A 288,358-nucleotide genomic window follows, 5' to 3' on the forward strand; every position below is an offset into this window, starting at 1 on the left:
TACAGTTAAACACCCACATGTCCCATCATGCAATGTTGAATCTCTACAGATCAATTAAACAGACACTGTTCCTGCTGGAGCCAGTGAAAGCTCCAGCTGCCTGAAACAGCCAGGCAAGCAAACACAATGTTTTGTATCCTTTTACTTTCAAAGTGTATTAGAGGGCAAGTAAGCCACTTGCAAATTACCTGAACTCAGGAGTATTAAAACATGGCATTATACCTTCTCCTATTAAACTTACCTAAAGGGTTTCATAGAGTTTTTTGAGACTAAGCACTCTTCTGTAGTAGCAGACCCTCTGGAGCAGCACAGTCCTGTAAAAATATAATGCAATTCACACAAGTAAGGTACATTTGTAATTTTACATTTTCTAGTAACCAAATTTTAAAAAGTGTAAAGAAACGAGTGAAATTAATTTTAACAATATATCCAATAATCTATTTTAGTTAAACTGATATATCCAAAATGTTATTTTAACAAGTAATCAATATAGAAATTATTAATGAGATATCTTACATTATTTTTATGCTAAGTCTTCAAAATCTGGTGTGTAGTTTACACTTACCACATGTACCACTTGGACCAGCCATATTTTAGTGCTCCATAGCTGTGTGTGGCTCATGGCACTGTGTTTGACAGTGAGGCTCTAGAGTCGATGTGAAGACGAGGTCCTTCTCAGCAGGGGGTGCGGGGAGAAGGTGCTGGGGCTTGCTAGCACTGTCCAGGACTGACCTCTGGAAAAAATTGTTTCTCTTAGTCAGTACAATTAAGGGGGCTTCCCTGGTGGCGCAGTGGTGAAGAATCCGCCTGCCAAAGCAGGGGACACGGGTTCAAGCCCTGGTCCCAGAAGATCCCACATGCCGCGGAGCAACTACTGAGCCTGCACTCTAGAGCCTGTGAGCCACAGCTACGGAGCCTGTGGGCCACAACTACTGAGCCTGCGCACCTAGAGCCCATGCTCCACAACAAGAGAAGCCACCGCAATGAGAAGCCCGTGTACCGCAGTGAAGAGTAGCCTTTGCTCACTGCAACTAAAGAAAAGCGCCCGTGCACAGCAGCAAAGACCTAGTGCAGCCAAAAATAAGTAAATTAATAAAAAAAATTTAAAAACCTGTAAAAAAATACAATTAAGAACAACTCAATATCAAACAAGCAAGAACCAAAATAGTTGTTTTGCAGTAGATTTTCCTCGTCACTCAATGGATTGATTCATTCAGCTATCTGGGGGTTGCATAGGAGGATAATGTGTTCTGACAGGTCCACTGGGGTCAGTCCTTTTCTGCTTAAAAATCACAATTTCTTTGGCACCCTTCTGTGGTAGCAGACAATTGCATGTGCAAGCTTGGATGCAAAGGGCTCTGTATTTTCTTTTTGTCTCTGGGCATGCTTTGAAGGATATTATATAGACATACCCACTTTCTTAAATGCTTGAAATTTTAACTAGAGAATTACAGACTTTTTTCCTTGTCCCAATATCAAACAATCAGTTATTTCTAAGGGTGAAGCTGTTCTTTCTATTCACTATTTAGGACCGTGTAAAAGAAAGTGATCTTATCATTCTTGAAATTGTCTAATGCATTTTTTGCCTCTAGGCCAAGGGAAAAGACCTGCCCTTTCTCCACAGAAGGCTCATTTTGCGAGTGGTTACAGTTTTATTGTTGACACTGTACCTCTGTATTAGTGTTAGTGCAAGGTTCATAACCCTTAGCGACTTCATTACTCACCAATTAGTTTCAAATGAATTCTACTGTCTTGGCTGTAATGGTGCTCTTCATGGAGTAAGCTTCACACTCATAAGGATTTCACTTCTAACTGCCTGGAGTGATGGCATAGAGTTGGAGTCACCAGTTCTTTAGTTAGGAATTCTTATTTGAGGGAGATCCCTCAAGGCCTCTGAGGACACATTGCTTCCTGTTGTCACTTCTTTCCGGTTCCATTGATTTCACCTTTCCTTTCCTCAGAGGTCCATGCAAGTGTGACAAATGACTAGGAAATGGGACCAGAAGACTTGCGTTTTAGTCTGAGCTCTTTTGCATTTCGGTATAGGACCTCAAACAGGTTGCATAAGCTTTGCAAGTCTCAGATTGTTCATCTATGAAATGGAGATTAAAAGGCTCATATCACACAGAGTTTTGTGAGAATTAAGTGAGATAATGGACATTAAAGTGGTTTGTGAACTATAAAGTGTTCTGCATATTTGAGGAAGGAACATTATTGAGCCAAGGAGGAGTATAGCCCTGTAAAGATCACGCTCATCCTGAGACGTATTCTTGAGATAAAAAAAATTGGGATACCGTCCTAGATCCTCCTCTCTGACGAGCCCCCATTACAGCTTTGCAAGGCAGTGACTTAAGAAACAGGTGAGGCCTTATGTGCAATGTAGCTGGTAGAGCAATCCTTACCCTCACCTTGTTCTTTTTTTCCTCTCTACTCAACATTATGACATCACCTCCCTTCCTGGCTGTCATTAATGGATATTTCATCCTGGTTTCACCTGGATTGAAAGACTGGGGAAGAGCAACATTTTTACGTGTTCCAAGTCCAGGGTGGATAGGTTAGCCTTATACATTCTTAGCCCTATGTTAGAGGAAACTTCTCTGAGTTTGGTTCACTTTGTGGGCTTTTAATTAGCCTTGGAGAGGTTATGAATTTAGGTAGATCTCATTATCCTGTATTTCCAGGAACCCTGTCTCAGAGCTTAACTAGCTTAGTTTCTTCTCTCCCTCTCTCCTTCCCTCCCTCTCTCCCTTCTTCCCTTACTCCCTCCTTCCCTTTGATATTAGGATAATAGGAATAGATATTAGGGTAACTTACTAATTTGAATACCATTAAATGGCCAGGTTTGTTTAAGTATTAGCATTAACCTGTAAGGCTTTTGACTGTTGAAAAGTCAAAATAATAAGGACACCTTATTCATGCCCTTCTCTTTTTATTCCCCAGAAGCTGGTACAGATAATAGGTGCCTAGTAAGCATCCGCTGAATGAATAGTGACTAGTAACGATCAACACTTTTCAGGGTATAAAATGTGTCGTGAACCCTTTAGAGATACTCTCATTTAAAGTTCACAGTGGCCCTATGAGTAGATAATGTCATTCACATTTTATAGATGATAGAACTGAATGGCGGGCACTTAGATTTATCCAAAATCATGCAGTGACAGAATGTATGGATTGAACTTAGGTTAGTATTGCTCTAAAGCCCATACATCTTGTGCTATATTTATGCACCTTAAAATTACTGTCTTCTGGTCTTAATATAAGTAGTTCCTTAGATTGTGTAGCATCTAACAAAGGTAAAATGGTGCTAGAGCAGGAGCTGTGGAAAATCTATATTTAAGAAAGGGGAAGTGTCTGGCATGGAGATGAGATCCTTTTTCTCTTCTTGAAATCTCATTCTATTAAATTTCTACTCAACTTTCATGAAAATAACCAATATTTACCCAATACTTATGTGCCAGGCTGTGATTAGTGCTTTACATGTGTTTAATTCTCACAGCCACCCCATGAAGCTGATACTTTCGTTTTTCCTAATTTTTAGATAAACAAATTATGACACAGAGAGAGTAAGCAGCAGCTTGTCCATGGTCGCACAGCACATCTTGGCTTAGATGTACACCTAGGTCTAGCTGACTCCAGAGTGCATTTTCTTAATCACTTCATGGTACTGTTTTTCACTTTTCGTGCCTTTATAGTCAGAACCAGCAGTTACATATTAGTTTGTTTGTGACTGTTGATAATCCCTACCAAATTGTAAACTCCTTGGGAGTTGGGCACCTTGCCTTTAACATCTGTATTTCCCCATACTGTTCAGATAGTGTTCAATAGGTGCTCATTTAATACTTGTCAGGCAATTCTCAGACTCAGCTACCTGATCAGTTAGTCCCTCTCTAGCGCTAAGAATTAAGAGATACGATTGTTCACCCTTTCAGTGTTATCACTGGCAACAGCCCTTCTGTGCTGTAGCAGATATTTTTGTGTCCTGTGCCACGTTCTCTTGATCCACCATGAATCTCAGCTGTAGCTGTGCTGGACAGTTCCCATGTAAGCTGACCACATCGTACCTGAAGAGCCATCCACTTCTCTCGGCTCTTCTGCTTCAGGACTGTTTTTGAAGTCCCTGAAGCTCTCTTAGTCCACTTTTTGGGCAGGACAGAACAGCGTGGAGTTAATGACTCCAGTGGCAAACCTTAGCCAGTGGAGAATAGGATAAATGCCTCAGCCTCTTGTCCTTCAGTGGAAATTCTTAGGTGCATTCTCTGTGGTCTCTCAAGAATCAGTCCCCAGATTCATTGAGCATCAGTTGCCCACAGTGGTTATCAGCACCCCCTTTTTCCTACTTCTGTATCTTATTTTCTCTATTTCATAACTGCTGCTCCCTGTATTTCCAAAGTAAATTCTTTGCACCCAAGTCCTTATCTCAGTGGGTTTGTTTTTTTGTTTTTTAATTGCGTGGGATGTGGTGTGGGAAATGGAAAACCCAAATAAGATACATGCCTATTTGCTAGTGGCTTTGTGCCAGAGGCCACATATAATGTCACATAATGTGAATAAATCATGTTATTGGATTAATTAGAGAAGTTACCTCAGAGGAGATTGAACCTCAAAGTCTTGTCCTTGGATAAACAGGTTTAACGTAAGTGGAGAGACAGCTTAATTTTCAGAATTTCCCATTCCGCCTTTATAACCAGTTATATTGATGAAAAGGTGCAATACTTAAAAAGGATGTGAGAATGAGCCAGTTAATTTTCTGAAACCTAAGATGACTACAGATTCAGTTTATTTCTTACTGCATTATTGACTTTGGTGTAAAAAAGCGTAACCCACAGTGCATTCCTAAGTCTGTGCTCCATGGCACTTCCCAGTTGATAAGTCTTATGACTCTTTTTTTCCCCTTGAGTCTCTGTTAGGGTTTTATTTTTTTTAAGACGCCTGATATGATATTCATAATCACTGAGCAGTCACCCCACCAAAAGAGTTGAGAGGAGAACGTGGCAGATGGTGTCATGCAAATTTTACTGAAGAATATCCCTCATAATGATGAAAGATACAGCAGTGAAATCCTGGCATGCATATGGGTGGCAGAAAGGATTTATGCCTGGTGTGTCTGGGCTCATAATAACTAATGTATCAACTTGTTTGAAAACTTTTTAATTAGGAGGATCAGCAGGACTTGTGAATGAATCATGAAGAGAAGACCTTTCACTTTCAGTAAATGAGGAGAAAATAACCATCAGCAGAAATAGCTGCATTTATTTCAGTGCCTGAGGTAAATGGCACTGTTCTAATGGCGATAAGGCCAAGGGTCTGGGTCTCTATATGGGCCAAGTCAGGTTGCCTGATTTCTTGGCCCTGACTGACCTACTCACTCTTTAGCAGTTATCACATGACTACATGGGTATAGTACAGCACTCCACAAACTACAAATTTAAATCTGACCTTGTCACTTACCTGATGAAAATCATTCACTAGTTTCCCACTGCATGTAGCATAAAACGTAAACTCCTGCCTTGGGCCTTAAGGCGCTGTATAGGTTGGCTTCTTTCCCATAGGTCTATTACCTCATTTTGAGGAACGCTCCCCTTTTCCCCTGTTTCAGCCAGACTGTCATCTGATAGGTCCAAGCTCTTGCCAAGCATTTTCATAATGCTTAATATGCTGTATTAGTACAGCATAATAAGTTGTATTATTATTTTTTAAATGAGATAATATTTATAAAAACATATATTCCAAACTGCAAATACTGTACAATAATTATTATTATTGATTATATCATTAGCAGATCTGGAATCTTAGAAAGAAAGGTCTCTATAAAGCAATGGAATATTTAAAGGGCAAAAAGACTTTCCAAGTGAAGCATTCCTTAACTGAGAACATTCCTCATAGAAAGAGATCTTTCTTTCTAAACTGAGGTCTCCTGCCGATGAATGAATGTTTGTGCGTTCATTAAAGCTTTCCATATTTTTTGATCTACTTGGACATGGTCAGACTTTGCAAAGATCCCCAAAAGAAAAATCCAATTTTGGTTTATGAGGAGTGTCTGCTATTTAAGGGTTTCGTTGCCGGAGTCCAACAAGCTATATTATTTAGTTTGTTTGCTTGCTTACTGCCTATCTCTCCCATGAAGACAGTGTGTATTTCCCCAGAGCTAGTACAGTGCCTGCTATCTAACAGTTATTCCACAAATATTTGGTGATTGATAGTAGACAATGCAGAATGTATACTCTAGGGTTAGTGGACTAAAAGTATCATCTTTGGTACATAGGATGGAGTTTTAGACCTTCAGGAAGGCTTATGAGTTAGATTTGAAACAATCTTGAGACTTTCTACAAGCTTCAGATCTAAGCCTTTCAAGCATTAGTTGATGATTCTTGTGTTGATCCTGGCTAGAAAGCTACTGACTCTGTTTGGAAATTTGTGTTGACATGCTTGGGACAGTTGTAGTGTTAGACAGAAGTATTTTGACATTGATGGACAGCTCTTTGGCCATTGAATAGAGTTTTGAGATTCCCACTGGTGCAGTGGCCCACAGAATTTGGGCCACTTGAAAACTACATTTCTCACTCTTGCTCAGCTTTGAAATGTACTACTATTGCTAGAGTAATTTGTGACTGAGATCAACTGTTTTGAATGGATTTTACCAAGGTGGCACTTAGTATTCTGGATAGCACATTGTAGATATTCAATAGATGTTTAGTGAATGAAGGAAAGATTTCCATTTTCTATTATTAATCAGTATTATTGGGCAGTATTATGACTTTTAAGCCCTAGTTTGTCTTCTCCCACATTGAATGGGGCTGACCCATGTAACCAGTAAGATGTTGTGAAAGTGACAGAGTGTGACTTAATGAGGCTATATCATAAAGTACATTGTGGCTTCTCTCTTGTTCTTTGTTGGATCATTCACTAAGGGGGAAGTCAGCTGCCATGTTGAGAGGATACTCAGGCAACCTGTGGAGAAGTGAGACTGAGGTCTCCTGCCGACATCCATGCATGTGAGCTGTCTTAGAAATGGATCCACCAGCCCCAGTCAAGGCTTCGGATGACTGCTGCTCCAGTCAACTAAGCTGCTTCTAAATTTCTAATTCACAGGAATCATGAGGTAATAAATGTTTAGTATTTTAAGCTGTTAAATTTTGAGGTAATTTGTTATATGACAATAGGTAACAAATATACATAGGAATCAAAGCAATGACCCAAACAAAACTACGTTAGAAACCAGACCTTAATTTGTCTTCATCATTCTTTACTTGTTTTTCCATTGGTATCTTGGTGACCTTGCTGTGTACTAAAAAATGCTAATCTGGTGTCTACCATATTATTTGCCAGTGTTTCCCCCAATCTGTTATTTGTCTCTATTTTGGATTTGTTTGTTTGTTTTTTGTATTTGGAAGTGTGTTCATTTGATGGTGATGTAGTAAGTCCTTTTCCTTTTTTATTTTCCTTTATGTTTTTTAAATTGCTTCTAATTGCCCTTTCCAAAGATTTAATAAATATTCAATTCCTTTTTAATGATTTGATTTTTTGTATATTTAAATCTTTAATACTCCTATAATTTATTCTGATGCATTAACAACTCTTTGGCTATAACCTTCTAGCCACTTCATTATATTTCCCCTTACATGGTACTAGGTATTGCATGGTAGAACTCAGAAGATTGCTAAAGTTATGATAGATTGCATATCCTTGTCTCCTTTATTTTAATGATCTGCTGCTTTGTTAAAGAAGAAAATTTACATTGGCCTATTCTATATTAAGTCATGCTGATTGGTATCTAATATGTTTCTGGCAAATTTCTTGCCACTTAAGTTTTAGATGGTTCTCTTTTAGACTTTTTATAAGCAAAAAGGTCCACAGGTCTGCAACTTCATATGTCTTAGCTTATTCAGAAACTTTTAACTTATTTTCTGGCACGTGTAATATCACCTTGACCTTCTGTCTTCCTTTGGGTTTGTGCTTGATCTACTAGCTTGTTGCCAGAAATGTCAACAGTCAATTTTCATTTAATTAATATCCTTATCAGGGTTGACATTCTATCGCCCTTATTTATAAGTCTATTAGTAAATTCCCCAGCAGTGTTCTTAAGGAAGAAAAAAGACCCACCAATTCTGTTACTTTTCTTGAAGTTTCATTTAGGTTCAAAATAAAATACCCATTTTATTTTTAGTAGAAATTTTACTTGTGGCAAAGTCAGCTTATAATTTCTTTGGTTGGAACTTGACTCAGGAGTTCAGGAAGTCAGGTGACTGCGTTTTGAATTGTTTCCAAGCAGCTGCATTTGATCGCAACCTGGGTGGCTGCTGTTCTGGCATTTCATCTCTACTGTATCAAACTAGGTTAGCGTTCATTGGTGGCTCTGCAGTGGAGACTTCTGACAAATCCTGTCATTTGCTTTCCCTAAAGTCAGACCCTTCTTTTAAACATGGTGAACCTTATATCTTTTGCTGGAAGATTTTAAACATGGTGAACCTTATATCTTTTGCTGGAAGATTTTTAACTTGAAAAAAAGTTACTGCGGTGTTGTTATATTCCATTCTTGCCTTTATTGGCAAAGTACCCTAGTCACTGAGCAATATCAGCTAGTATTCTGATAATGCCTTTGAGTTGGGGGGAGAGTTGTTTCAAATGATTGTATACTTTTTCCTCCTATTAACATCTAGCATATCTTGTGCTTTAATCATTAAAGCAATGTTCTATGCCCTGTTTCATATCATCTCACAACTACCCTGTGACATTCACTCCCATGCTTAAAACTTTTCAATAGCCATTTTCATTGCCTTCTTTTAGTTCCTCAAACCATCTATGCTTTCTGCTACCACAGGGCCTTTGAACATAGTGCTTCCTATTCCTGGAACATACTTCCTCTTTCTCCCCCCTCCTTTCACCAAGATAACGACTACTCGTTCATCAAATACAAGTTGAAGTATCACTTGCTCAAGACTAGGTCAGGTACTTCTGTTATATGCTCTGAAATGATCATTGTTTGTCTTCTAATCCTTATCCACTTATTTGTATGATTATTTAATGTTCAACTCTCCTTCTAGACTACAAATTCCGTGAGAAGAAGGACTAGCTGCATCTGGTTTGGCCCAACATTGTATCCTCTACATCTAGTACCATGGCTGGCACATGTGGGCGCTCAGATATTTGTTGAATAAATGAATGAATGGCTTCCAAATTATACAGATGAGAACTGAGGCCTAGAAATCTTAACTAGCTTGATCAAGGTCCTACAGCAACCAAGTAACAGAACTAGGATTTGAACCTAGGTCTTTCATTTCCTAGTTTTGTGATCTTTCTATTAAACATAGTTGCTTTATGCTTCTAAGTTGACCCTTTAAAATTTATCTTCCATCTTAAAGTTTGTTTGGTTCCTTGGAAGTGGGTAGGGTAACTCAGATCCACACCTTGAGTGTGACTGTAGCCTCAAAATAGATGGTAGGTATATGTCAGTGTGCCTACGTATAAGGGTGGGAAAAAGGAAATGGAAATCATCCTTTTTAAAGAATCTTTCCCTTTTAATCTGTTACAGTTTCAGAGGAGTAAACTGAGCAGTGGGAGGTATTACGAAGAGACTCATCAGATGTGGGCTGTGAGGTCTAAAGCGTATTACACTCAGTCTAGATATGATTACATGTTTGTAGTCCTGCATTGTCTTCTCATTAACTGTGAGATTTTGTGAAGGTCCCCTTTACCTCTCTGGAGTAAATTTCATCTCTAAAAATGGCGTGTGTGTGTGTGTGTGTGTGTGTGTGTGTGTTTGTGTTTGTATGTAGGGAGTCATTATAGAATTATTGGCAGAAATTCTGACTGCAAGTCACAAAAAGGCCCTGTTCCCTTTTCCCTCACATTTGTTGCTTAGTCAGCTAGAATGTGCTTGTTATTTGGGGATCTAAGATTGAAATGTATTCCTTTATGTAACCCAGCTCTTCCAAAGGTTTGGGACCACTCCCACCTGTCTTTGAATTACAGCAGTTTTGTAGAGCTCATTGCAGGCCATTTCTAATAAGGGAGGATTGAATCCTGGAATGTTTATTTCCAGTTAGCATAATGAAATGTTACTGCTTGGAGGGACTTTGAGAGCCAGTAAATATAGCCACTTATTTTATAAATAAAGAAGCTGTGGTTTGGAGAGAGAAAATGGAGAGCTAGGATGCATAACTGAAGACTTTGAAATTTACATCCAGTATTCTTTTCAGTATACCAGGTGGCTTATTTTATTCCACCCTTTATTTTCAGTACACTTAAAGAGATTTAAAAATTATCTCTAATGTAAGTAATATTTACATCTGGAAAAGTTAATGAAGTCTCGTTTTCTGTCTTCCTTTTCTGATAGAAATACCCTTTCTCTGATTGTAAAAATAATATATGCTTATTGTAACAAAATTCAATCCATTCTGAAGTACACTAAGTAGAAAATGAGGATTCTCCATGATATCAAACCCCTAGAAACAATCACTGTTAACTTGTTAATTTGGTTCATGATTTTTAGGCTCTTCTTTCTCTCATACTCTTGTATATATAATTACATCTATCTATCTATAAATATATCTCATTCGCTGTGATATATATGTACATATATATGCTATATATATTTTTTCATACATTGATCTTGAGTATATACCTTACATATTTATATACTCATTTATATATACATTTAAATTATATAAATGTGTATTTATATATAAACATATATATTTAAAAATTAGATTATGTTATACATACTGTTTGCATCCTATTTATTTTTCTGAGCAATATTTAAGGGACACATGGACACCTTCTCTTGTTAGTACATCTAATTTATTCTTTTTATTGGCTGGCTGGTAGTTCATTTTGTGACTGTACTTTACTTAAACAAGTCTCTCCTGTTGGATATTTATATTGTTTCCAGTCTTTCGGTATTTTACGAAATGCTGCAGTGAACATCCTTCTGCATGCATCTTTGCATATTTGTCTGTTTCTTCATAATAAATTTCTAGAAACCACACTTGACAGTAGTCATAGTATTTAGACACAAAATTGTATAAGTAAAGCAATATAGTTAGCTAATTCCTGTAGTAGGAAAGGAAGGAGATTTCAGACTGAGTGTGATTTCAGATACAAGGTCATTAAACACATGAATCTTTCCTTGGTCAAGCTTTGTGGTTTTGTAATCACAGTTTTGTAGAATCAGCTCAGCACAGCAAATTCCAGTTCAGTGAATCCCGCAAGTTCTTTCTAGTTGCTCTGTAAATAGTTGCTTCACTTGGCTCGAGTTCACTGTAAATGGATTTAATCAGGATAAGGACGCCTAGAGTTTAGGTTATTCCGTCTAGCCCACAATAGTTATTTTCCCTTCAGCTATTTAATGCAACTATCAGATGTTGGGAGGGAGTACCACTTATGTGTCAAACAGTGAGGTAAAGAGGAAAAATATTACTTCCCTGCTGAGAAATTGTGAGAAAACAAGCTCATGATGTCTCTGAATCTCTGAACTGACTTCTTGCCCAAGGGGATCACCAGGAAGAGAAGAGCCCCCTCTGGCTTGGGTTTTCTATTCCCTTTAGTTGCTTGAACTTTGCTCTCTCTGTATCACCTGTGATATAGCCAGTGCTTTCATAAGGCATTTAGTAGCTTTCTGACACTCCAAGCCCTAACACAGCTGATGTGGCCATGTCTAAATTGAAGGATTATTTCTTCTTCAGCATGAATCTAGAAACTCAGGGGATATGAGAGGGAGGAGAGCCATCAGAGGTCATCTGGTAGGGTGACCTCTTGCCTCTGGAATTCCTCTGACAAGAGCTCTGAGGGGTCATCATCTTTGAGTGGCTCCTCTTGGTCTTCAGAATAAAGTTTATGTTCCTAGGCTAGTGCTTAAACCCTCTGATAGATGACCTTTCCATCCATATTCCCTAGCTTCCCCAAATATGCCCTGTACTCCAGTCAGTCTTCACCTTCTCCTCTCTGTCTTGGCTTATGCCATTTTCTCTGTCTGTTAATGCCATTCTTCTGGCTTAAATGTCATCACTTCCACAATATCTTCCTTCGTGAACTACTGTGACATTTAAACTGTACTTTTTTTGGTGACACTAATACTTTTCTATTCTATATTGGAATTTTCTATGTATCTATCTTATATCTCCTACAAGAACCTAAACTCTTTGAGAGCAAGATTGGCATGACTATGACTATTCTTTGTGTTCCTCCAATATCCAGGATATTGCCTGATATTTGATAAGTATTTATTATGGAGATGGGTAGACACACTAACCCAGTCTTCAGCTGTAAATAAATGTATATATACGTATGCTTTCCCTTTCTGTTTCCACAACCTCCAAATGGTTATTAAGAAGTGCTCTCCCTCCCTTGATGTGCATTATCAATAGAGGAGGTGTTGTGGGAACCAGGGCAGATAGTCAGACTGTAAACATATCAGCCCTGGGGGAGAACTTAACAGGGTCATGAACGAGATGCGTAGTTCTCCTCTTTGTTCATCAGATTCTGGTGTTGCACACAGCAATCTGGCATGGCTGGAAGTCATATTCTGGGAGGGAGATTCCCATCCTTGGGCTTTGGGGCTCTTAAGCCGAATTTTTAGGGAAGCATCAGTTCACCCTTGCTGCAGTCAGTAGCCAGTCACAATACGATAGCATCTTGAGTTGGCTCCAGCTACATGCTCTTAACTCAGCCTTTATGGTTGGGGGTAGTAGCATCAGCCCCTCTCCTAGAGTGATTAGCAGGCTAGAGTCCAAGCCTTATGGTTGTAGCTATATGACCTAGCACGCTATTGGCAGGATTTGCCACATCAGCATTCAGGCTGGGGAAGCTGGCATGATTGGGGGACTGGGGTCTAAGACTTGCCATCATTGACCAGGATTAATTGACTTAAGCAATAGGCCACTGATGAGTTTCCATGGAACTTTTCAGAAAGCTGACTTCTTTCCTAGGAGGCCTGCCTTCCAAGGACAAGTCTTGGGCATGTTAAACCTCTGTCTCAAGGGAAATTGTAGCAGTACAGAGAAGAGAGATAGGTAGGTAGCTGGGGAGTTTGTATTTGAGCCAAGATTCAACACCCCAGCCTTCCTGTCCTGTCCCTCCAGTCTTACACACTCAGAGCCCAGGTTTGAATGCAGATGTTTTTATTCCACATCCACTGTTCTTTGCAACATCCTTCAGCTCTTCATATATTTTTATCAGGAACGATTTTAGAGCCTCTGGGTGTTGGGTATAGTATGTATAAAGGGATTATTCTTTTTGGCAACAGCAGCTTTGCCTAAGTAATTCCAAAATAAAGTTAAGATTTACTCTAGGCTCAGGAAGTTACCCTGCCCTCTCTGTTGGCTGTGAGGGAATCTTAAAGACATATGAACACTTTATTCATTTTACTCCATGTTAGAACTTCAATTTTATCACCTCTTTCAGTTTTCTTTTAGAAGTATCAATTCTTGTTTTAAATTATGAATTAAAAATTTGTATGTTCCAGGCTACACATCTTGTGGATTTTCACTTTTATTGCCCTTGTTGTTTTACTTTCTGCCATTCCTGGATGATCACTCATAAATTCGCCAAACTGCGTGTCACGAGAATAAGTAAGTTCAGCCCTCCCTATCTGCAGATTCTGGGTCAAATTCCGTCAGCAGTTGGTTGAATCTGTGGATGCACCTGAGGATATGGAGGGCCAATCGGACTATGCCATTTTTACGTAAGGGACCAGAGCACCCACACCTTTGGTACTGTGGGGCCCGGAACCAATCCGCGAGGGATCCTGAGGGAAGACTGTTCTCCCGTCAGCCTGGGGCAGAGAGTTACACAACTGAGCCCGAACTAACCTGCACGCTGGCTGCCATTCTGAAACGGAAATACCTGCACGTCTTTCAAACGTGTGGAATTGTGTGAGAAGGTGCCCAGAGCCATGCTCTTCGTTGAAGCAATATTTTTGACCCATAAAGAGTGAAAGCATCTCCCTGAACCTCTGTGATTTCACTGAGGCCAGTTTCTACGATTTTTACCCAGACCGTAGACTTATGGGGCAAAACTACCTTGGGAATACAACCTAAGAAAAACCACCTTTGTTTACACTGTCTTTTAGCTTTGAATCTCTTTTCCTGAGATCTTTGCCTGTTAAAATCTTAGTATTACTCTTCTCATCCTCTCTATTACTAAAAAAATATATAATTAGTAGCTAGTAAACACTTATGGGCCATTTTGGTGTCAAGAGATGTACATGCACACCCTGATTCATTTATTTATTTATTTGTTTGTTTTTAACATCTTTATTGGAGTATAATTGCTTTACAGTGGTGTGCTAGTTTCTGCTTTACAACAAAGTGAATCAGCTCTACATGTACATATATCCCCATATCCCCTCCCTCTTGTGTCTCCCTCCCACCCTCCCTATCCCACCCCTCTAGGTGGTCACAAAGCACCGAGCTGATCTCCCTGTGCCATGTGGCTGCTTCCCACTAGCCATCTATTTTACATTTGGTACACCTTCTTCCTTTACTGGTTTATTTTCCATTGCCTATTCTGTGCTTGCACTGTGGACCAGCAAACAAGGAAGATATGGTCTCAGTGCTCATGGTGCTTACATTCTAGTAGGGAAGGTAATAGAAAGTAAACAAACCACGAGATAACGTCAGAATAGTGAGTGTCGTGAAGAATGTGAGACAGAGCAATGTGATAGAGGGTGACTGGCAGTGTGCGGTGATGGGGCAGCTTTTAGATAGAGTTACCTCAGAAGGCCTTTCTAAAGAGAGAAGAAGGAGCCAGCTATGCGAAGAGCTAGAATTTCAAAGCCAAAGGCCTGAGGCAGGAGTGAGCCTCATAACAACCCCCTGAAATTACTAGATCTGTCTGTGTGACTTGGTGAAGGAACTTAATCTCTCTGAGTCCCTGTTTCCTTATTTTGCAAAGGCAGATTGTTTAGCTCATTCATAATATTTTCCTTGAGTGCTTGCTACGTGCCAGGTACTCTTTAGACTCGGGATGTATTACTGCCCTCATGGAGCTCATGTTCAAGCTTAGGTAATGTAAGTGCCTTGAGGAAAATGAAAGCAGAGCAAGGAGACGGAGAGTGAAGGTGGGAGATGGAGTATTAGGAGAGTCAGGGAGAGCCTCTCTGTGGAAGTGACACTTGAGTAGAAACACTGTTGAGGAGAGGGAGAGAAGCAGGCCACATGGCTATCTGCGGGGTGGGGGAGCATTTCAGGTGGAAAGAACGAGTATCAAAGGCTGTAAGGTTGGAAGGAGCTTGGAATGTTCAAGGTACAGTGAAGGAGTTGTGTGTGGTTGGACTTACGGTCAGAGAGGAAGCAAGAAACGAGATCATGGAGGACCAGGTCATTCTAAGTGTGATGAAAAGCCTCTGCAGGGTTTGGAGTACGGACGTTTGGGGAGTAATGTTATTTACAGTGGTGTTGGGAGAATTGAGAGGTAAGGTGATATAGAGCCTAACACAGTGCCTGATACATAGTAAGTGCTAAAAGACCTCTTGTTTCCTTTCTTCCGTAGTCACCCCTCAATGTTTCCTTCCCTGTTCCCTTCCTTCCTCCCTCCTTTGTACGCCTGTACTTTTCAAATATATCTCGGAATAAAATGCTTTAATTTGCTGTTATCTGTTTCTTTGTCATCTTCATGCCACACTATAAGTTTCTTGAGGACAGAAATGTGCCTCTTATTTCTTTGTAATAGCTATATCACCCTAGTGCCTGGAAAATTGGTGGAACGCAACAAAATGTATTGAATTGGCATTCAAAAATTCTGCTCTACAGGGAATGGCAATGGTGCCTGGGAGTTAAGATGTATGTTTGGACTGGTAAGACCTTCTTGTTTGCACTGGAGTGTCCTGAGTTTGGTCACAGCAAAAACACCAGGAAGGCTGCAGCAGTATCGTTGTTCATGAAACAGCTTGCCAGTAGTTTGGACCCAGGTCCCAGTTCCAGTGGGGTTTGGGCAAGTCACTTACTCATCTGTACAACTGAGATGAATATCCACAGGATTATTGGGGTATTGAATGAGATCGTGTGTATAAAGCTCTAAGTATAGTAGACAGCTCTGAGTGATCAATAAATATTCTTATCTAATATTGAAGGTGCTGTCCTGATATCCTGCCCTTCCCCCAAGACAGACCAATTCCAGAGTCAGCCTGGAAGCTGTAGAGAAGGGGGAGGGGTTTATCCCTCCCTAGCTGAAGTGGGACGGACATTCTACCTCCTTAGTTATAATTATGATAAGCCTGTTGCAGGGCAAAAAGTCAAATAATTTAGTGCTGGCTCCTGCTGTTTGACCTTGTCTACCTATTTGTGCCAGATTTACATTAGCTCTTTGAAAGCAAAGAACTTCTTTCATTTATCCTGATGACAAAGAGGAAAGTAGCTTGCCTAAATTCACACCTCTAATAAGTGGCAGAGTAGGCTTTGAATAAAAGCCTGGCTCATTCTGGAGCTCGAGGGAATGGAAGAAAGCATGCTCTCCTAAGAGGCAGGAAACAGGATCTGGGGACTCTACCACTTACCTTGTCACCTGGGGGAAATGCACATAACCTCTCTCAGGAGGACTAACCACCTTCTTGATCCCCAGTCCAATGCCCTTTCCCTTGACCTTCTCCGGTTTCATTTTCCACATGTACCAGTCGAAGGTATAGTAATAGTCTCTGACTCTGTACTGCATTTTTTTATACCTAAGGGTTGATGCACGTGCCTCAGAGTCTTATAGCTGACCTGGTTCTGTCAGGTGACCTTTCTGCTGAGAGATCTGTGTGATTATTCCTAGGCACCAATCTCTACCAATACTTTATAAAGCCACTTAACATTGCAAAATAGTCACTAGAGTGTGTTTAGTTCAGCTGGGGAGATAACCTTACATTTCCAAATCCTTTGCTCTCCTTCTAAGTCCTCTATATACCCTTCCTCCAGCCTTGCTGTTTTCTTTCATCAGCTAACTTCTGCTTTTAGTCCCATCTGTTCTTCCTTTTGTTCGTTTTATCTCCAGTGGGGACAGGAAGGAAGGAAAACATACACCTGAAATACAGACTTGTTGTCTGGGAGAGATCAGAGGATTATTTCTTTCTTTTGTCTTCTTTTCCTTAACAGCATGATCAAATCTTGGTTTTTTGCTGTTGACTTTTCCAGGCTGCCAATTACAAGGTTGGATAATGAGCATTTAGTGTCCTGGTGATTAAGACCTCCCCCACCTCGCAGGTCATTGCCACCTGAATTAATTGGCACTTTCTCAGCTGGAGTTCAGTTCTCACATGTCTTACCTACAAAGAATGGCATTCAGAGATCTCTGTAATCCATCACCATGCAGTTTTCCCAGCCCTTCCTCAATCTAACTATACCACTCATCTCTTGACTGAGCGATTTACCCTCTGTCACTCTCTTGCTATGTGATTTGCATCACCATGGAGTCTGTTCCTTTCTTCCCCCTCTGCCTGGAATGGTGTGGTTGCCACTGCAGAGTCAGGAGACGGTCTGTATTGAAATCATTGCTACCAGCTCTGCAACACTAGTTGTTTAAGCCCAGCTTTCTCACCTGTAAAAGGATATGGTAGTCGCTTACTCACTTTATTGGATAGTTGTGAGGATGATATAAGGTAGTGTAAAGGGTTTAGCAGAGTACCCAGCCCATAATAGTAAATGCTCACTAACTGTTAGCTCTGTAATTTCCCACTTAAACCTATTCAAATCTCACTGCTTCTTCAGGGCCGCCAGTCAAAATACACTCTCACTTCCTACACCAGAAGTCTTTTTTGACTATCTTCTAGTCCAAGGGGACCTCTTTCTCCTAGCGGTCTTATTTTAGGACTTGTATAGAATTATTTGGTGGATCTGAGATTATGTTCAAAGTCCCCACTACAGGTGAAATGCTCTTGGAGGCAGAGACCTGAGCCTCTGGCAGAGCCAAGGCACATCTCTGTAGGATGGAACTGTCTGTCATCTCCTCCCCCTGAGTTAAGGGACTTTCATTCTGTTGACATTAGGTTCTTGAGTATTCTACTGATCTAATGAGTGGTCATTTCTCACTGTGTCAAGAAGCTGGTATCCTGGATGTGTTGCTTCCAAGAGAGTAGACGGTTCAGACTGCTAAGGCTGCCACCTGGAGTTTGGTTTAAGTCAAGGGTCAGGCTATTTGGCAAGCATTGGTAAGGCCTGTTTTGGGCCACTAAGGTCATTTAACTTTGGCATGCTACCATACAGGACGTTTTGAAAGAACCTTTAGTGTAAATCACAGTATCATCTATGTGCATCTGCAGTTCAGGTTTACAAAGAGAAATTTGGCTCCTGATTTCTAGTAGCAGTATTATCAGACTTTTTTAACTGCAAGAAATTTCACATATATTTTACTTAACAAATACCTATAATTAGGTCAGAATTCAGAAAAGTGGGCTTCTATTTGCATAGAATGACATTAATTCTGCATTCTCTCCTAACAAGGTTGAAAGAGAGGATTAATCACTTATTCATGCAAAACCAACTCACATGAATCATTTATTTATCTTGTTCTGCTAATTTTGCAGAGCTCATTTTTATATGCCTGAGGTTGCAGATAAAGTGAAAACTCAGAAGGTGATTTACCCTCTACAATAAAGACATAATGGCCATGTAAACAGGATGTTTCCTATAGGAAATCAATGGGTAACCATGGAAATGACTCTACAATGGGAAATTCTATTTCCTTATGAACGAATCATCAGAAAGATCAATTGTAAGATGAAGGAGCTTTGCCTGGGCCTATACCTCTCACAAAGGCTCTCAGTCTGTGCAAAGGAGAAAACATGCACATCAGTGCTCGTCAGGAGTTATCTTAAGCTATGTTGAGAACGAACGTCATTTTTACTTTCTGAAGTTTAGGCTGGAATTTCTTGAGCACTCTTCTTAGAGGTCTAGCTAAGAAACTTACATCTAATGACAAGAATGGTCCAGAGTATAGGATGCTTGAACTCTTGACCCAGCCTAACTTCAAGCAGCAGTGAGATCTTCGACAAGATCTTCGGACCTCAGTTTCTTCGTCTGTAAAATGAGTGAATGGGACTAGCACAGGGATGGCAAGAATGTTGTTTGTGTATTGTCATCTCCGTTTCCCTTCCTTGGAAGATATTCCTAATCAATTATGGAACTCCTTCTCACTGAGCCTAGACAGGGTCTCAGAATCCTTATTAATACATTTCTCCAGGCAGCTGCCTCCTACATGTCAGAGTTGTCATGTGGAAGACATCCATTTGCGTCTATTTGACCTTTAAGGCTCATGTAGCCCTGACATTTGCAAACTAACTACAAGTACAAAATGTCTGTTCATGTCCTTTCAGTTACACTTGAACACAAAATCCAAGTAACAACAATTAGAAATAATAATTATATTGTCTGTATTAAGCCCCAGGAATTGTTGGATCTCAGTAATGAATCAAATATCACTTCAATGAAAAAGGTACTTTTGAATCACTTATTGATAAAAGTGAAATGGTGTTTGTAGCACTTGGCAGCTGTCCATTTTTATTATCAGCTCAGAGACACAACTTAAATAGCAAGTTTGTTTGCTGTTTGCACGCCTACTCCTTTGTGAACAGTAGAGGGCAGCACAGTTATTTTCAAGTGTCTTCATGATGGGGAGCCATTTGCGTGTGTACATCAGCATTGTACAGAATGGATCCATAGATATGGGCTGTGGTGGGTTGCAGTGGAAGAGTAAAGAGTATATTCACATGTCAGAAGAGCCACCTTAATCGAATCTCCTAGATTCGAATTGTCCTCTTTAAGGCTTTCAGAAATTACCATTACCCTCCTTGTAGGGTGTTTACATGTTTTAGCATTTCATATTGATTCTTTTTATTTTAGTCTTGCTGGTGTTTTTTTTCCTCTTATTGCTTGTCTCATGTGAGAGGCAGTTTTATTTAGGCCAAAAGAGCACAGCTCTTGGCTTCTGAAGGTGTAGACTTGATTCCCAGCTCTCTCTTGCGGGATCTGTGACTTTGAGCCACTCAGCCTCTCAGAGGATCAGGATTCTCCATTGTTAAGCAGAGACAGAAATGCAAAATCTTTCCTACCATCTCCTTGTTGTAAATATCAAATACAATCAGTACATGTGAAAGCCTTCTTCTTCTTTTTTTTTTTTTTTGCGGTACCTGGGCCTCTCACTGTTGTGGCCTCTCCCGTTGCGTAGCACAGGCTCCGGACGCGCAGGCTCAGCGGCCATGGCTCACGGGCCCAGCCGCTCCGTGGCATGTGGGATCCTTCCGGACCCAGGCACGAACCCGGGTTCCCTGCATCTGCAGGCGGACTCTCAACCACTGCGCCACCAGGGAAGCACTGAAAACATTCTTAAATATAGGCTTTAAAAATAATTATTAATCTCTCATGTGTTATCATTGTTAACATGAACTTAGCTTTTAATTCAAATGGATTATAAACATAATTTTTAGAATTTCTTTTTGAATTATAGGATGGCACCTATAAATGGGTAGTCTTGGCAGCAAGGCATACTGGGGCATCCTCGGCATGGAGGGAGCAGGATGGCAGGAACTGGTGTGGCTGTAAGGGCCGAGTCCTGAAAGGGTGTGCCAAGGATGCACAGGTTATTGTGAATGTTTACCTTATCCTGAATAAAGGCTCATATTGATATCTCAAACCTATCGCACCTAACATCTCTTTCCAACAGATATTTGGTAATGCCCACTTTACTTTCAAAGATAACACAATTCATAGGTAGTAAAATCTACTACACATATCATTTCACACAGAAATAAATTAATATAATTTTAATGAAAAGGGCTAGCAAGTATAATTTAAAATGACAATAATCCCATTGGACGTCCTAGGTATTTTTCCATATTGAGTGACAAGCAGTTTAATAACACAACTGCTGACATCCGGCGCTGCTAATGAGATATTTCTTTAATTCTAGGACTGAGTAGCTTGAGCAGGTCAAAGAAGAGGCAATGTCTTCAGGCATTTTGGTGCATAATGAAGTTTAATAAAATCTTTACTTTTAGGAGTGGCGGCTGTGCTTCCCCTGATAATTCATGAGAATAACAAATTGCGACAATAAGGCTGAGAAGCTGACGGTTTGTGCAGCATTAATTTTAGTTTACTGTCTCATTGCATTTTTTGTCAGTAGCCTCATTTCCTCTCATTTGCACACTTAGCAATGAGTTTAACACCTTTATAATGGATTACATGCCCGGTGATGAAAGAAAAACCAGACATTTTCTCCCCCATACACTTGTGTTTAATACGTCTAAATTATACCTCAAGATCTACCTTTGGCGGCCACCCTTTATGAGCTCTAAGCATGCAACAAGATCTGAGTTATGAGTCTGACTAGGTGGAGTTTTAAATCAATGCCAAAGCATTGTATGTGAAAATCTTTGGATAACAGTTAGGACTTCATCTGATGGAAATGTTTCCCTGGGGGTTTCAAATCTGAAAATTATTCTTCCACATATGAGTTATACATGTGTCTATTTCCCTGGAGGACTTGTACTATGCATGTTATCTGTCTATCACCCTTTGCACTTAGATTTTCATCTAAAAAGTCACTCATTCTTTCACATGTTTATCAAACATACAATTATCTAAAGGTCTGCTGTCTTTGAGACCTTCACAGACGTGTTCAGAAGATAGACAGGTATGTAAACAAATAAAATGCTCTTTAGTAAGAGATACAAAAATTGGAGCACAAAGAAAGAATAATAAACTCTCCTGAGAGGTTGGAGAAGTGGTAATTTTGGAGCTCCATCAGGGAGAACAGTGGGGCATTGGCATGGAGGAAGAGGGGAAGGGCTTTCCTGACAGGGGGCACAGCTTGGATTAAAGCAAGTGGAACATGGTGATGCCCTTTAGAAGGCCTGTGGAGTGCAGAGATAATTTACATTGTACAGCTGTGAGGCTGCTTTATCATATTAGGTTTGTGTAAAGGCAAAGGCTGTCTTGTTCATGATGTGGAATGTCTTCCATGCTTTATGTTTGCTGTTTCTCAAACGTGCTATTCAAACCCATGCCTTTTTTCTCATGGTTCTTTCTGCCTAGAATATCTCCTACTCATCTTTTGGGGCTTAACTCCCCTGTAAAAACTTCTTCCCACTTTCTTGGCAGAAATTATTGCTCTCTATTCCATGTTCAATTTGCTGATGTTGCTATGCAGTTACCATATAGCTCATTGTTTATGATGAGTTTTTCCTTGCTAACTTCTTCAACTTAGCAATTGTGAGTTCTGCAAGTGTTAAGACTGTATACTGTTTCCTTTTCGTATTCTTACTGTCTATCATACTGCTTGTCAAACAGTGTGCTCAAAAAATGTAGAATGAATATAAGAATGTCCACTAATGCTCCAAACAGAATACTTTTTAGAGGAGAAGCAGCTTGGTGCAGTGGGAAGAGGTCTGACAAGGATACTGGAAACTGAAATCTAACTTCACGTTGCTTCTTGGTGCTAATCAGCTGTCTGCCAAGAGGCCTGCCCTTTAACCTTCTGAGGCTTCCTTTACGCTCACATGGATAGAGCAATACCTTATCAGCATAAAGCCAGCAGAAGTGAAATGATCTCTTGAAGTTCCTTCTAACTCTAACAGCTGTGATTTTAAGACATATCTGATGAGTTGACTTTATATTTACTCACATTTTCTTCATTTTCCTTTGAAGTGGCAGGAGATTTTATTATTTACCTGCTTAACTGTTCTTATCAATGATACATGGAGGTTTTTTTTTTTTCAGTAGGTATTAGTGAAGGGAGCTGGAATCCTAGGTTTGTGCTCTGAAATAGTCATAGGGTTAGAAGGGATGTGGGATCGTCTTTAGAATATCTCACTGTCTCTAGGCAGTTCTCAAACTATGATCTTATGCAAAAGCAATCGTATGTTGTTTTCTCTGCACTGTTGTTTAAACATTGTATGTCCAAGAACTTCCTTTTTGAGTTGAATTTTTAATGAATTGATTAGCAGACAGATGACCAAAATCTAGGAAAGTGAGAATAAATCATTTGATAAGTATTCACAACCAAAGTCCTTTGAAATTCACAGGCTAAAGGAAATAACTCAGGAATTCTTTTTCATCTGATTTTCATTATTAGGAAAACGTGTTTAAACAAGTATCTCAGGTAAGAAGAGATGATTTTTTAAAACGTGCAATTCATCAATGAAGTATTAAAACAAAGCAAATATTTAAGATACTGCTTTCCAATATGTACATCAGTAATGTTATCTAGCTGTTCTGATATCTGGGCAGATTATGACTCTGTTCTTCCCTTGAAATGCATTTTATTATTAAGTGGTATCATGAACAGAGCCCTGTAGTAATTAACATATACACTAATGATACAGTTTCCTATCAGGGGTCATGGGTATTTGAAAGAGGCAATGGTGATGAGAGGGTGAGAATGGGACCTGTGGCTTCAGGGCATTTAGGTGTTATTCAGAACTTTGGAGAAGGTGATGGGCAGTGAGGATAGCAGGTCAGAGCCCACAGAGGGCTGACTGGGCAGGAGGGCTGAGGAGACCATCTTTGGTTTCACTGCATTCAGTGGTATATGGCAGGTTAACCTGACTGAAAAACTATTGGTGTCTTTGTTTTTTTTTCTGGTTTCATTGAGAAATAATTGACAGACATCACTGTATAAATTTAAGACATATAACTGATGGTTTGATTTAAATATACTGTGAAATTATTATTGCAACAGCTTCAGCTGACATCCATCCTCTCATATAGGAAAGAAAGCAAAGAAAGAAGAAAGCAAAAAAATTTTCTCCTTATTATGAGAACTCTTAGGATTTTCTCTCTTAACAACATTCCTATACATTATACAGCACTTTTAACTATAATCATCATGTTATATATTACATCCCGAGTACTTATTTATCTTATAACTGAAACTTTGTACCTTTTGACCACCTTCCTCCAATTCCCCCTCCCCCCCACCCTCCTCCTGTCATAACCACATGTCTGATCTCTTTTTCTATGAGGTTGGGGTTTTTGTTTTTGTTTTTTTAGACCCTACATATAAATGAGATCATACAGTATTTTCCTCTCTGACTTATTTCACTTAGCATAATATCTTCGTGGTCCATCCACGTTATTGCAAGTAGTAGGATTTCATCATTTTTGTGACTGAATAATATTCCATTGTGTATTTATACCAAAATTTCTTTATCCATTCATCCATCATTGGACACTTAGGTTGTTTCCATGCCTTGGCTATTGTAAATAATGCTGCTATGAATGTGGGGTGCAGATATCTTTTCAAGTTAGTGTTTTTGTTTCCTTTGGTTATATTCCCAGAAGTGGAATTCCTGGATCATATGGTAGCTCTATTTTTAATTTTTTGAGGAACCTCCAAACTGTTTTCCACAGTGACTATGCCAATTTACATTCCCACCAACAGTGCACAGGGTTCCCTTTTCTCCAGATCCACGCCAGCATTTATTTTCTCTTGTCTTTTTGATGGTGGCCATTCTAACAGGTGTGAGGTGATATCTTATTGTGGTTTCCATTTGCATTTCCCTAATGACTAGTGACGTTAAGCATCTTTTCATGTACCTGCTAGCCTTTTGTGTATCTTCTCTAGAAAAATGTCTATTTATTACCTTTGCCCATTTTTCAATTGGGTTATTTGTGGTGGGTTTTTTTTTTTTTCCTGTTGATTTGATTAAGTTCTTCATTATTTTGGATATTAACCCCTTATCAGACATACGGTTTGTAAATATTTTTCCCATTCTGTAGGTTGTCTTTTCACTTTGTTGATCGTTTCTTTTGCTGTACAGAAGCTTTTTAGTTTGACATAGTCACACTTGTTTATTTTTGATTCTGTTGCTTATGCTTTAGGTATCATATCCCAAAAATCATTTTCAAGGCCCATGTCAAGGAACTTTATTCCTATGTTTTCTCTTAATAATTTTGTGGTTTCAGAACTTATATATTTAAGCCTTTAATTCATTTCAAGTTAATTTTTGTGAGTGGTGTAAGCTAAAGGTCCAGTTTCATTATTTTACATGTGAATATCCAATTATTCCAGTACCATTTATCAAAGAGACTGTCTTTTCTCCAGTGAATATTCTTGTCTCCTTGTCAGATATTAGTTGACCGTATATGCTTAGGTTTATTTCTGGGCTCTCGATTCTGTTCCATTGGTCTATCTTGGCTGTTTTTATGCCAGTACCATACTGTTTTTATTACCATAGCTTTATAGTATATCTTGAAATCAAGAAGTATGATGCCTCACGCTTTGTTCTTCTTTCTTAGGATTGCTTTAGCTATTCAGAGTCTTTTCTGATTTCACATAAGTTTTAGGAGGGTTTTTTCTACTTCTATAAAAAATGCCATTGGAATCTTGATAGGGATTTTATTGGATCTTTAGATGGCTTTCAGTAGTATTGAAATTTTAACAATATTAATTCTTCCAATCCATGAACACAGGATACTTTCCACTTTTTTCTGTCCCTTTCGATTTCTTCCATTGGTGTCTTATACTTTTCAGAGTAGTGATCTTTCACCTCTTTAGTTAAATTTATTCCTAAGTATTTTACTGTTTCTGAATGCTGTTGTAAATGGGATCAGTTTCTTTTTTCTTTTTCAGAAAATTCATTGTTAGTGAATAGAAATGCTACAGAGTTTTCTATGTTAGTTTTGTATCCTACAACTTCACTGAGTTGATTAGCTCTAACAGTTTTTTGATTGAGTCTTTAAGATTTTCTGTATATATAATCATGTCATCTGCAAATAGAGACAATTTTACTTTTTCCTTTCCAATTCTTTTACCTTTTATTTCTTTTTCTTGCCTGATTGCTCTAGCTAGGACTTCTAGTACTATGTTGAACAGTAGGGGTAAGAGTGGGTCCCCTTACCTTATTCCAGATCTTAGAGGAAGACCTTTCAAAGTTTCACTATTGAGTATGATGTTAGCTGATTCTCTAACCCTTCTAATACAATATCTCTTGGTTCCTGTGGTACAGGGGGTGCTTCAGCCTCACCTCTGCGTTCTAGGATTCTCTCAGTGGTGTCATGTTCTTGAAGAGTTGTTAGTTCTTTTTGTGAGGGGGACAAAAGTCAAGGACACCTATGTCACCACCTATGGTGATGTTATGCCCCACTACTCATGTCTTGAATGAGAGAGACCTGTCTTTTTTCTTATTTCCTCTCCCTCTCAAAAGAGAGTAGCTAAGTCACAGACCTTGGTATTCCCTTGCCCCAGGGGAGAGTTTAGAAGTTTTTGTTTTGGATATTCCACTGTTCTATAAGAGATAAAGAAGGCTGGGCTCCCTCACCTCCACTGGGCTTCTAGGCTTTACCACCCTGCCCCCCTGCTCAACTAACCCCTCATGACCTGGGCCAGGGTCTAGCTAGAGTTACCCTCAGCTGGCTCTGATCTTTTCATATGTGTAATTAAAAATATTTCAGGGGCTTCCCTGGTGGTGTAGTGGTTGAGAGTCCGCCTGCCGATGCAGGGGACATGGGTTCGTGCCCCAGTCCGGGAAGATCCCACATGCCGTGGAGTGGCTGGACCCGTGAGCCATGGCTGCTGAGCCTGCGCGTCCAGAGCCTGTGCTCCTCAACGGGAGAGGCCACAACAGTGAGAGGCCCATGTACCGCAAAAAAAAAGAGAAGAATTTCAACATTTTTATGATTAAAAAGCGATACATTATTATTTTAGAAAATGTGGGAGATAGAGACCAGGAAGTATAAACAAGAAAGTAAAAGCCATCCCAAATCCTACTGCTCAGAAGTAACCACTGCTAATATTCTATGCATTTTAACATAATTGAGATCATAGTTTGTATACAACGTTTTTCACTGAACATTAAATCATAAGCACCTATTAAGCCTTTAAAAATGCTTCTTAAGTATTTTTTAAATAGCTGCTTTACATGAAAGAATATCCAGAGTTTATATAACATATCTCCTATTGTTGCATATTTAGGTTGTTTTAAGGTATTCCTGTGTATATATTCTGTCAAGAAGAATGGTTTTCCACTTAAAGTTTCTTCTACTCACTAGATTATAGTAGAAGGATAATCTCCTAAAATATAATTATCACGTTGAAGGATAGGAATATTTTTAGGACTCCTGATACATAATATTTTCATAGAACTGTTGTGGTGCTGTATCCTATTTAACCTTTTGAGTCTCTTCTTCCCACACTTTGCAGATAACATGCAAGATATACTGACACCATAGGAATGACTTTGGTCCTCTACTCTAAGCCTTTGGTGCCAAACAGCCAATCAATGAGGGCCTTTGGCATTGATTTAGACCTTGAGATAAGAATAAGAGGTGAAAGGTATAGTTGTGTGTTATAGAAGTTTATAATCCAACTGAGATAACAAATGAGGCATATGGAAAAATTAACAAATAATTTAAAACAGAATCTCTGTAATCTTTCTTTGTAAGCCACCTCTCACATTTGGAATCTGAGGTCTCTACAATATAGGGTCTCTATTATTAGTATGATCCCTGAGCTGAGCCTGGGCCTCCGACTGCTCTGGGTTTCCAGGGCAGGAATTTATTATCCTTTCTTCTCAATGAATGGCATCTTGATACACTAACAGTTTCTAATCCCCACCATCTTCTCCTGGATAATCACAGTAATGATGATGATGCCTAATATTTACTGCGCATTTACCGTGTGCCAGGCATAGTTAAAATCTTTATGTCCATTATCTCATTTTATCAGGCCAAAACCCTGGTGAAGTGATAGTATTATTTCTATTTTATGAATGATAAAACTTGGACTTAGAGTGGTTAAGAGGTTTCCCCAAAGTTACACAATAGGGACAGATCTATTATAACATCCCAGGTCTGTCAGTCCAGGGCCCATTGTGCTGAACACAATGTCATACAGCCTCTCTTATTGGAAGGGCTGAGAGGCTGAGCTGTTACTGGGAAATGTTCCTAGCGAGACCCTCTAGCTAGAGCCCAGCTGCTCTCCACAAAGGCAGCTCCAGACAAACGATTTTCCTATTGCTTGTGGCCTCGGCCTCAGGAGCGGTTCTCCTTGGTGTCTCTCCATGGGGGTGTTACTGGTTGACGTTGCTCCCAGGGGACTCTCCTGTCAGGGCAGTCTCATAGACTCTTTGATGTCTATTGGAGTCTGGCTTTCTGGGCCCTCAACTGCATATTTGAGTGTACTCTTAGCATCACCTCAGAGGAGCATCTTACAGCACTGCACCCACAGCTCTGCGTCAGTTCACAACCCTTGGGAGGAATGAAGGAAGCCACAAAGGCCCCTGTCCTCCAGGCCTGAGTGCCCGGACCCTTGGCTCATGGTGAGCACTTGGTTTTCCCCAGGATGCAGAATTTTCTACAGAATTGCAAAGTTTTAGAATATTAGAGACCCTATTGTTCTCTCCTTGCAGTATTAAAATTCAGTCCTCTTAGATTTGACAATAGCCCCAAATTCCTCTTCTGGTGCCCTCCCTGTGGGCTTGCAGCACTTATGGAAATCAAGCCTCAGGAATATTTTCCCAAGCTAGATAGGCAAACTCAACTCTTGCCTGGATCCCATGTAGGAGGTACTAGGTATAAGCTTTATAGGAACTCAAAGAAAATGCCCATAAAGGCTGTAGTGACCAGGGAAAATTCCTTGTCAGAGGTGAAAGCAGAGGTGAGTTTTGAAAATGGCTAAGATTAAAACAGCTGAGCTGTTCTGGGAGGACGTTCTGAGTGGGAGGACTCCCATGCGAGATGTCAGGATAGAAGAAACTGTATTTACCAGAATGTGAGAAAGCGGGGCTGACGGCAGATCCCTGCTATGGGCACAGAAATTATTTAACCTTCTCTTTTGTTGCGTACACCCCACAGCTGCTCTATGTAATGCACTATTTACAAGACCAATGCTGAGCATCTCCAGGTGCGACAGCTCTTACATTAGCTGCTTTTCCTAGGCAGGTCTTGGTAGCCCCCTCTGAATGTTTCCTTTGCAGGAAGGCTAGCTAGCTGCATACTCAGTACTTTCTAGTTGTTACTGAGGCAGGTGTTTAGGTTTTTCCTTCTTGTGATTTTGTTGTTGGTGGTTGCAGATATCAGAAATTCAAAATAGCTCAAATATCAAGGAGAATGTATTGGTTTGTGTAACCAACTGAAAAGTTCAGCTTGGGTTTCAGGAGTGGCTTGATTAAGGAGCTCAAAGTTCCCTTGTTTTTATCTTGCAACTCTTCATCCCTCTGTGTGGTCTACTCAGAGTCTGGCCATGTTGATGGCCCTGGAAGCTTCAGCCATTCTTCCTTATGGGTCCAAAAAGAACTTTTTCTTCCAGTCAGTTAGAAAAAGTGTCGTGGGTCTGAGTCTCACTGGAATGAATTGTATCTGTGGCCCAACTCGAAACCACTTACTGGGGCAAAGGAGATAAAGTACTCCGATTCGTCAAGCCTTAGTCATAATCTCACCCTTGAAGGTAGAGTTGAAGTACATTCACCCCAACCATACATACCGAGAGTAGACCAAGTGTGGTTCCCAAAAGGAAAATTGGGGTGATGTTAACGTAAAGAAGAAAGTATATGCTAAGTGGTAAAAACAAAAGACCATCCTCTACTCTAGTGAATCTCTGAATCCCCAAATATTAGGCTGAAGAGTTTCACTGGCCCAAAGGATTAGGTGCTTTCTTTGGAGGGCACTTTAGTTCTGCCTGGATTACCTGGAAGGCCATATAGCCACGCTGCTCCTCAAGGGATATGCCTGCCTCACATGGCCATTGTAGACATCCTGGAACTCAGTGAGAAGGTTGAAGAGTCGCTTTGATCTCAACTGAGAGGAAGTGAGGAATACTCTGGATGTGCATTGGATCTTGTGAGAAGGAAAAGAGGATGAGTTTATAATCTGACTTGACTTTGTTGGAAGTGAACAAGGAAAGCTGCTTAACTCAACCTTTCAGAGCATTTTTGTCAAAGGCAGGAGAGCACAGTGATTAAGAACATTGGCCTCTGAAGTCAGACTGCCTGTGTTTGAACCTAGCTTCTTAATCTCAGTAAGCCTCCATTTTCTGCCTCTACAAAGGGGTAGCCTGAGGGTTCAGAGAAATTATGCATGTAAAGTACTCAGCACAGTGCGTGGCACATACTCTAGTATGTATATGATACATGTGAACAAATGCTCTTTGCCCTAGCACATAATGTCACAACAGCTGACCCGCAAGAGAGTCTGTCTATCCAGAGACCAACAAAGTGCAGGGCATATTTTCTCTTACTGAATATGAAGTCCTTTCTTTCATCTCCATTTTATTTCCTGAGGGGCAAGCAAGTTTGACTTGAATCTTTCTAGTGCTCTGTGCTCTGACAACTAATGGCTTCTGGCCATCACTGTCACACCCCCTTTTCCCTCCTACACCAGTGAGTCCCTGAGTCCTGCCTATTCTGTCTCTGAAATATTTCTTGAGTCTGACCTCCCTCTTCACTTCCTCTGCCCCTGCTCTAGCTTACATGCTCTTCTCTCCTGCCTGGTTAATTCAGGAATCTCTACCTTATTTTACTTTGTCTTGTCTCTTCCCATCTGGTCTCCTCCTTTCCTTTGCTATTTTCCCTTGCCTACAGAATAGTGTCCTGACTCCTTAGCAAGACATTATTTAAAATCCTTTTCGGTCTGATTCCAGCCTACCCTTCCATCTGCAAGAATCTCCCCCATAAAACATCTACTAGTTCCATAGCCACTGATGTTCATGGTTCCCTGAAAACTCCCATGCCCCAGCACCCGTGAAGGCTTTTGCCCATGCTGTTCTCGCTGCCTGTCTGCCTTTACCTCTTCTCTGCTTGGCTAACTTCTGCTTTTCTTCCAAAGCTCAGCTCCTCTCCCCTGGGTCCCTAGCCTTGTACTTTCATAGCTAGATGTACCGGCAGCATTTAGCACACTATATAACAATTGGCTGCATACCTGTCTCTACGCTTATATGCGCCATAAATTCCTGGAAGAAAAGGAACATGACTTATGCATTTTTATGCACCCAGGGCCTAGAAAAGTGTTCTTTTCTACAATGAATATTGTCCTTAGGTTGTAAATCAGGAAGGATAAAACACACTACTATGCATTTCTCTTAATATAGCACCATTTTGTGTAGTACTTAGGACTTATGCTTTCTTACTTTTTTTCAATATTTTTTATTACACAGTTATAAATATGGGAATTTATTCTTATTAAAAAGTATATTAATTTCCTCCCCTGAAGAAACCACTGGTTTAGCTTGATGGGCACCCTTCAGGATTTTTCAAAATTATTTATTTGTTTACTTTTAATAACAGCTTTATTGAGATAGAATCCACATACCATAAAATTCACTCTTTTAAAATGAACAATTCAGTGGCTCTTAGCATTTTCGCAGAGTTGTGCAACCATTACCATTATCTAATTTTAGAACATTTTAATCACCCTATTAGGAATCATTCCCCATTCCTCTCCCCTCACTTCCCCCCCCGCCCCTCCCAACCACTAATCTACTTTCTGTCTCTATGAGTTTGCCTACTCTGGATACTTCACATAAATGGAATCATGCAATAAACCTTTTGTGCCTGACTTCTATCATTTAGAATAATGTTCTCAAGATTCATTCATTTTGTAGTGTGTGTTAGTACTTCATTCTTTTTTATGACAGAATAATTTTCTATTTATGGATATACCATATTTTGTTTATCTGTTCATCATTTGGTGGACATTGGGTTGTTTCCACTTTTTGGCTTTTGCGAATAGTACTTTATGAACATTCCTGTATACGTTTTTATGTTGACATATATTTTCAATTTTCTTGGGTATGTACCTAGGAGTGGAATTGCTGGGTAATATGGTAACTCTATGTTTAACTTTTTGAGGAACTGCTAAACTGTTTTCCACAGCAGATGTCCCATTTCACATTCCCACCAGCAGTGTATGAGGATACCAACTTCTCTAAATCCTTGTCAACACTTGTTCTTGTCTTTTTTACCATAGCCATTGTAGTGAGTGTGATGTGATGTCTCATTGTGATTTTGACTTTTATGTCCATAATGACTAATGATCTTGATCGTCTTTCATGTACTTATTGCCATTTTTATTTCTTCTTTGGAGAAATGTCTATTGAAATCCTTTGTCTAAAATTTTTAAATTGGTAATTTATCCTTTTATTGAGTTATAAGCATTCTTTTTATATATTCGATATAAATACCTTATTAGATATATTATTTATTAATATTATCTTCACAACCTTCTTATATACATGTAAATAAATGTGTGTTTATTTTTGTGCATATGTTTGTATATGTAAAGATTTAAATAGGTTTCTCTTTTTTGTACGTTATGTTGTTTGTATTGTCGTGTAGATATCTTCCTGGGTCATTGTACATATCAGTCTACTTCATTATTTTCAATTTTTGCATAGATGTACATGTAGCCATTCACCTGATGATGGGCATTTTCGTGAGTCTTGATATTTTTATCATTAAAAACAGTGCTATAGTCAGCATCTTTGTAAAGGTCCTTTTCTGCACAGGTGCAAGTATCTCTCTAGGATACATTGAAGAGGAGTCACTGAGTTTACAGGTATCTGCATTTTTAATTTTAATACATACTATCAAAATGTCTGTTAGAGAGACTGTACAAATATGTTCTCACAGTAACATTGCATGACAATATTGTTTGTTTACTTACTGGCCAAGATTGAAATTTAAGCATTTTTGCCTAGTTGATGAGCAAAAATGGTACCTAACTGTTGTTTTAATTTACTTGAAATAGTTTCAATATCCTGATTTTCATAATTCCATTATTTGATGTTCAGAATAGAACCCATCTTTCATCTAATTCTGTAGATCTTCCCTTCACATGGGAGCCCCTACGTGACACGGAAAGGAAATAATAGGTGGGCTGGAAGAGTCTGGATTTATACTTTAGCTGTTATGCATGGTGAGGCCAGCTTGAGGAAAACATGGTTCTTAAAAGACTTTCCATTGTTTGGGTCTGACCAGACTTTTAACCACAATCCAGAGACTTTTATCTTCACCAAGATGTGGCATTTTATTTTAATAAAGCTATCGACAGTTCTCCCATTTCTAGTGACTTTTCAAAAAGTGTCTTTTGTCAGCAGAGAGCTTTTATTAGCTAATGTAACCCTGCTGTACTCCATGTTAGCAGAGAGAGAAAAGAAGTGTCCTTGGGTACTGAATATGGAAAGTGTGCAAAAACTCTCAGGGGCAGAGAGGTTTTTCAGCCTTTTGAGGCTACATTTGTCACTCCGTGTTGTATCTTAACTAAGAATAATAAAGTTCTCCAAAGCTAGTGTCCAGAAGGTAAAGCTTTACAAGATTATGCCTCCAGTCTGACAGTTGTATAAAAAGAAATGACAGAGGATTAATATGGAGAGACCAGGTAGAAGCGTGGCGTTAGCTGTGAGCATAATAACTTGGATAGGCTCAAGTGTGAATGTCTGTGGTCTGATCCCCTGGAAACAGGGAGTTAGGCAAGAAAATCTAGGAGTGAGAGTAATAGGCTTGGCTATGAAATAGGGTAGCTAGCTGGTGAGGGCTTACTTTGAACCATTTACTGATAAGTGAGCAGCACCAGTAGACTGGAGGATCATGAGGCAGACATACAGACTGTGGGCTCTGGGCACAAGTCAGGTGGAGCGTCAATGGTGCGGTTCCAATAATCAGTCCTTTGATGTAAGCCTTCAGTCAGTAGTGGGGGAGACTGGGGTTAGGGGCCTAGACAGGTGTCAGGACACTAGAAAACAGATTGGAATTCTGGGACAGGTCCACTGCAGTGTGGGAACTGATGTACTGTCAGGACAGAGCTGTCTGACCTCAGCCAACATGGTAGGAATGGAGAAAGTTGCATCTCCAACAGAGTCTGTACAATACTTAAACTGAATGACTTAATTTCTAAAGCCATGAACAGTTAAGGTAGGATAGCTAATGCCTCTTCTGCTCTGTTAGGGACTGACTCACAAACTGAGGAGAGCACCTAATGGATACATGTGGACTTGATGCTCAGAGCAGAGAGTCACCAGAGAAGGCAGGAAGGATATTCTGATAACACTGGCCCTGAGTCCCCTGATATTACTACAGATTTTCTCTCATCTTTGCTGGGAACCGGTAGGTAGTGGTGCTTGATGTCTATTAGACCCCAGTTCAATTCTGAAGTCCATAATTCAGTGAGGATAGATATAAAAAAGGGTTCTTTTTTCATCAGAAGGGTAATTACCTAGTTATCAGTGTGTTAGAAGGCTGAGAGCTTATGGATTTTTCATAAAATCATAAGTTCATAATGGGCTGGGTGAAGTCATTTCGTTCTGTCTTCAAGGAGGGCTGAATTTAATTCACCCGTGATGGACGGGATGCCGTTTCACAAGAATCTCTAAAGAGAAAGGGTTGACAACCATTAGTATTTTAACAATTTTCAATTGTGACATTCCTTCTGTCTTAGTGAATATGTTGGCATAGAATGGAAGCCCATATTTTGTGTCCTCTTTGGGTAGAGAGAACAGTATTATAAGTGTCTTTCATTTTCATTAATTCAAAGAACACTTATTGACTACCTACCATGTGCTAGATGTGGGTGATACGGTAGTGAAACAGTAGGAAAGACAGACTTGATTCTTGTTGGCATTTAGCTAGGAGACATGATGGATAATAACCAATAACCAAATAAATATGTGATTACAAACTGTAGTAAGTGCTATGAAGGAAACAAGGTACTGCTGTAGAGAAGAGCAGGAGGAAACTTTACGCCTAGTTTAGCTGGGTGATTAGCAAAGGCCTCTTTTTATAAGTGACATTTACTGCAAGCCCTGTGGTATAAAAGGAACAAGCTTTTTAGAATGCAGAGAAGAACATACTTGACAGAGGGAGCACCATGTGCAGAGGTTCCAAGGAGAAAGAGTGTTGTGATTGAGGAATTTGAGGTTAGTTTGGCTAGAGCAGAGGGAGAAGATGGCATGCAATGAGGTTAGAGAAGGAAATAAAGGGCCAAATAATGTCTGAACTTGTGGACAATGATGAAGGTTTTGATTTTATTCTAAATGGAATGTTTCTAAAAGATCACCCTGGGTGCTGTGTGGCAAATAAATTAGCAGTGAGAATATCAGAACAGAGAGACCAGTTAGGAGACCATCCAGGAGGGAAATGTTGGTACTTTGGACTGTACTGGTGGCAGTAAAAATGGATAGAGACATTTTTGAGATGTACTTAAGGAGTCTCACTGATGGGTCGGATGTAGTGTAAGGTAAAGGAGATACAGATTCTAGGCTGACATCTTGGTTTCTAGGTAGAAGAACTGGAAAGAGTAGTACGGTAGATGGAGAACAATTAGGGAGGAGCAGGTTTATAATGGGAAGGATGGGAATTGAAAGTTTGCATTTCTACATGTTAAATTTGAGATGCCTGTGAAACACACAAGTGGAATTGTTGATTCAAAGTCTGGAGTTAAGAGAATTTGTCAGTGGAGAAATACATTTGGGTGACACTAACCTGTCCATGGTAATAAAAGCTATGGGGAAGGATGAGATTGTGAAGGGAAAGAGGAAAGAGAAGGAAAGGGTCCCCAGGTGTGAACCCTGAGAAACTCTAACATCCCCCACGACCTTGGGAAACAAGGAGTTGAGTAGAGAGAGCATCAGACTGAAAAGCGTGTGGGTTCTGATCCCATTTCTGTTTTAAACTTGATGACCTTGAACAAGTCACTGCCTCTCTCTTGACTGTCAGTATCTATTTCTTTAAAATGAAGAGTGTGAGCCTTCAATTCTTTTCAATTGCCAATATTCTGTGATTCAGCTCTCAGTCAGTGTTAGGCTCATTTCCCAATTATTTTGGCCATTACCTGTTACTTCCTTTACTTACCTAGGTTTAGCATATCCAGAATACCCTTTTCTAATTTACTCTTCTAATTTTGGGTGCATTAAGTTACTCTAAATCTTTGCCATCCCCTGCCAACTTGTGCCTCTTTGGGCAGTTGGAGTTGTTACGTTCCAGTTCAGTTTGGGGATGGGGAAGTCTGTAGCCCTGTGGAGACTGATATTGATAGGCTTCCTTTTTCATTGAAAATTAGTCCCTTTATTTTTACTATTCCTCTTCAACTCAATTTTCTGGTCTCTTTTAAATCAGCTTTAGAGATTTGAGGAATGAAAGGGGTTACTGTTTGTGTTTTGTCCATATCATAAAGCAAACCAAATTGACTGCCATTGCTCAGTACCCAATAGGACTTAGAACCCAGGTGAAAATTTGGGTTGAAAGATGTATTCCCAACTGCAATGTAGTGGATATGTTTGTAGCAAATGAAGTTTCAGAACATTGCTTAAGGATCTCAGGGTAGTATATGTCCTAGATATTTTTTTCTTAACAAATTAACACTCACACTACTCATGTTGGAATGATTTTTCTTAACAAAGTGCCTTTGTTGCCCAGTCATGATGCCTTATTGCTGATTTTTCTTGTGAGATGATTCTCCCTGTTGCTTTTGCTTTTGTCTCACAATGTACCATCTGAATCTGCTGAGAGTGTCGGAAAGAAAAAAAAAGAGTTCAAGCTGAAACACAAAGGTTATTGGTTAGTGAAAAATGATAGATAAAATAGCAATTAGAAGTCTCATTAACAGACATTCTTTTTTACTAAAAAAAAATACTCTGAAACTGGCATTGGGTCATCTCGGGAAAGAAGGAATACAATTATATAGTGATGACAATCTTCCTGACATAGGTAAGGCCTTGTCAGCAATTTATTTCTTCTATGTGTCACTCTTTCCACGATTTGAGGCTCTAGTCATGGCTGATATGGTTGTTATAAAGGGAGAGAAGGGGTTAGATTAAATGAAAACAATCATTCCCAGTTATGTCTTGGGTGATTCAACTTAATTAACAGTAGTGTTAAATGTGTAATGCAGAAAGTGGTGAGAAGGTATGAGCCAGTAACGTGATTGTGCTTGGATGAAATGGAACATTATCAATCTAATTGCATTCTTCCTCATGCTCCTAGAGTTCTACATGTAAACCCTTTCAAATTCTCTAAAATAGACCCAGCTGAGGTCAGCCTTAATATCTGTGTTTATATGAGGCAAACATTTCCAAACTGTTATATGATTTTGGCTGTATAATTTGTCCTTCCCTCTTCCCACTGTAATGAGTTGAATGTAGCCCCCCATCAAAGATATATCCAAGTCCTAACCCCTAGTACCGGTGAATGTGACCCTATTTGGAGAAAAAATCTTTGCAGATGCAATTAAATGAAAGATTTCTAGATGAAATCATCCTGGATTAACTGGGTGGCCCCTAAATCCAATGACAAATGTCCTTTTAAGAAGAAAAGATATAAACACACAGGTATAATAAGGTCATATGAAGACAGAGGCAGAGATTTGAGTGATTTGTCTGTAAGCCAAGGTACACCAAGGAAGACAGAGCAGAGATTGGAGTGATTTGTCTATAAGCCAAGGAATGCCAAGGAACATCAGAAACTAGGAGAGAGTTACAGAATTGAATCTCCCTCTGGGCCTCCAAAAGCTTGCTGACACCTTGATTTTAGATTCTTGGTCTCTAGAATTGTGAGATAATACTTTTCTATGTTTTAAGCCACCTAGTTTGTGATAATCTGCTACAACAGCCCTAGGAAACTAATATACCGCCTTCTATTAATCATTCTGTAGCAGCATGCTGGAATAGAAGGGCATTGGACTTACAGTTAGGAAACATAGGTTCTGAGCTTAATGCCGTTACTAGTAGCTGTGTGACCTTGGGTGTGTCACAATCTCTCTCTGCGTCTTTGTTGCTTCATCTGTAAAATGAAGATTTGGACTTCCCTTTCAAGTCCTTCTAAGTCTAGCCTTATTCTCCCACTATTAAAAAAATTAGGAAACTGTATGAAACATAAAATAATGCTTTTTGGTTATTGGACAACAGGCAGTGTAGGAATGTGTTCACTGAGAGAACCAAAAAAAGAAAAGACCCCTACGATTACTCTAGCTTTTGGCTTGCAGGCACTTTCTGCACTGTGCCTCAGAGAGGGTGAAAAGCAAAGCCCGGCAGTATTGCTGAACTGATGAGAAAAATGTTGGAATTTGTGGATGACAAGGGCACTGAAATTTGTGATAAAGAGCGTCAGGGGGGAAAGAATTATGTAGAAAAATTGCTCCAGAAATCTGCATAGCATTCACCTGAATCTTTGCTCAGTACTAAGATATAATGCATATGGTGAAACTACATAATGTCAGGCAATGGAGTGACTTGGTAGTCGTGAACTATGTGGCTTCCACATATCACGTAGCCTGGGGACTATTTCAGTTCCAACCAGTCATATTGGAGAGACTTCATTGAACACCTGGCATGTCATTAGAGACCCCAGAAGGGTTATGTCTTAGTAGTAGGACTAAACTAGCTTTAAAGTAAAGGCTGCTCTTGACCTACCTTAACAGAGCAGAAGAATAAGCGTTGAAAAGATCAGGCTCATTTACCAGTAATGTTAACTGCCTTTCAGAACAGACTTCAACACTCCTTAAAGGAAGACAACAAAATCCAGATACTCAGTAATATACTTTCATAATGTCTTTGATCTAATTAAAAATTACTGGATATGTGACTTATAGCCAGGAGACAAATCAGTTAGTTGAAACAAACCTAGGAATGATAGAAACAATGGAATTATGTAACAGATAAGGATTTTAAAACAGCTCTGATAAATATGCACAGAGATTTAAATGAAAATATGAATGTAATGAAGAGATAAATGGAAAATGTAAAAAGAACCAATAGAACTTCTAAAACAGAAACAATAGCAGAAATGAAATGTTAACTGAATGAGTATAACAGCAGATGAGGACCCCCCAACCCTTCCTACCCACCAGAAAAAGAGACCATAGAACTTGAAGACACAGCAGTAGAAACTATTTAAACTGAAGCACAGAGAGGAAAAAAAAGTTCTAAAAATAGTGCGAGAGTCTCAGTGAACTCACGGAATCATAAATGGTCTAACATATGTAATTGGAGTTCCAGAAAGAAAGGATGGGACAGGGACATAAAAAGATAATGGCTGAAAAATCTCCAAATTTGAAGAAATCTCTAAGTCCCTTGATCCAAGAAGCTCAATGGGCCTCAAGCAGAACAAACACAAAACTATGCCAAGGCATATCATAATGAAAGTATGGAAAATCAGTGATTTTAAAAGTCTTAAAAACCGCTAAAGAAAAAAGACACCTTACACACAGAGGAAGAAAATAAGAAAAATGTCTTATTAGAAACAATGCAATCCAGAAGAAAATGGCATCTTGACTACGCTGGGCAGAAAACAACCATCAACTTAGAATTCTATATCCAGTAAATATATCCTTCAGAAATGAATGTGAAATAAAGAAATTTCCAGACAACAGAAAAAGCTGAAAGAATTAATTGCCAGCGTATTGCACTTCAGTAAACGCTAAAGGGAGTTGCAGGATGAAGGAAGATAACGCCAGACGGAAACTTGGACCTACAAAAAGAGTGAAAGGTTCAGGATGTGGTAAATGTGTGAGAAAATACAAAAGACTCTTTTCTCATGTATATGTTTCTTTGAAAAATAATTATAGTAAAAATAATATATTATGTAGTTTATAACACAGGAGTAAAATATGATAATAGCACAACGGATAGGAGGGGGAAATGGAGGTATTCGGTTGTGAGAGTCATACATTATATGTGAAGTGGTTTAATTTCATTTGAAGGTAAACTGTGATAAAATGAATATACATCCTGCATTCCCCATCCTAACTAATCTCCTTACTTCCGTCCTCAATTTTGCAGCTAAGTAAGATCATATCACACCTCTGCTCAAAACTCTCCACAGACTTCCCACATCAGAGCAAAGGCTAAAGGTTTATAAATTTATACTTAATCTTGTCTAACATGACTTCTCCGACCCCATCTCTAACCTCTGCCCCTGTCACTCACTCCATTTCAGCCACACTAGCCTCCTTGCTGCTCTTTGAACCTGACTGGCAAGGTCTCTTCTTGGGGTCTTTGCACTTTCTCTTTATTTGGCTCTCACCCTGCTCATCCCAAATAGCTGGCTTACTCTCTTCTCTCCTTCAAATCTTTTTTCAGACTTACTTTCTCACTAGTGTCTTCCTTGAACACCGATTTAAAATTGCAAACCTACCATTTGTTCCCCTGGCTCTCCCCATACCACTTCCTTTCCCTACAGTACTTATAATACTTCTGTTTTCTTTGTAGTACTTTTCCTTGGCTTAATTTTCCTTGTAGTACTTTTTATTTTCTAAGGTATCATACACTTTACTCATTTGTTTTATTTATTGTCAATCTCTCTCCCCAGAGTCCATTACAATATAACCTTTACACGAGCAGGTTTTCTTTTGTTTCTTTTGTTTTGTGCACCGGTGTGTCCACAGGGCCTAGAATAGTGCCTGATATATAGTAGGTGTTCAATAAATATTTGATTAAATGACAGGATCTGCAACCAAAAGCTTGGGCACTCCTGGAAAAGCACTAAGACTCCTTTCCTTTGCCATCGCTGCCCCAGTGTGTTGGGCCCTGTACACCAGCATATAGAGTATGGCACTGTCCCCGCCTTCTTCAAGCAGTTTCCCCATCATCTCCTGTCCTTGTTTGCCTCAAAGCTTCAAGGGATTGGAAAGATGTTCCTTATTACAAAAAGAGAGACTTGAGAGCCCTGCTCTAGGCATTTTTGTTTGCTCTGACAGATATGACAACCTGCTTTTTGTTTGTTTGATGTGTGGTAAAGGATATGTTAACTAACTTTATTGTGGTAAAACATTTTGCAATATATACATGTGTAAAATCATCATACTGTATACCTTAAACTTGCCCAATGTTATATGACAACCTGTTTTTATCTTTAAAGCATTTGAGGGTCTGGAAAGTAGTCACTCTGAGAAGGCCCGGTTTTCTCTATTTCAAAGGGAACTTGTGGTCTTTTTTGGATTTTGATTTTTGATTTCTATCTTTTGGAAAAGTCAGCGCCCACAGCTCTGTTGCACTTGAAGCTTGGAATCTTTTATCCCTGAAGGTAGGAGGATAAAAAGGAGCTCACCATGGTCTACTAAGGAGACTTTCTTATGCTTAAGGCAGCTCTGGATGTAAGCAAAGGCAAAATGACCGCAAGACTCTTGCTTTTTCCTGGCCCAGTGTTGAGGAAAAGATAGAGCCTAGTTTGCCCTACACTAATTTATTTTGCAGACACAGCATTTGGAGGGGCAAGACAGTCTTCAGAGAGAATCTGTTTCGCAGTCTGCCTCTTTGCCCCATGACTTGTGCTTTGGTGGGAGAGCCCAGAGCACTCTGATCACAGCCTCAGCCTAGCAGCCAAGTTCCTTGATGTCTAGGGCGCTGAAAGGAAAGGGCAGCCCAAGACTAATGGGCAGATGTTGAAGGGTCTAAGGTACAGTTTGTGACTAAAGCCTACTTCACTGGAAATGATTAAATATCTTTTAGGTAATGATTTTGAACCATATCTGAAGGTTAAGAGATTAGGTGGCTATTTCTTCTTTTAAACAGATTTTATCTTTACATGTGTCCAGAAAATGAATAGTGGTAGTTTCCATTAGTAAATTTAATTTTCTTTTGAGTTGATTATCCAAATAGCAATGCTTCTCCATTTCCCTAACATATTACGTGTAACTAACCCACTTGATTCATTTCCTTAGTGGTAATGAGTAAAACTTTCTGGGGTCAGGACTTCTGAGTGTCTGCTGATGACTAGAGGTGTTAGCTGTTTTGCCAACAGGTGACAAACTAAATTATATTCTCGCTTTCTCCTTCTTGACTCTTTCCCCAGCTATCCTGGAAGGATAACCATTTGTGAAATAGAAATTCAAAAACAGAGTAAGACAAAATCTATGTTGGTCTGTGTTTATAAGAGGGAGGAAGGGCTTCAACTAGAAGGTAAAGGGTGCAATCAGGTTGGTGACTGGGGTGAAGGTATCACATGTCCCCTTTGTTTTAACTAGGGTCTTGTTTTAAGATCAGAGATGCATTTATCCTGAGAGATTAATTGGCCAAACAATTTATAAAAGGTCACAGATGATTTCAATGTGCCTCTCATGCTCTAATTTTACTTTTTACTCCGTAATCTCTTGGGTGCAACCAATAGACATCCAACTTTAACTTGAAAAATAACAGGGAATTTATTACTCTTATGACTTTGAAGTTAAGGGTTAAAATGGCTTCAGGCACAGGTGGATCCAGGGCCCCAAGTGATGTTCTCAAGACTTTTATCTCCCTCACTTCTGTTTTTCTTGGTGGATCTCATATTTTTCTGCAGAATATAAGCTTTTTCCATGTAGCAGGAAAGATGGTACTAGCAGTATTTGATTCACATCCTTCTGGATCAGTGACTCAAAACTCAAGCTCTTCCTGTATCAGCTGTAAATCTAAAATTTCTTAGGGGGAGAAATTTGACTGACTCAGTTTCATCACATGTCTAGTTCTGAGGCCAGGTGGCAGAGTATTTTGATTCTTAGTTATTATAGTCACACATTTAAATTTGGAGAGACATTGTTTTGTTAAGTTTGGGTAGTTTAGTTTGATTTTACACTTAATTTTTATTTTGTTCTTTTGCTTATATTTTGATTTCTTGTGCATAAAATATCACTTTAAAAAAACATTTTTTTGTCTGAATTACATGGTTATGTAAATAAGTGCTGACCCCAATACCAAGGTTTAATAATTTTATCTCATTATTATGATTTGCATAATACTACAGTGGTATGTCTTTTGAGAAAAGATTCATTCATTGAATGCAGACAGGTAGGTATGAATCAGTGAGTGAAAGACAAAGGACATGTCTGAACTCCCATCTTTTGGAATTCTTTATTTACTTAATGTGCAATCTGGACAAGTTCTTTAAACTTGCTGAAGCTTGTTTTTCTCAACTGTGAGTAGGGTTGTTTTGAGGACTTATTGAGGTCATGCATGTAAAGTAGTAAGCTCAGTGATTCAGGTCCATAGTACGTATTCAAGAAATTGTTAGCCATTGTTGTTTTGGTTATTGTTATGGTTAAAAAATGAAAGTCAACTAAATTTTGTTTTGATTGTGGATAAGCATACGATACCACCTAGGGAATACGTTGGTGTAACGATATTTGACCTGGGAATTTCTGATACAACAGGATTGAGCCTTAGTCTTCTATTTGTGTAATTAAATCACTGGTCTCTCTCAGTGCTGCAGGCTTCACACAGGTGGAAACAAAACATTAGGACCACTAGTAGGTCATTATGATCTTTCAGATCTCCATGAGTAGGTATAACTCGCGTATGGCTTTGATTTCAAAGGTTGATTTGGGTTGTTCAATTCTAATAATAATAGTCAAATATTTCCACTTGGAGGGCAAATGGTGTGAAAGAGCAAACATATTGGTGTACCTTTAAGTAGATGAAAGTGTACATATAATTTGACAAAAGTCACTTCATGATTAGAGTTGTAAGGTGATACTGGGCTAGAAGCAAGCATTTGAACACATAATAGATGTGGAATTTATTATGCCAGTATCTTAATCTTTCTGTGGATAAAGACTGAATGTTAGCTGATATCCATAGAAGAAAAGAAACAATTACTAAAACAGAACTCTTTCCACCCAAATCTGTTCCTCTTGTAGTCTTAACCATCTGTGTAATTGGCTCAAGCCAGAAACATGATCCCTCTGTCTTCCCTTCATCTCACCCAGTCCAGAGGCTAAGATCTAAGATCTGTCTTCAAATATATGTTCTGATCAGACAACTTCTGCATTTTTCTTTTATTATCCTAATCCAGACCTGGTCACCTCCAGCCTAAATTATTTTGATAGCTCCTAAGTGATACCTCCTACTTCCACTTTTGTCTTCATGCTGTCCCTTCTTTGCATAGCCACCTGCAGGTTCTTTAAAATCTTCTAGTGCCTCTCCATTATTCTTAGAATAGAAGCCACATTTCCTCTCTTGGCTCACCTACTCTCTGACCTCATCTCCTACCACTCTCCTCCCTACTAAATGAGCTCCAGGCACAGTTACCCTATTTCTATACTTCTAGTACACCAAACTCAAGCTTGTTTTTGCCAAACTGCTTTGATACTTGCTGTATCTTGTGTCTGAAATTCTCTCTGTTTGGGTTATTCCCAAAGCACCCTCCTTCTTGTCATTAGGTCTCAGCTTGGAGAAGCTTTCCTTGACAATTCTTGACTATGGAAGCAAAACCAGCACCCCCCCTCCTAATCATTTTCTGGAACATCCTTCATAACTTTGAGCACTTACCATGCTGTGCAATTATTTTGGTCATTTATTTTTCATTTGTTCGCTTTTTAAAGACACCAGTGCAGTGATCTTGTATTTCTGCTTTATTCGCTACTGTAACCACAGCACCTAGAAGGCGTCTGGGATATTTATTGAAGGTGCTCAATAAATATCAGTTGAATATTTCCAGGCATCTAACAGGGCAGAAATCATCACTACCTTCATGAAACATATGCTTCTTTAGTCAGTTACACTCACACGTGTGTGTGTGTGTGTGTGTGTGTGTGTGTGTGTGTGTGTGTGGCTGCATTGGGTCTTTGTTGGTGCGCGCAGGCTTTCTCATTGTGCAGCAAGCGGGGGCTACTCTTCATGGCGATGCGCAGGCTTTTCATCGTGGTGGCTTCTCTTGCTGCAAAGCATGGGCTCTAGGCTCGTAGGCTTCAGTAGTTGTGGCACAGAGGCTCAGTAGTTGTGGCTCACAGGCTCTAGAGCGCAGGCTCAGTAGTCACGGCGCACAGGCTTAGTTGCTCTGAAGCATGTGGGATCTTCCCGGACCAGGGCTCGAACCCGTGTCCCCTGCATTGGCAGGTGGATTCTTAACCACTGCACCACCAGGGAAGCCCTCACACATTATTTTTTAAAAAGCATCATGACTTTTTAAAAGTAATCAGTTTTGAGAATATATGAAAGTAACTTGGTATTCCTGGTACTTGAATTAAATTCACGTTCCTATTTTCACTGATTGATCTTCCTTCCTGCTGATTTTAGTGATTGTTCTGCCGATAGGCTAAGCAATGTGTTAGAACAATATAAAGGCTGTCATATTTTATTGATGTTGGATATGTGGATGATACTTAATAGAAAATGAAAAGCTTTATAGGTTTTCCACTTTTCAACATTTGCTTTTAGTAAGTCAGAGATCAGAAAGATTTTAAATAAATCTATTGAACTAATAATATGAAAACTGAAAAGCGAGCCAATATGTAGTTTTCTTCCTGGCTTTGAAATGGTCTTTCATTATTCGCAAATAATCTTTCTGAACGTTTGGATGTACTTCATGAAAATAGGTTTTGAAATAGTTCTCAAATATTCAGTTTGGGGGTCTTTCAGAAGTGAACAACAATTTTGGTCTCATCATTAATGTGTGCTCATTACAATTTAAAATGTATTTTTTGATGTGGTTTTAATTCTTGATAGTTCAATCTGAGGTACTTTTCACGTTTAATAGTCTTATCTTGCCACAATTTGGTAGCAAAGTTAGAACAATCATTTTTATAACTCATTGTTGCTTTAATTTTTATTTTAAATTGCACAGGGATTTTTGTTAAGATTTGTTTAAAACATTGCCTGATTCTTTTGGGGGCATTTTGGTCAAGTCATTGAAATAAAATAATAAAAAATAAAATACAATATTGAATGCATACTAGATGCCAAGAGCATTAATTCAAGTTCTCACATGCTAGCACTTTAAGGTAAATATTATTACTTATTAGCCTCATTCTTCAAAATAGAAAACAAATTCTCAGGCAGGTGAAATAACTTGCTCAAAAGTATGTAACAATATGGCAGAGTCAGCATCTAATGCAAGATCTAGGCAGTTCTGAAAGTTTTTGATGATCCCACAATACTAATGTCCCTTCTTTAGGGTTAGTATCATCTTACATGTTCTTCATGACCATTTGAAATACTGGTGATGAAAACTAGAGAACACAGAAAGGGAATCCAGTGCAAGACCATTAAGCTCAAAGATAAATTAATTGGAAAATTCCTAACTTGGGATACATATTTCTAATTTGACATACATGTGCAGCCATGGAATTTCATAGCAGAAGGTACCTTAGAGATGATTTACCACTTCTAATCCAACTTCATTTTGCAGATAATAAAGTTGAGGCACTGATACCTTAGGTTCCCACTCTGACAAAGAGGTGACTGGGTTAGAACCATGCTTTCTGTGTCTAAAAAGAAGATCTTTCGGCTACTGGAAGACCACATTTTTCTGTCATACCAATACTCTTGAACTACTCTTTTCTGCCTATGATACCACTTTATGATAGGCATATAGCTAGATTCTTTGCAACACTATCTCATTTAATTTCCATAACAGATTGTTGGGATAGATATTATAATTCCCGTTTTACTGTGGTGAGCCCTGGAACTGCTAAATAACTTGAATGGCAAAATAGCTTGCCCTGTCAATAGCTGAATTGGGAGTCCAGCTTAGGTCTATTTGACATCAAGCTGTAGTGGTCTCTAGGAGCAGTTTAGAGGTAGCAGTCTGATTGGAAATGGGAAGTGGGGGAGGGAACTTGAAGGTGCATGATTGATTTAAACCCTTGATTTAGCACTGCCAACGGCTCCTTATGCTGACACCAGATACCCAGGATTCTATCCTGTGCCTGATTTCAAGATCCTGTTCTTTTGGTTGTTGCTGATTATAACTATTGTGAACATATTTTAGGGTATTTGCGGAAAGATGAGTAAATTAATTTTGAATCTGTAAGTGATCAAATGTGTTATCAAGAAGGGAGCTGAAGAGGAAGCTCTACTACCCCTCTAAAAAGTAACCCACTTGAATGATATGTGGGAGTATTTTCATTCCTGTCTTTTATTAATTTCCCTTTTTTTTTCTTGAAGTTGTGTTCTCAAATCTTAATCCTCTTAACAATAACTTTATGTGCCTGTCACGTTCTTTACCCATGGCTTCCTTGTATCCTCCATCCACCAATCAATGGGCTTTGGGTGCTTCCAGGACTCCACTTCTTTGGATCTTAGCCTGACCTGCCTTCTCTGTTATGTTCAATGCTTCAAATCTCTGATTTTTTTTTTTTTTTGTGCCTCATCCTACCATATAAAAATGGCTGTTTAGAACAAACCATTTTAACCTCCTCAAACTATAATGTTAGCACATACTGAAAAAGGAGTCCATAGTAGAACAAATGTAAAATCACTGTGGCTTCAGTTGATCAGAATCAATAAAGTAATGAACTTATAACAAGTGCCAGTGTTAAGAACTTTGGTGATTTGATGAACTTTGAATGTTCATTGCACTTAATCTATTTTCTGAACTTATAACAAGTGCCAGTGTTAAGAATTTTGGTGACTTGATAGGTAGATAAATAGATAGACAGTTGAGTTAGTTTTCATTTAGTTAGTTCTGTTTCTACTGAAACTGACTTAACATTTTGAATGGCACTAACAGAGTCCTCTACATTTGGACTTTTCTCAAGGATAGACATAAGATGCATATTTGTACTCCAGGTAGGAATGCTACCTTTAGAATTGGTGTTCAAGGACAGCTAATTGAGAAACTGCGTTACAAGTTCTGCTGGTTCTTTTGGAAATAAAGATTCCATTGATAAGAATGAGGATGATAATGGTGATGATGAAGATGGAGATGATAATGGTGGTGAAGATAATCATACTGGCACTGTGCCTGGGTACTCAATTTCTTATATAATTCTTATAACAAATCAATGCAATAAGTTCTTTTATTACCCTTATTATAAGATGAGGAAACCAAGACAGTTCAAGTTTACATTACTGTTCACTCTTGGTGTAGTGCATTCTATTGGTTTTAACAAATGCATAATGATATGTATCATTGTGGTATCACGCAGAGTATTTTCACTGCCATCAAAATGTCCTGTGTTCCGTCTATTCACCCCTCCTCCAACATCAACCTCTGGCAGCCACTGATCTTTTTACTATCTCTATAGTTTTTACTTTTTCTAGAATGTCATGTAGTTGGAATCATATAGTATGTAGCCTTTTCAGATTGGCTTTTTTCACTTAGTAGTATGTACTTTTGTTCTTCCGTGTCTTTTCATGACCTGATAGCCCAATTCTTTTTCAGTGCTGTATAATATTCCACTGTCTCTGTGTACCACAGTTTCCTTAGCCATTCACCTATTGAAGGACGTCTTTATTGCTTGCAAGTTTTGGCAATGATGAATAAAACTGCTATAACCATCCATGTGCAGGGTTTTGTGTGGATATGGGTTTCCAACTCCTTTGGGTAAATACCAAGGTATGTGATTGCTGGATTGTATGGTAAGAGTATGTTTAGTTTTCTAAGAAACTGCCATACTGTCTTCCAAAGTGGCTGTACCAGTTTGCATTTCCACCAGCAGTGAATGAGAATTTCTGTTGTTCCACACCTTTGGCAGCATTCGATGTTGTCAGTGTTCTGGATTTTGGCCATACTAATAGGTGTGTGGTCGTATCTCAATGTTGTTTTAATTTGCCTTTCCCTGATGGCAAATGATGTGGAACATCTTTTCATATGCTTAGTAGCCATCTGTATATCTTATCTGGTGAAGTATCTATGAAGGTCTTTGGCCCATTTTTTAATTGGGTTGTTTATTATCTTGTTGCTGAGTTTTAATAGTTCCTTGTGTATTTTGGATAACAGTCCTTTATTAGATGTGTCTTTTGCAAATATTTTTTCCAAGTCTGTGGCTTCTCATTCTCTTGACAGTGTCTTTTGTAGAGAAGAAGTTTTAAACTTTAATGAAGTCCAGCTTATCAATTATTTCTTTCATGGATTGGGGCTTTGATGTTGTATGTAAAAAGCCACGAATTCCAAGGAATTCATCTAGAATTCCTTTATATTGTAGTTGTCCACTTTATATTTAGGTTTGTGATCCATTTTCAGTTAATTTTTGTGAAGCATGTAAAGTCTGTGTGTATTTCTTTTCTACTTCTTTTTTTGCGTGTGATGTCCTACTGTTCTAGCATCATTTGTTGAAAAGACTGTCTTTTCTCACTTACTTTACTTTTGCTCATTTGTCAAGATCAGTTGACTATATTTATGTGGATCTGTTTCTGGACTCTTTATTCTGCTCCACTGATCTACCTATCCATTCTTTTGACAGTATCACACTGTGTTGATTAGCATAGCTTTCTTCTCTTTCAATAGTGTGTTAGCCATTCTGGGTCTCTTGTCTCTCCATTCAAACTTTAGACTCAATTTGTCAGTATCCACAAAATAAATTACTGGCATTTTGATAGGAATAGCATTGAATTTATCAATTTGGGAAGAATGACATCTCCACAATATTGAGTCTTCCTACCCATGAACATGAACTGTCTGTCCATTTCCTAAGTTCTTCTTTAATTTCTTTATCAGAACTTTATAGTTTTCCTTATATAGATATTTTTCATATTGTTATATTTACACCTAAGTATTTCATCTTTGGAGGTGTTAAGGTAAGTGGTATTGTGTTTTAAATTTCAAATTACGCTTGTTCATTGCTGGTATTTAGGAAATGATTAACTTTTATATATTAACCTTATATCCTGCAACCTTGCTGTAATTGGTTATTAGTTCCAGGAGTTTTTTAATTGATTATTTTGGATTTTCTACATAAACAATCATGTTATCTGCAAAGACAGTTTTAATTCTTTCTTCCCAATCTGTGTGCCTTTTATTTCCTTTTCTTGTCATATTGAATTAGCTAGAACTTCCAGTATGATGTTGAAAAGGAGTGGAGACAGGGGACATCCTTGGCTTGCACCTGATCTCAGTGGGAAAGATTTGAATTCCTCACATGAAGTATGATGTTAGCTGTGGGTTTTTTGTATTCTTTTATCAAGTTGAAGAGGTTCCCATCTATTACTAGTTTACTGAGAGCTTTTTTTTTAATCACGAGTGAGAGTTGGATTTTGTCAAATGCTTTTTCTGCATCTATTGATATGATCATGTGATTTTTCTTTTTAGCCTATTGAGATTATATTAATTGATTTCAAATGTTGAATCATTCTTGCCAAAACTTTCTCTTTTAGTCATTCTGCAGTAAAGTCCTAATGAACTGTATAAGAGTGAACCTGGTTGCTAGGAGACTCTGGTCTATCCCAAACAGAAAGAATTATTGGTGCAATGTCTAAAAGACCATCACCCATGATTTAAAGCGCTTTTGATGATGAAAGTTTAGAATCTCAGCACATAGTACATTGATCTCTAGACATTGGCCCTTTGGGTTATTTTCAGCATAATTTACTTCATTACATCTCTAGCCATAACTACTGAGAGTCATAAAAAATAGTTTGGATGAGAGTCTTAAAATTATTTTCTCTACAGTCAATTAAACTAAGATATAAACATTATCGGAATTCTCTGCCCATCCAGTGGTTAGGACTTGGCACTTTCACTGCTGGGGCCTGTGTTCAATCCCTGGTTGGGGAACTAAGATCCCACAAGCCATGGTGTGGTCAGAAAAAAAAAAAAAAAAAAAAAAGATATAAACATTATCATATACGTTTCCTCCTGTTTCTCTCTCTCTCTCTCTGTTTTTCTATCTCTGATATCTCTATCTATCTCAATGTATTATATATGTAAAGCGTAATATGTGTGTATATATATATATATATATACACTCAGTTTGCCACTTTCTAATGTTTACAGACATGTTCCTTAGCTTAGGATTCTTCTCTTTTGCTGATCACTATTTTATTTTTTGTCAACATAACCCATAATTGTTCACTTCATGAGTTTTGAAACTAAAGTATGTAGGTTAATATCCACAATTTGCAAGTGAACTTTATGGAATGAATATTGAGTACAAACTTTTATCCTTGGCGTCAACTGCTTTCATATGCCTATTTTCCTTTTGCTTTATCTTTATTTTTGGCATTTTAAAAGTCACTTTAAAACCCTTTTAAAATAAACATGACATAAATGATAAAACATATTTACACTAGAATTCAGTATTTACATTTCACATTATTATTTATGAACTATTTAGAGATACATTTAATACTCTTAGCTTGAAAATAGTCGCCTTCCCTGAGTAAGCAAAAAGAATGTTCATTGCACTTAATTTATTGTCTGTTTCTAGCCACAGGGGATTGTGAAATGGGTGGGGGGGTGGTGACAGAATTGGTTTTTCATTTTAAAAATAAGGTGCATGTCCATGCCACTCTCTCACTTCGTCCCAGCTTACCCTTACCCCTCCCCGTGTCCTCAAGTCCATTCTCTGCATCTGCATCTTTATTCCTGTCCTGCTCCTAGGTTCTTCATAAACTTTTTTTTTAATTTTTCTTTTATTTTTAGATTCCATATATATGTGTTAGCAGTTAGCATACGGTATTTGTTTTTCTCTTTCTGACTTAACTTCACTCTGTATGACAGACGTGGACTTATTTTTACTACCAAATGTAAAATAGCTAGCTAGTGGGAAGCAGCCGCATAGCACGGGGAGATCCGCTCAGTGCTTTGTGACCACCTAGAGGGGTGGGATAGGGAGGGTGGGAGAGAGACGCAAGAGGGAGGAGATATGGGGATATATGTATATGTATAGCTGATTCACTTTGTTATAAAGCAGAAACTAACACTCCATTGTAAAGCAATTATACTCCAATAAAGATGTTAAAAAAAAATAAGTTGCAGCATTATAAACTGTGTGTTGTATTAATTTTTCTAAACCTGTTAACGGTCTACTTAAAATGTAATAATTTTTCATCTTTGAATATGTTGAAGAGTTAGATGCAATGTCTGAAAGCATTTATAAGAAAAAATTTCAGTTTTCCTTACAAATATAGTGGGCAGCAATGTGTAAGTAGTAAATGTATCATAATTTAGGCAGAAGAGCTAAAGGCTATTTTCTGTTTCAACTGGAAGTTATGAAGAGTTGGATTTTCCCTAAGGAGCTAATTATTTGCTGAGATCACTATGGTAGCAGATTTTATAAGAAGTTCGAGATCTCTGTAAACAGCCATAAAAAACTGTAGATGTCATTTAAATGCAACACTGAAATCATATAAGCTAGTTTTTAAAAAATGGCTGAATGTATAAACAATAGTTTAACTATAAAGAATTTTTAATTAAAAATTTTATAGTCCCTATGAGGTAATATTGGAAACTTTTCTGATTCTCTAGTTCCTTGGCCTACTGTTAAAAAGATAATAACATTTTATAATTTTCCAATTGATGTATCAAGTTCATAGTCTTTCAGAAGATGACGTCTTTATCTGCAAGATACTAAAAGTTGTAGTAATGGTCCTCCATAGTGTGAAGTATATTGACACATTTTTAAAATACTATCTTTGGGAATATTCCATGGTATCATATGTGTTTTCATGAGGTACTTATGTCCTTTCCAGAGTATGTGTCCTGTTAGTGGACATTTTTGTTTCTTGCACCTCAGACCAGCTTCCATTGTCTCTTCCGGTAAGAAAACCAGATTTTTGTGTGGGAGGGAACTACTCCTCCCTCCCAATCAGCCTGTATAGTTTGGATGGGCCTGAGTCCACCTTGTGACTCTAAAGGGCATGAAAATCCAGATTGGACCAAAAAGGAAACTCACATGCTATGTCAGGGATGGGTGCATGACCCAAATCAGGTCATGATCAGGGAGCACCAGTCTTGGAACATTTTACTGGAACTTCTGGAAAGAGGTGCTTTTGTTCCTCTAGGTTGCTAGGATAAGAGAATGTAAGTGGGAAGCTTCTGTTTCTCATATTTGCCACGATATGGTTATGGATATGGATATGGGTAGAGTCTTCCTGAGGATACGGATAGAGCCTCTCTGAGAATACTGAGGTAGCAGAGCCCTAAAATGGAAAAAGAGTATTCTGATGGTCTTTTTGATCCCCTAGATCTAGCTATGCCTATAGACAGATATACCCCTGGATTGACTAGCCACTTGAGCCACTATTTTACCTTATTTTTCTTAAACTAGTTTGAATAGTGGTGGTGTCTTTAACCAAAAAGGCTGGAAGGTTCACACTGGATCTTCCATAGTCCACTATATTGTGGGTTATAGTAGGTGATTTAATAATAAGATAGTTTTACTAAGGTCCAGCCCATGCGTTTTTGTGGAAGGGATCATTGAGGCAATTATCCTGACAATTCAAGGAACAATATCCTCAATTACTTATCTATTTCCCACTGAATTCTTTGCATGTTTAAAGGTTTAAATAGCCAAACAATCTGTCACTGACTAATATTAATCTTGAGCAGACAAAAGAGGAAGAGCAGGAAGATAAAGCATAAAGAACACTAGGTGAAGTGTGGGAAAATAAATTATGCTGGACAGGATTAAATGGAAATATTCAAAAAGAATTAAGAGGAACTCTAATGGGCACCTAGCTTAAGATACCAAAGTCTGGACCAGTAGACATTCCAAGCCTACTTTGGGAAGCTTTTAATTCCTCTCCATTCTCCTTAATATGGTTTTACGTCTTGGTAGTACCTTAGTTTTTTTTAATCATCAGCATGACTTCCTACAGACCTTTTTGTTTTAAACCATTTTTACAGTATGCTGTGGTGATGAGAATTTAGTAATTTAGTTAGAGCTGGGATTGCCCCTATCTTTGCTATGCAGGATTTATATAATTGGGGGGTTATCTATAATTACGTCTTCTAAATATTATGGAAGGCACATAAGGAGTCATGGTGATTATCTTTGCTTGACCAAGAGAAGTTGGAACTATCTGGATTCATCTGGGAACATTTTTCAGTTCTAATTGGATAGTGCTGTAACAGTATGACTCTTCTACAAGACAAGATCATTAGATCTTTGAAAAGAGTCAAAAGCTCTACTCTTTGCCTCTGTTGATAATGGCCCCTCCTCTGCTTTTTATGGAATGTGGTTTGTGAAGGTTATAGTTGGGGGAAGGGCACAGAACTGGGAGTGGGTTGGCAAAGATGGGCTGGAAAAGATGTTACTATGTGTAATGGAATTTAATATATATTATATGGGTTATAATATATACCATCTATCTATTATCTGTACATTTATATACCTCTAGTAAAAAGTGCGTGTGTGTGTATTACATATTACTCCTTTGGGTAGGGTTTATGATGTGACCTTGTCTACCCATATACAGTAGTATGAAGAAAGTCTCTTAAGTACCTGACAGCTAGATATGCCTCTTTTTTTTTTTTTTTTTTTTTTTTGTCTCCTGACCTCTTGGGAGGTCAAAACTACTGAGCAGTGCCTGTTATTGGTAACAGGTTCTATTCCTTGCTCTTTTACTATCTGGCTCTATGACCTTGGGCAAGGTACCTTATTTAATCTGGATATTTGCTACAAAGGTATTTTCAGTTAAATTTTTTTATCCTCTGAGAGTGCTTTTAGGTCATTCTAATATTAACACCAGAAGTATTTGGGGCTGAAAAACATGGGTAGTCATATTATTTCAGTTTCTTTAGGTTTTTCTCTTGCTTAATTACCTAATGTTGCTCTTCATATCCTTGGGGAGCACAACATACTTCATTAACATAGACATTCTAACTGGATAATGAATCTATTATTCTGTCTGTTTATCAGGTAACATTCGAGTGGGTCATAGTGCCCTTCTGAGACATTTTGTTTACTTTTGATAAAAGTTGTCCTTTATGTAACTCCCACCTTGAATTCTCTCACCTTGGTGATCTCCAAATTTGAACAATAACAGTTTCCTTTAATGTTGCCACTTATTACAGAGATATACCAGTTCCTGACAATAACTTGTACAGCTTGATGACATGTTTGAAAAGAACGTAGTCTTTCCTAGAAGAGTACCCTCTTCTGGATGCATCATTGATTTTTTTCCTTCCCACCATTGTTTCTAACCAAGTGTACTGCAGATTTCTTATCAGTGGTATTGGAGATATATGGGAAACCCAGTATTTTTTCTCAGAATATTATTTGTGTTGTCTCTCTCCAAAAATGCAAGGGAGAAAAAGAGATTCTGTACCTTCATATAGTCTTTCAGACAGAGTAGAATACTAAAGCGTTGTAGCACAATTATATGTTCTAGCTATATCAATATTAATATTGATTAACAATCTTAAATTTCTAAAGAAGGAAGCGACACTTTCAAAGTTGATGTTACTGAACTAGCATCATAAATTAGTAACTACTATGACTTCACGGTTATGAATGATACATATTTAAGGACAATTAATGGACAGAATCCATCTGTGTATTTTATGCCAGAGTTAACATTAGCTAGGATAATACAATAAATAAATAAACTACAAATGAAAATCAATTCTTCCCATTCTTGGAACATTTTTAAGTGGGTGTCTTTGGGAGTCTCTCTTATTTAGTGTTTCAGTGACAAATTGAAAACAATAGTGTCTAATTCAAAGCCACAAAGATCAGTTTGTAAGTAAGTTAACATAGATACCAATCTAGGCTAGTATTAGGGTTTTTTGTTGTTGTTTGTGGCTTGTGGTTCAAAAAGGAAATAGTCTTTGGCTTTTTCATTTTTCTTCCCTATACTTGGGAAAGTTCCTCATATTTCTTCAGGTTTATAAGAGCTGACACCTATTTTAATGATTTTATGCAACATGAAATAACAAGAAACTCAGGAGGAATCTTTAAAAAAAGGAACTTATGATATATAGACATAAAACGTATGATTTAAATGCATCTTTTGTAGTGCTGTTTGTTTATATTGTGAATATTGCTAATTTAATAAGTATTTTATTTTTTAGCTTGTGAATTCAGTACAATGTTTAAAATCATTTTCTATCTTTATGTGAATATCTGTGCATATGTGTTTTTCTGTAGGATCTGTCTGTGTAAACAAAATAATATGTATTAAAAAAGTTACATAAATATATTAAAAAGTGCAAATATTCATATAGCTCAATGAATTTCCACAAAGTGAACACACCCATTTCACCATCACCCAGATCAGAATAAGACTTTATCAGCAATGTTTTTTTTTTTTCGGTATGTGGGCCTCTCACTGTTGTGGCCTCTCCCGTTGCGGAGCACAGGCTCTGGACACGCAGGCTCAGCAGCCATGGCTCACGGGCCTAGCCGCTCCGCGGCATGTGGGATCCTCCCGGACTGGGGCATGAACCCGTGTCCCCTGCATCGGCAGGCGGACTCTCAACCACTGCGCCACCAGGGAAGCCCTATCAGCACTCTTGAAACCCTCTTCATACACCCTTTCATACCCAGAATCAACAATTCTCCTGACTGCTATAATCATTAATCATTTTTTCCTGTTTTTTTTCTTTATTGAATTTGTTACAGTATTACTTCTGTTTTATGTTTTGTTTTTTTGGCCCCAAGGCATGTGGAATCCTAGCTCCCCAACCAGGGATGGAACCCTCACCCCATGCATTTGAAGGCAAAGTCCCAACCACTGGACTGCCAGGGAAGTCCCTTTTTCCTGTTTTTGACCTTTAAATGAATGGAGTCATATCCAAGGTACTCTTTTGTGAATGGCTTTGTTCATTTATGTTATATTTGTGAAATTCATCTATATTGTCGCATGTGGTTGTAACTTGTTCATTTTCATTGTTGTGTAGTATTCCATTGCACAAATACACCACAATTTATCTGTTTTATTGTTGATGGACATTTAGGGTGTTTAGCTATATAAATATTGTGCTATGCCCATCATCTACATGCCTTTTGGTGCACAAATGTGTATGCATTTTTGTTGGATAAATAAATAGATAGCAATGAAATTATTGGGTCAAAGTGTATGTGTATGTTCAGTTTTTATAAATACTGCTGAACAATTTTCCAGATTTATACTTAACAACAATATGAAGATTGTAGTTATTCCTCAACTTCATCAATTCTTGGCATTGTCAGTCTTTTAAGTATTGCCATTCTTGTAGTTATATAGTAGTATTATATTTTATTGTGATTTAAATTTGCACTTCCTGGATACTAATAAAATTCAGCACCTTTTCAAACATTTATTGACCATGCAGATATATTCTTTTGGAAGGTTTTTATTCAAGTTTTGTGCTCATTTTCTTCTATTTTATCATTATCATTATTATTTTTGCAGTAGACCTTTTATATATGCTCTTTACAAGTGTGACATATACTGCAAATAAAATTTCCTGCTCTGTGGCTTGCCTTATAAATATCTCTTTAATGAACAGCGGTGTTTAATTTTAATGTAGTCCAATTCATCAATCTTTTCCTTTATGGTTAGTGCTTCCTGTGTCCTGTTTAGAAAATCTTTGACTACTCCAAAGTCATGAAAATATTTTCCAATGACATATCCTAGATCTTTATTGCATTACTTTTATATTTAGATCTACAATTAAATCAAGTGGTTGCATATGTGTGAGACAGTTCCTTTTCTCTTTCATTGGTATATTTGCTTGTCCTTAGGTCAAAACATGCTATCTTAATTACTATAGTTTTTTTGTAGGTCTTCATGTCTGCTAGTATAAGTCCTCCAGCTTTGTTCTTCTTCAAGATATTCCTGGAGGGAGGATTGTAGGAAGGTAGCAGGGTAGGAAGCATCAGGAATCTGTCTCCCAACCTAGATAATAATTATACTAGCTGAATCTGTCTGTTGTAACTATTTTGGAACTCTCGGGTGTACTGAAGTCTTGCATCCTCCAGGGTAAACTTAGATGGTAAATTGTGGCTAATTTTGATCCATTTCACCTCTTAGCACAGTAGTAGCTACACATCCTCCACCCTTAGCCATATAGCAGGCAGCTGGCCAAGTGTTCCTGGAGCAACCTGCACACAACTTTTGGAAGCCAGAGTGAGCAAAAAGCACACTGTCTTCCACATATCAGGGATCTGTACTCTCATTGCTGATTGCTGCTTCTGATCACAGAGGTGCAGACAAAGGGGTAAGTGGCCATTGTTGCTGTACCTCTGCTCATTGTTGTAAGACCCTCCCTTTCTGGATGAAGTGACTTCCAGAGAATTTCAAGAGCCCTTCCTCTCCTCCCCCTTTCATTTTTCTCTTTGTCCTCTTTTGGGAGCCAGATATTAAGTAGTGGGACATTCAAAAGGAACCACATAGAAAGGGAAAATTAGAAAGTGATCCCACATGCCCAGGGGAAGGTGCACATTCATAAAAGATCTGAGAAGACCTTAAGTTTACACTTCAGGCTGATACTTGGCATATAGAAAGCCTACAGCACTAAAACACACACACAAGCACAAAGAAAAAAAAAAAGCAGCAAAACTTGAGGATAGGTGAGAACCTAATTTCCAAAGGTATCACATCATTAAATTCAGATGTCCAGTTTTCAATAAAAAATCACAAGGCATACAAAGATTCAAGAAATTATGGCCCATTCAAAGGAAAATAAAAAACCAACAGAAACTGTCCTCGAAAAATATATTCCTGGGTATTCTTGGCCTTTTGAATTTCTATATAAAATTTACAAGCAGCTTATCAATTTATGTTTTAAAAATACTTCCTGAGATTTTGATTGGGATTACATTGAGTCTATAGACTAATTTCTAGAAAATATTTTTATAATATTAAGGCTTTAGTCCATGAACCTTGTATAGTTTCCATTTAATTAGATTTTCTGAATTTATCTCAATTATTTTTAATAGGATTTATTTTTAGAGCACATTTAGATTATTAGCAAAATTGAGTAGAAAGTACAGAGAGTTCTCATACATTCCCTGCTCCCTCACACTCCAAACCTCCCCCACTATCATCATCTCTAACCAGAGTGGTACATTTTTTTTACAACTGATGAATCTACATTGACACCCTAAGTTCATAGTTTACATTAGGGTTCACTCTTGGTCTTTGGCATTCTGTGGATATTAACAAATGTACAATACATGTGTTCCATTATCATATCATGCAGAAAAGTTTCACTGTCATAAAAATCCTCTGTGTTCAGCCTCTTCATCCCAACCTCCCTTCTAAACCTTGACAACCACTGATCTTCTTACTGTCTCCATAGTTTTGCCATTTCAAGAATATCATATAGTTAGAGTCTTACAGAGAACAATCTTTTCACATTGGCTTCTTTTACTTGGTAATATGCATTTACATTTCCTCCATATCTTTTCATAGCTTGATAGCTCAATTCTTTTTAGCACTGAATAACAGTCCATTTTTGGATGAATTCTAGTTAATTTATCCATTCACCTATTGAAGGGCATCATGGTTGCTTCCAAGTTTTGACATTTATGAATAAAGCTGCTATGAACGTCCACATGCAGGATTTGTGTGGACATAAGTTCTCAACTCATTTGAGTAAATACCAAGGATCATGATTGTCAGATTATATGATAAGTTTTATAAAAAAAACTTTCAAACTCTCTCCCAAAGTGTCTGTACCATTTTGCATTCCACTAGGAATAAATGAGAGTTTCTGTTGTTCCACACTGTCATCAGCATTTGGTGTTGTCAGTGTTTTGGATTTGGGCCATTCTAATAGATGTGTAGTGGTATCTTATTGTTGTTTTAATTTGCATTTCCCCAGTGACATATGATATTGAACATCTTTTCATATGCTCACTTGCCATCTGTATATATTCTTTGGTGAGGTGTCTATGCAGGTCTTTGGCCCATTTTTAAGCAGCTTGTTTGGTTTCATATTGTTGAGTTTAAGAATTCTTTGTGTATTTTGGATAACACTCCTTTATCAGATGAGTCTTTTGTAAATATTTTCTCACAGTCTTTGGCTTGTCTTCTCATTCTCTTGGCAGTATCTTTCACAGAGCAGAAGTTTTTAATTTTAATGAAGTCCAGCTTATCAATTATTTCTTTTATGGATCAAGCCTTTGGTGTTGCATCTAAAAAGTAATCACCATACCCAAAGTCATCTAGATTTTTTCCTATATTGTCTTCTAGGAGGTTTATAATTTTGCAGTTTACATTTAGGTCTACAATCTATTTTGTGTTATTTTTTGGGAAAGGTATGTGTCTAGATTCTTTTTTTTTTTTTGCATTTGATGTCCAGTTGTTCCAGCACCATTTTTTGAAATGACTATCTTTTCTCCACTGTATTGCTTTTGCTCCTGTGTGAGAGATCACTTGACTGTGTTCATGTGAGTCTGTTTCTGAGCTCTTCATTTTGTTCCAGTAATGTATTTGTCTATTTTTTTAATCAATAACACACTGTCTTGATTACTGTAGCTTTAGAGAAAATATTGAAGTTGGGTAATTTCAGTACTCTGAATTTGTTCTTTCTTTTCAATATTATGTTGACTCTTCTGAGTCTTTTGCCTCTCCATATAAACTTTAGAATCAGTTTGTCAATATTTATGAAATAACTTATTGAGATTTCGGTTAAGATTGCAGTTAATCTATGGATCAATTTAGGGAGAACTAGCATCTTGATAATATTGAATCTTCCTATCCATAAACATGGAGTATCTGACCATTTATTGGTTATTTGATTTCTTTTGTCAGTGTTTTGTAGTCTTCCTCATATACATCTGGTACATATTTTGTTAGATTTATACCTAAGTATTTAATTCTTTGTGGTGTTAATGTAAATGGTATTGTTTTTTATTTCAAATTCCTCTTGTTCATTGCTGGTATATAGGAAAATTATTTCCTTTTGTATGTTGATGTTGTACCCTGCCAACTTGTTATAATAGCTTTTTAGTTCTGTGAATTTTTCTGTTGATTTCAGACTACTCATGAGCCCAAGAAAGCATTCTTCATTTCTGTTACAGTGTTTTTGATCTCTAGCATTTCTTTTTGTTCTTTCTTTGAAAAAATATTCTTTCCTTTATTTTGGCTTGTCAAATATGTCATCCCATTTTTTTCCTTGGGTCTTATCACTTACTTTGACAAGTCACCTTTCACCATTATTATTGTTTCTCTGAAGGTAATATGTTATTTTTCTCTAGTAGCTCTTAAGATATTCTCTTTGCTTTTTTCCTTTTATTAGCAGTTTTACCATGATGTGTCTAGGTGAGATTTTCTTTGTATTTTTCTTTCTGGGAGTTTGTAGGACTTCTTGAATCTATTGGTATAATGTCTTCCATTAGTTTTGGAAAACTCTCAGCCATCATTTCTTCACGTATTGGAGCCCTATTTTGTTCTTTTTTCTATTCCCTTGTAAGATGCAATTACACTTTTGTTAGAGCACTTCACCATGTTTTCTGTAGTGTATTAAGGGTGGCCACAGATTCTTTGCTCCTCTTCCCAGGAAGGGGTGGAGTCTGTGTCTTTTCCAGCCCTACCCCCCTTGAAATCTGGACTGGCCCCATGACTTGATTTGACTAAGAGTACCTCATCACTGCAGACAGTGGTACACGAAGTATGGTACCTGGACAAGCAGTATCAGCATTACCTAGACCTTGTTAAAAATGCATATTATTTTTCTTATCCCAGACTTACTAAGTTAGAAACTCTGGAGATGGGGCACAAATCCTCAAGGTGATTTTGATGCATGCTAAAATCTTCAAATTACTGTCCTAGGCAGTAGTAATTGGTCTAAGAGGTGGTCAGATGAATGAAGTCCTTGCCTATGATTGTATGAACTCTAGAAGGAGGATGCTGTCTTTTCCTGATGGCATTGCTACCGTGGTATGATATAACCCCGGAGCTGTTGGCAGCCATTGTCTTTCCCTTCGTAGTAGAAGTCCCCATGGAGCAGGACAGAATGAGACTGACCCATAGGTAAGATAATGTCCATACAACTTTGTCTGAACCTTGAATCCAACTGTGCCTGAAGCTCCAGACTAGTCCTTAATTATGTGAACTTTTTTCTTTTTTTCTCAAGTTAATTTGATTTGATTTGTGCACTTCCAAGTAAAGAATCTTGGCTAATACACAAGTAACCTCCCGCTTCCTCTTTCAAATGATGTCCCATGCAGAGCCCCCAAAGTATAAAATAGATAATTGGAGGTCTTGTCTGAATGGAGCAGAAATAGAATCCCTCAAATCTTGCCGTATGGCTTTTCCCAGGCCTCCCTCAGCAACTCCTGGAGACTATGCAGAACAACACTAAAGCTCTAGGCAACATACATTAAAGCCCACTTGCAGTAGACCTTTTCGTGGCCTATGGCATAACCCCTAGTTCCACCTGATTTCAACTGCAGCTGTCATGCAAATTTGCTTTATGTGGCCCACCTCAAGCATCCTGCTGTGTCTGTCTGCTTTTTTGTCCCTGGGATTCTCTTAAGTCACTTGGTTTGCTTAGCATAGACATAGGCAGCCTGAAAATTCAGGAAAATTTATGCTTCTGGGGGCAACCTTGTACAGGGATGATATATAAGTGTCCTGGCTTTCCATCCTGTGGAGGCACATTCTCTAATTCTAGAGGGTCCAAGGGATTGGGCCCTAGGAGTCCACAGTAGTAACAAGATTTATGTTGCATGTTTTTTTTCCTTCCCTGCCTCATCTTCCTGTTTCTTTGCTCCTATTTCTTAGATTACTTCCAAAATAAACCACCTGCATTCAGTCCTTTTCTCATGCTCTGCTTTTGGGAAAACCCAAAGTAAGATATCAGTGTTAGAAAGTATAGAACTCAAGTTAGGATGTATGGTTTTGAATCCCACCTCTGCGAGTTAGGTTATGATATAGGTCTAATCATTTCTTTTCTCTAGGCCTTAGTTGTGTCATTTGCAAAACAAGGAAGGTGAATTAGCTGCTTACTTAGTTTCCTCTAGCTCTGACTTTTTAGGTTCCTTCTGGCTCTGACTTTCATGTAACTCTATGTACTGTTTTAGAAACTGAACAGTTACACATGAAACTAGAATGATGAGTAGAGTCAGGTCCTTGTGGTTTTTCCCTCTTTTCTAAACATCATTTCTATTTTTTCCCATTTTCCCCCCACAGAAGTATCCAGATGATCTGATTCACCGTTGATTGGTCTTTGTAGATATAGACCCAGAAAAACAACCATAAATACCCAGTCCCACACAGACCACACACAGCTATTCTGACAGGTCAGAAGCTCTCAAAACCACTGACATTCAGAGTCTCAGGTTTATGTAGGACATAAAGTCTGAACATAAAAGCAAGTATTATATGATGAATATAATCAACTATCTGGATGACTAAATGCAGCATAATAGCCTAAGTACTTTAGGGCTGGAGCCAAAGATACTTAACAAAAAATGGCTTCAGGCTTCCCTGGTGGCGCAGTGGTTGAGAGTCCGCCTGCCGATGCAGGGGACACGGGTTCGTGCCTCGGTCCGGGAAGATCCCACACGCCGCGGAGCGGCTAGGCCTGTGAGCCATGGCCGTTGAGGCTGCGCGTCTGGAGCCTGTGCTCCGCAACGGGAGAGGCCAAAAAGTTGAGAGGCCCGTGTACCTCGGAAAAAAAAAAAAAAAAAATGGCTTCAATTTCGTATTGATTTTTAAAAAATGAAATGTTACACCTGGGGATCCAGCTATGGATTTCAATCTACTTTTTCTTGTAATTTGAGACAAATTGAAATCTATGATAATGAACCTAATCAGGAAGGGAAAGTCTATTCTTTTCTTCATTCAGCAACTAGAAATGATCAATGTGAAACTTTATTGTTGTTGTTTTTACACAGTGGTGGCTTCCAGTGGGGCCTTAATGCAATGATTGTGTTGATTCCTCTTGGGGAAAAAAAGAAAGGGAAGAGGTACTTGCTGTTTTAAAAGGAAGCAGGAATGTGGAGGGTAGGGCACAGAGGACATTCCTGCATACTACTGTCAGGTGAGAGAGGTTTCCCCATGCTCACCAATGGCTTCCCTCAGCATGGCTGGTCTTACACAAGAAGAGGGTAAGCAGCTCCCTACAAATGTTGTTTAAGGGGTTCATGAAAGGCTCCTGTCTTTCAGTATGCTTTGTCCATTTGGTCCTTGATGCGTGAAATTTCTTTGAGGTCAGAGCCCTTCCTTTGCCAAGTAAAGAAAAACTCTAGTGGAAAACACCTTTGTGAAGATGTAGTGGGTAGGGTCCTAAGTTGGGAGTCAGATACAGAACGCTTACCTCTTCTCTGTAGACAGTTAGCTCTATGAACTCTGATAGGTCACTTAACCTTTCTATGGCTTGATCTCTACATCTCTAAAATGAGTGTGTTCATAAAGGATGATTTCTGTCATTCTTTGCAGCTCCAGAATCTGGATTATTGATGGAAATTCATGCTAGTATATAACTAACAGATAGATATTTTTTCCTTAGAGTGGCTTTAATGAGAGAGGGTGAGTATCAGGGCTTGGAGAATTTGAAAGTGGCCATAGATAGAGAAAGGATAAATTCTGCTTCTTTATAATTTTTACCTCTTGTCCTTATGACCACCCCATCTGCAACATTGCATAAAATGACAAGACATACATAGGAGGCTTGGACTAGTCTAGAATTAATGGCTTTCACTGAAAGACAGACTGAACTAGGTTCTAATCCTGGTCTGACCCTTATCAGTGGTCACAAGAAGTTGCCTAACAGCTCTGAGCCTCAGTTTTTACACCTATAAAATGGGAATAATACTACCTTCAGTGTGAGGTATCAGGTATCCTGGGAAGTGATGGTCAGGCAGAAGTGGTCAGTAGGGAGGAAGATTACAAGGTTTTATAAGCCAGCTTTGTCCTCTGGTTGACATTGTGTCATCCTGGTACAGAAGAAAGTCGTAGAGCTCTGCTATCTGCAAGGTATTTATGTGAAAGGTAGAGGATGTCATCAGGCATGCTAATGCTTTGGTAATTACACCAACAGTTAAGTTACATTATTACTACTCAATGCTGTGTCATTGCCAAGGTGGGATCCAATGTTGATGTCTTTAGAGCTTGCAACATTTATCAAAAGTGGCAATGCATCATAGATCTCATCAATGTCTCTTGGTATAGGGACTCATATCTGGGCACATGAAAAGCAAAAGCACAGTTATGGATTATTGTGTAACACGTATGCTGTGTTTACATAGAAAAGAGTCTGAAATAATTAAAACCATTTTTTTGACAAGGATAGTATAAACTCAAATGCTTACTTTGTGTTAACGTTCATGATGTTGTCAGAAAAGCTTATTAGTTTCTTATATTATAATCGGTTTAAGTGTAAAGCTTCAATCATAGAGAAGAGAAGAATATCTCAGAACATATCTTTAGTTGATTCTGGCAATTCATCTTTCCACAATGTGGTCTTTGTATCTTGGAGATGATTTGATGATAAAAACTTTTATAATCGCTGATATTTTATTAAAAGGTTCTTTAATTCTTCTTTAGACCAATGACTCCCAATCTTTCTAGTGATATGTGACCACCCTCAAACCAAGAGCAGCTGGAAATTCATCTTAACTCTGAGGATGATGGATTTAGAGCAGTTTGGACCTAATATGTAGACCACTTAAATTTAAATGCTGCAACCTTTCAGCTATGGCTATTATAGAATCAATAACATTTATTCCTCCTTTCATTTCTACACAGTAGGAGTAATATTCAGATTTCCTGCAGCTTATTCTTGTAGAATAGGGGATTGAGATGCAGATTACTTAAACCTACTATGAAAAGTTAATGTGGGAAAACATTCAAGTTTCCAGTAATATTTCCTTCCCATTATATCCATTTTATTTTATTTTTTTTTTTAACATCTTTATTGAAGTATAATTGCTTTACAATGTTGTGTTAGTTTCTGCTGTATAACAAAGTAAATCAGCTATGTGTACATATATCCCCATATCCCCTCCCTCTTGCGCCTCCCACCTACCTTCACTATCCCACCCCTCTAGGTGGTCACAAAGCACCGACCTGATCTCCCTGTGCTACGCAGCAGCTTCGTACTAGCTTTCTCTTTTACATTTGGTAGTGTATATATGTCATTGCTACCCTTTCACTTTGTCCCAGTTTACACTTCCCCCTCCCCATGTCCTCAAGTCCATTCTCTACGTCTGTGTCTTTATTCCTGTCCTGCACCTAGGTGCATCAGAACCATTTTTTTTTTTTTTTACATTCCATATATATGTGTTAGCATATGGTATTTGTTTTTCTCTTTCTGACTTACTTCACTCTGTATGACAGACTCTAGGTCCATCCACCTCACTACAAATAATTCGATTTTGTTTCCTTTTATGACTCAGTAATATTCCATTGTGTATACGTGCTACATCTTCTTTATCCATTCATCTGTCGATGGACACTTAGGTTGCTTCCATGTCCTGGCTATTGTAAATAGTGCTGCAGTGAACATTGTGGTACTTGTCTCTTTTTGAATTATGGTTTTCTCAGGGTATATGCCCAGTAGTGGGATTGCTGGGTCATATGGTAGTTCTATTTTTAATTTTTTAAGGAACCTCCATACTGTGTTCTCCATAGTGGCTGTATCAGTTTACAGCCAACAGTGCAAGAGGGTTCCCTTTTCTCCACACTCTCTCCGGCATTTATTGTTTGTAGATTTTTTGATGATGGCCATTCTGACCAGTATGAGGTGATACCTCATTGTGGTTTTGATTTGCGTTTCTCTAATGATTAGTGATGTTGAGCATCCTTTCATTTATTTGTTGGCAGTCTGTATATCTTCTTTGGAGAAATGTCTATTTAGATCTTGCACCCATTTTTGGGTTGGGTTGTTTGTTTCTTTGATATTGAGCTGCATGAGCTGCTTGTATATTTTGGAGATTAATCCTTTGTCAGTTGCTTCATTTGCAAATATTTTCTCCCATTCTGAGGGCTGCCTTTTCGTCTTGTAGATGGTTTCCTTTGCTGTGCAAAAGCTTTTAAGTATGGTTAGGTCCCATTTGTTTATTTTTGTTATTTCCATTTCTCTAGGAGGTGGGTCAAAAAGAATCTTGCTGTGATTTATGTCATAGAGTGTTCTGCCTATGTTTTCCTCTAAGAGTTTGATAGTGTCTGGCCTTACATTTAGGTCTTTAATCTATTTTGAGTTTATTTTTGTATATGGTGTTAGGAAGTGTTCTAATTTCATGCTTTTACATGTAGCTGTCCAGTTTTTCCAGCATGACTTATTGAAGAGGCTGTCTTTTCTCCATTGTATATCCTTGCCTCCTTTATCAAAGATAAGGTGACCATATGTGCGTGGGTTTATCTCTGGGCTTTCTATCATGTTCCATTGATCTATATTTCTCTTTTTGTGCCAGTACCATATTGTCTTGATTACTGTAGCTTTGTAGTATAGTCTGAAGTCAGGGAGCCTGATTCCTCCAGCTCTGTTTTTCTTTCTAGAGATTGCTTTGGCTCTTCGGGGTCTTTTGTGTCTCCATACAAATTATAGAATTTTTTGTTCTAATTCTGTGAAAAATGCCATTGGTAGTTTGATAGGGATTGCACTGAATCTGTAGATTGCTTTGGGTAGTATAGTCATTTTCACAATATTGGTTCTTCCAAGGACATGGTATATCTCTCCATCTGTTTGTGTCATATTTGGTTTCTTTCATCAGTGTCTTATAGTTTTCTGAGTATAGGTCTTTTACCTCCTTAGGTATTGCTAGGTATTTTATTCTTTTTGTTGCAATGGTGAATGGGATTGTTTCCTTAATTTATCTTTCTGAACTTTTGTTGTTAGTGTATAGGCTGCAAGAGATTTCTGGGCATTAATTTTGTATCCTGCAACTTTACCATATTCATTGATTAGTGCTAGTAGTTTTCTGGTGGCATCTTTAGGATTATCTTTGTATAGTAGCATGTCATCTTCAAACAGTGACAGTTTTACTTCTTCTTTTCCAATTTGGATTCCTTTTATTTCTTTTTCTTCTCTGATTGCCATGGCTAGGACTTCTAAAACTATGTTGGATAACAGTGGCGAGCATGGACATCCTTGTCTTGTTCCTGATCTTAGAGGAAATGGTTTCAGTTTTTCACCATTGAGAATGATGTGTGCTGTGGGTTTGTCATATATGGCCCTTATTATGTTGAGGTAGTTTCCCTCTATGCACACTTCCTGGAGAGTTTTTATCATAAATCCGTGTTGAATTTTGTCAAAAGCTTTTTCTGCATCTATAGACATGATCATATGGTTTTTATTTTTCAAGTTGTTAATATGGTGTATCACATTGATTGATTTGCATATATTGAAGAATCCTTGCATCTCTGAGATGAATCCCACTTGATCATGGTGTATGATCCTTTTAATGTGTTGTTGGATTCCATTTGCTAGTATTTTGTTGAGGATTTTTGCATCTATGTTCATCAGTGTTATTGGTCTGTAATTTTCTTTTTTGTAGTATCTTTCTTTTTTGTAGTATTTTCGTCTGGTTTTGGTATCAGGGTGATGGTGGCCTCTTAGAATGAGTTTGGGAGTGTTCCTTCCTCTGCAATTTTTTGGAAGAGTTTGAGAAGGATGGGTGTTAACTCTTCTCTAAATGTTTGATAGAATTCACCTGTGAAGCCATCTGGTCTTGGACTTTTGTTTGTGGGATGATTTTTAATCACAGTTTCAATTTCAGTACTTGTGATTGGTCTGTTCGTATTTTCTACTTCTTCCTGGTTCAGTCTTGGAAGGTAATACCTTTCTAAGAATTTATCCGTTTCTTCCAGGTTGTCCATTTTATTGGCATAGAGTTGCTTGTAGTAATCTCTTATGATGGTTTATACTTCTGCGGTGTCTTTTGTAACTTCTCCTTTTTCATTTCTAATTTTATTGATTTGAGTCCTCTCCCTGTTTTTCTTGATGAGTCTGGCTAAAGGTTTATCAATTTTATCTTCTCAAAGAATCAGCTTTTAGTTTTATTGATCTTTGCTATTGCTTCCTTTGTTTCTATTTAATTTATTTCTGCGCTGATCTTTATGATTTCTTTCCTTTTACTAACTTTGGGTTTTGTTTGTTCTTCTTTCTCTAGTTCCTATAGATGGAAGGTTAGATTGTTTATTTGTGATTTTCTTGTTTCTTGAGGGAGGCTTCTATAGCTATAAACTTCCCTCTTAGAACTGCTTTTGCTGCATCCCATAGGTTTTGGATTGTTGTGTTTTCATTGTCATTTGTCTCTAGGTATTTTTTGATTCCCTCTTTGATTTCTTCCGTGATCTCTTGGTTGTTTAGTAACGTATTGTTTAGCCTCCATGTATTTGTGTTTTCTACATTGTTTTCTTTGTAATTGATTTCTAATCTCGTAGCATTGTGGCCAGAAGAGATGCTTGATATGATTTCAGTTTTCTTAAATTTACTAAGGCTTAATTCGTGACCCAAGATGTGGTCTATCCTGGAGAATATTCCGTGCGCACTTGAGAAGAAAGTGTAACCTGCTGTTTTTGGATGGAATGTCCTATAAATATCAATTAAATCTATCTAGTCTGTTGTGTCATTTAAAGCTTGTGTTTCCTTATTAATTTTCTGTTTGGATGATCTGTCCATTGGTGTAAGTGAGGTGTCAAAGTCCCCCACTATTACTGTGTTACTGTCGATTTCCTTCTTTATAGCTGTTAGCAGTTTTGCCTTATGTATTAAGGTGCTCCTATGTTGGGTGCATATATATTTATAATTGTTATATCTTCTTCATGGATTGATCCCTTGATCATTATGTAGTGTCCTTCCCTGTCTCTTGTAACATTCTTTATTTTAAAGTCTATTTTACCTGATATGAGTATTGCTACTCCAGCTTTCTTTTGATTTCCATTTGCATGGAATATGTTTTTCCATCCCCTCACTTTCAGTCTGTATGTGTCCCTAGGTCTGAAGTGGGTCTCTTGTAGACAGCATATATATGGGTCTTGTTTTTGTGTCCATTCTGTGAACCTGAGTTTTTTGGTTGGAGCATTTAATGCATTCAGTTTAAGGTAACTATCGATATGTGTGTTCCCATTACCATTTTCTTAATTGTTATGGGTTTGTTTTTGTAGGTCCTTTTCTTCTGTTGTGTTTGCCACTTAGAGAAGTTCCTTTAGCATCTGTTGTAAAGCTGGTTTGGTGGTGCTGAATTCTCTTAGCTTTTGCTTGTCTGTAAAGCTTTTGATTTCTCCATCGAATCTGAATGAGATCCTTGCCGGGTAGAGTAATCTTGGTTGTAGATTCTTCCCTTTCATCACTTTAAATATATCGTGCCACTCCCTTCTGGCTTGTAGAGTTTCTGCTGCGATATTAGTTGTTAACCTTATGGCAGTTCCCTTGTATGTTATTTGTTGTTCTTCCCTTGTTGCTTTCAGTAATTTTTCTTTGTCTTTAATTTTTGTCAGTTTGATTAGTATGTGTCTTGGCGTGTTTCTCCTTGGGTTTATCCTGTCTGGGACTCTCTGTGCTTCCTGGACTTGGGTGGCTATTTCCTGGCCCATGTTAGGGAAGTTATCAACTATAATCTCTTCAAATATTTTCTCAGGTCCTTTCTCTCTCTCTCCTCTTTCTGGGACCCCTATAATATGAACGTTATTGCATTTAATATTGTCTCAGAGGTCATTTAGGCTGTCTTCATTTCTTTTCATTCTTTTTTCTTTATTCTGTTCTGCAGCAGTGAATTCCACCATTCTGTCTTCCAGGTCACTTATTCATTCTTCTGCCTCAGTTATTCTGCTATTGATTCCTTCTAGTGTATTTTTCATTTCAGTTATTGTATTGTTCACCTCTCTTTTTTTGTTCTTTAATTCTTCTAGGTGTTTGTTTTTCAGTTCTTGCAGGTCTTTGTTAAACATTTCTTCCATCTTCTCGATCTTTGCCTCCATTCTTTTTCCGAGGTCCTGGATCATCTTCACTATCATTATTCTGAGTCCTTTTTCTGGAAGGTTGCCTATCTCCACTTCATTTAGTTGTTTTTCTGGGCTTTTATCTTGTTCCTTCATATGGTACATAGTCCTCTGGCTTTTCATTTTGTCTTTCTTTCTGTGAATGTGGCTTTCGTTCCACAGGCTGCAGAATTGTACTTCTTCTTGCTTCTGCTGTCTGCCCTCAAGAGTCCTATTGTTCCAAGTTCTGATTAAAATACCTATAGGGCACACAGATGAGGATGTCAAATAGGTAATTGGATAAATCAGTTTTGAGCTAAATCTAGACGTCAGAGCTAGAGAATTATTTCATAGAGACTGTATTTAAAACCAAATTTCAGGTGAGGTCATATGGGAGAATATTTGGACAGAAAAGAAGACAAAAGATAAGTTTGGTGTACTCACACTTCAGTGATTGAAAAGAGGAGAGGAAACTAGCAAAAGTGATTGAGAAGGAATAGCCAGTGAGGTGGAAGGCAAATTGGGAGAAATCAGGAGATGGGAATATTTCAAGAAAAAAGCAGTGAACAGCCATGCCACATGCTGCTGAAAGCTCAGGCCAGATGAGTATACAGAAATAATCTTTTGAGTTAGAAATATGGAAAACACCTTGATAAAAGTGGTTTCCATGGAATTGGGGTGGGGGTAGGTGTGGGAAGAAGCATAATCGGAAAGGATTGAGAGGAGACTAGAAGGCAAAGAAGCAGAAATATATTCATTTAGATAGTTTTTTCAAGAATTTTGCTAGGAGGTAGAACAGAAATATGGATGGGTAGAGGTGAATGGGGGGTTATACTACAGTAACAAAAACCAAATAAAATCATGAGAAAACTTGACTATATTACCTGTCAGTAGCTAGAGTCAGCCATGGCCCTGCACCATGAGTCTTCTGATTTCTGGTAGAAGCCGACAGAGCTCTCCCAGCATAGGATATCCTCCTCTGATGGAAGAGGGAAGGAGCAAGGAACAGAACTGTACTCTGCCTCAAGTCTTCAGCTTGCACTTGTCATAATCTATGTTTGTTCACATTCTGTTGACCAAAGCAAGTTACATGACTAGGCTCAATGTCAGTGAGGTAGAGACGTATACTCCTCCTGCAGAAGACCCTGCACTCCTCATGGTAATGGAAAGGTATGTATCCTTGTCCTCTAAGGAAGACGTAGTGATTGGTTGGGAGCAGTAACACAATCTGCCCCCTAAACATACATATTTTTTGATGGGTGAAATAAATCGTGTTTGTATGCTGTTAAAAATAATGCAAGGAATAGACACATTAATTACAGAAAAAAAGCCTGTGAGAATGTGAGGAAATAGGTGCATTTTTAGGAGTAAGGGCATCTTATTAATAGGAGGAAAGGCTTAGAGAGAGTATAGATATTAAACGGTTGGTAGTTTTGCCATGTCTTTTATAATAAGACTTCTTCCTTTCTAAATTTTGCTTCTGTTCTGACTTTCCAGTAATTTCTAAGATCAGGGTACATGGGAGGTATATTTTGCAAAACTTGAATGTTTAGGAATCTTCCTTTGTTGCCTTCAACAAAAACAAATAGTTTGGTCCAGAGTTATTTTTTAATCTTTAATTGTCTAGAGACATTGCTACATTCTTGTAGTAATTAGTATTATAGAGGAGGTTAGAGCTAAGATCTGGTTATCTCCAGGATGTGCCTCTTGCGTGTTAGAGCAGCTCAGTACATACTTATTGAATGAGTGCATGCATGAACCCCACCCATCACATTTTTCAGGCAGCTTTTTAATGACTAATTCTTTAATATTTTAAATTTGTTCATCTCTTTTAGCTCTGGGAGAATGAAACCCAATTCCCTTTAATGAATACAAGGTGTGAAAGGAAAAGATAAATCTTACAAGTATATGCTTTGAGAATGAAGTTCTTTAAAATGTAGAAATATCAGGAACAATTAAAAACTCATATATAAGTTTAGCCTCTTTTCTGAGAACAGTTGAGGGAAAGTTACGTATCTATTAGGGTGGTAAAGAGCAGGGCTTTTGCAGTGAAAACTGGATCTTCCTTATAATGTATATATTAAGAACATCAATCTTAGTAATAACTTCTACTAGATGAACACATGTGAAGGATTTCATCTACCTAGAGTTAAGAAATGAACTCATTTCCTTCTCATAAAAATATCGTTTTCTTCATAGCAAAGGTATAAGGTAGTAGCTCAAGTAATTATCACTGAAGAATGAGAATGCCTACTTAAAGTATTCTTGTATAGATGATTTTCTTGCTCTCTTCACTAAGCAAAGCCTTTTGGATTGGAGAGATGGCTATGAATGCTCAAGTTTGTGGGCACTTCAATATGCAATGGAATTTTTCAGCAGATTTTGAGCTATTGAGTTGCCACTTGTCTTCTCTGAGAACCACGATTCTTAATTATTAGAAACCCATTTTGGCAAAGATCAAGAATGGCAGAGACTTAAGTGGGAAAGTTAGCTGTCAGAATATCATCTGTCTCCCATTTTTCTGAATTTGGGAGAGTATTTTGGAACAAAGTGCCAATTTCATAACTATTACTCCTTCACAGATAAATTGGCAGTGATTTGGGAGAGTGGCTCATGACATTTCTGCCCAATAATTTTTAATCATGCTTTTAAAAAAATCCACTGGGTTAATTTTTGAAACTTAGGTGTTATCTCAGTCCCTGGCAAACTCAGAGACCTCTTTGGGAGACAGCAAGTCTTCTACTGCAGCTTGGACACAGATGGACCCAAGTTTGAAAATTGTCCTGCCACTTACTAGCTGACTGACATTGGGCAAGTTTCTTTACTTTACTGAAGCAGGTTTAACTCTTCTATAAACAAGAATACTAGTACTTGTCTTACTAATTCATTTATTTACTCTTTTAATAAACATGAAGTACTTATTATATTCTCATACCTGAGTTGTGTGTACTAGGGATGCAAATAATAATAGCTAACGTTTGGTGAATATTAACCAAGTGCAAGCCCATTCTAAATATATCTCCTTTATTTTTCCCATCAGCTTTAGGAGTAAAATAGGTACCCTAACGCTCATTTATCAGATAAGGAAGCTCTGCTTAGAGTTTAAGTAACTTGTGCAAGTTGTATAAAGTAGAAAGCAGGGAGACTAAAATTCAAACCAAGTCAGCTTTCAGTTGAGAGTGCATGTTGTTAACCACTGTGCTATACTGTAAAGATGCAAAGATACAATCCCTGCCACTCGTGTGGACACAGAGAAGAAAACAAACAGTCATATTAAGTGGATGTGCAAAGTATCCAGGCATTTTGGAGAAACAAGCCCTTAATTCCCTGGGATCAACTTTGGTTTGAAATCTAAGACCATGATAAATCTATGGAAGTTTAACCTGTAATCTTCGGATTGCTGCTGATTTCAAAGTCACTGGTATCAGAAACACACATACATGCTAGAGCTTTAGAAATGTCAGTATTTATCATTTTAAAGTCAGACTCTCCATAAAAATTCATGATGTCGCAGTGATAAGTACCAGAAATGTTACCAAATGTCTGCTTTTGGTAAATACTTAGTCCATGCCACCATTTACATTAAAGGATGATTGGACTATTTAAAAGATTCTGATATTGGTAATGACTGATACTATTAAGAATACACTTCACAGAAAATATGCTGATATTATTTTCATTAATCAAGTGCATATTTTAATAAAAATAGGATTTTTATGGGCACATTATAGGAGGATGTGATGTGTGACCTGTACTGTAAAGGCACCAATAAACTAGAATGAAACAAACGAAAATGGTACATTTTTAATGACTTGAAGTTTGGGTCAGATGAAATGAAATCGGAAAGTTTTGCATAAATAGCACACCACAAGCTTGGAAACTTGCATGCAATCCAGTGTTTTATGCTATTAACTTGAAAGCAAAAATGGCTTCTGTAAAACATTGCCTTTTGTTAATTAGACAACTTCAGGCCTTTGAACATGAATCATTAACTGCTGATATTGCCCTAAGGACAAATGTTTATGATCTCCTGGGGCTTTTAAATATAAAGAAGAGGGGAAAACAACGAGGAAAGGAAAGTGCTTATTTCTCAGTTTTAGATTATCCAATTATTTTAAGTAGAGAAATATCATTAATAGGGTCACTTAAAATAGAATTAAGTGGGAAAATAGGAAGAAAGCATCTCAGTTGCAGCCATGAAATTTTATGACAATTAAAAACATAAAACTTATGAAAAAATAGCTATTTATTATTTTAATGGTGACAGGAGACTAATGGAAGTTCCTGTATGTGAGGAAAATATGACTTGTGCCAGCAACATCTATGTCACTACAGACTCTGGAACTCCGTTTGCAAGGAAACCCATCAGCCATTATTAAGGAATCCTGTGATGTTCTTGGCAAACACTATGTAGATTGAAAGGAAATTTCATTATATCTTTAAAAATTTAAATAGTTGGATTCATAGTTCACTGATCTTGAACAGCCTGGCTCTCATTTCAGGTTTCTTTTGCTCCTTGGGTCTTTATTAATGGTGAATTTTGCATTTATTACATCACAGAGAGAGGGACTTTTTCCCCCTAAGTAGGTTTACTTCCCACGTGCTGTTTTTTGTTAGTGAGGCTGAGTGCTTTATCCAGCAGTCCAGACTATGTGACGGGAACGTTTGCAGGATTATCTCTTTGATGCTCTGGTGCCATTATCTACTGTACACATGGTGGGGAAGGGGACATGTGTCCTAGTTTATTCTGCAAAACTATATATAAACAGGCCTAGCCCGCTTTCCTCTGCTCTCATACTCCTCTGGGGCTTCTGCTAGTGGAAACAGAAAGTGTAGAGATTGTAGGTCAGAACCGAGGTGTTGCACATTTCACTGACACGGAGAGACATCAGCACCCAGAGATTAGAGACAGGGGGTTAAGGAGAAATGGAGTGAGGAGGTCACAACAGAGAAAAATGACTCTTCAACACTCTGTAAAATGCAAAAGGCCATGTTTAAAGATTGGAGATATTTTTTTTTATTGCTTTGACAGCTTAAATTCCCTGGGCTTTCTCTGAAATTATGCAAGGGTCAGGTTGGATTTTTCTTTCTAACACTTTTTCTTCCCTTTCTGTCCTCTGTGCTCTTCTGGTTCTTCCTCCTGTTCTGCTCCTAACAGTTGAGGGGTCAGTAAGTGGAGGTTAAAAGGTCTGAACAAGCTACTCCTTGCCCTCTCTTCCTTGCTCGCCTCTGTCCTTCAAGCCATGAATGAACTAATGGCAGCATATTTGTATCTTTTTTGCCTAACCATTTCATAGCATTCCTGTGTTAAAAACCTTCCATTTGAGTCACCATTTCTTTCTGCTTCAGCATCCCGGCCCTGTAAACCTGCCTGTCCCGTGTCCTCTTCCTCATATCTCACTTTCCTATGACCTATCCCTTGCCTCCATGAGAAGGTATTTTTCCTTTTTCTTTTGCTTGTTCTTTTTCTTTATGTGCTCCATTTTAATAAAAGTGGTGTCTCTTTTGCATTGGCTGTTGACATTTCATGATAGTCTTCAGGCAATAAAAGAGAGGAACACATTTTAAATGAAAGGACCAGGCACCATGTGCTCAGGTTGCCTTTGTTGGGTACAAGCCATTTTGCATGGCTAATGGTCTTTGTTGCGTGGGTGGTTATTAGATGTTTAATAACCGTTGCTAGTAGAACTTGAGGTGGTCTTAGATTTGGGTGAACAGTTTGAAATCTGGCTACATTAGCCAAGGTCTCATTTGTAGGAAGGCATATTTCTTCCTGTTTCTAGATGAGAGCCCAAGCAAGGTTTAGTTTTTGACTTGGATAGACCGTTTATTGGGGATGGGGGTCTTGGGGGAGTGTGGGTCTGTTTTGTCAACAATTTTTATTATTCGCATATTAAGCATTAATGATACAATAAGCGCTTGTGTATTTAGAAAGAAGGGAGATTCAAATGTCTGGAAAGACATACTGTTTCTAATTTTATTTACAGAGGCAGTGTGTATCTTTTTGATCACTGATTCTGGGATTCTATTTCTTTCTGTTTGTCTGAAGCCTAGGAAGAGACTCGGTCCATAAGGGACACTCCTTAAGTGTTTGCTGAATGAATGAATACAAAATGCAGGAAAGGGGATCCACTGTAAGCAGAATGAAGGCGCTCAGGCACTGTAAATGAAGCTGTCAGTCAGAGGAAAGAGGGGTGGCAACACCTTCAATAGAAATAGTGAATAAATGCATGAAGTGTGTCTTGCTTTGTCTTTGTGACCTCTCAGGGCCTCAGTTTCTTCATGGATAAAATAAAGGGTCTGAGTTAGTTCAGTATTTTTAAAACTTTAGCTTTGTGCATGATAATCACCTTGTTGAAGTGTAGGGTCTGGGAACCCATCCTCAGGAGTCTGACATCACTGGTGGTTCTGGCTGGATATCAGGAGTTTGCATTTTTTACAAGCCCCATGGACCATTCTGAGAGCAGTGGTCCATGGATGATCTTTATGTTCCTTATGTACCTTAGAAACTCTCTTTCTACTTGTCCCAAGGTACTGACATCTGCTAAGAGTCCTTCATGTCCTCATATAGTCATCATTTATGGTGCTTCTTAAAACCCCTCATTACTCCCCATGTATACCCAGCAATTCCAATCTTCAGGAAGTTGTGGCTGCAGTGAAGCCAGAGTCCTATATACAGAAGACGGCCTTCCCTGCTCGAGGAACTTCTTCCCTCAGAAGGGGCTGTGAGTGGGAAGTATTGTGACTGACCGCCCAGGTCAATGCTATCTTACTTGGCTCCCACATGTGCATCTCTTTTTGGAAACTGCCGTGCTCAAGGTCACTGACATATTTCTAATAGAGTTGAACCCACAATGGGTTCAGCTTTTGAAATGCTGTGCTTTATGTGAACAAAGGTGACAGACCCTACATGAACCTTTGCTGCTGTTATTGTGGAAAAACTGGTACCTGTTTTCACCTCCCCTCATACCTTCCAAAATTCCTTTCAGTGATGAATATTCTTTAGCTGAGTTGGTGGATTATGGCACTCCTGACTTGAGCTCCAGTATACATGCCTTGAGTAAAATGACATTTACTTTCCTTCTGTTTCATTTTTTATATGATTTTTATAGAAATGTATTTTACAGTTCAATAGCCAGAAAAAGTGAATGAGCATGGGTAATCCTGTTAAATATCTCTTTCCTCCTAGTGCACTGGAATTTCTTTTTAAATCTGATAAATCTTTCCAAACAGCTTGACACTCCTCCCATCTGTTCCTTAGGTCACTCTTATTTTCTGTCTGGTGAGGAGTGCTTGTAGCATTCTGCAAATGCCCCTGCTTTAACAGGGCCTTGTGAAACATTTATTGTGGTCCTTTCACTCAAATTGCAAATATTGTTATAAAAGTTTATTTCCATGATGTGTTTTGGGAACCAGTATGTTGCCGAGTCAAGAATACAGTGCTTGGAACATTGTAGATACGCATAAATGCTCTTGAATGAATGGATTAATGCCTGGATGCTGGGTATCAAGGAGTTTAAGGTCTAGTCCTGGCTATGCTACTTATGAGTTTTGTCTCCTCAGGCAACTGACTCAGCCTTTCTGAACCTCAGTCTCCTGATGTATAAATGTGGAACTCAGAGTAAATGGCCTCTTTCTGCTAAAAAAAAAAAAAAAATGCAGCAATTCTAATATAGCTCTAATGATTTAAAAAACACCCTGGCTAGGTGTGTTTGTATATTGAATGTTTGCCTCACTTCTGTGGATACTTTCAGCTGCATATTCAAAGTAACAAAATCCCGGACTGAAATGGCTTCAACAATAAGGACATTTCTTATCTTACATAACAGGAAGAAGAGAGGTAGTGCAGGCCTTATATTTCAGCAATTCAGCAACTCAACAATGTCATTAGGAGCCCAGGAGCTTTCGGTCTCTGATCCGTGATCTCCCATGTAACTGGTCCTCCTAGTAGCTGTACGTAAATCGGAGCATCATCCTTCTTTTTTCATATCCAGTGGGAGAGAAGAAAATCTCCTAGCCAACCACACAATAGAATTTCTTCTCTTCAGGCTGTTTGGGCCAAGCGAAGACCTGTGTCTGTCCTTGGATCAGCTGAGTCCTGGAGGACTTGAGTGGGGTGATTGGATGGGACTGGTCATCTGGGGTAGAATGGACATTGGGGGCCCAACCACAATGTCTCCTGTACACTTTTAACTATTATGCATTTGGTCTTGCAGTGCCAAGTAGAAGGCAAAATCTACTTTGAAGTCTTTATACATCTACATATGCTGTTCAGTGTACACTTGCCATTGGAACTGTGACACACCAAGAACCCAGTTTCAGGGTGGTCACTATATAGTGGGCACCTTTGATATATTTCAATCCATTCTTGGCACCTTATAAAAGACCCAGACGAAGTAAACAAAACACAGTCCCTGCTCTCCGGGAAAATAAAGTCTCATGGGAGAAGCAAGAAATAAATAACTGAAAAGGTAAATTAGAATACAAGGAAAGTATATGTCTAGTGTCAAAATAACCATAACCATAAATAACCAATTACGAGACACCTACTGTGTACCAGGCGTTGTGGTTGGTGCTTTGCATATGTGTTTATATATGATTATATTTCATTCTTGGAACAACCTTCATAGGTAGACAGTGACATCACCACTTGGCAGAGGAGAAAACTGAGGCTCAGAGAGATTCAATACCGTGCCCAAAGTTATTCAGCTCGTTAATGCCAAGGCTGAAATTTGAACCTAGAACTGTCTGTCTCCAACACCTTTGCTCATTTCTGCTTCATCCTGCTTTGGGCAATAGTTGAAAGTTGGACCAGAAGCTTCCAACCAATTAAGTCTTTTTACCATCCTATTTTAGGATGATGGGCTAAAAGAGGGTGCCATTAGGAGGGCTAAAGTCACAGAACAGAAAAAGGGGATTATCACTGGTAGGGTTCTTCAGAAAAAGATGCTGAAATGGAGTTTGTGGTGCAGGTTGTTTACTGGAGATCAGCACTTGGGAAGGAGCAAACAAAATTGGGCAGAGGAAGAAGGGAATGTGCAGGTAAGTATTGCTCTGCAGAGCGTCCTTCTTCCAGCTGAACAGTGAGGCCTTTGTACCCCACTTTGCTTACTCACTGGATACAGGCTACCCTGGAAAAGGTGTGACCTCAGTGAGCCTGCTCCCTGGAGCTGAGGCAGGCCCTGGAGAAGTGACAGCTGGAGGCTGTCTGCTGACCACACTCCTTGCAACTAGGAAGCAAGGCCTTTCTTGAAGGGGATCTGGGCAGTGCATTTCTGTGTCTATCATAGTGATGCTAAGGGCAAACTCTGACTATATCCCAATTCTGCCCATGTTCTGGTTTGTGTCCAATGAGTGTTACTACGAGTGGTGACTGGAGGCCTATTTGACTGAAATGGACAGGAGCCTGGGAATGATAAGACTGCAGATGTCATTTCCATGCTTGCTAAAATGCTTGTAGAAGGACATCTTTTAGTCTGGCCTCATTTATTTCAAACCAAGGTCTTATTTACTTCTCAAAGATGCAATTTCAGAAATGGGCCACATTGTATCAAAAGGCAGCAGCCGGGCTTCCCTGGTGGCGCAGTGGTTGGGAGTCTGCCTGCCGATGCAGGGAACATGGGTTCGTGCCCTGGTCCGGGAAGATCCCACATGCCGCGTGGAGTGGCTGGGCCCGTGAGCCATGGCCGCTGAGCCTGTGTGTCCGGAGCCTGTGCTCCGCAACGGGAGAGGCCGCAACAGTGAGAGGCCCGTGTACCACAAAAAAAAAAAAAAAAAAGGCAGGAGCCATGTTTTCTCATCACAGCAATGAGATCAGGCCAAACTAGGTCGCCAGATTTCATTGATTTTCTGAAGTTGGTGGATTTCTAGAATAGGGCTCTACTAAGGTAATTATGGGATGTTTGCAGGCTTTTAAAGGTCAAAAGTTAGTCTCAGATAGTATGTTAATTAGATTGATGTAGTAATCATTTCACTATGTATATCAAATCCTGTTATATACCATAAATATATGATTTTTGTTTTTCAAAAAAGAACAAATGTGGGCTCAGGGATAAAGCCACTCTTGGTGTGGCTAATAAAACAAATACACATGATGCGATAAAGCATGGATCAGACAGGCTCAAATTTGAATTCTGCATTCCAACTTACTTGTTGTATGACCTTGGGAAAATTTCTCTCCGAATCTGCGTCCTCGTTTGTAGAATGGATTAGCTATTGCTGTTTTTGATGTCATTATTATTTTGGTTCCCAAACATTTTACCCTCTTGGTTATTCTCTGCCTGTACTGCCTCTTAAAATGTGGAATTCAGAAAGGAATATAATATGCTGGACCTAGTATGACCAAAGTGGCACACCGTGAGACTCATCCTTCCTTGTCCTAGACGGTACACACCTATGAACACCACATAGCCTGTGGCAGCACATATAACAACCACACACATGTTGGCTCAGTTGTGATCAATACCTGCAGGTCTTTTTCTCACAAACTGCAGATAAGTCAGGTTTCTCCTTGCCTCCCATCCATCAAATGCAATTGAATTAACTGAAAAGTAGGAGTTTACATTTATCTCAGTTAAATTCCATGCTATTTCAAAAACGAGGGAGATGTTTCTCACCTATCACACACCCCAACTGTACCAGTTGTCTGTGGTTTATGGTCCATGCAAAGCAGAGGGAAAAAGTTTACTGTTTACTTCTCTCATTCAGGGACCCTGGCTGACCCCCTGACTCATCTACAGAGGCATTGGTTGCCAAAGTGACCTGGAGATATCTTCTCTCCCGTATTGCCTGCTTGCATTTTTGTGTCACAATTAGGAGATATGATAAAGTCTACACCACACTCATGTGCCCCTAGAACAGGGCTGGAGGAAAAGTGTAGACTTTCCCTTCTCACTCAGATATCATATGCAATAATATTCCAAGTTAATTTGCAATGGCTAGCCAGGTCTGGAGTAGGACTTCCTGGCTCTCAAGGATGCTGGGGTCGCTTTGAATGGGAGGTCAAGCCCAGTGCAGGTTAGTGGGGTTATTTACAAGCAAGCAGTGTGTACCTATGAAAGAATCCTCCCAAAGAGGTTTTGGGGCTACCAATAGATTGTCGAAAATCTCCCCCACCGAATATAAATTGATACAGCCACTATGGAGAACAGTACGGAGGTTCCTGAAAAAACTAAAACTAGAACTACCATATGACCCAGCAATCCCACTACTGGTCATATACCCTGAGAAAACCATAATTCAAAAAGAGTCATGTACCACAGTGTTCATTGCAGCGCTATTTACAATAGCCAGGACATGGAAGCAACCTAAGTGTCCATTGACAGATGAATGGATAAAGAAGATGTGGCACATATCTACAATGGAATATTACTCAGCCATAATAAGAAACGAAACTGAGTTATTTGTAGTGAGGTGGATGGACCTAGAGTCTGTCATACAGAGTGAAGTAAGTCAGAAAGAGAAAAACAAATACTGTATGCTAACACATATACATGGAATCTAAAAAAAAAAAAAGGTTCTGAAGAGCCTAGGGGCAGTACAGGAATAAAGGTGCAGATGTAGAGAATGGACTTGAGGACACGGGGAAGGGGGAAGGGTAAGCTGGGACGAAGTGAGAGAGTGGCATGGACATATATACACTACCAAATGTAAAATAGATGGCTAGTGGCAAGCAGCCACATAGCACAGGGAGATCAGCTTGGTGCTTTGTGACCACTTAGAGGGGTGGGACAGGGAGGGTGGGAGGGAGACACAAGAGGGAGGGCATATGGGGATATATGTATACATATAGCTGATTCACTTTGTTGTACAGAAGCAACTGACACAACAATATAAAGCAATTATACTCCAATAAAGATGTTAAAAACAAAAATCTCCCCCACCTTTTCTGCCCAGAATGTGTCATGCTCCTTCATAGGTAACATCAGGCGCCTGGGCTTGCCGGAAGGGGCATGAGAGCCCTTGATCCACCTGACCTGGGCTCCCAAGCATCAAGCGCAGTGACCACAGCTGGTGGAGGAGAGGAGCTGGCTTTTGGCAGGTTTCCACACCAGCTCTGTTGGAGTGATAATTGCAGGGGCTGTCATTACATACCTCTTAATGGCTTTCTTAACTGTGCTGACTTAAATTTATTTAGTTTCAGGGGTTCTCTGAGTACTCATAACTATATTTCAAATAGTGATTTCTATAAATTAGAAATGCCATTTTTCTTTAGCAGAAGAATTTCAATGAACCAATTATTCAAAACCAAATTTAATCAAGTGCTTTTTTCTTTCCCTGGGCAAGTGTGTGTTCCCTGGGCCTGCAAAGAAACACAAAGTTGCCGTCGGATTGGCTGAATAGAGCTGATTGATGGGGCTGTCAGAATTTATTGCTAATTTGGTTGTTAAGCCTTGCAAGGACTTGACAGCATTGGTGTCTTACATAATGATATTTAATGTCTGGTCTTGGGTTTGAATTTCAGTTTGCCCAGGTGTTGGTAAACATACAGCTTTGCTCTGCATTTGCAATATATACCCTAAACTTACTTGATTTCCTTTGGTGGAGGGAAGTTTGCAAGTGTGGCAGTAGTGTTAGTATGTGCTCTCTTTGTTATCATTATACCCATGTGCTGTGACTTATGTTGGGTTTGTGCGTGAACAAGTGACCACTTCTGACTGTGGCATGGAAAACATAAGGATATGGAAAAAATGAAAGATACAATACCCTATTGTTACTTCCTTGGGGGTAGGAATATGGTAAGGGTAGGAATTATGGTAAGAGAAGTGCATGAATTTGCCAGAGTAGAAGAGTATGGGAAAAATTAGAAATTCGTTTGTTATCATTTAGAGCCCCAAGGGTATTAAGAGCATAAAATCAAGTGTTAAGATCTCAAGTTTGCCTGCGTCTGATTCTTGGCATCACTACTTACCACTTGTGTGACCTTGGGCGAATTACTTATACACTCTGAGCCTCAGTTTTCCAGTCTATAAAATGGGGATAATATAATAATGGGAATGTAAAATGAGAATGATAATAATCTTTTTCTCCCAGACTTGTTATGAGGTGATTATGTTAAGTTGTTGGCCATTGTCTAGTTAGAAAGTCCACACTTCATGTTGGCTATCGTTATCTTTGATTCAAGGGTTAAAGCCATTGTTGAATGATTGCTTCACAGAATTCTTGGATGAAGGTAGCCCCGTGAAACAAAGACAAGGCAGACAAACCAATAAATGATTCTCTTCCTACCTTCCATAAACTTTCTTTGAGTTTTACATGTGCATAGCACTGTAATGGGATCTCTGGCCCTCCAAAAACTAAATAATAGTAACAGGGGAGTAAGGCCTTGCTTTTGAAAATTCCATAATCAAAATATGATTTGAGTAAACTATAAGTTATTTTTCAGCACAAAAGCCTGTGATTTGGCGTCTCTTCTCATTCAGAAGTGATGATTGTCATCTTCTTACACCTCCAGGGAAGTCTGGGATGAATCTAACAGTGAAGTCTTTGGATTGAAGGCCTATTTATGGAGGAGTTTGGAAATGTAGCGAGAACTCAACTCCCATCTCCACCTCAGGCTTTCAGGACCTAACTTAGCCCAGCGTCTTGGTGCAAAACTGAAGGAGAGAAGGATTTCCCCAGATAGTATGGTTGACTCCGCAGTGTTGTAGGGTGGCTCTGTACCACAGATGATTATTCTAATAGCTAATATTTATTGGTCGCTTACTATGTGCTGAACATTCTACTGAGTTCTCTATGTGTATGTCTTATTTAATTCTTACACTAAACCTATAATGTAGACATATTAGAATCCTTATAATTCAATTACCTGGGTGGAAATTGAAGCTAAGTGGGATGAAATAAGGGGAAAAGTTGGAACCTCAGCTCAGATTACCTGACTCCACAGCTTATGCTCTTAACCATTTCCGGTCTTGCCTCCCCTAATACCAGCACGGTGGCATGGACTAGTCTTTTCCTGGCTCTTATTCTCACTCTTCTCACTGTAAACTGAGGGCGCTGGGTTCTGTCTCTAAGACTCTTCCAGTTCTTACATTCTATGATTTTAGGTGTCTTGAAGGCTTTGTATCAAACCCAAACATGGTAGAATCTCCATGCATGTAACTCATCTTCCTAACTCCTTCTTTCCTTTGTCTTTCTGTCAAATTACCTGAGGATGGATTGCAGAGAAGTAGTGTGTATATGCGTTTTATTTTATTTGTTTTTCTAAAAATTTAAACTGACCCGAATAGGCCACCTACACATTTTGGACATTGCTGGTTTCTGAGTCTGATTCTGGCCCTGAGGGACACCCATCCTTGCCTACAGAGATGTCTGAGAGCAGCTCTCTGGGGACATTTGACAAGTCTTGGGAGAAGCAAGATAATGACCGTGTTCAGTAGAGTGTTGTCAGCCAAATAAGAGCTGAGACTTGAGGAAAACAGGTAATAGCTGATCCTCTATGAAATAGAAGCATTTGAGAATTTGGGAGTGCTTAGGAATGTGTGATAGTAAATATGTAGAATTATTTTATTCAGATTTAGCCTATCACTCATTCAGGTTTGAATATTAATGAGGAAGCTGTGAATATTGGAGAATGATAAAGCACTGCCTGCTCTCTGATGAATGATATGTGGACTTCAATGAAGTGTAAAGATATAGTAAAGAGAAAAGGAAGGTGAACTAGAAAAATTTCAAGTCAAGTCCATGGAAATGTTTAGTGTAAACCTTTACCTTCTTGGAGATTTTACTCTCTTCCTTCAAACAATGTGTAGCATAAATGTAAACTTACCCAGTAACTAACTATATTTATAACTAAAATAACATTACAGACAGAGAGTTTTTGACCTCAACCCAACAATTAATGGCTAAAAATGGGAGATAAACAAAAATCATCCATCTTTTATTCATATACTTCATTATCCATTCAATAATTTTAGAAAATTATCTGAAACTCAGCTCTCCTACGCCACTAACACCTAGCTAACTCTTACCATTGTTTTTTTTCAGCTTAAATGTTGAAAACTGGCTTCTTCTACCTCCAAATTGTGTTGGTGCTGCTGACGTGTGCTTTCAGAGGCATCCTGTACTTCTCATAATAGCGCTTAACACATTCTGTTGTAATTGTTTATTTCTCAGTCACAGAGCTTTTGGCATTTTGTTCATGACAGTTCTTCATTGTGTTAAATTATCCCATATGGTGCTCACTAAATGCCAGTAGATTGTCCCAATCGTTTGACAACAAAAATGCCACCATTCATTTCCAAATTCCCTATATGGGTGAATATTTTTTCTAGTTGAGAACCAATGGAGGATATACATTCTAAGAAGGCAGGCATCATACGTTCTTGCTCAATATTGTATTCCTTGTACCAAGCATGCTTCCGAGACACAAGCAGTGCTCAATAAAAGTACGTTTTATTGAGTGAGTGCAGCTAGCTCCTGCTTGGTTTGGACTAGTGTGGAGAGAGGGAAAAATAATAAGGCCATTTGAAATGCTGGGTAAGAGGACCTCAGGAAGCTTTACAGTGCCGACTGCCAAGCAGTTTGCTGCTAATTTTGTTTCTCTAGATCTTTCCTCATGTGATCAGGTGATAGAGAAGGAAGAGGGATAGAAATAATGAAATGAATGCTATCTACCTAATTAGGATAGGGTGAGGGGATTCTGAGTCTATATTTATTCTCCTACCAATTTCATTTTGTCTACCTTTTGGGAATCTGGAGATAAAATTCATAAAATGGAGAAACATGAGGGTATTTTTAGGAGTAATACTGAGATTTCACTATAGATAGTTATTTTTCCACTTGAGAGAGTACCAGGTCTACATGAGCCTTTGAAAAGCAGACACAAAATCTGAGGTATTTTGCAGCTCTCCATCTGTGTGTGGGGTCAGAATGGTTCGTGTAGGATTGTGTCTGAACTTTGGACAGCTGTTTGGTACTTCAGTCTTCAATTTCTTTCTCTGTGAGATAAATTAGAAATTGCTAAAGCCCAAAGATCTTGACACTTGAAGGCCACCATAAAAATGTATGGGAAGGCAGATTTTAGGAGGCTCCATTAAGCTGGATGTCTTATTTTCTTGGCTGTCTGACCCTCCAAAGACTGAGCAATTAGCTTCCGGAAGCTTCTGATGTCTGAAACACATATGTACACAAACAGAGCTTATATATAGGAAATATAAAATTCAGGACCAAGGCATGGAAAAGAACAAAACTCTAACCATTATAGTTAATATAATTGCTAAACATAAGATTTGGCAAAGAGGTTCCTGGTTGCCAGGACAAAAATGGAAACCCTGAAAATTATAAGATTCTCTTCTTAAACCAGTTTCCTTCTGATGGGAAGAAGGAGATACATGTTTATTTTACCTCAGGCAATAGAGATTTTACTGTTAGAATATTCCACAAGGTAAGGAAAGACTAGAAATCCTCTCAGTAAATACATAGACATGCCTCATTCAGAGGCATTCAAATGTTCACAGTAGGTCAGGGGTTTTAGTGACCCAAGAACAAACCTTAAGTCAGCTACCTTCATGACTCAAACTTTTTTCTTCCTGTTTGTTTCCACTCCCTTACTGAGTTGATTGCCAGTGCTCTTTGTTTATCTTGCATTCTAATTCTACAGGAGAGGAAAATTGATGGGAACAGTTGGTCATTAGCAATATGGAACATTCCTACTGGGCAAAGTTCTCAAGTTAAGTCACCCTAAAGGTCACTTCCCAGCATATAGACCTCCATTTCAACCATTTGTGGCTAATTTGGCCTGGGGAAATGGAAAAGAGCATGCCAATCTCTGGGTAATCATCTTCCTGTAGTAGTTTTTTCAGAAGAGAGCAGTGTAACTGGTGGAAACTTTGGGGCTTCATGACCATTTATTTGATGCACTCTCTTTGTTAGAAAGGCAGAGGTCAATGTTGACTCTCTGCTCTATATCTGGGACAGAGACACCATCCATTTCTCTGTCATGGGAAGAGTTGGATGTGCAATTTCTCCATTTCATCCAACCTATTAAGGGTGCCAGGAGAGTGAGTTCTGGGTTCCTGGGACTTCTTTTCAAGCAGCAATGCTAATGAGTAGAACATGTAAGAGAATCTGAATAAGCAAGTACATTATTTGTTTTCCTACAATGACTTGACCAGCATTGTTGAGAAAAACAACGGGTCTGCAGAATCCAGAAATCCACTTAATTGTATAAGCTGAAGTACTTTTTTGTTTATGCCTAAATTCTTCTCCTTCCTGATTTATTTTGTTTTGTTTATCTCCCAAGTTCTCCCTACATGAAGATGAAGATAACTCTTCTCAGATGAAGATAACTTATAGCTCCCCTTCTAATTACTATTTGCTTCCTGTTATGGACTGAAAGTTTTTGTCCTCCAAAAATTGTTATATTGATACTCTGTCCTCCAATGTGGTAGGATTAGGACGTGGGGCTTTGGGGAGATAATTGGGTTTAGATGAGATCATGAGGGTAGTGCCCTCATGAATGGGATTAGTGCCCTTATAAGGGTCATGAGAGAGCTTGCTTCCTCTGTCTGCTTTCTGTCACTTAACAATTCAAAGAGAAGCTGGCAGACTGCAGCCTGGAAAAGGTCCTCACCAGAATTCAACAATGCTGGTGCCCTGATCTTAGACTTATAGACTCCAGAACTGTGAGAAATAAATTTCTGTTGTTTACAAGCCATACAGTCTATGGTACTTTGTTATAGCAGCTTGAACTATTTTCGTTTTAATGCCAGGACAAGCAGGAGTGAATTATCCACAGTGAAGTATTTAACAAGAAACAGGTTTCCACTTCACCTTCCTACTCTGTTTTTGGTTCCTCCTACTCTTCAAGTCAAAATTATGTAAACCCTTCCGAGGTTCCTCTTGACTCTCTGACTGTATTATTTCCCTCTTTCACCATGATTTCTGACTGTGACCTGAGTTTATTTACCTGAGTTTATTTACTTTAAAAAATTTTACTAACCAACTTTAATACCTTTCTCTTTCCTTTTATAATTATTTCCCCTTCCATTTATAATATTGCTTCTTCAATATGTAACAATATTACAGGAGAAACAAAGCTTTTCCTGGATTCAAATTTTAAAATAAGATTCCAATACATGTTCTTACATGGAAGTTGAGTAGTGCAATTGAGGAACAATTGATGATGAGTCATATAGCAATACTAACATAGTTTGGCTTTTGTCAATACCCAGTGATCCTGGGAAAGGAGTTGTTGAGGAGTCATGCATGAAACTCCCAAGAGTAGAAGTGCAGAATTATACTTTTAGCCTGTTTTTCTTTGTCTTGTATTTCCTGCTTATGATAGGTTTATCTCAATATCTGTCCCTTTGTTGTTGTTGTTCAGGACAGTTTCTCATGATAGGAAATGTCAAGCCAAATAGCATGATGTGACTTGCTGAAGGACTGAGTCAACTATTGACCGCCAGTGGCATTGTCAACCATGGCTGCTGAATAAGAGGAAAATTAAAACTCTGTTTTCAGAGGTCAAGAGAAGTTCACTATTGTTTGACTTCACATGATTGACGACCAGTTTTCTACACTTCATTTTAACATTTTTGATATTGAAAACTACCTGAAACAGAAGGCCATTTAAGATCAATGGCAAATGTCAGAAAGGGACACTCTTCAGGTTTGAGAGGCAGCACTTTAGAAGAAACTGGTTGTCAAATGATCTGTGCTGCAATCCTAGCTGTATGACCTTAGCATATCATTGAACCTTTTAAAGAGTTGCGGGTTTTTTTTTTAACCTGTAAAATAGTTTTGGTTTATTTCAGTGATCAAATAATATGATCAGTGTGAAAGTTTGCAATCTGTAATGCACATTGCAAATCTGTTGTATATGACAATGTACTTAGTTTTTGCTTAAAATTTTCTTATTGATCAAATTTTCCTTAAAGATTTCAGTCAGTATTATATTGGATCTGCCTTTGACAGGAGAATGCTGTTAAGCGATATTTCACAGGTAGTATGATAGTTGCAAAGAAAAGGCAAGAAAATTTTCCTTTAAACAAAAAGATTCATCATATGCCTGAAAGATTGACCAGAATTCTGAACAGATGTACATCTACTTAAGTGATATGCCTCTATTAGTTATCTCTTACTACACAAAAAATTAGTCCAAACTTAGCCACTTAAGACGATAAATGTTTATCATCTCAGTTTCTCTGGGTCAGGAACTCTGCTTAGTTGTGTGGCTCTGCTTGGTGTCTCATGAGGTTGTAGTGCAGATGTCAGTTGGGGTTACAGTCATCTAAAGGCTATTGGCAGGAAGCCTCTGTTTCTTGCTGACTGTTCTTTAGAGGCCTCAGATTTTCACCATGTGGGCCTAGCCATAGGGTTGCTTGAGTGTCTTCACAAAATGACAGCTGGCCTCCCCCAGAGAGAGTGATCCCAGGGAGAGAGGAAGGAGGAAGTCACAATGCCTTTACCACCTAGTCTCTGAAATTACACACTGCTACTTCCATTAGGGTTGCCAGCTACAAAACGAAATACTCAGTTATATTAGAATTTCAGATAAACAACAGATAAATTTTTTAGTAGAAGTATATCCCATGAAATATTTGGGATATACTTATACTAAAAATATTCATTATTTATCTCAAATTCTAATTTAACTGGGCATCCTATATTTTTACCCTAGTTCATGGTACCTTTATTTTAGAAAACGTATTGAATCAAACAGGTTAGAGTTACTGCTTCCTCATGCTGTGTATTTCTATCATCCACTTGAAAAAAAATATACAGTCAAATCTATCTTCATTTTCTAGCAAAAAGGATCACTGGCCACTTCAAAAGGATCATCGGGAATGAAAATCCAGGAATCTTAGGTCTGTTACCATTTTTTTGCCCTTTTTTGCTTCACTTGGTATGTAATGTTGTCTCTTTTCCCATGCAGATTTTATGTCAGTAGGTTTTAATCTGATGAGTTCCTTCTGCTGCTGCAGCCAACCAGTTTACCTCTCTGCTGAAATAAAACCACTGCATTTACCATTTATTATATACCTGCATTATTAGAGCAAGGGGAGTTTAGAAGGGTACCAACCACAGATGTTTTCAGTACTTCTCACTTATCTTCAGGAAGGACAGGTTTTTCTCTGGGTATTATTTTGGTTTTTCTGTCTCCTGAAAAAGATTTTCTTAGGAGGAGATCATGTCTCAGCAGCCATATTGCACATAAATCTCAAAAAGAGTGAACCAGGAGAAAAATATAACACAAGATTTGATTTCACAATGTCTCTAAGCTTCCCAGAACCCAAACTGGAGACTCACTGAATGAAGAGAATTCGTTTTTCCATTGTTTTCTTCTTGAAAAATAAGAGATGACTTTGAAAGTCAGTGACTTCTTTCAATACCTTTGATAACTTCTCAAAGTCTTATAAAGTGCTTGATGAAAGCAAGTCTCTTGATGGGTTTTTCTAATGTTTCAGGATGGTTTTCTCCTGGATAGAACATACCAAAAGATTTCAAAAAGTTCTGTGGAGAAAAGGCCAGCAGAAATGACAAATTATAGGCATCAAAAAAGAAACGATGAGGGCTTCCCTGGTGGCGCGGTGGTTGAGGGTCCGCCTGCCGATGCAGGGGACGCGGGTTCGTGCCCCGAACCGGGAAGATCCCACATGCCGCGGGGCGGCTGGGCCCGTGAGCCATGGCCGCTGAGCCTGCGCGTCTGGAGCCTGTGCCCCGCAACGGGAGAGGCCACAATAGTGAGAGGCCCGCATACCGCCAAAAAAAAAAAAAAAAAAAAAAAAAAAAGAAACGATGAAAAAATTTAAATGGAATAGTTTATATGTACGTTTGTGTGTATATATATTACAGTTTCCATCGTGGGTGACATAAAACAATACCAGAAATAATTACTTTTATAATATAATTAAGACTTACAGTTTTAAAATAGACAAAAATTTTATAGTAATTCAGATTTTAGCATGATATGTTTATACATATATGATAGATACATTTTTACCTCTCATAATAGCAATGAAAGTTATTAAACAATTATGAAAATATATTTAACTTTCACTTAAATATATAGGCTGTTTCATTTAACTTCTTTCAGAATGATTTGTTCTTGTTATTTACCTTAGTTTTTGAGGGAATTCAGGAAGCTAGCCATGTTTTTAAAGTCTAAGATAACCATTCCTGCCGTTTTCATTCTAACACTTCCTATATTTTTATTTGATAAATCTGTCACCGTAACTTCCTTTTTAGTCTTTTTGTTTGAAACCAGTCGTTAAGCTCAGCCTTCATGCAAGGGGAGAGGAATTAAGTTCCGCCTCTTGGAGTAAGAACTATCAAATAATCGTGGATATATTTTTAAAGCCATCATAATGGCACAGTGGAAAAAATGTGGACTTGTAAAGCCTACAGACATTGGGTTCAAAACTTACCTCTTCTATTCATTAGCTTTTCACTTTAGGCTAATCACCTATCCTTTTAGAGCCCGTTACCTTATGTATAAATTGGGAATAGTAATACTTACCTGCTAAAGGACTGCCCAAAAGCCATTCTCCTTCTCTCTTGCTGGGTCCCACCACAGAAGCTAAACATTTAATACTCTCATTCGCAGCTTTTTTTGCAGTTTGGAATGGCCACGTGCCCTAGTGCTGGTCCACAGAAGAGAACAGAAGTGTGCTAGGATGGGGGCTTCTGAAGGAGAACTTTCACTTTCCTTATAGAAGGGGGTAGACCTCTGTTGGCACCAGTAACTGGTATCGATTGGCAGAGTGTACGTCACATGTTAGTTCTCTGGTGGGAGAATATATATATATATATATATATACACACACACATATTGTAGTGATTTATCATGAGATATATATAGCAATTTACAATAAGATATATATATGTGTGTGTATATATATATAGTGATTTATAATAAGATATATATTATTTGGTCTTCATCCCCATTTCTGGCACAGAGATTCTAAAAACCTTGGATAAGAAATAATGAGAGAGATAAAGGTGTCTTTTGTTACGTTAATGAAGTACTTTTGGAAGGCCCTTAGGTAACCTAAGGATGGGGGGAAGTTGCCAGGGGAACCAACCCTATGATAAGAGAGTTGGAACTTTCAGTACCACCCACAACCTCCTGGGAGGGGAAAGGGGCTGGAGATTGAGTTCAATCACCAATAACCAATGATTTCTTCAGTCATTCCTATGTAACGAAGCCTCCATAAAAGCCCAAAATGACAGGGTGCAGAGAGTTCCTGGGTTGGTGAACAAAGTGGAGATTCTGGGAAAGCTGCGCACTCAAAGAGGACCTGGAAGCTTTGCGCCGTTTCTCTACACCTTGCTCTGTACATTCCTTCCATGTGCCTTTTCCTGAGTTATATCCTTTTTAATAAACTGAGGATCTAGATAGTAAAATATTTCTCTGAGTTCGGTGAGTGACTGTAACAAATTAACTTGAACCCAAGAAGGGGCTGGATGAAACCTACAATTTATACCCAGTTGGTCAGGATTAGAGGTGACACCTAGACTTGCAGTTGGCATCTGAAGTGAGGGCTGGGCAGTCTTACAGGACTGAGCCCTTAACCTATGGGATCTGATGCTATCTCCAAGTAGATAGTGTCATAATTGAGTTGAATTGTTAATATAAAATTAATTTATATTTTTCAGACTTTATGGATACCCTGTAGTTAAATGTCACACAATTTGTAAAGAGAGAGTAAGAACAGGCAACATGCAGAGATAATACCTGAAGAATAAGCAGTTTTCTGTGAACCTCACATTGGAGTGATATGCATTTCTGCCAAATTAACCAGTATAAGTAGTTTGCATTAATCACGAAAACGAAATCAATGTGGAGGCAGGATAGCATAGTAGTTAAGAGGATAGCCTTTGTAGCTCCCATTCTGGCAATGTGACTCTGGGCAAATTACTTATCTTTTAGGGCTTTGATTTGCTGTCTGTAAGACGGGGCTAGTAAATAGTACCCATCTCAAGGGGGTTTTCTTTTCTTGGGATAAAATAAATTTTAAATATAGTAAGAGCTCAAAAACTGTTAGTTAGGGGCTTCCCTGGTGGCGCAGTGGTTGAGAGTCTGCCTGCCGATGCAGGGGACACGGGTTCGTGCCCCGGTCCGGGAAGATCCCATATGCCGCGGAGCGGCTGGGCCCGTGAGCCATGGTCGCTGGGCCTGCGCGTCCGGAGCCTGTGCTCCGCAATGGGAGAGACCACAACAGTGAGAGGCCCGTGTACCGCAAAAAACAAAACAAAACAGAACTGTTAGTTATAGTTATCTAGGAGTGACTGAAATATAGAAGAAGTGGGTAAGCAGTGTTCCCAGTGGAGGAAAAGTCTGTCTTTGAACAGCTAATCAAAAAAAAACCCTTTGACTTACACATGTCCACGTTTGATGTGCTATACACATGAGGAATCTAAATCTAACTGGTTTGTCTTTTGTGAGCACTGGCAGATCATCAGCAGTTTGTACCCCCTAGCCTATATATAGTAAGCCATTAGAGATCTAGCAATGAAGTGAACCACACATTAGAAATCTTGGGTATGAGTCTGTCCCAGTCAGCTTTTGCCATAATAATGCTACATTAAAAACCACCTCAGGGCTTCTCGGGTAGCGCAGTGGTTGAGAGTCCGCCTGCCGATGCAGGGGACACGGGTTCATGCCCTGGTCCAGGAAGATCCCACATGCTGCGGAGCGGCTGGGCCCGTGAGCCATGGCCGCTGAGCCTCTGTATCCGGAGCCTGTGCTCCGCAACGGGAGAGGCCACAACAGTGAGAGGCCCGTGTACTGCAAAAAAAAAACAAAAATAAAAACACCCCAAAGTCATTGACTCACAATAACAAACATTTATTTCTGACTCATACATGTCTGGGTGTGACTGGGTTCATGCCTGCTCAGTGAGTTTCTCATTTTCTGTGGATCAGCAACTGGTTACCCAGTTGCTGAGAATATATTCTTTTCATGGCAAAGTACAGGAGAACAGTAGGACAAACCCAACCATGCAAGCATAATTCAAGCCATTGCTCATCCCATGTCTGCTAACATCCCAGTGGCCAAAACAAGTCACATGGCGAAGTCCAAATTCAAAGGGCAGAGGCATATACTCCAGCCAACATAGCCTGGGTGTGGATGTACAACACGACTGCAGAGAAATGAAGATTGAGATCAGTAACTGAACTACCACAGAATCTTAGCTCTGAGGGTTTGGCTATGCATTCATTTGTAGGCACTGTATTGCTCGAGGTCTTAGCTTCTTTATTTGTAAAGTGAAGAGGTTGAATTAGATCAGTATATTAAAAAAGCTGGGGAAGCTTTTAAAAAGCACCATTTGCTGGGCTGCATCCAAGGCCAATTAAATCAGAATCCCTAGGGGTAAGGCTCAAGAACTTGTATGTTTACAAAGCTTTCTAGATGATTCTAGTGTACAGCCAGGATTGGGAACTACTGTGTTAGACGGTTTCCAGTGTTTCTTCTATTCTAAAACTAATTTAGGTTCTAATAGGACTGGTTGGTTGGCCATAAGGACTTGTTCAAGGCTGACATGCTGATTGGTAGGGTAAAAAGTCTGTGTTCTTCGGTAATTGCTGACACCCGACCCCCGCCTCCGCCAAATAGCAACGACTATATTGTTTTCTCTCAGTTCCTTTGCTCAAAGACATTCCTGCATTCTCGCAGATGCTTTCTTCCTCCTCTTCTCTCTCACCTATTTCAGTTGCTGGAAAAGTTTTCTGAAATAAGTGAGAGCTCTTCCCCCTCTTCTGTGTCATTTATTTTCCAGCTCTGCCTGAATTTCACTTCAAATGTTACTTCCCTGCTTTGCCACTTAGAACTAGCAAGTGTCACCCACCTTCCCATCAAGGTTGGCACCGATGATTAGCACACCTCCACATGCTGCCACTCTTTCCCCACCTACCCCAGTGTCAGCCCGTGGAAGGGGATTTACATTTCCATAAAAGCAATTCTAAGAGCTGTCAAAAAGAGCTCTGGAATGAAATGCAATGTAACTATCATCTAAGTATTTCAGAGATGCTGTAGAAGAGATACTTGCATTGGGAGGTGGGGAACTACTGCCCGAGGAGTTCTCATTCCTTTCAAGGACTCCATAAATATTGTAGATTTGTCATAAGTCACCATGATCATATATTATGATTCTTCGTTGGCTCTCTCTGGCAAGTTCCTTAATTTTTCTTCCTCACTAACAAGAATTATAATTTGGGGTCTGTAAATAAATGAAAAATTCAGATAGATCTGGTCACTGAGAAATTAGTTTATTGAGAATTTTCTATTTTTCCTTTTCCTCTTCTCCATCTCTTATCATTGTACTTATATAAACTATTATGTTTCATGGATTCTAAGGTGAATTTTCTCTCAGAATTTTATCTCTCTGCAATGGGGATGTGTCTCATGGTTGTTGGTGTCTTAAGTTTAATTGGCAGAAGTTTTTTCTTTCTTAGAGGAACACACAATAATGGTGCACCTTATAATGGGTGACTTCTGTGAGGCAGTGTAATAGGGCATCATCTAGGCTTTGTGCTAAGTCTGTTGCATACATTTTCTTCTTTAGTCCTCACAATAATCCATTAAATAATTAATTTATCAGTACTTTTCTTATCAACACATATTTATTGAGCTAATATAATTATTAATAATAATTAACATGTATTGAGCAGGCATTATGTAAGTCCTTTAAAAATACTCTCTCTACTTAGTACCTAGGAAGATGCTGGGAGGTAGGTATTGATATTATTTGCACTTTATAGGCCAGCAAAAGAGGCATTCACGGGCTTCCCTGGTGGTGCAGTGGTTGAGAGTCCGCCTCCGATGCAGGGGACACGGGTTCGTGCCCCGGTCTGGGAAGATCCCACATGCCGCGGAGCGGCTGGGCCTGCGCATCCGGAGCCTGTTGCTCCGCAACGGGAGAGGCCACAACAGTGAGAGGCCCGCGTACCGCAAAAAAAAAAAAAAAAAAAAAAAAAAAAAGAGGCATTCAGAGGTTAAGAAACTTGCCAAAGTCATAGAGTTGGTACGAAGCAAGGCAAGATTCAAACCCAGGTCGCTCTGACTTCAAAGCCCATGCTATTAACCACCACCTACAATTGCATCAAATATTTGTTATTATTATAATTATTAATGGTGAAGTAGTTTACTATTTACAGTAAGCTTTCACAAACACCCAATTTAATCATAGCCTAATAACCTGGCAAATGCAAATTCCTTTACATATTTGTATTCAAAGATATAAAACACTGTTAAAATACATTCTTAAAAGCCTTCTTAAAAAGGTATAAGCCATCCAAAGAAACCCCAAGGAAAGCTAAAAAACTGGAACTGTTTTACTTCATTAGGGCCAAGTAAATAAAAGCTGGGTCAGCGTCCATGCTGATTAGTGTCAGAAGACAATCATCCACGGGATTATGGAAAGACAAACGATTACAATGTATAAGCCTTTACTCTGAGATATAATTCTGCATTTCTAACTAATTAAGGAAAACATTATCTAAATCAAATGGACTTTAAAAACAATGGATAATAATAGTTTGTAAAATGGATCGGTGGAGTTGGTAAATAGGGTAAATGAACTCAGGCCGATGACTCTTCCATATAGCTTCAGTTTTATAGGGAATGACCTGAAAATGCAGGATATTAATGTATTTGGGTTAAGCGTATTGTTATTCTAGTGATTTATGGCCAACAAAGAAATCCCACAAAAGGGACTATATCTGAATGAATAGGAGAATTATAGCTAAATTGATGTTACTTTCATTTATTAAATAACCTAGGTAATCATAAAGCCACAGAATCACAGGATTCTAGAGTTAGAAGGGCCCCCAGGAGGTTGCATGTTTTCCACTTACATAGATAGAAACATGAGCTTTCTAAGACATCCATCATTGTTTCACTTCATTTTGTCTTTCTTGGGTGGCTTCTTTAATATCAATTTGTTCAGTCTTTTAAGTCTTCATAGGTGTTTGATCTGGGTTTATTGGTTTTTGAAAATCCTGTTTTCTGGGACTCCCCCCTTCTAATCTCCTTCTAACCAATGTGGGTAAAAATGGGATGTCTATCTTTAACATGTGGTTAGAAATATTGCTACTTTGAAAACTGGGTATCCTTCCCTAAGCACCCCATGTTTTATGCAAGATATGAATTATGTTTGTCCCTGGACGATTGCCTTTTAGTCAAAGATATCAAGGTGAATGAAACACCTACCAACTGGTTAAAGGGTTAGTAACTAAGATGGGTAAATTAAGTCTTTCTTTTATCCAACCCCAAACTTTTTCCTTTTCCTCTCTTCAATCTCTGAGATAAAAACAGATCCCCACAAAAAAACTTTATAGCTCAAAAGACAGGCAGTAATTCGTTATCTCTAGTTTATAGAATACCAACATTTCATTAGAGTTCATTGTAAAATATTTTTCTTTATTGTTAATAACTCAACATATTTGTCATGGAATTATAATAGATCTAGGACTGGAATGTACCTCAGAGATCATCCACTCCAATTTCCTTATTTGAAAATGAGAAATTTTGTTACTGGAGCGATTAAATGCTTTACCCAGGAGCATACAGCCAATTGGTGGCATATGTAAGAGTAGAACCTTGGTCTCCTGACTCCCAACTTAATTCTCCCCCCAAAAATATTTCAGTTAATATTGGCAACTTCTTGCACATGGGAACAATGTCCATGAAATTATTTCCTTGGGAAAATAGCAAAAGATCCTGACTTGGTTGCAAAAGAGATTTCTCTTTAAGACAGGGCTTCAAAAATGACCTTTGAGGGCATTTTCCATATTTTTGCTTAGTGGGTAAAATAACCTTTAGCTGACGAAAAGGGCATCCAAAGAGCAGACCAATAATAGAGGAAGTACTTTGGCAATTACCATTACAATTACAAGTCCACCTTTGAAAATAGATTGAGGAATCAGTAATGGAAGTAGCCCGCCTCACAGCCTATGAGAAGAATAGAAATGTCAATATCAAACATCTAGGCCATTCCATTGACTCCACTGCTTGAAATATAACTAAAACAAGCAAACAAAAAAAAGTGCCTTTTTTTCCACTATAGTAAATGGCACTTTCTACATAGTTCGTGCTATTAAACCTGAAGAACTACTCGATATCTTTTCATTACTATGAACCATAGCCTCACCATCTCTAAAACGGAAGTAACATAACCTAACCAGCCTCCCTCGTATGATAAACGTAAGTTTAATAAATGATCAGACTGAGAAACCACTGTAGTTTTAAGTGAAAGTTTTGAACTCTGTCGGGGCTCTCTTTTAATGGAAAGTAGCTTTATTTTGCATTTCTTTAGATTATTTTAAGTGTTGGCTCCAGCCTCCCAGGTTTCTCTAGAATATGGAAGAAGACAAAGTGCGCTGCCTGATATGAGAAAAAGCTCCTGGTCACTTTTTTTTAACCTATTCGGTTTAGTATAACTGAATGAGAGAAATTACCAGATGTACTCAAGAGTATGCCTTCAACGCTTCCCAAAACACAGCCTTTGCTTTGCTCATGATGACATCATAAACAGAGCCCATCTTAGCATAGCAGAACACTGATTGGACCCATTCAACCCTTTATTTGAGCAGGTAAAACTAGCTTTAGCTTCCTTTATCTTTCCTAATAATGCAACGATAATTTCTTTTTTTAACTTTTTCCTCAGACATTCACTTTTCTATATACCCAAGTCCCTAATTTTCTAGTTTTTTCCAGAATTAAGAATTTTAGTTTGGGAGACGTGGTGTATCGGTGGTAAAAAGATCTTCATGACTCTGTCCTCTGTCGACTTACAATCCCACTGGGGACCATGACAATTCTCTTGCAATCCTTCTTCTCTGTTTCCTCCTTGGAGGAGAAAAGCAGTATCTTTTAACTGCAGTTTACCCATTAGGGATAGTCTGAGAATAAATGAAATCATTATGTGCTGAGATAATCCTGTAAACAAAGATGCTCTGAGAATCTAGATTACATTCAGTGTTTTAATACATAGTCACAGAGCCCGAACTCCCTCACTCCTCTGTGCCAGGCTAGCCCTGAGGTTTTGAAGATACAAATGTTTTATTCTCAGTTCTCTCCCTGGTTCAGCTATAGGGTCAAGTGAACACCACTTCTCAGCTCTGTGCCAGGTTTTTCTATCTCTAAAGTAGATATTATCATCTTTGACATCTTAACCAGGGCTTCTAAGCAGCTTCCTGCCTCCAATTTTGAACAGGACTCTAGCTGTATGAATGATTTAAAAAATCATATCAAATAAAAATATTTATACCTATGTAGTGCTTTTTTTAGATATAAATGTATTCATTCAGGGACTTCCCTGGTGGCGCAGTGGTTAAGAATCCGCCTGCCAATGCAGGGGACACGGGTTCAAGCCCTGGTCTGGAAAGATCCCACATGCCACGGAGCAACGAAGCCCATGCGGCACAACTACTGAGCCTGTGCTCTAGAGCCCGTGAGCCACAACTTCTGAGCCTGCGTGCCACAACTACTGAAGCCTGTGCACCTGGAGCCCATCCTCCGCAAGAACAGAAGCTACCGCAATGAGAAGCCCGCTCATTGCAACTAGAGAAAGCCCACGCGCAGCAGTGAAGACCCATCGCGGCCAAAAATAAAATAAATAAATAAAAAATTTAAAATACTTAAAAAAAAGTATTCATTCATAAATGGAAAATGAAGCTAAGATTTTGAGGAATATGCTTTCCCCAAATCTGAAGTGTTCTTCATGAACTGGCTATTAAAGCATCAGCCCTGCTTTGCCACTTGACTTAAAATTTCTGTGTTCCAGTTTTCTCCTTTGGGGAAAGGGTCAGAGATTTTATAAGAATAATGAAGCCACCACTGGATTCAGATAATCCCCTGGACAAATGTGCACGTATTTATGCATGAACATTTTAAGCTCTGTTTCACTGGACACTCGTTTATCAAATTGAATTGTTTTCATGGTTTTTTTTCACACCCCTTGACCACATCAAGATTTTTGATTTCGTGTTAAGGTTTTGTGACTTTCAGAATGAACCATGCTATTTGGTATAAATGGGGGTTCCAGTTTAATCTAAGAATTTCAGAAATTGCTGTAGGCTGTAATCAGAGCAAAGGAGCAAGTGACAGAGTGTTTTTCTCTAAAATGGAAATAAGTAGAGAAATGCAAAAAAAAATCTTTCTCTGGTCTGTTCTAACCAATTCTACTTTGGATCCCAAGGCAACTGTCAGTTTAATACCAGGGACCCTTTAAGCAGAAGTTTTGACTTGCCATGAATTTAGCAGGAGTCCCTCTCCCTATTCCTTTCTTCTTAATCAAATCTGCCCCAGCTGGTCATGCATTTTTCAAACCTGTCCTTAGGGATCCTTCTGCCTTAACATCTCAAATACTTTCTGTCTCCACCACCCAGCTGACCCATCTCCCTATAAGAATAAGGTCTTTGAGGGCTTCCCTGGTGGCTCAGTGGTTGAGAATCAACCACTGCTAATGCAGGGGACACGGGTTCGAGCCCTGGTCTGCGAGGATCCCACATGCCGTGGAGCAACTAGGCCCGTGGACCACAAGTACTGAGCCTGCACGTCTGGAGCCTGTGCTCCCCAACAAGAGAGGCCGCGATAGTAAGAGGCCCGCACACCGCGATGAAGAGTAGCCCCCACTTGCCACAACTAGAGAAAGCCCTCACACAGAAATGAAGACCCAACACAGCAAAAATAAATTAATTAATTAATTTTTAAAAAAGAATAAGATCTTTGAATGCAGAGAATGTGCTTTTAATTTTTTTATTTTTATTTTCCTATTTCATATATTCCTGGATACACAGAGTGCTCAGCAAATACTTGGCTAATCAGACAGGTTAGCGATATCTTCCCAAGGGCCTCAGCTTGTGTGCGTCAGGTCAATGGTGTCTTTCTCTAATTTGCCTTGTCATGGTTGGTGGAATAAAATATGATGGGTCTCTCGGCCCCTTCTCAAGAGGTTCTGGTGATAACATTACATGGCTGTTTTGTGAAATGGGAACTGTCAGACTCCAGGTAGCAATTTGGGAAGAAAAACTGATTTATTCTATGATGTTTTAGGTATAATTGACTTGTGCGCTGTTAAATTTCACTTTCATTCACTTCTAGCTTTGAGCTAGAAGTCAAGAGACGCAATTTTAGTTTAAGCTTTGCCATTAATTAGCTGTGTGACTTTAGGCCAGTCTTTTCCTCTCTCTATTAATAACAGCTATCATTTACTGAACACTAACTGCTATATACTTTGCTAGGTGATGTGAATCCATTATCTCATTTAATCCTCATATCAACTGTGTGAGTTGGACCATGACTGCTCCTAGTTCCAGCTGAGCAAAATGAGGCTCGTGGTGGAAAGTTACAGAGCTAGTAAGTGACAGAATCAGAACTCAAAGCCAGGATTGGTTGCTTGCAAAGCTTATGAGCTTAATCATTATGCTTCAGCCTTAAATGAAGTATCTTCAGCCTTAAATGAAGAGATGAGAGTGCAATCTCTAGGAAGCTTTCCAAGTTTGGGACTCTTCTCTAAGAACACATGTTATTTCAGGCATGAAATTGAAATCTGTAATTTGTAACCAAGTCACAGTCACCCAGCTACCACTACTCTAAGAGGAAACTCTCTTCCCCACTCCTACTTGGCAGAGTTTGGGGTTGGGGATGACCTCCCTCACGGAGGGGCATGTTACCTAGAACAAAGCTAATCACACATTTCATTCTTGGGCCACGGGCTTGGTCATGTGACTTAATTCAAGCCAGTAATAATCATGTTCATGATTTTTATTCTGACTTTCAGGGGAAAAGAATTAGTACTCACTTGCATTGAAATAGAACCTGGGAGAATGCAGGCAGTCACCCATGTTGGTGGCAGTCACCCATGTTACTACTTGTGGAACCTGGAAATTAGCCAACACAGGGCAGAGCGGAGCCCAAAGAGGGAAGGACTGGGTTGTGGTGACATTGTGTTATCCCCTGAATCCACCTTTACCTGAAGCCAAGCCTAAGGTTGGACTCTCCAGATAACTGAGCCAGTTTGGGGGTTCCGTTTTGTGTTACTGGCATCAAAAGATAAGATGAGTTCTTTTCTTTTTTGGCACAAACCTACCAAAATCTTATTGAGCAAGCAATTTCTTCAGGCTCAGGCCCAGCCACAATGCATCAGGCCTTGAATCATCTCTAATTACTGTAGGAAATATATTACCATCGTGGATGAAAAGGTACCTAATTTATCATGTGATAAAATATCTGTTAAGTGGTACAATGAAATTTTATGACTCTTTTCTGCCAGAAGGCTTCCTGATCCTTTGCTCCTCTCTAGAAGATGTTAATTGCTAATTGTCAATGTGCATTTCAGGAAAGTGAGCCGCTGCCTGGGATGCCTGTTAGCTTTAACTGGCCACTCATTTCTGTCCCCTCCATTTCTTTGTAATTACATTTGGACTTTGAAACCAAAAATCATTTAGGTTAAGGCAATATGACTTGATTGAATGAATTATCTCTGTACTTTTACATGTCATTATATTTCATTGAATCACAATTTTAGGATGGAAGAGACCTTTAGAGAACAGCTTTTCCAACCCCCTTAATTTAGTAGATGAGGGAAATGGCAGGAAGACATTGGCACAGAGTCACACAGCAGTTAGAGGTTGTCGAGGGTTCGAATCAAGGTCTCCTGACCTCAAGCCAGGGTGATTTCCACTACACCACACCTCCTCTGCTGCCCTGTCCTGCTTTATTACATGAATGTGAACTACAAAAGCCTGAGCCACATGACAGATAACTGCAAGTCTTCCAGATGAGAATGCACCTCATTCACAGTCTCCCCCTTCTCATTCCTACTGCCTCTGTTCTTTTTGGGCGGCAGACTAAAGGGAGCACGAATGCCACCTGGGTAGGTAAGCCAGGCAGGAAACCTACCTGGAAGTTAATGTGAAGAATGGTACAACCTTAGGCATTTTCCACCAGAAATTAAGGAATTTGTTTTGGTGCCTGGAAAATAAAAGCATTTTCTAGAAAACCACTTACTAATACAAATGATTCTAGAGTTTTAATTACTGTAGATTTGGTCCATGACTCTGCTTAGCAATACTGTTAGACCTTCAATCTGTGTCATTAACTACCCTTGACAATAAGAAGATCCCACTTATTTGTTATATTCTGTAAGTTTACCTTTTACTCCATTACAAATTCACTTTGTGCACCAAGATTTCAACTGTGTAAGGTTTACTACCAACGAGAGAATATTAAATTGATTTTAGTATCACTGTGTTCATTGTGGACTAAAGCCATTTAGCAATGAGCAAGACTAAGTTATCCTAAGTTAATTCATGAGTAAGGGGTTTGCCGCCCTCTTAGAAACTTAATTTGTATACTGCTGTCAGTGATTTGTCAGAAATAAGAAATCAGAGGAGAATGAAGAGGGAGACCAATCTGAGACTTAGAAAGTGACAGCCCTTTTCCGTTATCTGTGAAAACCGCAACTTACATTGCAGTTCATCAGTAGGGCATCAAAGACAAGGTTTAGGCTCCCTGAAATTTCACCTTTTGATAGATGGGTTTATCAACAGAAAGTGAGAGCCTCAGTTCAGAATTAGAAACATAAATTACAAATGTATAAAGTCAACTAGATTTCGACACTAAAAAATTGTATCACAAATATGTATTCAATTATTGATTATCGTTAGTAGCATTAAGGTCACAAGAAGAAGAAGAAAAGTAACTTAGGGAGATATCAAAATAAGGCCCAGTGTAATTTTTCCTACAGTAAGATGACCTGGAGGTGATTGTACATTTTTCTTAAATGACTAAGCAAGTGAGTGATGTTATTTATTCTGATAAGTTGGATTTTTAAATGAAGATAATAATTTTAGGATACAGTTCTATTTTATGGAAGAACTGTTGGGAGATTAGTGAATGCCTTTTAGGAAATGCTGAATCCCTGTAAAAGAAAAATCTGCCAAGCAAAAAGGAAAATTCCCCACTTTCTGCAAGTAGTAAAGCATTCTTTATGGAGTCGAAATGTGAAAGGTAAATGGACAAGTTTACTGCCGATTTAGTGTCCTGTCTCTGCTGCCCTCTAAAGCTGCACATAGAGAAGAAATGAAGGGCCTATTAACAGGAACTGCCCCCTTGGAGCCACAGATGAGGGTGGAAGAAGAGCAAGGATGGCCATTTAACACAGTCGGCAGGTGTTATGAAGATGACTTCATTAACAAGAAAAGGCCCTCCAGAGCCTATTCACAAAACCACTAAAACAAAACCACCACCACCACAACAAAAAACCTCCCTGGACAGTGAAAGATTATAGTCCCCCCAGTCACATCAGATAGGCAGGTATGATGCTAAGTCTCCCTGAGCACCCTAACACCCCCTAGGGCCTTTCAGAGCCCACGATCCTATAAGACTAAGTCACACCAGGCTGATATCTGTGCAATTGTGTGGACCCATATTTGAACACTTCTCTAAGAAACTTAATTTGTATACTGCTGTCAGTGATTTGTCAGAAATAAGAAATCAGAGGAGAATTAACTAAACTATAAGAGACCTGCACATTCCAACTAGTTAAAACCCTTCGTTTTGAAGATTAAATAAGTAAAGTAATCTTCAAAACATACTTATTGAGCCTCTGTTGGGTGGCAGATGTTATTGCCTCATAACCCAGAAAGACTAGTTATTTTCTGAGCAACAACTACGTGCCTGGCATGATGTTATATTTATCGGATGAACATAGTTCCGGCCCTTTGGGAGCTTTCCATCTGCTGCGCAGATACGCAGTGAGCACATGAGCACATAGAGGGTGTGTAAACTGTTGCAAGTACGAAGAAGAAAACAAACAAGTACGGTATCAGAGGATAGTAGGAGGAAGTAGAAAGCTGAGGCAAAAACATGGGTGATGACTTGTTCTAGGCCACTCAAGAAGCTAATGTTTGACAGAGATTGTTGAATCAGAGAGTAATTATTAAGCTCTTACTATGTACCAGTGCTGTTCTAGGCACCGATAAAGCAATGAAAACAAAGTTCTGGACTTTATGGACCTAAATTTAGTTTGGAGAGATAGGCAACAAATAAATGAGTGAATGAAATATACAGTATGTCTGCTATTTCTAATTAACATGGTAAAATTAGGAAAAACAAAGCAGGGAAGGAGGATGAGAAGTAGCAGGGCAGGGGTGACTTGCTGTTTTAAGTAGCTCGATTAGAGAACACCTCACTGATAAAGTAACATTTGGGCAGGTGCCTTACAGAGGTGACGGCATGAGCTGTGTGGGTATCTCAAGGAAGAGTACACTAGACCTGTTTTAAGAGTAGGCACTAGCCATAGGTGGCTGTTTACATTGAAATTAATTAAAATAAATACTATTAAAAGTTCAGTTCCTTAGTTGTGCCACCATAGTTCAGGTACTCAACAGCCACAGTTGTCTAGTGGTTATGGTATTGGATAGCATAAGTCCAGAACATTTCCATTGTCACAGAAAGTGCTGTTGGGTAGACAGAGGGACTAGCTAGTGTACAAAGGCCTCAGATGAAAGAGAGCCTGAAGTGTCTGAACAACAGCAAGAAGACTGGTGTGGCAGGAGCAGAAGATTGAGTGTGAGAATAGGACAGGAGGAGGTCACAGAAGTAGTTGGCAGCATGGTGGGAGGTCATACTATTAGAGTGTGGAAGGCAATTGCAAGAATGTCGGCTTTCACTCTTAGTGAGATGGGAAGCCATTGGAGGGTTTTGAGCAAAGGGATTATGTGCTCAGTCTTATGTTTTAAGAGGATCATTCTAGCTACTCTGTCAAAAATATACTGTGCAGGGCAAGAGGCAGGATAGGGAGATGAGTTAGGAGACTACTGCACTCAACCAGGAAAGAGATGATGGCTATTTAATCCAGGTGAGAACCAGGTTCTGGATATTTTTAAGGTAAACCCTATAGGATAGAATTATCACCAGTAATTCAAGTGATGAGTGACATGGATTGGGTTTGTATTACTGGAGGTGGCAAAAGTAATTGGATTTTTGATTTTATACTGAAGGTAGAGCCAACAGGATTTGACAATAGACTGTAGAAGTGGTATGAGAGGAAGAGAGGAGTCCAGGATGATTCCAAGGTGTGAACAAACGAAGGATAGAGTTACTCTTAACTAATATGGGGAGGATTGGGGGTAGAGCATGTTTTGGGGAAAGATCAGGGGTCCAGTTTTGAACATGTTGACTTTAAGGTGACTTTAGGTGTCAGGGTAGAGCTGTCAAGTAAGCAGCTGCAGTCTTCCAGCAGAAGACTGGGATTCAGGAGGGAGGTCTGAACTAGAGATAGAAATTTCAGAACCATGAGTGTGCAGATGCCAGTCAAAGCCCTGAGACTAGAGTGAGTGTGGATGGAGAAGGGGTGTGAGAACTGAGCTGCAGGTCACTCTACCGGGAAGAAGTCAGGGAGATAAGGGGAAGGACTGGTCAGTAAGGTGGAAGAAAAATCAAGAGGGTGTGATGCGTTGGAAGCCAAGGGAAGAAACTGTTTCCAGGAGGAGGTGATCAACTGTGCCAAATGCTGCTCATTGTGCAAGTAAGATGAGGACTTAAATCAACCATTTGATTTAGCAGCATGGAGGCCATTGGTGTCTTTGTCAAGACCAGTTTCAGGGAAGGTTTTAAAGAAAGAATGAGAAGAAAGGAAGTAGAGAGGAGTTTTGCCTTAAAGGACAGCTGAGAAATGAGGCCATAGCTGGGGGGGAGAAGTGGGTCAAGATTATTTCGGTTTGTTGAGATGGAAGAAATTACAGTACATTAGGATGCTGACAAGGATAATTCAGTAGGGAGGGAAATTTTAGTTATGCATAAAAGAAAGGAAACAACTGTTAGGGCAGTATCCTAAAGTAGGCAAGAAGGGATGGGATCTAGTGAACAGTGAGGAGAGGCATGAAAATAGGTAGGAACAAGGATAGTTATTCCAGGAAGCAAAACAGGAATAAAAGGAGGGAAGGCAGAGCATAGGGACACAGATGCAGATGGGTGTGTAGATAAGGTGGTGAGAACATATGGAATTTCTCTTCTGATCGTGTCCATTTTCTCAGCAAAATTGGGAGAAGGTCATTAGCTGACAGTGAGATAGTAGGAGGAGTTGGGGACCTGGAGAGAGAAGGCATGAAGTAATTTTCTTAGGAGAGGGGGAGAGGGAATGATTGGGAAATGCTGCAGGATTACTGGGTACCACTGAGACCCTTTTCAGGTTGGTGGTCATAAACTTAAAGGCAGAGCATTTCTAGTGGTTGTAGGTTTTTTTTCCTCAGCCATGTTCAGCTATGCAGGTAGAAATTCAGTGTTGTATAGAGCTGGAATTAGTTAGCATAGGGTTTGCTTGGAGAGTATGAAAACAAGAAGGGGCAAGGGAGTGAGGATTGTATGTACATCAGGAATGTAATGATATATACCAGGAATGCAAGCCGGGTAAGAAGGAAGTGGGGACACATGGGAAATGGAAGTGATGGGAAAATGGCATTAGGATTAAAGCGTTGTTTGTCCTATTTGGGTATAAAGAATAATCAAAGTAAGCTGGAATGATAGGAGGTGATGGGTGGAGAGGGGGATATTTGAAATTGAGAGTATGGAGGGTTGTTAGGAATGTCGAAGTCCACAATATGGCTGTGGGGTGAGTGACTGAGGTCACATGGGACACAAGTTCACTGAAAAAGAGAAAGGACATTAAGGGATTAAGATGCCAGGCAATTGGAAGGGTTATCTACAGCAATATTAAAGTCATCAGGAATTATGACAAGAGTAGTATTGGAGGAAGTGACAGTGAGTTGGGACCTAAAATCTCCAAGGATAGTTAGGAGTCACCTGAGGGTCTGTAGAAGCCTATACCAAGGAGGAGCAGTGAGTGGTTTAGCCAGATATTGGGGTGTTTTGTGGAGGAGGGAAGGAGAATAGTCTATAAATAGAAAGAATTACAGGACACTTTAGAACCCTATTCTTTTCCTAAATGCCTGTATCTTCACCTAACTCCCGTAAAAAGGGGGTCCTTCTAGGCAAGGGAAAGGTCTGGGTTCTGCTCCCCACCAGATTCATTGCCCATGATTTTTGTCAGTTGAGAACAACTATATGTGTTATAACACGTGTTATAACATTCCTGGGTTTCAAGGCTGAACAGACACATGATTGTTTGAGACGCTGGAGGGAACACAGCCCATTGGTGAAATGTTTCAGTTCCAGAATCAGAGTATACCATATTCAAATGCCCTTTTCCCCACTTACTAACTGTGCGACTTTGGGCAAATCACTCATCCTATTTTTGTCCTCCATGTCATGTGTGTAGCTGTTATCTGAATTAACAGCAGTAACTACTTCATCAGATTATGGTGAGTATTAAAGGATAATCTAAGTCAAGAGCCTTGAATGTACTATGTTATTTGGTAAGTTTTACTATTGTTAATATTCAGGTTGTGATGTTTATGTTCACTTAGCAAGATTTACTTTGCAAAGTACATTCATTCCCTAGATTGGGAATTGGTTCATTCCTTTCAAGAACTGTACTTGTAATTCAGGTAGATGACACCAGGGGGAGTGAGGGCCTGTTAGATTTCCCAGATAGGCTTCCTCCTGTGGTTGGCCCAGCAGATTATGTGTCCTCTATTCAAGATTTAAGAGGAGAATTCACTTGTGATCTTGAGCAAACCAATAATCGTCTGCATCTTAGTTTTTGTATCTGTAAATTGAGATAATACCACTTCTCTTATCTAATTCAGGATTAAATGAAGAATCACATGACAAGTGTGAATTACATTGTAAACCATATTGTTTCTGTAAATACAAGAGCTTTGTATTACTAATACTAGGCTTTCATTCATTTTTAAACGAAAATTTCCCTCGAATTTCTGTATAAACTGATATTTTTATAATTTGGGTTCATGAAATTTTGCCATTGTCCTCATGTGAAACTTTTAGATAGGTCTCAAATAGAAAAAAATTCTGTAGAATGGCAATCTTGTAGCTAACAGTTCACTAGAAGGTAAGTTCCAGGATGACAGAGATCATGTCTGTTTTGTTGCTCGTTCATAGTGATCAGCATAATACCTGACATATAGTAAGTGCTCAGTAAATATTGTTGAATCAGTCAACCAATTGAACAATCATTGAATCAGTCAGTCAGTTGCTTACTATTTGGAGGAAACGTATCCTTCCAACTTGTCTCATTTCTAGCTGCTCCCCATCTTGAAATCTATACACTAATCATACCAGACTGTACGTATTTCTAATATGTCATTTCCTTTAAAAGTAGTACAAGTCTGAGAAGTGTCAGCTATGCTTATAATAAGCTTGCAAGTAGGCTGTATGCTGACTATTTTACATGTATTATCTCGTAAATTTTTATAGTAGTATCCTATGGAGGTAATTACTATCATTATCTTCATTTTACAGGTAAGGTAAAAGACTCAACGAGGTTAAGTTCTGGTCCAAGGTCTCGGTTAGTCAGCAGCAGAGCCTGTATTTGACCCTAGACAGTTTGCCTTCAGAGCCTATAGCCCTGAAAACTTTGCAACTGAAATGAGGGCTTTAAATGCAGCACTCTTGTCTTGAGCATCTCTAGTTCATGTTTCAAGATGCCAACTTTGTAGATCATTTTGGTGAAAAACAGGATTTGATGAAACTGTGCAGTGAAAAAGTATGCTGTCTTTTCTTGCATTGTGGTTATTGCTGCCTCTCAACTTGGTCTTTAGGCAAAACAAAGTAACTTATTTTCATCTCTTCTTGAAAACTTACTTTTCAACTCTCAGAAGTACTGTGTTTTTAGAGAAAGAGGGGAAAAGGAGCAAAGCATGAAAGAGGAATTGGAAGAATAAGATAATTAGACAGAGTAATGTTCAGCTGGGCCTGTTTCTATATACATGGTTTAATATGAAGTACATCCTAGCAGGTCATAGAAGAAGCTTGTTTGATGTTTTCTTTGCCTTTCTGCAAAATTTCCCCATCCATTCTCTCCTATGAACTCCTGATATAGGAATCTCAATTACACAACTTAGTATTTGACTTTGTGCTGTCTAGATATTTCTCAGCTGTAAGATTTCCTAAAATTCTAAGATTTTAGAAGTTAGAGTTAAAAGACACATTGGACACCATTTTTCCAAGTCTCCCATTTCCAAATGTGGAAATGGAGGCCTGGGCAATGTAGATTACTTGCCTAAGTTCACACAGCAAGTGAAGGACAGGGCCAGAATTGTAAGACAGTTTTGCTTGCTGTCAGACTAGGAGTTTGGATTGCACTGATTGCAGTGCCTCTTGCCTTCTAAATTAGATTTTTAAAAATCTCATCCAAATATTCGATCTTGCATTCAGCTAACAGACATTTACAGAATGCTTCCCATGTGTCACACATGCATTAGGAATTGAGTTACAAGGAATAAACTATGGTCCCACCTCAAGCAGCTCAGGTATGGAGACCAAACATTCCCTTGAATACACACCCTCACAGGTGGTGAGCATTAACAGAGGTGTGTACACAGTACACCCACTCTGGATGGGTGTATTGGTCCTCTCTGTGTGTCCAGATAATTCCCTGAGCAGGAGTCTCCCAGGCAGGGTGGGAGGCAAAGAGCACCCATGCTGAGCAATGAGTTTTTGCAGTGGAGGAGGATGGTGTGGCATATGAGGTAAGGAGGTGTGAGGATGAGATAGCACACCTGGAGGGAGGGAGCCTCTTGGGGAGCAGTGGGCAAAGAGGCTATAGGGAAAGGAACAAATTGTGAAGGGCATAATATGGCATACTGGAAAGATAGACTTTATGCTGTAGGGAATGGGAAACTACTGCAGGTTTATTAAGCAGGAGAATAATATGATCAGACAATATTCCCTCTACTCTTCTTAAATCTTCACCTAGAGTCAGGCTGGTGCTGGGTAGATAATAACATGAACTTAATTGACTTAAAAACAGAAACAAGAGGCAGTCTAAAATTTCCAATCACGTGTACACTTTCTCTTTCAGGAATTTCTGGAAAATAGCATGCTTTATTTTTTTAAATTTAACAGCATTTTTGGAAACAGCTACAATGCTTTATTATATTCGGTGGTTTTGCTGTAAAATTTACAGTCTTTGAAATAAAGCAGTAGCTCACTTATTCTCTCTATTTTTTATACGTTTTGTTTGAGATATAATTCATATACCACAAAATTTACCTTTTACCTTTTAAAAGCGTACATTTTGGTGGTTTTTATTTTAGTATGTTCACAAAGCTGTGCAGCCATCACTGCTAATTTCAGAACACCTTCATCACCTCCAATGAAATCCTGTACCCGTTAGCAGTCGCTCCCTATTCTCTCCTCCTCCCCCAGCCTCTGACTACCCCTGATCTACGTTCTGCACCTTTTTTTCCCAAAGGATTGGCGTATTCTGGACTTTTTGTATAAATGAATCATACAATAGGTGGCCCTTTGTGAATGGCTTCTTTCACTTAATGTTTTCAAGGTTCAGCCACATACCAGCATGGATCAGAACTCCATTCCTTTGTATGACAGAGTAATATTTTATTATAATATATAGCACATTTTGTTATCCATGCATCAGTTGAAGGACATTTAGGTTGTTTCCACTTTTTGGCTATTATAGTGTCACTATGAACATTCATATATAAGTTTTTGTGTGGACATATGTTTTCAGATCTCTTAGGTGTATGTTTAGGAGTGGAATTGCTGGGTTGTATGGTAATTCTATGTTTAACCTTTTGAGGAGCTTCCAGACTGTTTTCCACAGCAGCTGCACCATGTTACCTTCCCACCAGCAGTATACAAGGACTTCACTTTCTCCATATCCTCCCCAACACGTGTTTTTATTTATCCTCTCTTCTGAAGGAGTGGTTCTGCACTTGGCATTAACACCAGAATCTCGCTATAATGCTGTCCTACATGTAGGCATGTAGATAAAGAAATGTAGAAGGTGACAGCATGGATTAGTGGAAGATGCTTACAGGGATCCATACTGAGCACTTAACTTAATGATCAGAGGTAGACAGTTAGTGGGTATTTCAAACCCACCTTAACCTTCATTTCTCTTTGGGTTGTTTCCTTATATACTGATTAGATTCTGTATTTCGTTCTATGAATAGTGCCAAATAGTAACATTCTCCAATATTAAAAAAAAATATTTTTACAGTCTCCTTTTGTGATTCTAGAATAAATTGAGAGCCTTCACTTTTCCTGGGCTTGCTTTGTAGATGTTTGTAAACTGACCTTTTATCTGTGATACTTGGATATTAAACCTTGCAGAAGATGTTGTGAAGCTAAATTTTATAAATTACAAGTCGTTGTCCTTATCTGGGGCCTTTTCCAGTGATAGTAGACAGGACCATTTATCTCAGATTGCAAAGAACCCATAGCAATAAAATAACATTCCAAGATGAGATCCACAGAGAGACATGGCAAAGTGTTCTCCTTTCGCCTCTTTCCATAATATTCCCCATTGTTTATTTAATGACTGAATTGTTGTGGTGGAAGAGAGGGTGTTTGTTGCCCTGGGAGGGGATTAGGAAATAGGCTGCAGTTTGGTGAAAATAGTAGAGGGAGTGAGTGCTCCGCTCTTACCATGTTGTTGGATGTATACCAACCCGAGGTGTAGATGCCTACGCCTGCATCTCTTTGCCTGAAAGCTTTTCTTGATCACCTTAGGACACTCACCTGCCTTCAGGCTGGAAGTACTGGGGAATTAGCACCCCAGGAGTAGTCCCTAACCAGCAACTCATAAGAGTTGGTGTATGTATTAGTTTCCTCTTGCTTTTGTAACAAATTATCACCAACTCAGTGACTTAACACAAATTTATTATCTTACAGTTCTGGAGGTCAGAAGTCCAACACAGGTCCTGTGGGACTAAGTCGAGGTGTCAGCAGGGCTGAGTTCCTTCTAGAAGACCTACGGGAGAGTCTGTCTCCTCACTTTTTCCAGCTTTTAGACTTCTTGGCTGTGGCCCCATATTACTTTGACCTCTGCTTCCATGGTCATATTTTCTTCTCTGACTTTGACTCTCTTGCCTCCTTCTTATAAGGATTACTCTGGACCCGTCCAAATAATCTCCCCATCTCAATGCCCTTCCTTAATTTAATCACACCAGCAAGTCCCATTTGTTAGCTAACGACATATCTACAGGTTCTGGGCATTAGAACACAGACATCTTTGGGGGTCATTATTCTGCCTACCTCAGTGTAAAATAACCCAGTTCCCTCACTCCTTGAGTGAGATAGCTCTGAGCATATGTTCTGCACAGTTTCCAGAGTTTCCCAGCAGGCCTTTGCTCCAGCTATCCATATTGATTACTTGCTCGTCAATATACCCTTTCCTGGTTTCCTTCCCTTTCCTGTTTCACTAACCCCCATTTCCTGGAAGAACCTCCCACATTCAAATACATATGGTCCCCAACTTACGATTGTTCTACTTATGATTTTTCAACTTTACAGGGGTGTGAAAGCAATATACCTTCAGTAGAAATTGTACTTTGGATTTTGAATTTTGATCTTTTCCTAGGCTAGTGATAGGTGGTATGATATTCCCTCCTGATGCTGGGGAGTGGCAGCTGCATCTCCTGGTCAGCCACACAAACACAAGGGTAAACAACCAATACACTTACAATCATTCTGTACTCAGACAAACATTCTGTTTTTCACTTTCAATATGGTATTCATTACATTACAGAAGATTTTCAATACTTTATTATAAAATAGGCTTTGTGTTAGATAATTTTGCCCAACTGTAGGCTAATGTTCAGAGCATGCTGAAAGTAGGCTAGGCAAAGCTATGATATTTGGTAGGTTAGGTATATAAAGTGCACTTTCTACTTAACGATATTTTCAACCTACGATGGATTTATGAGGACGTAACCCCATTGCAAGTCAAGGAAGATCTATACTTCCATTCAAATCTCAGTGTCTACTTCTTTTTTTTTTTTAACGTCTTTATTGGAGTATAATTGTTTTACAATGCTGTGTTAGTTTCTGCTGTATAACAAAGTGAATCAGCTATACACATATACGTATATCCCCATATCCCCTCCCTCTTGCATCTCCCTCCCACCCTCCGTATCCCACCCCTCTAGGTGGTCACAAAGCACTGAGCTGATCTCCCTGTGCTATGAGGCTGCTTCCCACTAGCTATCTGTTTTACATCTGGTAGTGTATATATGTCATTGCTACTCTCTCACTTCGTCCCAGCTTACCCTTCCCCCTCCCTGTGTCCTCAAGTCCATTCTCTACATCTGTGTCTTTATTCCTGTCCTGCCTCAGGGTATGCTTCTTACAGCTCAATTGCTTAATATCTGTAAACCCTTAGAAGAGTGAATTTCTTTGAGTACTCAAAAAATGATGGGAGTAGGGGCTTCCTTGGTGGCGCAGTGGTAGAGAATCCACCCGCCAATACAGGGGACACGGGTTCGAGCCCTGGTCCGGGAAGATCCCACATGCCGCGGAGCAACTAAGCCCATGCGCCACAACTACTGAGCTTGTGCTCTAGAGCCCGTGAGCCACAACTACTGAGCCTGCATGCTGCAACTACTGAAGCCCGTGCACCTAAAGCCTGTGCTCCACAACGAGAGAAGCCACCACAATGAGAAGCCCACGCACTGCAATGAAGAGTAGTCCCTGCTCGCTGCAACTAGAGAAAGCCCGCCCGCAGCAACGAAGACCCAACACAGCCAAAAATAAATAAATAAAATAAATAAATTTATATTAAAAAAATTATGGGAGTAGGTCAAATGGACACAGGAGCCAGCTTGAAGGAACTCCCAATAGCCAAATCGAGACAATAAATAATGATTATAAAGGATTACTACCTATTCAATAAAGTAAGGATCCATGAGTCCACTGATAAAGAAACAACAAACAGATAAATAAGAAGGGAAAGTTCTTCCTACAGTCAAATCCAACTAATAAATGAAGAAGGGAGGATAGAATCATAAAATCATTATTTGGCAAACATCATAATAATAGCTGATTCAAGCAAGAAAGTTCAGTGGATGCTAAAACCAGGGGGTAAAAATTTGGGAATAACAGGAGTTTACATAGTCTCAAAGTATTTCCCTACAAGGACATTACAAAGGGTAAAAGAGTATAGCTTGACAGTGGAGAAATCTGGTAGCCATCACCTTAAGCAAATTATCTAATCGGTCAATGGGACATATCATCTGCTTTCCAATGTGAGGCACTGAGAGGATCTCAGTGTATTCCTGCCACAAGGGCATAACTTGAATCTAATCATGAAAAAAAGTGACAGAACCAAATTGAGGGACACTCTATAAAACAACTGGCCTGTCCTCTTAAAAAATGTCAATGTCGTGAAATACAAAGGAAGATTCAAGAACTATAACTATTCCAGAATAAAGGAGACTAAAAATACATGAAAACTAAAAGAAATACATGATCTTGAGTTTTTATTTTGCTATTAAGAACATTATTAAGGCAACTGAAAAAAAAATTGAATAAGGGCTTTAGATTGGATAATAGTATTTTATCAATATCAATGGGCCTGATTTCATAAATTGTACTGTGGTCATGTACAAGAATATTCTTATTTTTTATGCTTAGAATACTTAAGAGAATTCTCTTATTTTTGAGAAATGCACAGTGAATTATTTAAGGATGAAGGAACATCACATAAGAAACAAACAGTTCAGAAGAGAGACAGAGAGAATGAAACAAATGTAGTAAAATGTTATCATTTGGAGGATCTGGGTAAAAGGTATCTGGGAATTTTTCGGTACTATTCTCGCAGGTTTTGTCTATATCTTAAGTATGGCAAAAATTTAAAAACATGAAAAGTATAAGGCATCTTAGTCATTGAGTCATTGCCCTGCTTACCTACAGGTTGCTGTGTTGACATTATGAGATAACTAAAATGTCCTCGGCTTTCTTAAGCCACACTGTCTCTGTCTTCGCTGTGTCCCAGAGATATGTTGACTGTTGAGTAGAGTTTCTAATACCTGCAATCCAGAGCACTGGATTGAGAATCAAGAAACTGAAATTTGAGTTCTGGTTCTGTAGTTGTGTCACCTTTGCTAAGTCATTTTACTTTTCTTGGCTTCAACCGTGTCTGGAATGTTAAAGATTTTAACTGTTCTTTGATTCTTCTTCATCCCTTCCAGAACACTCATTTATGATTCTCTAATGTCCTTTGGATGTTTGAATAACTGAATCTTTTCTTCTGGGTATGGTTCGTAATGACTTTGCCTTATAATACATTCCACCTGATGTGGCAGCTATGACATCAAAGAAATTTCCAGTGGAAGGTTATTATTTGTTTGTTGTTGTTATTGTGAAGGAGGGAAAAAGCCAGGCAAAATATTCAAGAAAATTATTCAGTCTGTGATTCCACTTATTAGATTTCTCACATAGGATATTTTATAAGTTTAGGTAATCAAATTTCATATTAATGACTACTGGGAACAATTTTCTTGGTGTAACAAATTAGCCCTTTTTGCTGAGTTATAGTTTGAGCTGGTTTATTTCCAAAATCTCCAGGCATGTGTGAGTTCCTAACTTACACTGAAGGAGAGAATGAACAGACTAGTGGAAACAGCTAGGAACAGGGGAGTTGAGCTCGTCACAGAATCAACCCTACAGCTGCTCTGCTCCTTGGTATTTGGCTGGGGGTAGTTTTCTAGTCATTGCCCTTCCTCTCTTTTTTAAATAGAGGTAATGAGGCTTGAATCTCCTGCCTCTCAGAAGTGCTGCAGTGATGAATGGAAATGCCATTTGAAAACTGCTGTGCATCCTTTGCTAGGGAGATATTTCAGTAACAAAGCATCCTCATCAGAGTACGGTCAGCTCCTGCTATAATGCCAGCACCCAGGGTATTAAGTCTTCTCATATTAGCAGGATCTACAATGTACTGTAGGTAGCCATGCTGAGGGAAAGGAACAGACCGCCCTCTTTCTCCCACACGAGTTATTTTTATTCAGTACTTTCATTTTCTTTAAAACACTTATCATAAGCTGAAATTATTAACTAATTATTTAACTTATTTATCTCTGGTTGCCCGTCAAAAACATAAAAGTTCAAGGGGGGCAGGAACCAAATATGCTTTGTTCTTCTTGTGTCCCCAGCACCCAGCACAGTGCCTGACAGATAGTAGGGGCTCAATAAAGATTTATTTAGTGATGAATGAATGAATTATATAACCCATGATGTAATCTTCCTGTTCCTGTATGACAGTATTTCACCACATATGCCAAGATGCCAAGATAACTGCCCCTGAGATTTCAAATTCCAATAACTGAATAGGCAATTTCCCATGAAAGTGATTTTAAAGATACCAATTATAGAGAAGAAATAAATAAGTTGACACATGATACCAAACATGTGGGTCTCTCCTATATCAATGGGAACTTCTTTTTTTTTTTTTTTTTTAACATCTTTATTGGGGTATAATTGCTTTACAATGGTGTGTTAGTTTCTGATTTATAACAAAGTGAATCAGCTATATCAATGGGAACTTCTTAAGGAGCTTTAGCATATGTATCTGGTAGCACTGAAATGCGTAATTCACCAAGTATCAATAGATTCTTTTTAAGTTTGAAAAGTAATTTGTTTATCTCTTTTATTTTTCTGATGAAGAAATTCTTAACACACATTTTGTCGTGTTAAGTGGCTGTAAAAAGTGCACCCTTTTTTTTTTTGTCAGTTTTGAAAAGCCAAACAGTTCATACTACTGAGGCAGAAAGGGGGTGAGGGGGTAGTAGGGATACACACTGAGATTAATCATTTGCCCTAGATAATCTCCAACCTGTGTACCACCTCTATAGGTGATTGATTTTTGTTTCTATACAGCTTTAAAAGGTGAGGCAATTTGTGTGTTGAACCTTCCATCAACCACCTGTGAGGATTTGAGTCACCTGTCCCTCCAGCCTCCTTTGTTCTGGTGCCCAAAGTCTGATGACCTGGAGCTATGCATGAAATGGGGGTGGGGAAGGGTGGAGACTCTTGCTGACTGCTTCAATTCCTTAATGGTAGTTGAGGTTGGGAAAGAGCCTTTGTTCTTGAAAGCTGTACTTTTTTTTACTCTCTGTATAAATTCTAGGAGGTCTTTTTTGTGTGTATTTTGGATGCTTATTTGGGTCTCTGCCTTCCTGAAGAATGACATTGATTGTGTTATTGTTCAAAACCCTTCACCAGCTCCCCAACACTTGTAGATAAAGTCTTCAGCATTCACTCCGCACTTAAGTTTTCTTACAATCAAATTCTAGAATAGTGTTGTGTTTAGGAGCATAGATGCATAGATTCTGGGATTAAATATCTGATTCTGCCTCTTGGATGACCTCGGGCAAATTGCTTAATCTTTCCAAACCTCCTATTTTCTCATGGAGCAAACAATGGAACCTATCTCCTGGGGGTTGTTTTGAAGATTAATTAAAATTATGCATATAAAATGCACAATTTTATGCCTACAACATTGTAAAGGCTCAATAAAAGGTTGTTATTTTTACCACCTCTCTCCCCTGATCCAGCAAATGGAACTAATTACTGCTGCAAGCACTATTGCAAGTACCCCATAATTTACATTTTCTTTCAGACTTCTTTTGCCTCATGCTTTTCCTCACTCCTTCCCCTCTTTCCCGAGTTCAAATGTTCTTCGTTCTCTGATGCCCTCTCACAATGTTGCCTCCTATCTAACTGCTTCCACAAAAGTAATTCCTCCTTTCCTGCTCCCCACACTTCTAAGTGACCTCTCCTTTCTTTAAATCCCATTGACATTTTTTTCTGAGGTCAAAGTGGCAGCCGCTTGAATCAAGGATGCCCTTCTGGACTCCCTTTTGGTGACTGAGATCTGGAGCGTGTTTCTTCCTTTCCCCTGCATCTCTGAAGTAACGTCAGTCCTCCCTAGCATGCTGCTTGGCCTTAACTGGTAAATGTAACTACCCTGTGATCATATCCAGCACACAGTAGATGCTCAATAAATATTTATTAAGGGAAAGGATCTGTGTGGAGTGAAAGGAACTCTCTGTGGCTACCATGTGTATCATTCCATCAGAAGACCACATTTCATCCTAAATTTGAAATTCCTCAGAAAGTGTGTATAGTGAGGTTCGAAGACCCTTTGAACTTTGAGCCTGGGGAGGATTTGGTGACATGTCAGATATATTTTATGGCTCATGAATTTAGGTTGGTTTTGGGAATTCTATAGGTGAGAGCTGAATCTTTTCAGATTCATAGTTCTTTTCTCTGTGATAGCTACCATTTTCACTCATGATCCAGGTTAAAAGTGATTGCATGGGAAACAGAGTGCTTTGTTATTTGAACAGATTATGATGGATTATTTCTGTCGTCATCTTCTTCCTTCGCAAGATGGTAGGAAAAAAAGATGAAGTCCCCTATATTTTGAAAAAAATGCTTCTTTTCAAGAATAGAATTGGCCTTGGGGCGGGGGTGCTACCTGTGGTTTTGCTCGGCACAGTTGATATGGGCAAGGTGTTGAGGTTAAAAACAGAAAGGAATTTCCCTCCTATATTGTAGGAGTTAAAAGCAGCACTTTCATAACCAGAACACTATATGACCACAGATTATTTGTCCTTGACAGACTAAATGAAATAAGCCTGATACAATTATCTTTTTGATGCAAGGTGGGAAAATTTGGGGGGGAAGCTTAAGTTTGCCTGTTTCTGAAATTCAGGAGACCGTGGTTCTTGTTTCAGTTTCTCTACTCACTGGATGGGGAGATTTGGCCAAGTTGGTATCTTTCCCTGTCTCACAATTTAAAAGATAACTTAATGACTAGGACCCTGCCTCTACTCTTCTAGGTTCAACTAGAAGTTCTCTTCACTCCCCAGGAGAAAACCCAAGTGAGAGAGGGGCTAGGAGCGATTGTAGAAATGTCAGAGTGCTTTGTTTAGAGAAAATGAGAAAAAAGGGGGCAAGAGGAGACCGATTCACAAAAGATCAATTTAAGAGGCTCTTTTCCAGCAAACTTTGTCCTTTCTCTGCTTCTACCATTGTTGCATGGTACAGAGCTTTTAGGGAGGTGGTTGTCTCTCTGCACTCTGCCCCTAAGCAGTTTTCTGTCTACATTGTCCCCATTGTTTGGCATTTCTATAGTCACTGCATTGCATGGCTTTCTTTCCATTTCTCCCCTAGTGGCATTACTCTTAACAAAACTCTTCCCCAGTCTGCCTATTGGCAGTTGTGAAACCTGAGGGAGATTGTATATGAATTTCTGCTTGTCTGCAAAGCACAAGGCTTTGTGGGAAAAACAAAAACAAAAAGGTGGCTATGCTATTTTGACTAAGGCTTCCAGAGTTTGGGAATTGGGAAGGTGTACTCCACTGAACCATAAAGCATATGTACTCATCTGCATGGGGAATACTCGAGGCTACCAAAGCCACTGACAGTTGCTAGCTATATGCCCAGACACTGTAAGCTGTTGTGTGGTGTGTTCAGGAAATCGCAACAATCCTGGGTCACCAAAAGTGGCTCAGCTCAAGCAGATGTCCTACGTAGCATGATATCCAGAAACTTGGATTGAAGTTAAGGCAACGTTTCCCCAGTCCTCAATACAGAAGAAAAATAGAAAATACAAGAAATGCAGTCTGTTCCCCAAATCAACCAAATGCCATCTTGCTCCCTGCAGCAGTCCAAAAATCTATTATCAGCCAAAACAAAATCTAACTAGGAAGATGAATCTGCTCCTAGCAAAAACGTCTTTTTCACTCCAAAGTCAAAATTGTGAATGAATTCACTCATTCAGCAAACTGCTATTGACTTTAGGACTGCCCGGTGTTTTTCATTGTCTACAGAACTGCTTGTCTCAATTTATGTACCTAATGGGAAGATAACTATAACTTACGTTGTCTGTCTGGGGAAAACGGATTGGAATGAAGATATCTGTAGAATGGTTATTTGAATCTTTCTCCAGAGAAAGACCAATAATTCAGAGGGTGAGTTGAGGGAATGTGAAAATAGGCTTGGAAAAATCTCCCAATGAAAAAAACACTACTAAATATTATGTCCCACTAATATACTTATTAAGAGCAGAATTAGGAAAATGAAACTTCTCTACCAAACTCTTCTTGCTGTCATGAATTTCTATTCTCAGGAATTAATCACATTAAGAATCCAAAGGAAATCCCATATGAATGGATTCTAGATTCAGAAGTATTTTGTATTAGGTTACACTACAGTGTTTTTGACCTCTTTTACTTGGGGAACAAAGAGGGGTGCAGTGTGTGAGTCTGGAGGTAGACGTGTCAAAGTATGGCTTGTTCTTTATTGCTATTCCCAGCCCAAGGCCTAGTTTCTTACGTTAAAAAATCAGGTTTTTTCTCTAAACAAGAGAACCAGAAATATTTGTATTTAGTGGGTAACAGAGAATTTTTGTGCTTTAAGATCTCACATAATCAGTTTCCATTTTCCAAACACGCACTTCCTATTTCCTTGACACCACAATTCCCAAAGGAAACCTGAACTAACTGCAGGCCACTGATGGGTAGACGTATGCAATTAGGGCAATCTCTCATTTGTTTAATGCTTGGGTTTTATGTATTTCTGCAGTTGAGATTCCACATTGAAGCCCCAGGGCTTGGGAGGTTTATCAAGTTGCTCTTGCAAGCTTCTCTTATCTCACCAGGAAGGCACTCCTCCAGGGATTATGTGGAATGGCTAAAAGAAATTAAATTGGGAGCAAAGCTCCTTCTGGGGCCCATAGCCCCCTTGTATTACTCAGCCTCACCTTCTCATCTCTGCACAAAAACTTTCCTCCTGCCTCAGCTTCCTGTTTAGTTACTCTGTATTTTTAGTAGCCCTTTCCTCATCGCCAGAATGCCTCCAGAATCCCCAGCTCCTCTGAGAAGCTTTCTTCCATGTCATCGGAAGCTCTGTGATCACGGGGATTTGCTTCTTTCACCCAGAACACCCTCCCTCTGAATGTTGTCTCCTTGAATGCTCACCTCATCATTTTAAAAATATATTTATTTATTTATTTTTGGCTGTGTTGAGTCTTCGTTGCTGCGCAGTCTTTCTCTGGTTGCAGAGAGCGGGAGCTACTCTTCATTGCGGTGCCCGGGCTTCTCATTGCGGTGGCTTCTCTTGTTGAGGAACACGGGCTCTAAGCGTGAGGGCTTCAGTAGTTGTGGCTTGCGGGCTCTAGAGAACAGGCTCAGTAGTTGTGGCACATGGGCTTAGTTGCTCCGCGGCATGTGGGATCTTCCCGGACCAGGCCTCGAAACCATGTTCCCTGCCTTGGCAGGCGGTTTCTTAACCACTGCGCCACCAGGGAAGTCCCTCACCTCATGTTTTAATTCTGAGCTTAGGTAGTAAGATTTGAAGTTTGAGCTCCCCAGCTGACCAGGGTTCTTTTCCCTGTGCTTTCATGCCATGATTTCATCCTCTTGGTGACAGCTCTTATACTGGGTGATCACTTATGTGGATGTTCATCTTTCTTTGTGACTGTGCACTGGAGAGCATGGGCATGGGATGCTTATTTTTATGCCCCTAGTGCTTGATGTAGTAGAAGAAAAGTGCCCCCAAAGGAAGGAATTTTCCAATCACTGGATACCCATATGATTATACAGACTTTAACAACAGGCTTTCCAAGAGAATTTAATAAATAATATGAGAAGATGCTTATTTTTTGCATGAAGAAAAAAAAACCAGTATACAAAATCACATATATCAGGGTTCTAATTCTATATTCATAAATATGTATAGTTTATAATTATTGTATATATACATATATAAATATACACACAGGGGGAAAAAAGGCTAGAAGAAAGTACACCAAAATCTCACTTGGTTATTTTGATAAACACTATTTTTTCTTACCATTTTTCTCCAGATTGTCTATAGTGAACATATATTAGTGTCATAATCGAAGAAAAAAATAACATTCAAAAATGAATGGCAGATATGAACAGATATGAATGGCAGATATGAATGGCAGATATGATGGCAGGGGTACACCAAAGCCAGTTAGAATAACATTTGGTGAAATAGAGCATTGTTATGTGTGATATTCTAACAAGAGGAAAAATAATACAGGAGCATACATTTTTAGTTAATATTCATAGTGGCCTTTTTTTCATAGTTTTATCAGTAGAGTAGAAGGTATTTAAACCAATTTGCTTCTTATAAGATAGAAAGCAATATATTTTAAAATGAAGGGCTATTGAGATCACAAAGATATGGCATAAAAACTCTTCACTTAAAGGTACCCCAGGGAGTTTATCCTCCTGAAAACCTCCTCCACCTCCACCCTCCTCCCATACACACACACTGGTCCGCTGGAATGATTTACAGGAAAGTTAAGATTAGATTACACTGAGAACCAGAACAAGTCTTTGCTCTGGGTGATGTGGTGTAAAACAGATCAGAGAAATGATTAAAATGTGAGGCAGACCTTAATGGTTACAAAAGAAAAAGACTGAGGCAGAATTTTTCTCCCCACCAAAGCCTGTGGCATTAATCCCAGGTTTATACACCTTTTGTAGGAAGGTCCTTGCAAGATCCTTACAAGGTCATGAAACCTACCCTTTTTCTTGCTGCTCTCAGGGAAGAACTAAATCAATCAAGCAAATGAGATGGCCAGCCCAGTCCTCTGGGTGCCTTTTAGCTACAGAACAGTTTAGTGGTTTCTCTCGGGCCTTAGAGTCTGACAGCCAGGGTTGAAATCTTGGCTTCAAGATTTGACTTCAGATTAGGACTGATGAACTGAGGCTCAGTTTCTCCATGGAAAAAAATGATATACCTATTTCATAGAAATAACCATACTCTGAGTTCCACCCCTACCCAGACTACCCTCCCACTTTTTTTAAACTGTTTTTTTCTTCTTCAGCTTCAGTGTCTTCCATTTGCTTGCATGTATTTGTGATCACAAACAGTCCCTTACTTTTTCCTCTCTCTGACTTACTATTATTTCCGTATATTGATCTCAGGTTTGGGTCTTAAATTAGACCCCTGTACTCTGAGTCCTCACTTCTGGGCAGTGCCTCTCTTTGCTCCATTTTTCCTTCTATCTCAAGTGCCAAATTGGCTTTTGGGCTCTGTGTTCTACAATCCTGGTCCAGATTTAGCCTGCAGACCATTTTATAATGGAAAAACAATAAGTTTTATGCATATAGACCTCAAGTTTAAGTTCTGCCTTTTACAAGCTGTGTGATTTCAGGTAAATTGCTTGCATCTCTGAGGCTGAGTATTCATTTTTCTCCTCTCTAATGGAGGGACAATGGTACCTGCCCTGTACCCACTCCCTGGGGGAGGCGGGTCAATTAAAAGGATTAAATGTAAATGATCTATGTGAAGTTCCTAGCAGAGGGTTATGTACACAAAAAATGTTTCTCCCTCCTTTTTCTTTCATGTCACCACTGTAAATTTGTTTTTCTTCCCTCCAGGACCACCCTGTCTTGTTTATGTTAGTAAGACAGGCTGCGGTGCAGACTGTCTTACTAATATACCCAATTCCCATTAAAATGCTACGTAATTCAGGGCAGCCCCCCATTAGGAATTCATGACCATTTTGTCAGGGCCCAGGCTGAAATTTACCTTGTCAGTTTAATCTTATGGGAGAGAGGGAGGGAGGCAAGGTGGAAAGGAGAGGACTGCATGGTCTGACCCACTGTGCACCCAGAGCTACTTTCATGAAGTGAGTGAAACTGGTTTTGCTTCATATTAAGTAGAATGTAACTGACAAAATTGGAGTATGTCAGGAGGGCTATCACATTTATTTAAAAAAAAAAAAAAGACATCCTTTTAATGTGTTACGGCCTCTGGATAGAATTTTTTTCTGGGGAACAGAGAGAACCCTGAATAAAAATATCCCACCAACTCCACAAACTTGGTGATTGTACAAAAGCCATTTGTTTCCAGGTATGTCATATACACCCTTGCAACTGCCCAGTTATATGAATTTCACATTTGCCCCTTTAAGCTTTGGAGCTAAACATTGAGTTTGTTACTAATTTTACATACGCCTTCCATGATTTACTGCTAAGGAAAGAATGAGCTTGGCATTTCCTCCACAAAATCTTTCAAATTTTCTGAGCAGGTAACAGAGAGGAGAGTATAGGAGAACTGAAGGTTAGAATTAAAATTTAGCCTGATGTGAACACAGTTTTGATGGGTAGTTTAGAATTTCCCAGCACATAAATCTTTAAAGGGGAAGAGAGAAGAACATTAAGACATAGAGAAAGTTTTCAGTGTCATCTCCCATGGGTTCTCCTGTATGTACTTACTCTGCTTTCCCCAGGTGCTCTGTGACCTCCAGCCTCTCACCTTCTATAGATACTCCCACCTCCACCTTAGAAGGGTGCTGGATGGATGGAGAGGAAACTGGAAGTGACGGCCCCATCATGATCACCCACTTAAAGAACTGAACGGTGTCACCAAATGATTACTCCTATGGGCCCTGGTTGTCTTTTCTGTAAATTGCGAAGAATAATAACCAATTTATCAGGACTGTTTTGGAGATTAAATTAAATCCTCAGTTTCTCAGGATCTGTAGTACAGAATAGTAGCCTGAAATATACTAATGGTCAAACAGCTGTGGGAAACGCTATGTAATTAATATTAGTACCATCAAGTCTCTGAGGAGTTCTACAATACAAGAAACCCATTTAGTTCTGTTAACGTGTGCTGGGCAATGCTGAACCAGGAGGTACAAAAATGAGTTCCCTTGCCATCTCCTTATTCTTACCACATACCCTAAGTTCCTGACTTGGAGTACAGAGAGAAGGAGCTGGTGCTGGTATCACTGCAAAGGGGGGAGGGGGGGAGGACTGAGAAATCATGCCCACACCAGATTAGATCAAGTCCTGCAGAGATTCTATGCCAAAGTCATTCCAGAGCTCTGGATGGATGATGACTCTCAAATTCATCTTTTAAGAAATATTTTTCCTCCAAGTAATCCCTTATGAATAATAATAAAAAACTCTATTTGCAAGCAGGGTGAGAGTGAAAGAACTGAGGTGAAGAAAGCATTTTCAGTTGTAGTTAGAATGCATCAGAAATAGTTAAAATCCCCTTATCAGTGAATAGAAAGGCAGAAAGCATGGTTTTCCCAGCAAAGTGTTAGGGGTGTGTAATGTTTTTTTTCCAGTAATGAAGAAAAGAAAATGCCCTGGAAGATGAATACAGAGAGAGGAAGCAAACACCAAGTAAAGGACTGATTGTGGTGTCCTTGGCAAATAAAGGAATGAATAAATAGAAAACCACATGAGAGAAAATAATGGACTTCAGTATTGTTTGTTTGTGAAAGAATGGAGATGACTCCTTTTTGTCAATCACACAGCCAAATTAGAGAATTTGATAATCAAACATTGCATTTGTTTTTATATTCATGGCATCAGTTCAGTTTCTCATTAATTAAACAGGCAAATTTGGGAATGCCTGTTTTAAGAAGCTGATTCAGAAATAACCTTGTAAAATCAGGTTAGAGATACATTATATGCCCTGAGGGCAGCCCGAAGCAAAAGGGAAAATATGAAATTAGAAAGTGACCTATAATAGTCACTTCATTGGTAAAGGTGACATAACCTCCATTACCAATCAGGACCTAGTATGATGTCTAATTTTACTGGCTGTCGAACTTATCAAATTAAATTAAGTACAAATGAGGAAATACTTGGCTAGGGAAAAAAGAAGTGCTATGCCATTTTGCTTTCTATTAACTGAAAACCAAACCAAGTAGCACGGACAAGGAAAAAGAAGCTCAAATATTTTATTGGAGGAGGAATAAAAGGGATATTTTTCCCCCAAAAGTGGCCTGGCAAAAGGTAGTTGGCAAAAAAACACGTGGATTTCCTGGTGATTGCTATATATCCAGAATAGAGAAATGGTTGTTTTTTTTGTTTTTTGTTTTCACTTATTCCACTAATATTTGAGTGTTGATTATGTGCCAGGTTCAAATCATTGCTTTATGGGATAAACAATGCCTCCTCCCTGCTCTGGGCTCCCTGCTCTGGGCTCCCTGCTCTGGGCCTAATGCTTCGGTGTCATTCCCCTTTCACTGTTTTTCTTCGATAGTCCACTACTCTCTGTAGATATTTGAAGACAAGAATCCCCAACAGGAAACCCCCACCCCCACCCTGACCCCTGCCCATGGTTGCATCCAAGGCATCTCTAATTCTCAATGTTTCCCACATGTACTCGGCAATGTAGAAGCTTTCCTGACCCTCTGCTCTGCCCTTGTGCTAAAATATGTCCTGAATAAATGAGAACTTGAGGATATAGTGCATTTTTGGAGCAAGGTCACCAACAGTTGTTGAGAACTGAAAAAGATAAGCTCTGCACAGCAACTTGGAAGGCTGCTGGACCCAGAGCAATAGAGGGAGGGCAGAGTTCTCAATGGGCAGGAGTCTGACCGGGGCAAGTTACAATTCTTCCCTGGGCCTAGGTTTTTCTGTGAACAAATGTAGGCTGTGGACAAAGATGCTCCTGGTTCAGACACTCGTCGTTTTCCTGTACAGCTCACTTGCTTCAGCATTTGAAGTTCTTTTCTCCACCTTAGAAATGGGAAGGAAGGTGACGATTTTTTTCCTAAGCGATTCATGAAACAAGGAATTTTACCAAGAAAGAAATCCTTCATCCTTCCTTGCCTGCGCTCTCTTTCTCCCTTTTCCTTGCTCAGCTGGCACCTGCTTGCTCTCAGTCCCTTTTTACAATTTCATCGCTCCTGGTGTGATAGCATGTCTGCGGAAGCAGGTGCCATCTAGAGCAGCCTTTTAAAAAGTTTCTCTGCTTTATCAACCTGCATTTTCAAGTGGGTCCTTTTTCCTCCACCTATACCTTTAAATCTCCCCCCTCCCCCACTTTGTGGAACTGGGATCCTACCTAAATCTAGCTCCTTCTGTTGTAAATTTCACACACATTACCCGTGAAACACTTAATTCTACAAAACTGTTTCTGTATATTATTTGGATGAAAAATGCCAACCGTAGAGAAGTTGTTCTGTTTTCTATTAATCATTTACTTGTCTCAGCAGATATCTCCCCACTGATATGTGGACTAATATGGATCTAGGCGTAATGACAGCTGTTAAAAGAGGAATAACATGTAATACATTATGGAATATTACATAGCAGCATGATTTAGACTTTGATGGGGAATATGATACTACTAAAAAAAAAAATCAAATTTTAACAAGACCCTTACAGAAAAGCAATGTGACATATCCAATGTATATATCTCTTTTACCACGTTTAGCTATACATGGGATACAATAATATACCTTTTTTCTTCAAATGAACTTTTCCTTCCATTAGGTCTGGTCAGTAATATTTACAATATAGAAATCCTATTCAGTAAAATATCTTCATTAAAATATTTATTTCTTCCCTTAGAAAAAGAATTCAAAACTTTTTAGGGCCTAGTTTTAAAAAGCAACATGCTATATAGGTAATTTATTTTGGTGGTTGTTTTGGGGAATGTGAAAAATATCACCACTGCAACTAGAAAGAACTATAAATGATACATTATTGCAAGTGTTCTAAAAAAATCAGAACAAAACTAATTTATTATATAGTTCTGTCTTCATTATACACCACATGTTGGTGAGTTAAACACAACAAAATTATTGTCTTTTAAAAGTGTCTACTAAAGATAAAAAGAATAAGGTAACAATTAACATGTAGTTAGTTACATTAAAAAATCTGATATACATATTTCTATTGCCTGTTAGCTTGTTCTAAGCCTTTTAACTATTACAAAAAAAAAAAAGTCGTTCAAAAGCAAACATTCAGTTCAGTTGATACAACATTACAGTACAGTCAACTAACATCATTCAACAAAGGTAACAAGTCTAGCCTTAGCTTCTCCAGTTACAAGTCTGTAGACCAAATTGCTACAAAAAGTTCAATGCTGCTTTACAACTGTGTGTTAGCTTTTTGGAGGACATGGTACTGTCTGCTCATGGCTTCAGAAGAAGGGGTCATGCTACTGGTAAAAGCACAGGGGAACCCCAACCTGTCATTAATCATTTTATTTAGCATTTAGTCAGAACAGCATTACTGAGTTTAGCACAACAAATAAAACAAAATCGTAATCATAATGATGAGAATAAAAACCAAACACAAACTGGAAGCCTAGAGACGCTGCCAGCTGTGTCAAACCCTTGCGATACGCTATACTAAAAAAATTTGAAATATCCACCCATCCTCTCCACTCTGCCACAAACTAGCAAAGTCAAAAATACAAAAGTCTTCAACTTGTTACTTTTGCAGAATAAAGCAAAAACGTCTTTGTGCTCCTTACTACCAGAAGCAAAATATCCACTGAGTTACCACATGTAATAGCTTCTGGAGGTGTCAACTTGGGTTGGCTTGGTGTCTGCAGTACCATCTTTGTCTTTCTCGCTGTCACCTTCCCAGAGGTTAATGAGTGGTGGGTACAGCTCATTTAGTGGGATTGAAGAGGTTTTTTGCATATACTTTTTTAATGAATGGTGGTAGTTTTTCCTCTTAAATCTTTTGGCAATGTATACAGCAATGGATGCAAGGCTAATGACGGCAAACATGGACCCCATAACTGCAGCAAGGGCTGTACTGGTTTCTTGATCAGAAATGTCCAGCACGAAGGCGGCGTTTTTGGTTGTGACATTAACACATGACTTTTGAGTCTGCTGATGAATATTGGACACTGTGAGACACACTTCATAATCTGTGGAAGGCTGCAGGTGTGTTAGGTTGTATTCGTGAACATCTACCGGGACCCTGGCAGTATATGTTATGTGGGGATTGTCAATCTTCATGGTGGCAGATGACCACTTTAAGTTTGATGTCATGACATTGGAATTAACTTTCCAGGACACTAAAATGGAATGAGATTCTGTCTGCTTGACATATATTTTCAGCACCTGGGTACCATCCAGAAGGGTTCCATTAACCTTAATTGTCACCACTCGAGTGTCTGCCCCTTCAACATTCTGGGCAACACAGGTGTATCTTCCTGAGTCTTCAGTTTGTATGTTAGCTATTTCCAGTGTACCTTCACTACTTAGTTTGTATTTATCTGAAAGCGTTTCCACAGTTATCTTATCTCCAAGGGGAGTGACCCAGTAAATTTCAGGTTCTGGCTCGGCCATGGCCCGACAGTCTAGGAAAACTGTTGTGCCAGTATCCATGTTTAAATGATTTGGGAATGTGTCATGAGGTATCATTGGGAGGCACTGTTCACCTGAATCCTGAATTAACACTTCCTTCACCTGCTGCCCTCTATATTCAGGCGGCATGGCACAGAACATGGATAAGGGCTCCATGAAGCGGATGTTTGTCTTGTTGGAATTAATCCAGTGGATAACACAGTCACACCTCAGGGGATTGCTGTGGATACTGATCTCACGCAGATTAGGAAGAGATTCTACTGTCTTCTGGTAAACGGCATTCAAGGCATTGTTGTTCAACATCAAGCTTTCTAGGGCAGGGACACTTCGAAAAGCCAAGCGGTGGATATAAGATAATTTGGGGTTATTGGTGGCTTCTAACTTTGTGAGTTCAGGCAAGTTATCCAGGGCGTAGCGGTCCACAGAGACAAGTTCCCCCATATTGTTGATTCCCAGTTCTTTTAACCGGAGCATATTTTTGAAGTCCCCTTCCTGGATTTTGTGGATGGGGTTTTTGTTGAGGTCTAAGAATTTCAAATTTGGAACTTTTTGCAGGGCAAGTTGAGGGACTTTGACCAGTTTATTATCATAAAACGACAGGCTCTCTAGGCTATCCAAGCCCACCAAGGCATTTCCAGGAATATCAGTGAGATACATTCCTGCCAAAACTAAGCTTCTCAAATTTGAGAGGGGTTTGAAGTTCATATCCAGAATTCCAATCACGGGGTTTTCCCCAATCATGAGAATTTCCAGGTTGGGTGTTGAATCAAACCAGCGGCTATCAATCACTTTCAATCTGTTGGAGTTTAGGTGGAGCCTTAAAAGATTTTTTAAGCCTGAAAAAGCATTAGCAGAAATAGTGCTAATCTGGTTATGGTTGATGTAGAGTTCTTGAAGGTTGCTGAGATCTTGCAGACAAAAATCATTCATTTCCGTAATCTGATTTTCCTCCAAATGCAGAGTAGTGAGCTGGGTCAGGTTTGCCAGCCCTACCTCCTTAATATTTGTAAAGTTGTTTTGGGAGAAATCTAGCTCAGTCAGGTTGAAAAGCTGCTGAAGCTCATCCACGGTCTTTGCGATGTTATTGCTCTGTAGGAGAAGCACTTGAGTGTCACTAGAAAGGTTGCTGGGAATCCTTGTTAAGCGGAGATCATTGCAATCAACGGTGGTGGCTTCTCTGTACGTTGACTGCGGGGTAAACCAGGGCCTAATTTCACATACACAAAGCTGTGGACACTCACTATTTTGTAGGGAAGACCCAGTTAATGAAGTCATTAGCAAGCTCAGCACCATTCGGCAAACTGCTAAAGCAAAGCTCATCCTAGCCATGCTGGCTTGCTGAGCAAGCTCGACTCCTGATAATTGTTAAGTGTTAACAAAAGGTGAACACTATATAGCGGTATGAAGGACAGCAAGCAGAAAATGTAAACATTCAAGCAAGGTCTCTGTTGAGATGTGCGGAATTCCAGAGTCTGAAGGGATGGTTTCCTGGAGTTTTTGAAAGGCAGGAAACAGTTTGGAGTCTTTTACCTGTGTCTCTCAATTCCAGGCATGCGCACAGCTCTGTGGCATAAGTTATTTCAGCCAAATCACAGTCTGGAGATGTGCCTGAAAATTAGATTAGGACAAATATTATGTTTATTCCATATACTTTCTAATACATTATAGCTTTTCTTTTGTCTACTAAAAAGGCATAATCACTTATAAATCTAATAACAATGTTCAAAGAAACTAAAGCTTTTAAACTGTAGAATACTTTTCATATATTATTACACTTAGTAAAGTAGTTTTAGTGTTCCTTCACATTTACAATTAAATTGGGTCCACTTGTATTACTGGGTAAAAACATTAAACACACATTGCACATACACACCCATTCACACACACACACACACATAATAGAAACACTTAGAAAAGCCCACAGATGTCATTTCTTTAAAAACAAAGGTGACTTAGAAACTACATATATTCATGGCTCCAAAAAAATCAAAAGGTAATTCCTCATGAAAGCAAAACATGAAAGCCAGTTTATTAAAGATTCAAAGTTCATTTTTAGTTATTTATATTTTAATTAATACTTCATTTGTTTTTAGGAATTCTTTCTTTTCCAAATAGTACATTCTGTAGAAATATTCAGCCAAACCTGATCTAGCTTAATTATTCTTATGCAAAAAATTAATCTAACAGAACTACAAAAGAAAAATACCAGTTTTTCTTGTATTCTCATAGCCACATCTGATCTTGACTGAATAAAATTGTAAAAGGACTCTATTCCACCACACTACTGGTCTTCATTAAAAATACAAATACACTTATAAATGTATATATATATATATATATAATCTCACATGCATGATTTCATCAATCTCATGGGAATGTCATGGCCACTTAATAGTCATGGATATACACCATGAATATGTTATTTAACCTTTTAAAGCCTCAGCTCCTTCAACCATCAAATAGGGTTGGTCATAAAAGTATCTCTCTTACCGGACTACTGAGAGAATTAAAGGAATCTATGTAAAGCTCTTTGTGTAGTGCCCGGCAGATATTAAATTCTCATGAGGGTTAATTGTATTTATTATCATCTTCTTATATCGCACATCTATTTAATTTTAGCTATGTAGTGGTTATTGGAGGATAAGTAAAAGAAGGAAAGCTGGAGATAATTGATTTTATTTAGCTATCATCTGTTGACTTTGATAAGGTCTTCTGAAGTCAAATATGTACTGCTCACGTGCTTGTAAACATCATATAGTAGCTAATGCTGCTAGTTTTCTGGATTCCAATCAGGTGTAAAAAGCCGTTATGGATCCAGTGTCTGTCTTGCTTTCCCAAGACTACTCTAGTCACTTGCTAAGATATGGAAAGTAGAGATATATATTTCCTTACACTTGTCTTGTTATAATGCACTTCAGCTTTCAGTACTGAAGGAACTTAAGTGACTAGTGTTTTCTTTATCTTCATAAGATTACTGTAAGGATTCAATAAAATAGAGCATATAATATATTTGAAGCCCTAGTGTTCAACACACAGCAGGCTCTCAATTCACATTTGCTACTATTACTACCTTCATACTTTGCAAAACACAGTTATCCTTGTGATGGACCAAGAAGTATAATACTACAAACAGCCAGTCCTAAAGTTCTGTATTTGTTATAGTTTAGTAGAAAGAATGAAAAATTCTACATTTTTTGGTTTGTTTTACAAAATACACAAACCAAGTTACCAGCTAACAAGATGGAGTTTTAAAAAACCATCCTGTCCAGATCTGCCAAATCAGAAGTGGGAGAAGGAAGTGTATGTGTTGCATAATGCTGGATCCTTGCTATTCTCTGTGGGGAGAAACACACTGACATTCTCCTCTCCCCTGATCTGGATAGTTTACCATATATCATGGACATGCAAAACTTTTCAGTATTTAACCCTATCTGATTTTGACTTTTATCAAGAAATTCCATAAAATAAAAACATACCTCAGAGAATAGCATTTTCCAAATATTATTAACTCCACAAGTTTATTACACTCTTTTGTTTCCATATAGAGTAATCCTAAAACAGGGACAGTAGTCACAATAAATGTTCAGTTAAGAACATTTCTGCCACAGGTTATTCCTTAATTGTAATTCAAAATAGAAAACTAGGAGAATAAAATCTACCTTTCGTAACTGAGATGGAATTTCAACTAATTTTTCTGTTTTGACTGAATTGAAGAAAACAGCAGGAAGTAAAATATGTATTAATAAGTCATGTGAGACTCCCAAAGCAATCTGTTACCATGAAAAAATACCTTTTATGGGGCTATACTTTGAATATTGTCATGAGTGATGCCTCCATTTTAGTTTAAGTTATATGACTTGAGGTTATTATATTGAAATATTCAAAATTCTCTTTGACACACATACACAACTCTTTATACAAACAAACAAAGGTCACAAGCTCAGAATGTCAGCTGTCATATCAAACACAGAGGGAAGACATTTTCCTTTCTCAAACCTGCATTTGGCTCCTTTGGGAGTAGAGAATGAAACTTCCTTAACACAAAAGGAGGTGTTTAAGATGTTTCTATTTGTATAACATTGTAAATTCTCTTTAGCATTTTTTCCCAGACTTACTTTTGAACATGAAATTATATATAGAACAAAGCTTCAGAGCCCCTATACCATTTTATACGTTTAAAACTTAGGTTATATCTCAGGACCTATTCACTAACAGTGTTTAAAAGTAAATCCATTATCGCAACAAGAGAAGAAAACTACAGACCAATACCTGATGAATATTGATGCAAAATTCCTGAACAAAATACCAGCAAACTGAATTCAATGACACTTTGAAATGATTATACACCACGACTAAGTTGGATTCATACCTCAAATGTAAAGATGATTCAATATATGAAAAGCAACCATTGTAAGACACCATATTAACAGAACGAATGACAAAACCCACATGATCATCTCAGTTGATGCAGAAAAAGCATTTGACAAAATTCAGGACCCTTTCATGATAAAAACACTCAACAACCTAAGAATAAAAGAAAACTGCCTCAACATAATAAAAGCCCTATATGAAAAGCCCACAGTCAAAATCAGACTCAGTGGTGAAAGAGTGTAAGTTTTTCCTCTAAAATCAGGAACAATGCAAGGATTGCTACTCTAGCCTCTCCTATTTAACTTAATGTTAGAACTCCTAGCCAGAGCAGTTAGATAAGGGAAAGAAATAAAAGACATCCAAATTGGAAAGGAAGATGTAACACTGTCCCTGTTTGCAGATGATATGATCTTTTTTTTTTTTTTGATGATATGATCTTGTATGTAGAAAGCCCTAAAGATGCCACGCAAAAAAACCCCCAAACTGTTAAAACTAATGAACAATTTAAGGAAAGTTTCAGAACACAAAATCAATTGTGTTTCAGTACATTAACAATGAACCATCTAAAAATGAAATTAAGGAAAGAATCCCACCTACAATAGCATCAAGAAGGATAAACACCTAGGAATAAATTCAACCAAGGAGGTGAAAGACCTGTACACTGAAAGCTACAAATCATTGCTAAAAGAAATAAAAGAAGATACAAATAAATGGAAAGACATCCCATGTTCATGGATTAGAAGACTTAATATTGTTAAAATGTCTATCTACCCCAAATAATCTATAGATTCAATTCAATCCCTATCAAAATCTCAATGGCAATATTTGCAGAAATAGAAAAAAATCTTAAAATGCATATAGAATCTCAAGGAACCCTGAATAACCAAAACAGTCTTGAAAACAAAGAACACAGATGGAGGCCTCACACTTCCTGATTTCAAAACATACTACAAGTGGGACTTCCCTGGTGGTCCAGTGGTTGAGACTTTGCCTTCCAATGCAGTGGGTACCGGTTTGATGCCTGGTGGGGGAGCTAAGATCCCATGTGCCTCATGGCCAAAAAAACAAAACATGGGACAGAAACAATATTATAACAAATTCAATAAAGACTTTAAAAATGGTCCACGTCAAAAAAAATCTTTAAAAAAACCCCAGGGCTTCCCTGGTGGCGCAGTGGTTGAGAGTCTGCCTGCCGATGCAGGGGACACAGGTTTGTGCCCCGGTCCGGGAAGATCCCACATGCCGCGGAGCGGCTGCGCCCGTGAGCCATGGCCGCTGAGCCTGCGCGTCCGGAGCCTGTGCTCGGCAACAGGAGAGGCCACAACAGTGAGAGGCCCGCGTACCGCAAAAAAAAAAAAAAAAAAAACCCAGAAAACATACTACAAGTAATAATAACCAGAGATAGACATATAGACCAATGGAACAGAGAGCCCAGAAATAAACTCTTCTGTATATGATTAGATGATCTTTGACAAGTGTGCCAAGACTACACAATGAGGAAAGGATAGTCTGTTCAACAAATGGGGTTAGATATCCACTGCAAAAGAATGAAGTTGGGCCCCAAGAGGATAGCTACTGTCAAAATAACAGAAAATAACAAACTTTTGGTGAGGATGTGAAGAAATTAAAACTCTTGTGCACTACTGGTTGGAATGTAAAATGGTGCAGCCATTATGGAAAACTGTATGGAGGGTTCCTCAAAAAATTAGAAACAGAATTACCATATGATCCAACAATCCCACTTCTGGGTATGTATTCAAAAGAATTCAAAGCAGGATCTCAAAGGAATATGTGCACACCAATGAAAATTGCAGTATCATTCACAATGGCAAGAGGTGGAAGCAACCCAGATGTCCACTGATGGGTGAATGGATAAAGAAAACATGGCATATATATAAAGTGGGATATTATGCAGCTTTAAAAAAGAAGGAAACCCTGTCATATCTACAATATGGATGAACCCTGAGGACATTACACTAGGTGAAATAAGCCGGTCACAAAAAGACAAAATACTGTATGATTCCACTCATATGAATTATTTTAAATAGTCAAAATCATAGAAAGAGAAAGTAGAGAGGTGGTTGCTAAGGATTGTAGGGAGAGAAAAGAGAGGATTAGATTTTAATGGGTAGAGTATCAGTTTTGCAAGATGAAAAAGTTTGAGAGATCTGTTGTACAACAATGTGAATATATTTTAACACTACTTAACTATACACTTAAAAATGGAAGATGGTAGATTTAATGTTAGGGCTTTTCATTATAATGAAGTAAATTAATTATAATACAGGCCAACTTTTATCATCCACATACAAATTAAGATCTTAAATTCTGCAACAAATAAAAAATGGCTGGCACAGATCTTTTTAAAAGTAAAATTGCTTTGTTCTAGGGCTGACTGAACTAAGTTGGTCAAATGTGAGAAGAAAACGTCTTCCACAAACAATTCTGGCAGTTTAAAGGAACAATCCCTTAAATAACAAACCGTGGCTTTAAAGGCGCAGAATTGGCAAGGGATGCCTTTCAAAGAGGCCCACAAACAACTATATAATTAAATTTGATGCTTCTTTTTCTAACAATATATGTTTGGAACACTCTGCTCTGAATATAAAATTCCATAGGAAATGGACTGCATGGTCATCACCATCCGTGAAGTTGGCACTGACCCCCATTTCTCCCATAGAATCACGTCAGATGGGATGTTAGTTTAACAAAATCACAATAGTTGATAGGAATTTGGGCTAGGATCCCCATTCATTAAGTTCTTAGGGAGTTGAGCGAAAGAAATAAGCAATCACAGTAACATGACGGTTATGTGAATTCTAGGTATACTAAATCCAAATAGCGCTCAACTTATAGAAAGAACTCTGTCCTGGGGGAATCAAGCGATCTGGACTCAGAGTCCAACTTCTTCACTTACTCACTAGAAGTGTTACCTTGTATGAGCTACATACATTCATTGTGTCTCAGTTTCTATGGCTTAAATTAAGGCTAATTATACATACTTCATATATGAAAACTATGAACACTAAATAAAATACTCTATGTGAAAGTATTCAGCCCAGAATCTGGGGAAGAGTCCAGCACAGACTGAGACCTCAAATCCTTGTCTGAATCTCTGGAACCTCATCAAGTTTGCCGTTAAATTTCATTCTCACCCTGCAGGGCTTTTGGGAGCTAATGAATAGGCAAATCTCTTTAAGACTCTTGGGCATAACAGGTACTTTTTAAAAATTTATATTTAAAAAAATAATTATTTTTTCTAATTATTTCTAAACTATTATTGTTTACCATTTCCATTATATTTTCAATCAGTATTATTGGAATTAATAGTGTTAGAAATTCAGAGACCAAATATTACACTTGGGCTAAATTAAAACCTGATGCAGGCAAGCATATTATGAAACACAAACTCCCCACGTGGAAACTAACATCATCTCAGAGACATTATTAGTCACAGCAATGAGGAACTAAAAGTTTGATCTCCTAAAATACGAAGAAAATGCCTTCATAGAATATGTGCTTTTATGCAAAGTTTCTTTGGTGGCCAAATTCATGTACATATGTATACTATGTACATAATGTTCAGAAAAATCAGTCTTTTAGCTCTGTCAGTCCCCAAAAATCCAGGGCTAATGCCACATTCAGATTTGCATGTCTTCTTTTGGGAATGGCTTGAATAATGGAGAAATGGGATTTTTGTTCCAGTAAGCTTTCCTCTGGTTATAAACAATGATTGTCTCAATACACATTCTCCCTGTAGCCACCCTCCTGATGTGGGTGGGGGCTTGCATGGGGGGCTAAGGTACAGCCAGACTTCGCTTGATGGATTGACTCCCCCATAGGGAATCTCCCCGGGTCTGAAGGCCACCTTGACTTCTACTGCAGGTACAAGTGGCTGATTGTTAGACTCACAAGGTTGTTAAGCTTTTTGAAACAGGAATTTAGCATAGAGTTAAGAGTGTGGCTTCTGCAGAGACATACCTGGTTTCAAATTCAGCTCTGTGAACTTGGGCAAGTTATTGAAGCTTTCTATTTCCCTTTTTTAAGAAAATGGATATAATAAAACCTTCTTTGCCAAGAGTGGTTAAGAGTAGAATGAGATGTTAAACACAGAGCTTTTGGTCGAGGGCCTGGCACATAGCAAGTACTCAACAGATGTTAGCTATTATTGTTTACAGTTTTGATGTCTCATATTGAATCTGAGTCTCTTTATGGGCACTGGGGATGACAGGGTAGTGGAAATCAGTAGAGGGTGCCCTTTGTGGTATTAGCAACTGCAAGTCCTGAAAAGGGACTGGCCAGAGACCTTCTAACAATGTAGATGACTAGTGTAGGTGGAGACCTTCTAACAGTGTAGATGACTAGTGTAGGTAGAGCCAGAGAGAGAGAGAGAGATTACAGAGATTTCTTTATGGAGGGTATATTTTATTTCCCTTGAGCAGGAAAGAAGGTCTTGCAAATGCATGCTGAATGCTGAATCTGCATGGACTTTTTTTTTTTTTTTTTTTTTTTTTTGCGGTACGCGGGCCTCTCACTGTTGTGGCCTCTCCCGTTGTGGAGCACAGGCTCCGGACGCGCAGACTCAGCAGCCACGGCTCACGGGCCCAGCCGCTCCGCGGCATGTGGGATCTTCCCGGACTGGGGCACGAACCCGTGTCCCCTGCATCGGCAGGCGGACTCTCAACCACTGCGCCACCAGGGAAGCCCGCATGGACTGTTTTTAAAGACACTAGTTTCTTGGACTTTTGTTTGGCCCCTGACCCTTTCTTTTAGATTTTTTTCTCCATTTTCCAAAATTAAGTTCCTTGTTCACACATTATCCAAAGTGAAGCACCCTGTAGTGTGTGTTAGTGATCACAGATGGAGGGTGCGTATGGGAGGAGGAGCTATAGTCATCTCCATAATGCATGAAGAAAACAGTGAAGTGCATCCCCTCACAAGGACATAGTGGAGCTTGCTGAGGCTCTTTTGCATAAGGAACTGTTCCTGAGAGCCCACATTATTCATCAGCAAACAGTGCAGCAGTGTGAGTGGGCCGAGCAACAGGATGAGGATGCCAGGGAAAGGATTCTTACTTTTGGCTTCACCACAAACTTTCTAGGTGACCGTGAGCAAGTCCAGTGACTTTGTGTCCTATTTTATTTGTCTTACAGTAAGTGGGTTGAGAGGAGAGACAGTCACAGCTTCCTAGACCAACATGAACCTCGGGAAGTCATCTTAGCCCATTCTCCCATGTCATGAAAACTATACTTCGGACCATTTTCAGAGAGGTAATCCTTCCTCCTGCCTTCCCTTCTTCCTCTTACCTCCTTCTCTTCTTTTCCCCCTTTCTTTCCTTTGTTTCCCTTTTTTGGTTCTTAAATTGTTGTAGAGGCATGGTGTTTGATCTCGAACTGCAGTGCCTTCAGGGGCCAGGTAGGTCAAGTCAGTTGAGTAGAACACAGAAGGAAGTAGTGGTCATGTAAAAAGCTGGAGAGTGCATGCACTCCAAGAGGCATCCATGGATATTTATAACTGTACAAGCTAAAAAAAAAAAAATCTACTTTTTGAGGCTTTTTATGGCATGTGGCCAGTCTGACACGTCTGAATTATTTAAATATCACCATAAATAACCATTATCACCAATAACGCTGAGCTAATGGGAGGATCTGATAATTAGATATCAATTTTCAAATATTATTGGCAAATACTCCATGTGTGAAAACCTATAATTAGAAACAGTATATTACGGTGTGACTCTTTGCTCTGAAGAAAACCTGTTTAGTGCTTTTTAAAAAACCATTACATTTACAAAAATTCATCTTACACTCCTTTTCTTTTGGAAGACCTACTTTTTTTTTTTTTTTTTTTTTGGTACGCGGGCCTCTCACTGTTGTGGCCTCTCCTGTTGCGGAGCACAGGCTCCGGACGCACAGGCTCAGCGGCCACGGCTCACGGGCCCAGCCGCTCCGCGGCATGTGGGATCTTCCCAGACCGGGGCACGAACCCGCGTCCCCTGCATCGGCAGGCGGACTCTCAACCACTGCGCCACCAGGGAAGCCCCGGAAGACCTACTTTTAAAGGCAGGCAGAACCTCAGAGATACCCTAGGTGATCCAGGATGACCCAGTTAATTGGCAGAGGAACAAAATAAAACACAAATGTCTTGATCCCCGATTCAGCATTTCCTGCTCTGACCATTTTAAAATTCTGTGTTGGTTTTTCTGGTTCCCAGAGAAAAATTTGGTTGTCCTTTCCCTAATTTCATTTTCTTCTTGTATTTGTTATTCTTAATTAACAAAGACTCAAAAATTCTCTGGCACACTTAGGCGGTACCAATGCACTAGTGTGTAAAGCAGAGGATGGACACAAGTGATCCTTTGATTCCCCCTCATTTTCCTTCCTCTTTTGGGCTAGGGCAAATCCATCACGCCGCAGGTGCAGCATCAGCCAGCACCTCTGGGAAAAGCTCAAAGGCGCAGCTGGTCTCGGAGCTGAGGGTATAAGCTGGAGCCACAATTCATTAGGCTCCTGAGAGGAACGGGGCGTGGCAGCACATTAGCCATTGTAGGAGGGTTGGCCAGGAATGGTAAACAGGGCAGGCTAGGACTGCATGAACTGAAGAAGTACAAAAGAAAATTTTAAAAAAGCAAAAGAAAAACGAAAGCCAAAAGCCCAGAGCCACCTGGCATGAATCCAAATCGAAGTAGCCGGCTTGTGGAAGAGCCCTGGGGAAGAACATCTACTTCAGATTCTGATTTGGCTTCAACTGATCAAAGGCTAGCAGGCTAGCCTCCCTTTGAAATGAGGAACACAAACTGTGAAAGTTGGATAAGGCCTTAGAGATCACCTGGCACATCGAAAAAAACCTCTCATTTCACAGAGGACACCTCAGAGAGTTGAGATCACATATTTGGAGGCCAAGCTGGACTGCATTCCTACTCTCCAAAAACAGGGTCCTTTACAGAACCCTACACTGCTTCACTTAGTCTGGGATTAGTTGAAATTCATATGCTGGCAGGGTCTAAATGGGCAGGGTCCAAAACTCTCTGAAGGACGTTGGCCTCTAGCACATCATTAATCGGTTACCATTTATTAGACGCATAGGAAAACATTCAATTTAGGAAGAGTGCTGTGGCTTGTTTAGTAACCTCTGTCTTGACCTTTGCTTAGGTAGATCACAGATAGGGTGGACAGCTCAATCAATCATGCTGATGGCCAACTTATTACAAAAAATTAAGTCAGGTCATCTAAACAATGTTCATTGATTTTTTAAAACATGGCAGTGAATTGATTATAATGGTTGATTTGTTCTATAACTTTAATTTGTAAAATGCATAAATTGAACTTCCTTTAATTTGATGGATTGTGTGTTGCAAACTCTATAAGGGCATAGATATTCAAATGTGAGAAGTGTAAAGTGGATTTGAAACATGAGTAGGAGTTGGAAAGTGAGCATTAAAGACAGGAGACGCCTCATGAATAATAATAATATGAATTAGCTAACTTTATTAACAGACTTACTTTAATAGAAGACTTACTATGTACTAACTAACCACTATAGTGAGTGACTTACATGTATATGGTATAAAGTGTGATCGTCCCTATTTTTCAAAGAGAGGTCAAGTTGCTTGTCCAAGATCTCAAATAAGACTGAGTCAAGGATATAAGGCTCATGCCCTAATACTGTCTAGTTCTGAATCTTATCTGGTTTGGAGGTAGTTCAAAACTCAGAGTGGTGCAGAGATTGGAGTATTAGATGAAGAGTTAGGTGACCCGAGTCCTTAGCTCTGGTTTTTCCTCCGACTCAGATCATGCTGGCCATCTTACCTGCCTGTAAGTGGTGAGGTTGGGCAAGTCTAGATGATGTCTTAGGACTCTTTTTCTGAGTTTCAACTCTTAATAGCACCCATGTAAGCAGCACTTCTTACACCTGCGAAAAACACTTGATCCTGGCTTTTTAAGAGAAACTGTGTTTAGCAATTTTTTAAAAAAAGAAATGGTCTAAAGAGGCAGACAGAGCTAGGGCCATACCCTGGAACTACATACGTCACCTTGGACAGATTAGTCTAACTCTCTGGGCCTTGGTTTCCTCACCTGTTGGAAGGGGATCAATATTTACCTGCCTCACATGGGTGTTGTGAAGATTAAATGAGACAGCATGTCTTGAGCAGTGCCTGGTACATAGTAGAATCTCAATAATCATACATTTCCTTTGGAGTTCTCAACTTAGAAAATTAGAGTCAGGTGCTGAAAACCGACTTAATATCTACTCTTCCAACAAGGAAATTAATACATTTCCTGAAGATTATCTGGAACAGCTTTTCTTTTCTTTTCCTCTTTTGCTTCTCTCTCTCTCTCCCTCTTCCTCCCTCTCTCACACTCACTCTCGCTGTCAAGCCCAACCCTTATTTAGTGCTTTATTTTTCCCTCATAACATCCTTGGGAGGTAGGAACTATGATTGTCCCTTTTCACACTGAAGAAACCAAGGCATAGAGATATTAAGTAACCTGCTCAAGACATACAGCTAGAAAGTAATGGAGAAGGACTTAAACTAAGACAGCCTGGCTCCAAAGCCCATGGCCTAAACACCACCTCCCACATGTCACATGATCATCCCAAAGAACCCTGGCTTTTGAATCAGAGGAGTGGGACTGTCCATGAAGTATCAAAAGTATAGATTGGCTGGCTGGGAGCATTTATAGCTCTTAAAGGCAATGCAGATTCCTCCCAAATGACTGGAGCTCAAGAGATCAGTGTGAAGATCTAGGGATGCATCATCTCTATGCCAAAAATCTTGTGTACCACTGAGACATCTTCTATGCCTCAGTTAAGGACAGAACAGATTTCTAGAATATTAGAAAGATCTTAGAACACAGGCACAAGAGTAGTTCTGCAGTTTGGTTGCAATGAATCTTTACAGAAGAATCTGGTAGGTACCAAGATTTTTTTTTAATTAATTTATTTTTAAAATTTTATTTATTTATTTATTTATTTTTGGCTGCATTGGGTCTTTGTTACTGTGTGCAGGCTTTTCTCTGGTTGCGGCAAGTGGGGGCTACTCTTCACTGTGGTGCACGGGCTTCTCATTGTGGTGGCTTCTCTTGTTGCGGAGCATGGGCTCTAGGCGCAGGGGCTTCAGCAGTTGTGGCACGTGGGCTCAGTAGTTGTGGCTTGCAGGCCCTAGAGCGCAGGCTCAGTAGTTGTGGAGCACGGGCTTAGTTGTTCTGTGGCATGTCGGATCTTCCTGGACCAGGGCTCGAACCCATGTCCCCTGCATTGGCAGGCGGATTCTTAACGACTACACCACCAGGGAAGCCCAGTACCACGATTTTTATTTTGTTTTATTTTAACATGAAATACAGGTATATAAGCAGGTGTCCTTCTCCCTCAGACCAAACAATGGGCAGGACTCAGAAAAGGCTCAACCTGCAAACTCCCCAATTATCACATTACCGCCTTCAAAGTTCAATTTTCCCTTTTCCCCAGCTCATTTCCAAAATGCATTTTCAAAGGCAACGTCATTTTTGGAATTAAGACTATGTCACGCATTTATTTTAATGAGACAATGCTAATTAAATCTTTACATGCTGGTTACTTAGGGTTTCAATTTTGCAGTTTAATGGTAAAACCCTTTAAGGAATTCTCCTTTGCAAGCACTATGCTAAAAAGGTGCATACACCTCTCTACCTTTAGAGAGGTTGAATGACAACCCAAGCATTTCCATTTCCAAATGAGTTACATCCTTCGCCAAATGAAGAAACAAAAAATAAAGCAAGGGATGGGCATTTACCAAAATCAAAAATAAAGCAAGGGATGGGCATTTACCAACACATTTATGTATCGATCTTAAATACTCTGGCTGCAAAGATGTAAACAAAAAGCAAAGGGAGTTAAATTGTTAGCCCAAGAAAGATAGGAAGCATCTCTTGCAAATAATGAGGTATTTTCTAGCCTTGTAGACACTTCCCATTTTTACATCTAATGTTTGTTGTGGAGTCGTTTTGGCTGAGTAGTAGCCATAATAATAGCAGTCAGTACTTGCTAACAGCAGTTAGCTCTCACAATGCCACGGGCGCTGCACTAAGCACTTTACATAAATTATTGCATTTAATGCTCACAACCCTATGAGGTAGGAGACATTAATTTTTCTATTTTTATGGATGATGAAATGGAGACTCAGAAAAATGAAATAAGCTGGCCAAGGTCTTGGAGCCAGTAGAGTGGTGGAGAGTCTGTGAATCCAGGCACCTGAGGCCAGAGGCCAAATGATGCTCCTCTTCTATCCCAGTCTGTCTGGGCAGGGGGAGTCCTTGCCAAGATTTTAACCTGCCAGGACTAAACTGAGTTTCATGCGGTAGAGAACCTGTTTCCGTCTTGTTCACAATGACACTGCCCTGGCATCTACATCGTGGGCACTCAATAAATAAATAAAATAATTGAATCAATTAAAATGTGCTTTCTAGGTGCCCAAATATGACAATGATATTAAGCTTGCAAATGTTCAGTCCTACTGGGTCTCTTCTACATTTGGGCTGATATAAACCCTGTGCTTTTAAATGTCACACTTTTATTTAAAATAAAGAAGAAGAAGAAGAAAAAGCTTTCAGTTTAGCACATATCTGCTCCCCATCCATCCTCATGCTTGTGATTTATGAAAATCCTGCTCTCTGATTTTTTTTCCAGACTCTGATGAAATCAGGATTCAGACTAAATGCAAAAGAGATCTAATAAACTGATGCCTACTTTAATTAGATTCATTAAATCAAACAAATACCCATTGGGTGTTTACTGTGTCACAGGGCCAGAAAGACCAGACCCTGCCCTTAAAGAATTTATAATCCTGTGGAGAGAGAAGACAAATACACAAGTGACTCTGTGAAATAAGATACATGTCAAAAGGAAGGAAGGAGTGAGTAGATATGTGGATCCTTGGGAAGGAGAGATCAGAGTTGCCAGCATGTGACAGCTCCATCAGCGCTCTCCAGTCCAACCCTCTGATGACAGAAGTGTTCTGTACTGGCACTTCCCAACAGGGGATTGAGTAAGCTACTGAGTAGTGGAAATGTAGCCGGTATGAATGAGAAATGGAATTTAAAATTTTTATTTCAACTGCATGTAAACAGCCAGATGTGGCCAGCAGCTACCACATTGGGCAGCAGAGCCCTAGATCTACAAACTTAGCTGTTCATTACCCAGGGATCTTTTTAAGAATGCAGATTCTCATTCCTTATGGAGATTTTGATGAGGTTGGTCTGGGATAGGGTTTGGGTGTATAAAGCTCCACATGGGGCTCTAAAGCAGACCAAGTTTAATACTCCAGCCTCAGGCTATCCTAGCTGGGCTCTGCCCTATCACCACTCACAGGCTCAGAGGGTCTGGCAGCCACGATGGCCTGGGCCTGATAAAGGCAAAGATGTCGCTTGACTTGGCTTTGCTCTAAGCCACTCTGTTTCCTTCCTCTACCTACTCAACCAGATGTTTTTAGAGGTGACCCAAACTCTAAGCTAATATATAACTGAGGTCCAAGGTTGTGTTTTATTCCTCTTGGTAGGCACTGTGCCACAGTGCCTGGCCTATGAGTGGTATATAAATGTTGGCTGAAACAACCAAGATTATGTCACAAAACACATTTTCAACAGTCTTCCACTCATGGGGCCTGCCAGCCCAGAGAACAAAGTCCACCTGAAACAGGTATATGGATGATGGTGTGCAAAAGGCAAACACAGGAAAGCCAATGCACTCTTTAAAAGATTCATAATTTGACTCCAGAAGGAAAGTCATAAAGAAAGAATTCTTTTGTCCAGATCTCAGGATAAGGCAAAGAAGTCTGGACTCCTGCCTTCAAACCAAGTATCAGAGTGCACCATTGTTCTCCTTACCTTCTTTGAAAATAGTTGTCAGAAACCATCCTGCATAAAAACTAACCTAAACAAAAAATGTCTGCCCCTGTAGCAAATGCCATGATTCTTTGTCTATTTCCTAAAGACAAGGCTGAGTGTAGGAAACTTTTTAGAAATTACGAATTCTTGATGGTGTTTGCTACACAGTGCCTGGTAGAGTGCTGAGTGTTTAGGGGGCACTCAGAATCCGTTGTGGAATGAATAGGCCTTTAGGTGCTAATGCCCCTGTTTTGTTTTAAGCATTTTAGTTGGCTCCCATCAAAAACATTTGTCATTTTGGGATCATACCCTTGGGCAAGATAATAGTAGAAGACATGAGATAAAAGTAATGCTAAAAACCAGCAAGGCAAATTCATATTATGGTAGGAAAGATGGAAATCGTTTTTGAGAACTCAGGAAATGATCTCTATTTCCTGCTAGAAGAAAGGGGAAAACATGCCAACTGATAAGGCAGCTCTTGAGAAGATGAGAGTAAACTCAGGATTTGGAGCCAACGGACTCCAGCTCTGCATGCATGAGTCACTTTTCTAGACTCCAGGTCCTCCTTTGAGAGCAGTGTGAGCATCCTTTCTTCATGGGGTCGTTTAAAAGGCTCAAATAAATTGTACTCCCTCAAAAAGATATGTTGAAGTCCTAACCCCTGGGACCTCAGAGAGTGACCTTTTTTGGAAATAGGGTTGTTGCAGATGTAATTAGTTAAGATGGGGTCATACTGGTGCAGGGTGGGCCCCTAATCCAATATAACTGGTGTCCTTATAAGAGGGAAGATGATGTGAATACAGGGACACACAGGGAGAATGCCCTGTGTCAATGAAGGCAGAGACTGGAGTTATACAGCTACACCAGTACACAAGGAACACCAGTTTGCCAGCAAACCCCCAGATGCTAGGAAGGGGCAAGGAAGGGACCCTCTGCAGGTTTCAGAGGAAGCGTGACCCTGCTGATATCCTGATACCTCGATTTCAGACTTCTAGCCACCCAAACTGTGAAGCAATAAATTTCTGTTGTTTACGTCACCCAGTTTTTGGGACTTTATTAGGGCAGTCCTGAAAATAATACAGTGCCATATGTGTATTAACTACTTTCCTAATTATTTTTACATGAATGCTTATTTTATTTAATATTTAAGGTGCTCACTCTGCTCACCACCTTTCTCCCCGCTGCATACCTACAACACATACACTGATTATGAAAAGAGGTTGTTTTCTACCATTGCCTATACATCCTGTGGATAGGGAGATACCCATTCTTAATTTTAAATGTCGTGGTAAACTCGACGATCTTTAGAGCTTCTTCTCTAGGACTTAGCAAGCAAGACTAATACTTACTCATGAGCTATTTCAGCTCTATGCCAAAATCATTTTCCCTCCACTGTTTTGAAAGTCATGTGCCAGTTACAGTTTGCAGACTTCTTGAACCTAGTCTTTCAAATCCCTTTTAAACCTCAGATTCTAAGACAGGCAAAGGAAGCTGGACCAGGAAAAAAATTTTTCTTTCTGTTTACATTACTTGCAGGATCAAGAAAATTTTTTTCTTTCTTTCTTTGTAAGAAATGAGCTATTTTTGCATAACTGGAATCATAAGGTAGCAATTTAACATTATTGAATTGAGAAACCGACAGAAGGCTAAACAGAACAAAACATGAACCAACAACTGGGCTATTTTTATTGCTCCTTTTTAGTACCAGCAAGTGCAGTGATATAAAAACTACCATGAAATTAATTAATTTTAGTCTTTTTACAAATTATTTTAACTCTCCTCCCATAATATGTCTATATAAAATAATTGCTCTGTAATTACCGACATGATTAAATGTTAAATAAATGCGAGATCTTTAGTTGGGCAGCCTTAACATGCCTAGAAGGCTAAGTTTCACTACTTCTTTTTAAGAACTTCACAGTATATTGCTTAGTATTTTCACTGCACACATGGATTTCACCATGCCATGTTAATAAATGTTCCATAAGGAGCCAGCTGCTACAATGGCTCTTGATTATACATTCAAAACTACAGATAGACCAATGAAAAAAATAGACTCATCATGGTTGGTACTGAAAGTGCCAATATGTAGGCTGCTAATACAAACGCTGTAGATTTTTGGATGCCAACTAAGTCAAGCAACTCCATTAGATTGTATTAGATTTTCTTTTGCTCCCAGACTGAACGAGAGTTTAGTTTGTAATAGTGAAAATAACTTCTCATCTAAAAAAAATTTTTACATCCATTTCAGAATATTTATTGCGTTTTTCTTTGCTCAAAGAGAGTTCTGTACTATCTTTTGTTATATTTTTTTATATCCAGTAGTAATCTTTATTACCTAACTGACATTTTCACAAAATTTTTATTGAAAAAATGAAAGCATCCAGTGTCCTTCAGAGGGGAGCCTATACTTTTAGATCTCATCTAGCGATATTTCTCTAAAGAATCTGACTGCTTAGAATTTGCCAAATAGGAGACTAAGTGCTGTTTAAATCTCAGACTGAGAAAATGTCAAGAAGATATCCCTTCCACACTGAAATGCTCCTTTAAAATTTGGAGACCGACATATAGAAGTATACATATCTTTAGTGTAAAAAGTTCCTGCTACTCAAGGTTAAAGACTGCAGTGTTTCAGGGAGTGACAGTATTTGCCCTTCAGTTTGATAGACCTTAAGCACATTGTATTTCTACAGAATGCCATCTTTTTTAAAGAAGCAAAATAAAGCCATCTGTCCCTGAACTCTTAAAATAAACTTGGTTTCAGTTCTTTTTCTAAACAATTTTTATATGACTTTGTTCTAATAAGGACTCAAAGAACCTGATTTTCTTCATCATTGGGAGAGGATAAATATAGCAAAAAGTGTGCCTGCCTGTTCAAACCTTCCCTTTGAAGGCTCGGGGGCTGCAGTGGCTCTCTAAGGAAGAGTGCTAAGATAGCCAAAGGCCAGGGGTGCGGAGCAGGATATAGAGCAAGAGGAACAGCACCGTGGGAAGTGCTTTGCCTATATTCTCACAGCACGAGATGGTGGCAGATGTGATTATTTTCATTTTATAAATGACCTTAGGGCTCAGTGATCAAGTGACTTGCCAGAATTCCCACAGCTAATTGGTGAAAGAGCTGATATTAAACCCAAGTATGTTACAGTCTGAGTGAGAACCCTTTCTGTGAACCACTTGCCTCAGTGATCTTTTTTTTTTAAATAAATTTATTTACTTATTTATTTATGGCTGTCTTCGTTGCCGTGCGCGGGCTTTCTCTAGTTGCTGCGAGTGGGGGCTACCCTGTTGCGGTGCGCGGGCTTCTCACTGCGGTGGCTTTTCTTGTTGCAGAGCACGGGCTCTAGGCGTGCGGGCTTCAGTAGTTGTGGCACGTGGGCTCAGTAGTTGTGGCTCACGGGCTCTAGAGTACAGGTTCAGTAGTTGTGGTGCACGGGCTTAGTTGCTCCGCAGCATGTGGGATCTTCCCAGACCAGGGCTCAAACCCATGTCCCCTGAATTGGCAGGCAGATTCTTAACCACTGCGCCACCAGGGAAGCCCCGCCTCAGTGATGTTATGGGACCTCCAGTAAGTAGCATGAATACACTGCAGCGTTCTCCCAGGTACACAGAATAAAACTAACCTGTAAAGTAAAACCTTGGTTAATCAGAAGATTAGGCTCAGGGAATTTGCAAATTTAAAGGTTTCCTAGAAAGCTTTTAGCTTCAATCTCTAATACCCACTTTCTTGCCTTTGATAATGGTAGTTAAATTTTTGTTTTTTTAAAAGACATTTTTTCTTCAAGGCCTTGATAATGAACTCATATTGGGAATTTTTAAAAAATCTAAAGCCTTGGTTATTAACTTATTTTCTTCCAATTTCCCATTTTCTCCTAAAAGTGGACTCTAGAGGAAGAGAATTCCAGTTAATTAGGATTTTAGTAATCTGGTTTTTAAATTGGTTTAGTAAATTAAAATCAGGTGAAAGCTACCTCCCTGAATTTGAAATAGTTTCTTATTATAGATTCTCTTTGATGCCAATGTGTTCACCTATGTTAGTATGCATTCGAAACTAATGGTCCAATACTCAAAGTACTTCAGCTCATGGATGACCTGGATGCCATAAATCCACCAGAGCACATTAGTGGGATGGTTCTTAATTATACAGTTTAGGCTTTGTGTAATCAATGGTGCAAAGGAACAGCTGAGAACATTAAAATGCCAGCAGGCATTGTAAATCATAACGCATTCTATACTCTCTTCAATTCATGTGTCTTATTAAATTAAAAGTTAAAAGAATAGTTTCAGTTAAATATCTTGTATTGCCATCATAAGCATTAAAATATAAAAGAATCCAATGCTATTATAAGATCATCTTTATTACTTTCCCTAGTTTTCTTATGGAAATTGTAGTTACTTTTTGAACTTTAGATATAGGAATGATATTTATAATGAAGCAAAATTAAAGTTATCTCTTAGAAAGGTTGACTAAATAAAAAGGTTATTTCATAATAAAGTACATTTTAGAATAAAATGCAGTGCAATCTTTATCTATCTAGGACTAACATACACCTTCAAAGCTTTCTGTAGAGTTTTAGGTTTAAGAGTACACTATTTAAAATGTGGAGGGCTTCCCTGGTGGTGCAGTGGTTGAGCGTCTGCCTGCCAATGCAGGGGACGCAGGTTCGTGCCCCGGTCCGGGAAGATCCCACATGCCGCGGAGCGGCTGGGCCCGTGAGCCATGGCCGCTGAGCCTGTGCGTCTGGAGCCTGTGCCCCGCAATGGGAGAGGCCACAACAGTGAGAGGCCCGCGTACCACAAAAAAAAAAAAAAAAAAAAAAAAAAAAAAAAAAAAAATGTGGAATGTTCAACTGGTTATAATAGTGATGAAATATGTTAATGTTGTTTTATTATTACTTCAAGTTATATTTAAATGAGGATAATGAAGACATAATTTGAACACAAGACCAGAAAATGAGAATTATTTTCTTGGAGAATTAAGCAACTTGTAGTAAGCTTCAGCAACTTGGGATAACATATGGACAGGTAACTGATTTTTGCTTCAGGACTTTTAAGTCTCCAAAATCTAACAATCACCCATGTTAGCACTCATGAGAAAATTCTGAGTTCAGAAGTATTACCATCAACATGTGGCTGGCAATTAGGTTATTGTACCCTTCAAAGGAAAAATAGAAATGAATTAGAATAGCTGACCGGGCAGTTCTTCTGTGTAAGACACTGTTGGGGAGTGGGGGGAAGCAGGCGTCATAAGTGGAGGTGAAGTTGTATGCAAAGCAGTGGTGTCTTGAGCCAATTGTGAGCATTTCTTTTCACATCCAAGTTTACAGACATCATGTTGTTAGCTTACAATTGGTCATGGTGAGTGTACTTTACACTACAGAAATTGGCAAACACTACGAATCAGGCTTATCTTTTTGGAGAGCTGACTGTTAAACATTTACCAGCACACTGCCGGTGTCAAGGCACCAAAGTAGCAGAGGCGGAATAGGTACATGGAATCAGAACTATTACATTATGAATGAGATTCAAGGTCTCTAAGATAGGAATGGAAATCAAGACAGAAAAGAAGGATGGTGCCTAGCTATGGAGGGCTTCTTATGCTTCACTAAGAAGTATTCTCTCAATTTATTATCCTGGTCAGAGACCTAGTAGAAAACAGAAGGTACATTCAAAACGAGTGAATAAAGAAAATTTTTAAAAAGGGACCATTTACAAGGCATGGACAAGGTTAAGGTAAACTCACAAAGGATGGCCAAACACCCCTGAGCTAGCTACTGCACGAAGCAGAAGTCAACAAAAACCAGATGGCAGAGGACCCACTGGGACAGTCCATACAATCTGATTCTCAGGTTACAAAGCAAAGTGGAGTAGGATGGTTCTGGAGGGGTATGGAAAATATCCATCACAATCTCATTATCAGTGGGGACCACTAAACGTCTTTGCAGGGAACTATGGGATCATTTCTACAATTCAGAAAGATTGATCCACCAGCTGTGTGTAAGACAGGAGAGGGAACATAATGGATATGGGGAAACCCACTAAGAAGCACTTTCAATAAGCTAAATAAGAGGTAATGAGAAGTGAAATTCGTAAGACTTAAGAAGATCTCAAGAGGCATGGAGAGAAAAGTAGAATAATAGGGCTTCCCTGGTGGCGCAGTGGTTGAGAATCTGCCTGCCAATGCAGGGGACACGGGTTCGAGCCCTGGTCTGGGAGGATCCCACATGCTGCGGAGCAACTGGGCCCGTGAGCCACAACTACTGAGCCTGCAAGTCTGGAGCCTGTGCTCCGCAACAAGAGAGGCCGCGATAGTGAGAGGCCCGCGCACCACGATGAAGAGTGGCCCCCGCGCGCCGCAACTAGAGAAAGCCCTCGCACAGAAACGAAGACCCGACACAGCCAAAAATAAATATAAAAATAAATAAAAGATTACTATTAAAAAAAAAAGAAAAGTAGCATAGTAATAAAAGTTTTCAGGGAACCAGAGATGTACTGCTATAAAGCACAGTACAAATATGAAGGATAATGGCATCTTACTGAAAAATAAATGACTATCTCCATCATCTCCTTTGATAACTATTTGGTGATAGTGTCTGAGTTAAGTTATATGTCAATACAAAGATGAAGCGAAAACAGATTATCACAGGGGCAGCATGCTAACTCAGTGCTGAAACGATCTCTGTATTATGAACCATAATAATTGAGATCAGGCAGAAAAGTAGATCTCTCCATGGAGGACAAATCAATAACAACTAGGTTTTTTGGTCATTAGCACCCTAATGAAATAACTCACCATCTAAATCTCTTGGAGGATCTTGAACACTCAACATCAGTCACGTCTTTCACGTTAACACCTGGCCAGATGCGGCTAAGTGCAATTTTACATGATGGAGACCAGGAACAAGAATGATATTCCACACATGAAACATTTGCATACCAAGCAAGAGGGTTTTAAGAAAACCCTAAACTAGTATTTAAAAATTTACATCTGTGGGCAACACAGTTGATGTGTTGTCAGTTAGCCAGTGTCTTAATCAGGGGTTCATCTACAATAAAAGGAAATGTATTACGGGGGGAAAAAGGCAATGGAGAGCAGGAAATAAAAGAATGTGTATTAGCTTACTAGACACTCTGTGTCACTCTCACATACATTTTATCTCTAACCAAGAGGTGGAAAAGTTAAGTAACATGCCCAAGACCACACAGAAAGGAAGGAGAGACTTTCTCCTCCTTTCACTCTTTAGCTCTTAGTCTTGGTATGTCAGTCCAAATATGTCAGGGCATTGGCATGCCACTCAGCCAGCTCAGGCACCTGAACCCTTGCTCCTGCAATTCTTCTCTCCAGGAATTCAAGCCTTCTGTTCTCTTCCCCTTCCCATGACTAGATTCAACACATCCCATCCCTTCTGTACATAATGCAAACTCCCCCCTTTGCGGAACTTCATAATAATCTGTCTTGTCTGAACTCCAGTGTACTTTCAAGGAAGGGGGAAAGGAAGGTCTGAGATTAATGGCCCCCCCTTTTGCTCTATTCTAAGCCTCACAGGTCTTCTGTTTCTCAAACCCATCGAGTTTCTTCCAACCTCCAACTCTTAGCTTACAAAGCTCCCCCCTGCACCCCACTGCCTGGCTAATTCTCACTTATGCTTGGGATTTTGGTTGAAATGTCACTTCTTTAGGCAGGTCTTCTCTTAGAAGCCTCCATGTAATGTTCTATTCTGGCCTCATGAACTTACTTCTCTTTCACTGGACTTAACACAGCCATACTTTTACATTTCCTTGTGTGATAATCGGATTAATGCTTTTATCCCCCCTCAGAAGGCGAGCCCCACATAGGAGGGGACTGCATTTCATCTGTTTTGCTCACCACTGTATCCCCAGCTCACACAAAAAGATCTGTACAGAGGTGATGCTGTCAATATTTGCCAAGTGACTGAAGTAAATGACTGTCATGTTCTAAGCATTATAGCAAGAGCTTTCCCACATATCTTCAGAGCAACCCTGTGGGGTCATATCACTCCTCCATTCTGCAGATGACACAGCTTGGGGGATCAGACAAGTTAAGTCTTTTAACCAAGATCACACAGCTAGTATGTGATAGCGTTGAAATTCAAACCCAGACCCATCTCATCCGAGCCCCTCTTTTTTTCTGTTGTTGTGGAATTTCCACAGATGATCACTTAATTATTTTATCTCGTCTCTATTCATTCTGTTTCCCCAATGAGTCTCACAGCTTATCTGGGATGGAAATAACACCTTGTACACTTTTTTCATTCCTCCACATCACCCTGCTAATAGCACTGGATATTCTACATGCATTTAATGAATACTTTTTGATTAATAACACTTCCTTGGCATTAATAACATAAAAGCATCCTCAAATGATTTCAGCTTTCTATAATAACCTGTCTAAAATAGTAATGTATTAACATCTCTGAGTATAAGCACAGGTTTAAGAGCTACTAATTTCTACCAAACTATTTAGGAAATAATTTTTTTTTTAATTATGAGAAGAAACAGTGTGGCAAAATGAAGAAGACATATGATATGGAAATCCCTTTCCTCTTTCATCCCCTGAATATTTGTAAGTGTGTTTTCCACGTGCCAAGTACTCTTCTAGGTGCCAGGGACTCAAGGCTGAGTAAGCCATAGCCTTTCCCTTAAGGAGCTGTTTGGTGGAGGGGTGGTATCACTATGATGTGAATAAATAATCTTAAACTAAGATAACACACTATGCTTAAAGTGAGGACAGGGAAATGTGGGAAAGTCAAAGACAGTGTGACTAACTCAGCCTGGAGGACAACCAGAGTTAAAAGCGCCTGGTCCTATACACTAACTGGCTGTGAGATACTGGACAAATTCTTTGTCTCAGGTTTTTTCCTTATCTTTAAACCAGGGATAATAGTTGCTATGCCCTCCTCTCAGCACACTAGAAAATGCTGTTTATTGGCAAGGGTAACCAGAGGTGACTAACTGGGTGGTACTGGCTTTCCCCAAGGGCTAAGAGTATCAGTATCTCCAATTACCTGTAAATGCACCCAGCTACCAGTTGGGAAGCTCTGATTAGAAGGATTAAACAGACAATGAATATAAGGTTCTCTGTATATAATTATTATTTCCAGCCCTCAAAGAATTCAAAGAAAATGAGGCACTTAATTGTATTCTAACACTCCCATTCATGAGTAAAGGAGAATCTGCTAGCTGAAACAGGGTAGAGGCTATAGAAGCTAAATCATAGCAACTTTTTCCTATGTCAATCTACCAGGGGTCTTAAGAGTCACCTGATTTGGCTTGCCTGGTACTTCCTCTTGCTTTGTGACTGACCTGTTCCCAGGAGGACTCTTGGTTACACTGCATTGGGTTCTAATCTGCTCCCAACCAGGAGCTTTGTAGTTTGGTCAAGAAGCAAGAAGATAAATGTTATGAAGATGGTGATACACAGAATCAACAATAACAGTGGTAGCAGCAGGATTTATTGAGCATTTACAAGATGCTAGCCATTGTTCTAAGAGTTTTATATGCCTCAACAACTTTATTATCTAACAGTGGGTTTCAGAGAGTTGAAGCTTTTGGGTCTGTTAGTTCTAACAATGTCTTGAATTCAGCTCCTCTTTGGGGAATGATAGCTCTGAACTGAACCTTTTCTCTCTGGTTAGAAAATCTGATTCTATGAATCACAACTTAGGGGTATTATAATATTTTCAGAGAGAAAAGAGAGAATGGATACAAAGCAGAATCTAGAAACCAAAAAGCTTTAATGTATTCATCTGTTTGCCACTTCTTTCAAAGTACATCCGCTGACTCAAGATTTCTTGCATGTCTGGACAAATATAAAGCTCTCTTGGGGTTCATCATAAAAGGTGACAATGGTGTGAACTATCGACTTCTCAAATATCTAGTCTGACTCTACTTGTCTGTTAAAATACCTCCACTTGCCTCCAAAAGAGCATCCAGACACAATAGCAGTCAGAATGCCAGATTTCCACATAATGATACCAGTACTACCCATTGCTACTATTTACTAAGTACTTACCTTGGTCCAGGAAATGTGCAAAGGGCTTTAGACACATGATCTCATTGAATGAATCCAATGATTCTATAAGGCAGGTTCTATTATTATCCCCATTTTACAGATGAGGATACTGAGGCTCACTGAAATCACTCCAGGCCACAGCTAGGATGCAGTTTTGGAACCAATTCTTCCCCACTCTAAGACCTGCCTAGTTATCCACTCTCTTTGCCCTGCCTCGGATTGTACATCCTGAAATACTATGGCAGGGACTCACATTGTTCTGATGCATCACTTGGATGCCAGAAGGATCTCTTAAAGCAAAACAATATTTAGAAGCAAATCTCAAGTAGTTTCTAATATTGCTAGCAGCTTTAAGCTCTTGTAAAAATCACTCAATACTTTTCATAATATTCAGCAATCTCCTTATCTCTGCAAATATCAAAGTAACTTTTTTCACAATTAATAATTTTTCTTTTCTCTGTGTAACAGAAAGATGTTTTTCAATTTTTAGAAACCTTCTAAATTTAGATGATGATATAATTCAATATGCCATGTGATGGTACTGGTTAGGAGAATGCAGTCTTTAAGTATGCATTTTCATCTATTTAAAATACTTATCTTAAAAACAATTTAAAAACATGCTGTTAATAACTCCAATGTAATTTTAAAGGATAATTCCATGATGATTGGTTAAATAAAAATATCAGATTTTAAAATTTAAAGTAATAAAATATACATCATGTTTTATTTTACATAAACCTTACTTTGGTAATGGAATTGTAGAATTTTTAGAGCCAGATGGGCTATGAAAGCTAGTCTAGTCCAATCCTTTTGTTTCATAGCTGCAATTAAAGAGAAAGGAGCATAGCCGAGTGCTTTAACAGTGCAGTTGCAGAGTCGGACCCAAGTTCACATCCCTGCTCTGTCACTTACCAGCTCTGAGACTTCATCTGTCATCCAGACTTCATTTGTCATCATTCTTGAAAGTGCCCTGCTTAGAAAGCAGGACTGCTATAAACTGAGAATTCGAATAAAGGACTCTCTCCTCTAAAACAGATGTATATTCTATTCATTCATTCATTCATTTGATAAATATTTATTGAGTACACACTAGTTTGTGGCCTTGGGCAAGTTACTTTATTGCTCTGTGCGATAGTTTCCTGAGCTGTAAAGCGGGTGTCTACATTATACAGTAGTTGCAAGGATTAAATGAATGAATGTGGGTAAGGTGTGTGAGATAGTTCCTGGCACACTGGAAAGGTACAATAATGTTGGATAGCATTACCTTTCTCCTACTGCTTCTACATTCTGTATTAGGTAATATGGTGGGCCCTGGGGATGCTATCTGGGAGTTCTATATAATATTTTCTTCCTAAAAACTAAAGTATCTCATGTGCATGGAGTGAATCTCTCATTCCATTGCTCTATCCTGAGGGTGAAGCCATTTGGAAACTTCTTCACTAGGGTTCTATTTTGACAGTGTTATCCTTCATGCATGAAGAGAAAACTATCCCACCAGTATTTGCCCACATACTTTGTGTTTTTCCTTCAGATGGTTTTGAAGAGACCCAAATTTTTCACCTGGCCTCCCAGGAGAGAAATGATGAGTTTGTGGGTATGTGCGGGAGGTCAGCTGGGATTCCAGAGACAGACTATCCCCATGGGACACAGCAAAGCTAATTGGTCCTTTGAGGGGTTAAACCTGACGTGTAGTTCTCCCTGCAAAGAACTACAATCAGCTGGAAGAACAAGTGGAGAAATCCAGTTAATAGCCACTCCAGAGTCTTCAGTGGTTCTATCATGCTTGGATAAGTTAATATACATTCCATTAGTGTCTCGGAAACTCTCAGGTCATGGCTGAAGTCCTACATAACTCTCGCTCATGATCCTGGAAATCACAGAATTATGAAGATGAAAAGAAATTTGAGCAGTCAGGCAGCTTCTCAGTCTTCCTTCTAACAAGAAAACATTACTCCATTGCAGAGAAATGAGAAGTAGTTAAATCTTTAAAATCTTGAGAGAAGGCTCTCCCCAAAGCTCATTTTTAATGTGCCAGTCTTAATTAAAGCAAAAACATAAATGTCTCAGTATGGAATCTAGTATGTCATCCCTGTTGTATGTGGGTGTGCATGTGTGTGTGTGTACACACTGGTCATCGTTCTCTGGGAGGAAAGTTAAAATACCCCTGCCAAAGAACAGAGCAAAATCAAAGGCAGAAAGCCACGCCACTACTGCATCTCTTTTCTAGGCAGAACATCCTCAGTTCTGCACACACATTCTGGGTTATATCATTTTCTTACCCTAGCATCACTCTCCTATGAACCTTTCTTCCCAGCTTGTCACAGAATTTCTTTAAGCTTCTAAGGTCAGCTTAAAATAAAATATTAGAGGGAAGGTCTGATTAGTCCTTAGGTATCTGGGAAACCCAGCTTAAGTATCTCTACATTATACATTATAATTGATGCATCCAAAAATCCTTGCTCTTTTTGGTAACCCAAGAGGTACAATGCTGAATCACTGTCATATTATTACCTGTTCTGATTTCACGGTCCAGGAAGCAGCCTTGGTGTGAATGGGAAAGGCACTGGGTCTGAGAGAGGCAGTGAGGCTGGTCTTGTCCCAGCTCCATTGTTTCCCTAGATGTGTCCTTAGACAAACTGAACTTGCATTAGGAAGAAGAGCCTTGCAACCCCTCTTCTTTTATAGATAAACATTAGAGAAATGTTAAGTGACTCATCCAAGGTCACACTGAATCTCTCCATGGCTCTGATTCCTTAGTTATTGAAAAAAGGGAGAAGGAATGATAATACTTGGTGTCTCAGATTGCGGCAGGTCAAACGAGATACATATTTAAGGAATCTGCAGAATTTGAGGTTCTAAAACATGAGGCATTATTCACTTTGTCAACTCAGCTACATCTTCTCTTTAAGCAGCTTGTACAGCCCTATGTTTCTTGCCAATGACATTCGTTCTGTTTCCAGCCTCCTCTCCTAACGACTCAAGACACTCTGAATTCCGAGTCCTACAAGGAATTAAGAACTCCATCCCCAGTGTAGAGTTCCCAACAAACTTAAGGCGTCTACCCTCTTTCAGACAACCATCCAACTCACTTATGTTCAATGAGGTTAGATCTAAAATTGTCTCCTGCTGAACACTGCTGTTCCAGGTGATAGCCCGTTCTGGGAATTGATCAGAATGTTTCTTAAAGCTTTTGCTGGCAGCCAAACTTTGAATGAAGGCTCCTACTTGTGTACAGATTCTGTGGCTCACACTTTTACCATCACAGCATGCTTTATTCTACTTGCCAGTCTCCTTTCTGTAACCTGTACGAGACTTAAACTCACTGAGAGCAGAGCTACATCTACCAGAGCAGGATTCCTCAACCTTGGCCTGACTGACATGTGGAGCAGATACTTCTCTGTTGTGGAGGGACTGTCTGTGCATTTTAGGATGTTTAACATTATCTCTGGCTTCTAGCCAGTAGCACACCCCACCCTCAGTTGTGACAATAATTGACAAAAATGTCCCTGAGGGCGGGGGGTGCTCAAAATCATCCCTAGTTGAAAGCCTCCATGCTAGATCTAGCCAAGTGCTTTTTCATACCAGGCACTCAATAAATACTTAAAATGCTTATGATGGATTAAGCATACAAGATGCAGAAAAATCAAGCTAATTTCTTGCGGTGTTAGTCCCTCTTATGATGCCTGGTACATGGCTGGTGGTCAGTATGTATTTACTGAGTGTGCAAGGGTTCTGTAATCCTAAGCAGCTTCCTATATCCCAAGTAAAATTCTTTCCCTCAAGAGAGTCCAAGTGAGGTGGTGGAGAACTGTCCTATTAGGGGGAGAAAATTTTTAAAAGAACAAAACAATATCTCAGTTGTGGGATTAGGAACCAGAAAAATCACCTTGCCGTGTCCCCCAGACCTTTAGCTCTCCATTTCATCATGACGTATAGGGCAGAAATCAAATTCTTTGCAGTGGTAATACTAGAAATACCTACCAGTGTTCCTGGATCCTTTAAAACACAACTCGGATAGGGGCGTCAAGCACCAGGAGGGATGCAGGACATCCAGAAGGTCACACATTCAGTCATTGGTGTCAGAGCTGGGAAATGAGCCTGTGCCTTCCTGAGTCTCTGTACAGTACTTGATTACAGTGATTATTATAGATGCAAATTAAGACTTATTACTATTGTGAAATAACAGTGCAGGTTAGTGATATTCTTTATTGCCATGCTAACATTTTTTTCTAGAGGGGAAAATTATAGGCGTGAAACCAATTAAGCAACCTTTCTTTCTTTGTAAAGCTTTTTTAGTTTTCCTAAATGAAGATTCTTCTCTCTTTGTGCTTACTGCTTAATAGCGCAGATTGATTTTTTTGTCCCCTAGGTCTTACTGAGATAGATGCTGTCCTTTTTTCCCTGTATGGACCAAAAATGACTATGCTGATACATTATCTCACAAAGGGCAGTCATGAATAGGAGAAGCAAATATTTTGAAATGAATATGTAACAGACATCCTCCTGTAGAGGTTAAGCATTGTTGGAAATGCCTCCCTTGGACATCTTTGCTAGTCAAAGTCTTGCGATTGCCTTTTCCTGGAGCTCACTGTAGGATGGCTCTTCTCCCATGATTGAAATGGTGGCTCTGGAAATGGACAACAGATTAATCTATGTATGCCTCAAACTTTAGATAGTTGTCCTTTACTCTCAGGTCAACATAATATTTGCAACAAAAACCTTTCACGAAGAAGTATGTCAGGTCATGTGTATATTGTTAATGTAACTATGGTAACCAAAAAAATGCCACCAGTGTGTCTGTTTCATATACAAATGAGGGGGCAGTTGTGGAGTCCACATGTCTGCCAGGGGTATAATAGATGTGAGCTAGGATGGCCAGAAAATTACAAGACATTTATATTAATCAGAGCTTTCAAATAACATTTCAACCCTGAGCTATGAAGAGTGTAAATGGAAGGCAATAAGCCATCGTAAACACAGTTTTCAAAACTAAATGTTGTAAGTCAAGGCAGCAGCATCTTTGGAGGGTACCGTCAAATCAGAGCTGACAGACCTCCAGTCTGTATCAATGCAAGTTTAAGCCTAGTTTCTGTGCATCTCAGGATGACTTTTCATATATTAAGTGTAATGGTTCCATCCAAGTTAAATGTTTATGTCAGTTGTGGTATTGAAGACACACACAGCTTCCACAAACCTTTTAGCAATCTCACTAATTATGGTAGTTAGTCCTTCCAACCCTATTCTCCCAACCTTGTCACGATACAAATGAGGAAACTGAGGGTTGGTGGGGTTAAGAAGCTGATCTAAGAGCAACTGGCTATGACTAGTTAGCTTAGTTACCAACCAAATAACTGATAAAACTGCTAATAATATCCTACCTTTGTTAGACCTTTTGGAAATATTCAAAAAGTAAAAATAAGAATAATAACATATAAGCCTGCATATTGTTTCTTAAAAAAAACTCTAACATAAAACGGCATGTGTTTAAATTATTGAATAATATGCTTAACACTTCTATAGGGTGGCCATAAAGTCCGGAAATATATACTATATTATTTTATCATGTATTGTAATTTTAATGTCAGTAAACAATTTATTATTCATTTGTCAATGTTTTGAGACTTGGATGGTACATCCAGTGATGTATCCATAAAATAAGTAAAACAAGAAAATTTAAAAGGCAAACTTCATTTAAGAAGACTTGTAGAATGAATGGTTCCCTTGGTCACTAAAGTATTGGATTTTACATAGAGGGTTTAACTTTTGTCTCTATTCTGCACTTTGAGCCAAAACAAGAGAGAATACATGTTTTTCTGATTTCATCTATATAATTATAATTTCATCTTGAATAAAGTATTAATCAAAGCTCTATTCATGAGTTAAAGGTACTTACATTGTTCCCCCAAACCAAAATATAATTATGAATCTAAAATGGAATTTGCTTTATCTCCAGATTGCCTTAACCCAAAATAGCTGTTCAGCATAATAATTCTGAAAAGTTAAATACAATATTTGAGCAAGCTTACATTAGTGCTCAAGCAAATCATTCAAAGAACTATTATTTTGTAGCTTAAAAATAAATTATAAGAAAGCATTATGGAAGTCTAGTAAAAAGTGACACCCAGGTCCTATAATTTACCATACTTTATTCATAGCTTATTTATGGTGACATTAAAAAGTCCACCATTCTAATTATTTATAATCATGCCCAACTGGCTTGGGAAGTAGCATTATAATTCTGTAGAGACATATTTTCTTTAGTACCTACTGGGTTTGTTCCCATGAGTGTCACTGGTTTAGAATATGTGATAATTGTTCTAACAGTTCAGGTCAAGAAGCTAACTTTAGCAGGGTCTAACCAGAGAGAAATCAATGGTTGAGTTTTTCCCTGCTTTTTGGGAATTCCAGACACTGCCCAGAACTACCTATATTATTGTTCAGAACCAGAGTCGGCAGTTGGATCCGGTCTAAGATTTTATTTAGCAGAGTGATCCTTTTCTAATAATAAGTACTTTATTACTTTTATTTACCAAGGAGTAAGCCCTAATCTTCCCTTTCATTAGACTTGCAGAACAAAGATCTCACACAGGCAGGTAACAACCGAAGTAAATTCTCACAAAATATGAGGCTTTGGTCATTTTAAACTTACATTTGTTTCAAAAATACCTAGATGATAACTTTACAATAAAATGGCTTATTGCCTAGTTTAGAAATGTCAACTGCATTGTACAGGTAGCCCTCAAGTCCATAATAAAGACAAAATCCCAGGCTTAAGTCACGTAAGAGTTTATTATAATGATTTGTTACTTTCTGACTTCTAGATAGCTCTAAGACAGAAAATGTAGTCTTGGCTATAACATTTTCTTACTTAAATTTGACTCAATTCATTTTTCCCCTCCTGGGAAAGTACTGCTTTATGTGTAAAAAAGTCACTGAACCAGCGAAAATAACTTAAGGAAACATGTAAAACAGCAGACTAACATCTGCTACCCATCCCCCCACCCCCACCCCACTGAGTCCTCAAAACAATGTTGTCTTGTTTTTTGTGGTTTTTTTTGGTTGTATTTTAATGTCCCTTTCAGTGAATATATAGCATACAGTGGCAAACGCTGTTCAGTGAATAGGTTCTTTTTCCCTTCAACAGTGTTTGAGACTGACAAAAGAAGAGGCCACTGGGCTGGCCTGTCAGTAGGTATAATCCCTGGGACTCACGTGTGGCCCACACTGCCCGCCTTTTGTTCACCCGTTGATCAGTGCCAGGAGGTGAGCAGTGCAGTGGTCTATTAGCTACTCTTAGACAAGGCAGAAATGTCCCTGTTTTGGGGTCTATTGCATGACTGCCTCGCTATTCGTTGTTCTGTCCTGTGACCCGAAAATCCCTCAGGTGACCAGGAACGTGATGGTTTCATCACCTGCAGTTCTACAAGTTTGGTGCTTGTTACTAAAATGATTTTGACTGGACTATGGACATTCTAATGAGAGATTCCTTCCTGTTAGTCGCCTACAACTATCTTCTCCTATATTGTATATTTCTGAGGATGGAGAGCAAATGTGAGCAGGAGGTAGGATTACTAAAAGAAAAAGAGAAGAAACTCTAAATAAAAGTTGAGGGGTCAATTCAGAAATTACTTGAAACCACCAGAAGTGAAATTAAGTTACTGTCTGCTTCATATAACCATTTTGCTCACTAGTTCAGAACATCCAGCTTGAAATTGCACAAAAACACACAGCCAGGTAAAGAGCAAGCAGGACTTGAGGCTTTCAGTACAATAGCACTCAGGGAATTTGGCTCCTGAATAAAGGTGTCAGCACGCCTTGGAATTCCCAAAGAGAAAAACTCAGTGCGCCTTTATTCCATTTTCTTAAGGTCTATTGTTAACTAAAGACTCCTTGTCTTTTCAAATTCCTTCATGTGAATGGATGAGGCCAGACATCTGCCAGGATTCGCTCACATTTGCATGCGAATCAGAGACTTCGGGACACACATGGCCCTGGAGCCAACAACACCACTTTTACTCTAGACTTACACTGATCCAAGTACCTTCCTGAACTTTCCAGTTCTCCAGTCCTAGCTCTTAAAAATGAAGTAATGAGCATATTCGGGTAATATTAGTTCTTTATACCATCGTGGCCTGTCTTTCAAAAAAATCCTACAAGCAACAGCTCAAGCAACAGCTCAAGTCAGTAATACCTGTCCCCTCACTGAATTCCACTTTTTCTTTATTTTCTGGGTCTGGGAGTGAAAATGCTAATGCTAATGGTGGCATGAGATTTAGAAAAGGGTCTCTTTTCCTGGACCCGTGGCCTTTTCCTCTGTGGTTCGAATGCCTCAAAACCATTCTCACCCCGGTCATTCATTCATTCATTCAGTTCCAGGCACTGTGGCTACAGCGGTGAACCCAGCAGTCAAGGTCCCCCTCTGTCTCCCAGAGCAGGTACCACCGCCCAACCTCCAAGTGCGAGTAGGCAGGCCGGCTCCCTCACAACCGTCCTGGGACGGGTTTTCCCACCAGTCCCCAGTGCGCCGCGCCCCTCCATCTACTCGATCTTTCCACTCTACCTGGGCTTGCCAAGCAGGGACTCCCCTCCGCGGAGGTAGTCGCTGCAGGGCCCTGGGAAGTGCCGAGTCGGCGGCTGCCCACACCCCTCTCCACGCAACACAAAGGACACTCGCTGGCAAACTTTCCTCGCCATCGACCCCGGCCGCGCGGGGAACCCAGCACCGGCTCCGTGCCTCGAGCGGACCGAGGCTTCCCTGACATTTCAGCATCCTTGGCAAGCCTCCTGAGGCTGCCACCCCTTCTGGACTCAAAACGTGTAGGATGAGGTCTTTTCCCCACTTCGACCGCGCGACAGTTGAGCAATTCTCCCCAATACCCTGACTTCAGTACACTCGATGCTTTGTGAATTACGCCCCTTGTCCCTTTCTTTACCTACAAGGCCACCGCCAAAACATCCTTCCTCTTTTCTCTTTCCACAGCCTGCCACCTTCTTTCCCCTTCTCTTAGTCCTCTTTCCAACTCCCCGGGCCCCCTCTCCGCGCTCTTCTCTGGCTCCGGCTGCCTTCCCCAGTTCACATTCCAGCAGCCCTCCTTCCTCCGGATACCCGGGCATCACCCTCCCCCGCGTCGGTCCCTGAAATCTAGCAGGCTCGCCTCCTGTCAATGCCTTTTGCTCGCTTCTGTTCGGCCTTCCTTCCGAAGTATCGTTCTCCCTGACCCCAGTGATTTTCTTCAGTAAGGAGGTCACTAGATTCCGGTTTCCCCGACTTCGTCATTTTCCCCAGTTTCATGAGCCGCGCCCCCTCGTACCCCTTAGGCCCGCGATCTTGTCCCAGGTTCCCCAGACCCTTCTCCGGCCCGCCGCATCGCCAAGTTTGCCTCGACTTCCCCTCGCTGCCGCCCACATCTCCCGCCGCTGCCCGGCTAGGCAAGCGCACTTACCCCGAGGCCCGGCTGGCGGGGGTGTCGGGGTGCGCACGGACCAGGCACCGGCGGTGGCAGCAGGAGGAAGAGGAGGAGGAGGACCGGCTGAGCGGCGCCTCCCTCCCAACCCACAGGCACTGGCTCCTTGGGGGGCTCCCGGCAGAACACCAAGACAGGAGGCGAGGCAGCCACACAAGCAACAGCTGCTGCGCGGGCCTGGGCTCAATCCGGCTCTCGGGGGCCGGGGCAGGGGCAGTCAGGATTGGGAAAAAAGGCAGAAGTGGGGTGCAGAGGGCGGGGCAGCGAGCGTCCAGGTCCGGAGGACGGCGTCCGGGGCGCCTAGGGACGCCACCGCGCGGATGCCGCTGCCCGGGCTGACGCCGGCGGCCCCTCTCCCCGCCCGGAGGGCGCTGCAGGCGCGGACGCACTGGCCTCGCCTAGCTCGCCGGCTTGTTGCCGGCGCCCTCGGTGCGCCCGGCTTTGTGCTCCCCGCAGCCGGCGTGCACCTGGTGTAAGCAAAAGCGGTCAGCTGATGGGCTGCACTCCGATTGGCTGCTCCACGGTCTCCTCCCCTCCCGCCCGACCCCCTTCCCGACCTCCCCCTCCGGTCCTCCGGCCCCCCACGCCCGCCCCCGGCTCAACCCAGTGCTGGGGCACCATCTGTAGCCCGCCCAACAAAGGCGTAGCGCCGCGGGTCTCAGGTGGCCCGGCCTCCCTGCGTCGCCGCCGCGGCCGCTGCAGGGAGCAGCGGGCTGCCGCTTTTTGTCTAGGGGACGACAGGCTGCGGCTGGGTTAGGCAGGCAAAACACATTGCCGTTTCTTAGCAAAAGACACACCAGAAAAAACAAAAAAGCTCACGCTCCAGGCCAGCTAGGCACAACGGTGCCAGATCTCTGTGCAACGTAGAACTTGGGCTCCGGGGACTGAGAAGCAGATAAAATTCAACCCGACAGAACCAAGTCTCAGTATGAAATCTGACCCTTCCTCCTAAAATGAATGGCGATTCCTTGTGCTGTGTGTACATGCCTGGGTATACATGCCTGGGTGTACGTGCACGCGGAACTGGTCTGAGCCCTTGCCGCGGAAAGAGAGTATTATTATGGCACTTAAATGAACGGCGAAGCAGCTTCTTATTTAGGGAGGCTTTCAGAAAACGTCTCTGAAACTTTGTAATTACAGCTTTCTGATTTGTTAGGTGTGAAAGTTGTGTTCGAATAAGCGGAGGGCTGAGAATATAGTCTGTTTGGAGAGGGGGGTGTCAGAGAGCAAGGTGGAGATGGGTTTTTGGAAACTGCTCATGAACCTGAGTTTCATCTTCCAAGTGGCCAGCTTAGAGCCAGACTCCAGAGAAGCCCTTGGTGCTTGTTACTGGGGGATCTGATTTAAGCTAGAGCATTATTAACCTCTCAGTGCCAAGCAACTTCACGCAAGAGAATGTGGTGACATTTCCTCATGATGTCCAAGCTTAGAACTTCTGGGGAATTAGGACGGATACATTCATTATTATAGAATCATATTTTGAATTCCTTGAAAACATAGTAGAAATTTAACAACAATAATCTTATATCTTGATTCCTATAGCATTTCTTGGTGTCTTTCATAGATGTCTGATAAATATTTGATGCTCTCATATGTCCATTTACTCTATATTATCCTGAAACTGTCATATAAATACCAGTGGGTCACAGTGTGCCTTAGAATGCTCTAGGGAAAGAAGATATTAGGATTTAGGGAAGAAGGTAAGTGAAGAGTAGAAGGACAGCTATAGGAAACGGCCCATTGCAACTAGAGTGGGAGGGTGCTACCTGTAAAAGAAGATTTAAAAATTTTCAAAATAACTTGTCTAGAACCTTTCTCAAGAGCCATACTTTTGTCTCTTCCTCCCTTTCTCATGCTGATTACATGTAGCTTGGAGTTTGTCCGAAAGAAGGTTGGCCTCTGGTAGAAACACAGAACTTGAATGATCAGGGAAAGACAAAACACAGGTTTCTTAGGGAGTCTCCTTTAGGTTTTTCTGGGAGAGGAGGGGAAACAATGCTGTACCTTGCACGGTGGGGCTTTCCAGAGGTAGGTCCTGGGGAGCAGTTGAAGCAATTCTTGGTGGTTTGGAGTTCCTTTTCCCAGGGGGCAAGATATCTAACAGCCTCCAGGTTTTGGAAGAGACTTCATGAGAATGGTTTTTAAGCCCAGCTAAGAAGAAACTGAGTTAGACTCCAAGGTATGAACTTTGAAACCAGGCTGACACTGCTTTAAATCCCAGCACTGCAATTTAGGAACTGTGTCCCTCTGGGGTAAGTCACTTTACCTCTTTAAGCCTTAGTTTCCTTGGCTACAAAGTAGGGTTAATAGCAGTATCTATCCCAAAGGGTTGTGCTGGTTAAGTAAGAGTAAGCCTGTAAAATATTTGGTGCAGGTCTTGGTACATAGTAAGCATTCAACACATGGAAGCACTAGGCATTATTAGCCAGGTAGTGAGGACTAAAGCAAGACATCAGGTCAGACAGGTGGGACGATTATTTCACAGAACCGACACAGGTGACAGAATATTTTAAAAGCACTAGCAGCTCCAGTGAGAGAAACAGACTCTGTCTCTCCACTGTTCATTTCTTTTTAAATCACCATATCATTTATTTAAACTAATTTCCTTCTTCCCCAAGGCAAGGGTGAGAACGGAACCTCTGCCTCTTTTCCCTTGACCACTGCATATATTTGGCTCCTGACAGAAGGAGCATTATCGTTAGGAAGAAATGTGTGTGCCAGAGTTGGGGAGGGGGCCTGGTTGTGGAGGAGCATGAAGATTGCTGTGTGTTGGAAAGATTGCTGTGGGACAGAGGAGGACAAATGTAGGCAGAGCGTTTATAAAGAAATCTGAAGTTTGATTCAGTCATTGGAGATTTGATGAATTGCCTAAATGGTTTATGGGTTCAAATTTTAGGAACTGCCATTTTGTAACTCTGCGAAGTGGTTTCAGGATTGTTTTATCAACTGACACTTAAAAGCCCCTTGTTGTTGGAATGAATGAAGAGGAAACACTCAGTCAATAGACAGGGATAACTAAACCAAACTCATTTGTTTCTTTTGTAGAATCCTCAAATGTATCTGAATGACTCCTAGTGAGCTCACCCAGTTCTGGGGTCCTAAATTTATTAGTAAATATTTCTTACATATTGGAAAACCTTGGAGGCTTTGGAGGAGAATGGAATGGATAAAAGGGCCCCAGAGTTCCCAAGGGAGCCAGGTCTTACTGTTGATGTAGGGAGGAGTTCTTGCCCCTGGAGTTGGCCTTGTTGAGACACTACAAATCCCTTTGGGTTCCCTCATTATCCCCTTGAGGTTCTTCAGCTTCAGTTTGAAGAAACATTATAATTGATATTAGCCTAATTGTACTGGTCTATGTGGTAAATGAGGGAAGAAAGAAAGGTGAAACTTTAGAAGGTGATCATCTTAGAATAATCTTTAAAAGGACATCTGTATTTTAAGAACAAAATTATTGTATGCCATTTTAAGCCACAACTTTTAAAAGTTGAAAATATATCCCTCTCCAAGGGCTTAATTTCCGAAATATATAAACATCTCATACAACTTAACAACAAAAAAACAAACAACCCAATTGAAAAATGGGCAGTAGACTTAGACATATTTCCAAAGAAAACATAGAGGTGACCAATAAGCACATGAAAAGATGTTCAACATTGCTAATTATTAGAGAAGTACAAATAAACTACAATGGGGTATCACCTCACACCAGTCATAATGGCCATCATTAAAAAGTCTACAAATAACAAATGCTGGAGAGGATGTGGAGAAAAGGGAACCCTCCTACACTGTTGGCAGGAATGTAAGCTGGAACAGCCACTATGGAAAACAGTTTGGATGTTCCTCAGAAAACTAAAAATAGAGTTGTCATATGATCCAACAATCCCACTCCTGGACATATATCTGGACAAAACAATAATTCAAAAAGTTACATGCATTCCTATGTTCATAGTAGCACTATTCACAATAGCCAAGACATGGAAACAACCTAAATATCTATTGACAGATGAATGGATAAAGAAGATGTGGTATATATATACAATGGAATACTACTCATCCATAAAAAATAATGAAATAATGCCATTTGCAGCAACATGGATGGACCTGGAGATGAAGATATTATCATATTAAGTGAAGTAAGTCAGAAAGAGAAGGACAAATACCGTATGATATCACGTACGTGTGGAATCTAAAATAGGACACAAATGAACTTTTCTACGAAACAGAAGCAGACTCACAGATATAGAGAACAGACTTATGCTTACCAAGGATTGCAGGGGGGAGGAATGGAGTGGGAGTTTGGGGTTAGCAGATGCAAACTAGTATGTTTAGAATGGATAAATGACAAGGTCCTACTGTATAACACAGGGAGCTATATTCAATATCCTGTGATAAACCATAATGGAAAAGGATATTAAAAAGTATGTATCTATATGTATAACTGAATCACTTTTCTGTGCAGCAGAAATTAACACAACATTGTAAGTCAACTATACTTCAATAAAAAAAAATAATAAAGAAAACGTGTCTCTCTAATTGAAATATTAATAGTGTCCTTTACAGCCTCTGAATTAAGATTATAGTTTCAAAACTGTAATCATCACCAAGCTTTCAGAGGATGATGACTGTAAAACTCATAGTTATGTGATTGTTGTGATCATTGTTAACTCTCACATGAAATGTGTACTTCTCTAAAGATTTTTGACAGTTGAATGACTTTACTACATATTCATATTTCCTGTTCTTTCAGTTTTGTACTGCATATGAAATCATTCCAATACAAAAAAACTATTCATTGAGGTTTCTGTAATTATTATGTATTAATTATTAGCAAAATAATTTGATTATTATTAATGAAAATTATTTTAGCATTTAAGTTAATAATTTGACATGAAACTAAGGTGACCAACCATCTTGGTTTGCCTAGGACTTTGCAGGTTTTAGTCCTAGAAGTTTCACATCTCAGAAACCCCTTAGTCTGGATCAAACCAAGATGATTCATTGTTCTAAATAACTCACATTGATAGGTTTATGGTACTTTTGCAACTTTAGTTGTGTTATAACCTTGCACATACACCAGATAATGTGCTTATGCCTGACTGGATCAAGAATCCCATTTCCACTTAATTTAATTGCTGCATACATAGCCCTTGACAATCATCTAAGCCAACCTCCTTATTTTACACATAAGAAAACTAAGCCCTAGAAAGGGACTGTGCCAGTCTGTTGACGAAGCCTACACTAAAAAGCTACACTATATACTGTCTGAAGGCAGAGACCAGATGGCCATCTCCTAGCCCAGCACCCAGCATGTAATCGGTACTCCGTAAACATTTTTTGAATGGATGAATTGAATCAATTAATAAATTAATGTCTCTATATAATTAGAACACATATATCATGAGCATTTTCTTCATACTATTAAAAAGTCTTTAAAACTATAATGATTTATGGCCGTATCATTCCACCAGTCTTCTGTTGGTGAGAAATAAGGCCTTTATCAATTATTTGCTAAAACATATGTTATAGTAAACATACTCATTAGAAATGCCCATTTTGGTTATTGAACTATGGATACATGAACCATAGCTTGGATCATCAATTTAACATATTCAACTTTTTCTGTTTTCATTACTATTTATTTTTAGACAGCCAGGCCTTACTAAAAAATAAAGAATTATTTAGGTTTTTTGTTTCTATGTTATAAAGATTTTAGTTGATATGTTTGTTTTCAGTTATTTGCTCTCCATTCTGATTTCTCTTTTGCCTGTATAATAATAGCTAACATAAATTAACATAAATTAAGTACTTACTCTGTGCCAGGTAATACACTTAGTAATGTTTCTTATATTGAAAGAGGCAATATACTATAATAGTTATAAGCTAGAGCTCTTTATTCATGTTACTAAGGTTTATATTCCAGCACAACCTGTATGGATTTGAGCAAGTTATTTAAGTCCTCTTTGTAATTGCATCTATATCATGCGGTTTGTGAGGATTAAAGAGATGTTTATGTGCCTAACATATAGCAAGCTTTCACTAAATATTAATGTATTAGTAAATATAATGCTAGCTGCTGGAACAAATAAAGAACCCCAGGAGCTTAAATAAGGCAAGTTTATTTCACACTTGTGTAACAGAGTGTCTTCCTGGCTGGGTGGCCTCCACATGGTCATTCAGGGTGTAGGCTCCTTCCATCTTTTGATTCTTCTTCCTCTATTTCTGCAGACTCCTTCCCATTCACACAGAGGATGGGGAAAGAAAGACAAGAAAGGACCACACGGGAAAATTTTATGGGCCAGGCTAAGAAATGGCTCACATCACCTCCACCTACGTTCTATTGGCAAGAACTCAGATACATAGCTACACCGAATAGCAAGGGAAACTGGCAAAGGTAGATGAGGTGTGTGCCTAAGAGTAGAAGAAAGTTTGCAACACACAGCGATCTGTATTAAATATATAGCAACATATATTAGAAATACAGCAATCTCTCTTACTGTTGTTTCTCATCTTGCTTAGTCCTCATAACAAGCTGGACAAGGTAGGAGAGCCAGCACATGACTGACTCAGGGTCATACAGCAAGGAAGAGGCCATAATTACAGCAAACAAAACATACATAGAACAGCTGCTAGACAGGGCTTTCCAATTCTTACTTCCTTTTTTTAACTATTATAAAATTTTTAAATTGAAGTATAGTTGATGTATAATAGTATATGTTACAGATGGACAATATAGTGATTCACAATTTTTAAAGGTTATACTCCATTTATAGTTATAAATATTGGCTATATTCTCCTCTCACTTCCTCTTAAAACTGTTCTTGGTGGTGGGCTTCCCTGGTAGCGCAGTGGTTGAGAGTCCGCCTGCTGATGCAGGGGATACGGGTCCGTGCCCCGGTCCGGGAAGATCCCACATACCGCGGAGCAGCTGGGCCCGTGAGCCATGGCCGCTGAGCCTGTGCGTCTGGAACCTGTGCTCCGCAACGGGAGAGGCCACAGCAATGAGAGGCCCGCGTACAGCAAAAACAAAAACAAAAAAACTGTTCTTGGTAGATGGCTAACCTGATTACCCTCCCCATATTGCCTTCCCGAAGTTCCCAGAGAACTTAAAGCACGGAGAGGTGACTGTCAGCTGCCCCAATAGCAGCTTGTACTCCTTCTTTCATTGACATCCTTTTTCTTTCAGTAACCATAAAACTTTAAAGAAGTTCAGAATATTTCCTCGTAAGAAAATGCTTAGAGACTACTGCACTGGAATTCAGTGCCCCTATTACCATAAATTGAATGTCCACACTTACTTTTAGTCCTAGGGGCCTACCAGCCTATAAAAGAAAGATGGTCAGGCAGAGTAGACACAAATGCTTTATACTCATCCTGCAGAAACACGGAAGCTCCCAGAATTCCCCTGCATTTCATCCAGCACCTTCCTCTGTCAAGTTTGTCTGCATTTTTGACTGTACTCCATTTTATAACAGACATTCACACTTTATATCTCTGAGCATGTTAACAGTCTCTTCTGAGTAAAACATTGCCTGTATTCCATTTTCATGGATAACTTAACTACTCTCCTACCAGACTGATCATCTAATGAAATCCTTATTCCTCTGAAGTTTGATTCACATTGTACCCTTGAGTCTGTATCCTGCCCAAACCTTGCACTGTACACAGTCTTTTGGAAAAGGGACTTAGTCTTGAGTTTTGTGACTTTGGGAGAAGAAAAAACCACAGAAAGATGTGCGATATGTAAGTGGTGACTTAGGCTTGTCGTTAGAAATGAGGCTGTATTGCAATTCAGTTCAGCAAGTACCATAGGATTTGAGGGCTGAAAAGAACCTTAGAGGTAATCTGGCTCAACCCTTTCATTTCACAGATGAGCAAACTCAGGTCTCAAGAATGCTAACATTTCCGTGTACCTCAAGAGCATCTGGAAAGTTTGGGTAGATTTAAGCCCTTATCCAAGGTCACGCTGCTGGTTAATAGGAGCACTAAACCTAAAATCTCGTTCTTTGATATTTAGGTCAGGAATCTTTCTCTAGCAGTAGTATAATTTTAACTGGGATCCTCAGGCCCCCCAGGATTTTGTGGATACACTCTCAGGAGTCTGCTAGGTTGCTATAAGAAAATGTTATTTGTTTGAATTCCAATAATAATCTGAAGACTTAATATAAGCATATTCTGAGTCATTTGAATAGCATCCTTATAATTGAATGAAGAAAAATGCCATCTAGTGCCAGTGCTTGTGTTTATGTTTGTGTTTATGATCACGTTCATGCCAAGCAGTACGACTTAAAGTATTTGGAACTAATGAGAGGAAAACGGGGTGGTTTCGATGTAGAAATGATGTCTTCTCACCGGGTAAAGGCCACATGATGTCTCAGCACATTCCAAGAAAGAAGGTTCCTGAGAAATTTCATGAGTTGAAAAGTGAGGGGAGGAAGAAAAAGGGATAAGAGAACTGAATCACCCCACAACATGGAGTAGTCTAAACGAGAGAGAGAGAGAGAGAGAGAGAGAGAGAGAGAGAGAGAGAGAGAGAGGGCATGAGTACCATGTTCACACTTTAAACGTTGACTTAATTTTACGGAAGAAAGGGGAAAAGTTCAACTCTTACATAGAATTGATGGTGGAATTTGAGTTTAACTGGTTTGGTAGGTTTTTTTGTTTTTTTTCTAAACAGTTTTATTTACATATAATTGCTAGTATGAGTTGAATTGTGTCTCCACAAATTCATATATTGAAGTTCTAACTTCCAGGACCTCAGAATGTGACTTTATTTGGAAATAAGGTCATTGCAGATGTAATTAGTGAAGATTAGTCATGCTGGAGTAGGGTGGGCCCCTAATCCAAAATGACTGAGTCCTTATAAAATAGGAAAATTTGGACATACATGCACATGGGCAGAGCACTAAGTGAAAACAAAGGCAGAGGTCTGGGTAATGCTTCTACAAGCCAAGGAACACCAATGTTTGTCAGCAAACCACCAGAAGGTAGCGGAAAGTCACAAAACAGATTCCCCCTCGCAGTCCTAAGAACCTACACTGTGATCATGAACTTCTAGCTTTCAGAACTATGGAAAAATAAATTTCTGTTGTTTAAAGCACTCAGTTTGTGGTATCAATACTTTGTTATAGCAGCCCTAGCAAACTGATACAATTACCATAGAATAAATTGCACATATTTATAGTATCCAATTTTGACCTCTGTATACACCCATGAAACCATCATCACAATCAAGATAATGAAAAAATTCATCACCCTCAAAGGGTTCTTTGTGCTTTCTTGTATTCTGTTCCTTCCTACCCTCTGTGCTCTCCTCCTTGCTGCCCATCCCTAGGTTCAGTAAACTCACCTGCTTTCTCTAGATTAATTTGTACTTTCTAGAATTTCTTTCAGTCAGCATAATTATTATGAGGTCCTTCCGTGTCGTTGTGTGTTTTAATAGTTTGTTATTTGCTGCTGAGTAGAACTCCATTGTGGATATACCACAATATGTTTATTCATTCACCTGTTGATGGGCATTTAAATTGTTTCCCGTTTTTGCCTATTACATATAAACTACACTGAGTAATTGTGTTCAGGTCTTTATCTGGATGTATGCTTTTATTTCTCCTGGGTAAATACCCAAGCATGAAATGACTACATCATACGGTAGGTGGGTTGGTTTTTTTTTTTTGCTTTTTAAAAAGTGCCAAACTGTTTTCCAAAGTGGTGGTACCATTTTTTATTCCCAGCAGCAGTGTGTAAGAGTGACAGTAAGCCTGCACATTAACGACTCTTGAAGGTGAATGTTTTCAGGGAGGCAGGGAATTTTAGATGCTCTCAGAAACCACCCTGCCTATTGCCTTACACCGGACTTGACTCACACACTTAGATTTACTGGCCTGTTTGGTTTGGCCAGCTGCTCCTTTTCCCTTCACCCTCATTCCTGGGCAGAAAAAAAGTTACCAGCAGACTCTGGGACAAATAACTAAATGCCCTCTGGGGCAGTTTCTTTTGAAATCTGAAAGGAGTTTGGGATTGGAAGACAGGAAGCAATTTTCTCTGGAATTTTCCTTATCATAGTTAAGATTTTGTTTTAATAAGAAGAAGGAGGAGGAGGAGAAGGAGAAGAAGAAAAATATAGCAGCTAACTCTTATTAAGCATATATTATGTGCTAGGCGTGGTGCAATTTTTGCATGGATTCTACGTAGTTCTTACAACAATCCCATGAGATGGGTAGGTATGATTATCACTCTTGTTTTTTTCAGATAGGGTAATTGAGATCTTAACGAGGGTAGATAATATGCCCCAGATATCAGAACTCATGCTCTTAGCTATGCTATAGTATATAATCTCAGATTCCATCTGTGATACAGTACTATAATCTGAAAGACCTGCACCATGTTGGTCATATTGACATAGATACACCTTTTGGGAAAAATTTTTTTAATTAAAAAAAAAAGATTGATGTAGCATTCTAGGAACTGTCCCCAAATATCTTAATACTTTTGGAAAGGAGAAATCTGAGGAATACTAATCACATTTTATTAGAATAATGGAGACATTCACAAAATAATAAGATTTGATAGTCTACAGCAGGACATTTGAAAACTTTTGAAATGTAAAAGGAAACAATATTTTAATTTGTAAAACTGGAGCTTTTTAAAAAGTGTGCAGGAAGGGCCAGCCAAAGGCCACCTAGGTGATTCTTTTCTTTTTTTTAAAATGTAGATTTTATTTATTTATTTATTTTTGGCTGCGTTGGGTCTTCGTTGCTGTGCGTGGGCTTTCTCTAGTTGCGGCGAGCGGGGGCTGCTCTTCGTTGCATTGCGCCGGCTTCTCATTGCGGTGGCTTTTCTTGTTGCAGAGCATGGGCTCTAGGCGCGTGGGCTTCCATAGTTGTGGCTCAAGGGCTTCAGTAGTTGTGGCTCCCGGGCTCTAGAGCACAGGCTCAGTAGTTGTGGCGTACGGGCTTAGTTGCTCCGTGGCATGTGGGATCATCCTGGACCAGGGCTCAAACCCGCATCCCCTGCATTGGCAGGCGGATTCTTAACCACTGTGCCACCAGGGAAGTCCCACCTAGGTGATTCTTAAGGACTGGGCAATTGAATGGGATCTGGTTTGCCAAGGTCACTTTCTGGAACATCACTTGGTGAGCCTATCATGAGAATTGGATTCTAAACTCAGCTTTACCACTAATAGTTTCACTTCTCTGAACCCCAAGTTCTTTGTATGTAAGAGTACTGATAGAATCAGAACTGATAGGCAGCTGATAGAATCTGTAGTTGTCACATTTTCTTCCTCCCAGAATTCTTTGGTTAAATAAAATCATAAGGAAACACTACATCAAGACATAAAAGCAAATTTGTCTGGGTTTTTGGTTGCCACCACCAAATCTACTGTAGGTAGTTCAGGTAGGAAGAGCTTAATAAAAGATACAAGTAAGCCTACAGGGTCTCTGGAAGGCTGGACAGCTGGGCATGCCTATTGCCCATCCAGGAACAAAGCAGCTAGAGAATTTTCCACCATGCCCCTATTCTGGTGGAAGCCAAATTGTCACTTGCCCATCACTTGATACCTACCACACTATAGACTGGAATCCAGAAACTCTACACAGCTCTGCCTAATGATGCTGCCATTGTCCTTGCCAGAAGATCTGAACCCCCAGCCTATGGCTGCCTTTTCACGTAGCCCACTTGTACCTGTGTGTTGCTTGACTGAACCTAGGCACTGTGCAGGACAGGAGGCCAGCTAGAAAGGGGTTGCAATATGTGCTGGGTGGGTCAGCTCACAACACATGCCATTGGTGCGCATTGAAGGTGAGCAGGAGCCCCTCTTTGACCGTTACCTGTCTCTGTTCCTTGATGCTGATGGGACCCTGTTGGCTGGTCACTCGCTAATCAGGCTCCCAGGGCTCTGTAGACCAAAGGTAGAAAACCACCAAACTAGATTATTTCTAAGATTCTCTCTAGTGTTAAAATTTCTTGATTCTATGCATTTCTAAGGTTAAATTAGAGAAGTTTAAAGAATTATTTCCTGTACGATTCAGCCAATTCCAATATATTCTCTATAATTAGAGTAGTTAAGGATATTATACTCAAGGAGTATGGCTTCACCTACATTTACATTTTGCTTGATTCCCTCAGTTAGGTATATTGGTACAAGAACATCCAATTCACACAAAAGGAGAGAAAAGGGAGGGCAAGGGAAAGGAAGGAGGGACATTTGAAAAAGACATTGCACGGGATTTTTTTTTTTCAGAAGGGCATATTTAGGGCCTTTTGAGGGAAGAATTTTTAAGTTTGCAAATACTTGCAGATGCAGGTATAGGAAAACTGCTTACAGTGTTTGGCACAGGTTCAGATCTACAAGTTCCCAGCGCAAAGTTTCAAAAATCAGAAGAAAGAACAAGCAAATTTAATCTACCTTAAATATACAAAGATCCGTTTACAGTATCTTTTACTCCCTAACATCTGTCAGTTACCAGAAAATAACTATTCTGGTTATTATCTGGACACCCCAAAGACAACAGAAATCAGTGAGGTACCACATTATTACACATGGCATATCCATCAACTGTATGATAACCTGGAACGTACTATGTCCTTGTGCCTAAGAGCTTGGCTTCTGGATTCAGTCCCTTTAGAAGCTTTAATCAACTTATCCATAGGATGGGAATAATAATAGTAACGGTGTCATGTTGCAAGTATTAAATGGGCTAATTATTAGCACATTGCCTGAGACATGAGAAATGTTTTCTAGAACAGTCTTTGGAGCACCTACCTTGACCTTTGCTCCTTTGGAAGCCCAGTTGGTGTTGGCAGTCGAGCAGTGATTTGGGGAGGCTGCTGCCCAGGAGAGGAAATGTGGCTCCACCAATTGATCTAGCAGAGAGAGATGTGATATTCATAAATGGTTAATTGACACCCAAGTCCTCTACCATCATCAAGTTGTAGACACAGAGCTCTCCCTTGCTTGGAACCTTCTTTATTTCTTTAAGATTTCCATTAGTGTTTATTTACAGACTGATTTCATCTATATACGATTCAGTAAACACTGATGAACATTGACTAGAGGCAAAACACCATGGTCCATGAACTGGGAGGCTAGACGAACATGGACACAAATTCAGCAAATATATTTTGAGTTTCTATGATGTTTAGGGGCTATCTTTGGCTCTGAGCTTTAGTTAGGCCCTAGAGGATCAGATGTAGGCTGTGGTGGGCACATGGGAGAATGATGCTGAAGAAGCAGATGTTAGGATTGACTCTGCCCCTACATATGTGGGAAAACCACAAGTAGGGTGACCAACTGTCCCAGTTTGCCTGCAACTGAGGGGTTTGCTGGTGCACAAAATTTTTCTTTTTCAAACAGAGACTGAGTGATTTCCCAAGATGCAATATTTTGGTGCCCAAAACCAGAAAGGTCAGTCTAGACCAGAGTGAGCTGGTCATACTAACAGGTTTTATATCCACTATTAGGCAGCCTCTCTACCTTGGAGGACTTTAACTCCCTGCATCTAAAATGAGAAACTCCGTGCTGGGAGGTAGCTGTGATGTTGTCCAAAGTGGTCTGGAGTGGGGTTTAAGAGGGCAGATGTGACTCTGGCCCTAGCTCTTGGTATTGTGATAACCCTTGACAAATTAATTACCTCTCCAAACCTCAGCTCCCTCATCTAGAGAAGCAGGTATTGTATAGATACCTACCCTCTGTGTGTTTGAATAGGTTAAATGAGATAGTACACATGCCTAGCACAGAGAAGAAATGCAGTATTTAAAAAATTTTCTGTCTTCAATTAAGAAAACATACTACCCTGGCTTAAAAATAAGAAATTTCATATACATGTGCTGGTCTGCATTAAGCTTCGTCATTTGTGCTTCATGTATTGCCCTGGAAATTCTCTTTAAATGTTTTCATTGGTTGAACTCCAAGTGCAGGTGTGAACTTTTTATGTCTTGGGTATCTTTTAAAAGCTTCTAGAACTTAGCATGGTCAAATTTTGGGAACACAAAGTGCTGCGGTTACTTTGTCAGGCCCCGGAGATAAAATATGCAGCAAATATTTATTTTTTATATGTTTATATTTATTTTTTATATGTTTTATATGTTTATATTTATTTATTTATATGTTTATATTTATTTATTTATATGTTTATAATTTTTTTTATATGTTTTATATGTTTATATTTTATATGTTTTTTAAAATGTTTTTTAAACATATTTTTTATATGTTTTTTATATGTTTTTAAAAACCATGATGAATGTTATTTTTATATAGATCATAGGAGCCAGCTCAGATCATATCCTTTTGAAACCTCCCCCCTTACCTAAGTTATTGCCTCTTAATCCCTTTATCTGCGTGATTTCCTTGCCATGTGCAAATTTAAGGGAAAGGAAAGGTGACAGAGACAGGACAGATATATACATTTTGCCATGTAAAGTAGGCAGAAATCTTTCTGTGCCATGAGTCTGAGAAAACACAGTTGAAATGTCAAAAAAAGAAACAACAGGCCCAAAACGGAGTTGCCTGTGCTAAGTCCCAAGTCAGCAAACCAAGACTTCATACCCAACCTAATTGCAGTTTCAGCCTCTCCCAGGAATGTGACCTTTAATCAGTCAATCTGGAATTATCTGGTCAGTATTAATGAGGTAATCTGCCTGAAAGCCCCCTGGCTTTCCCCAAAGGAAGGTGACCTTGCCTGAAACAATCCTTTCTTCACTAGAATAGCTTCCTTGCCCTGCCTCCTTCTGCCTATAAAAGTTTTCATTTTGTACAGCTCCTTAGAGCTCCTTTCTATCTGCTAAGATGGGATGCTGCCCGATTCATGAATCATGAAATTCAGCAAATTAGATCTTCAAATTTATTCCGTTGAATTTTGTTTTTTAACAGACTTGGTGACAGTGGTGGAGTCGAAGGAGACTTCCAGCGGCTTCAGGGACAATGAGAAACAGAGGCATAGTAACCGCAAACTCTTCTGAGTTCTGTCTTTCTCACCGTTTCTGAGGGCTGTGGGTAAGTTCTTCTTGGTTCTGAGCTCTGTTCTCTTTGTGTCAAGCTCCTGATCTAATTGGCTTTGCAGTACAGGGCAGGTCAGCATGAGTGAGCAGATGGTCCCATCCAGAACCCAACACCCTAGCCTTTGGTTCAGTCCACAGTTTTCCATTTGATTGGAAAACCTCAGCCTTTGGTTCTGTCCCTAGATTCCACATTGGGAACTGCTGGCAGTTTAGTCTGGAGTTCCTCATTTGTCTGGAGTCAGCCTGCCGTTCCCTTTCTTTGGGATCTGCTGGTTCAGTTCTTTCCCCAGCCCCCAGTTCCATGGGAAGTGCTGTTGGTGTACACAGGGCCTTCTATTGGCCATTCCACAGTAACATCTCAGTGATAATGCGCACATGAAGTAGAGGCTATTGCTAACGGGCATCTCAGAAGCCAGAAAGCCACAGAAATGTACACGAGTCAAGCAAGTAAAAGGTGTTCGAGTGCGTGCCCCTAACACACCCACGTTAGGTTAAGCTGGTCATGGAATGGGTTAGGTTGACATTGACCTGCCAATCTCGAGAAAATTTCTGTGCAATGAGGTACACTGCAAAACATTACAGTTTCCCAACCCAGAGGCACATCCCTTTTAGGTATTAGTTTGGCTCCAAGAGACCCAAAGTTTTAGCTAAAATAAATAAATAAATTAACGATAATAAAATGGAATGCTTAAATTCCAAAGAGTTGGGCATGCCATCTCTGGCACAGGTGCTTATTTTATGTCTAAGAACTATGGTTCCGGAAGCTATAAATATCTACAAAAATGGCAAAATCTTACTAAAGGCAATCTAGTATTACCATGGCCATTATGGGGAATGTTCCAATTAGACAAGATTGTTCATTTAAGAAGTACAGTTGAAAGCAAGCGTTCCTGAATTAAACAACCAGAATGGGACACCTATTTTAGTTGGTGTGCAGAAACATCCAAAAGGCTTCAAGATTCCAAAATAGCCTCAATGAAAAATTTGTTGCAAAAGACTAATGGAAAATTAAAGACCCAAGAGGTGCCTAAAACTGATGCTGAAAACTCGGCCTCTGTGCCCTGTGCTAAATCAAATCTCAGAGACAGTTTTGGGAAAAGTAGAAGAGAAGAGCTTTAATGCTTTGCCAGGCAAAGGGGGACACAGCGGGCTCCTGCCCTCGAAAACTGAGGGTCCCAACCTGGGAGGATTTGGTGGGAAGTTTTTATAGCAATGGCTCAAGGGTGGGGTTGCTGATAAGATTAGGGTGTGTGCAGGGCCTGCACTCCTTTAGCCTGGTCTCAGGTAAGCTCTTGATGAGCTTCTCTAGTTCCTTTAATATGGCCTCAGGTGATCTTCTCTGTAATTAAGAATGCTGACATCTTCCATTCTTGGGAGTTTTAGTTCTATAAAGAGCTTAAAGATATTGTTATGTGTATCCCTTGAGAACCAGGACCCTGCCCCAAGGCTGCACTATTGTTTCTTGACTGCTCCTCCCTTGTCTCTGCATCCCCTCCCTTCCCTGATTCAACTGTTTGAATCTGCCCTTTGGAACTCAGGGAAGGTCATGGAGGCTGGAGTCTGTTCCCTACAAACAAGAAACAGGGGACACAGAAAGGCTTCTATGCCCAGGAGCCCCACAGGGTCCTGCTCAGTTTCAAAACAAAAACAATAAAACTGACATAACTCCTACTGTTCCCCTCTATCCTTCACCAGGGTGCTTATATTCTACTAATCCTCCACCTAAACTGCCTTTCAACTGCAAAGAGACTATTAAACAGTTGCCTTTTAAAATAACACCACCTGAGGTTTCAGGAGATCCTCTTTAGGTATCTTTCACTCCTCTTTTACACACCGAACTAAAGGCAGTAGTTAAAGAATTTTCTAAACCTAGGGAGGATTCCCAAAAGTTTTCTGAAGAGTTTAGAGTTTTTATCAGGGTGTATGACCCTGGGTTGTCAGATCTTTGTCAGCTTGTGCACATGTTGGTAGGACCTGATGAAGCCAAAAAATGGATGTGCGAAGCATAATGACATAACCCTGAGGAGGAGATCCTCAGTGTTCAACATGGTCCCCTCATGGACCAAAAAATAAAGCTCAAGAAATAGCAACCAATCTTTTAAAAGCCATTCCTAAAGCCTTCCCTACCCACATTGGTTGGTCTATTATTCAAACATGTAAACATAAGAAAGATGAATCTGTTGCAGATTTTAAAGTCTGTCTGGAAGATCTTTTCCTAAGACATTCCAGGTTTCATTCAATAAACGAGGTCACTCAATGTGCTCTAGGTGCCCTGTTTGTAAAGAAATTATCTCCTGAGTTGGGGCTTCCCTGGTGGCACAGTGGTTGAGAGTCCGCCTGCCGATGCAGGGGACATGGGTTCATGCCCCGGTCCGGGAGGATCCCACATGCCATGGAGCGGCTGGGCCCGTGAGCCATGGTGGCTGAGCCTGCATGTCTGGAGCCTGTGCTCCGCAACGGGAGAGGCCACAACAGCGAGAGGCCCGCGTACCGCAAAAAAAAAGAGAGAGAAATTCTCTCCTGAGATAGATGGACTAATAAAAGGGCAGAAAATAGGACGGAAGGCTGCTGGTTTGACTGAATTCATGACCATTGCTGAGCACTTAGCAAATATTTTGGAACAAGACCACAAGCAAAAATCTGCTAAGCTATTGGCCTTACAGCTACAACAGCTCTAAGTCCTGGCACCCAAAACAACACCTGGGCCTTCTACATCACACCCGCATAAGCAACATCAAAATGCTGGCCCAGGGACTGATGTCTCTCTTGTAATCAGCTGGGGCGCTGGGAAGAAAAGTTCTCAAAGGCTCTATGAAAAGTCTTCAGCATCATCTCAAATGCTCCCATTTGTCCCCCTAAAGGAGGGCCCCCATGTGGGCCCCTTCAAGAGCTGATGGGCCTCTGAGGGACGCTCTGGTAAACGCTACCAGTAATACTTTTAAACAGCCAAGGGAAAACTGAAATTAAAATTAAAAAAAAATCTTGCCAAGTTCTGGTGGATATCATAGCTATACTCTGTACTTTGAACGCTATTCATAGCAGGCATGTTGTATCCTGGAAAAACTGGCAGAAGTCAGTAAAGGGTGAGAATTCTTACCAGAGTCTGCTCTCCTGAATCTCTGTCTGTAATACCAGGTAGACAGAGGAAAAGAAAATATCTTTTGCATCCTTTTGGGGGACACCTCTTGAAGGGGAATTACTCAATATTGCCAAAATTATTTAATTATTTACTGTTTGTCCAGGCTAAAAAGTAACAAGATATTTGAAAGGATTTTTTTGTTTTAAGTAGCTCTGTCATCAGAAGTTGGCCAAATGTGAAGCTGATATTCAGAGCCTGATAGACAAAAAAATTTTTTAAAGCCTTCTCCCCTAAGCTAAAAGAAAACTATGTACCCAGATGGAAAGAAAAACCTTCTGAAGCTTTTGTGAAAAGATTTACTGAAACATTCCAAAGGCAAACAACTTGTAGGTGTAAAAATTCTGGTCCTAGAGAACAAAAGTCCTTATTGGAGGATCCTGCATTCTTTCTCTGTGCCTTTGAGATGTAAATGTTCTACCTGGTCTTTGCCTAGAACTCTTATCTTCTTATCTAGGCCATCTCCTTGAAATGAAAACTTCAGGGAGGTAATTCTTATCAGAAGGAAAAAAGTAAAGGGAGAAAGGTTATTTTGAAACTTAGGCAAATGGAAAGTCTTAAGTGTCTTCTTCACTACTATTAATAAAAAGCTTTAGGGAATTCCCTGGCGGTCCAGTGGTTAGGACTCAGCACTTTTACTGCCAAGGCCTGGGCTGGGGAACTAAGATCCCACAAGCCATGTGATGCGGCCCAAAAAAAAAAAATTAAAAAAGATCATGCTTTCTCAGTCTTTCTTCCTAGCTGAGTTTTCTGCAGTCCTCTGTTAAATACAGATGTTCTTAAGGTTCTATCTTTGACCCTCTTTTTAAATATTAAAAAAAAAAAAAAAGCTTTAGCTACCTGAGCAGGTAACTTTAAATTTTTCCAGCTGCCAGAAACGTAATTTGGATCCAACCATGTTTATAACTAGTGAATTTTGTATTATTGTGTCTGATTCATGGCTAAAATTTTTAAATAGAAGTTAAAAGGTGTCTGTTTGTGTCTGTCTATATGTTTATGTGTATCTGTGTATATGTGTTGTAGATATATGGTGTTTTCTACCTCTGGATGATATTACTATAAATGATTTGTAGAAGAGCTCTATTTGATTGGCTTGAAGAGAATTAAGTGCTTATATAAATTAAAGATTCCTAAAGCTCTTGGAAATATAAAAACATAACTCAAATTCAAGTTCTCATAATATAGGATTAATCTTTAGTAAATAAAAGCTAGTTTAAGGTTTTTGGTTTAATTAAAACAGGCATATCTTTAGAGTTATCAGCATTAAATATAATCCTTTCATTCTATCTGGGTTTACTAATTAAGTTCATGTTATCTCCTACAAAATTTGTTGGCCAGAAAAATAACTTAGGATGATGATTACCTTTGTATAATGTCTAATGAAGTTTTTGCAGGTAATCGAAACATGATTATTAAGAACAAGCGGTTTAAAGATGTAATAGATGTAAATGGAATAAGAGTTTCTAGGTGAACTTTTCGCCAAAGTCTTTTGGTTACTTGTAACCTTGAGGTTTTGCTAGGTTAATTTAAATGATGAGTTAAGTCAAATTTACTGAATATCTAGATTATCTCCAAATAAAAAACTGAAACATTACTAAAAACAGGTTTATACATTTTTGGCTTCCTTTAGCAGAGGAACTAAAGATATTTTGGTCTAATGGTAAACATGTTTTGTGTCACATTGGAAATGTACTATGAGGAAAATATACTTTTAAGAATTATGAAATGTATTCATAAATTTGTCAGTAACAGACTGTTCACAACTGTTTAATGCTATTAGGAAGAAAAAGGGCAACATCTCTGTATGCATGCAAAGTAGGATTGTGTTTTTGGTAAGAGAAGGAATGAGAAACAGAGATGCATTTTTTTGAGGGAAAAGAAAGTAATTTTGTCCTGATGTGAGACTGGGTATTTCAGAGTAGGAAAGAGGAAAAACAGAACAGAATCTGAATGTTAAAAAGAAAGTTGTAGAAGGTTTATGGAAAAGGAGTCTTTAGAAAGAAACTTTAATGTGTGGACAAGCTGGCTAAGACTGCAAAGGATCCAATTACATTTTTAAAAAAGTGAATGCCTAGATGGCTGATGTATAACAGATCAATGCCTTTTAGGTTACCTAACTGTGCCCCTACCTCTTCACAGACAGACTGAGACATCTCACTAGTCCACTCCCTTGAATTTACATCGTTGAGTTAGGAAGAACCTACCAGGATGCTTTCATAAATCAGGATTTGCTTTGGCAGGCCTCTAATTCTCTGGTTAGGAGTAAATGTAAATGAGGCTATGATCAGGAACCTCTCCTTAACTCTTGAAAGTACTGCGGAATCCATTGCTAAAACAATAGCTACCCCCCAAAATCCTAAGAATCTCTGGCCAAAGTCGTTCTTGGTAATAGGACAGCCCTTGACTGTCTTTTAGGTGAGTAAGGAGGTGTCTGTGCTGTGGCCAACACCACCTGCTGTACCTGGATCAACACTTCTGGGGAAGTTGAAACTCAGTTACGTTAGATCACTGAGCAAGCCACTTGCCTTAAAAAGGTGACTCCTTCAACAGGGTCTTTCTCTGACTTACTTGATTTTGATTGGCTTGGGCCTTGGGGATCGTGGCTCTGAAGTACACCCCAGATATTGGAAATTATCCTGCTTATAATAATCATAGTAGTTCCCCTGGTACACTGTATTCTCTCAAAATCTTTAAATGAATGTTTGCAGGTATTAATCACCAAGAAAATGATCTTAAGACTGGAACATCAAAAAAGGAACAAAGAGAATGATGAATTAAAAAAAAAAAAAGAATGAACCTAAAGTTATGACTTGTGAATACCTCAGAGATTTACCAAAAATGTCATGACCTGTGAGTACCACATGGTATATTAGCAAAAATTGGGAGAACACAGAGTGGTAGCTGAGAGTGGTGCTAATATCTTCAATTTGGATCACATCTGTCAGTGAAGCTGTGAGCTTGATCAAAAGGGGGGAAATTGGTAAAAAAAAAAAAAAAAAAAAGGAACAGCAGGCCCAAAATGGAGTCACTTGTGCTAAGACCCACGTCAGCAAGCCAAGCTTTCATACCTAACCTAATTGCAGTTTTGGCCTCTCCCAGGAATGTGATCTTTAACCAGTCAACCTGGAATTACCTGGTCAGTACTAGTGAGATAATCTGCCTGATAAGACGTCTGCCTTTCCCAAAAGGAGGGTGACCTTGCCTGAAACAATCTGGTTTTTGCTAGAATAGATTCCTTGCCCTGCTTCCTTCTGCCTATAAAAGTTTTCCACTTTGTGCAGCTTCTTGGAGCTCCTTTCTATCTGTTAAGATGGGATGCTGCCTGATTCATGAATCATGAAATTAAGCAAATTAGATCTTCAGATTTACTCAGTTGAATTTGGTTTTTTTGACAAAGCTAACAGTGTGGGTTCTGGAGTTCATAAGCAGCAACAAGCCAGCACATACAACCCCACATTAGACAAATGGAGATAAACTTCTTTGTAATTTCTAATTCCGTGTTAACCTAATAGTTTAGTCATTCTTATCATTTAGGAAACCCTAAAGAGCTTTCTCTTAAAGTACCAGCTAGGAGAGAAAACGTCACCCATCAGCAGCTAGCTTGACTCTTCCTATATTAATTCCCCATTTCTCTTTATCCAGCCTCCCTCCATCTCTTTCGCATTAGGCAGTTTCTGCCACTGCTTTTATGTCCGAAGTTCGGCGTATTGACATATGGTGTTGTGCAACGGCTGTGTTGGTCTTCACGTTAGGTGTCTTCTCCTGATGATTAATCAGATGTTTCAGATGCACTTACGACTAAAGGCACCATAGATTCTGAGAGATGGCTCAACACCAGGTTTTTGGGATTATTCCCTAAAGCAAGCTGGAGAAATCTAAAATTGTATAACTAGAACCATCCTCTTCTGATGCTTGAAGGATGTTCCTGAGTTTGTGTCCATAGATTATAAGAGGTCATTCCCAGTGTTTTATTTTTATAATAAGATCTGAGAAGGGGGAAGAGTTCAATAGAATGTTTATAATTGCTAACAGATGTTTATAATTGCTTAATGTGACCTCAGGCTGCATGAAAAGAAGTATTGTGTTTAAAGCAAGGGAGGAGAAGTTGTAGCAGCTGTCTTCAGCTTAAATTATTCATTTACTCAACTAAAAAGAGTGACACCTATTCTGTGAAAGACACTGGGCTGTGAAAGATACAAATATAACAAGTAGCATACTGAGACAGATATAAACGGTATTAAATGAGAGTTCTGTGAGGGGGCTGCTGCTTTTCTGATTAGGCTCATGGGGCTGTCAGAACTTTTACTACAGCAAACCTGTAGAGCAAAGGTGTCTCCAGGAGGCTGGCTGCTAAGTGAGTAAGATGACCTGGTGGGCCTGCGTCAAACTGGCGAGCACATGCCCTGTTTAAAGTGGGCAGCTGCCATTCAATAATGTTAGATTGTCATCTTGTGAGAATATGGGTCTGGTTTTGCCAAGAGAAACTGGTGATCCACAATTTTATGTGAAACATTTCATTTAAAAATATTGTCAAGATGGTAGCTGATTCAAGCGATTAAGAGCTCCATAGAACTCTTACATGCCCTTGGGCTACATTCTACTCTTGGGCTTCTGATTTGTACATTCTGCTCTCATCATCAGAGTCCCCCCAGTCGAGGTATATTTGCCAATAGTTAGAGGGGTTCTTTAACTTGAGATTTCAAGTAAATACCTAATTGGATACTGCAGTAAGAATGACTCAGTTTACTTAATGTAATCAGTAGGTGAAGACAAATGAGTGACATATGCATGTTGTATATAATTTTGATGGGGGAGTCGGTTCTTCACTCACAGTGGAAAGTTTTAGTATATTCAACAGCCTGTGACCTGAGAACATTTCACATTTCCACTGGGACAGGTGAGAGGAATAAAAACTCCTGGACTCCATTTGCTAATTTGAGGATGATGAAAGCTATTTCTCTGAGGTTTCTCAGTGTGGATTTATGATGACCTCAGGCCAGATTCTCTGTTGATGCTTTGAGCCTCTGTCCAGAGCATCATATACATTTCAAAGGAGCTTGCCTTCTCTGTGTCCTGGTGAAAGAAATGCAGGTGCTCAATTAAAGGGTCACTGGCTCTTGAGTAACTTCTGGAGTTGCCTGGATGGAACCTCTACTCCTCATGGACTATAAACAAATTCCATCTCTTTACCTGCTGCCTGTATCATGACAAAGATAGAGCCAGGATTTGAACCCGGCTGTGTCTTAGTCTCATAGCAACTCCACTGCCAGCTATGAAATATCCACGTGGCCTGTTTAGGTCTCAGAAAAATTACTGTTATATTTACTTTTACCCATAGTTAATTTGAGTTTGGATATTTTTAGCAAATACATTTAAACTGGGAAATTAACACTTGAGAGGCAAAGAGTTAATACAAACCCAGTTTTCTATTAACTTTAAAATTGAACAGGAGGACGGTTGACATCTGTGTGTTTAGGCAGATTAACTGACATGACTAAGTAGAAATCCTCCTCTTTCTTCTGGAGATATGGTAGTTGGATCTCTGCTGTTACTTTATGAAGATCTAAATTAAGGCTCGAATAAAGAGTCCATCCAGGTTCCTGGGCTCCTGGAATTTTTAGGAAGTTATTTAGATATGATCTCATCAAAATGGCTATGTTGAAATGTGTGTGACCCCAATAAAAGCTAGTACTCTCTGTAGTCCAGTGCTCGTCAGTGCTGCCTTAGAAGAAAAACACAGTCCATAAATCAAAAGTACTTTAGACATTTTGAATCTTTTCTGAAACCTCTTGAATAATGTCAAGGCAGATACAGTCTGAAACTCCCATCTTTTTTCATTAAAATTATCTTTTCCTAATTTTCTCAAATATCTCTCAGAGCAGTAGCTAAACTTGAAATTTTCTTTCCCTCCCCACTGTCAGCACTCCAAACTTTTTCTTTTAGTTTAAGCAGGTTCTTGTTTTTAATATCTTATCCTTTTCATTCTACCACTTGCCATGTTTTTTTGTTGTTGTCGTTTATTTTATCTAGCCGTTAACCATCTCTGTCTAGCCATTGCCCAGAGTCTCCATCACAAAATCCCAGGAACCAAGCTATTAAAGACACAATTCTCACTAGATGACTACTGAGGAAGGTAAGGCTGGGAATATTCACCCATTAATAATTTTTGCTCTGCTCTGTCACATATAAAAAATACTATATGTGGGCTTCCCTGGTGGCACAGTTGTTGAGAGTCCGCCTGCCGATGCAGGGGACACGGGTTCGTGCCCCGGTCCGGGAAGATCCCACATGCCACGGAGCGGCTGGGCCCGTGAGCCATGGCCGCTGAGCCTGCGCGTCCGGAGCCTGTGCTCCGCAACGGGAGAGGCCCCAACAGTGAGAGGCCCGCGTACCACAAAAAAACCCAAAAAACAAAAAAACCCTATATGTAATTACTAAGGATTATACATAACAGATATGCTTGGACATACTTTATCCCAGAGCCCCCTTTTGCTCCCTCACTGTGGACCAGACTGAAGAACAGCATGACAATCAGGAATGGTGAGAGATTCAAGTATGTGGTGGGAGATGAGGTCGGGTTCATGGGTGGACTGAGCATCAGCCCTTGGTTGAAACTCAGCATAATAAATATGACAGTTTTTTGGGTGGTTTTCTCAAAATTACATTTGGTGACTTCTGTTTTGAGCAGCATCACAATAACCCTGTGCCAGAATAACTGCGGCAGAATGTTTACTCTGGCTTTGAGTAATATAATATTACGGATATTCTTGCCTCTCTCTTTTCTACCTGTATCGCTTTTTCCAAATTTCTAGATACCAGATCAAGTGTTAGGTTGAAATCATGGCATGTCAGGCTTGGAAAGATAAAGGTTATGGAGCTTGGTGGTTCCCAAATCTTATACCTGTCTCCTTTGTCAAATTGCACATTCTGTATTCCACCGCTCAGAGGTTCTGATTTATTAGTTTGCCGTGGAGCTCTAAAATATGTATTTAAAAAAAAATGTCTCCTGAAGTGTTTTTGTTAACCATTCTGGTTTGGGAAATCCTGATCAGATTCACCTCCTTCCACCCCGCCTGATGCCTGGATTCCCTCTAACAGCATACCTCTTGATAGTCAGCCTGGGGATGACGTTGATGATGGTGAAGGAAGCCCATAGGTACCAAGTGCTTTCTAACTGCTAGGCACTGGACTAAGGCTTTATCTCATTTGTCCCAGACACTACATATAACAATCTCAGGAGCTAGGTAAGATTATTATACACACATTTTACCCCACGTCTTTGAATTGGCTATGATCTCACTTTCTTCTAGGTTTTTACTCATGTACTGTTGCCCTTGCAAGGCACTCCCTGCCTAATTATACTTGTCTCCTTTGAGCTTCTTTACTATCTTTACTTTCTTCTATTCGTCTATATTTTATTGGGAAAACAGGACAGTTTAACAAATTAAAGGTATGGATTCTGGAGCCAGCTCCACCATGCTCTGATAGTGTCGTTCTGGGTTAAGCTAACCTTCCTTTGCTTTCTTAAGATGGAGATTTAAAATGCATCTCTTCACAGAGTCCATGTGAGGGTTAGTATATTAATGCATGTTAAACATTCGTAATAGACCCAGGAATGGAATAAATGTTCTATAAATATCACCCATTTTTATCTGATTATACCAAATTTTAATTGTCCATTTACTTGTCTTTCTCACCTACTAGGCAGTAAACATCTTGAAGGAAGAGAGTATATCTTGTTCAATCCTGTATCTCAAGTGTCTACTGCAAGACCTAGTAGATAATAAATGTTCAAAAATTGGTAATTTTAAATGTAATTCTAATCTGTAAGAAGGTTCAGAATAAAACATTATAAAGACTTCCAGCCTACACAGTGATTTCTCTGAACATTTACAACCCTTCTAAATCATACCACTCCACTGCCAATTAATAATAATTTTTTATTGTTATCAAACCACATGGCCCTATAAGTTTGCTCACTGCTTTGTCTATCAGACAAACCTGGGTTTGAATATCCTTGCTTGCTTCTCTTGTTCTCTTGATTTGGCATTGGGCAAGTCATTGTACTGCTTAGATCTTCATTTCTCTCATCTATAAACCTGAGGTGAAATATCTTCCCTGCAGTGCAGTTGTAGGGTTAACAGTGTTGTGTGATGGACACGTTATATAGTGCCTGTGATGGAAAAGATGCTCAGGAAGAGGTAGGTAGGCTTATTGTTGCATGGAGGAAGTTCAACACGAATGCTTGTTGATATGGTCTTGGCCTACGTTCAGTATTCTTCATTCATGTAGCCTGAAACCCTTTGGAGTCAGATTTCTTTAAGTACTGTGATGGTTGAATTATGTCCCCACCAAAAGATATCCTGACCCCCAGAACCTCAGAATGTAATCCTTTTGGAAACAGGGTCATTTTAGATATAATTAGTTGAGGTGGGGTCAAAGTAGAGTACGATGAGTCCTTAATCCAATATGATTGATGCCTTATAAGAAGACGAGAAAGAGACCCAGGGAAAAGAATGCCAGGTGATGATGGAGGCAGAGGTGGGAGTGATGCACCTGCAAACAGAGGAACTCCAAGGATTGACTCTCACCACCACAAGCTAGGAGGAGGTAAGAAAGGATTCTACCCAGAGTCTCAGAGAGAGCACAACCCTGCTGACACCTTGACTTTGGACTTCTAGCCCATAGAACTGTGAGAGAATACTTTTAAGCTCTTTAAAGCCACCCAGTTTGTGGTACTTTGTTATAGCAGCTGTAGGAAACTGATACAAGTACTATGCTGAACTTAATGACCATGACTTCCTAAAGCTACTCTGGGAAAAAGGGAGCAGTTGTGATACTTGCTCATAAAAAGGAGCAAATTGAGGTTTTCCAACCTAAAAATGATTATGACTATAGAATGATAGGCTTCTGGAAAATGAGGGAGAAACAAATCCTTAATATATCACTCTCCTTAAAGTGTTTAAAAAAATATTTTTTTCCCTTGAACTTCCAAACTTTTGTTAATAAGTTTGGGTCCCTAAAGGACCAGAAAGCTTTCAGTTGTACTTGTTCAGAACGGTAAGAAAATCCTTTTTGCATTTACTATTTATGAGCTGTGGCTTCATATTGTCTTGTGGTCAGGTGATGCTTGCTTTTAAGAACCCTCACATGAGACCAGATTCATTATTTTTTAATGTAAAGAGGATGATGGCAAACTGTACAGTGTTATATACAACCAGGCTGTCACTCTTGCCCTAGAATTTGTATTAACATTGTTCACTTAGAAACTAGTAAACCACGTGCCATATTTATAAACATCATATTTGACATAAAAGTAATATTTGTTGGAAATTGAATTTAAGTGTTTAATTGCAGTACATGAATCATGGGACAATCTTCAATTCTGAACAATTCCATGGTACTAAAACTTGGGAGCACATTTTTTCCATGTAAAGTACACATCTAATAAGAAAATCCCTTCACTTTGCTCTCATATTTCTCTTTCAGCAGGGGGGCAGCTGCCATTTCAGTTACTAAGTTCATTCGACTTCTAAGTACAAGGAAAATGAAATCAAAATACTCAGATCAGTTGGGGTAAAAAATCAAATACTAATGTTATGGTTAACCCAAAGTGTTCTAGAAGAAAATTTAATTTGTACTTATTTCTAAAAAGCTTTTCTTCTGGGGAGAAAAAGTTTTGCATTGCCAGTCTGAAGTAATGTAACTGGGAATCCAATCCTGTCTTGGAGAAGCTGCTTTTCTCTGTCCTTTGTATATATTCAATTCTCATGTATCTGTCCTGGCCTCAGCTTTAACAAATGTCATAAGCTATGGGAAGATGACATTTCTCTCTTTTGAAGGAAGCAGTTTCACATTTCCTGGGGTGAATATTTGGCCCAGGTTACTACTGTACAGTTGTGATTTTTTAGTATTTTTTACAGATTAGCATTTTTTCCCCAGAATTTTCCTAAAATATCAGGATTTTCATAGAATTATTTTTCTTCTCTTGAAGTCCATCTTCCATTGCTCCTGCTCTTAGCTATATCTGTCGCCTAAAACACCTAATAAAGCATTTTCATTCATTTTTTCATTCAACTACGGCCCACCAGTGGAGTTGAGAAACTAAGGCTTGCTGCCTGTGTTTGTGCTACTCAAGAGCTAAGAGTGTTTTTTATCTTTTTTAATGGTTGAAAAAAAATAGCAGCAGAAGAATGATATTTTGTGACACAGGAAAATTACACACAATTCAAATTTCAGTGTCCAAATACATTTTTATTGGGACACAGCCTTGCTCATCTGTTTACATATTATCTATGGTGTCTTGGCTTAGAAAAGCCCCATGGTCATTCTAGTACCTCAGTGTTTTGCTTCCTTCTCACAGTTCCAAATCTGCCAGCACTGCCCGTAGACCACATGTCCCTGTCATGCCCCACAGCCTTGCATGTATTTTTCTCTGCCCTTCCTACTCACTTCCGTGGGACACTCCAGTAGGGCTCTGCATGGCTAGATCCCAAATTTCTTCCTTTTAAGATGGCTCTGCACCATAATCTAGCCCCACGCACCCCTACTTCCAGTTCATCTGCCAGTATGGTATCTGTCTTAGCTCAGGTTGCTTTAACAAAATACCATAGTCTGGGTGGCTTAAATACAAATATTTATTTCTCACAGTTCTAGAGACTGGGAAGTTCAACATCAAGGTACCAACAAATTTAGTGTTAGTTGAGAGCCCACTTCCTGGTTCACAGATGACTACCTTCTCTCTCTGTTCTTGGTGGAAAGAGGTGAGAGAGCTCTCTGGGCTTTCTTTTATAAAGGTATTCATCCCATTCATAAGGCTCCACCCTCGTGATCTAATTACTCCCAAAGGTCCCTACCTACTAATACCATCATAACAGGGTTTAGGATTTCAACAGCCAAATTTTGGGGAAACACAATTATTCAGTCCATAACAGAATCCCATGTACTCTTTTGTCTGGAAGGGGAGTTCAGACAGAGGAAAGACAAAAGTCATGAATTCTTTTAAAGATTCTTAAGCTGGGTCTCGCTCTTGTTGCATTTATTTAGTTTTTGTTTTTTAAACTTAAATATTAGGAATCTACTTTCATACTTGTTAAATTTCTCCTGATTGGTTTTAGCCCAGCATTGCTGTCTGTGAAGCTGGTTTTGAAACTTCATTTTTTTGGCCACTATACTGCTGTGTTTCCCAGATTTGTGTTGTTCTCAAGTTTTTTATTGTAGATGCATGTTCTACATTTTAATCACATGTATTGAGTAAGATATTTGAGGATTGGACCCCAAACAGAACTTTGTGGCACTCTCCTGGAAACTCCTTTCCGATTCAGTATTGATCTCTTAAGCAGCACTCATTGGTTCAAATAATTTCCAATCCCCCTTATAACTGTGATTATGGAAGACTCTGTGAAGTACTTTGCTAAAATGGATATGAACTGTATCTAAACCCTTCCCCTGATCCAGTAGCTTAGAGCTTCTCATCATGCTATCTATAAGTATGTCGGGGTCAAAGGAGAAATTTTTGCAGTCAGAGAAACCTGAGTTCAAAAACTATGTCTGTCCCTTCACCTAGGAAAATGCGTTTCTAACCCTCAGTGTGGTGGTAAGGATTCAAGAATTGGAGGGTGAACTACTAAAACAATTAGAACACAGCATTACATGTAGGAACTTCCCCTTAAGTGGTAGCTTTAATTATTATCACTAATAAGATTATCAAGAAAGGAATGAGATTATTTTAGGATAACTTGTTCTCAGTAAATTCACAATAGTACCTAGTGAAGAAGAAATTTGTTTCTAAATGTCCATGTATCATTTTTTGATCACTGATTCTTGTAGTTTGCATAGATGTGATGTTATGTATACTGTTCTAGGGTTTCTACGGTCTACTCTTGGCTGAAATTTGTCATCCTATACAGCTGATTTCAATTCTTTGTCAAATCTCCTATTTATTTAAATTCTTAAATATTATGATAGTCTTTTCATTTCCAGACACCCTAGTATATAATTTGCTTGAACATGTGGATATGAACACATGGAAGCAGGCACGTATTTCTGTATCATCTTTCCTCTGCAAGGCTTCTCTTCAGCTGAGAAACTTGATTTGGGGTTAAAAGCTCAGGATCAGGGATAAAAACATCTAGATACTGGTGCATAATCTGTTCCTTAACTAGCTGTATGACCTATGATGTGCTGTTGGACCTCTCTTGGCATTATTCTCTGTAAATAATGGTTTCTATCAGATGCTTTCCATGAGTTCCTTCTTGTTCTAGAATACCATGATCATAAGCAATATGTTAAGCATATACAAGAAATCCCCAGAGGAGTTTGCAGGGAGGGAAGATGATGGAATCACTCAGTAACTACACAAGTTTCATGAGATGACAGCAAAAATAAAGGCAGCTCATAAATTCTGCAGAAATTCAGAGGAGGGAAGGAATGGTGGGTGTAAGGCTTTTGGGGGTAGACTTCATGGATGGAGACTAAACAAAAGGGAGAAAAGAGATTGTCAATGGTTGATGTCAGAAATGCTTTTTATTTTTGTTTTATTTTGCTGATGTTTTAATCTTCTCCAAGGTCAATGTCAGTGCAAGATATTTATTTCCTTACCATTCTTTGGGATATTACCTTGATCCTTAATCAATAGTCCTAACTTAATCAGTAGTCCTAACTTCTACTTTCAAAACTGGACAAGATATTGCCATTTATTCCCAAGCACACCATTTTGAGGCGGTATATCATCTTATTTGGAGGGAAATAACATTCAACAACATGAAGATAGGTAGAGAAATTTTGGAATTGTCTTCTGGCCTCAGCAGCATTTGAATGCAAACAATTCAGATAGTTGCTACGAAGTGGTTGCTTCATAATGTTGAATAAAGGATGAGAAAAACATTAAGGGAATAATAGATGACATCAATTTAGCTTGCTCTTTTGAGGGATATAGTGAAATGTGGTAGTTAGGAATATAGGCTCTGGAGTCTGACTCTGGATCCACCATTAATGGTTGGATGAGGCTGGAGAAGTTACTTAACCTTTTGAACCTCAATTTCTTCATTCATAAAATGGGCATCATAATAAAACGTATAGAGATTTTTTAGGGTGAAATATATCATCACATAAATATCTTAAACTAGTAGTTAATAGATTAGAGTAAATGCCCACTGTCATTTATTATTATTCTAAGTGTTTTTGTATTCTCCCATAAATGCACACACTTATTATCACAAGGAATATGGAACAAAGACAGGACATGAAATGGAAAGGAGAAATGCGAAAAATTGAGTCTTTCTAAAGGCATAAATTATAACAATTGAGGCCTTGGCTCCTATAAATTCTCCTTAAGAAATGGCTTCTCTGACAGTCATTTCCAACATGCTTCTTTACGCTTGAATTCAAAGTTGTTGCAAAATTAAAGAATAAGATCTTAGAATTTTGAGTGATCTCTTTGGACCCTAGATGGCATTGTGTCATATGACTCTATTCTGTGATTTTATCGTTTAAGATTATTTATTATCATTGAAATGTCATTAATTAAACATGGCAAGAATGCAACAAAATCAAGATATAAGCATTATTTTGCCTAACCTCTGAATTCATTTTAATAATTAACTGTGTAAAGAATTTAGTTATGCAGTAAAATATTTTTTTTAATTGTGGAAGGTTGCTAAAATGAATAATAAAAGATAAATACAGTCCTTTAGGAATTTTTGGCAGAAAAAAAATTCCTAACTCTCAAACGAATATAATAGATGCTCCTCTTTCAGAATTTCTGTGACTCTTTTTTTCTTGGGTTAACTCAGCTGTGTGTATGAACACCTGGAGAATATACCAGGGTGGGTGAGACATTACATGTGGGAGTGAAGAAGGCATCAAAAGGCATTAAAAATTTGGAGGCACTGGGTAGGAAATTCATGTGCTACTGCAGGGGATCCACTCTCTAATGATTATAAGGCATTTTATACATTCTTAATTCTGTAGCAAAATTAGGAACTATTTCTTCAACTCTGTACGTCTTTTCTTGTCTTTTTTCTTTTTTATGGAAACATAATTGACATAAAACATTCCATTAGTTTCAGGTGTACAACATAATGATTTAACATTTGTATACATTGTGAAATGATAACCACGATAAGTGTAGTTATCATCTGTCACTTATATGGTGACAGAATTTTCTTTTTTGTCTTATGGTGAGAGCAACTTTCAAATTTTCAATACAATGTTATTGACTATAGTCACCATGCTGTACATTACATCCCCATGACTTATTTATTTTACAACTGAAAGTTTGTACCTATAGATCCCCTTTGCCCATTTTACCCACCCCTCAACCCTCCTCCCCTCTGGCAACCACCAGTCTGTTCTCTGTATCTATGAGTTTTGTTTTGTTTATTCATTTGTTTTGTTTTTTAGATTCCACATATAATTGAAAACATATGGTATTTGTCTTTATCTGTCTGAGTTATTTCACTTAGCGTAATACCCTCAAGGTCCATTCATGATGTTGCATGTGGCAAGATTTCATTCTTTTTTATAGATGAGTAGTATTCAGTTGTATATATGTACCACATCTTTATCCATTCATCCATTGATGGACACTTAGGTTGTTTCCATATCTTGGCTGTTGTAAATAATGCTGCAGTGAACATAGGGGTGTGATTATCATTTCAAATTAGTGTTTTTGTTTTCTTTGGAACTATACACGGAGTAGAATTGCTGGGTCATATGTTGTTCTATTTTTAATTTTTTGAGGAAGCTCCATACTGTTTCCATAGTGGCTGTGCCAGTTTACATTCCCATCAACAGTGCACAAGCTTTCCCTTTGCTCCACCTCATCAACAGTTGTTATTTCTCGTCTTTTTGTTGATAACCACTCTAACAGGTGTGAGGTGATGTGCCATTTTGGTTTTGATTTTCATTTCCCTGATGATTAGTGATGTTGAGCATCTTTTCACGTGCCTGTTGGCCATCTTTATGTCTTATTTGGAAAAATGTCTCTTCAGGTTCACTGCCCATTTTTAAAAATTGGATTGTTTGTTTCTTTGTTATTGAGCTGTATGAGTTCTTTACGTATTTTGGTTATTAACTGTGTATTGGATATATGATTTGCAAATATCTTCTCCCATTTAGCATGTTCTCTTTTTATTTTGTTGATAGTTTCCTTCACCATGCAGATTTTTAAATTTGATGTAGTACCATTTTTAAATTTTTTTTTTTTTTTTTTTTTTTGCGTTACGTGGGCCTCTCACTGTTGTGGCCTCACTCGTTGCAAGCACAGGTTCTGGACGTGCAGGCTCAGCAGCCATGGCTTATGGGCCTAGCTGCTCCGTGGCATGTGGAATCTTCCCGGACCGGGACATGAACCCGTGTCCCCTGCATCAGCAGGCGGACTCTCAACCACTGCGCCACCAGGGAAGCCCCCAATTTTTAATTTTTGCTTTTTGTTGCCATTGCTTTTGGAGTCAGATCCAAAAAAAATGTTACCAAGTGTGATGTCATGGAGCTTACTGCCTATATTTTTTCTAGGAGTTTTATGATTTCTGGTCTTATATTCAAGTCTTTAATCCATTTTAAGTTAATTTTTGTGTATGGTGTAATATAGTGGGCCGGCTTCATTCTTTTGCATACAGCAGTCCAGTTTTCCCAACACATTTTATTGAAGAGACTGTCCTTTACCCATTGTATATTCTTGCCTCCCTTGTCGTAAGTTAATTGGCCATATATGTATGGGTTTATTTCTGGACTCCTTATTCTGTTCCATTGATCTATGTGTCTGTTTTTTTGCTAATACCATACTGTTTTCATTACTGTAGCTTTGTAATATACAGTAGACCCTTGAACAAAGCCAGTTTGAACTACATGGATCCACTTATGTGTGGATTTTTCACAATAGGTACATACTACAGTACTACACAATCCAAGATTGGTTGAATCCCTAGATGCAGAAATCCAGAAAGAAAGAGCCTACAGTAAAGTTATACATGGATTTTTGACTGGACAGAGCGTTGGCTCCCCTAACCCCATGTTGTTGAAGGGTCAACTATAGTTTTAAATCTGGGAGCATGATGCCTCCATCTTTGTTCTTCTTTCTCAAGACTGCTTTGGCTATTTGGGATCTTTTGTGGTCCCATACAAATTTTAGAATTGTTTGTTCTATCTGTGAAAATGTCACTGGAATTTTGATAAGGATTTTGTTGAGTCTGTATATTGCTTTGAGTAATATGGACCTTTTTACAATATTAATTCTTTCAATCCATGAGCAAATCTATTTATTTGTATCTTCCTCAATTTCTCTCATCAATGTCTTATAGTTTTCAGTGTACAGGTCTTTTACATCCTTGGTTAAGTTTATTCCTAGGTATTTTATTCTTTCTGATGCAATTGTAAATGGGATTGTTTTCTTAACTTCTCTTTCTTATAGTATTTGGTATATAGAAACAAAACAGATTTTTCCATATTGATTTTTACCCTGCAACTTTACTGAATCTGTTTATTAGTTCTAACAATTCTTTTGTTGGAGTCTTTAGGGTCTTATATATATGAAATCATGTCACCCACAAAGGTGACAGTTTTACTATTTCCTTTCCAATTTGGATGCCTTTTATTTACTTTTCCTGCCTAATTGCTCTGGCTAGGACTTGCAATATTATGTTGAATAGAAGTGGTGAAAATGGGCATCCTTTTCTTGTTCCTGATCTTAAGGAAAAAGCTTTCAACTTTTCACTATTGAGTATGATGTTAGCTGTGGGCTTGTCATATATGGCCTCTATTATTTTGAGATACAGCCCCACTATGCTCATTTTGTTGAGAGTTTTTATCATATAAGTGGTTGTGGAATTTTGTCAAATGCTTTTTCTACACATATTGAAATGGTCATATAATTTTTACCCTTCATTTTTTAATGTGTTTAATCATTTTGACTGGTTTGCAGCTGTTGAACCACTCTGGCATCCCTGGAATAAATCCCACTTGATCATGGTATATGATCTTCTTAATGTATTGAATTTGATTTGCTAATATTTTGTTGAGGATTTTTGCATCTATGTTCATCAGGGATATTGGCCTACAGTTTTCTCTCTTTCTTTCTTTCTTTCTTTTTTTTTTGTGGTGTCCTTGTCTGGTTTTGGTATCAGGGTAATGATGGCCTCATAAAATGAGTTTGGGAACATTCCTTCTTCAATCTTTAGGAAGAGTTTGAGAAGGATAGGTATTAAATCTTCTTTGAATATGTAGTATAATTCACCAGTGATGTCATCTGGTTTTAGACTTTTGTTTGTTGGGAGTTTTTGATTCAGCCTTCCTACAAGTAATTAGGCTATTCTGATTTTCAGTTTTGCTTGATTCAGTCTTGAAAGACTGTGTTTCTAGGAATTTATCCATTTCTTCTAGGTCATCCAATTTAATAGCATGTAATTGTTTATAGTAGTCTCTCATGAGCCTTTGTTTTTCTGTGGTTTCAAGTGTAACATCTCTTCTTTCATTTCTGATTTTTATTTGAGCCCTCTTTTTGTTCTTAGCAAGTCTAAGTTTTATTTATCTTCAAAGCACTGGCTCTTAGTTTTATTAATCTTCTCTGTTGTCTTTTTAGTGTCTGTTTCATTTATTTCTGCTCTAATATTTGTTATTTCCTTCCTTCTAGTAGCTTTGGACTTCTTTTTCTAGTTCCTTTAGGTGTGAAGTTAGGTTATTTATTTGAGCCTTTTCTAGTTTCTTGAGGTAGGCATTTATTATTGTGAACTTCACTCTTAGAACTGCTTTTATTGCATCTCATAGATTTTGATATGTTGTATTTCCATTTTCATTTGTATCAAGGTATTTTTTATTTCTCCTTTGATTTGTTCATTGACACATTGGTGTTCAGTAGTATGCTCTTTAATATCCACATATTAGTGATTTTTCCAGTTTTCTTCCTGTAATTGATTTCTAGTTTCATGCCATTGTTGTCAGAAAAGATGCTTGATATGATTTCAATCTTCTTAAATTTATTGAGACTTGTTTTGTGGCCTAGCAGATGATCTATCCCAGAGAATCTCCATATTCACTTGAGAAGAATGTTTATTCTGCTGCTTTTACATGGTATGTTCTATATATATCTGTTAAGTCAATCTGATATAATGTTTCACTTAAGGCCAGTGTTTCCTCATTGATTTTCTGTCTGGATGATCTATCCATTGATGAAAGTAGGGAATAAAATTTCCCTTCTATTATTGCATTGCTGCCATTTTATCCCTTTAGGTGTTTTAATATTTGCTTTATATATTTAGGTGCTCCTGTGTTGGGTGCATAAATATTTACAAATATTATATCTTGTTATATTCATTCATTTATCATTATGTAATACCCATCTTCATCTTTTATTAGAGTCTTTGTTTTAAAGTCTATTTTGTCTGATATATGTATAACTACCCCAGCTTTCTTTTGGCTTAGGTTGGTATGAAATATCTTTTTCCATCCCTTCACTTTTGGTCTGTGTGTGTCGTTACATCTGAGGTGAGTCTCTTATAGGCAGCATATACATGGGTTTTGTTTTTATCCATTTAGTCACTCTATGCCTTTTGATTGGTGACTTTAATGCATTTATATTTAAAGTAGTTATTTATAAGTATGTACTTATTGCCATTTTTATCATTGTTTTCTGGCTGTTTGTAGTCCTTCTCTCTTTCTTTCTTCTTCTCTTGCTTTCTTCTCTTGTGATTTGATGAATTTCTGTACTGTTATGCTTAGATTCCTTTCTCATTATCTTTTGTGTATCTATTATAGGTTTTTGCTTTGTAGTTACCATGAGGTGTATGTTTTATATATATATATATATATATATATATATATATATATATATATCAGTGTATTTTAAATTGATAGCAAGTTAAGTTTGAAAGCATTCTAAAACTCTGAATTTTTACTCCTGCCACCCCATGTTTTGTGTTTTTGATGTTATATTACATTTTACAGTTTTTTTATCTTGTGTATCCCTTAACTAATTCTTGTAGTTGTAGTTATTTTAATTACTTTTGTCTTTTACCTTCATCTTAGCCATATAAATGATTAACCCACTATCTTTAGTATATATTTACCTTTACAATGAGATGTTTACTTTCATATGTTTTCTTATTACTGATCAGTGACCTTTCTTTACAGCTTAAAGAAGTCCTTTAACATTTCTTGTAAGGCTGGTTTTGTGCTGATGAACTTCTTTAGATTTTGTTTGCCTGGAAAAATATTTTTCTCTCCTTCAGTTCTGAATGGTAACATTGCCAGGTAGAGTATACTTGGTTAGAAGGTTTTTCCTTTCAGCACTTTGAGTATATCATGTTATTCCCTTTTGGCCTGCAAAGTTTCTGGTGAAAAATCTGATAGTCTTATGGGGGTTCCCTGGTATATAACAAGGGTTTGTTTTTATCTTGCTGCTTCTTTCTTTATCTCTAATTTTGAAATTTTAATTATAATGCATCTTACTGTGAATCTTTTTGGTGTTCATCTTGTTTGGAACTATCTGGAGTTCAGGAATCTGGATGTCTGTTCTCTTCCCCAGGTTACCAGGTTAGGATAGTTTTCAGCCATTATTTCTTCAAATAAGTCTTCCCCATGCCACACCCCCACCCCACCCTGCCATCCCTCTCTGGATCTCTTTAGTGCATATATTATTCTGCTTGGTGTTGTCCCATAAGTCCCTTAAGCTACTTATTTTCTTTCTTTCTTTTTCCTTTTTGCTGCTCTGTTGGGGTAAGTTCCCGTGCCCTCTCTTTCAGATCACTAATTCTTTCTTCTGCTTTATCTGGTCTGCTGTTGAATCCCTCTAGTATATTTTTCAGTTTGGTAATTGTATTCTTTAGCTCTGTGCATCTTTATATCCATTAGTTTGAACTCTTTATCACGTAAATTACCTATCTCTTTTTTACTTAGTTTTTTTTGCGGTACGCGGGCCTCTCACTGTTGTGGCCTCTCCCGTTGCGGAGCTCAGGCTCTGGCTGCGCAGGCTCAGCGGCCATGGCTCACGGGCCCAGCCGCTCGGCGGCATGTGAGATCTTCCCAGACCGGGGCACGAACCCGTGTCTCCTGCATCGGCAGGCGGACTCTCAACCACTGCGCCACCAGGGAAACCCTTTATTTAGGTTTTATTCTGGGGTTTTATCTTGTTCTTTTGTTTGGCATGTATTCCCATGTCTCCTCATTTTGGTTGTCTCTTGAACTGTCTCTCCAATTATTCAGACCTGTGGTACCCAGAAACACAATCCTCCCGTGCACAAGAGCCTGGCACTCAAGGGGTGTCCCCTATGTAGGCTGTGAATGCCCACTAATTTTGTTGGGGCTGGGGGAATGGTGCAGGGGGCAGGGCATTCACTTGCCCATACTAGCAGGTTAGAGTAAGAATGTAAAAGTGGCACCCACCAGCTCTAGTGCTAGCAAGGTAAAGGGAGAATGTAAAAATGGTGCCTGCCAGAGCCTCTATCCCTGGAAGGAGTTCCAACAGGCTTCTGCTCCTCTGGAAGATGCTTTAAGGTTGGCAAATGAATCTCTTTCACATATGGTGTAGGCTCTTTGCAAATGGGTGCTTTTGAGCTGGGTTTTGGGCTGTGTCTGTGCACAAGCCCTTTAAGAGCAGAATCTGCATTCCCTATAGCCCTTTGGTTCTTTTGAATGTAGGTCCTGTTGGTTTCCAAAGCCAGTTTTTTAGGGGGCTTGTCTTTCCAGTGCATGTCCCAAGCATTGGGGTGCCTGATGTGAGGCACAAACATGTTGCACCTCAGAGAGATGCTTAGTATTTCTGAGATCCCTCCTGCTTGCATGTTGCAGTGCAGTGGGTGAGCTTTTAGGTGAAACTGTGTCTCTGCCTTCCCTAGCTATCTCAATGTGTCACTTTTATTTTTTGTTGTTCAGCTAGTTCTCAGGTTCTTTTCAGAGGGAAATTTTTCATGTGTAGCTGTGGACTTATTGTGTCTGTAGGAGGAGGTGAGTTCAGGATCTTCCCATGACACCATCTTGAACTGCCTCCTCCTATGTGTGTTTTCTTTTCAAAGCCTCTGACAATCAATTCTCTGTTTCCCTATTTTTCTCCCTTTTTCCATACATACTTTTATTGGAAACAAAATAGGTCCTAATGGGAGGCAGCAAAAAGGCCTAAAGGGGTGAACATAGTCCAGTGCACATTTAAGGTAAGAACAGAAACCTCCTGATCAATGAGAGGTCTTAGGCAGTGAAAGTCTCCTTGCTTGATATATTTACAAGGAGAGCAAGTAAAGCACTAGAAAATACCTGCCAAGCAAGACTGCCATTTTTGGCAGGAATATGGGTTAGATTCTTCTGTAGAGTTTCTCCATCTTTAAGTTCTTATATTTTATAATACAAGACATTAGTTCATCATACCATGCGCTGAGAAAACTTTTGCTTATGTACAATGGCTAGATTTGAGTGACTGAAAATGCAGCCAACAAACAGCTGCAAGACAATTGCTTGTGCACAAAACCTCATAACCTTGGCTGTACACACAGTGAGCCCCTTGCAAATGCAAGGCTTAGTTTTCTTCCAGGTGGGATATTAGCTGTGAATCTATTGAAATATGGATACACTCATCGCTTTCCTCAAAGAGTTGGGTTACACTGTAGAGAAGACACATGCAAGATTTGTCACCTGAACAATTCTTTGTCATTCACTCTCTACCATCTCCATTTCCTTTGCATGTAAAATACAAGTTGACCCTTCTCTGCAAAACTTATTTTTTTTCCTACTTGAGGAAAGGAATAATTATTGGAAGTGATTCAATGCATGCTTATACACCATCCTCCCACAAAAGGATTGAAACCACTGAGTATCATGGAAAACACATTTTTTAAACCCTTTCAAATGTTTTGACTTGTAGCACTATGTTTTCACCTCCTGCTTGATTATCCATTATCGTGTTGACGGGGAAAATGCGTTCTCTTTTGTGATCTTCGCTCTTAAAATGCGTATGAAAAGTAAAGACCACCTATTGCCATGTAGAAGTATAGTTTTTCTCTAAATCCACTTGACATTTCAAGGCTTCACATCTGCTACTTCGTGATAACATTTTCCTTTGTAGATCATGTGGTTTCTAAAATGGTGTCATGTGTGTCAAAATCTAGCCAGGAGGGCTTCCCTGGTGGCGCAGTGGCTGGGAGTTCGCCTGCCGATGCAGGGGACACAGGTTCGTGACCCGGTCTGGGAAGATCCCACATGCCGCGGAGCGGCTAGGCCCGTGAGCCATGGCCGCTGGGCCTGCGCGTCTGGAGCCTGTGCTCCGCAGCGGGAGGGGCCACAGCGGTGAGAGGCCTGCGTACTGCAGGAAAAAAAAAAAAAAATCTAGCCAGGAATGGTTTTTAAAATTACTAATCTTAAGGGTGTTTTAGGATTTCATGTCCTATAGGGGAAGGGGTTCATGGTAATTATACCACACTCTTATCTAAAATATATGAAACACATTTCTTCTCTTGTGCCCATTCTGATCAGTTGGATGTGAGTATGTGAACTACTGGGTTGAAATTGGCTATTTATGGTTGCCCAAGTAAAACAGTCCTCACTGATTTGGGTTGCCTGTTGTAGGTGACAGATTGGGCAGTGTCCTGTACTGGCCATCCCTTCTTTAGAACCTTCTTACAGGTGAGAGAAGGATGTCATTTCTGTCCCAGGTACACTTACGTTCTGGCTGAGACAGCAGGGTGGCCAAGGGTATATGGCAACAAACTTCTACCTACCCTTGCCCCTCCTCATTTAGCTTGACCAATATTCAATCCCTGTGAGTTTTCCTAACAAAGAGGAACAAGTCCTGGCCTTCCTTAAAAAGCCCAGGTGTGATTTGTGCTCATCAAGATAAACATTTATCCTCAACCCTCCTCTCTGGGCCTCAGGGGGTTCTTAATCACCAGAGAGGTTCAGGTTGCAGCAGTATTTGCTCTTGGTGCATTTTCAGAGGCTGGGGTAATTCCACAGCCTGCAAATGAAGATAAGAGGCGGGCTGCAGGCTGGGCAGCAGTTGCCGGTAGATAAGGGCATGTTATTCCATGCCAGAGGTTAATGGGAATTGTCAGTGTGGTGGTGATTTTTCCAATCCTTTGTCCCTACTATGACAGAGGACATGGCCTGAGACAAACACAGGATCCTATTTCCAAGGACACCTGTCGCTTCCTGGATCAAGCATAAGAGATACCTTTTAGGAGATCCTTATATCCCATTACACCATGTCTCTCTGTCATATTCTGTCTACATTCCTGGCCTAAGCTTTCCCCCAGCTGCCTTCATTTGCCAAATGGCTAATCTTCTCTTTGCTGCATGTTGTTTTCTTTCAAAGCTTTAAAATTGTTTCTGTATTTTTTCTTTTTCTTTTGTTTCTGAGAAGGGTATATAAATAACAAAAATATATTTCAAGTGAACACTTAAATACCTCTGTCAGCTTTAGTAGAGGGCTCTGGGTAATAATAATCCATGAAGGAATCAAAGTTAAAGTTTATTATTTTTATATTTGTTTTTAGGATGCAATCAGTCAGACACATATAAATGTACCTGCTCAATACCCAGGGCTCCTCTCTCTCCATGGCTGGTGTCTGCATGTGAGTCCAAATCTAGGGAAGTCCAGTCCCTGCAATTGTAAATGATTCAGACCCAGTGACTGAATGAATAGTGTTAGTTTTCAGTGGATTTTTAAACTTATGCTTATCTGAATAGCTGCAAATGTGTTCTATTCTTTAAAAAATAAAAATATTTAGTGGACCAGTCCATAACGTGACAAGTACCATTCACCAGCCTAAAGAAAGCAATTTACTGTAATCAGGTTATTTCACCTGGAAAAAAGAAGGGGCATCTTGAGGAAACAAAAGGCCTTGTTGGCTCTGTTTTGAAGGCATTGTTGTGTTATTTGTTATCTATTATAATTAATAACATATCCCACTTATTGAGTGCTTACCATGAGCCAAGCATTGAGCTAATTTTGCATGCTTGCTCCCAGTTAATCCTTATGGAAACTTCCTGAGGTAGGTGTATATCTCTATCTGATGGATGAGGATACTGACCTAGAGTGATGGAGCAGCTCGCCTGGGGTCATACAGCTAAGAAGAGATTGAACTGGGTCTTTCTGCTTCCAATGCTCCTGTTCTTTCCTGCCTTCCAATAAAGCAACAGACTTGGTCTTCAAACTGACAGTGCCAAAGGATCTCTTTCCAGTTTCTGAATTTCTCAGGCCTCCTCATTTTTTCCACACTTGACTAAGGTGTTGAATGTAAGTGTCCATAACTAAAATGAACCTTTGTTGAGAGAGTAGTAACTGGAGTCCATGTCTCCTGGCTCCTAACCCAGAGCTCTTTCACAGTTTCACCACTTCCTTTCTTGAGGCTAGTGACCGGAAGTAAAGCAACGGCAAACCATTTTTATAAGCCCTTCCCTCACTGAACCCCACTTCTCCCTCCACTCCACAGCCCCTACTCTTTTGTTGCTCTACTCATTTTCAGAGACCGTGTCCCTCCTTGACATTTTATTAAATGTTTATTTGCTCTCTGTTTATCATGTGTCCCCATAATAGAACACCTGCCCTAGGAGAAGAGGGACTTTGCTTCATTCTCTGATGTCCTCAGGACATAGAAGACTATCTGGCCCTAGTAAGCCCTAAATATATATCTGTGGGTTAAATAAAATGAGGACACAGGCTTAGCTAGATGATGGTATTTCCTTGAACTCACTGGTGTTTGAAATTGATCAAAACCCCCTCTCCTTCATGTGCTATATATGAAGAGCTGTGGACACTTTTTTATATACTCTAGAAGCAGTGTTTTTTTGTTTTATAAAAATGATTTAATACATCATTAATATAGTAATGTTTCATATTCAGGACACATCTATCCACAAGCTCTGCCCTTTTGAAAACTTAAGCCAATTTGAAATTAAATACACTTCAGAAATATTGCTCTTATTTATCATGCCACATCATAGCACTCGAAAACATTTGATGTTTCTTTCTCCTTCACTCTCTCAATATACAACCCCCCTAAACAAACCCCAAACAAACAAAAACTGTTCTACTGCACTGCTTCAGCTTTGTGTAAAGCCTTTCAAATGTTCATTAAATTTAGGAAGAATGTGTACATGCTATCTCATGTTAATAGGTCCAGATTTTCCAACTCAGAAAGATGTAGAGAAAACTTAAGCTAACATGTTGCATTTTGGGAGAGAAAGGAAAACAAGTCCCAGGGTTCCACAACACATTTCTGGCTTTGGTTGTTCCCCATGCATTGTAGAGTGTTCAAGGATTGGAATTCAGGCTACATTACAAACTTTCCTAGGAATTAATATTTACAAAGGTGTGAGTGTCAAAGTGTTAAGAAAGGCCATGGGAGCTGGGAGATGGAGGAAAACCTGGGAAGAAAATATTTTTACACTTCTAATGTTAATCTAAGGAATGATCTTTCTTGCACTTGGATAAGTGGGAAAAGCTTTCTCCTTATTTCATATGCAACTGCATAAGCAGTGATCTTCCTTGCATATGGAAGCAACTCAATCTCAAAGAGTTTTCTCAGCCAAGGTTATCAGCTTTTCTTGCTTTTCCTTCAGCACTACTAAAGGCTCCTTTGCTTTCTCTTTTCTCACCTCCCCGCAGTGAGCTTTTGCCACATAATTTCTTCTGAAAGATCCAAATTTCCATTGACTCTTTTTACTTTAAAGTGTTTACTTAACAGTGAATGATCAATGTTGAGCTAAATAGGGAAGAAATCATCTGTATAGTTACATTTCTGTATATCTCTCAGCAAATGTTCTCCTATTTTAAATGCTAACATGGCAAACTCTGTTGGATAAGCATTCTGGGGTGTCCATGTGTTCATTATTTTGCAACACAAAGTGCAGATACTCAATCCTTGAAAATTGCTTTCTGAGATTGAATGCTGTACCGTACCTCCTAACTCACATTTGGCCTTAATAAAAGGTATTACAGGAGGAATATGTTTGCTCTTACTGGATCAACTCTTTATTATAAAAAGTGGGTTAAGATACAGTGACATTTATTCTTTTGGGAAAAGCTGCTCTGGCGTGTGTGTATGTGAGTGTGAGTGTGAGTGTGTGTGTGTGTGTTTCGTATGCAGCTATTTACCATGTAGATTAACTTTTTAAAAAATGTAAGTCTCCTTTTTAAAAACGTCAAGGGTTAAGGGTGTGGCAACTCTAGAAGGGCAGATCTGGATTTGGGTTTTGACTTTAGTTTTCCAGCTTTGGGCAAGTATTTAACTCTTCTGTGACTCAGCTTGATTCCTCATCTACACAATGGAGATAAGAGTATCAATCTTAAAATGGAATTAAGGGTTAAATAGTTGATCTGTGTAAAGCACTCGCCACAAGCTGGGCACATGAAACATCCTTAGTTTATATTAACTACTGTTATCATTTATTCATTTGGCAAGTGAACATACAATGAAGCAGACCAGGGTTTGGAAAGGGATGGTCAATGGCCCATGGGCCTTAATTAAGTAATGTATTGTCCTCAGGGAAATTTGCTTTGATTCCCTAAATTAGGGTAGGCAATCCCTGGTATAAACTTTTATAACATCCTTTACAACATTTAGCACAGTTTTATTTGCATGATTATCCATTTAGGGTCCAATAGGTGATGGAAGGGATCCTACGTATTTTGTTTACCGCTATCTACCCTATGTATATTCCATAGCCTAGAGCAAAGTGGGCACTCAAAACCGCTTGGTGAATGAATGATGAATTCAGGAAAGAGTTATAAGGTTCTCACGTACCTGGCAGAGCTCCTTTGTAAATGAATGAATGAGTGAATGAATGGATAGATGAATGGATGGAAGAACTCTTCTAGTTTCATTCGACTACTTTGGCCGCTCTTTCTTGGGGTCCTTTGCTTGCTTTTTCTCATTTGCTCAGTGTCTAATTGTGTGTGTGTGTGTGTGTGTGTGTGTGTGTGTGTGTGTGTGTGTGTAATCTGCATATCCAATTCCATGTTAGGGGAACTTATTGCTTGGTTAAATCACCATTCGAGAATCTGCAGCTTAGAACTGGGAAACGTGGTCCTTGAGGTCTTGAAATAAGTTCCATCTCTACATTGTGCCTGGTAATATCAAAATTCCCCTTTGATGATGGATTCTACATGCCTGTGGAGACTTGAAGGTCTTTGTGCAGTTGGTTGCAGTACATCAAGTCTGCTATGAAAATAGCACCTTGTATGCACCCAGGGGCAAATTGGACATGAGTGCCCCTTCCAGGTGTAGCCCTCACTATGTTCCTATTGATTTTTATCACATGAGAGCCCATCATTGCCAGATCTGCCATTTTTTTCAAGAGAAGCTAGAAATCTACACTTCTCTGAGACGTTCTTTTATTTAAAAATATTATCAACTAATTCTTTCATTTTTATTAAAAAATTATGTGGTCCAAATCAATAGTTCTAATGACTTTTAATTCAGCCCATGAGGAGGCTGTTTGGACAGTTGTGTCTGTACAAATCAAAATAATTTACTGTTAGGTAAAAAAAAAAATTCCCTAGATAATATGAGAAAAGCTACTCCAAAAAATGTCTACAAAGAGTTGGTGGTGCAGTAGATACAAACACAGCCTTTAGATTCATACAGATCTTGGTTTGCAGTGTGACCTTGGACAAATTAACCTCTCTGAGATTGTTTCTATTGCTAAGTTTTTTTTATTTCCTGGGGGCTGATTTAACAGAGAGGAACATAAAGTTCTATCTTTATTTTGTAAAATGCTCAATTTATTAAATGTACATACCTAATGGACAAAACTTGACCCATCAACTTGATCATTTAAAATTTATTACACATGCAATTAATTAAACTCTCATAGGAAGTGCAAATTACAATTAAAATTTTAGTGTGACTGAAACTTTTGGACACTATAAATACCTTAAACGGTAGACAATTATAATGATAATGGTTACTAAACTTATTTCTGTAATTACACTTAAACTATTCAAAATCATCAATCTTCTGATGTATTTCCTTGTTATTTCTCTATATATTCTTATATACCTTTGCAGGGTTACAACAGTACTTGTTTTAAGTTAATTTAGAAATTATAGTAGAGTCTATATTGACTTGTTTCCAAGATTACAAGGTCTTTACTGGTTCCCCCCGAGAAAATCCAAAACAAAACAACCCAAATACAAGCTGATTTTTGCTCTGTGAGTGAGGCTGATTTCTTGTCCCAAATTAGCCACTGATTGTTTGGCATGGTCCTTTATAAAACTATACTTTATTTGTTATATTAATGGCATGGTTTTAGTCCTGTGTCTTCCCCAGAGGTTTAGATATTTGCAACTTGTGTCTTTTCCCCAGAGTGAGGTGTTCTTTAAGTTTTGCATGGCCAACATCGTATCATCGATTATCCTGCCAATAATAATACATTGCCCCGTCCCATATGTGTTATTAGCAACTTATCTAAGCCTCATTAGTATTTTATTATAATTAGAAGGGCCATCTAACTCTCTGAGGACATTTGGCTAACCAATTCTCTGTTCAGAATTCTCTGTTGAACCCTCTATTTGGTCATCGAGTGTGACCATTGACTGAACCTCATTCTACCTGGTTATTACCTGCGGCCATAATCCAACTTTCCTATTTAGGGGTTTAGTTCCAAAAATCCTTGGCTGACTCATAATTCCTATGTCTACCCTTGTCTACATATATAGCAAGTACATATCTATACCTTATGAGCAGATGTACAGAAGAATAAATAGAAGAAACAACACACCTAAATATAGTTTCTCTTTTAATTATTATAACCAATTAAAAAGCAAATATATATATTTATAGCCACTCTTATTTTTGCATTAGAACTACCCTGTAGTTCGCTTTGTGTTAACTTTCCCCATTTGTTATCAGGATGGAATCAGCCTTTCACAGACTGAAATTTGTTCCATTTAGCCGAAATTAGTTTTCTCTTTTTGATGCTCAGATTGCCTTAACTTGGTAGGTAAGAGTCTCTTTAAAGCTGGCCATTTGTCCTGATGGCCTCAAGAGCACCAACGTTCTTTAGCGAATTTGGATGTTCCAGGCTCTCCTGATATTATTACTGAGTTCCAAGGCAGGGGATCAGTTACCCTCTGAGAATCCCAGGTTCCTTATTAGGAGAAACTTACTAGAAACTAACATCTGGGCCCTAGAGATCCACATAAAGAGATGATGGGATCTAAGGGCTGCTGACACTGTTGTGTCATTTTTAGAGAAAAAACAAACAGAGTTCATATTATTTTTTCCAATTTAGCTATTATGTCTATCAATCTTCCCTAAAATATTATTTTCTAAGTAATTCTCCATATTAAATAAAATCTATCTCCTCAACCATACTGTAATTGTATAATCTCTGTTAACATTCCTTATATACTCCTACATTTCACCGATCTATAGTCAGTTTAGGAGTTCTTTCTCTCCTGAAATAATAAGATATATTTTTTGATCTCTTCCTCCTGTACCCGACAGAGTTTCTAAATCCCTTGGAATTTCCTAGGTGATAGGAGCATCTTTTACTGTAGTGAGGTGACTCTTGGTGGTCTCCTGTTGAGGACTGGTCACCAGAAGGACTAAGCCATGATTAGAAGCATGGAACTTTCAGTTCCACTTCCCATTCTACAGAGAGGTGAGAGGGGCTAGAAATAAATGGAGTTAATAACTGATTATACCTATGTGATGAAGTCTCCATAAAAATCCCCGAAGTATGGGGTCTGGAGAGCTTCGAGATTGGTGAACACATTCACGTATAGGGATGGTGGTGGTGTGTCCCAATTCCACAGAGACAGAAGCTCTGCACTCGGGATCCTTCCAGACCTTGTTCCGTGTACTTCTTCATCTGGCTGTTCATTTGTGTCCTTTAAAATATCCTTTGTAATAAGTCAGCAGTAGTCAATAAACTTCTCCTGGATTCTGTGAACCACTCTGGCAGATGACTGAACTCGAGGGTAGGGGTTGTGGAAGCCTCTCATTTGTAGCCAAGTGGGACAGAATGTGAGTAACCTGGGGCCCCACTACTTAAGATTGGCCGTCTTGTGGGAATGAGCCCATAACCTGTGGGATCTGCCTTAAGTCCAGGCAGTTAATGTCAGAATTGCTTGGTATGGAAAGCCCACACACCTCCTCTGTAGAAGGAGTCTAATAACATGGAGCTCTCAAGGTTATTGTGAGGAGTAAAGAAGTTCCCTCACAGTGCATAACACAGAGCTCACATTTGGCATGTGGAAGCTGTCATGATTAAGCATGCATAACCCAGAGGCACACTTACCCATGATGCAAGATACTGCTTGCTTAGAAAGTAGAATTCATGTGTAAGCTGTAGAAGCTCTATTTAAAATGTACAAGTGATACACAGAAAAAAAATTACTTTTCAAAAATAAATGCCTTCTATCTCTTTTGTATTGCCAATCCTCTATGTGAGATTCTGTAGCTTTTTAAAATATTTTTGCATTAACATTGAAATTATCCATCTGGGTGCTTTCTGCATCTGCTTGGGTATTAACAGTTTGTTCTGATCTGTTTCCATTTATGGAGGAGCTGTTACATCATAAAGGATTGGATGGCTTGGCCTGAGACCATTAGGAAAAAGCAGATCTAAAGGTTAGGTGACTCAGATGTATTTAGAGCAACCACAGCCATAACCACAGGCAATTCTTTTTGTAGTTGTTTTTTAAATTCAAAAATTATCCTGGATGGCGCTATAAAAGGTGAATCGCCACCCCACTTCTCTTGCATTACCGATAAAGCTGATTTTGAAAGAGGCCTCCCTTATTTTATTCATTAATCAGAAATCCATCAGTCTTTCCATAAATACCCACTAAATACCTACTATGTGATCAAAGCTATTTGAAACACATAGAGGCATATTTTTCAAGGGTCCTAGGTTTATTATGCTGTTATTAGAAACAGCACTAGTCTTAGAGTCAAAAGTCCTCATTTTAAACTCAGCTGTATCTTATTAACTGTGCAACCTCAGATGAATTGGCTCCCTTTTCTGGGCCTCTGGGTCTGCCTCTGTACACAGGTGAAGAAAATACTAAGCTAATTGGATTATAGTGAGGCTTACATGTAATGAGGTAGGTTTGTCAAAATGCTTTATATACTGTAAATGTACACTCAAATGTGTTACTGATGAAAAGCAGACTATAAGGCACATTGCTCTTATGACTTAGACAGACATACCTAATAAAATTGCTATCTGCAAAGTAATAAATTATCACTGTCAAAAAGGTATCATATTCATAAGTTGCCCTACCAGTTCTGAGGGGAAAGAGAGCATACTTTAGATGTTGAGGTGATCAGGCAATGCTATCTATAGGAGATAAGACTTAAATTAGGCTTTGAAGAATAGCTAATATGGGAAGAAAACAAAGGAGCCCCCAAACATTTCAGGACACAGTGAATAGACCCATCTGGCTGTAACTGAAGGTTCCTGAGAGGGGCAGAGATGTATAAATTCGGAAAAGTAAGATGGAGCTAAGTTTTGGAGAGTCTTGAATGCCTGGGTAAGGATTTCAGACTATGTGGTCAGCATTAGGGAAGCTTTAATGGTCCACGTAACGATCTTAAACTATAAGCCTCCTGCAAGAGATTTTGTCTGTTCTACCATTCACACATGGGTAACAGCTTTATTTGATGACAGAATAAGATTTACCTTGATGCTTTCTTCAGTAATTTTCAAATGATTCTTTCTGTGGCCCCTAAAGATGATTCTGGGAAATATTTTTCTTTTCCTTGTTACAAAGACAAAATTTCTGGTTGAAATTCGAGGCCCACGTGCTGTTTCTCTAAGCTCATATCTTCATTTCCTCTTTCTTTTTTTTAGACAAATATGTTGATCTGTTTCTCAAACCCGTTTGTTGACATCCGCATGCTGCCCCACGTGCTGTCCTGTGTCTGGTAGCATTCCACTGCCCCATGAGTGTAGAGACCTCTCTGTGTTAACTGCTCTGTCCCCAGCCCCTGCCCCAGTACTAGGCACATACGAAACTCTCAGGAGAAGTTTGTTGAACAGACGAGGAAGGAGGGAAGGATAAAAATGAAGAAAATGAAGGACAGCAAGCCTACCTAGAAAATGACAGGCAGCATCATTTGAGCACAGCAAATCGAAACCTCATGCATTCGACCATTTGTAAGCTCAGTTCTTTGTGATTGGGGTGCTAAAGACTGAAATCAATAAGAAAGATTTATCTCGCAAAATAACAGAATGTTTTGAGAAACACTTTGTAATAGAAGGCCAATAGGGAATTTCTAATGGACCGTATATTCCCGGCCATTTTTCCGAGCCATCGACTTGGTATGATGCGATTTAAAAGGGCTTGGGGAGCTTAAAGCAGATTTAAAGGAACTCTGAGTGGTGACATGAAAAATAGGACCGTCAGGTAATAGTGGCTGCATTGGTTGGTTGCGTTGCAGCTACATATCGACAAAACAAAGTCACAAGACTATTCTGTTCTCTACTGCCTTCCAACTTTTTTCTTCCATCAAAGAAGAGGCCTTAAATGTCTAAAATGTGGTGATATTTTTAGAAGAAAATGAGTACACAAGCACAAGTAGTAAATAACACTAATCTATTATTTAGAGACATTAATAAGTTCTCCTGTGTATATATGGCTTTGAATAGGGAAAAAACGGGGCGGGGGGCAGAAAATAGCATTGAGGACTAAATTGCAATGACCTTTGAAATGCCTTCAGTGTATTACCACTCTCCTGTGGGACTAAGTTTATTTGGGGGCAGGTGTTTCATTTAGCCATAAATGAAACTTTTTATTTTACCACTAATATCTTCTAGAACTGTAACATCTATTATGGTAGCCAAAGTCATGTGTGGCTATTTAAATTTAATTGAAATGAATTAAAATTACATAAAATTTAAAATTCAGTGCCTCAGTCACATTACCACATTTCAAGAGCTCAAGAGACACACGTGGCTAGTGACAACAATGCTGCACAGAGAAAATACAGAACTTTCCATTGTCTCAGAGCATTCTATTGCACAGTGCTGCTTTAGAACCAGCTTCATCTGTTTTCTTGAAAACAACCAGGCTGTGGACATAACCATCAACAGCCTGGATCTCACAGTGTCTCTAAGTCTTTCAATTCAGATGTTTTTTTTTAAGCTGTTTTTATTTTTAACATATGTCTAAACAGTGGAGATTGTACTGAGCCTTTGGAGAAAGTTTAAGATGGTTTGGTAGGGAGCAGCAAAGGAGAAGCTTCTATTAATCATGCTTAAGAATTTGTTCCTTGTTTCCTGAGAAGTTGAAAAATAAGGTTAACTAATTACATGTGTCTTTAAACTCCCAGTATAACATTTTCCAAAATGCACTGTTAAGGGTACTCCAGAGGAAGATCCTGAGACAAAGCAGGGCTCCCTGTCAACTAAGTGTGGGAAATGCTTCCGGCCATTTTCCACACAGCAGTCAAAATGAGCTTGTAAAATTGATAAGGATATTTCAGTTCCTCCTTAAACAAAACAAAAATGATCTTCAAATGCTTTCTTTTGCCTTTTAATATCGAAACTCCCTACTAGGGTGTCCAAGGTCATGCACGTAGAGCCCACTTACCATTGCAACTTCGTCTCCTGTCATTCTTCCCTACACAGTGGCTTTTTTAGTCCTCTAAATAACCATATTCTTTGCAGACTTATGTTTTTGCACATGCTGTTCCTCTCCCCCGGAATGCTTTTCGCTTCCCTTGTCCTCTGACAAGCTTCTGCTAATAACTTAGTTCTGAACATCCCTTATTTGGGGAGGACTCATGTGACCACCTCCCCAGTTTCCAGTGCTTCTTTGTCTCACAGGGCTCTGTGTTTTCCCTTGGCCATCCCCTTTACAATTCAGCCTTACATATTGGTTTACTAACTTGTTTATTTTCTGTTGCCTCCATTAAACTGTAAGTTCTGCAAGTGTAGATACTATGGCTGTTTTATTCATCACTGGTTAACACCCAGTCTGCTGAAGCCAGTTTGAACTGGCTGGAAAGGGCTGACTGTGTGCATTTGGTTCCTACTCTGAGTTCAGTGATGTCACATTGATAGCTTGAAATCAGCCATGTGGGAATCTATACATTAAAGAAATTGGAAAACACTTCAAGTTGGGGTGTTTGGTTTCTTTTTCCTTAGAGAGCTGGCTTTTAAACATCTGCCATCACACCTGTTAGCATGTTGCCTGGCATATGTTAAATTCTTAATGTTTGTTAAACAAATGACTTATTGTCTCTTGGACAATCGAAATACCCACCAATAGGTTAATGCTCTGAGAAGTTCTGCAAATTGAATTCATACATAACCTGATATTCCGAAACATATCAGGGCAAGAGACACCTTTTCAACTAACTTTTTTGGATATCACTCAGAAGTAGTGTGGAACACATTTTGGAAAATGCTGCCCTAAAACATTAGGGAAGAGGAAATACACATGCCCTAATCTGGCTTTCCCATTGTATAAAGACTCCTAACACAGAAGATTCCATAGCATCTCTTCTAAGGAAACTGAATCTCATAATCACCGGGCATTACTTTTGTGCCTACCACACAGAGCACAGTGTAGGCAGAAGCAGTAATCTTATTCAGTAGGGAGCTCTTAGAGGTGACTACTTATCCAATCTATAAACATGAATTAGCTACTTATTGTGTGTAGAAATTGTATAGAAGCTAAGTAGCACTCAAAAGAAGTAACAACAAGAAACAAACAACAAAAAAAGAAGTAACAAAAATGTTTCCTGCCACTGAGAAATGACAGTCTCACTGAGAAGGCAGAGTCATTGTCTGAAAAGATGTTGAGTGGCCATGCATTTGACCACATAACCATTTTAAAGGCCATAACTGAGGCTGGAATGGAGAGGTAGCATGGTCTAGGTGAAAGTAGAAAGGTGGGAAATTGTACCACTTGATTGGTTGTTTCTGCAAGAGCACAGGGCTCACATCAAGAATTAATCGGAGACACATTTAAAAAGGAAAATCAAAATTTGAGGACCTTGTATGGCAAGCTGAAGGGTTTGGATTTGACTAATGGAAGAAAGGGCTATGAACATTTGGGGATATAAGGGTAAAATTCATAATAGGGGAGTCGGCATCAGAAAGATTCTTTGTGGGCTATTAAAGTACAGCCAAATCATCAATCCAGCCTACAAAGACTTTACAGGGTCTGGCCCTGCCTATGTCAGTAGCATCACTCCATGATGATTCTCCTGCGACCATCACTCTGTATTCCAGATACCCTGGCATTGGTTCAGATCCCTGAAGCATGCTATGCGTCCTTCTCCTCCAGGACTTTTTCTCTGTTTGGAGTGCTTTTCCCCACCCCTACACCTTCATCTTACTAACTTCTACTTTTCCTTTTGGTCTCAGCTTGACCATCACTTCTCTAGGGAAGCCTTTCCTTACCACTTCCCTGCCTATATCCACATTAGATTACTTGGTTTTAATCACTAATACAATTGCATTTAAAAAATTTCAGGACAGTTATATCGGTTTGTAATTACACGTGTATTAATATGATCAGCTATAATCTGTTATTCCCACTACACCTTATGTTTCCTAAGAATAGAGACTTATGTCTGCTATGTATCCCCAGAGCCTGGCCCAGAGCCTGACACCATAATTGGCACTTAATACATATTGGTTGAATGAATGAATAAGTGAACGAATGAAATAAAGGCAATTGATAAAAATCACAAATACCATAAAACAGGGTAGGAGAGCTGATACTTTGGATAGTAGATACAGTTTTCAGAGTTACCTTTACAGATTAATACAACAGGCCGAAATGTAACAGGATGAAATTTAAGATGGAAAATACGACGAAGAAGTGAGGAGGCACAGTACAGCAGATGGGAAAGGAGCAAGTTTTAATTAACTGTAGATTTAATGTGGTGTCAGAGTAGTGTGGTGGAAAAGCTGATGCAGCCTCCAACGGCAGTAATTGGAAAGTACACACGCCACACGAGAGAAAATTGTTTCCCTCTCCACTACATTCATCTGATTACTCATGGAAGATTGTGCCCAAGTCTGAAGAAAAAACATTTAAAAAAAGGAGCATGTCCAGAGGATGGCCAGAATAATGTGAGAGACTCAAAGTGATGTTGTGAGAACAAACTTCAAGTGTTAGCAGTGCTTGTCTAGGAGAGAGAAAAGTCTGTGAGGGGTCATATTGGTTGTCTGTGTCTATGATTGTCATGAATATTTTAAGAAAATAAATTGCAAAAGTGGATGAAAAAATAATAAAACAATTCTGTTTTCTTCCTTTAAACAATAGAAAAAATACTGAGATTTTTTATTAAAAAATACATTTGGAAATATACATGGAAAGGAACGAGGACTATTTTGAGAGATGCAGAAACATCAGGCATTAGGAAGAACTGTTTAATAATAATTAGAGACATCCTGTAATGAAATGGTCTGCCTTACGAAAATGGCGAGTTACTTTTTATAGGAAGCAAGCAAAGTCAATCTGGCAGCCTTGTGGGTTTGTCTTTGAGGGGAATTCATGCATATGTTAAGAGTTTGGCTGGGTTGCCTCAGAAATTCAATGAGGAAATAAAGACGGCAATTGATCTCAGATAGCTACACTTTAAAATTGGAGATTAAAAATGAAATGTTGAATTTGGAGACAACCAAGATGTCCTTCAATGGATGAATGAATAAATAAACTGTGGTTCATCCAGATGATGGAATACTATTCAGCACTAAAAAGGAATGAGCTATCAAGTCATGAAAAGACGTGGAGTAAACTTAGATGCCTATTGCTAAGTGAAAGAAGTCAATGTGAAAAGGCTACATATTGTATGATTCCAACCATATGACATCCTGGAAAAGGCGAAACTATAAGAAGTGAAAAGATCATTAGTTGTCTGAGGGATGAAGGGTGGGAGGGATGAATAGGCAGAGCACAGAAGATTTTTAGTGCAGTGAAAATATTCTGTATGACACTATAATGGTGGATGGTCAAAACCCATAGGATGTATGACACCAAGAGCGAATTCAAATGTAAACTTTGGGTGATAATCATGTGTCAGTGTAGGTTCATTGATTGTAACACATGTGGCACTCTGGTGGGGAATCAGTGAGGAAGGCTATGCATGTGGCAGGGTTTGGAGTACCTGTGAACTCTGTACTTCCCGCTCAGTTTTGATGTGAACCTAAAACTGCTCTAAAAAATAAAGTCTTAAAAAAAATAAGTTGTTACACCAACTCATAGAATTGTGGATCTGGCATCTTTTGTTTTTCAATGTAAGACTTAAAACTTTTATTTTCAAACTTTAACCACGTCTCCATTTTTACCAAAACAGTTTGTTGTAGTTTTACTGAAAGTGTAGGAATACTTTTCTTGAGTACTCGTACCAAAATCACTTAAAACTTTATCCTGAAGTGTCAGTTATACAAAAATCTAAAGTTAGTCACAAAGATGTTTTAGATTTATCTGACGGTATATGCAAGATCGATTGTCCTGAATAATATAGTACTTTGCTATTCAGACAATGAAAAGGGGGGATAAATAGGAGAGTCTAAGCCTTCAACATGTTTTTCTCCCTTCTTTAATAAACTGAAATTGAAAATCAAATCCACAAGGAAAATGTTAGGACTTTGAGCAATGAAGACAAACGTTTGCTTCTCCCTGGTTACCAATATAATTCCGATTTGAGAACAGTGATTTGGAAACTCCAAAAGGATATTTGCTTTTGATTTTCATTGATTCTGAAATCCCTATTATCCTAAGTAACCTGTGGTCTGCATGTAGCAAATGGGACTGTTGGGTTCCAGAGGTGTGCCTTGACACGAGAGCAGTGCATGTAGTCTGGCACATGGACAAAACACTGCTTTGATTTTTATCAACTAAAGGATTTAAAAACTTAAGATATACATTTTTTTCCCTTAGAAACAGTAGTGAGAATTCTGAGGTCTTTACTCTCAGATGTGAATTCAAGTCTTCCCTAGGTCAGCATTTTCATTTTCTATGCTTGTTTGATGTTGAGCAGGTGTCTGTTCATATAGGAAAGGAAAAATGGTATCAAGAAGTCCCTCCCTTAGAGGCAGCATCTTGACTCAAACTCTAGAGAGCACCCCACACCCCACAGCCAAAGGAAGATTGCTCAGGTGTTCACACTGGCCTACAGAGAAATGATGCCTGAATTTCCTAACATTTGGTAAGAAAACGGGATCATAAGTGAACGTTTTTATTAAATAGAACTGGGAAGTGAAATGTCCCAAGAATGGAAAGTCTTGAGTTGAGAGCGCCTGAAGGCACTGAGCTGAGGCTTGGGGATCAGGCCTGCTGGATGCCAAGTAAATCAACCCAGGACACCCGGCACCTGTACGCAGCTTGGTCCTTTGGAGCTGACGGAGTAGGTATTCCTCCTGGGCCCTTTCAGCACAGTACCTTTTGGTCAAATATTTCTGCCTCTCAGACGCCTATGAAGGACTCATGTTTGGTTTTTTTTCGGGGGGGGGGGGTTCGCGGGCCTCTCACTGTTGTGGCCTCTCCCGCTGCGGAGCACAGGCTCCGGACGCGCAGGCTCAGTGGCCATGGCTCACGGGCCTAGCCGCTCCGCGGCATGTGGGATCTTCCTGGACCGGGGCCCGAACCCGCGTCCCCTGCATCGGCAGGCGGACTCTCAACCACTGCGTCCAGGGAAGCCCCTGTTGTGATTTTTAATGGTTGCTTCCATTGAGGAGGTGAAATGTTCCTTGCTTTTTCTTTTTAGCCATCTTCTTTCCTGTTTCTCCCTGCATACTCCATGGAATACAAGTAAACTATGGATTAAAGAATTCTTAGGTTCCATGGAAGTGTCATTGGGAGGTTCCCTAGGATGGATGAAATGGGCCAGGCAAAGCCAGGGAAGGCAAACACAGGTGGCCCTACTCATGCACAAACTCTCCACAACCCAGCTCTTCAGCTTCATCTCTCCCATTTCTCTCTTTATATGTATGTTCTGTGGTCCCAACACACCAAGTTTTTCTCACATGCGCTTGTGTTTTGGACTTGTCCCCAAATCTTGACCCCATCACTGGCTTGCTAGCTCTCCTTTCTTTCCTTCAATAAACCGTCCCTGGCTCCCTCTCAGCTGGTTTGGCACTGCCATAATATTCTGTGCAGAATTCTCCTTGCATTTCCCACAGTTTTTTAGAATGACCTGTTGAAACACGTCTCTCATTCCAGACACTGAGCTCCTTCAGTGTAGAAACTGTGTGTGATTCATGTTTTCATCCCTAGTGCTTAGAATTTCCTGGAATATAGTTGATGATAAGGAAATCATTCATTCTGAATGAATGAATGAAATACTTCTTTTCCTGCTATGTCTTTCCAAGAGCTTGGGTCCCTTCTGGAATGTAATCATTTATACATATCTTTATTGAGTATGTGTTAAACTCTGGGGTTAGTGGAGGCATCAGACACTGATGCTTTCTTTCGCCTTCTATTATACCCATAAACTCTCTTCATGAAACAGGTGAAATACCTCCTCTAAGGTCCACTTAAACATTACTTAAAATAAATGGTTGGGTGGATTTTAGGGCTTAGACTGGTAAAGCTCTACCATTACTGATTAATTCCCAATTGAGTGCACTGAGAAGGCATCTACATTTCTTTATAGAGTACACAGCATTGATTTCCAAACTTGCCTGCTGGAGACCTAGGCGTCTTCAGAGGGCTCAGGGGTAGGCCCAGAGAACAAGGAGGAAAGACCCAGACAGGGAAGTTTAGTCCCCCTCCATCTAGTACTCCATTTTCAGTTTCATTTTTTTTTACAATTGTTTTCCCATAAAACTTCCTTTGAAGAATGAATTTGCTAACTAAAAAAATTTGCACGCCATTGGTATTGTTTGTGAGAAGTGAGGTCAAAGAAAGAAAATCATGTGCCTATATTCTTTTTATTTTTTATTATTGTGGTAAAAAACACATAACAAAAAAATTTACCATCTTTATCATTTTTAAGTGCACAATACAGTGGTGTTTATTATATGTATGTTGTTGTGTAAAGATTTCTGGAACTTTTTCATCTTGCAAAGCTATATTCTTTTAAATACAGTAACATTGGAATAGTATAACATTTTGCTATTAATTGCTCATTTCATCCTGTTTTTAAATCAATTTCCCTCCCTTTGGCCAATTTACCCTGCTAGCATTATAAAAGATACTTATTTCCCCTCTCCTATTTTTTGCATAAAGAGGACACTACTAAGCTATGACCCTTTGTTCTTAAGTACCATGTCTTGGCTTTATTTATGTAATGAAAGCTTCTAAGGACTGGGATGTAATATTGATCATCTAGTTCAACCCCCTCTTATTTGACAGATGAGAAAATAGGTTCAAAGAAGCTAAGTGACTTGCTCACAATCACAGAACTAGATAATAGCAGCACTTAGACTAGTTTTCTTATCGCCTGACCAATGTCATCTACCTACTTAATTAGCTTCATTTCAAAATCAAATGTTAGTGGATTATCTGCAGTCTTTTACCCTGAATCCCTTGCTATGTGCACACCCCAATTGTTTTTACAAGGATTGTTGGTAGGGAGGAAGGAGAGTATTAATGATGGGATCTGTCTATTGCTACCAGCTATATGCCAGATAGTAATTAGGGGCTTTACTTAGGCCTTCTAACTTTTTTATAACTTTTGAAAAATTATTTTTAATACTTATTTTAAAGATTGTAGTAAAATACACATAGCATAAAAATTACCATCTTAACCATTTTTTTAGTGTACCATTCAGTGGCATTAAGTATATTCACATTTTTGTGTAGTCATCATCACCATCCATCTCCAGAACTCTTTTTATCTTGAACAACTGGAACTGTGTTCCTATTAAACAGTAACTCCCCAACCCCCTCTCACCCAGCCCCTGGCAACCACCATTCTACTTCCTATCTTTATGAATTTGATTATTCATGTAGTATAATATAAGTGGAATCATACAGTATTTGTCTTTTTGTGACTGGCTTATCTCACTTAACACAACCTCCTCAAGTTTTATCCATGCTGTAGCACGTGTCAGAATGTCCTTCTTTTTTTTAAAATTATTTATTTATTATTTATTTTTGGCTGTGTTGGGTCTTCGTTTCTGTGCGAGAGCTTTCTCTAGTTGCGGCAAGCAGGGGCCACTCTTCATCGCGGTGTGCGGGCCTCTCACTATCACGGCCTCTCTTGTTGGGGGCACAGGCTCCAGACACGTAGGCTCAGTAGTTGTGGCTCATGGGCCCAGTTGCTCTGCAGCATGTGGGATCCTCCCTGACCGGGGCTGGAACCCGTGTCCCCTGCATTGGCAGGCAGATTCTCAACCACTGCGCCACCAGGAAAGCCCTGTCCTTCTTTTTAAAGGCTGAATAATATTCCATTATACATATATACCACATTTTGTTTACCTTTTATCCGTCAATGGTTAGGCTATCTTACTTTCGAAGGAGTATTATTATCCTCATTTCATGGATGACGAAACCAAGAATGAAAAATGTTCAATAACTTCCCCTTGGTCCCAGAGCCATAAGCAGTAGCATTACAAGCTAAGCCCAGATATACTTGAATCTAAAAGTCATGCTCTTTTCAGGATTGTGAGGTCATCTCCCAATATCTGCAATATATTTTACCTGTATCAGCATTGTTAGGGGGATGGAAGTCCTTAATTTTACATTTTAGAGCCTTTATTTCTCATATGTTAGCGATAATCTAGATTTACTAACGTTTTTAAAATTGATTAGGGTTTTAACCTTTCAGGTTTATTTACTTGCTGGGAGTAAGGTATTTATTCAAAGTGATTTTATCATAGTATGAATAGATGGCAATATTCAAATAAAAAGTAGATTTTTTCAAACACACAGTTCTTTCGTAAAATACAAGATGTAAAAATCAACTCATACCGTTATGAAAAATCATTATGCCCTTAAGAGTTGGAGGAAAATATTATCAGCATGGGCTTCTCCTCTGTAAAGCAAAGCAAAACAAACTGAGCTTTACGGATTTATATCCCCACGTTCACGATAATAATAGCTAGCATTTCCTGCCTTCCTGCTATATGCCAGGCATTATGCTAAACACTTTACATACATTATCTTATTTCATCCTCTCAGCAGCCCTGTGAGGTCAGTACTCCTTGTATCCTCATTCTGTAAAGGGGAAGTGAGGGTAGGAGGGAGGTTTGGTAACTGTTATGGGTTGAAATATGTCCCCTTCCACCTCCACCAAAGATATGTTAAGGTCCTAAATGATTAGTGGCTCAAAATGTGACCTTATTTGGAAATAGGGTCTTTGCAGAGGTAATCAAGTTAAAATGAGGTCATTAGGGAGGGCCCTAATCCAATATGACTAGTGTCCCTATAAAAAGGTGAAATTTGGACACAGATATCAACAAACACAAAACAAAGATGCCCACATGACTGGAGTGATGCATCTATAAACCACAGAATCCCAAGGATTACCAGCAAACACCAGCAGCTAGGAGAGGGCAGAAAGGATTCTCACCTAGAGCAGCAGGGGGATCATGGCCCCGAAGACACCTTGATTTCAGACTTCTAGGCTCTAGGACTGCAGACACTAAATTTCTATTTAAGCCACACAGTTTTGGTACTTTGTTAAAGCAGCTCTGGAAACTCATACAGTAACTTTTCTGGGTCGAACCAACAGCAAGTTATGGAGCTGGTATTTGGACATAGGGCCTACTAAGAGCTTAATAAATATTATCTGCTATTACTAGTTATAACATTAGCAATAATATTTAATGTTATTATTAATACTAAAACTTGGCGCTGTTGTTTCCCTTCTCCTAAGACTATACTGTTATCCATCCACTATGCTACAACTGGGGCTTGCTTGTCACAGATTCAGAAACCCATCAATCTCACTCAAAACTGAATATGAAATCAGTTATCTATACGCGAGCAGCTGGCCAAGTTCAGATACCAGTTAGTCCCCACTTGAAGGAAATGTGCCCTTAACAGTCTATGTGAGACACATGTGAAACTCTGTGAGAGAAAATTCATGAAAAGATCACTAACTATAGGCCCTGTACGTAATACCCACCCAAACCTGAAACCCTACACCCTGAGCAAGTGAAGACAACAGATTGTTAAAGTCCTGTGTTTTGATGAGGATTTATCTGGAGAGGATTATTATAGCTCTCAACTCTGCACTAATGTCTAGCAACTGAACGTGCATCCACGGAAACACAATTCAACTTCTTAATTTTCCAGCCCTCCAGATAATTGGTTCCATAGAGACACAAAGACTCACACTCTCAACATATGCGTCAGAGATGCTGCTTACCAGTAATCAGAGGATCAGCTTCCTCTGAAGTTCAAAAATGTGTGTGTGGAGGGCGTTTGGGGTAGGCAGAGAATCATTTCTGGGTTCTTTATCATAATTAAGGTGGATTATGATTTTCTTTTAGGGTGAAACAAATTTAGCAGAACCAGACCCAAATTTTTCATCCTCTCTGTGCTCTGTATCTCAGCTGAAGTCTCATGTGGTTTGCCGTGCTAAAGAATACACTGGAATTTAGTGGAAAACAAAGCATGCAGTTTCTCTAGTTTCATAAATTATCCTCACCCTCATCTCTGGGGGAATTATGAATAGCTAAGTGGAGGCAGAGCTGGTTTTGTGGATAAAGTCATAGGCTGGACATTTGGAGATATGGTTTCTAATTTAGGTTCTGCTTCTGGCTTGCTTTGACCCTCTGGGAAGTCACATTGTTCCCATGACTTTGCTTGGGTTACTTGTGAATTCCAGAAAAACATAGTCCAGAGTTGCGGCACAGAGTTGCTGGGAGGCTTATTCTGATTGATTGGAATAAGGCCACTGTTATGGAACCCTGCCTCTATGTAGAATTTGTTTGCGTGACACAGTGAATTAAATTCTTAGAAAAATTGGAGAGGAGTATCATGGCTAATAGCAGGCAATGATTTTTACCTCCTTTCTCACCTAGGCTTTTATCATAGCTTTGAAGTCAAAATAATCCCCAAAATTTTCATCACATTCCAGTTATGCTAAGTGACACTGGCTGTCTCCAAGGGTGAAAGAGACAGGGCCAGGAACTTATAAGCAACCAGCCACAATCAGCTCAGACATGGGCTGTGTCTTTTAGAGTTGTGAGAGCCATTCCTTTAGCCTGACCTAAACTCCAGCTGTTTTCCCCTATAGTTCAGTTACTATGAATTTTAGATTATTTTGTTTTGCTCCCTCTTTGTTATTTTGTTTTGCTCCCTCTTGTTTTGGCATTTGATAATAGTTCCATTGCTCTATTATCTTGGAATTCCACCTCTAACATTTGCTCCTTCCTTGAGAAATTTAGATCCAAAAAAGCAGATCTCACAGTAGCTGTGAACAGTAGCTCTAGATGGCAGATCTATAATATAAACAAGGTTTCCAGTCTGTGGCCCATCTTGGTCTCAGCACTAGAGAAATTCAGAGAAGGCAGAGCAAAGGATTCATTTACTTGTTCCTGTTAGAGAATAGCTAAAACAATTTCCTTCTAAATCATTGCCACTATATCCAGATTAATCTTAAAGCCTCAGTTATACCCCCTTCCCACCTCCAAAAACCTTCAATGACTTCCCAATTATATCAGGTAGCTTTCTCTGCAAGCCATTCCAAAACTTAGTGGACTCAAACAATAAATATTTATCCTTGTAGCAATTCGGTCGGTTGTTTTTCTGGTCTGGGTTGGCTCTGTTGGGCTGGAATGTCTAGGATGGCCTCATTCATATATCTGGAGGTGAGTACACTGGTGGGTCTAGGAATCTTATCTGGCACAGCTTGTATGAAGTGCAGCTGTCTCTCATCCTTCAGTAGGTTAGCTTTGGCCTCTTCACATGTGATCTCAGGGTTCCTAAGAGCAGTAAGAGAGGGCAAACCCCAATGTCCCAGTGCTTCTTAAGACTTTGCTTGCACCACACTTGCTAATGTCCAACTGGTCAAGCCCAGAATCCAAACAGGGATATAGGAAGCTGTGATTGTTGCAGGGGATCACTGCTACAACACCATTTAATAAGGTCCACACCCCTTATCAAGGTATTAATTCATTCTGAATGCAGTCTAGCATCCCAATGCTATGCCACCCTGTACACCATGAGCACTTAGGCTCCAGCCAAACTGAAATTGCTGTTTCTAGTAGCTGCCACACTTTCTGGTCCCCATGTCATTATTCTTGCACTTGTCTCTATTAGAATGCCTTTCCTCCACTTGCCACACAGCCAAATTCATCACAGAATAAAGTTTTTAAGCCCCTACACTGTGTAAGCAGTCTGCTAGGCTGGAGATACAACCTTGCAGAAGCTCAGAGCTACTTATCCTGTATAGTTTTCTATAGTTTTCTGTAGCAAAGTACTGTAGACTGGGTGGCATAAACAACAGAAATACTTTTTCTCACAGTTTTGGAAGCTAGAAGTCTGAGTTCAAAGTGCCAGCAGGATTGGTTCCTTCTGAAGTCCATGAGGGATGAATCTGTTCCGGGCCTCTCTCCTCGGCTTGTAGATGGCTGTCTTTTCCCTGTGTCTTCACGTGGTCTTATCTTCTGTAACTGTCTGTGTTTTAATTTCCTCTCCTTCTAAGGACTTCAGTCATAATAGATTAGAGCCTATTCTTACAGCTTCATTTTAACTTAATCACCTCTTTAAAGACCCTGTCAGTAAATACAGTCACATTCTGAGGTACTAGGCATTAGGACTTCACCATATGAATTTCTTGGGGGATACAATTCAGCCCATAACATATCCTTAAATACCCCCACTCAATTGCTATCTCTTCTTTAAAACCTTGATAATAACTCCTGGATAAAAATAAATTTTATCTCCTTTTAACCTCCCTTGCTAATTTAATTGCCTCTTTTATGATTCTGATCACTTACTATCTTGTGTTATAGTTATCAATATCTGTGTCTCTTTTTCCTATTCATTCATTCAGTATGTACTGGGCACCACCCAAGTATCAGGCATTGTACCAAAGGCCAGGTAACAGAGGTTTAGCAGACACTGCCAGTGCCCTGCCCACTTCCCTGCTGGCATCCACTGTTGCAGTACGTGCTGATGGTGTCTTGTGCAACCTCCACAACTCTCTGCCCCAGGGTTTTCTACCTGGAGCCCAGAGCAGGTGGCAGTGCCCGGGAGGTAATGCCCCTGGGAGCAGCCCAAAGGTTGTTGGTGGTTAAGCACCCCTGATTCCCACCCCCACATGGGACACGGAAGCATGATTTCCCAGAGGTTTCTAATAGGATGGAGCTTCATCTGCCCATGGAGGTCCTGGCTACATAATGCACATCCTCATGATTGGCTCCATCCTCCATTATTGCCTTATTTTCCTACTTCCCTACCCATGCTTCACGGGATCAGCTTTAAATGGACTTCTTGCTCTCAAATACCTGTCTAGGGGATGACTTTTAGGACAAGTCAGCCTAAGTCAAGTGGTGAGCAGAGAGGTTGTGGTTTCTATTCTTACATAACTGATTTACTCACAGGGATGCAGACAAGAGAATAGGGAATCCCATTACAGTACGCTAACAGCTAACATTTATTGTGTAGTCTCAAAAGCAGTTCTAATACAAATAAATATTATTATTCTCATTTTACATATAAGGAAACCAAGGCTTAGAGAGGTTGAGAAGTGGCCCAGGGGCAACAGAAACTGAGAGGTACTAGGGATTTAAACCCAGATTTGTAAGATTTCAGGCACAGAACTCTGCCATTTAGTTAGCTACCTCTCATTTAGTTGTTTCTTCTCCACTTGCAGATGGTTTCAGAAGGGTTTGATCTATTAAAAACAAACAAACAAACAAACAAAACAAACATGAAACCTAACAGGGATTGAGGTCATGGGCCATAAACATCGCCCAGGTGTCTAATTAATGGCTACAATCCATCACGTGGAAACCTGGCATGGAGTAGTGAGTCACAGGGGCCCAGACCTGCCCCAGGCCCTGAGACATGTTATCCCTCCAAGCCAGCTGGTTACTTACAGCAAATCCACTCCCTGTAAATGCCAGCAAGCCCTGGGAACACATGGATTTCTTCTTATAGCAGAGCTGATGGACCTGTCATCTTGGGTAGCAGCAGCTGCTAGGTTTGTCAGCTTCCAAGTGGTAAAGACCTCCTCTGGGCCCAGCCTCCCTCACGAGTTCTGTAGTATCAGGATGGGGGCAGGGCTGTTTGGCCTTCACTTACCAGGTCACTGATGACAGCATTTCATCCTGGGCAGCTAACTGCTCCATTCTCCAAGAGACCCTTTTGTCTGTTCCAGGTCACCGGGGCACCCTTTCCCACGGGAAGTCAGAGAGGCTGCTCCTTGCTTCGAGCTGGCCTGCTCGGGAGAGCGGCACCGGGTGCCTGGGGAGAAACAGGGAGGCAGGCTCAGTGCTAATGAGCCACAGGGTTCTTCCATTTAGCAGGGATATCACAGCCAGGATACAGCACCGAGAAGGCCAGCAACCTGTTTCATTTTTCCTCTCCTGTTTCTCGGATTAAAAACGAGCAAACAATAACAAAAAAACAAAACAACGACAACCATAATTATAGTTGCTTATTCTATTCTGTGTTACCAAGTGTTGTAATAGAAAACCTAGATTTGGACTTCTGTTCTACCAGTCCCTGGCCATGTGTCTCTGGGCAAGTGGCCTCCCCTCTCCCAGCCTCTGCTTCTCCTGCGGTCAGGCAGGGTAAGTACTTTATCTAAGGCCACATGGCTAATGTGGCATGGCTGGAATTCTATCCTGTGCCTCTGTTGGTATCAAAACACAGTGCTTCCTCTTAGAAAGGTGTTGGCACATAACATAGTAAAGGCTCAAAAGGTTCAGCCTCGGACACTGCACTGACACCAAGGCAGAGTTGTGAAGGAGATACAGTACGTGCTGATTGTTCTCAGTTTTACCCTTTCTGTCTTCCTAAATTTCAGGCACCCAGAATTCTTGACATCTCTGCCTATACCCACATTTCCCTTGCTTCTTAGAAAGAGTCTGGAATTTGGATTTTTCTGAAACCCTTAGACTTGGGTTCCAGTTCTGCCACTTACTGGCTGCATGACGGTGGACACGTTAATTCTACATTTTTATGTCTCAATTTCTCATTTTAAAAAAGGAAGGGGCTGGTCTGAATAATCTGCTAATTTAGTTTAAAATGATAGGTTTGGAGGCAGATGGTCGGGTTAAGGATCTCCAGGTGTGTGAACTTGGACAAGCCCTCACCTTCCCCAATTCTGAAGTTCCTCATTTTTAAAATGGGAAGAAGGGAAGCCCCTGCCTTACAGGTAGTGGTGCAGAAGGGTCAGTGCAAACGAGGCATTTCTTAGGATAGTACCTGGCACATACTGTTCGTAGTAGCAGCAGTAGCAGTCATATTCCTAATGTAAAATTCTCTGGTCTAGGATCAAGCTGGTCATCTCCACCTTAGCCTTTATTTCAATCACGGTGTTTCCGTCCTCTGGAGGCAGTTGCTTTATAAAGACATGGTTAGCTGTTAAAGGGATTTCAGTCAAAAGGGAGTATTTGAGGGGCTTTCCAAGCTCCTTGGAAAGCATGCCACTTGGGCAGCTGCATACTCCGACAGTCTATACAACGTGTTTAACGTGGAACAACCAGGTAGGTGGGCTAGGAGGTCGGATTTTTTTCTTCAGAGGCTCTCCCCGGAATGGTAGAGCAAGTCTTCAGTTTGAGTGCATGTGGGTCTTACCGGAGGAAGGTGGCTGAAGATGCCAACCCAGCCCTGGTCTGACATACCATTGTTAGAATTTAAAGAGGCTTCCTTCCGCCTCTGCTCTCTCTTGGCCCTGCCGGCTGGCATTCTTATTCAAATCAGACCCCAATCAGAGGGGAGTACACATCAGTCAGACAGGCTTGCGGAGCGTGGGCTTTAATTACCCTGTGCCTTCTCATAGTTCACACCCGAAGGAAATCACTGCAGCAGAGGATCTGGACTTTATTCTCAAAGGAAGCATTCAGTGAATAGAAAGTGCAGAGCCTGTGAAATGTGATGGAAATTGGCATGCAACAAGAGATGGAGACAGGCCATAGAAACTTCGTCAGGAAACTTCTCAGGACTCCTGAGACCTTTTCCCAGGAGTCTCTTATTAAGTGTTTTTGCTTGTGATCTGTAGGCTTCCACAGCAGAAGTCCTTCTAATCACAGAAGCATAGCTTCATGTGGTTCAAAAGGAGCTTAATGGGCATGAGGTCTAATCACCCATCTGACATCTGAATCCCCGCTACGCCATTTCTGCAAACAGGTCTGCTAATCTCTGCTGCAATGCCTGCAACAGTGGGATACTTATCTGGTCCAGTCCATTTTTGTTCAGGTATCTTAGAAAGTTCTTCCAGAGTGAAGTGTTCTCCCAGCAGCTTCCATCTTTTGCTTCTAGAACCTCTCTGGGCCACTCAGCACATATAATCTCAATGTTTCCCAAAATTCTGTCATTCGTGCAGCACCTTTGCAATTGTTCTGTATCTGTGCTCTACCTGTAATACTATCAACTGGGTGTTTTCCTTTTAACGGATTTTTTAAACTTAAATGCTTCAATTTTGTCCTAAACAAAATATCTGTGAAACTATGGGTTTAAAGGGGAAGTATTGTTTTTACGTTATGTATAAAAATAAATATACATACCAGGTAAAACCATCTGTGTACCATCAAGGGTGGCACACCATATGTCTGCTCTCTAAATTACAATGTTTTTATCATATTTAAGTAAATGAAATAAGTTGGGGGGATGTTTATTTGTTTTTGTGGTACGCGGGCCTCTCACTGTTGTGGCCTCTCCCGTTGCGGAGCACAGGCTCCGGATGCGCAGGCTCAGCGGCCATGGCTCACGGGCCCAGCCGCTCCGCGGCATGTGGGATCTTCCCGGACCGGGGCACGAACCTGCGTCCCCTGCATCGGCAGGCAGACTCTCAACCACTGCGCCACCAGGGAAGCCCCGGGGGGATGTTCATTGAGTCGTTATTATATGCAGATACACAGTAGGTGCTTCATATATGTTATCTCAGTGAATAGGTTAATGCTCACAGTAATGCTCTGAACTCAGTGTTATTTTTATACTTGTTTTACAGATAAAAAAGTAGAAGCTCAGAGAGGGGGGAAATACTGACCTCAGGTTATACAATTAATGAATGAAGAGGTTAGGACTTGAATTCATATCTTCTGGTTTCAAATGCCAAGCTTTGTCCACTGGTCCACAGAATGACCAGGAGTTCTATTGGCCCCAGAAAAAAGGTACTTCCAGTGGCTTGGTGCCTTTGCTTTATTTTTTCAGCCAGGGTGGAAGAAGATATCCTTGTCTCCAAACAGCTCACTGCTGATGAGAACAGTTGTTCATTCTTCAGTGAGTGCTCTTAAGGGCTCTAAATAGGCAGCTAAGTTGACAGACATAAGTGTGGCAGGTGTATCCTAGCCATAATTCCTTTCTTTTGAGAAATGTCTTGGTCTGTAATCGAGCCCAAGGCACACTAGACACAAATAACAGATAATATAAAAGTGGGGTGGAGTGGAGGAAGGGACAAGAATAGTTCCTCCCCAGCATCTCCAGTCTAATCCTTTCAGCCCTTCATATGCTACTTTGAACGTGTGCTGTGTACCATGTGGTGGGCTAGGAAGGTGGGAATGTAAGAAAAGTTAAGGACAAGTTACAAGAAAGCTGTTGGAGCTCTTTGCTCACACCGGAATGAGGAATAACTCTGAAAACCAGCCAGATCCTCAGGCTAGGGGAATGATGTCCTCCACCCTTAAAGTGCTTAAAGAGCTTAAAGTGCTCATGTGCAGGTTCCCTAAGCAGCTCTATACTGATATTTTATAATATCTTAAAAAGAATTACATGAAAAAGGGCCTCATGAGCGAATACATTTGGGAAATGGTCCTTACTATGTTCTCTTCTTGTTGATTCTAAATGTATGTTACCCATTAAAGGCTCTGAGAAAAGATACCTGATAACTAACTCAGGGCAACTCAAGCTTATTTGATCACTGTCAGGAAAAGTTGAAAGGCTTTGAAATGGCCACAGGATTTCTGGGTGTCCTTTCAATTGAATGTGAGGCATTAACTACCTTAGCCTTTTGGATGATTTGATTTTATAGGGTCTTCGTCTCTTACTGTCTTTGATCAAACTATTTTATAGCTCTGTAAATTGTAGACAACTAACAGTAATGTAAATGATTCTTGCTCTTGAAGTGCAAATGCATTTTTTTTTCTGGTGGAGTTGCATAGATGCATCTGCTAGCAATTTTATTTCTGCATTCCTGATTGCCTATATATGTGTCTGTTCTTTGAATTCTCCTTTGACCTCATTTTTTTACATCTTACTTGTTCCCTCATTTATTATAAATTTTAAATTTATCATAACTAAAATTTTTAACCCATTTTTATTTTATATTTGTAGGAGAAGCATGATTTTCCTCTTTTCTAAAAATTACGCTTTTATACTCAGAACCTCATTTTGTTTCAAGTCTATTCTGAATTTGATCTCTTCATATACCTGTGCATCTACCCCTGTGGGCTGCCGATTCTGGCCCCTGGCTTCTCTTTCTCTTCCAGCTCAGCAGCTTTAGTCTAAATCTTGCAGTAACCTACTACTTTCTGGTCTCGAACTCCCTCTTCTGCAATGCCTGTGGGCCAAGTAGCTTAGGGAAGCACAGCATCTAACATGCTTTCTCTAATGGTCCTTCCGAGAACACACTTTTGAGAAGAAATTTTCCTGTCTTCACTTCTGGCATGACTCTCTGAGCTGCCATCCCCCAATTTTCACTTAACCAAATCCTTCTTACCTTCTCAGGCCCAACCTCTTCCTCCATGCAGCCATTCTTGGTTATTCCAGCCTGAATTACTTTCCTCCTGCCCTGAAGTGCCTTAACATTTTGTATCACTCTTATGGCCTTCTTCACATACTTCCTGATGGCGTTTATGAACATTTAAAAAATCTCAACAAATTCCAGAAGACGGCATAATTCTTTATACTTCTTGGTGGAAGAATCATGTGGTTGGTCCTGGCGCATGAATTTGTTCTCTTAGACTCAGTCAGATTATGAAAAGTAACGTTTTGTGTGTGTGTACGTGCGTGTGTGTGTGTGTGTCTATGTGCATAAGTGATTTTTTATGACAAGGACCCAGGGTATGGGAGGAAGCCAGGCAAAAGTGAGATCCCATGCAGCATCTTTCAGAGGCTACGTTCAGCCTGACCACGTTGGAAACTCTGGGGCATGAACTGTGCCTTAGAGTTGCCCTCACCAGGGAGTACCTGTGATTTGGATAAGGGCCACCCACTCACTCCCTGGGTATCTGTGGGGAAAGAGTGGCTCAAATAGCCTGAGGGAAGTTCTCCAAGGATAAGCTATGGGTGCTGCTTTTTAGAATCAAAATTATATAGGAAAAGGGTGCACAAATATGTTAAACAGGGATCAGATGGGATCTAGGTGCACCACCAACATTGTCTATGACCTTGCTTCATAAGAAAGTTTTAAAAATTGTGATACCACACACATAACATAAAGTTGACCATCTTATCCATTCATAAGTGTACAGCTCAGCGGCCTTGAGCACAGCCGCATCGTTGGTGCATCACCACCACCCATCCACAGAACGCTTTTCATCTTGCAAAACTGAAACTCTGTGCCTATGCAACAGTAGCTCTCGATTCTTCCCTTTCCCTAGCTCTTGGCAACCACCTTTCTACTTTCTTTCTCTATGAATTTGGACTATATTAGGTACTGAGTAAAAGTGGAATCATACAGTATCTTTCCTTTTGGGGAACCGTAAAGTTTTTCAACAAGTGCCAATAATCTTTTAAGAAATAGTGCCCTGCAATGTTTACGTCACAGAAATGGCCTCCCCAGCCCTCTCTTATTCTTACAGGGTACTAGAGACCCCTCTCACTCTTGCCAATAATTTCAAATAATAGATCAAGACTAGGTCCATGAGGACTTTGATTTACCTGGAGCCGTATGACCCCTACTGCTGGTGATGAAATCAAGTCACTGTGGTACTTCTTAACATACAGATTCCAAGGTTCCTCCTCAGACCTATGACTCAGAATCTCCCACAATGGAATATATGTTCTGTTTATGAAAATTCTTTTCCACGTGAATTTTGTGTAGCCAGAAAAGCATTTTCAGAATCACCAATCTCAAGCAATAGTTTTCAATCTTGTTTTTAAGCCACTGAATCCTTTCTTGAAATAACATTTCTCACCAGGCACCGTTTTCCAAGAGAAGAGCAGAGCTGTTCAATCTGATGGAGGAAAGAGGGGCTCAAGATTTGGTCACAGCTCACCTCCCTCTGCCGTGCCAGCTATTCCATCTCAGGGCCACAAAGCTTCCTAGAAAAAGCTTGAAAATTAATGATCTAAAAAATTGTGTTGAGGGCTTCCCTGGTGGCGCAGTGGTTGAGAGTCCGCCTGCTGATGCAGGGGACACGGGTTTGTGCCGTGGTCCGGGAAGATCCCACATGCCGCGGAGCGGCTGGGCCCGTGAGCCATGGACGCTGAGCTTGCGCGTCCGGAGCCTGTGCTATGCAACGGGAGGAGAGGCCCGCGTACCGCAAAAAAAAAAAAAAAAAAATTGTGTTGAAAGCTTCTTTTCTCTACTCATGTGTGATACATGAAAAGTGGGCCCTCCCCAACCAGAGTATATCCACATCAAGTCCCTGGAACCGGTGAATGTTATCTTATTTGGAAAAAAGTGTCTTTGCAGGTGTGATTAAGTTAAGGATTTTGAGATGAGGACGTTACAATAAATTCCTCCTGTTGGCCCTGAATGCCGTCACAAGTGTCCTTACAAGAGGGAGGAGAGCGAGATTTTAGACAGAAGAGGAGAAGAAACAGTCACAGGATAAGGCAATATGAAGACAGAGGCAGAGATTGGAGTGATGTTATCACAAACCCCGGAAAGCTGGGGCACACACCAAGACGTGGAAGAGGCAAGGGACTGATCCTTGTCTAAAGCCCCCAGAGAGACCGTTGTCCTGTTAGATTTTGGACTTGTAGCCTTCAGAATTGTGAGAGAATTGATTTCTGTTATTTAAGCTAGTGGCAACTTGTTACAGCAGCCACAGGGAACTAATCCGCTGTGCAATTAAAAACCAGTTTTCAAAGGTGTAAAAAGATTTCTATAGCTACTCTACGGAAACAGTTGTTGGTTATTGTTGTTCCTTCCATGGGCAGTAGATGGGCCCAATAGTAACATGTTGGATAAGCACCTGGATAGAATCAGAAAGCTTCCTGTCTCTTTCCTCCTTAGGGGAAATAATAAATCTCTGTCATGTCAGTCAGTTCGATTTTCAAGTATCCCTCTGTTTACTTAGGCATTGGAGAAACTCTTGTGGGTGAAAAGACTCAAACAGTTTCAGAGTACGAGCCCTTTTCCCAGTCAACTTTTCCCCTGCGAAGACTATATTTTGTTTCTGTGCTACTAATCTATTTACCTAAGTTCTGTCTAGGGGAGAGGGAAATGTAAATGGCTTGGAAAAAGAGGACTCTGTCTGCAGTAAGAGATAATGCACCTTTTTATTTTGTGGAAATTAAGCTCTTACTGAGTCCACATATTATAAATATTCAAGCCATTAAGTGGCACTTTATGCAAATCAATAAATGAGAAGGAAACACCACTTGCAGAAAAATAAATTCACTTTTATGGGTGTAGCATGGCCACTTCTTGACTGTTGTTATTCTACAGAATAATCAGTAGGATGGCCGTGTGCTGTAAGTCTCAAAAAACAAACTCCATCGAGTATTTTAAGTCCTAATAAGTCCTTGTGTTTGTGTAGTACTTTACAGTTCGCAAAATGCTTTTATATTCAATCTCTCTCACATCAACTTTGCAAGTAGGTAAAACAGGGATTACCAGGTGGTATGGGTTGAATTATGTCTCCCCTGCCCCTTCCCCAGCCTCACCCAATTCTCATACTGAAGCCCTAACCCGCAGTACCTCAGAAGGTGACCTTATTTAGAAATAGTCACTGCAGATGTAATTAGTTAAGATGAGGTCATATTGGAGGAGGATGGGTCCCTAATCCAATATGACTGGTGTCTTTATAAAAAGGGAAAATTTTAACACAAATCCACATAGAGGGAAGAGACACAGGGAGAAGATGGTCATCTACAAGCTATGGAACATCTGAGGCCCTCAGAAACTAGAGAGACAACTGGAACAGATCTTTCCCTTATGACCCTCAGAAGAAACCAATCCTGCTGATACCTTAATCTTGGACTTGTAGCCTCTAGAACTGTAAGACAAGGAATTTGCATTTTTAAGCCACCCAAGTTGTGGCACTTTGTTAGGAGCCCTAGTGAACTAATACATCAGTGGAGTTTAGGAAGTGACTTCATATCAAGAGACTATTGCCGAGATCCTATAAGAATGGATCCAGGACCAAAACCTGGATTTTCTGATTCCTAGTGCCGTGATGTGAAAATTTCAGATTCTACTGATTATAGGTGCCAGGGCTGCGTAAGAGGACAAGAACCATTCTCTGCAGCTGATGAGTATCAAGAGCAGGAGTTAAGTAGAATATCATCCTCTTCTCCAGTTGAGATGAGAGACGTGGAGGAACCTGGAGAGGTAGCATAGGCTCAGACACAGTGGAGAACTCTGAATCACAGCAAGCAGCTGGGTTGTGGGGTTTGCAGGCATGTGCTAAGAATAACACATAGCACTTGGTTCAAGGGTCAGATAGCTGTGGTTAATGACTGAAGAAGTCAAAGAACTGGTGAGATGAAGTCAAGCCCACCCTTCCAGCTGCCCAAGAATTCACCGAGGATAGGGCAGGTGAGCCGTGCCGTCAAGGTGCAGGGATCTCTGTAGACCGAGGCAGCTTAGGTGATGATTCTCCCTGGGAGCTGTTCCTTGGGACTAGAGGGAACACATTTCCAGAAGCGTGGGTTCCACCAAGGATTGTATGACTCTTTCCCACTTAGTTCTTGTTTTCATAGGGAGACATGATAGGGAAATAGTAGGTTTCAAGGAGGGTTGTATGCCACCTGACATGCTCTGCTGGAGCTCTGATTGGAGCCAGGTGTGTGCTCATAATTGAAGATGACTGCATGGTTCCCAGCTACCTTGTGAGGAAGAAGTGCAGGTACAGCCCACTGTTGCTTCCTGAAAGTCAGTTGTGTGAGTAAAGAGGACAAAATGCCCAGTGAGATGGGAAGCATGTGAGGTAGGTTCTTTTGGTAGTAGAGACACTCAGGTACCTTAAGGATCCAGAGGTTTATCATACTGATTCATGGATGCGGAGAGGAGACAAGAATATTGGCCATGCACTGGATCCTTTCAGAGGTTTGATATGGTTTGAACACTGGAGGAATCCAGCACCTTTCTGCCGTCACACTGCCCATCAGCAGAGCAGATTCCTTGATTCCGTCTCCTAACCTCTGCTCCTCCTTCTGTGATTCCTGCCAGTAGAGGCTTCAGGAAACAGAAAATCCAATATATGACAAAGATAGGCCCAGTGAAAGGTCTGAGGCAGGATAAAGAGCATCTCCCCATGGAATGGTATTGAGGGGTACACAGCCAGACAGTTGATTCTGAACAGTAGCCAGAAGATTTTGCACCAAGAATTTGAGGAAACAAAAGTGGACAAGCTATGGCAGCTTCAGATTCAGTTCACGTTTGCTAAGAACTTAACATAGTCTACACACTGTGCTTGATGCTTTTACCTATATTATTTCATTGTAAAGCCGAAAGTAGAATTCCTCTTGAGGGGATTGTTTCTGTTTAGGGAAATGCTTGGATTGGTAGCTTTTCTGGATGTCTGTGAAGTCTTCCCTGCATCTCATTTTTTTATGGGCAAAAGCAGGATATGGAAAGATCTTAAAGCTGTTTGTGATGAAGCTGGAGAATGTCCAATTTCCAAAGTTGGCCCAAGAAGGAGGGGTTATAGAATCATATACTTTATTCTTCACAGTGAGTGTATGAGAGAGATACCATTGTTATCCTCATATAAAATACAAGACAGTGCACAGTAAGGTTTAGTAACCTCCCCAAGGCCACACAGCTAACTACTGACAGAGGTGAGTTTGAATGCATTGTATTTGATGGCAAAACTTACACTTTTAACTGTTAGGCTATATCCTTAGAAACATTTGCCCTTTAGTAAGTACCTAATGCAATAAGATAAAATAAATCTTTAATATCTCCAGTTAAATTTCCACTTGGCTTAAAGAATCCAACTCCCTTTTGTATTTGTAAGTGGTTAGTGTGGTTTGTAGCAATATGACGAGCACAGTGAGCTAGCGGATGGTCATTGTGAGGGAGGCTAAAGCATCATCTCTACCTCCTTCAAGAGTGGATGCAACAGCGACAGAAACAAAAATAGCATCGCAACAGAGCTGCTTTCAGACAGGCTTATGTTTATGGCTTAGACTTGACATCGTAATAGCTTATGACAGAGAGAGAGAGGCTGAAACTTATGCTGTACTTGAGATAATGCAGTAACCTAGAATGCTTAAGTGATTTGCAGGAAAACTACCAACAAAAAGTAGGAATTAGATTCTGTTTAGAAAGCTTAAGCAAATACATCTTAAATTTGGACTGGATAGCCCATTGCTCATGTGGACTTGTTAGCTAATTTTAAGCTTCTTGACACACTTACATTCCTCAGGTTGGTGGTGGGGATGGATTGAGTGTCAAATTCGATTTGTGAAGGAGACCATGTGCTGGGCTCAGAAACTCGCAAAAATAGCTTTTAATTTGCTTCCCCTGTAAGCGGATTATATAGAGTGTGATTTTCATGTTTTTGGGATCTTACCTCTATTCCAGCCACTATTGCCAGAGCTGTCAGAGGAAGGGAACCGCTCGTGTTCTGCAAAGCCGAATAACCATGTTTCCTTTGAATTTTACAGCAGCACTTTCTCTAGATTTACTTTGCTTTAAATCCTGAAAAACCTAGCGATATTACACACCTACCTGACTCTGAAAGCAGAGGATTCCTGTGGGGTGTTTATTTCTATCATACTCACAAGATGAACTGATAGTGCCTGAGCTGGGATAGAGGAAACAAATAGACTGTTTCCAAATGCTTTTGCAACGAATATAGCTGAACTGTCTTTAAAAAACAAAACTAGTCAAAATATGTGTGATTATTCTAAAAAGTAAGTCATCTTTATAGGCGAAGCAGTCTGGAAATGTAAGCTGTAGAAAGTAGAGTGTGTGTGTGTGTGTGTGTGTGTGTGTGTGTGCGTGTGGTTGTTGTTTTTAGGTGTCTGTCTTCAAAGGCTGCAATCATCTGACAGCGCTTGCTTAAATTCTTCAGAGGATTTTTGACTGTAGTGTATATCAAATGAAGGAGGAGGATAAATCTAGCCAGCCATTGCACAGTTCAGGATGCAGTCTGTACACTGTGCCCAGGCTTCTTATGATGAAAAACATTAATTTCCCTTAGCTCCTAGAAGGGTTTTGGAACATAGGTGTTTATTCCTAGCCCTGTGGGAATGCATTTTTATTTATTTATTGTATTATTAAAAGCCACTTGGTCCCATTTAGCCTCAGGATACCCTAATATCATTTAAAAATATCCAGAATTAATAACCATTTAAGAATCCCTTAGAAACCTAAGTTTTTCACTGTCTTTGTATCCTTCAAAAGGAAACATAGCCAGGAAGGCAGGATGGAAAGGAAGAAAGAGAAAATGAAGAACAGATCAAACTTAACTGGCCAGTACAGTAGCTTGAATGCCAAGTCTCTCTTCCCTTACTTCAGAAGTGACCTGTGTTGTGAGGCAATGTTTTTGAAACACAGTGGCTGGTCATTAAATATTTGACTTTCTTTGGAAATGTTGGAAGAAGAAACTTACAAATTTAGCAATAATGACCATAACATTAACTATTATTTATATATAGTACTTTAGAGATTTACAAGGCAAATATCATACAGTTACACCCTAGTGCCTGTGGGATTTGTTAGATAAGACGTGACCAGAGATTGGGGTGGGATGAAAAGACAGGGAGAGGAGAAGTGTGGTCCGTCACTTATAATAACTGCTTGTTTATTCCTTGGTTTCAATCATGGTTCTTTTACTATTGGTTGTTAACTTGTAAAGTTAAGAATTTGAGAAATGAATAAAAGCTGTGAACCCATTCCTTAGAAAAGTAAATACACAAATAACCAAAACTCTATCTTTATTTTCAGGAGGTTAATGGATGCCTTGTAGGCCAGTTATGGACCTGCCTTAGAGAATTTGGCCTCTTAGTACAAGCTTGACAAGGCAGAGCGGACAGCTAAGAGATCGTGGGCAGGGATCTTGCACTCATATCTACCACTGTATGCCTAATGCACAGCACTTTGGAAGGTATGTAGTAGGTGTTTAATAGATACATATTTAATGAATGAGGAAAATTAGACTTGGAATTTCTATAATGTGCCTTTCAACCAAGTATCTCAAAATATTAACTTGGTCATCTCTTGACTATTCAAGTTTATTTTTGGTTTGAGAACTATCAGTAGGAAATATTAATTTGGGGTCAGTTTTTTTTTTTTTTTCTTCTGCTGTGCTCTCTTATTTCTAACCAAATGGGTACTTATGGAAAACAATTGGTTCTAACATCTATAAGTAGCTGTGTGAATTTGAGTGAATACTGTCTTTGCTAAAGTTGAGATTCTAATTTAATAACTTCTCTCCCGGTCGCACTGGGTTGTTAGAGAAAGAAAGTGACATGATATATGTATGAATTTTCTTTAAAAAGGACCAAGTATTTTCCAAAGCATTTAACTTATGGTTGATGTGCTTCCAGGGATAAGGGTCCCTTCGGTTGACCATAGTGAGAGAGATGTACTATATGCTATTAGGTACTTAGTGACCGAGGTTTGGCCTGCCACAAAAGCGATGTTTTAGGGCAATATTTTGTAATGAGATTTTCTCAGAGGGAACAATAAAAATATTAATAAATTGGAAGGGCTATCTTCTGCCTGATATTGAACACCCCCTCACCCCCATACACACACTTCCTTCTCTTCTTATATCTTTATCCCCCACTATGTCATCATCATCATCCCAAACAGATTAGTCCAGATTTCCTCACCAGGAAAGTGATGTTGACCACTGTCTTTCCCAATATACTCTAAAGACTTTTTGCATCATCCGTATTGCTGATTTGGAAGTTTAAGCTTCTCCCTGCCTTCAAGGATGCCATGTAAATAATTACAACTCTTGTTATTAAAGTCACAACATGCTCCTGTAAATCACCACACCCATGAACACTCCCCTTCTCTCTTCCTTGTCCTGTCATGTGATTAAAGACCTTTGTCCCGTTGTTAAGTCAGATTTGGGTTTAAATTCAAGTTCTTCTATTTACCAGCTATATGTTCATAAGTTTTAAACCTCCTGATCCTCAGTGCTTTTGTTTGTGAGAGGGGGCAAATATAACAGGATGCTGTACAGGGTTACTGTATGAAAATGTATCTACAGCCCTTAGTGTTGTAACTGATCATAGGAAAGAGCCTTATAGCTGTTAGTTGCCGCTGCTCTCGTCATTGATGTTGGTGATGTTTGTTTGTTGAAGAAGCTGTCCTGAGAGAGCTAGTCTGGCTCTGAGTTGAGAGCGAGCCCTGTGGCCTAATGCAAGGGGGTTTCCTCTTGGGGACTCTTGCTGAGGCTGCAATCAAGAGGGAGGGAGGCTTCGCCATCTGCCAGCGCTCACAGTCTGATACTCAGGTTGATCCAGGGCTTTCTTTCTCCCTGGGTCGGGATCGACAGAAGCTTCATTGGGGGGCTGAATATCTCAATATTCAAGGAGCTGTTGAAATAAACTGTTTCTTAAAGTGGAACTTACGAAGAGCTCCAGAGCTCTCTGCCTAACCTCTGATAGCAGATCCCAGGGCTGCAGCTCTACAACATGCCACCTTTTGGTCCATTCCGATTCTGCTGGCCCCAGGGTGTCTCTTTGCTGAGAGCCTAGTGCTTCTCTGTTAGACAAAGTGGTGCATCAGAAACTCTTAACCAATCTCCTTCTACCCATTCGATCAACCAGAGCTTTCTATCCCTTATAAAACATATTACCTAAGGCCTGAAGAATGCGGGTTGCTCCCACCTAGTGGGCTGCTCTGTTTCATCCTGGTTCTTCTGTTCCCATCAGTGCAGTTGCATACTTGCCAAGAGTCAGCTGTGTTGCTGCCCATATCTGTTTATGCCAGGTCCGTTTGTTACGTAATTACATATTTCAATTAAATGTTTCACAACTGGTTTAATGTAAGTGCAGAAAGAGAGTTGTCCACTCAGTGAATGTTTTGGAAACAGTAAGGTTGAGTTGCTAAAAGTGCTGTTGAATAAGATGTGGATGAGACAACTCTAAAAACTTGGGGGGTGGAGGGAATCATAAAAACCAGAAGAGTCTGCGCTCAGATGGTTTCACAAAGGTCTTTGCTTTCTCAGTCTGCTTTCTAGAAAGTAAACCTGGAAATGCTAGCAGATGATGTTTGAGTTGTTTATGCAAAAGAGATGGTGTGAACTCTGATCACTGTACTGTACTGTCTTAAAGTCAACCACGACAACAAAACTTGTCCTACATCCAAAGCTTAGGAGTGAATCTATTTTATACATTTTAAGTTACAATGTAAATTTAAGGTACGTATGCATCATCTGTAAGGATTTCCCAGTTTAACCAATATTTTTTATGAATTGACCCACTACCTGTCTGTTCACAGTGGATGACAATAGAGGGTTTCTACTGTCCAAGGTATTCACCGTGATACCTGATACATCTGCTATCCACAGCGCAAGCTATTTCGGGAACAGCCAGTGATGGTGGTGGGTTGAGCAGGTGTTTTTGAGCTCACACTATGAAGCAGGCACCTAGGGCTGACGTTGTATTCCATGGCCAAAGAAAATTTGTGTGACTGCTTACCCATATGAACTAGTATTTGATGGATAATTTTTCATAAACTGCTTTATTCAACCTCCAAATAGCCCTTGGGAGGTAGGAATTATCCTTGTTTTCTAGTTGGGGCTGCTGAGGTTTAGAGAAGTTAGATGATTTGGGCCTAATCACACACCAAGTAGACATGCCTAAGACAAGGCACAGGGTCTAAAACCCATTATTAACCCATTAAGACTGGTTTGCCTGTTGATTTGAGTGGCAGCATTAACTGATCCACTCAGTACTGAGATCCAGGTCCTGAACTTTAACCAGTTCCACCTAAATATGCTTCTCACATTCTTCAGAGTCTGGTCAGTTGGAGTAGTTTCAGGCAGTGAACTTGGTGCCGACCATGCTCTGAGCTTCTAAGTCAGGGCTTTGTCGAAGCAACATGATTTCTGATGAGCCCCCAATAGCCCTCCATTCTCGTGCTGGCTATGCTGCATGTGTTCTGTGAGTGAGAGGACACACTAAAACATTTGAAATGAGCCACCAGGACGAGAGGGGAAGACTTTTGGCAACACAAGTTATTTGCATTGTTGCAACACCTGCTCCCTTTGGTGCAAGATAAGGGTCTGTCAGAATTTCCGTTATTCCCCTTATTCAATGGGAGGATCATTTAGCTAACTCTTTTCCCTCTGGTCTACAATTTGGGACATGGTATGTCGGTTCAGCTAACATTGCTTTATTATTAAAATCGTTGTTGACCTTTTTGAGTTAGTATAGAATCAAATACATGTGTTTGATTTTTGTTCTCCAGAATACTTGTGAAAAAGCACAGGAGAAAAAGCCTGGCTTTTGATAAAAGTCAGGCAAAAAACAAAACACCTTAGATGTTTAAATCAATGTTTTGTAAACTTTTCTCTGTAATCTACAATTATTGGAATTACCAGAGGAATTTATTAATCACACACATTTCTGGACTTTGCTCCAGATCTACTCAATCAGATGCTGTAGAAGTATAACCTGGGATCAAAAATCTGAGAGCCACTGGTTTACATGAATTACATGGAACAATAAACATCTGTATCAGTTTCTTAAGCTGTTGTAACAAAGTACCTCAAACTTGGTGGTGTTAAACAATAAAAATTTATTCTCATACAGTTCTGGAGCCCAGAAGATTGTGTCAGCAGGGCTGTACTCTCTCTACAGACAGGCTCCAGGGGAGACTGTTCCATGCCTTTATCTTAGTTTCTGGTATTGTAAGTAACACTTGAAGTTCTTGGACTTGTAAATGAATCACTCCAATCTGCCTCCATCTTATCATGGCATTCTTTCTGTGTCTCTGTGTGTCCTCTCTTTTTGTAAGGATGCCAGTCATATTGCATTAGAGCCCGCCCTATCAAGTGTGACCCTATCTTAATTTGATTACATCTGTAAAGACCCTATTTCCAAATAAGGTTACCTTCACAGGTACTGGGGGTTTGGACTATATGTATCTTTTTAAGAGAAACCATTCAGTCCACAACAACATCCTACACATTTGCTGACAGGACTGTTTTTTTTTTTTTTACGGTACGTGGGACTCTCACTGTTGTGGCCTCTCCCCTCGTGGAGCACAGGCTCAGCGGCCATGGCTCACGGGCCCAGCCGCTCCGCGGCATGTGGGATCCTCCCGGACCGGGGCACGAACCCATGTCCCCTGCATCAGCAGGCGGACTCTCAACCACTGCGCCACCAGGGAAGCCCAGGACCGTTTTATTAATGGAAACAATGCATGTTTTACATCCTAATGTGAAGAATGTAGCAGGACTTATGATTATGAGAAATAAGCATTCAACTCAAATTTTTTCTTCAAGTTTCCTGAAGATATTTACTACCATCCAAACATATTTTCAACATGGAAAGGCATGATTCCTAATTTCCCCAGGATCCATATTTTCAAAGTCTCCCAGGGAACCCATCTTTCATGGAACCCTCTGAGGACTTGATCTCTGCAAAGGATAAACTAATTCAGACTCTGGTTTCCTCTGCCAATTCCTGGGTTGACCTACAAATTCCATCTTACTATTTCCCTTAGGTCTCTGTTTCTTTTTGTTTGAGGTGACAGTTACATGCATGACCTGCCAATGAGCCCTACTGTCAGGCTATTGAGGGCTCTGTGGTGGCTGGCCGGGATTGCTTGTGGCTTCCCAGCCAGGCCTTCAGAAGAGCTGCAACTCACCACCAGTCTTCCGGTGCCTCCAGCTGGTTTCCCAGGAGACCTGGCCCCTCTTCTTTGGTCTCAAGGGCCTCTGGAGCCCAGAAGCTCCTGATGAATGTCCCAAGTGAGGAAGCAATAACAGGAAGTCCATGGATTCCCAAAGTTGTTGGGATAGACACTGGACACAGTAAGGCACCCAAGTCTCTAGTTGGGCACCCAAGTCTCTAGTTGGCTAAATATGCTGAGGGGGGTAGGTGTGCCCTGCGACTGAAGGAACTTCAGAGAGGATTCCATCCTGAAAGTGTCACTTCAAAGACTTGCCATCCTCAGTAGCTCAAATTTTTAATTTCATGACAGCTATTTGAAATTCTGAAAACTTACTTAATATGTGCCTTCAGTCATGAAACCTCCTTCCTGTAAAGAACTCTTGACTTTCTTATTTTTCTTTTAAATAATGATTTTTCTACTAGCTGGAATATAGTAATGAATTTCTCTTTTTTGTAACTTATTCTAAAGAAAGATATTATTTTATTATCAGTTTTATCCACTTACTCATCCAAAAGTATGTTTAACACTATCTCCTATATTCCAGGTGCTACTTTAGGCCCTGAACATACAGAAGCAAATGATACTTAAGCTTTTGTATTATAACATAAAAATATTATTTTTTCTTATTAGAAATTTTATTTTTTCTCCATTGCCACTATGCATTTATTAATGTCATATTTTCTGTTCACATGGTTTTTGTCTAGCTTTATCAATTGTAAGTTGAAGGTATACAAAGTATTGATTTGATACATATTGCAAAACGATTACCACCAGAGTATTAACCAACACCTCCATCATGTCACATAATTACCATTTCTTTTTTTGTTGAGAACATTTAACATCTACCCTCTTGGTAATTTCAAGTGTATAATACATTATTATTAACTATAATCAACATGCTGTACATCCGATTCTCAAAACTTATTCATCTTATAGCTGGAAGTTTGTAACCTTTGACCACCATTTCTTCATTTCTTCCACGCCCCAGCCTTCTGGAAACTACCACTCTGCTCTCTGTTCCTGTCAGTTTGCTTAAGCCTTCATCATTGAGGGCTTTGCATTCTACTGGTAGAGAGTGATAAGTGAATTAGACATTAAATACAGAGTGGCATTACTATGGTCAAAGTAAAGAAAATTATGTGGCATGTGGCAGGTAGGAGAGGTAAGAAGATGGGCAAGGAAGGCTTCCTGGAGGAGCTAACTTTTGAGTAGATGTTTGAAGGAAGCAGAAAGGGTGGGAAGGGCAAAACAAAAGATGAATAAATCTGAAAAACCTACAGGAGTTTGTTAAGTGGACCAAAAGGAATGGTGAGCTGGTGCTGGGAGATAGAAAGGTTGATGGCATCAGACCATTAAGAGCCTGCGTGTGACAGGGAGATCAGCTCAGTGCTTTGTGACCACCTAGAGGGGTGGGATAAGGAGAATGGGAGGGAGACGCAAGAGGGAGGAGATGTGGGGACATATGTATATTTATAACTGACTCACTTTGTTATAAAGCAGAAACTAACACACGATTGTAAAGCAATTATACTCCAATAAAGTTGTTTAAAAATATATATATATATGTATGTATATATTTAAAAAAAAAAAGAGCCTGTGTGTTTTGGGCGCTTTACCTAAGTTTTTCTCTGGAACAGAGATTGCTAAAGGTTGAACATTGTTTGACCTGAAAACCTATTTTTAAAAAAGAATGGTTTCTTTTTGGTAAAGTGCTTTCTAAAACCTACACATTACTGCATTATTCCTTTCTTATAGATTGACAACAATCTTTCACTAATAAAGGTTCTAAAATCCTGTAGAAAGGAAATCCATTTTACTTTAACTTAGCATTTCCCAAACTTCCTGATAATGAAACTTCATTACGGAACTGTGAATCTCAGTGTTTCCTGGGTCTGCATTGAAAGAGCCTAAGAGGATAGGGCTGGAGCAGTCTAAAGGAAGAGGTGTTAGTGATAACCTCGGGAGTAACTCTCCTAGAGTGGCTAAGAAGCAGTCTCCTAATAGAGTTGAGTGGGAAGCTTTATAAGGCTGCTTCTCCATGTTAAGAAACCAGACAGAAGCAGGAGAAATAACAAGGAAAATTGTATGAAGGGATGTAAAAGAACTTAAGGTTAAAGATGCTCTTTTATTTTCTTTGATAATAAAATTTTTAACTTAAAAACAAGTCATTATAAGGGTAATACATAGTCATTGATGAAAATGTTTAGAACAATACAGGAGCATATAAAGTAAAACATGAACATTTTAATTTATATATGATATATTTATTTAAAAGTTTAATTATGCTCTACTCTCTTTTCCAAGTTGCTTTTTCACTTAACCATGTACTGAAACCGTGTACACAGAACATTATCACATTGTATTGGTAAACCATAATAAATTTATCCAAATACTTAAAGATTTTAGAATTATTTCTTATATTGGATGTTTCAAATAGTGCTGTACTAACTATCTTTCATATCTTGACTTGGGCACTTAATAGCTTTATGACTGTGACCCTGAGCTAGATTATATAACCTTTTAGAACCTCAGTTTCCTACTTTACAAAACGGGGTCAACAACAGTACCTCTGTGGGTTATTATAAGGAGTAAGATCATCTATGTAAAATACTTAGCACTGAACTTGGTATATGACACTCAACTAATATTATTATTCAATAAGCAAATTGGGTGTCTGCTTTTATGAGCTATCGTATGGGATACAAGTGTGGATGACCCAGTACATATAACCAAGTAGCTCAATAGACTAGTTGTGGGGAAAAGACATGGTTACACACACTGTAACCACCACAGTGAAGACAGCAGGAATCCCAAAAAAGAAAAGTCATAGGAATTAACGGATGGGAGAATTCCTTCTGTTAGGGCCATGTTGTAAAGAGAAGCATCTCAAGGCTTTGAATGGTGGGGGAAATTCCACTGGCAGAAATATTAGAGGACTTCATTCTAAACCAACCAGAAGGGCAGCAGAAAAATATTGGGACAGAAAGACATGGGTTAGCTAGAGAGCCAGGTGGCTGAGGTACAAAGAACTTGCAAGGTAAACACAGAGAATTGTAGCAGAAAGATAAAGCCAGAGCCTAAAGGGCTCTCACTGAACCGTTTGAATGGGTCCTTAAAGCACTGAGGAGTCATTGCAGGGCTTTAGAAGATAAGAGATGTGCTCTCTGAAAGTTAACCTGGCACTGGTGTGCAACATGGATTGGACAGAGGTAAGACAGGTGGTGGGGTGTGATAACTACAGCCCAGTGTTGTGTTGTCATAATGGGAATGAGCAAGGATATATCCCTGCATGGAACATCCATCTTTATATTTTTTTCTAATTACCATTTGGGGAAACCAAGAGGCAGAGCAGCCCTGTGTCTTCCAAAGTTGGTAAATGAGTTAGTAATGAATCCATTAGCCAGCTGCCTTTGATTCCTCCTTCTTATCCACAGAGCAAGTTTGTCTCTTAGCAACACATTTTGAACTTGGCAACACTCAAAGCTCTCTGTGAATGAATAAAGCAAAATGGAGGCAAATGTGAAAGTTACTTTGATGTGAGCAAGTGTGTCTGCTGGGCACGTGTGGGATCCCCAAATCAAGGGGAGCCAGTGAAAAGTACGGCAGGAGAGTCAGTGTTCGGTAAACAGAAATTTCCTTTCTGGCTGCGGTTGGAAATTGGACATGGTTTTAAAATACATAAGTTAGGCACTTATGGAGGATCGCCTGCTTTTTGTTACTAAAGAAAAGGGCATTCAGGTATTAGAGATAATTTTTCAAAGGATGCAAAGAATAGCTGTAAAGCTAAAATTAAAGCAGAATAACCACTACCACAACCTCAGCTCACTTTATGTATCTTGAGGGCCTGAACTGTGTCTTTTTAAGTAGATTGGTTTGTTGCTTATATACAGGATTGTATCATGTACAAGTAACTTCTTAGGACTTTTTATATGCATTTAACATATTTATTGAAAACCTTTGTTTTTAGGCCTTCTAAGCATGGGTTTGACATGGTGAGGTGGTGAGGTTTATTTTTCAGTTACCCTGCTGGCAGTGTCAGGCAAGATAAAGAGGGGAGAAAGAGTATGGACTGAAAGGCAATGAGGAGAGTCTTCTTGTACCTGCCCAGCTAAGGCTGTTAGAACAAGTGTAGCTTTCTACAGTGCATAACAAATTATCATAGACTTAGTGGCTTACACTAACACATATCAATATCCCACAGTTTCTGTGTATTATCTCACTTTCCTGAGTCCAGGAATGGCTTAGCTGGGTTCTCTCTCAGTTGGGTCACTCACAAATCATTGTATTGGTCAAGTTGTATTCTCTTCTGGAGGATTGACTGGAGGAGAATCTGCTTCTAAGCTCTCTCAGGTTATTGGCAGAATTTATGCATTTATTTATCTTTGCAGATGTAGTTCTGAGAGCCTCAGTATTTTGTCAGCTGTCAGCGAGAGGCTGCCCTTAGCTCCTAGAGGCCGCCCTCAGTTCCGGGCCACACGGCCTTCTCCATATGCAGTTTACATCCTGTCGGTTCACTTCTCCAAGACCAGTAGTGCAGAGGGAGACTCCAGAGTGACCCTGCTAGGAGTCACAGAATGTGAAGTAATCACAGGGTGACCTATTTGCTGTAGCGTATTGGTTAGAAGCAAGTCACAGATCGACCCCTGCCCTCCAAAGCAAGGGGAGGAGATTAGAGAAAGGTGTGAAGAGCAAAAGGTCGGGTTCAGGGGGGCCACCTAAGAGTCTGTCCTCCAGAGAGGGTTTTGGAAGACAGATATTCAAGGGAGGCCCAGAATATATCTTATTTAACTCTCTATCCTTATTGCCTGGTTCACAGTGACTAATGAAGGAAGTAAACTTGATTGGGCTTCTTTACCGATTGGATGTGAGGAGCAGTGGAGTAACTAAGGAGTAAGCTTCAAGGATGACCCCAAGGTTTCTAGCAAGGGTTATCTGAATGCGGCTGCTGTTTTATTAACCAAGACAGGGAAACAAGTGGAGGAAATGTTGAAGGTTAAGGGGACAATAGGCTAACTTGGAGACCCCACTCAGGTGAAGGAGTCTTGTAGGGCAGTTCTTAAGCTTCAGTGGGGTGTGGAGCATTTGGGAGTCCTGGTAAAATGATCCTGATTCTTCAGGTCTGAGGTTGCGGCCTGCAACCTCCAGTTCTAATAAGGTCCCAGGTGGTGCTGATGGAGTCCACGGGTCACACTTCCAGGAGCAGGGTTTAAGAGCAAAGGACTTCACCTGTCTTTTTTTCTGAACCATCTAAAGCATTTTGAAAACCTACCTAGAGGAGTGGGATAGGGAGGGTGGGAGGGAGACGCAAGAGGGAGGATATATGGGAATCTATGTGTATGTATAGCTGATTCACTTTGTTATACAGCAGAAACTAACACACCATTGTAAGGCAATTATACTCCAATAAAGATGTTAAAAACAAACAAAAAAAAGAAAACCTACCCTCTAGCACATTTGTAATTTGACATCTAATATTTTTCATTGCGTTTAAAGAGTTAAAAAGGGTATGATTTCCAGTGTGTTGTCACTTCATACCTTAAAGTAAAATGTTACATCTCTCTTTTAAATGTATCCCCGGGTCTATAAACCGTAGGGATCTGATCATCATCTATTTAACAATATACTTGAACAAGCTTTTCTTACATAGTCAAAAAATTATACGCTATTCCTTTTTCTCATTGAACTCACATTTCCATCCTACTTCCCCACAGAATTTTATCCTAAAGTGACACAATTTTCTGTTGGAATCTTCTATTGATCACTCTACTTAGCTACCACAAAAATGCATATAAATTGAAATATTTTAAAAATTAAAACTTCTTATGTCCATAAGGTTTGAATGTTTAAAATTTCTTCTGGAGTAAATTATTTGTTACATTTAGTTGACAATTGATCAAAATAACAAATAATACAAATTTCAGTAAACACTAAGTAGAATTGTACTGGAAATGCATCTTTTGATGAAATAAATGGGGCCAGTTTTCTTTTATACTTAGCTCCTGTGTTAAGGATAAAAATTACGTTTTGTTAGGATGAGACACCATACAACATCAATTCTCTGTCACTTCACTGTTTATTTTTTTAAATAGCCATGTTACTCAATGCTATGAACACTTTTAAAGATATTTGCAAAAAAGTCACATAATAATCTATCATCAACTTATTTTTAATGATGTGTTAATGGATATGTTCATTTAATTCTCCTTCAGATGTATTGAAAGCAAAGAATTGGAAACCATCCAATGTATCTTATGATAGTAAACATCAAGGTAGGTGAGAGCTATTCCTTCCTTTGTAAAAGAGAGAAAATGGGGGTGGGGGAGATGGATAGGAAATTGGCATAATGCTGACTAGAGGCACTTTCTCAGTCAGGTAAGTTTTAGGGAAAAGGATACATGGAAACTGAAGGTCTGCAAATGTATTTCCATGAAACTGTTCTTGCCCCCCTAACCTTTGGAAAGTCTGTACACAGGAGGGCACAAGAATCCCAGTTTGAAGACTGCTACAGTGGAGAACTGGAAATGTATGGAGTTCAGGAGAGAGGATGGGCTGAAGGTAAAATTAGGGACATACAGACAGAAATTCGTGCACATTAAAATCTGCATTGCACAGACCCCATAATTCACAATTTTAGGGGTAGAGTCTGGATTAAATGAGATTTTGTCTTGTATGTGGAAAGACAAAAAGTGGTTAGCAAACTCAGAGCTGAACAGGCTTATAGGGAGACTGAAAACACAGTACCTTCAAGTCCTTTAGGAAATCTTAAATCCATGTGTACAGAAGTAATTGATACATGATTATCAACCACCCTTACCTGTGTTACAGCTGGTTTTCTGCTCAGCAACACATTGTCAGCTTAGTTCTAGTTACTCAAGTGTATACAGTGTGCCTGAACTAATGAAACCTCCTTACTTTAAAAAAATAAGTAGGAAGGGAGGGAGAGAGGGAGGGAGGAAGGAAGGAAATCTGATTCTGTCCTTTTCCTCAGTCTGCCTATTCTTCTTCTGCTACATCTGAAGTGGCTAAATCTAGGTGACTTTAGAAATTCCTTTCAACACCAAGAAGTTTTGAGGCTATGACTCAGTTACATTTTTAAGATATATAAAATAGAATGAACCACACTTTTCTTTTTTACTTTTATTTTGAATACATCCTCGCAAAGGCTTTGTTAGAAATACTGAATTTATTTCCATAGGGAGGCCAGGTGAAAGAGAGTGAAAACTTCTACTACCAAGCCATTGCTGGGAATTTCTTATTCTCAGCTTTATCAAATAAGTGATAAGGAACTACTGTAATCTAAGGCTGGGGAATGGCTACCTTAGCTGAACAAGCGAAAGGAAGACAACTAGGGGTTTGCAAGCCACATTCTAATGCTAAATCACCACTCCCAGAAAGAATGTATTATCTGTCTCTGTCATCCCCAGACCTGTTTTGTGCCCACCTCTGTCATTTCTTTGTGCCCTTCTCTTTCTGGGCTGTATATAGGCTTTTGTCCTCCCTGTTTGCGTCTATGATCAAATACCTCGTGACATTTAAGCTTAAGCAGCAAGGTATTCCTGAGAACGACTGTAGTTCAGTATTTTCGTTAGAACTACTAATAATCTGCTGTCTAATAACTATGAAGGGCATCTGAGCCTTATTGAAAATGTGGAGGAGATCGAATTTTCTCAGTAGTGAATCACAGGGCTAGAAGAGACCTTCCTTTGCTCCTATAAAACATCCAGAGGTTTTATTTTGTTTTGTTTTGTTTCCCCCTATCATGTGAGAAAGTTGAAGGAGAGGCATAATAAAAAGTTCCAGATTCTTAGCTACACATTTGCTACATCTCCTCCCCTTAATTCTGTTCTGTTTCTCCACTTCTGACCTAATATACATTTATACACTTAGCAGTTAAATAGGTTAGAGGAGATGCTAATGCTCCAAAGCAGCAAATCAGCAGGGAGAATAATCTAGAATCAAAACTCCACTTTGCTGCAAATCTTAAATGCAGAAAGGCAAAGCTGTTTTCACCTAATGCATCTTATATCTTTTCTTCATCTGTCAAAGCATGCTTGGCATCTAGTAGGGGTTTAATTCTTATTATTGGATGCAACATTTTGCATGTTAGTGAATTTTTCTCCATAGCTTTCATCAGAGCCTTGAAAAGATAAATTTCTCCCTAAAGGTAAAGAATCACCAGCATGATGAGCTGGTTTTTCTCCATGGCATTGAGTGACTCCTAATGTTGCCCTGGTAAAGTGTAGAATTCATGGTACCTCCCACCCTCAAATGTTTTGAAACTTGGACACTTTAGCTAAATAAAGACCAAAATTTGCCCTCTGGTGTGTGTTCTCTTAGAAAAACTCTCTACTCTAGGCCCAATCTCTGTTGCATTTTTCATCAAAAATTTAGCCGTGATCATGAGAATACTTTTTTAGTGTCTGCTCTGTAAGTGGGAATTGCTGTTGATATAGATAATAATTCACTAGTACTTAACTACCACCACCTACCCTAACATTTATTGGGTCCTCACTATGTGTCAGGCACCATGCTAAGCACTTCATGAGCATTATTTTATTTCATTTTTTGTCATAACCCGTTTAGGTAGGCATTATTGTTATTCCCATTTCGGACATTGCCATTATGGATAAGGAAACTATAGCACAGAGTGATAAGTACCTTGCTAATAGTCAAAAAGCTAATGAGTGATATTCAAACGCATACCGAGACAATGTGTTTATGGAACATGACCTAGTTTATCAAACTGTTTCTGTCAATTAGGTGACATTAGGTAATGGTATGATCAATCTTTTAAACACATGGGAAAACACAGAGAAGTAATCAGAAGGCTGGTATAGCAGAGGAAGCATTGGGTTGGGATTCTGGGAATCTATTTCTTTTATTTTTTGTTATCAACACCTTTTATTTTCTTTATTGTTTAACATCAAGCTTTAACTTTTTTTTTTAACATCTTTATTGGAATATAATTGCTTTACAATGGTGTGTTAGTTTCTGCTGTATAACAAAGTGAATCAGCCACACATACACATACATCCCCATATCTCCTCCCTCCTGCATCTCCCTCCCTCCCACCCTCCCTATCCTACCCCTCCAGGTGGCCACAAAGCACCGAGCTGATCTCCCTGTGCTATGTGGCTGCTTGGGAATCTATTTCTTAATATCTCCTTGGTCATCAGCTTCTGAAGTAATATTAAGACAGTTATTTAATATTTCTGTGCTGTTTCTTCTGAAAAATAGAAAATTATTTTTTAAGAATTTTATTATTGAAGTTAAAATAATAATAGATATCAAGGGTTTTAATAAAGGAAATAATTATGATGATAATAATAACAATAATAATGCATCTATAGATTCAGATCAGAAGCCTGAAGGCAGGAAGACCTCAGGTTTCCTTTGTGGAAAAGATCCCTTTGTTAGTATTATCTTGAACATGGTTCTTATTGTCAAGAAGTGAATTCTAATCTTTTCTCCAGGTTTCTCCCATTTCTCCCTCTCAGTCTTTCCCCCTTTCTTCCTTTCATTTCCCCTCATCCCTCTTCCTACACTGTCCTTCTCCCCTCTCTTCTCCTCTCCTGCTTCCCTGTCTTGGATTACAAAGACGGCACTGTGCCTGGGAGAGTGCTGAGGGTGCCGTGGGCGATGTGAACGAGGCCGAATCAGTTCTAACAAACTGTCTCTCTTTGCAGCTGCTGTTTGGAAAGCAGGCTTCCTGCCATTCTGGGCCTGAACCTGCCAAATGCCTTATCCTGGGCTGAGCCCCAGGGCCTCAGCCACAGACCACTGTCTATGGCATTTCCAAATGCAGTCCCTCAGCTGTGCTGCAGGCAATAAATATCTCTTTCTGTAACGGGGAAATGGGCCCATGAAATCTATCCGTTCATCCTTCAGAGCCTCTGCTTGGCTGCCTATTTATTTTCACCCAAATTGCGTTATTGCTCTTTAAGATAGAATCTGGAGACATTTATCAAGTGCTGGTGTGCCAAAGTTCTCACTATTAGAATAATTCTCAAATTCTCCAAGGGAGAGATCAATAGAAAATTGTAGCAGAGGACTGATTAGCAAGATAGTATGGAAGATATTTTCCTTTCCTAGAGTCTATAGCCAGCTTAACTCACATCATTTAAATTTCTTAGCCCCCTGTTATTAAAGATAGTAACTCAAGGTTTTAAGATTAGAAACGTTATATTTATTTTCTTAACATTAAAGAATAGAACTAGGACTGCTACATAGAGCTTCTTAAATGTGGCAGATGAACCAAATGATGATAATAATATCAATTATTATTATGTATTTATACATATGCTGTTGGCCAGACAATGCATGGAGTTTCTCTTTAAATATCATCTCATTTAATGTCCAAAACAGCCTTGCAAAATATTGCTAGCTGATGTTTAAAAATAAGAAAAGCAAAGCTGAGTGAGTTTGGCTGTAGGTCTTTCTTCTTAATATTATATGTCTTAACTTTACATCCTGAAAAATAGACATGCTCATACACTGTTGGTAAGAATGTAAATGTTGTAGTAGATAATTTTGCAAAGGAATCAAAATTAAATGCAAGCATAACATAGCCTTTTTAAAAAATGAGAATGTCTATCCATCCATCTATCTATCTATACACACACACATTCACACACAATTATATTTATATCAAGTTTTTTATTTGGGTAAAAGTTATGGAAGTATATACATGGTTATCTCTGTGGATGATACCAGAGGATTGTGGAGAGAAAGAGAGATTTTATTTATAACTTTATGCTCATCAGAACGTTTGATTTATTTATTTTTTTGCCAAGACCATATATTACCTTTATATTATAAAAAACTACTTTAAAATGAAATGAAAATGAGCCTGGTCTTTGACTCTGAAATTATATTTTTAGTAATTTATCCTAAGGAAATAATTAAAGCAATTGTACACCAATATGTAAAGAAAGGTATGCATTATAGTGCTGTTAGAAACACCTAAATATCTATCAGTAGATCTTCAGTTAAATAAAATATGGTAAATTCATACAGTAGAATGCCATAAAATGATTTTTGAAAATAAATATATAGATATATGCATATTGACATCAAATTTCCTCCAGCTAACGCTCACCTGGAATACACATGTAGTTGAACAAAGTTGGGATTATTCCTTGTTACAAGGAGGGAGAACCACACCACAGAGAATGGTGGGTCATCGCAGAGGTGTTAGAAGGGACTTATAGGGGACTTGTCTTTGTGTCAGGTGGTTTGGGGGAGGGTTTGAGGAAGCAGGGCTTTGCTGTGGATTGGTTGCTGTCAAGCAGTGGATGTATATCTTAATCAACCTTTTCTGGAAGGAAGACAGAGTAGAGCAAAGCTAAAGCTGTAATTGGTAAAGAAGCAGCAATCACTCATATTAGTCAGGAAAGGCAAATGTCTGGTTATTTTTGTGGTGGCTTGGACAATGTTCACGTTTTGTCCACGTTCAGACCTGGTACAGGTTGTCTTGTTTTGGTCTTGATCCATCGCGGTCACAGAGTGGCCTTGTCTATTGTTGATGCTCTGTGAAGTTGTTTACGTTTAACAGAAGAACATCAAGTTCTAGCTGTAGTACCAGTCCAGATGTCAGATATCAGAGGCTGCTTCTCTCTTTCGCTGAAGACACCATGGTATATTCAGTAAAAAATAAAAGCAAGTCACAGAACATTACTCATAACCTAATCTCATTTCAAAAATAGCAACCTATGTTTCGTTCAAACATAGAGAAAAGGTTGGAAGACTAGATTCCTCATTATCAACAATGACTCCGTTAAAGAAGGTTAGATTGTGGGATATTTTTTTAACTTTCCACTTTTTGCTTCTCTGTTTTGTTTGAAAATTTTAAAAATAATAAGCACATATTATTTTTACAAGCAGAACAAGAAATTAAAATAATTCTAAATGGAAAATAGAAACTGGGATATCTGTCCAAGTAACCATGTGTTTGTTTCTCTCTACGCAGTGTCTACATGGTGAATGTATTCTCTTTTCCATACTGATTCTCTCCTATGGTAGAATTGGGAGATAGAGCCACATCTTTGATTTTTTAAACACATGGTGGCCACAATTTGAGTTGTACTTAATCGTTAGAGCAATAGGTATGGGAGAGGTGATTTGAGTTTCAATAAGCAAGATAGTTTTTAATGCTCTCCTCCACCCTTACTTTTTCATCCCTTAAGATAGAGAGCTATATACCTGTATGAGCTACTATGAACACATTTCATGTGAGGGTCCCAGCCAGTGATCCAACTTAATTTTTGATAGCATTCTAGCTCTCAAAAGTATCCTGGTTTGGATATCAGGTTACATAGTCACTTCAGGAAAGTCTTCCCGGAGGACAGATGATTGGGATGAGTGGCTTGACAAATGTGGAGGGAGTGGTCTGGGAAGAAAGACAGGCGGATGGGGCAGTGTGTGCAAAGGCCCATAGTGGGGGTCAGTAGGAAACATTTGAGGAACTGAAAGGCCCATGTGGCTGGAGCTCAGAAAGGGTTAGGGGGAACATGCTATAAGATGAAGCTGGAAAGGAGACTTGGGAGCTGAGTATGAGGGGCTTGTTCATCTTGTTAAGGAGTCTGGACTTTAAGAACCATGGGCAGCCACTGAATTTTTTTCTGCAAAGTATGGCGTGACTAGGCCAATATTTTGAAATGAATCTTTTGTTGGTAGTGAGGAGAGGCACTGTAGGGCTAAGAAGAGTTGCTTCATGCAGGCTGTTTAGAAAGTTGTCGCCAAAAGCCAAGTGAGAAGTGATGGTGCCTTGCACTATAGTGATGTCAGTGAAGATGGTGATAAAGGGACTAGTTGGATAGATATATAGGAGTTAACACAGCATTCTTTGAAATATTTTAAACTGCATCCATTACTCCAAGTCCTAGACAGGAAATGAATACATAAGAGAGCCCAGGGGTAAATAATAAAAATGGCTTATGGTAAACCCAACCTTAGTATCAGCAGAAGTGGACCGAGACTGATTACACCGTCATCTTATCCAGCATGTTGTGCCATCCCCTAAACTGCCTCCTGCTGCCCCGCCTTTCTGCACCTATGGAAGACACGACTAATTTATCACAGCACTCTCCTTCTGAGCCCTGGCAGGGTCAAAGAACCATTTTCAAGTCAACATTCGTAAATGAACTTTCCAAGCAGTGTCTAAGAGTTGTTCGGGATTATTATGCTTGGAAAGGCCTATCTACCGTCTTGCTTATTTGGGAGAGAACTTACTGCACGAATGCACTTGCTGATTAAACAAGTCTTCTACCACTTTATCTTTCTCTCCTGTACCAGGCCATGTGAGCATCTGGAGTGCAAAGCTGGCAGAGGTTAAAAAAAGCTCTGTGGACACTCCACGTTATTTGGATCCAGAAGGATCTACACATACATTATGAGATTAAGATGAGATAAGCCAAGGGAGAAATGAAGTATGTTCATTTTGGATTGAGGACATGTTTGCTATTATAATGTATCTTCAGGTCTGGCATTGCTGTGCAGGGGTATTTTGTGGGCTTTTTTTTTTTTTTCCTCTTCCTCTCTGATTAAAAAGATATATTGACTAGGAGAAGAGAGGAATAGATGAAGCACCCTTACATTTACAGTGTGCTGGTAAATGTCTTATATGCTAATTGGCAAAGTCGGTGGAATGGAATTGCTCTTAAACAAGTAAAAAACTTAAACAAGCCATTCAATTACCTTAAAAGATGGGCTTAATTTGGAGAGTTTCATTTAACATATTGTGGATAAAATCTCATTTTGTTTTTATAAACTTTATTTTGCTAATGCAAGGCAAAAGAGTTCTATGCACTAAATAAATAGACTAAGGTCTTATTGGGGAGGGTCAGAGATCTGAGATTCTCATATTTTGGGGAAAGTGATTTAAGTTTCCTAGAATCTTTTTTTTTTTTTTAATAGTAGGAGTGTCAGTCAGCCACAGCCATGGGGATGACCCAGTAGGGGTTCACAGAATTTTGCAAATGCTCAACTCTGCCCAAGAGGAAAAAAGACCCTTTCCTACCTGCCATACCCACCCAAAGAGACAACTATCTTAAGAGTCTTGCTTCTTTCAGAAATGGCTTTAAACCTTCCTTTTTTTCCAGACTCTCCATCTTTCCTTTGCTGTTTTATTTCTTCTGATTGTACCACTGCACGGGAAACCCTTTGTGCAGTGGAGGGGCTAAGAGAAAGGACTCTGAAGTCCTTTGCTGGCCTCCCAGCAAATCTAGACGCTACAGTTTATGAACGGTATGATGTTGACTACTTCACTGAACACCTCTGAGTTTCCATTTTTTTCATGTAGAAAATGGGGATAGGAATAGTTCCTACTTAGAGCTGAGGATTAAATGAAATTGTGCAGGTGAAGTGGTAAGCACTACATGGGTATTAGCAGTTGTAGTTATTGTTGCTGTTACTATTATTTTAATAGTAATTTAATATTATTTAAATTATTTTAAAATTTAAATTATTTTAACCCGTAGGGGTTTGATTCAAGTTCAGACTGTCATAATTTGCCAGGTTGTGTAGCTGTGCCAATAGTCCCACTGGGTTCTCAGGCAACGGTGTGTGGTGGTGGTGGAGGAGATGGTGGCGACTGAGAGGGAGAGAAGAGGGTTTGGGGGAAGCAGGCATGGTGCAGAGGAGGAGGCTGGGTGAACACCTAGAATCAGGAAGCATCACACAGTCGAAACTATGAGTACCGAATCCACAAATCAAAAGGGTTTCTTATCCAAAATGCAATGTAAGTTTTGAGTAAAAACTAATAATGTGAAACTCTCTTGTAACGCCTAGTCATGCTTGAAACGTAGTCTGACAAGGAGCTTCTGCCCTTGGCATTTATAATAGTTAAAGTGTTTAATATCAAGAGCAACCATTTTGAATAACAGTGATTGTACCACTTGAAAAGAAATGTTGCAAATAGCCTGTCCAGTCAGAATGAAAGAAGTGATTGCACTTAACCTTTGAGAATGGTAACTCCCTGACCTGCCCATACAGCTGCTGGCATAGAACTTACCTCTATATGCCTGATTTAGACAATTGTAGTTATTTGGTTTTTGTCAAATACACCTGGATTCTTAGTAAACACCCTGATTTATGTATATTGGGACTCAGAACCAACTGAAAATCAGGATAGAGCTCTTTAGGATCCTATGTGTATATAGAAAAATGGATCCATTTTTTTAGGCCTGGAATCATCACAAAAAAACCCACTTTAAGTTCCTGTTTATCATGGGTTTACATGGAGTTATGTTTAATAGGCACAACTTCTAATTTCAAAGAAGTTATCATCTTCTTGCCAGTTGGAGTAGTTATTAGGAGCCAGACAGCCAGCATTTAAGTCCTGGCTCTGCCATTTACTAACTTTGTTAGCTTGAGAAAATCACTTATCTCTCTGTGCCTCTCTGACAGTAATAAAGGTATCTACCTCTCAGGGATGTTTTGAAGATTAAATGAGTTAATATGTGTGTATTGGTTTGCCCTAGATGCAGGCAAGAAGAAGAGGGATGCATTGTCCATGGAGAGTTTAGAAAGAATAAGGAAACCAACTGGAAGTCTGGAAGCTTTTTGCTATCCTCATGTGGTTGCACTTTCTAAACAATATCAGTCCTGGAGTGGACGGCTCCTTCCACCCTGACCCTTGATTACACCACTGGGACACAGTGTTGAGAGCAGTGCTTGGTACAGAAAGTTCTCAGTGTATTGCCACTCAGTGCATTGTCATTGTATTTATCTTTGAAGTTCCAGCTCTCATTACCGGCTCAAAATCTTTCAGTGGTTTCCTACTGCCTACAGAAATGGCAGAGTCAGCCTGCCATTCAAGGCCCTCTCTATCTGATTTCAGCATATTGTTTTCCTAGTCACATACTCATTAGGCTCTTTCTTTTAACTTACAGGAAAACCAAGAGAATTGTTTTCCCCTGAAACACCCGAGGCATAAGCATATTGTGTATCCTTTCTCCTATCTCTTCTTGACCAAAGAGCCTGTGTTCTTTAAGACTTAACTCAAACCTATACAGAATTCCTCCATCAAAACTGTTGCTCTTGCTTAGAACTCTCCTAGCATTTCATCTCTTTTTTAAAGGACTCTCCTTTCCTTCTTTCCACCCAGTTATATCAGTACTTTCTCTCTCCCGCTGCACTCTAAGTGCCTTGGGACAGAATATAAGTCAGATTGGTCTTTGATTTCTCACAGTGCTTTGTATAGCACTTTACTTCTAGTGCATATTGATAAAGACATATTGAATGAATGAATTCCAGGAACTACTATGGAGTGAAATGCAAAGCCTGTCTTCTAAGGGAGGAGACTTACCTTGCCACCATGATCATCACTCAGCAGAAACACAGTTAGTAGGTGATTAGCCACACCATATATTTTATTGGGATCTTCCTAGAGATTTAGAAATTGGCTAACATGACAGAGCTAACTGATTGTATATTTTGGTATATGAAAACTTCGTTAAAGTTGATCATTAAAGTTACAAATATTGAGTACCTGTTGTATGTATAGCAAAAATACATTAGAGATAGCTCTAGAAGTAGAAGACATTATTCTTGCCCCTAGGGAGATTACAGTCTCATTGGTGAGGAAAAAAAAAAAGTTATGCTAGAAACTAAGCAACCCTTATTAAGCAATGTGTAAACATGTGTACAGGTCTCAACTTATGATGGGGTTATATCCTGACAAACTCATCGTAAGTTGAAAATATCGTAAGTTGAAAATGCATTAATACACCTAAACTACAGAACTTCATAGCTGAGCCTAGCCTACCTTACACGTGCTCAGAACACCTACATTAGCCTACAGTTGGGTGAAATTATCTAACACAAAGCCCATTTTATAATAAAGTATTGAATATCTCCTGTAATGTATTGAATACCGTGCTGAAAATGAAAAACAGAATGGTTGTATGGGTACAGGATGGTTGTAAGTGTATCAGTTGTTTATCCTGGGCTGACTTGGAGATACAACTCACTGCAGCTGCCCAGCATCATGAGAGAGGATGGTACCATTTATTGTTAGCCTAGGAAAAAGTCAAAATTCAAAATTCGAAGTTAGGTTTTTACTGAATGTGTGTGGCTTTTGTACCATCATTAAGTTGAAAAATTATAAGTCAAACCAGTGTAGGTCAGGGAGTGTGTGTATATAGTATGTACATATTTGATGAAGAAACGTCCATGTATTTATGGAGAAAAGAAATTACCTGAAAGAACAGAGTCATTCGGGGTCATTTTGAAAGGAGGAGGCAGTGATGCAGGGAACAAGTGTGCTGGTTGTTCTTTGTTCGCCCCACAGGATCTGCTCTCCACCCTTGTCGCCCCACTCTGTGCCCCAGGGGCTCACCTTGGTGAAGAGCTTAGATCCTCCACCGTGCTCTCAACTTCCTGTTGTGTTCAGCCAATAGAGGCACTGGCAGGAGCTTGAGGGACTTGACGGGCAGGGGAGGGTGAGGTTAGGGCCCCCATTTCCTTCCCTACTAGGATGCAGGTTGGCTGCTTCGTTCTAAAGAGGGTCCCAGCTCCTATCAGGCAGGCCTCTTTCAATATCTATCGCTTCAGCAACTTTCTTAGGGCTTCTGCAACAGCTTTCTTCCCTTACCCTTTCAGGACTAGAAGGAGTAGTAACTCTTTGCTATTGTACCCGAGGGTGCTTCACCATCCAGTCATGGTGAACTTACCCTCACTCTGCCTAGACCTTGTAAATAGCCCCTTTAGTCAGCTCTCCTCAATTGTTCAGGGTGAGTGGGCCATCTGTTTCTAGCTGAGATCCTGACTAATACACATATGGAGGTTAGTGTGGTAATTCAGTTCCAAAACACTTACTGAACATCTTTACATGTCAGACATGGTTCTAAGTTCTGGGGATAAGACAAGATTAAAACAAAATATCTTCCATTGAAGAACTTCTAGTCTAGCAGGGAAGACAAACGTGTAAGTTGGTTTAAATTGAGAATGGATGTTGGAAGAATGTCTTGTAACAGGGTGAGAAGGAGAGGGGAACTTATGAGAGAGATGAATAAAGCTAAAACCAACCGTCTGACATTTTATCATAAAAATATGTTGAGGACTTTTAGAACCTGAAGGCATAATAGCTGTTTATCTGGATCAGTGCCTTCATTTTACAGAGGAGGAATTGCAGGGTCTGTTGAATTAAAATTTCCTGTCCCCACTACTGACTAGTGGAAAAACGGGTGTGAGACCTGAGTCTTCTCCCTTTTAGTCCACTGTCCTCTCTCCCTTTCCCTTTAGACTGTAGTCATTGCCAGTTCTAACTTCATCTATGTCCTCCCTGCCTCTGCCTTGCCTTCTTCCTCCTGAACCATTTTTCATTTCAAAGCACTTGAGTATTTGGAGCAAGGAGGGTGAACTTATTGATTTCAATATTCTCATTGTCATAGTCAGAGGGAAAGGTGAAGAGGGCTGAGAAAAATGGAGGTGAAGTGTGTGGTTAAGGACAGACCACCAATACTAATCCACCCGCCTCAGGAAGCAATCTGAGTGTCTGCAGGCTTTGAAGTGTTTCCAAGCCTCCTCCCTGTGCTTGTGAGTTTTCTGGATGCTGCAGCCCTACTGGAGCCCTAATAAACATCCTGCGTGGGGCTGATTCATCCTTCCTTCCACCAGCGCCAGAGAGAGGCTGAAGTGCAGGGTAAATTTTCCCACATAGTACTTTAGGTTATAGGAAAAGAAATTTCTTTGTATAAAATGACTTTGAATGTTACAACTTAATTTGTTTAGGTCCTGAAAGACTAGGGTTATTCATACAAGTAACTGGATGACTTGGAGTTATATTAAATTTTAGGGTTTTAATAATCATAATAAACTTCCATTTGTGGAGTGGTTACTATGTGGCAGACACTGTCCTGAGGGCATCACATGCGTTGACTAATTTAATCCTATGAAGTAGACACTGTTATGATTCTTATGATGATTAACATGAATATTTCCACATTATAGATGAGGAAACAGGGGCCTAGAGCAGGGGTAACTTGACCCAGTTCACATATCGTGTCAGTGGCAGAGCAGAGATACAACCCAGGTACCTAGCCCCAGAGCCAGTCTTGCACATGATACTAGGGTGTTTTTTACAGATAGTCATCCAAAAGCTAGTGTGCTCTTGTATTTGCTTCTCTTTGATTCCCTTTTATTTTCTGGAGTTCTTCTATTTCCAAGCATGAGAGTAGGGGAATTTGGGGTAGGTATGTAGCCTCTGGGAGCAGGACCTCAACCCAGCACGTCATGAGGTTTTAAACATCAGATCTTGCCTCAACAAAAATTATAGATTTGACTTAAGAAAGAAGTAACATGAGCTGTGTGTGGGGAAGAGAATGTTGGTGTAATATGGAGTCTACAGGGATGCACAGAATTGGTGTGAAGATTCTTAGGTCTTCCATGAGCTACCTGGTTCAATGGAACTTCCCTTTATGTTAGGGTGGCTGACTGTCCCAGGACTGGTTTTCTGGGACATGGGACTGTCCATGCTAAAACTGGGGAAGTTCTAGGTATACTGGGATGAGTTGATCACTCTACTTTACTCATTGTTGGGGTCAGTTGAAACTCACTTCTTTCCCAGATCCTGGAATCAACCTTACCTTAATACAGAGGGGTTTTTGTCTTGTTTTTTATCACATAGAGCCCAGATCACCTGCATTTGAGTCACTTGGGACCCTTGTTAAAAATGCTGATTCCTCCGTTTCCCTACAAATTTACGGAAGTGTGATAGGTAAGCAGGGTACAGTTAGAACTTAGGGAATCTGAATATTTAAAAGAAGCCTGCCAAATGATTCTTATGCTCATAAATGTTTCCAAACTACTGACTTGGTCTAGAAGGAAATACAGAAATCATACTTTTGTAGCTTAGGTGCTCTGGCTATCACTGTTGCTACTCTTCTTGCTCTGACTTGGTGTCTCAGTTCTAGTCAGTAGGATCCTGCTTTGTTTCTCTGTCTCTATTTGGAGCACAATTTCAAGAACTGTGTTTCTGGTCTCTACCTCATACTCTACATTCTAGTACCTGCCATGAAAACTGACCCAGTTCCCCATTTTCTATGAGGCCAAGGCCCCACCCCGCCTTCTTCTGTTCTCCTGGAACTTAGTCTCTCTACCTACAGAACTCTAGGGAGTCACACTCTATAGTCTGTCTGCTTCCAACTTCCTGATTCCACGTTCACATCTTCACATCTGATCAAATCCAAGATTGAGAAGTAAAGCAGTTGTTTCTGTAATTCTCACAAGAAACTGCCTGTTACATGGTCAATAGCTCAAAATATCTACATTGGCTTTGAAAACTGGCTCCACTGGTGCCTGTATCTACCTAAGCCAAAGCACATGTGTATTTATCTCAGCAGTGAATTTGACCCTGGCTACTGCATAGGTAGGACTCCATGCTCCCTGGCCTCTCTGTAATCCGGTATTCCACTATATTTATTTGCAAGTAAGTAGCAGCCCTCCACATCACTCCACGACATTTGCCCAGAGAACACCTACTCAGCTTAGGCATCTGCTGTCGTTGAAGTCTTCCCTGATTCACCAGATAGGACTAATATTTTCCCCTCTGGGTCCCTGCTCCACAGTGACAGACTTCTACAGCATCACGTGGAGACTGCTAGTACTATGCATTCCGTACCCTCTGGGCTACTTCAGAGCCTGCCTGCATCTGTGATGAATACTTTCCCCTGCATGGCAATGGCTTCCCGCCTCAAGAAACTGCATTTTCTGCTTCTCTGTCTAAGGGTGTTTTCTAGCTGACAGCCTAGAAGTTCCAAAGACAAGCTTCAACCAATGAGGAAGTGTATAATGGAAAACTCAGTCTATGTAACCCTCACTGGGTTGATTCTGAGGTATGATGCACAGGGTTCCTCACAAGGACCCATGGAATTGAACCTCAGTTGCCCACATGGTAACCTGCTCATTTGTGATCCAAGGATCGTCTTCCAAATAAACTACATGTAGCCGTGTATTTGTAACAGGGTCTGCTTTTGGGGAAATCCAAATTAAAACACCATATTTAACTTATCACTAGATATATACATTTTTGTCTGTCTCCTCCTCTCAGACTAGAAGCTTCTTTACAGAAGGGAGCATGGATTAAATGTCTTTGTATTCCAACATGTAAGCTGCCACCTAATAAGCACTCAATCAATATTTGTTGTGTGAAAGAATGAGTTTATCTACATTTTAATGACATAATAATGTTTCTGAGGCACTGTAAGGTCTTAAAGTATGTCCTAAAGCAGCCATTGTACTTCCATAGGAATTTTAATGTAGTAAATTCTTTAAAAAATCAAAACCCTACTAGGATTCTGCAGGTTTCTTAATATTACATCTCTTATTTGATTAGCCAGAATTTTCTTAATATTACATCTCTTATTTGATTAGCCAGAATATCCCATTCCATTTATTGAACCACATAAGAGAGAATGTTTTATACTTTTTGAATTGTTTTATTACCTTTTCCCTAAACAAGGATAAAATGTGTGTCTCTTCTTCTGGGTCTATAATAAATATTAAGACTATACTGAAAATAAGTCTTTCATCTGGAAATGATGACAGTATGATAAGTGATAGGGAGAAATTGTTAATAAGTTGAGGACTCCCTTTTTATTGCTTTACTTAAATGTCTTTTTTAAATAAATGTATTAGACTTTCAGAAGAATTCAAATTAGTTTATCCTCAAGGGACTACAATCTTTAAATACCTTCAACTGGAGAAAAAACTCACTGTGACAATTATATGTCATTTTCCAGAAGGCTGGCAGTTCTTAAGCAGTATTATTAAACAAATAATTTATTTTAATTTTCATCCAGAATCAGTAAGACATTTGTCATCAACACACTCTCCGTGTGTCATTTAATTTTTTTCCTTTAAAGTTATACACAGTCAGTAGCTTCACCAGTGAGAAAACAAATCCTGCAGAATTATGACTAGGCCATTTGGCTTCTAGCAGAAGGACTAGAAAGAATTGAAAGGAAACAATAGGAGCTAAAATAAAGAAAGATGCACAGATTGACCAGGAACAAGTTCTAAGGAATATTTATGGTTAAAAATGTATTAATTTTCCATTTATCATCCTTGCTGTACACCAAAATAAGTGATACTATATTCAAAGAGCAATGAAAAGGCTGAGCTTATAAGAGGGTTTTAAAATAGTTCATATCAGAAGCATTGTTGTCATGAGATATTATTTTTAATAAATCACTCTAATAATCACATATTATTGAGATTTTGGGCACCCTGTTTTTCATTAAAATATATGATGAGTCAAATATAGAAAAACTTGATAGGCTTACTACAGCTAAGAATCTAATCACAAAAGACTGTTTAAGGAAGAACGTAAACATTGATATGGGACTTTTCAACCAACACTAAAAAACAGCAAGAGGGCTTCGCTGGTGGCGCAGTGGTTGAGAGTCCTCCTGCCGATTCAGGGGACACGGGTTCATGCCCCGGTCCGGGAAGATCCCACATGCCGCGGAGCGGCTGGGCCCGTGAGCCATGGCCACTGAGCCTGTGCGTCTGGAGCCTGTGCTCCGCAACGGGAGAGGCCACAACAGTGAGAGGCCCGCGTACTGCATAAAAAAAAAAAAGCAAAAAACTCATTATTTCATATTACAAGGTCCAAAAAAAGAGAGAAGGCTAGCATCACAGTAACATAACCAGTTAGATAAAATAAATAAATAAATTAGCTATTAAAATAAATAAATAAATTAGCTATTAAAGAATGTGATTGACCTTAATGTGGATCCTTATCATATTTTAAGCTCCTCCAGAGTAAGATCTGTACACTGGTGAATGCACATGGTAGAATTTCAATTATCTATTGAATGGATATTTTCCCTTTATTAAAAAATATATCTTAATAGGGACTGTGGAAATCCTTGTGAAAGGACAAAATAGAAACAGGACATTGTGATTTATTCCAACAACTCAAACAAACCATCTTTCTTTCTTTCTTTCTTTCTTTCTTTCTTTCTTTCTTTCTTTCTTTCTTTCTTATTCAAACAGAAAGTCATAAAAATTATAATCATCCTCATCAGGTCACTCAGTCCCATGTAATTAATTTTTTTTCTTGATCTTTTGTTAGCACTTTAATGAATTCATCAGTTTTCCATTAGAGCTCTGAAAATGCTTATTCATTCACTTCAGCAATATAGTCAGTTACCAGAAACCTGTACTCGTCAGAGTCTTTTCCATGAATTCCTTGAAGATGAAACCCTTTTATTGGAACATTTTTGCAAAAGCATCAGAGTACACCCAGAGCTGTCTGTAAATGACAAAAGACTTAAAAATGACCATAGTTAAAGATTGATGAAAGTTCATGATAATGCAGTTGACGAGGAAATTAAGTTATTTCTGAGATATACATTTTAAAGTAATAACTAGAATTATGACTTATAACATTATGCCAGAACATATAAGATTTTTAGAAATTTCATGTAATGTCTGAAACATTTATATTAACATATTTCCATACAAATAACCCAAATAAAGTTTATTATTAGTTGTTTTTGTTTGTTTGTTTGTTTGTTTATACTGCAGGTTCTTATTAGTCACCAATTTTATACACATCAGTATATACATGTCAATCCCAATCGCCCAATTCAGCACACCACCATCCCCAACCCACTGCGGTTTCCCCCCTTGGTGTCCATACGTTTGTTCTCTATATCTGTCTCTCAACTTCTGCCTGCAAACCATTTCATCTGTACCATTTTTCTAGGTTCCACATACATGCATTAATATATGATATTTGTTTTTCTCTTTCTGACTTACTTCACTCTGTATGACAGTCTCTAGGTTAATCCACGTCTCAACAAATGGCTCAATTTTGTTCCTTTTTATGGCTGAGTAACATTCCATTGTATATATGTACCACAACTTCTTTATCCATTCGTCTATCGATGGGCATTTAGGTTGCTTCCATGACCTGCCTATTGTAAATAGTGCTGCAATGAACATTGGGGTGCATGTGTCTTTTTGAATTATGGTTTTCTCTGGGTATATGCCCAGTAGTGGGATTGCTGGGTCATATGGTAGTTCTATTTTTAGTTTTTTAAGGAACCTCCATACTGTTCTCCATAGTGGCTGTATCAATTTACATTCCCACCAACAGTGCAGGAGGGTTCCCTTTTCTCCATACCCTCTCCAGCATTTGTTGTTTGTAGATTTTCTGATGATGCCCATTCTAACTGTTGTGAGGTGATACCTCATTGTAGTTTTGATTTGCATTTCTCTAATAATTAGTGATGTTGAACAGCTTTCCATGTGCTTCTTAGCCATCTGTATGTCTTCTTTGGAGAAATGTCTATTTAACTCTTCTGCCCATTTTTGGATTGGGTTCTTTGTTTCTTTAATATTGAGCTGCATGAGCTGTTTATATATTTTGGAGATTAATCCTTTGTCCACTGATTTGTTTGCAACCCTCCCATTCTGAGGGTTGTCTTTTCATCTTGTTTATGGTTTCCTTTACTGTGCAAAAGCTTTTATGTTTCACTAGGTCCCATTTGTTTATTTTTGTTTTTATTTCCATTACTCTAGGAGGTGGATCAAAAAAGATCTTGCTGTGATTTATGTCAAAAAGTGTTCTTCCTATGTTTTCCTCTAAGAGTTTTATACTGTCTGGTCTTACATTTAGGTCTCGAATCCATTTTGAGTTTATTTTTGTGTATGGTGTTAGGGAGTGTTCTAATTTCATTCTTTTACATGTAGCTGTCCAGTTTTCCCAGCACCACTTATTGAAGAGACTGTCTTTTCTCCATTGTATACCTTTGCCTCCTTTGTCATAGATTAGTTGACCATAGGTGTGTGGGTTTATCTCTGGGCTTTCTATCTTGTCCCATTGATCTATGTTTCTGTTTTTGTGCCAGTACCATATTGTCTTGATTACTGTAGCTTTGCAGTATAGTCTGAAGTCAGGCAGTCTGATTCTTCCAGCTCCGGTTTTTTCCCTGAAGATTGCTTTGGCTATTCGGGGTCTTTTGTGTCTCCATACAAATTTTAAGATGATTTGTTCTAGTTCCATAAAAAATGCCATTGGTAATTTGATAGGGATTGCATTGAATCTGTAGATTGCTTTGGGTAGTATAGTCATTTTCACAATATTGATTCTTCCAATCCAAGAACATGGTATGTCTCTCCAACTGTTGTTATCCTCTTTAATTTCTTTCATCAGTGTCTTATAGTTTTCTGCATACAGATCTTTTGTCTCCCTAGGTAGGTTTATTCGTAGGTATTGTATTCTTTTTGTTGCAGTGGTAAATGGGAGTGTTTCTATAACTTCTCTTTCAGATTTTTCATCATTAGTGTATAGGAATGCAAGAGATTTCTGTGCATTAATTTTTTATACTGCAACTTTACCAAATTCTTTGATTAGCTCTAGTAGTTTTCTGGTGGCATTTTTAGGATTCTCTATGTATAGTATCATGTCATCTGCAAACAGTGACAGTTTTACTTCTTCTTTTCCAATTTGGATTCCTTTTATTTCTTTTTCTTCTTTGATTGCCATGGCTCAGACTTCCAAAACTATGTCGCATAATAGTGGTCAGTGTGGACATCCTTATCTCGTTCCTGATCTCAGAGAAAATGCTTGCAGTTTTTCACCATTGAGAATGATGTTTGCTGTGGGTTTGTCATATATGGCCTTTATTATGTTGAGGTAGGTTCCCTCTATGCCCACTTTCTGGAAAGTATTTTATCATAAATGGGTGTTGAATTTTGTCAAAAGCTTTTTCTGCATCTATTGAGATGATCATATGGTTTTTATTCTTCAATTTGTTAATATGGTGTATCACATTGATTGATTTGCATATATTGAAGAATCCTTGCATCCCTGGGATAAATCCCATTTGATCATGGTGTATGATCCTTTTAATGTGTTGTTGGATTCTGTTTGCTAGTATTTTTCTGAGGATTTTTGCATCTATATTCATCAGTGATATTGGTCTGTAATTTTTTTTTTTTGGTAGTATCTTTGTGTGGTTTTAGTATCAGGGTGATGGTGGCCTCATAGAATGAGTTTGGGAGTGTTCCTTCCTCTGCAAATTTTTGGAAGAGTTTGAGAAGGATGGGTGTTAGCTCTTCTCTAAATGTTTGATAGAATTCACCTGTGAAGCCATCTGGTCCTGGACTTTTGTTTGTTGGAAGATTTATTTATTTATTTATTTATTTTTATTACTTTTTAATAAATTTACTTATTTATTTATTTTTGGCTGCATGGCTGCATGTGAGCTTTCTCTTGTTGTGGTGAGCAGGGTCTACTTTTCGTTGTGGTGCACGGGCTTCACGTTGCAGTGGCTTCTCTTACTGCGGGGCATGGGCTCTAGGTGTGCGGGCTTCAGTAGTTGTGGCACACGGGCTCAGTAGTTTTGGCTCGTGGCTGTAGAGTGCAGGCTCAGTAGTTGTGGTGCACGGGCTTAATTGCTCCGTGGTATGTGGGATCTTCCCGGACCAGGGCTTGAACCCGTGTCTCCTGCATTGGCAGTTGGATTCTTAACCACTGTGCCACTAGGGAAGCCCAATATAAAAGGTTTTGATGTGTCATTAGTCCAAGTTGAAAACTAGTTTTTTTTTTACATCTTTATTGGTGTATAATTGCTTTACAATGGTGTGTTTGTTTCTGCTCTATAACAAAGTGAATCAGTTATACATATATATGTGTTCCCATATCTCTTGTTGGAAGATTTTTAATCACAGTTTCAATTTCATTACTTGTGATTGGTCTGTTCATGTTTTCTATTTCTTCCTGGTTCAGTCTTGGAAGGTTATACTTTCTAAGAATTTGTCCATTTCTTCCAGGTTTTCCATTTTATTGGCATAGAGTTGCTTGTAGTAGTCTCTTATGATGCTTTGTATTTCTGCTGTATCTGTTGTAACTTCTCCTTTTTCATTTCTAATTTTATTGATTTGAGTCCTCTCCCTCTTTTTCTTGATGAGTCTGGCTAATGGTTTATCAGTTTTGTTTATCTTCTCAAAGAACCAGCTTTTAGTTTTATTGATCTTTGCTATTGTTTTCTTTGTTTCTATTTCATTTATTTCTGCTCTGCTTTATGATTTCTTTCCTTCTACTAATTTGGGATTTTGTTTGTTCTTCTTTCTCTAGTTCCCTTAGGTGTAAGGTTAGATTGTTTACTTGAGATGTTTCCCGTTTCTTGAGGTAGGCTTGTATAGCTATAAACTTCCCTCTTTGAACTGCTTTTGCTGCATCCCATAGGTTTTGGATTGTCGTGTTTTCATTGTCATTTGTCTCTAGGTATTTTTTGATTTCCTCTTTGATTTCTTCAGTGATCTCTTGGTTATTTAGTAACATATTGTTTAGCATCCATGTGTTTGTGTTTTTTACGTTTTTTTCCCTATAATTCATTTCTAATCTCATAGCGTTGTGGTCAGAAAAGATGCTTGATATGCTTTCAATTTTCTTAAATTTAGGCTTGATTTGTGACCCAAGGTGTGATCTATCATGGAGAATGTTCTGTGCGCACTTGAGGAGAAAGTGTAATCTGCTGTTTTTGGATGGAATGTCCTATAAATATCAGTTAAATCTATCTGGTCTATTGTGTCATTTAAAGCTTCTGTTTCCTTATTTATTTTCATTCTGCGTCATGTCTCCATTGGTGTAAGTGAGGTGTTAAAGTCCCCCACTATTATTGTGTTACTATCGATTTCCTCTTTTATAGCTGTTAGCATTTGCCTTATGTATTGAGGTGCTCCTATGTTGGGTGCATATATATTTATAATTGTTATATCTTCTTCATGGATTAATCCCTTGATCATTATGTAGTGTCCTTCCCTGTCTCTTGTAACATTCTTTATTTTAAAGTCTATTTTATCTGATATGAGTATAGCTATTCCAGCTTTCTTTTGATTTCCATTTGCATGGAATATCTTTTTCCATCCCCTCACTTTCAGTGTGTATGTGTCCCTAGGTCTGAAGTGGGTCTCTTGTAGACAGCATATATATGGGTCTTGTTTTTGTATCCATTCAGCAAGCCTGTGTCTTTTGGTTGGAGCATTTAATCCATCCACGTTTAAGGTAATTATCGATATGTATGTTCCTATGACCACTTTCTTAATTGTTTTGGGTTTGTTTTTGTGGATCCTTTTCTTCTCTTGTGTTTCCCACTTAGAGAAGTTCCTTTAGCATTTGTATTAGAGCTGGTTTGGTGGTGCTGAATTCTCTTAGCTTTTGCTTGTCTGTAAAGCTTTTGATTTCTCCATCGAATCTGAATGAGATCCTTGCCGGGTAGTGTAATCTTGGTTGTAGGTTCTCTCCCTTTCATCACTTGAAGTATATCATGCCACTCCCTTCTGGCTTGTAGAGTTTCTGCTGACAAATCAGCTGTTAACCTTATGGGAGTTCCCTTGTATTTTATTTGTCCTTTTTCCCTTGCTGCTTTCCATAATTTTTCTTTGTCTTTAATTTTTGCTAGTTTGATTACTGTGTGTCTTGGCATGTTTCTCCTTGGGTTTATCCTGTATGGGACTCTCTGTGCTTCCTGGACTTGGGTGGCTATTTCCTTTTCCATGTTAGGGAAGTTTTCGACTATAATCTCTTCAAATATTTTCTCTGGTCCTTTCTCTCTCTCTTCTCCTTTTGGGACCCCTATAATGTGAACGTTGTTGCATTTAATGTTGTCCCAGAGTACGCTGTCTTCATTTCTTTTCATTCTTTTTTCTTTATTCTGTTCCACAGCAGTGAATTCCACCATTCTGTCTTCCAGGGCACTTACGCGTTCTTCTGCCTCAGTTATTCTGCTATTGCTTCCTTCTAGTGTAGTTTTCATTTCAGTTATTGTATTGTTCATCTCTGTTTGTTTGTTCTTTAATTCTTCTAGGTCTTTGGTAAGCATTTCTTGCATCTTCTCGATCTTTGCCTCCATTGTTTTTCCGAGGTCCTGAATCATCTTCACTATCATTATTCTGAATTCTTTTTCTGGAAGGTTGCCTATCTCCACTTCAGTTAGTTGTTTTTCTGGGGTTTTATCTTGTTCCTTCATCTGGTACATAGTCCTCTGCCTTTTCATCTTGTCTATCTTTCTGTGAATGTGGTTTTTGTTCCATAGGCTGCAGGATTGTAGTTCTTCCTGCTTCTGCTGTCTGCCCTCTAGTGGATGAGGCTATCTAAGAGGCTTGATGGGAGGGACTGGTGGTAGGTAGAGCTGACTGTTTCTCTGGTGGGCAGAGCTCAGTATAACTTTAATCTGCTTGACTGTTGATGGGTGGGGCTGGGTTCCCTCCCTGTTGGTTGTTTTGCCTGAGGCAACCCAACACTGGAGCCTACCTGGGCTCTTTGGTGGGGCTAATGAGAGACTTTGGGAGGGCTCACGTCAAGGAGTACTTCCCAGAACTTCTGCTGTCAGTGTCCTTGTCCCCATGGTGAGCCACAGCACCCCCCCCCCCCGCCTCTGCTGGAGACCCTCCAACACTAGCAGGTAGGTCTGGTTCAGTCTCCCTGGGGGTCACTGCTCCTTCCCCTGGGTCCCGATGTGTACACTACTTTGTGTGTGCCCTCCAAGTGTGGAGTCTCTGTTTTCCCCAGTCCTGTTGAAGTCCTGCAATCAAATCCCACTAGGCTTCAAAGTCTGATTCTCTAGGAATTCCTCCTCCTGTTGCTGGACCCCCAGGTTGGGAAGCGTGACATGGGGCTCAGAACCTTCACTCCAATGGGTGGACTTCTGTGGTATAAGTGTTCTCCAGTCTGTGAGTTACCTACCCAGCAGATTTGATTTTACTGTGATTGCACCCCTCCTACCATCTCATTGTGGCTTCTCCTTTGTCTTTGGATGTGGGGTATCTTTTTTGGTGAGTTCCAGTGTCTTCCTGTTGATGATTATCCAGCAGCTAGTTGTGATTCTGGTGTTCTCGCAAGAGGGAGTGAGAGCACGTCCTTCTACTCCGCCATCTTGATTGCTCCTCAAAATATCTTAGAGGCTGAGATTATGAGCCCAGGAATTTATGCTGCTGCCACCATCTCTGTAGCTACCACTACAGCATCATTTCCATGGAGCTGAATACTTGACACTGAAAAGTGGGGCCTGGTGTACTCACTTCAGGAGACAGTCACGTCTATCAGTTTTGCTTGCCATCTGTTGTATCTATAGAAGAATCCAAACCATCTTCTAAAGCAAACATATGTCATAGATGTTTGGTTTCCCCTGAAGAAAAATAGATTATTCTATACTAACAGATGGTAAAGCCTGAACAACTAAGGACAGCATATTCTAAATGTCTAGGTTTGTCAATTGTTCTAAAGGCCAAATAATAAAAATAATAAATTTTTCTTTATAAAAACCTATATTCGGGCTTCCCTGGTGGCACAGTGGTTGAGAGTCCGCCTGCCGATGCAGGGGACATGGGTTTGTGCCCCGGTCCGGGAAGATCCCACATGCCGCGGAGCGGCTAGGCCTGTGAGCGATGGCCGCTGGGCCTGCGCCTCTGGAGCCTGTGCTCCGCAACGGGAGAGGCCACAACAGTGAGAGGCCCGCGTACCACAAAAAAAAAAAAAAAAATTTCCCAAAACCTATACTCTTCCTTTTAGTAAAGTTCCTGAAAAGTTTACTTCATGTAAAGTTTAATCTCCATGTTAATCTTCAATCAGTATGCAATACCAAGAATTGCCCCTCTCATGATTATTCAATTACTCTACTCATAGGTGGATAGAAAGTCATCATGTACATTTAGTCCATGCCTTGAGATTCCTGTATCAGGAAGAAAAGTTAACCAGCTGTGAGGGAGACTGGTTTCTAAACCTATATAGCTAGGTAATATTTTGATAGTATTTTGAGGTTTTTAACTAGAGTTCCCTTAAAATGGGCCCTTTCATTGTCCATTCTCTTAAACAAATTGCTCTTCTCTTATTTACTAATAAGTATTCATTGCCCCAAGTAAGGGGGAAATATGGCAGAAAAGAGGAGAAATTACTTTTAAGTACCAAAAACTAAGGCATTTCCATCTCAAGAACCTGCGTTTAACTTCAAAATTTGAAGTCCTGAAGGACTCAGGGTTTTATATTTATGCAATAAGCAATAGATTAGATAAACTGAAATGCAGGATACCCCCCAGCATACTGAGATTTAGGCTGGAATTACTACTGTTTGAGCTAGGCTCTCTGGGGTAACTAAATTTGAGCATAGTATTTGATAAAGTTTACATAATGCCCTTGAGAAAAATGTCTGCCAAATGGTAGTGATTTAAGGGGATTCATAAGTCGAATGGTATTATCAGCATCAACTTTCAGCCAGGTTACCAGTGGCATTCTGTTGGGCTCTGCTTTGTTCAACATTTTAATAATTTAGATAACAAATAGAAAGTTTGCCAGGCAGAGTTTTGAGAGGTTTGAAATTAGGAGAGAGTAGACATTATGTTAGAAACCACATGAGAGATTTAAATAAAACCAGTCAGATAGGGAAATTGGGCCAGATTTAACAAGGTAAAAAATATACAAGGATAAATGTAAAGACCTGGGTTTAGAATTTCAAAGAGTAAAACAAAACAAATGAGGGGCTGGGCAAGGCCTGCCTGAAAAAATATTTCTGTGAGCATGACCTGGGCATCTGAGTTAATTTCACACTCAAGCTGAATAGATGAGGTTTTTGCCAAAAAGATAATATTTCATTAGGTTGTATTGTACTTTGGAGTGGTCAAACTATACCTGGAAAAGTGTGCTCAATTCTTATTTTTAGCTTCTGGGTTGGATATCAATGAACTGTAGGATATCTAAGGTATGTTGCTAGGATTTTATATTCAGAAAAAAAATGTTTCTGAATTCCTCTTATGTGCTAGACAATGTCCTAGGTACTAGGGATATAGTGGCAAACAGGAGTTAAACATGGTGAATCTGGAAAGGGGATGATTAATCTGGAGATGGTATGAGGGTCCTTGGTAGCTGACATCCATTGAACAGCTGACATATGCAAAAAGAATTAGCCTGATACTGTGTGGCTCCAGGGAGATTAGGCAGAAGTTATAGGGGTGCAGATTTTGGTTACAGCATCTGTTCACAAGTGGAGAGTATGGCCTTGCGTTGAAGAATCCCTTGTCATTTTCCAGCAGAGGCAGAAGTGCATCTGTCAGGGTAAATGATATAATGCAGAAAACATTTAGCACAGTACATGGGGATGTCACAGGTGCTTAGTCAATGGAACATAATAATTGTACAGGGTTTTCTTATATCTTTTGGGAGTAATGATAAATGATTCTAGAATTCTAGAGAACAGAGACTCTTACCATATTTTTTCTCGTGTGCCTACTACAGAAGTTGGCATATGGTTGGTGGTCTTTAAGTGTCAAATAAATAAATGAGGGATCTGTATCATCTCTAAGACTGTACATTAATAATTGTGATGTTAAAGAAGTAGCAGAGTTCATAAATCATTGTTTCCAGTTCCATTTTCAGTGACAATGTGATTCGACATTACATTTTTTCAGCATCCTTTTTTTTTGCATATTACTTAAAGAAAATCTCAGTCATTCTCAGGAGCACATGGATCTTTTTGTCATTTCATAGAACATTCAGTGACTTGTAGATCTACTGAGAATTTACAGAGGATCAATAATTTCATTCTCCAAATCAAGTAGGGTCCTTTTAAAGCCCAGCTCATCCTGTTATAACCTGCATTATTCTGATCTGCACAATACATCCTTCTCCTCATTTATGAAATCCTCTTGCTTCCAGAAGATTCTCATTGTATGAATATATTCCCTTTATTCTCAAAATGAACATTATTAATTTCGACATTCTTTCTAATCACTCCTCTTCCCCTGAACTCACCTGGAAATAATTCTTCCTAGTCCTCTCATGAGCTGGATAAATGTGTCCATGTTAACTATCCTAAGACTCTCTAACATCTCTTGAGTGCTTACCGTGTGCAGGGGGCCTGACGTATCTTATTTCCCTTAAAGGTCACCAACTTTTTGGTGTTGGTGTTGTTATTCCCAGTTTACAGATTAGGAAGTGGAGGAGCTCTAGGATTTGAACTCAGTTCTTTGTCTTAACCTCTTAGTCCCTATGGACGCTTCATGTCAGTTAGAATTTTGGATTGAAACTGTAAACATGCTAAAAAGAGAAATGGAAAATTGGGCTTTGTTTTGAATGGGGTTTATCTTTGTCAAATAAATTGCAAATCTCCTTAGTACAACTGACCATAAACAATGAGAGATTCAAAGGCTGATGATATCGTGCCAAGTGTCCCGATATTTCAGGGTTAGGTGAGTCCCTATCAATCAGACTAGAAAGTTTCTTCCAGAAGTTTCAGGCCAGCGTCCTGGTCTTAAGACAAGGAGTGAGGTGCTGACTTGCTCAAGGTCACCAAACTGGTTAACAGTACAAAAAGGACCAAAGGCCGGGCTTCTAGGTTTCCAGATGATTTCCAAACTAGACTTCCAAAGTTCCTGGGGAACTTTGAGTGAAATCATGGACATTTTCCCCTGATGAGAGACTACTCAAACATTAGACACAACAGAAGAAATGTATTTTGATAGATTCAAGCTAAAAAAATCTTGATTTATGATCAAGCAAGTGTTTATAAAGCATTTCTGAACCCCTTAGACAAAGGTACTTTCTAAATGAAAGTTTCATTTGATCCTTTTGAAATGTTTATTTTAGGCAAGCATTCTTTTTTTTGTTTGTTTTGCGGTACGTGGGCCTCTCACTGTTGTGGCCTCTCCCGTTGCGGAGCACAGGCTCCGGACGTGCAGGCTCAGCGGCCATGGCTCACAGGCCTAGCCGCTCCGCGGCATGTGGGATCTTCCTGGACCGGGGCACGAACCCGTGTCTCCTGCATCGGCAGGCAGACTCTCAACCACTGCGCCACCAGGGAAGCCCAGGCAAGCATTCTTTTCATAAAATATTTACACATGCTCTAAGAGCAAACATTCACATTAGTATGTGCTAAAGATCTGAAATTTACTTAACCAAAATTGTTTGCTTTTCTGGGTCCAACCAGCAGGATTTCCAGCAATTCAAAAGAGATAAAGGGATTTCCTTACAAAGCCTGTTAAAGAATCAGATAGGAATTTGGAAAGGGCAGTTCGAAAATAAGGCTCATTTAGAATAAGAACTTCCTTAAGATCTTGACTTGAAGAGTCTACACTAGCTCAAACCCCTGCAAAATGAGCAAATAAGGCATAATTTCCCCAAGACTTTAAGCCAAAAGCCAAAATCTTGCTAAATTCTTTTCACTGCCAAGGACTCAGTTAATGTTGCAAAGAATGAAGCACATAGGTTTTAGCAGTTTTTTCGGATTTCTAGAAGAGAGAATAAATTTGGGTCTTGCCTGATTTATCAAAAGAAAATAATAGTGTAAACTTCTGCCTCTATTAGAGATAATTCTAAGATGTCAAAATATTCCTAATGTTGGTAGCAAGACTGGTGGTAGGTGTATTTTGAATGGAAAAGGACCCCACCTGTTTCTTTGAGCTTATTTTTGAATAAATCTCCTGGGAAATCACAAAGAATAAGCTCTTTCTGATAAGGAAATCTCACTGCTAGAAGCTCCATGATGTAGCAGAAAGAGCATTGGGACAGGGCAGCAGAGTTTCTAGGTTCTTCTTCCAGCTTTGCTGCCTATCAGATATTGCCCTTAGGTAAATCACTTACCCTACCTGTGCCTCAGTTTCTCCCTCTGTAGAAGGAGGGCAACGGACCATTTCTAAGGCTTCACTAGTGTTTTTTCGTGTATGTCCTTTTCTGGTGATTTAGCTATGGTTCTTTCCCAGGCTTCTCATGAATCCACCTCCCAGAGGCACTGTATCCTTATGAGGTACAGCTTCTCTCTACCCTTGAAATGATAATTATAAGGTAAGAGGCACACGTATCAATTCTTCATCTTTTAAATCACTTTTCCTACATGTAGAAAACTTGTAAAACTTTCTCTGTTGTAACCTTATCATAGTTTTTCTTTGCTCTCTTTCAGAAAATAAAGTGGCAGTCACTTAAAACTATGCAAATCAGGTTTGTAAGGGGAATGTTTGATTTCCTGAAGAAAATGATCTCTTTAAGCATTGCAGCCAGTTGTCCTAATGATGCGATAATGACACAACTAAATGGAGTAGGTTTTGGCAAGGGCTCACGGTCTGTTAGCCTTAGCTGGATTTATAAAACATGATTGAAAGTAATGAGGCCCATTTCTTTCAGAGGGGTTTTATGGTAGAGGCTTTTTACTCTGTTTGTGGCTATACACATAGAACTAATTAGGCCTTTGGATCCAAATTGGCCTATCAAATTGAGTAAGGGGGAAAAAACAATTAGTTACCTTTGAAAAAGTATAGTCTTCCAAAAAAGTTAATCTAGTTATACATCTAAAATACTTTTCAGTCTGTGGATCAAGACAGATTGGCAGGTTTCGAGATCCGTGTATTGGCTCAGGGGCAGCCTTAAAAAAATAATACAGACTAGAATAGAAGATATCAGAGTATATCATAATAATGATTAGTATTGATTTGTGAAAATTAATTTTATTTATATACAGGGAACACATGTTTATGCATATATGTTCCTGGTCACAATGTAAATTTTATTTCTCACTCTAGGTCTGGTTACAAAAAGGTCAAGTTCCTGGGGAAAGATATTCTGAGATGGAGGTTTGTGTGCATTGGGTTTACTGGGAAGTGCAGTGCAGGAACAACATCTGAGAGAAGGAGAAGGAGGCAGGATTGGGGAGAAGAAGAAACTGAACAGAGATGCAATCACAACAGAGGTCTCCGCTGATCCCTATGGGGAGCTTGGGGGCTTGGAAGACCTGCAGTTGTACTCAACCAGGGAAGGGGGCAGGGCCTTTGTAGCCCCGCAGCTTGATACTGGTTGTAGGCTCCTCCCAGGGGAGGGGCATTACCGCGCGTAAGGTAGCTCCCTTCGTTGGCCAAGGGCAGTTCCAGCAGAGGAACCGTGCTGTGAGCAGTCAGCAGCCTACGCAGCTGGAAAACTGAGGGCCTGGGTGCTGAAGGGGGCCATCTTGGAGGCACCCACAGCATCCACTCAGCCACCACCTAGATGGAGCCTGAATCAGACCACCCCAACTCCAGTGCAGGGGCTCTTAAAACCTCAGCATTACTGGAATTCAAGCCTGGAAAACCTTTTGTGTGGGGGCTGTCCTGTGTATTGCAGGATGTGATAAAGAAACTGACTCCATTTTTGATGATCACTGACAACTTTCAAACCCTGACACTTCCCATTGCCTTTTTGCCCCGCAGCTGAATAGTCATAAGAAAGCTAGGATGTTCCTTTCCTTGGCTCTAGCAGGGAAGTTCAAATCAGGCAACCCCGGGTGGGAACCCTTACCCTAGAATTACTTCCTAACCACAGTAAAAACCCAAGCCATTTTCAGGCTGGCTTGGGCACCTGCACTCTCCAGGAAGGCTTATTATGTGAGCGATAAACCTTTTCATACCCCCTTGGTGTTCGTGTTTGCATGTGATCATCAGTCTTGGTATCTGAACCAAATTTTAGACACAGGACACTCCACATCACCCCTGTCCTCTACCCAGCAGATGCCAGTAGTACCCAATACCCTCCAAGATGGGACAGCCAAAATGTCCCCAAACATTGCTAGGTGCCTTTGGGGGACAGAATCACCCCTGACTGAGAACTGCCGCTCCATAGCATAAATGATTCTTTCCTAAGTAGGCAACTGGTAGCACATTTAAGTCCAGTGTGCTGTGTTCCAAGAATTTTTATATGATATCTGGAAAAGACCTGTGGTCATTCTAAATTCTTATGACTCAACGATATGGTTGAAACCTATAGTTTCATAGGTTCTGTGTGATTAGATAGGATGTCTGGTTTCCTACAGTCTGGCTGTGAAGTCAGAGTGGGTGGTCTGGTGAGAAAGCAGGCTGGAGGCTTTACACTTTGATTGCTTTATTTATGGGGCATAATAACTCCTTCTTTGGAAGACACATAAAATCATTTAGGCCCAGTAAAATGAGATAATGTGGTGATTTGCATTTGCCTGCCATTTTAAAAATCCATTTTATGAAGTGGGAGTGAAGCAGAATGGTATAGTTGGATTTTAATCACTAGAGTTTTGACTTCCCATCTTGCGTGCTATTATGCTGTTTCAAAGATTAGAAACTGCAGAGAGGAGAAGAATAGAGGAGTTTAAACAAAAATCAACTCATTTGTATAGTACTTCAATATTGACACACACTGATGTAAGTTTCACTTTTGCATATTCTGGTTTGGTCAATTCAAGGCTAATTTTATTGAAGAGAAAGAAAGTGGTTTTTAATGGGGTAATTACTGACTCATCTGTGAGGAAGTCATTGTCTCATTGCTGGGCTTGGGTGCCAAAGGCATGCTGGGCAGTGCCATCAAGTCTAAAGAAAGCATAAGAGCTGGGAAACACCATAGAAATCTGTGCAATGACTTCTTTTCTAGACAGGATTCTTTTGATTGCTTGGAACAAGGCCACTCAAGTTAGAGCAAGAAAATTGGACATTATTATAAGGATTCAGCAGGCTTCCTGGAATCCACGAATATGACACAGAGCATTGCTTGATCTCATGGGAACCAGGAAGCTGGCGGAAACTAGGTCCGCCTTTGCCACCGTTTCTCAACATTGTTTGCCTCTGCTTCAGGTTTGCTTCATTTTCTTGCATTCGCTATGGGTTGTTTTCCTCTGGCATTCCTCAAATTATCAGCAATCCAACTACTGGACTAAGGGCAGGAGTTGACATGACTTCCCCTTAACTTCACACATTTACTGGCTCAGAGGCCCAAAGCCAAATTTCTAGAAGAAGAATCTGATTGGCTCAGCCTGAGTTATGCGTCCATTCTGCATCCTATCAGCTCTGGCTACCTGGGCCAACTCCTTCTCCCGTGTTGTGGATGGGCAAGTGTGGCACACCAGGTCTGGTAGACTTTCATTTTAAAGGTAAGAGAACTGAACACCTGTGGGGGGAAATGATTTGTCCTTGGTTATGTAGCCAGTTATTGACTGATGGATAGTAATAGAACCCAGGGTTCCTTATTCCTCTACAGTCCACACCACATTGCTCGCTCCACATTTTTTAAATCATCAAAGGTGTATTATGTCTGTCACACGTTTCTAGCCTTTCTTCCTAGTTAGAGGGAAGAAGAACACTCTTGGGTTGGGCAACTGGGGCAAAAGGGTGACCGGCAAGTTGGAGATGCATCCAGGTTTTCTGCGTAACTATTCCATAATTAGTAGGTTGTCTTTTAATTGCTTTGTAAATTCATTTGCTTTATTGAGGTATAATTTACATATTATAAAATTCATTCATTTTAAGTGTACAAGTCAATAAACTGTAGTATATTCATAGTTATACAACCATCACCACAATCTAGTTTCAGAAGATTTCCATCACCTAATGCCCATGTACAATCATACATTACATTAATGAATTTGTCGCATACACAACAATCTAATTCAATATGTGTTATATATATATATATTTAAGCTCTACTATAAACCAGGCATTGTGCTAAAAAAGCTACAAAATATTATCTTTGTTCTGTGTGTCTCGTACTTGAGCTGTGATGTATATCTAAATAATACATGAAAATTGCTGTAATAGATGTATGGACAAAGTGTGATGGTGATGCAGAGGAAAACCAATTAATTCATCAGTACATAATATAAAATAATCATTTATAATAATAATTTATAACTATAATGACATTAAAACGGTTGTCAATTATGAAACTTACTGTGAGACTGTGGCACATATTTTATAATTTAATACTAGTTTTACAGAAAATCTATCTCTCCCTTTTTTACATTCAAAGATTATGATATTTGAAATTACATTTAACTTTAAACCAATTTGAGAAATATGTATTAGCTATCTACGTACCAATCACCATTGATAACACTAAAAAAGGAATGTTGTCCTGGCCTTTACAAGTCTAGCAGTAGAAGGATATATTCACAAATTACTATTTTATAAAGGTAGAATATCATCATATCCCTTCAAATAGCTACGAAGTCATAGAAAAGGGAGAGATTATAACTTATGAAATTAGGGAGTTCTCCTTGTAAGAGGTAGTAATTATGCTCTACCTTGAAGAAAGGGGAAAATATTAAAGCTAAAAATGGACCTTGGTAAGATGACAATTTATTGTTCATAGTTGGACAATAAGAGAGATAATTGCACTGATTACACTGATGCAATAGGAATAAACTGGGATTTTCCTGGGAAAACTGGGATGTGTGATCACCCCAGTCATTGGAGGGAAGCTATGACAGGTGGAGAAGACATGAGCAAGAGCTCACAGTTGGGAAAGGGGAAGGCCATTTATGGAGACAGCATATGAAATGATGTTGCCGTGCTTACCAGTATTCTCCTTTATAGGGGCCATATCTAACGGATTCTGTCCTCTCCAATTGTGGTGGGTCATGAGTTCAATTTCCCACTAATTCCCCACCCTCTGTTTGGGGACAACAAGGGATGAGGATCCTGGGATTCATGGGAAGATGGAGACTTTGGATATTCAGTGGCCAGCAGGCTGGACTGTGGAGTTCATCACTCAGCTCCCAATCCATTTTCTTTCTCCAGGTAGAACCTTTTTTTCCTCACTCTTGCCTCAAGTACACTGGTTCCTCTACTCCTACAGTCTGAGTTATATTTCTAATCTCCCCTCCCCGTTTCTAGCCCGGTTTTATCTATTTTTATAGAAAAGCAAATTCTTCAAACTTTTCTGTCTCTAATTCTGTCAGCTAATTATTTGAGTCTTTGTTTCTGGTTGAGTGTGGGCTAAGGGAAAGTGGTGAGTTATAACACTGCCATGCAATTAATCTATTATGGTTGTTACCCAGTTGTAACTAGGGCAGTGGTGGTGGGAATGGAAAAATTCATGAGTGAAGGACACATTTGTTTTGAGTGCAATTCCTCTGGCCCAGTTTCAAAATGCAGAACCTCACAGAAGTAGAGAGAGTAATTTTCAACATGGAACATAGATAACATCATGTATGGCAAAGGAATTGGATATTTATTAGGGAGATTGAATTAAGACTTTGGAATGAGAGGACAACCAGAAGGATTGGTGATGGATAAAAAATGATACTGAAAAAATTTTAATACAGTTTTGTTTAGAAAAGGTCCTATGAACAAATGATCAGTACTAAAAACTTGGGCCTAATTTAAAGAGTATTTAATTTGGGAGATCTTGAACTGTATTATTCATAGAAGCTGCCCATGTACCAACCTAGATATCTACTACTTGACCTTAAACTTGAGAAGAGTCGTATTTCATTAGCTCTTTTGCTGTAAGGATTGCATAGGCCCTTCCCATGAAGCCTCAAGAGAAAAGCTGTATGTGAGACACTAGCA

The 288,358-nt window shown here is 39.4% G+C and overlaps 1 protein-coding gene across 1 annotated transcript; it reads right to left on the bottom strand.

Annotated features, from left to right (window-relative positions):
- Positions 1–129,458: 129,458 nt before the first annotated feature.
- On the bottom strand, positions 129,459–131,609 carry LRRN1 (leucine rich repeat neuronal 1). Its single transcript, XM_065886196.1, has one exon. It carries the CDS (start codon positions 131,607–131,609, stop codon positions 129,459–129,461), a length of 2,151 nt encoding a protein of 716 aa, XP_065742268.1.
- Between the last annotated feature and the right edge of the window lie 156,749 nt (positions 131,610–288,358).

The sequence above is a fragment of the Phocoena phocoena genome, chromosome 10 (assembly GCF_963924675.1).
Source record: "Phocoena phocoena chromosome 10, mPhoPho1.1, whole genome shotgun sequence".
Taxonomy (NCBI): domain Eukaryota; kingdom Metazoa; phylum Chordata; class Mammalia; order Artiodactyla; family Phocoenidae; genus Phocoena; species Phocoena phocoena.

Excerpts from the sequence above, each read along its gene's own strand:
- LRRN1 (XM_065886196.1), bottom strand. The coding sequence starts at position 131,609 with ATGGCTAGGATGAGCTTTGCTTTAGCAGTTTGCCGAATGGTGCTGAGC.